Here is a 288,358-nt window from a genome sequence, read left to right as displayed (position 1 = left end):
TCTGTATTGAAGGTCAGCAGACTAGATATTAAGGCAGGGTTTTCATGTTGCAGTCTTGAGGAGAGTTCCTTCTGGGATAAACTTAAATCTTTGCTCTCAAGGCTTTCAACTAATTAGATGTGGCCCACCCATACTGTGGAAGGTCATCTGCTCTACTCAGTCTACAGAATTAGATGTTTATCTCCTCTAAAAAATGCCTCACAGCAACACATAGACTGGTCCTTGACCAAACAATTGGGCACCATAGCCTGGCTAAACTGACCCAAATAAATGATCATACCACTCTATCTCCTTCCTCTGTCTTAAGGGTCTCAGGGGCCAGTTTTCCTGGGTATCTCCCATGAATTCAGGAGGTATGCATGTTAGTAAACTTCTGTTTGTTTTTCTCCTGTTAATGTGTTGTTACACTGTGCCTCAGTCAAGAACCTGGAATAGTAGGGGCGCCTGAGTGGCTTAGTCGGTTAAGCGTCCGACTTTCGCTTAGGTCATGATCTCACGGTTCGTGGGTTCGAGCCCCTCGTCGGGCTCTGTGCTGACTGCCAGCTCAGAGCCTGGAGCCTGTTTCAGTCTGTGACTCCCTCTCTCTCTGACCCTCCCCTGCTCACGCTGTCTCTCTCTCTCTCTCCTAGAAATAAATAAAAAACATTAAAAAAAAAAAAAGAACCTGGAATAGTAGAGAGAAAATTATTTTCCTCCCCCACATGGCAGATCAGAATCAATGCAGCCTCTCCCTAGTGCTACTTTGAGAATTGGACCACTGGAACTAACACGGACTATTATGAAATATCCCCACAACAACAACAAAACAAAATTCAGGCATTTCATTACTTAACTTTTCATACCCAATAATCAAACAGTCGGACTGCATGGTCAATTCAGACATGGTTTGCCATTGGACTTCAAGAAGAATCCAGGGCCAATGGATATAGTTTTGAGTCCAAGTTCTTCCAGTAAGGAAATGATTTCACCTCCCCCAACCCCAATCTTATTTTCTTCATCTGTACCAAGTAGGTGTTCAATAAACCTATATAGAGCAGTGACTCATGTGATATATATGAAACCCATAGCGTAGAATAAGGTAATGAACTCTGGGTTGGAATTCTGTTTCTGCCATCTACTACCTGTGTGACCTTGGCCATGTACCTCAGCTTCTCCATGCTACAGTTTCTCTATCTGGAAAAAAGGCAATCATAACACAGGTACCTCCTAGAATTTTCATGATAATTAAATGAACCCTTTTTGTTAAAGTATTGAAAACAGGACATCCCAAAGAGAAACAATTAAATAGGTATTATATACAATCTTTGCCAAAGCTAGATACACGTATCCATAATATATAAATCACCATCACCAACGGCCAGTGATTAAATCAACCATCTCTATCCTATGTTAATGAAGCCTCCATAAAAAACCAGAAAGACAGGGTTCAGGGAGTTTCCTTCTATTCTGTGATCAGCGGTCATGTTGATTGTGGTGGGGCCATGTAATATGTGGCCTTTTATCCTTGACTCACATCTGATTTCAGCTCGACAATTTACTTATTTTTATTTAGTTTTCACATGTTTATTTATTTGTTTTCAGAGAGACAGAGAATGACTGAGCAGGGGAGGAAAAGAGAGAGTCCCAAGCAGGCTCTGCACTGTCTGCACAGAGCTTGATGCAGGGCTCCATCCCCAAAACTGCGAGATCATGACTGGAGCGGAAACCAAGCATAGAACGCTTCACTGACTGAGCCACCCAGGCACCCCTCAGCTGAATAATTTAATCATCCATTTAAATCATTCACTGATAATCACCAGTAGGGGGAAAATAGTAAAATAGAACTAGTTCATTTCAAAAAAGTTCAAGCCAGGTAAACAAGGGCGCCTACCTCTAACATTTAAATAGGAAATTAAGTCACAGTAACAATTAAGACAAACCATTCCAACACCAAATCTCAGTTACTCTGATTTGTTATTATCTAGAAAGTACCAACAAATACAAATCTATAGTCTGGGTCCACATTCTGCCCCAAAGAGAGTTTCACTCTGGAGATACAGAGCTTGGGTTCTAGAGTATTAGTGTGTTGGTTCAGATTTTTCCAAATCTCCCCTACTTCCTGGTTCTTTGATCTGGAGCCAGTTTATTCACTTCTCTGTTCTCTCTATAGGATAAGAGCTCCAACTGTCGAAGAGGGTTTGTCACCTAACGTGCACTCTATAGGTGTTATTATAAGATTGCTTGAATAGATTGTTAGAATACATTGCTTTGGAAATGTCACGTTTAGTATTTATGTCCAATCTACTAACTACACTTTACCGGACTTACATCAGAGAACATTTCTCCCAATTCTAAGGACCGTATCCATCTTCAGCAAAATGTACTACCCTATCTAGGACAGAGATTCAAAATCTATTAACAATATGTAAAGAAAAGACACTGACCAGTCATAAGGGACAGACACCACCCCCTAAAAGAGCATCTTAGGGGTGCCTGGGTGGCTCGCTTGGTTAAGTGTCTGCCTCTTGGTTTCAGCTCAGGTCATGATCTCCCAGTTCATGGGATCGAGTCCCTGTCTGGCTCTGTGCTGACACCGCGGAACCTGCTTGAGATTCTCTCTCTCTGACCCTCCTCTCTCTAAACAAACAAAGAAACATGTAAAAGTTAAAAAAAAATAAAGGAGCTTCCCAGCATTAACCTTTTAGATGCCAGATTTTGGGAAGTCTGGGGCAGGAGCCTAATGCTGGAATGGTGATAGGGGGCCCTCCATGCACTCCAGGGAACCTTAGTTGCTTACCTATCGGAAAGCATTTCCGTGTTGATGGCCCCAGAAAGCTGGACATCAGCTGGGGCACCTGGGTGGCTCAGTCAGTTAAGCATCCGACTTCAGCTCAGGTCATGATCTCGTGGTTCATGGGTTCGAGTCCCGCATTGGGCTCTGTGCTGACAGCTCAGAGTCTGGGGCCTGCCTTGGATTCTGGGTCTCCCTCTCTCTCTGACCCTCCCCTGCTCACCTTCATTTTCTCTCTCTCTCTCTCTCTCTCTCTCTCAGAAATAAATAAAATATTTTAAAAAATTAAAAAACAAAACAAGACAACACTGGACGTCGGCCTGGCTTCACAGCTCCCATCTGAATGATGTTCTTTCTTACTATCCCAAACCAAGATCAAGCGGGAAATAAATACAATTACAAAGCAGCGAGTGTCTTTTATACCCCACGCTATTTCAGAGCAGTGAAAGCCTCTTTCCCCTTAGTGAAAAAGAAAAAAAAAATGTTAATGCAGAACTTCGTTTAGATTTTGTGTATCTATTACATTCCCCGAAAAGGGTAAATGGACCAGAATGTGAGCAAATGGCCCTGCACTAACCAGTGGCCTCTGTTTGTGCATCTCTTTAGCCTGAGTTACGAGGATGGTTTTGCTCCCGTCCTATCTTGCAGCTTAGTTCCTTTTTCTTCATTAATTACACAGCCCCAGCTTGGGTGATAGCCGGAGGCTCCAAAGCTTTGCCCGAGTGCAAAAAGGTAGGAATGTTATGATAAATCTCCTGGGGAGAAAAATGCACCCAGCCCACGGAGTGATTCATTCGTCCCTGAAAAGGCTTTCGCGGCTACAAATTTTTGCCCAGAACGTTTGAGCCAGCAGTAGTTCAGTCTAGACGCAAAGTGCCCAACATGCTTTGAACAAATCTGCTTTTAATGTGCGGAGTGCTCTTGTTTCCCGTTATTATTCTGAGTGATTAAAGAATACTTCCCAGCCTGTGCTGTGCCAGTCATCATTTATTACGGAGAAGCTTATTGCGGATTTAATCGTAGTCCATCTGAGACGGTATCTTCGGCCTGACGAATTCAAAAGAAAAGAGATGTGTTTTTGGCACAAATTGATAGAGTTTCAAGATTTCTGTAATAGATACATACGCAATCATATTGCTGAGTTGAAAGAAATGTGTTTCCAATAAGCGGTATTTACTGGGGTTTAACAACGGTATAATAGTTACCTGTCTATTACATGGTAGTCAAAGCTAAAAAATGTGTTTTTAATAATCAATTGGCATTTCAAATAATGTAAGATAACTGCCATATGAAATCTGAACCTCGAGACAGCCCACATTATAGACTTGCTCTTGCGTCTCATTCATGAACTCAAGGTATCAGAGACTGGCCATTGTGAAAAGGATGCGACCATCAAAGGGCTGGGCTTTTTATTCTTTTCTCTACACCTTCTCGGCTTTTCTCTTTTGAGTCTTCGTTTTCCTCTACTGAGCATGGATTTCATTACACCTTGTATTATAACCAACAGAGATCGCACCCTGCCTATCATCAACACGGATCCTTCCTCCCAACTGAGAAGGGGGAAAAAACCCCAAAGTAACTGAAAAAAATACCTTTAGCTCATTTAATCCATACCTGGAGAAGTAGATGGGACACATCTCAAGGTCACAGTGATGTACGTGGGGTGACAGAGTCCCTTGGGAGTAACTCTCCCTGTAACTTTGCAATGAGAGTTTCACAAATCATGTTATCCTGCGGCTTACACATATATGGTGTTGTATTCCAATCGTATCTCAATAAGACGGGGGGAGAAAAAGAATTTCAGCCCCTCTCCTTCCCATGGCCTCCTGGAGAGCAGCCTGTTGTCCCACTCTACCGTAGATGTCACGTCTTCATTCGTGCAGATATTTAACAGGTGCCTATCTTACGTGAAATTGTTCTGTGAAATTGTTCTGCCGGGTGTGAATGCCTCGAAAACAAAAGGCAAAGTATCTGACTTCGGGGAACCCTCAGTCAGAAGGGGAAGATGGACAGGACAGTCCATAATGACAAACTCTGCAAAGTAAGGGAAGGGACCCACCCTTATGAACCCAGAGGGTACGGATACCCAGCACAGGTGTAAGACAAGGACCATTCAAACAATGATGCTGATAAAACATCGCTCTCCCGTGCCCTGTGGCTTACAAAGCATCTCCCCGTGCAATCCTTCGCTTCCAGAGGCTTCTCCCTCTCCCTGTGCACACGTCTCCCTGCCTGGCATGCCCGGCCATCCATGGTCATGCCCATTCATCCAGCCTGGGTCTTCTTCTGCTCTTCGGGGTGGTGGCGCTTCTAACACCAGGCCCATTTAGTCTCTCACATCATCTCTGTTTTCCTCTCCCTTTGTTATCTGTCTCTCTCTAGAAGAATCCGGGCTCTCCCCAGGCAGGGGTGGAGTCCAGGGCTGATGACTGCAGAAACCCCCACAGGTGGGCAGAAGATGACCTGACAGCAGTGAGATGTTTTGGGGCAAGGGAATGCTCTCTTCTTGAGCAAGTAAGATGACGTCTGGGGTTTGACACAGAAGGCTGGATGCCACACGTGACTTGCTGCCCATCATGGGTGTGTTTCATCTATTGCCAAGCCCGCCCCTCCTCTGCAGGCGATACAGATCGCTCAGTCCGCCAAGGATCTCTGGAGTCCCTACTGACGATCACCTGTTCCCCCCACATCTGAACCCCGACAACAAGGGCTGACGCTCAGGGTCTCCAGCCAGACGTGGCCTGATGTGGCATCTCTGCCGGTAGCTAACTACAGCCCCCCCCGGCACCCCAAGAGCGGAGCCAGATAACTGAAGGAAGCACAAGGCAGGAGGTATGCTCCTACAAAGCCAAAGCCTCTTAGGAATGAGAGCTCGTTAAGAGCATGAGCCCCTGGTTCCCACCTCTGCCAAGTGTCAGCCTTCATTAAAGGGCAGAGAGAAGATCAGTTGCAGAAGACGGAGAGTCTGGGCCAAGGCGGGAGTTCCCTCCCCAAGCTCCTGGGGGCTCGGTTAGCATTTCTGCCGAGATTGGCAACTGTGGTTGAACTTGTCAGCCCGTGAGCTTTCCTGAGGATTTATCCACCCCAACACGTGAGCGTTTTGAAAAGCAGGGATCTGTTGAGAGTTGATTCATGCCTCCGTGGGGGCTTCTCATTCTGCCTCCTACCTCTGTTAACCGGTCCCGCCCCTTCCTTTCCTTTTGGACTTCTCTGAGCCCCATATTAGGAAGTGTTCTCTGCTGCTTCAGGTTAGTGTTTTTGTGGAAGAAGCCTATTCCAACGATAATAGTATACTAACTTAGTCCGGTCCTCTGACAAAGGAGGATTCATTTCTAAAGGCACTTTGGAAGGCGTTGCTCTACAAATATTAGCCCACGTCGAGTTTTTAGCCTAATTGAAAATCGTGAGATAGTCACATTCCAGCTCTACACCAAAGGGAAATGGAGACTCAGAGAGGTTAAAGTTTTCCCAAGGTCACACAGCTGATGCGGGGTGGGGAGGTGGGTGGGGGAACAGAGGACTTCATTCTACCATTCCATCTCAGTACAGATCTCTCGGAAATTTTCTCCCAAGACATGACATAGAGAGAGGCGGAAACTGACAGATAGCCTCCTGGTTTGGGAAAGACTCCTTTTCTATCTAAAGGAAAACAATAGTATATTTGCAAATAAACCGTGAGATTAAATACATCAGTGGACATTCACGTATAAGCCTGTATACACACAGCTTGCCCAATGAGGTATATGTGGTTTTCAGATATTTTTAATATTTCAAAATATGTCCCAAAGGATGAATTCTTTGCAAATACACACTCAAGTTTCTCTCTCTTTCAAAAGGGCCACAACTCTGTAATTTGAGACTTAAAAGGAAGTGGTGTATAATTTTTATGCAGTTTATGCTGTTTTACATGGTATTAAAATTATTGCTTGATATTTTAAGCTTTTGTGAAGACTGAGCCCATCTCATTAGTTTTATTAATACATGTAGAAACAATTTAATCTGAACTGTAGTAATTTGAAATTCATGACCACTCAAACATACACGCTTACCTTTGTTTGGCTAATGGGGAAAACATGTAGGCGAATGGAAAATGCAAACCCTACATGTTTGGTATACTTAAGAAAATACCTATTTCAATCTCTTTAGAACCAGATGCTTCTATTATGTGCACATCTTACTTATTTATTCATTACGAGCAATCCTCAAGGGTTCCTATGTGGCAGCAATTATTGGCTTAAGTACAAAGTATGGTATAGTCTTGAAAGTAATTGTTATAATTCGTTTTTCTTAAAACTTCATTTGCAAAACTTACTATTCAAGCTACGAGTCCAGATTAGTGATATTTAATGGCAACAGAAAGAAAGCAGAGTTTGGAGTCTGGCAGATCTGGTTTGATTTCCAGTGGTGCCATTTTTTTTTTTAAACTTAAATGCGAAGCTTGATGAAATTTTTAAAAATGTTTATTTATTTTTGAGAGGGGGGAGACAGAGACAGAAGGCAAACTGGGGAGAGGCAGAGAAAGAGACACAGAATCCAAAGCAGGCTCCAGGCTCTGAGCTGTCAGCACAGAGCCCAACTTGGGGCTCGAACCCATGAACCACGAGATCATGACCTAAGCCAAAGTCAGATGCTCAACCGACTGAGCCACCCAGGAGCCCCGATGCCACATTTTAGCTGATTGTCCTTGGACAGGTGACTTGACCTTCATTAGTTTCATCATTGTTCAAGCTGGGCCACCTTCCTGGACTAAAAGAAGTGTTGTCAATAATTACTCTGGAAAAGCAAGCTTAATCAGGGACTGGGCTGGGCAAGCCAGACAGATGATTACTCTATCAAAATGCAGACTAGTCTCTCAAGTTTCTAGCCTTTGGCATATCTGAGTTGCTGGCAGATGGCATTTTGTTTCCATTTTTCTATCGTTGCCTCCAACTATAAGGAATGAAATCTATCCAAGCTTCGTGCCGCCATCTTGAATCTGTCCTATTCTGTTGTAAGAATATTCCCATTAGTGTTATTGAGTCTCTGTGTTCGTGTGGAGGAGAGTCCTAAAGACAAATTTAAAACTTGCTTAGTTCAACATCTTACTTCTCCCCAGTATCAGGCCTGATTTGAGGCCCTCAGGACCGGGAGAGTAAAAGGACAAAATCTGTTATGTCTCTCGTTCTTTGAGTCCTCCTTCTTCTCCTCAGTTCATTGCTTCTAGCTCCCCCCAGGGGCAAGGTTGGGGAAATGGGGATTGTAGGAAAGGAGCCTTATCCCAGCCACCCCAGGCTTCACGGGGCAGTGTACCCACTGTGCACCCCACACTTTATAAACAAAATCTGTACCAGTTGTGGCTTTAATTTGCAGTCCGTTGGCTAACAGTGATGTTGAATATATTTTCACTTGTACTTCTCTTCTGCAGATTACCTATTTATATCCTTGGTCAGTGTATCTTTCTTGACTTTTTAAAATAAGATTTTCTTTCACTTTCCTCAAATAAAAAGACTAATAAAAACCATAGCAATGCCTACAAATGATGATGATTAACATGTTATAACATTTTCACTATCTGTCTTTAATAGAAGAAACAAAGGACTGCGGATTGAATTGAAGTGTACATTATAACGACGATAACCATGAGCACTATGTAATATATTACTCATGTGTGTGTGCTTTAGATTTATATAAATAATAAAATTCTGCACCCATATTCTGTAATTCTTCTTTATTTGACAATACACTTTTTAGTTCTTCCCATTACATGTGTTAAAAAGAGAAATACATATTTTTTAAAGTTTATTTATTTTAAAAAATTTTAATATTTATTTTTGAGAGAGAGGGAGAGACAGAGTGCAAGTGGTGGGGAGCATAGGGCAGTGAGAGAGGGAGACACAGAATCCAAAGCAGACTCCAGGCTCCTAGCTGTCAGCACAGAGCCCGATGTGGGGCTTGACCTCACAAACTGCGAGATCATGACTTGAGCCGAAGTCAGACGCTTAACCGACTGAGCTACCCAGGTGCCCCTTAAAAGTTTCTTTTAATCGCCGTATAATGCTCCACCTTCAGACCAGATGAATGAAGACCTTGTAACTGCCATATAATATTCTACCGTGTTTGTAAAGTTTGATGGTTCCAGGCAATTATTATAAAAATCCCCGTAAATGTCTTTCCATGTTTGTGTACAAAGATTTCTTGAGGATAATTACTGTAAGTGGAATCGCTGAGTGCTAAGATATGTGCTTTTTAATTTTACAAGCTACTGACAAAATGTTCTTCACGTGAGTCATAAAACTTTCACTTCTGCCGACAAGGTATGACACCACCCCTTTCTCCACATTCTTGCCAGAAAGTGATATTGCCAAACATTTCAGTCTGTATTGATTTGATAGATGAGACATCAAAATGTATTTTTAACCTTTAATTGTTGGATTTCATTCCTGCTTTGCTGCCTGTTAATCAATTAATACTGACCGTGAATAGCATTTGGTGCTCTCAGTGGCCATTTCTGTGTCTCCATTTGTAAATTCCCCATGTGTATTCTTTGTGCCTTTTGCTTTTGGGGTAATGGTTCTTACTTGTGGGGTTTGGCAGCATGAACGGCGATTAATATGGCAACAGAGCTATTTTGCGGATGAAGAGAGGATCTTACAAAAGAACACACACGGTGTAACTTTAATGCTCTTCAGTGAAAGAGAAGCCAAAATTATATGAGAAATGGAACACATGAGGTGGGAAGAAATAAAAGTGCTACCGAATTTTTTTTTAATATAACATCTGTAATTTTGCTTTGCTGGGGTGAGCCTAGCTACTCAGCTAATTCCTTCTCTCCAGGGACCAGGATCGCCTCAGCTGAATGAACTCCAACACCGTGCACGCTGTGATGATTGTTTCTGGACTTCGTGTCAAACACAACAAAATATTTCTCGGGGAACTATTGGGTGACACTGTGGCTTCGAGTGGCGGGTCCCTTTCAGTGTATAGATGATCAGCGAAATCAGATGACTCCGGGAGTAACCTGTCCCGAACACAGCACAGAAAGAAGGGAAATTGTCAACTAGACAAACAGCAAACATCAGCACAATCAGCCTCCACTGTCAAGCGACACTGCAAGCTCTTGGGTTAGCGGACTGAGCCTTCCTGATATTACACAGAGACATTCTCTGACTGACATTTCCTGTGTATAAATTCTGCTCCGTCTGTGATTGTCGGAATTGATTATTTTAGAGCCAGCCGGATGCCGTGCTTCTCTGGCCCTGGCGTGTGTCTCAGCCACCGCCTCCTAGGACGCTAAGCTTCCTGCACTGTTTCTTGCTCTTCTGCGTCCTTCCAGGATCGAATACCTGGAACAAAATGAAAAAGGTTCAATGGAACAGCCTTGCACGGCGCGGGACCTTGTGTGGAGAAAACACTAATTGGGCTGCTGGGTCCTCCATAGATCAGAGTTATAAGTGTATTATCTACTCTCCAGTGATCGCCCTGAAAAAGGGAGCATATGAAAATTCTGACATGCAGTTACGAAATATTAAAATGGCTCCAAGTCCAAGTGGTTAAACTACCCACATTAGAGGCACTCTGGGATGCTTTAGTTCAAAATAAGCTTTAGACACAGACAGGGACTCTGTAGCTATGCCCCCATGCCTGCCGCTCATCATCCTTAAGTTTTCAAGTTAAAACATCTTCTACCGTCTTGGGGGCTGCAGTAGGGTCCCCTCCCTCAGGAAGGGAAAAAGAAAACCTCAAGGCAAGCTGACTATACGAATACGTGACAACATCCTTCACGACCTTGTAACATGAGACCATTTAATCAGACTACATGTCTGTGTGCTACCATATATGGGAGACAAGAAGGTAAAAAAATATATTAAAAATTATGCCACGTGGCGTTTGGGGGCTCAGTTCTTCGGGTACGAACCCTACTGAGCGGTGCCAGCAGGAATAAAGTAGCTTCCTGGAAGGAAAATCCTCGGTGTCACGACTCTGTGCAAGAATCCTGCTACAGGGCAGGATTATCTTATTTCCCATGACTCTTTGAAGGAAGAGTATTTTCTCAGCTTTCCTTGTGGCTGTTGGAATAACGTCATCACTCTGTTTCATATCCTTTGGTATCTGTTGGCAATAACCATTCTAATCTCAGATGTAGATGGAGCAGAGCACAGACAGGGTCACGTGGTCAGCCGGGAGCTGGGTGCTTTTATTTTTAATGTTTAATATTTATTTTTGAGAGAGAGAGAGACAGAGTGTGAGCAGGGGAGGGGCAAAGAGAGAGATGGAGACACAGAATCTAAAGCGGGTTCCAGGCTCTGAGCTGTCAGCAGAGAGCCCGAAGTGGGGCTTGAACCCACAGATCCCAAGATCATGATCTGAGCTGGAGTCCGATGCTTAACTGACTAAACCACCCAGACACCCCAGGAAGCTGAGAGCTTTTAATGCAATTTGCTGTTTAATCCTCAGGACAGCCCTCCAAGTTTAATGTTAGGGTCCAGAATTTTCACAGAGCAGGCTACTGAGATACAGAGAGGCCATAGTTACTCATTTTTTATGTGGGCAGTTGCGATTCAAACCTCTGTTTACTGGACAATAAATAATTTCTCTTTTTACTGTTTCTCTCTTATGGTACCTGTTGATGCCTTTGTAAAAAAAAAAAAAAAGAAAGAAAAAAGAATAACTGGGTCATCTTGGCCAAGCATATTATATTTCTTGGTTGGCTTCATAGTGCATAAAATGAGAGAGATGAACTAAATAGTCATAAGCATTTTCTTTAATCTTGTGAGTCTACCAATTTTATACAAGAGGAATAGAAATGTCAAAGTTTTCAGATCGTTAATTGATATAAAAAGATGAACTACTGTCGAAATGAGACAAAGCTTTCAAAAAACACATTTGAGTGTGATAGGTCTCCATTTGAAATAAAACATTCCTGGGGCGCCTGGGTGGCTTAGTCGGTTAAGCGTCCGAGTTTTGCTTAGGTCTTGATCTCGCGGTTTGTGGGTTCGGGCCCCGCGTCAGGCTCTGTGCTGACTGCCAGCTCAGAGCCTGGAGCCTGTTTCAGAGTCTGTATCTCCCTCTCTCTCTGACCCTCCCCTGTTCATGCTGTCTCTCTCTATCCTAGAAATAAATAAAAATAGTTAAAAATAAATAAATAAAACATTCCTGGGGTATCTGAGTGGCTCCATTGGTTAAATGTCCGACTTCGACTCAGGTCATGATCTTGTGGTTCTTGGGTTCAAATCCTGCTTCGTGCTCTGTGCTGACAGCTCAGATCCTGGAGCCTCCTTCAGATTCTGTGTCTCCCTCTTTTGCCCCTCTCTGACTTGTGCTCTGTCTCCCTCTGTCTCAAAAATAAAGAAACATTAAAAAATTTTTTAAATAAAATATTTCAATTTTTAAATTTTGTTGGGTGCAAAATTACCAGAACATTTGCAGTGCAATTTTCGCTTCTCGTAGTAGCAATAATTTTTTAAAAAGTTATAAGTTTATAATCCAGTTTTATTTTCTGTGTCAAATTTTTGTTTAGTTTTATGATGCGTTAAGATCTAAATACCAAATAATAAATCAGGAGTTCAATAGAAGCAAAGTTTATAAAAAATATCCAGGAATTAACTATATATTAATTAATGTACAACTAACTGCAGATAGAGAAGAAAAGTTGGTTAACTACTTGGAGATATTTCCTTGGGTGAAATGGTTTAGTGTAGAAAAGTGATAGATTCTTTCAGAATGAACATAAATTTAATGAATTGCCAAAAAAAATTCAACATGGTTTCTGGGGAAATGTAATAAAATGATTTTAATATTTACCTGGTAGAATAAAGTAGTAAGATTAAAATTAAAAAGACAATTAAATAAAATGAAGGAAGGAAGGAAGGAAGGAAGGAAGGAAGGAAGGAAGGAAGGAAGGAAGGAAGGAAGGAAGGAAGAAAATACCTAGGGTTTTGGAAGTACTTTTGCTAGATTTCCAGTTGCATTATTAATTGTGGTTCTTAAAACTATAAGCAAGTTAAGGCACTTGGGTGGCTCAGTCGGTTAAGCTTTGGAATTCAGCTCAGGTCATGATCTCGCAGTTTGTGAGTTCAAGCCTCATGTTGGGCTCCGTGCTGACAGCTCAGAGCCTGGAGCCTGTTTTGGATTCTGTGTCTCCCTCTCTTCCCACCCCTTCCTGCTCATGCTATGTATCTCCTTCAAAAATAAACAAACATTAAAAAATTATTTTAAAAACTATAAGCGAAGTTTTGATGAAAAAGGTAGAGAATAGATTTCTGGCTTACCCAGTGTATTAATTTAGCCTTCTAAAACTTTACTTGGGGCATTGAAGAGTCTGGTAGTGGGTGGTTTAGAACACTGAAGGATGAGATTAGAACTCTTAAGACAGAGAGTGAAGACAGAGTTGCAATTTATTGGTAATCTCATCCCAATGCAAACTTTCAATGTGCCTAGTTAGAGTATTAGGTAGGAAGGTGTATTACTCAGGATGGAATTCAGCTGTGAGCATACAGTCTAGAAAGGCAAGAAGCTGTCCTTGGATTTCTTATTCCAGATCACTTTAGTCATCCCTAGAATAGAGCTCTCCTCTTTGTGATCCAAGATGGTGGTGTCCATATGCCAGGCAGTAAGATGGAGGAGAAGGCTAAGCAGAGGAAGAAGACAAACAGCCCCAGAGGAAGATTCCTGAGAGCGGTCTTCTTCTATCACCTGGACCATCACTGAGCCACATGTGACATCTAGTTGTGAGGGAACCCCAGAAATTTTGCCCTATTCTGAGGAACCTGGTATCCAGCTAAATTTCTACTATCCCAGAAGGAATGGATATTAGTAGAAAACCAACAGTCTCCACCACTAAGGGAAGGGAGAGAGAAGGGGGGGAGTGGTGATCAGGGAAAGTTTTCTAGTTTGGGATTTGGGAACATTTTTGTGAAATCTCTGAAATATGCATAGATGGGGATGTTTCTCGGCTCCCTTGACATGAGTGTGACCGGGAAACACCCCCAGTTTTCCTAACATTCTGTCAACCAGAGTCACAGCCCTTCTAGAATGTTTATTTCTGTTATTCCAGCTTTAGGTAAAAGAAGCTTTGTTTGAGGAAATGAAAAAAAATAATAAAAAAATAATTTACGAAGCCGTGGAATCATGCTGTGTATCATACTTGAATCTGTTTTAGAGCTTGAATATTTGGTAATATTGTTTGATCCATCACTCATAGAAAGTGAGAAATTCCCCGAGTAAATAAGTATTTTTCTAAATCATACCTCTCATATCCACATGGCATTTCACTGTAATTCATACCTCGTTGTCGGATTACAAATAGGTGCAGTTTCATCACGGTAAGTAAAGTGAATCCTAGCTCAACCTGATTTAAGGACCACAAGAATGCCTCCTGTTATCAAAATCAGACAACTGTTTAACTGCTAGATAACCCGTTTGCTTTAAGCCTTTTGCTCTGTTTTCTCATTATCAACTGTCCTCGTAAACCGTTAATCCCATTGCTCACTTGGCTTTGAAGGATTTCTTTTTCCCTTCCCTTTAATCAGTGCAACCAAAGGAAACCACAAGTAACTTTGACTCTCAGGTATCAAAAGCTGTCTCCCAGGTCTGTGACAGGTTGAATTGAATGTGTACAACTGGGGATGCAGATTGATGAGTGGGTAGGTCTGGTGCCCAGATGGCCTACGCGGTCTTGTTTTGTTTTTCCACGGAGCCAACATACAACCATCAGGATATTTCACATAAACATCTAGTGTTCTGGCTTTTCTTTAAATGTCGGGAGATGTGACACTTCCTGACTACACCCCTCCCCCGCCCCGACATATGACAGCAGGGAGTTGGAAATGAGGAGTGACTGTTCCCTTTACGGTATACTCTCTAGCTGTGTTCCGACATCACCGCTCCATGTTGCCTCCTCCATCCTGGGACCAAGTGTCAACTGCATTGGTCCACACACATGGAGTATCAGTTTTTGAACTACAGGGAAGCTCTTCTCTCTGGTCACATCTCTGTCAAAATTGAGAACGTGAGAGATGAACTGGGAGGGTCTCGTGCTTCAGGAATCATATGAGAGAGCGCATCGCTTTGTGGAAGTCGAGGATTTTTAAATAATCGCAATCTTAAATACTTGTAAATGCTATTGCTTTCCTGGCCCTCATCAGTATTTGGGTTTGAGATCTCCGGAACACGGTTTACTCCTGAAATATGCACACAAGGGAAAATCTGACTCGAAGTTCCATCTACCAAGAGAAACCAGCTCTGTAATTCCATCCATCCCATTCTCCCTCTGAACATGGCTCCATGTCTTGGTGACTGTCATGTTTGTAGTTGTCCGTTCATTCTCAGCAGCTGGGAACTTTTATCCAATGCCACACCTGTCTGTTTTCCATGTCTCTGCTCTTCTTCTGCACAGATCCCATCAGCTATAAAGAAAACTGCTATTCTTCCTAGCTACTGCCATTTCTTTTTACCGCCCAGATCCTAATGCAGATAGCGTGTGTTCTCTGCACCAAGCTTTGGATCATATGCCATCTGATCAAGCTAGCCTTGACTCAGGCCGTGTGGGGTCCTTGCCAACAACTTCCCCCATAATTCTCTCCTCAGGATGAACAATGGTCTCCTTTTAGTCACTTCCAGTTACTTTACTTTCATGGAACTTTCTAGAACTTTTAGCAACATTGACTTTTCATGGTTTCTTAAGATTTTGCTGCCCTTGGAGTCTATGACCATATATGCCGCTGATTTCCACTGCCTAACTGCAAGTGACTTCCTTGGTTCTTTATGTTTTCTCTGTATTTATATTTATGCTCTAAAGTTTCTCCTATGGAGAGTTCACTGATTTTTTTTTAATTTTTAATTCTTGGTAGTGTTTTATTTTATTTTTGGGAGGCAGAAAGACAGAGTGCAAGCAGGGGAGGGGTAGAGAGAGAGGGAGGCACAAAATCTGAAACAAGCTCTAGGCTCTGAGCCATCAGCACAGAGCCTGACACAGGGCTCGAACTCACAGACTGCAAGATCATGACCTGAGCTGAAGTCGGTGCTTAACTGACTGAGCCATCCTGGTGCCCCAGTGATTATCATTCTTGACATGCTCCTATAGCTGTGACCCATCTTCACAGGAAGTTCCCTTGGACAGTGAAGTTAGATTTCACTGGTGACACTTCATTGTCACTTCAGAATTTCTACTCAGGAGGGCCCTAAGCTCAGCCTTTCCTTCTGGAGAAATGACTTTTCTAGAAGCCTTTCCTTAAAACTCCACATGGGTGGCAAGTATATTGCTTTTATGTATATTGCATGTTTGTGTGTGGGTAATTTCAAAGAAGACTTGTTCCCAAGCAACTGTGAAGCACCAGGAACATTCCTCTTTGTGGGGGAGTGGGGATCATTTCCCCCAAGACCTGGCTTGGTCTACCTTCTCCCCCTACATCTCTTTACTGCTGGTTACACAGTCCTTACTTACCCTGTGGACAAAAAGGTTTGGATTTTCTATTCACCTTTGAGGAACAATGTTGCTGGATTTAGAATTTTTAGGTTGGTGTATTGAGTTATGTTTCCTTGTAATAGCTGGAATACATCACTCCATTTCCTTGTTGATTGCATGGTTTCTGATGACAAATCTGCTGTAATTCTTATCCTTGTTCCTGTATTAGAACTGTCTCACTTACAACCTGCTTCAGATTTTTCAATTTGTCTTTCGTTTTCTATAGTTTGAATATGAAATGCATAGATGTCAATTTTTGGATATTTATTTTCCCTGGCATTCTCTGAACTTCCTGGATCTGTGATTTGGTGACTGTCAATCTTTCTGGAAAAAAAAATTGTGGTCTTTATTACTTTAAATGTTTTGCTGATCTATTCTTTTTCTCCTTCTGGTATTCTTTTTTAAAATAATTTTTCTAAAAAAAGTTTATTTTTGAGAGAAAGTGTGAGTGGAGGAGGGGCAGAGAGAGAGAGACAGAGAGAGACAGAGGATCCAAAGCAGGCTCTGCACTAACAGCAGTGAGCCTGATGTGGGGCTCAAACTCACAAACCATGAGATCATGACCTGAGTTGAAATAGGTCACTTAACCGAGTCACTCAGGCACCGCTGTTCTTCTGGTATTCTAATTAAATATAGCTTATATATATCCTTTGAAATTGTCCCACAGTTCTTGAATGTTCTGTTCTGGGTTTTTTTTTCCCCATTCTTTTTTTCCCCATTGCATTTCAGTTTAAGAAGTTTCAGTTGACGTATCTTCATACTTACTGATTCTTTCCTAGGCGGCGTCCAGTATACTGAAGAGCCCATGAAAGGCATTTTTCATTCTATTACAGGGCTTTTGATTTCTGGCGTTTCCTTTTGACTCTAAATGTTTCCATCTCTCTGTTTTCTTCCCTCTCCCTTTTCCTATGTGATCTATTTTTTGTTAGAGCCCCTAACATATTCATCTCGGTGATTTTAACTTCTGCTCCAAATCTGATAGTTCAAATCTGTTACTGTATCTCAGTCTGATTCTGATGCTTGTGTTGTGTCTTCACATTGTGTGTGTGTGTGTGTGTGTGTGTGTGTGTGTGTTTTCTCTTGAGTTTTGGCATGCCTAGTAATTTTCTGTTGAAAGCCAGACATGATAGAAAGAGATAATAGGAAACTGAGGTAAGTAAGCCATTCATCTGGCTAGATCTTGAGCTGTGTTTAGTGGTTGCTGTAGCTGTAGTTGCTAGATGTTTCTATTACCTCTAGCATCCTTGTTTTTGTCCCTCCATTGGCTTGGAGCTCTCTTAAGAACTCCTTAGACAGAATATGCGTCTTGTGACTCTTACAGCTGTGATCGACTTATTTTACTAGAGCCCTGTTGGTGTGATGCGACAGTGTGGGGAAGGAAGGTGTTCTATGATCTTGTGATTAAATCCCATTCTTTTAATGTGCCCATGTTCCTGGGATGTGTCCTTGTTCCACAGGCTGGTGCTTCCAAGCTTTCTTTCTCCTCCCTACTCTGTTAGGGGAGACAGAAGGCATATAGGAGGCCACAACAGCAGAAGTGCCCATCCCCCCAGGTAAGATATGGCTCTGGAGAGTCCTTTCTCTGAAGATTAGGACTTTGTCACAGAGACTGCTCAGGTTGATTCCACAGTACTCTCTCCTTCTTTCCCTGCCTTGGCCAGGAGGAGATCTTTTCTCAAGCTCTTCATTCTGACAACTGGAGGGCGTTCCTAGAGGTAAAACCTATCAAAGCATGTTCCACCCTCTGAAGACTGTGACTGCCATGAGTTTCTCACTCTCAGGCTAGCCTCTTCCCTGCCTCCAGAAAGTCCTTAAATTAAAACATTCCTCCTAACTTGATGGTTCTAAGAGCTTCTGTTCCAGGTACCAGAGCTGGGCTGTGACTCTCAAGATGTCTCTTGCCAGATGTGGAGGTTGGCTCTGTGATCTTGGCCCTCTGAGAAGTCCGTGAAGAGGCACTAATTTTCAGGTGGCCCAGCTCTGTCTTGTAAGGATGGGAATGACGGCACTCAAGCTCTCTTTATGTCAGAGCTTGAGGCGGAAGCTTCTACCTCTTTTGAACCATTTCTTGGTGTCCCATTTCAATTTAATACGTGCTTCTATCTTCACCCAGGGCTTCCTAGGAGCCACCTAAATGCACATTCTGCCACATGAATTTTATGCTTCCTAACTTGTGGAGCATCCCTTCTACTATGTCATTTCCCTGCTCAGCCATCATTGACCCCTGGTTGCTTATTTACACAAATCCAAAATGTTTATCTTGACATATCAGGCTGTTTTCAGTCTTTGCTCATAATTTGCCTTTTGGCTACGTTCCAAGAAGAAATGGATGATTCAGTTCAAGAATGTCATCTCATTGTCCTTCCAGTATCAGCTATGTTTCTTGATGGCTGGGGCACTTCATCAAATAAGTTCTTCATGTTCTTTTGGGCACCAATCGAGTCCCATATTCTCCACGAGGCATTTTCCAGTTGTCTTTTGTGACTTGCATTTTTACATGGATAGAAAGAAGAGTATGAAAGAGACCTCAGCAGTCTTGTGATACATTGGACAGATGAGGAAATGATAGGCTGAATTGAAGGGGCTTTCTCAAAGACAGACAGCTAGTTAATGTTAGCACTGGGCTTAAAACCCACTATTCTTTCTCCTCCCATCAATTGAAATTGAGAGTCTTTGAGAGTCTACTTGATCTTAGCCAAAAGGCCGAGAAGCAATCAGTTCTTTTAGAGGAGTGACTCTCAAAAATCAGTGTGCATAGAGTTTCCAGGGGAACCAGTGTTTCATTGTGTTTTGTTTTTTAAGGTTCTTGGAACACATAACACATCTCCTGAGATTCTGACTCCGTGTCAGGAATCTGCATTTTGATCAATGGATGCTGATGCTGGTGGTTCAATAATTCACTCTGAAAAACACCACCCTAAAGGACATTTATGGAACATAGAATCAGTGGGCACCATTCAGACAGTAGCTGGGTAATGAAACCAGTAAAAGCTAGTGCTAGAAGAAACAGTTTTGATGTGGCTCTGATAAGTTTGCTCAGAAAATAAAAATAAGTCTGCTCTTGCGCTTTTGAGCCTTCAACTACAACTAAAAACCTTGTTAGCTTTTCTTAAACATGTGTGCCTTTATTTATATCTCAATGTGATTCAATATTGCCATTTCAAATATATTTATCCACATTTAAGATAAACTAACATCTACCCTCCCTCTCCACTTAGGTAGAGATAAAATATATGATCGCTGAAAAATTTGGGGAAAGACTGAAAAATATAAGAATACAAGCTACTCTTTAATGAACTTGGTCTGTGACAGCGCACTGTGATTTCTTACATTTAATTAAGAGATTAGTTAAACTACTCTCACTTAATTCTTATGAGTACTCTAAGGCATAGACTTTAAAACCTTCCATTTCATAGCTTTAAAAAAGTGAATCTTATTAGAATCAGGTAAACAGCAGCATCAAGTCAAGATTTAAATACTGCAGATCAAATTCTGGAAATTGTGTAGGCCCCACTGGATTCTCTTGTATGAAAATCCCATCATTTTTAATCCTTTTGACCATTGGTAAACCCCATTAATATTCACACAGTTCCCTTCAGCCCTTTTCAAGGCATGGGAGTGTAGGGGTGCCTGGTGGCTCAGTCATTAAGCATCAGACTCTTGATCTCAGCTCCCACCAGGATTTCACAGTTCATGAGTTGGAGCCCCACATCGAGTTCTGTGCTGATAATGCTGAACCTGCTTAGGATTCTCTCCCTCTCTCTTGCTCTCTCTCTTGCTCTCGCTCTCACTCTCTGGCTCTCTCTGCCCCTCCATTGCTCTCTCTCTCTCTGAAAACAAACAAATAAACTTAAAAAAAAAATAAGACGAAAGCAAAGGAGTGTAACATTGAAAAGTCTGGCTTTCGGAGACAAAATGAGGTTGGCTTAATTTCTGGCTTTGACATTAAACTTGTGAATTTGAGTAATTCTTAAAAAAATTTCTTTGAGTCTCAGTTCTCCCAGCTGTAAAATCAGAAGAACAATATTCACCTTATGACTGAGAACAGTTTAATAACGTAATAATGGTTGTGAAGCACTTAGCACTGTGTCTAGCTAGTTATAAGGACTCAATAAATGTTATAAATACATATATATGTGTCATTTAAGACTGATCTATTTAAGATTTGGAGTCATATGGAAAATATAGTTTTATATATTTCACATTCTGCTTATATTTATGACCTATTCTGGCCAAGTAGCCAAATATTTGCACTGTACACGCTCCTGTCTCAGAAAATCTCCCCTGCGCACAGCCCCCGATACTTAGATAGCCATGGTTATTGCATGTTACTTTCCATTCTTCCACCCTTTGCCCCCAACTGATTAGAACTGGGGAAGCCAGCGGGTACAAAGAGAGGTGATCCAACAGCTGGCCAGTGACCTGTGTCCTGGTACAAGTGGGTAGGCTGAGATTCTAGAAGAGACAACTGAGGAACGCTAAGAAAGTAGACCGGTTGAAAGTAGGGTCTGCCATGAAGGAACAAAGCTGTAACGAGATCAGGACAGCCATAAGAGTGGTTTTGTACGGCAAGAAGGGATGTGACAGTGAAGAAATGTGAGAGGAAGGGGGAGAAAGAGAGAGGGAGAGGGGGAGAGGAAAAGAGGGAGACAGAGAGACAGAGAGAGGGGAGAGAGAGAAAGAGAGAGGGAGAGAATAGAGTCCCAAAGCTATATCTGCCTCCAGCTCTGATTCTCTCATTCCCAGAGAGAACTCAGGGGGATTTTACTTGAAATGTCCAACATGATGCTTAAGTTGGAAAAATAAACACTTAGAAGTAACTACAAAATGAGTAATGAAGAGGGTCTTTCCCTGTCGCTTAAAAGATATACATTAAAATACTGAGATAGAGGGGCGTCTGGGTGGCTTAGTCGGTTAAGTGTCCGACTTTCGCTTAGGTCATGATCTCGCAGTTCCTGGGTTCGAGCCCCGCTTCGGGCCCTGTGCTGACTGCCAGCTCAGAGCCTGGAGCCTGTTTCAGAGTCTGTGACTCCCTCTCTCTCTGACCCTCCCCTGCTCACGCTGTCTCTCTCTCTCTCCTAGAAATTAAAAAAATAATAAAATAAAATAAAATAAAATAAAATACTGAGAGTGTGGTACAGACGGACTGATGGATAGGGGACAGACAGCAGGTGAAGTCCAGAAATAGATTGCAAGCATATAACATTATTATATAATAATGGTGGCATTTTCATTCAGTGAGGACAAGATGGATTTGCCAAGGGGGAAAAAAAAACGTACATATGATATTGAAGTAATTGGCTCATCTTTTTGAAAAATACAAAGTAATATATTTTCTTTACTATATATAATGAAGAATATGTATATATATATTTACCAGCATAAATTCCACAGAGGTTAATGATTCACTTCAGAAGAGAAAACTATAAAAGTTTAATAGGGACAGGTGATTCTTTATTTTTTATTTTTTTATACTTTTTATATTATTTATTGAGAGAGAAAGAGAGAGAGAGATTGAGAAGAGAATCCTAAGCAGGCTCTGCACTATCAGCACAGAGCCCATGATTATGAGATCATGACCTGAGCCAAAATCAAGAGTTGGACACTTAACCAACTGAGCCACTCAAATGGCCCAGGGCAGGTAATTCTTTCCATTTCTTTGAGTAGATGAAGAGTTTTAAGGAAATTACAAGGCAGGCATTTAACAACGTAAAAATTACAAAGACTTGCATGCAAACAAGATTGGCCAATAAGAGGCTAAAATTTGGCAAACTGTTGCAACATATACAACTAACAAAGGATTGGACCTCCTAAAACACAAAGGACTTGCAAATAATGAAGAAAGCATAGTAGAAAAATGGGAAATGGATACCACATATGCAGTAGGGTCTACTTTGGGTCATAACTTTTTTGGTAACAACACATTCGTATGTATTCTTTTGTGTGTGTGTGCGTATACCTAAATATACCTTTTGTAAAAATGCACATTTCTGTAACGCAAAAGAAAATAAATATATTTTATAGTTAAGTAACAATAACTGAAGAGATTTACTCCGCATTCTAAGGAGTGTTATATGGTTATGGGTAATTTGTATTTGCTTCTTTTCTATCTCTCTGTATTTTCCAAGCATTCAGCAATAAACACATTTTACTTCTGGAATGACAAAAGAAGGCTGTAAAAATTAAAAGAAATATGAACAAAGGGACGAATCGCTACCTAAATTTTTGTGCTATTTGGTTTCCTCAACATGTTTTCATTGGGGTGGGGTCGGGCAACAGAAGCTTCAAGACTCTCACTGAAGGTCCTCAGCATAGGGGTTTTGGCCTCAAGATTTGGATGTCTTACACAGGGGAAGCCATTGTGAGGACTGGGTGGGCCCCCCCAGTCTGCCTTCAAATGGCATCTTCCTGGGACCAAACATAGCACAATAAAGAAAGAAGGGGAAATAGCCACAGGCTTATATCATGCTAATGAGAGAGCACGCATGGCTCCAAGGACTTTCCAGGGTGTTTCCTACTTGACATTTACTGCCTTGACCTTTCGTCTCCCCCACTGTCCTCCACATAACACTGGCCAAGAGCTAGATTTAACATTATCATATAAAAAGGCAATTTCCCCCCAAACTCAAACTGTAGATAGATCCCTGAACTCAAGAAGGCAGATTCAAAGACAGTGTGTGAGAGTCTGTTTAACAGAGTTATAGAACCTCCTCTGTGACTCAGGAGAGTAGGCAGGTAGCTTCCCAGACTTGAGCTAGACTTGGGTGTTGTGTGGTGTTTTGTATGACATCTTTGAATATGAATGCAGCCTCACAAATACGTCATTCTGCATTTTCTCTTCATTGATTTTCCTTGACCTGCCTCCAAATGTAAGATGTTGTTGCTGCTTTTTAAAAAAAAATTTTAAATTTTATTTATCTTTGAGAGAGACAGAGACAGAGCACGAGCAAGGGAGGGGCTGAGAGAGAGGGAGACACAGAATCCAAAGCAGGTTCTAGGCTCTGAGCCATCAGCACAGAGCCTGATGCGGGGCTTGAATTCACAAACCGTGAGATCATGACCTGAGCTGAAGTCGGAAGCTTAACCAACTGAGCCACCCAGGAGCCTCTGTTGTTGCCTTTAACACTGATGAGAGGCTCGATACTTTGGTGATATGGATGATGGTAGAAGTCTGCAAAGAGGGTTAGATCTTTATGTCTTTGAACCTGATGGTGGTCCATTATCTTCTGTCAACAAGCCCCAGCCACTTCCTGCCCCCATATTTCAGTCGTGCAAAACTGCATGGGTCCTTTGAGCTACTCACGGCCTTGGAGAGTGTCCGGTCTCCATCTTGGAACACCGGCTCTGCCTCACACTCTCTACCTGCTGAATTTCCCCAGCAAGCCATGGCTGACTCCTCAGACTTGTCCAGATGTTCTGTGAGCATCCTCTGATTTCCTGGAGCCAAGATTTTGTATTCTTATTGCTTGTTTCCTCCCCTGGATCCCCTACCCCTTGAGGATCACCCAAGAATCAGGAAACAACACAGCAGGCTAGCTAAGGGACTGCACTCTGGCATCAAAATGCCTGGATTCAAATCACTGTTCCTTGACCTATGTTGTTAGCTGTGCATGTTAGGCAGTAGACTCAACTTTCTACTCTTTTCTTATATGTAAAATATGGATGATGATGATGCCTATCTTATACCTTTGGAGTAAGATGAAACATGTGGATGGCTTAGCCTGGTGTACGGTTACATAGTAGACAGTTGATAGAAGAGTCAGTTAAGCGTCCGACTCCTGATTTCAGCTCAGGTCATGATTGCAGGGTTTGTAAATTGGAGCCCCGCGTTGGGCCCTGTGATGACAGTGCAGAAACTGCTTGGGAGTCTCTCTCCCTCTCTCTCTGCCCCTCCCTTGCTCATGCTCCCTCTTCCTCAAAAATAAATAAATAAACTTAAAAAAAAAAAAGAGCAAATATAGCTAGCCAATATTCATTTCTCCCTTGGCAGTCTTCCCCGCACTAACTCTATCTGTCCATGTTGGCCTATATGCTCTTAAAACATAAACTCTTTCCTGCCTCAGGAGGCCTTTGCACTCTCTGCTCCTCTCCCCATGCCTGCTGCACATTTCCTTGACTCTTTCCTCGTGTGGCTGGTTTCTGTTCTCCCTATTTCAGCTCAATTGCCGCCTCCTCCAGGAGGTTTTTGGACTAATTTTAGGTGATGTGGGAAAACTGATTCCCTGCCTAATATCCTATCATAGCACCAGATTTATTTCTCTTACCATGTATTTATTTATTTCTATATCACTTGTCCCCCACGCCAGCCTGTAAACACTCTCAGAGCAGAGGCTTTCCTTTTTTCCTTGGTATTCCCAGCCTTACGCCCTGTCTGGCATAGTCTTTACCAAGTATTTGTTGAAGGACAAACACAATAGGTTAATAAAGGAAAAGGCTTAAGGAATGCACTTCTTTTACATAATTTATCAAATGAAACAGTCTGAGAACTCTGACAAGCTTAGCAGGAAATCCAAGTTCTCCCTGAGTTCGCTGCTAACACTGAAGTCTGTCTCCATTTTTCCTTATCAAGGCCGACAAGACTATGCAAAGTCCTTTGAGCTTCTTAGAGAGGAATGGCGATGCATAAACACAAAAGATAATCTCGTTTCTTTTTATGAATTCGAAATAATTTTTGAAAAGGAACAGGCCCTCTCAGAGCATTGTGCCCACACAGTCTTTCCTTTAAGTAGCAAAAAACCCCAAATAGTTTTATGATCCATAATGTAATGCAGATGTAGAGGGTAAGAATTTGATGGTCAATTAATTTAGAAAATATCCAGGGCCTCACAGAGGTTCAACTTATGGACTTTGAAATTTGACTCACGATTACAATGCCCTTCCCCCCTATGCTTTCCCCCATTCCTAGATATAAAAAGAAAGGAAAGCTTGTAATATTGCTTATGGAATGTTCTAGAGGGGTTGTTAAGCTGCTCTTCATAAAAACTCTTGGACCAAGTTTTCCTGGCCTTTTCCAGTTGGGACTGTTCCTGAGCACTGAAGTGAAGCAATATTAAACCGGCAGGCTGCGGAGAGCCGATTATTGTGGCTAGTTGAAAGGAAAGGGCTGGCATCCATGTGCTTCATTAATCTTCGAAGGAAAGAAAGCTCTGGCCATTGGACCAAATGCCATATGTCAGAGTTTGATTTCCTGTTCTTCTGGGTTTGGTCTGAAGCAAAGCAAATGTTTCAGAGAGCTCCAGGCAGCTACGGGGTATGCTCCTCTCCCTTATGATCGGGCCTTGATTTCATGAATTCATATCCAACTCTGAGAAAGCCAAGAGCTATTGAGGCTGAAAGCAATATGGTGCCAAGCACCAAAGATGAGCGAGTCATCAGTCAGTCAAACAATTAACAAATGGTTGTTGAGCTTCCTTGAAACTCTTAGATAAAATAAACGCCCTCCTCTGCCTTGCACTGAGTTCTTTTCATAAACAAAGAACCGTCGTACTTTCCACTTTATTTGAAGACAATGTTTTCCTCCAGAGAGAACAAACTCAGTAATAGCAATTTTGAGATCTAATTGGCACACCATACAATTCGTCCATTAAAGTGTGCAATTCAGTGGTTTTTGTTATATGCAGACTTGCACAAGCCTCACAGTAATCAATTGTGGGACATTTTTATCACCCCTAAAAGGAGCTCCAACCCACCAAACCCCACGTCACCCCTCCCCAAGCCCTGGGCAATCACGTGTCTGCTTTCTGTCTCTACAGATTTGCCAAGTCTGGACATTTCACATAACTAGAATTATGCAATATGTGGTCTTTTGTAACTGGCTGTAATAGCTTTTTACTTATGACTTATTTATCTTATTGCCAAGTACAAAAAAGGTTCCCAGTAAACAAAGGTTGTTTGTATGAACGACTATACCTCTAGCAATTCACCACTGTGCAATAACTGTATGGAAGGAAGAGAAGATGGGAATCCTGACCACAAGTTCTTTTCTTTGCTTTTTAAAAAAAATTAAAAAACTTTTTAACATTTATTTATTGTTGAGAGACAGAGCATGAGTATGGGAGGGGCAGAGAGAGACACACACACACAGAATCTGGAGCAGGCTCTAGACTCTGAGCTGTCAGCACAGAGCCCGGTGCGGGACTTGAACCCACAAGCCATGGGATCATAACCTGAGCCAAAGCTGGACACTTAACCAACTGAGCCACCCAGGCACCCCTAAAAATGTTCAAATCTTTATTTATTTTTGAGAGAGAGACAGAGTGTGAGTGGGGGAGGAACAGAGAGGGAGACACAGAATCCAAAGCAGGGTCCAGGCTCTGAGCTGTCAGCACAAAGCCCAATGTGGGGCTTGGACACACAAGCCTTGAGCTCATGACTGAGCTGAAGTCAGATGCGTAACCGACTGAGCTGCCCAGGTGCCCAACACCAAAGGTTATTTTCAATTCAGATGATGAGAGAAGATTGATCTAAAATACTACAATTAGCTAAATTCTGTGACCAAAGATGCCCAATTAAGTGGTACATACACCCAGAAGAAAAAAATGATGCATCACGAGGTGATGTTTTTGAGGAAATTTTAGAGCAAAAATTGGTTAAGAATTACAGATGTAGTTTTGGCTTGATCAAAAAAGATTATACGTTGGTACTGTGACTTCACTTCTCGTCAAAACATTTCTCTTTTTTTTTTATTTTTTTTAATTTATTTTTATTTTTATTTTTATTTTTTTACAAATAGTTTATTGCCAAATTATTTTCCACATAACACTCAGTGCTCATCCCCAAAGTGCCCTCCTCCATGCCCATCCCCCCCTCCCCCCCACATCCATCAGTCCTCAGTTTTTGTCAGCATTCAAGAGTCTCTCATGGTTTGCCTCTCTCCTTTTCCCCCACCATTTCCGCCCTTCTTCTCCCCCTTGTTCCTCCGTCAAGTTCCTCCTAATCCTCCTTTATGTGCAAACATATGATATTTGTCCTTCTCTGCCTGACTTATTTCGCTCAGCATAACACCCTCAAGGTCCATCCATGTTGCTACACATGGTCAGATTTCATTGTTTCTCATTGCCATGGAGTATTCCATGGTATAGATAAACCACATCTTCTTGATCCATTCATCTGTTGATGGACACTTAGGCTCTTTCCATGTTTTAGCTATTGTGGAGAGTGCTGCTATGAACATTGGGGTACATGTGCTCCTATGCCTCAGCATTTCTGTATCCCTTGGGTAAATTCCTAGCAGTGCTATTGCTGGGTCCTAGGGGAGTTCTATTGTTAGTTTCCTGAGGAACCTCCACACTGTTTTCCAGAGGGGCTGTACCAGTTGACATTCCCACCAACATTGTAGGAGGGTGCCCGTGTCTCCACATCCTCGCCAGCATCTAGAGTTCTCTGATTTGCTCATTTTAGCCACTCTGACTGGTGTGAGGTGGTATCTCAGTGTGGTTTTGATTTGTATTTCCCTGATAAGGAGGGATGCTGAGCATCGTTTCATGTGTCTGTTGGCCATCTGGATGTCCTCTTTGGAGAAGTGTCTGTTCATGTCTTCTGCCCATTTCTTCACTGGGTTGTTTGTTTTTCGGGCGTGGAGTTTGGTGAGTTCCTTATAGATTCTTGATATTAACCCTTTATCTGATATGTCATTTGCAACTATCTTTTCCCATTCCGTTGGTTGCCTATTAATTTTCTGGGTTGTTTCCTTGGCTGTGCAGAAGCTTTTAATCTTGATGAGGTCCCAACAGTTTATTTTTGCTCTTGATTCCCTTGCTTTTGGGGATGTGTCAAGTAAGAAGTTGCTGCGGTGGAGGTCAAGGAGGTTGTTTCCTGCTTTCTCCTCTAGGGTGTTGATAGTTTCCTGTCTCACGTTCAGGTCCTTTATCCATTTTGAATTGATTTTTGTGCATGGTGTGAGAAAATGATCTAGTTTCATTCTTCTGCAAAAACATTTCTCTTGATCTACATCCATATCTAGACCATCTATTTGTACTTCTTTTTGTATTGCATCTCCACTTCTTCCAATATAATATTTATCACGTTTTTTGAGGAACATCACAAAGTTTCTATTCTTTCAGTCATTTCCATAAGTTTCTTCTCTTGAAACATGAATAAATTTGTAATTTGATTGGTGAATACCAGGGAGCCTCTAATGAAGCAACTCTTCTATGGCTCCCCACACTCTTTTCCTCCTCTTGTTTTTTGATGGTGTCTTGTCCTAATTTAGTCTTCAGTTGGCTTACTGAGGATGCACCACACTTTCCTCTGAATCCGGAGTTCCATTCTCTCACAGTCGTGCCCCACTTGTATATTCCATCCTTCTTCAAACTTCAAATGTTTAAAACAGACTAATCTCTTTCTCCCTCTGCCATCCCATCCCTCACACTGAATTTCAGTGAAAACATGCACACCGAGAATCATATTTCTCTCCTGCCAGTCTTCATAGTCTATGCCCAATTCATGATCAAAGTCTGGTAACACTTCACTGTGGATTATATTTGACCAGTTATTCACATTTTCTTGTGTATATCTCCCTAGTTACGAAATGCAGTTGACTATTTCCAACCAAAGGAAAGTTGATTTTCCCACAAAGGAAATATCCCCACAAAGGGATAAAATGCCACCGGCATTCGGTTCTTCCCTTTACAGGAGAGAATGCACATTTCTAAGCATCGCCTGGGACTCTGAAATCTGCCTGAGTGTGGCTCTGTGGCTTTAGAAGAGTAATGACACTTCTCTGTGTCTTTGTATTAACAGAAACATTTTATACAAATAATAGCATGGGGTGGTGGGAAGGATTAAATGAGGTAATCAATGGGAAGTGTTTAGAAGGTTGCCTAGAAGAGAGTAAGAAGTCAGAAAATGCTACCCCTTGGCAGATGTACACATTTTGTGGGAGCCTCACTTTGTCAGAAGTAGGGGAGTCCAAGGTGTCTGTCCTATGCACAGGTAGGCAGGCAGGTGGCCTCCACCCATATTCACATCATCGTGAATTTACCCAGGTGTGTGGCCGTGGCTCCATTTTCACTCTGTCCAGTAAAGGAAGGGAGAATTGCCTATGGAATTCTCTGAGATTATCATTAATGAAAAGACAAATATTTATAAGGACTTAATGGCATTCCTTGCTGTAGATTTTTTTTTAAATGAATAAAATTTGAAGCTTGCTATGGTACAGGGATCTTGACTGATGCTGAATGAATTTCACCTGGGCACTTTAAACCATCAACACTACTTTGCATTAGGCCAATTTCTAGCTTAAGAACCAACCTTGAACTTCCATAGGCCATGTGCTAAATCCTTCCATGGCATTGCCATTATGTTTTACACCAACTTGCTCTTTCTCTGTCTTCTCATTCTTCTGTCTGTAAGAGAAATATACCTTTTAATTGCCCACCCTATTCACCATTATAATTCTGAGTGATTCTTGACTCTTTCCAAAGGAATGTGTCACATGCTCAGGGGCCATGCCCGCAAGGGGTTCCAGAAAGGATGTGAGGAGAGGAAGCGTGGTTTTCATAAGTGCACAGCTTCCCGAGGGACGTGCATTCAAGATCCCTGAACTCATTTAGGCTCATAACGTCTGGTATGTTTGATAAAAGAAATCAGAGGCATTACCCCCATAACTTGGGGGAAAAATCTCATTATCTCTGAATAAAATCAACCTGTATTTATCCTGGTACGAAGCCATCTCCAAAATGCATTTTCTTTGGCTGTTGATTTTATGCATGTTCACAAGGAAAGTCTAAAAAGACCATTCAGCAGGAATGCAAATGTGGGTTGAGAAGGAGAGTTCTTATAAAACTTTCTGAAAAGGGCCAATTTGCTATTGGACTCTCAAATCCTTCCACTGTGAATATCACTTACAAATGCATCAAGAAGCCTCCTGGTTTTACCATCTTCTCTTAACACAAACAGTCGACATAATCACACAGATTTGCACTGGCACATTGCAATCTGCAAGCTTTGGCTCGACTGTGGCAAGAAGCCACTGTCCTCTGAAGCAATAGCACATTCTCTTCCTGGAGCCTTGGGCAGCAGTTAGCTCTCGCCAAGGCCACGAGGTTGTAGATATGAGACTTCCCCACTCTGTGTTCCAAATGGCAGGGAGGTGGCAATCATTAAAAAGAGATCACTGCTAATAGCATATTTAGAAAACTCAGCCAAAGGCCCGGTTTCCTTTTTTAGCCCTCATGAAAGAGTAATGTAAACCAGGCCAGCGGCATTGGAACTTTGTGCTTGGAAATAACGCCAGCTACTCTCCAGCCATGGCCCAAGAAAGAGGATCAATTTGACAGAATTATTCCTTTTGCACCATTTCCTCTTCCTTTGCATAGTTTGATGAGCGTTTAGTGATTATCTGCCATGTGCCAGAAACTTTTGAGCAGACGTCTATGGTACCTATCCCCAAAGAGTAAGGTCTAGTGCGGCAAACTGAAGGGAAGTGCTGTTAAAAGAGTTGAAGAAGCAATTGACCCAACTGTGAGGGCATCAAGGAGGCTTGCTAGGGCAAGTACAATCTCAGCAGGGACTTGAAATATGGACAAGAGAGAACCAGGAAAGAAAGAACATTCTAGGCTCAAAGAAATCTGGTGCATAAATTGGAACGTGAGAGACAGACTGGTACATTGGAAAAACTCGACTTAAGGAAAGAGAAAGAGGGAGAGCCATCTCACATGTTTTGAGGAATCTGGGATCTCTGTGAGCATGTGGGCAGGGAAGGTGTCATGGACGGATGAATTTACTAGGTCTGCATCTCAATATTTATTTATTTTTGAGAGAGAGAGAGAATACAAGCAGGAGAGGGACAGAAAGAGAAAGAGACGGAATCTGAAGCAGGGTCCAGGCTCTCAGCTGTCAGCACAGAGCCTGATAAGGGCTCAAACTCCCGAAGCACAAGATCATGACCTGAGCTGAAGTCGGATGCCTAAATGACGGAGCCACCCAGGCACCCCCTAGATCTGCACTTCAGACAAAGTACTGTAACTTCAGCATGCAGAATGGATGAAAGCAGAGATGTCAATGGGAGGCTGGCATCCAAATCCACTCAGGGAGATGGCTGTAGGATCCATGGTGGCCACAGCGGTAATGAATAGACATAGTATCCAAGGTGTCCAATAACACTGCCAGGTGTTCTCAGCGTCCTAGTCACAGGAAGATTCTTCTGTTGAGGTTGAATCCATACTGTTGATGAGGCTGCTGAGTTCTAGAACACACATATTACCAGTGACATATTTTTGTGGATGGTCATGCCCAGTGGTGAATTGGTCAGGTCTGCTTTGTGAGCCCCACGTGGAAGGAAGTGACCCTTTACTGTGGTTGAGAATTGGAAGATACCTGAGGCATTGAGCTATTTATCTTTATATCTATATCACACGTTGTTGAATTCTATAGCTTTAAAATAAGCATTCAAGTTGGGTAGAATTAGCTCTCCAAGTTTGTTTTTCTTTTTCAAAGTTGTTTTGGTTCATGTGAGTCTTTCTTGTTTCCCTATGGGTTTTAGAATGAGCTTGTCAATTAGAAAGAAAAAAAAATACTGCTAAGAGTTTCTTTGTGAATGCCTGGTGGCAAATAATAAGGTTTCCAAGTATGCAAAGATTAAGAAAATTCGCCTTTCATGTACCATTCTGAGGAAATTATTTGAGGATTTACACCAGCAAAAATAGAGAGAGATCAAAGGGAGGAAATGGTGGAATGCAGGAAACACTGATAGACCCCAGTGGTGTCCCTGAAGCCTAGAAAGCATCTGGTCTAGATTGTAGCAAGAGGTCAGGGGGCGGATGAGGGTCCCCAGGAAGAAAGGGGATTCCATGGAGTCATAGACCACATAATGGAAAGGCTGAGATATTTTGAAGATGTAGTGGGGCACACTACCTTTTTTCATCCAAGAAAAAAGAAAGGCATTTAGAGACTTCTGGCAAGGTGAGGGGAAAACTGTACAGGAAATCGGAGGTCAGAATATGAAGCAACAATTGACAATAATATTTTAAAAAGCTATTGTTAGAGCATAAGAAAAAGAAATTCACTTAACCTTGATTCAAGAAGTATTCTGCTTTCATGTTGATGCAGTAAATATGTCATGCTTACGCATAACGGGCTAAGCAGTAAAGAATAACTAACACATAGTGAGTCTTTGCTGCATGCCATGGGTTGGTGATATCGTCCTCACAGCAACCCAAGAGATATACATTATTTACCTCTTTTTAGAGATGAAGAACTAAGGTAAAAAGTAGTTAAGCTCTTGGGATGAGCACTGGGTGTTGTTGGAAACCAACTTGACAATAAACTATTAATAAAAAAAAAAAGTAGTTAAGCAACTTGACCAAGATTACAAGGTTAATAAGTGATGGAGCAAGACTCTTATTAACATGATTATATGCTATCATTGTTAAAAATGATATAATATTAATATAATATATTATATATCAATATATAATAATGTTATAATATACATGATATTCTAGACTGTAACCTTAATGTTGTCAGTCTTACAATATGCAAACATATATACAATTAACAGAAGTCGATAGGTAGGATGGGGGAAAGGTGAAAGAGAGGAAAAAGAGGGTAATATTCTCATCTCATGTAATGGGTAATAAATAAGGGAATAATGTCTAAATTTGGTGAACCAGTCATAGAAGTATCAGCATTGGTTTTAACTTCTAAATGGAACCAATGGAGAAACATTCATGATTATGTAACTACCCAAAGTGAGAAGTGTGGGGAAGGGGAAAGATGGGGGTTGTGTAAGCAAACTAAATCTTCAGTTTTCATGACAGAAAATTATGAATAGTTTCTAAAATGGATAGTTCAAGCAATTATTTTTTAAGCATATTCTATACCTCAGTAGTTCTTAACTCTCAATATGTAGCAAAATTACCAACTGGACATTAAAATTAATATCATTGCATGAGTCCTGCCCCCAGGAATCCAGGTAAAGGCTAGGAGGCAGACATTTAGAAAATTCCTGAGTATTTTTTAATGTGAAGTTAGAAACAAGAAACTGATTTAAAGACAAGAAGATCCGCCAGAAGTATCTAACACAGAAACTGTTAAAAGTGGTCACATCTAGGGAATAGGATTTGAGTTGAGAAAGATTGCATGGGAGACGTTATGCTTTTCAGTATAAGGTTATTTGCATCACTCGATTTTATAATGTGCATAACTATATTTTATAAATTTCAAAGAAATACATACAATGACAAAATAAATAGTAACATATTTAGATTTAGATAGTAGATTACAAAAGAACCAGCAAAAACAATAGCATCTTAGGCTTGTGAGAAATGTATTTCCCACAAAAACATATCAAAATGTTAACAGTGGTCATCTCAGATTTCAAATCCTTGTTTGCCTTCTCATTTATGTTTTCTGAAGCCCTCATTAAAGTGTTTATGCACAGCCTGTAGTAGAATATTAGGTTTTTTAAACTCTTAAAGGAGAAATGACACATTGACACACATCTTAGAGACTATGCCAGTGAACCTGTAGAGGTGCACGTTTCTCAACTTAAGAAATAATTACTCAATGACACCAAACTCTTAGGCTATGAAAATATCTTCTGTGAATCATGTGCATAAAATGTTTGTTCCCAGTAATTGAATGATAGAATATTGCCATGAGATTCCCAAGCTTGGCTCCCCAAAGCTAAGAAAGGCATACTAAATCCCAGGGACCTTCATTCCTAAATCAAGGTGCAGGGACCACTAACAGATTGCATATTTGGTTCTGCCGGCGTTAGCCCAGTATCACACAGACTAAAGGTATAAGAAAAGCTGACATGGAGAAAATTGCTTTGGAAAGAATGGTGGAAAAAGTTTTTCCTTTTTTCCTTTCCTCCTTCATCGATTTGGAGAGGAAGAGAGTGCCTTCCTGCTTCCCAAAGCAAGTAAAAAATCCTCGAAGAATCAGATCTACGTTCTCTGACATCGGAGATGCAGAGTCTGGTGTATGATACAGGCCTAAGAAAATGGATCTGACAGGAAGGAGGGATGAAGGCATGGTTGGAGAGGAGGGGTTACATTTCCATTTGTGGCAAAAAAAAAAGGGGGGGTTCCCTTGGGATTAGATGTGAATGCAATGGAAGGGGCCCACCCTAGTGTCATCTTTCAAAGGGTTCCCATCCAAGATGAAATCTGGAAGAGGAGAGAAACTCCAACACAGAGTTGAGTTACATGAAGCCCCGCCTGCCTAACCCTACATGAGTAATGGAAACCACAGCTGAAAGACCCCAGAGGAGGATCTGTGGAAGACTCACAAATGATGCCACATCAAAAGAATCAGTCTGTGGAATCTGCCACGATGGGAGGGGACCAAGACACATGGTAATGGTGCCACGCAAGTTCCTTCCTGCCTTCCCTTCCTCCCCTCCTGGTTCCAACGTTGCAGGAACTTCTTCCTGAGGAGAAGCAATGGAGTCAGGACTCAGCAAAGAAGCAACCCAGCCCCCTGTCGGCTGCTCTGGGTTTCCGGTCCGGAAGCAAGCGAACCACCCCAAGGGAGGGGGAGTGCCTTAACCTTGAATGAAATTCGGGGTTTTGTAATCGCTCTGAACTGCAGTTGCTTGATTACTAAGATAAGGTTGGATTCTTCGTTTTATGAGAGAGACAGAAAAAGCTGTGGAACCCATGTGAGATGAGAGCTAGGAGTGGATAGAGTTTTTCCACAGAACAAGGTTAACGGGAGACGGTGAAAAAGATTTCATCCTACAGTCCATGGAGTCCTGCTCATTCAGTTGAGAAAGTAATGTTCCTGAATTATTGTTATTAATGTAAGGATTTTGTTGTTGTTGTTTTGTTTTTAGAATTAACCTGAGGGGGAGCTTTTTGTGCACAGAAGGGACTCTTCAGAAGTTTATTTAATTTCCGTAATGTTTTTCTTTTGAGAGAGAGAGAGAGAGAGAACACGAGTGGAGGAGGAATGGGGTTGAGAGGAGTGGAGGACAGAGGATCCCAAGCAGGTTCCACACTGACACAAGTTCAATGTGGGGCTTAAACCCATGAACCAAACCGTGACCTGAGCTGTACTTAGACGCTTAACTGACTAAGTCACCCAGGTGCCCCTATTTAATTTCTAAAATTAATATTTGATATGTTTCAGTTACAAAGTTAAAAGCTTAGCTCTTCCTTGCACTTTTAATTTCTTTTTTTAATTTTTAAAAAATTCTTTTAAATTCTAATTATATGGGTGCCTGTATGGCTCAGTTGGTTAAGCATCCAGCTCTTCACTTCATCTCGGGTCATTGTCTCACAGTTCATGTGTTCAAGCCCCACATTGGACTCTGTGCTGATAGCACAGAGCCTACTTGGGATTCTCTGTCTCACTCTCACTCTCTCTCTCTCTCTGTCTCTCTCTCTCTCTCTCTCTCTCTCTGTGTCTCTCTCGGCCCCTCCTCTGGTCATGTGCTCTGTTTCTCTCTCTCTCAAAATTAAAAAAAAATAAACTTAAGTAAATAAATAAATACATTCTACTTATAAATTGTATTATTCTCTTTATTCTCTTAGCAATTTTACTATTCACTCTTAAAGCTCTTTTGATTCATGCATGGTCCCGGGTATAAATTTAAATAACTTAATTCCCTCCAGTATCTTAGATTGCATATTTAAATGTGATATGTTTGACTTCCTTAACTGCTTTGTAGCTTAAGCCATCCCTTAGATTTCTAATAAACAAGCATAAATATAATGAACTTTGAGTTCTCATAAATGTTCCCACAGAGCAGATACACTTAGAAAGGGTGAAAATTAAAATCACGAATCTAAGTTAAGTATTTAATTCACATCTTAATTTGCAGTTACCAGGATGCCACTTTATTGAGGTCACACTTCCCTAAATGTAACGAGTTCTCAACACCAAGTGTTAAAACCATTGTGTGTGTGTGTGGTTTTTTTTTTTTTAATTTCATTTTCAATGTTTATTTATTTATTTTTGAGAGAGAGAATGAGAGAGAGACAGCATGGACACACAAGTGGGGGAGGGGCAGAGAGAGGGGGTGACACGGAATCGGAAGCAGGCTCCAAGATCTGAGCTGTCAGCACAGAGCCTGACATGAGGCTCGAACCCATGAACCGCAAGATCATGACCTGAGCCGAAGTTGGACGCTTAACCGACTGAGCCACCCAGGCACTCCACCATTGTGTTCTTTTAACATGTGAATGCTGAGTTCTGACTCTTTGGGGGCAGGGGGAGTCATAAGGTGCACATCACTAAGGAAGACATTTACCCTCTCAATCTATGTGAAATTGGGCAAGATACTTCTGATATGTGGGCCGTCTAGAGTTGAATGCATTCAAGACAGTTATTACAGTTATTTCTGCCAAGGACACTCTTATATTAATCCCCAGATGATGTTGCTTTTTCAGCATGTGGCAAAAAGAAAAATTTCTGCCAGGACGCTGACTGGATTCTTGTCAACAACTTTGACGTGATTCCTTAAACCGTATTGATAATTGGTACACGTCAAGGACTCTGTAGATTTTCATGTGGTACAAGGCCTCTAGGTTCATGTCTTAGACATTTCTTAATTCCTTCTTCTACTCATGGACACCTGCAACTTGAACCTAGGTTGATTACCTCATCAGATATTCTCTTGCCTCGGATCTTACATTACATAGGTGTATTTTCTGTCTACTGCTGAACGCCTTTGAACTTGATGGAAGCCTGCATTCTCTCATCGTCCCAGACCACCCAATGGTTACAGATATTAAAATGATAATCAATAGGCTTTTGAATACTTCGCATAACTACAAAGCTATTCTACTAAAGATTCGTACAATGAAACTTCAAATAAACAAATGAGTGGAGACCTTCATTTGTAGGTCTCTGTTCTGGGGTTTTTCTATTTAACATTCATAGGAATGAAGCTGCTTAGATATCTCTATCTTATAAATGAGGTCATTTGAATGGAAAGAGACTGGGTAACTTATCCCAAAACATGTAGATAATAAGTAGCAGAATTAGGACCCAAACCCAATTCTAATTAGAAACATTCCTTGTATACTTCTATCATCTCTTCCTGCCTCTCCTTAAAAGTTCACTGAAGGTAGGCTAAAAGAATAAATGTCGACAGAAAATTTTGCAGGATTTTTTAGTTTCATGAAGAATAAAAAAGAAAACAGCTTTTCAAAAAGGGTATGGAGGGGCGCTTGGGTTGCTCAGTCAGTTAAGCATCTGACTTCGGCTCAGGTCATGATCTCATGGTTCGTGGGTTCGAGCCCCACATCGGGCTCTGTGCTGACAGCCAGCTCAGAGCCTGGAGCCTGTTTCGGATTCTGTGTCTCCCTCTCTCTCTGACCCTCCCCTGCTCACGCTGTCTTTCTCTTTCTCTCTCTCTCAGAAATAAGTAAAACATTAAAAAAAATTAAAAAACAAAAAGAGCATCTAACTTTGGCTCAGGTCTTCTCATGGTTCAGGGAGTTCAAGCCCAGAATTGGGCTCTCTGGTATCAGCGCAGAGATAAGGAGTGCTTTGGGTCCTCTGTCTCCCTCTCTCTCTGCCCCTCCCTCACTCTCGATTTCTCTCGCTCTCCCTCAGAAGTAAAATAAAACCATTAAAAAAGAGATGTGTGTTATTCTTGTTAAGTGTTTCTGACCAACTGTGGTTCTTCAGGAGCATGAAATGATACTAAATCCTGGAGGAAGAAAATGTCTCTGTTACAACACATTGATTGTCTGTGTAAAATGGACCCATCAAGGGTTGGTAATTTCCATAATCAGTGGTAATTTCCACTGGCATTTTTCTCTGCTAGGTTTCAAGTCTTGTAGGAATTTCTCCAAACAGAGTCACAGAGCTTTCTTGAAATCCATCACAGTGCCACAAGTTGGTGCTGACCACCACTACCCGCAATTTTATTAAAGTTTATTTATTTTTGACAAAGACAGAGAGAGAGAGAGAGAGAGTACCAGCAGGGGAAGGTCAGGAGAGGCAAAGAGAGAGGAGAGAGAATCCCAAGCAGGCTCCATGCAGTACAGAGCCTGATGCAGGGCTCGAACTCATGAACGGAGAGATCATGACCTGAGGAGAAACCAAGAGTCACAGGTTTAACCGACTGAGCTACCCAGGCACCCCGCTTCTCACCCTTTCTTAAAAGCAATGGAACTGTTCCTTCACCATAGTTTTTATGTAGGAAGCTGATATTTAAAGAAATAAAAACTGTGTGTTTCTAATTTATTTATTTATTTTTTAATAATTTTTTTGGTTAGTGTTTATTTTTGAGAAAGAGAGAGAGAGACAGAACAAGAGTGGGGGAGGGGAAGAAAGAGAGAGAGAGACACAGAATCCAAAGCAGTCTCCAAGCTGGGCTAACAGCAAAGAGCCTGACACGGGGCTCGAACCCACGGACCATGAGATCATGGCCTGAGCTGAAGTCATACTCTCAATTGACTGAGCCACCCAGGTGCCCCAGGGTGGTTCTAGTTTAAATGCAAGTTAGAGATCGTTTCTTTTCCTCCATGCTCCCATGGGGACCTTAAATACTTCCACAACTTTCATGGTTCATGAAAGACGATTTAACTACCACTCCCATGGACATGGCATGACATTCTAAGCCTAGCATTTCTCCAGAAAAAATCTAAAGAGGACTCATTTTTAGAAGATGTCTCTCTTCACCCCAAGGAAGGAACCTGAACACAGGGTCTATAAGGGGCAGAAGTCATTCTGACTCCATCTCTACCACCTGATATTGGAAACAATGACATTATTGTTCAAGCCGTACGGAAGCTTCATGAGATATTTGCCAGATGGAGCACATCTCTGCCATTTTGTCCAAGGCAAATATGTATTTGTCAGAGAATAATTGGTAAGCACGACGGTTAGAAGCAGTCTCTGGGGGAGAAACTTCCCCTCCCCTGTTTTATCTCACGGCTAATGTGTGTTTCGTACCTTAGGGGAATGTATCAGGACAATGTTCTTCTGCGTAAAAGGGGGCTAATCTAGTTACTCCCTAATCCTGCGTTTCTCACCAGATCTTAAGTGGCTTCTGGGCATCAGGAAGAAAAATAGTGGAAAAGGAGGAAACTGTGTTGGGGCCAACCTTGCCAGTTAACATTGGCCTTCTGAAGCCTCTGGCAGACTCTGTAATGCTTGAATGCTCAATCCACATGTAATTTATATTACAGTTATTGATTGCTTCTGCTACCTCGGAATTATGGAAACAGACTTGGAAGTCATCAGGCAAAAAGGTAGGGACTATTATTAGAGTACTTATACATCCAACGGTTTGTGGTTTTCCCTTCACATAAACTTGGGACCTGAAACCCAAGGCCAAGTGGGAATCGCAGCCATAAAAAACACGGGCAACCATTTTACTCCCTCAAACCATTTTTGAAGAGCTCTGACTATATTATCCACCCCCACCCCTCCAAAATTCAACCCCAAATCCCCTTAAAGATTAACAAGCTGACAAACCTTGCTAATGTCAAGGAGAGGAAAACAGCTCCCTGCTAGCTGCCGGAAATGGACTCCAGACTTCCTCTTTCTTCAGCTGAGGACACTATGTAACTGTTCAAAAATGTGAAGGTTGCTTAAAACATGATGATTATTACAGGACAGAGACACGGGCTTCTCGGGAGCCAGGTAGCAGCATTCAGCCAATGAATCAGGCCCCAGTCGGGCCTGATGTTCAGCAAGGAGGTGATTTATAATGGGATACAGGGGCAGCCGGCGGATACACCTCAGAGGTTGGATAATCCAGACCAGCTGGGCACAGACTGTGACAGTTCTCTCCCCCTCCCCATCTTCTGCTCCCTGTAGAACGCGGGCAGAGCGGGTCTATACGAGGGCAGCTCTGAGACTTCAACACGCAAACATGCAGGTTTATCAAGGGCCAGTCCCTCTGTCTGTCTTTCTGAAAGCAGTGTCAGCCCAGAGGAAATATCCCAGCAGGAATTAGACTCATTGGAATTCTGGAAACCATAACAAAGTCATCGTGTATGAAAGACAGTTTCTTCCCCTCACCCTGTCTCGGTTTTTTCCCCCTTTGGTGTGTATGGGGGTGGGGGGTGGGGTGGATACTTTGGCCGAGTGCACAAAAAAGCATTGTCTATCTCAAAAGATTATGAATTCTAGAGTGTATCATATATTTCAGGCCATAATAAGTATTATTTTGGGTTCTGCAGATATGTAATCATGTATTACATTTACCTCCCATAAATATACATGATATTTACTAGCATAGCAATGTACTCGGTATGTAATGTTATTACTCCAATAAACAGGACACTTAAATTCTACACAAATGTTATTCTAAAAACAGATAAAGTCCATAGACACAATTGTATTAGGAAGGACAGTTTTCACAAAGTGCCAAAACATTTTTCAGAAACATTTCTAGACCTCTTTCTATAGGAAGCAAATAGGAAACTGTGTTGTGATCTTATTTTCAGCACTTTAACCAAACCCACGACAACTGACTGAACGTAGGTCAAGGAGCTCTCGCAGCTCCACCACGTTGCCTTATTCTCTGTTCATGGCCACCCGCCTCCTTCCTCTGCACTCTTCTGTTTGTGACCAAGGTCTCGGGCAGGAAACTCGTTTCCCTAAACCAGACCATACATCATAATCTTACTCTGTCCTTCGGGAACATGTGCTCTGAACAGGTTTGTCTTGATTTTTATGATAAGTTACCAGGACCAAGTTAAAATGTCACTTAAACTTTTACAACTCGAATGATATTGTGAAGTCCACTGGTTCAGGATGGGAGCTCATTGTAAGAAGGAACTTGCCCAGTAAATTCTGCAGAACAAATAAGGACCAGGATGGGCTGAGATGGCTCTTTTGCAACATTAAATGCGGGAAGTCGCTGGAGAAATCCAGAAAGAGTTTTGAGAGGAAAATTGACTAACCCCCCAATTCCTAGACAAAATGCTATTCATGTGTGAAAATAATGGGAAAAGCTCCCAGATATGCAAATAGTCAAAGCATGCAACCCACATACCTATCTGGAAAAATGTTACCCCAACCTGAACTCAAATGTAATAAGAAACTGTAGCCATTTTTAAAAACCCAGACTCTGTAATGAGGAAGTAGTATAAAGGGCTAGAAATGAAACTTGGAATTGTTTACATATATAATGAAGTCTTAATACATTTAAAATAAAGTTACAAAGCGTTGTGGAATTGCCATAAGTGATTTTGAAAGATTAGAAGGCTTTAAAATGAGGAAAAAAATAATAATAAGCAGCCTCTAAAATCTCCCATTACACATAAAACAGGAAATGGAAAAAAGAAGGACTTTTATAATTTTCTGCACTGAAAGAGAAAGAGTAGATACTTAGGTACTATTTCCTACTTGAGATTTATAATTAAAGAGCTAATGGATGTACCTTTAAAAAAAAACTGGGGCGCCTGGGTGGCTCAGTCAGTTAAGTATCCGACTTCGGCTCAGGTCATGATCTCACAATTTGTGGGTTCGAGCCCCGCATCAGGCTCTGTGCTGACAGCCAGCTCAGAGCCTGGAGCCTGTTTCAGATTCTGTGTCTCCTTCTCTCTCTGACCCTCCCCTGCTCACGCTGTCGCTCTCTCTCTCTCAGAAATAAATAAAACATTAAAAAAAATAAAATAAATTAAAAAAAACTTAAAAGGAAGCTGTAATTGAATTAAAAACAGGATTTATATTTATATATGGCTCATATCACAAAAGATAGGAAAAGAAAACCAATGTATGAGCATAGAGAGGAAAGAATAAAGTGGGAGGTCCCTATGGAGACAATAAATGTAAATTGGAAATGGATTCAGCATAAGAAAACAAAGACCACAAGCTTAGAGCATAAAAGGAGAGGTTAACTATTATGAGTATAATGGAGACAAAGGAACCTGGAGAAGTTACAGTCGAAGGGTGTGAAAACATGTCAGTTAAATGCAAAGGGTAAAGAAATCAGGTGTCACAATAGTAATATCGAGAAGCATAGAGTTCACAACAACCTTAATAGTTAAAAGTTATGGAAAGAATTCCAGGCCATACACACACACACACACACACACACACACACACACATATATATGTATGTATATATATGTATATGTATCCATATATACACATATGTGTGTGTGTGTGTGTGTGTGTGTGTGTTTCAGTCACGACTCTCCACTGGGCTCAGTTCCCAATGCGATGACCAAATGAGTGTATTAGAGAAAGCTCTAGATGATGACCAGAACTCATAGAGAGATGTTATTATCCCTTAACATTCGGAGAAGTGTGGCAGTTCATAGGACAGACAGAGAGGTTGCCTGGATAGGACTTTCCACCATGTGAGACTGACCAGGGAAGAAGATACTGGCTTCCTGTTGAACCTGTGAGAACAATCTATAAAAAATTACACCCAGGGACAAATGGTACCAATGATAAGTAACTGCTCATCAAAAGGAAGTATTTAGGGGCACCTGGGTGGCTCAGTCAGGTAAGCGTCTGACTCTTGGTTTTGGCTCAGGTCATGATCTCACAATTTATGAGTTCGAGCCCCATATCAGGCTCTCTGCTATCAACACAGAGCCAAAATAGAATCCTCTCTCACTTTCTCTCTCTGCCCCTCTCCCTCTCTTTATCTCTCTCAAAAATAAACATTAAAATAAAAAAAAAGAAATTATTAAGGTAAGAAAACAAGGGAACATCATTAAAGTGCCTAAAGAAAATCTCATAATTCTACATGCATTAAAAGCAACCTTGAGGGGCTCATGGAAGGCTCAGTCAGTTGAGTGGTGAATTTTGGTTCATGTCATGATCTCACAGTCCGTGGGTTCCATCCCCACATCGGGGTCGGTGTTGACATCTCGGAGCCTGGAGCCTGCTTCGGATTCTGTGTCTCCCTCTCTCTCTGCCCCTCCTCTGCTCACACTCTGTCTCTATCTCTCTCTCTCAAAATAATAAAAATATCATTAAATTTTTTTTAAAAAAAGCATCCTTGAAAATGAGGGTGTAAGAAATATGTTTCAGATAAATAACAAACCAAGGGAATTTGTTACAAGAAGACCCGAATGACAAAATATATTAAATTATGCTCTTTTGGCTGAAGGGAAATGATACCAGATGCTAAATTACATCTACAGGGAGGTAAAAAGAGTACCATAAATACCAAGTATGTGGGAAAATGAAAGACAATGGACTATGGTTATGTAGAAGTAAAATAATTGCCAGGAGCACAAAGGAAAGGGGAGAGATGTAATTACAGTATGGTAAAGTGTTATCCTGTACATGAAGTGGTATATTAATTTTAAATAGGCTGTGATAAATTAAGGAAGAACTTTATATCCCTTAGAGCAACTACGAAATAATGCTGACAACTGCAAAATAAAGGTGGAGCTAAAAATAAGATAAAATATTAAAACTATGCAATCGCTCTCAAAGAAGACAGGGCAAAAGGAACATAGAAGGAAAATAAATGCCAGATGGAACAAACAGAAAAAAGATTCATAACATTAAAATTACACCCAATTATATGAATACCACATTAAATGTAAATGCCTAAGCAGTCCAATTAATAAGTAGAAATTAATAGTCTAGATAGGATGCGAGGTTCAATCAAGTCCTGTCTATAAGAGACACATTTTGTATTAAGGGACAGATAGGTTAAATCGAAGGATGGGAAAACTAATATGCAGAATGTATTCTAAATATGACCTATGAAAGGGTATAGGATGCAACTAAATCAGTGTTTCAAGGGAAATTCATAGCTTTAGGGTGCCTGGGTAACTCAAATCAGTTAAGCAAGTGGCTCTTGATTTCGGCTCACATCATGATCTCACAGTAGGTGAGTTCAAGCCCCACATCAGGCTCTGTGCTGACAGCATAGAGTCCTCTTGGGATTCTCTCTCTCCCTTCCTCCCTGCCCTTTCCCTGTGCTCTCTCTCCCTCTCTCTCCCCGCCGCCTCTCTAAATTAATTAATTAATTAATTAATTTTCTAAAAAATAAGAAAAGAAACAAGGTTTAAACCACAAATCAAGTCCCATCCTAAGAAATTGTGGAAAGGAGAATAAATCATACCATAGACAAACAGCAAGGATAAAATAATAAAGACAGAAATGAACCAAATAAGAAAAAAATAATAGAGAAAATCAACAAAGTTCATGCTTGGTTCTTTGAAAAGACTAAGTAAAATTGACAGTGTCTAGGAACATTGATCAAGGAAAAAAAAAAGGGAGACACAAATGAACACGAGGACTGACAAGGGTGATATCATTACAGATTCTATAGATTTTTTTTAAAGGATATTATGGGGGACTTCATGCCAATAAATATAGTGACTCAAACGAAATAAGCACATGCCTTTGGAAACAGATTTTACCAAAACTGACTCAGGAAGAAATATAAAATATGAATAGTTTCAACTCTTTTAAAGATATATTTTTTAATGTTTTTATTTTATTTTTAAGATAGAGCAAGCAGGGGAGGGGCAGAAAGAGAGGAACCGAAGTAGACTCTGTGCTCACAGCACAGAGCTCAACATGAGGCCCGAACTCAGGAACCCAACCGTGAGATCATGACCTGAGCTGAAGTCAGAGGCCCACCCAATTGAGCCACCCAGGTGCCCCTAAAGATATTTAATTCATAATCAAATACCTTCTCCCAGAAAAGAAGCTCCAATTATGTCAAACACTTAAGGAAAAACTACACCAATTTTAATGAACTCTTTTTTTTTCTTTTGGTGTTTATTTATTTATTTGGGGGGGAAGGGGTGGAGAGAGAGGGGGAGAGAGAGAGAGTCCCAAGCACGGGCTCTATCTCATGAATTGTGAGATCATGACCTGGAGCTGAAATCAAGAGTTGGACCTTTAACGGACTGAACCAACCAGGTACCCCTTGCACGAACTCTTTAGAAATTATACTTCAGGGGAGGCAATGCTTCCCAATTTGTTTTCAGAGTCTGGCATAATGCAGGTATATATTCTTGGCTTCTTAGTTGTAAATTAATTGACCGTATGTGCCTGGGCTTATTTCTAGGCTTTCTGTTCTATTACATTCATCTATGTCTGTTTCTAAGCCAACAGCTTTGAATACTTAAAATTTTCTCTCTATTTTTTCCTGTGGTTCCTTCCCTCTTTCTTACTTGCAACTTGATTTCCCATGTTTTCCTCCTTTTTCTTTTTGATTAGAATAATCAGAGAGTCATCGGTTTTATTTTTCTTAAAAAGCTAGCCCTTAAATGATTGATTCTATTATTTACTTTCTTCTAATTATTTTTCGGATTTTAGATGTGTTCATTTCCTCTTGCATCTTGTAATTTCCTTGCCTATTTTCCATATCGTTGAATTCATCATTTCACTTAGGTTTTCTTCTTCTATTTTGAAATAAAAGGATTTAATCTATCACTTGCATCTGACTGCAGTTTGGACTGCATTCTGAAGTTTTACTCGGTTTTGTCTCCATCCAAATATTCTGTTATTAAAACATCATCTCTGCACACACTATTTATAGGGTGTGAGATTCTTTTGTCCCCATGTCTAATTATTTAGGATGTTGTCACAATTTCTGTCAATTTCTAGTTTTATTGCATTGTGACCACATTAAACAGTCTGCACATTCTTTCCTTTTTAGAAATCATTGAAGGAATTTTGCTCTGTAGATTATGATCAATTTTCAAAATTCTCCCTGGGGCTTTGTAAAGAATATGTAATCTCTGTTGGTTAAAAAGTTTGACATATCTAGTAAATCAACTTCATTTCTTTTATTATCCAATTACGCATGTTATGTCTACTTGACCGAATGTGGTGTGTTAAAATCATCAACATTCATATTTCTGTTAATGTTGTCTACACTTACCAGAGTCTTTCCTTTATATATTGCGAAGATGTTTCATTTGATGGATCAAGTTTCGTGCAATTATACCTTTATGGAGGCTGATAATTATTATCAAACTGAAACGGATTATTTCCCCTTAATACACTCTCCCTGGCATTTTATGTTGTCTAATGGTAAATGTCCCTTTGTCTTCTTTTTCGCTCAAGCTTGCCCTAATGCATTCTCATCCATCACGCACATATATATTCTGTGATACTTGGCTTTGGTGATGTTTCTTCCAGCCATCACATAGCTGGAGTTCTTTAAATTAATTGAAGTGTGCTTGTGCTTTTAAAAAAAAAATTGTTTTGAAAGAATTTTAGATTACCAGATTTCCAAAAGGTTACAGAGAGTTCCTACACATTCTTCACTTGGGCTTCTCCTAATCTTAACATCTTAGATAGCCATGGTATAATCCTGTTAATTAATTAATCCTTCACTGGGACTTCACTAGTTTTTCAACCATTTCTGGTTCCAATCCAGGATACTGGGTTGCATTCAGTTATAATGTCTCCTTGGCTTCCTCCGATCCGACAGTCTCTTAATCTTTCCTTGTTTTCCAGGTCAACGTGTTGCAGAGTACCGTGCAGGCATTTTGGGAGAATATCCTTCCATTTACTTGGTCTTGTGTTTTCTGATGCTTGGACTAGAGTTACAGATGTGGGGAGAAAATGTTATAGAGGAAGTCGCTTCTCATCTCATGCTATCAGGAAGCACGCGATACCATGACTTATAACTGGTGATACTGACCTTCTTCACTCACTTGAGACGGTGTCTGCCAGATTTTCTCCACCATAAAATCATGATTGGCTTTTTCTGTATGTTATTGTCCTGTATGAACTTTCTGGTCATACAGTCTCTCTTCTTCTCCCTGGTCTCTCTTCCCCTGTCTCTGCCCCTCCCCTGCTCTCTGTCTCTCTCTTTGTCCCTCTGTGTGTGTGTGTGTGTGTGTGTGTGTGTCTTTCAAAAATAAATAAATAAAGGGGCGCCTGGGTGGCTCAGTCAGTTAAGCATCCGACTATAGCTCAGGTCATGATCTCACGGTTTGCGAGTTCGAGCCTTGTGTAGGGCTCTGTGCTGACAGTTCAGAGCCTGGAGCCTGCCTTGGATTCTGTGTCTCCCTCTCTCTCTGCCCGTCCCCTACTCACGCACTGTCTTTCTCCTTCAAAAATAAATAAACATTAAAATAAATAAATAATTAAATAAATAAATACTTTAAAACTTAGAAGTAGACTAGAATCTGATATCAGTCTATTTTTTGTTTCTTTGGGCTTAGATTTTTTTCCCCCTCCCCTGTTTGGATGTATTCGTAGTAATTTTCTTGAAACTCTAAAATATCATCAAGGCAGGCCGCTTGGGTGGCTCGTTCATTCAAGTGTCCGACTTCGGCTCAGGTCATGATCTCATGGTTCCTGGGTTTTGGCCCCCTCTCCGGCTCTGCGCTGACAGCTTGAAGCCTGGAGTCTGTTTCAAATTCTGTGTCTCTCTTTTTCTCTCTGCCCCTCCCTGCTCTCTCTCTTTCTCTCTCTCTCTCTCTCTCTCTCTCTCTCAGAAATAAATAAATATCACAATTTTTTAAAAAATATCATCAAGGTAAGTCTGGATCTTAGCCTTGTTTTGTAAAATGTACACGGTGCTTAATAAACCCATTCATTCTGTGACTCAGGTCTTTCTTTGATTGGGGAAAAATTCTTACTTTTTCTTTTGAGGCTAACATGAAAATGTCCTAAGTTTAAAAAGCCTGTGTGCCTGGATAGGCTCTGGGACAAGGCAGGTGATTTCCTCTTAGGAGACAAATAATAAAGACAGAGAAGGAAACATCCTTTGTCTTTAGCCCCAGCAGATTTTCCTCTCTTTTTGCTTTTTAAAATTTCATTGCGCTAAGAACACTTAACATGATATTTACCCTTTTAATGGAGTACTAAGCATACAATACCACACTGTTATCTACAGGCACAATGTTGTATAGCTAAAGTCTAGGACTTACTCATCTTGCATAAACGAAATTTTATACGAGTTGACTAAACGACCCCTCATTTTTCTTTCTCTCCAGCCCCCTCTAGCAACCACCATTCTATTTTTGCTTCCATTTAAAAAATATTTTCTCTACTTCAGTATCTCATATTAGCAGAATCATTCAGTATTTGTCCTTTTGTGTCTGGCTTATTTCACTTAGCACAACGCCCTCTATCTAGGCTCATTTGTGTTGTCACATTGTAGGATTTTTTTCTGTTTGAATTCTGAAATATCTAGCAGGGTGTGTGTGTGTGATTTTTTTTTTTTTTAATTCTTTTTTTTTTTTATTTTTTTGTTTGTTTGTTTCTTTTTTTTGGCTACTGTGGATAGTCCTGTGATGAGCACAGGACCGGAAGCGCTTCTTTGAGATCCTGATTTAAATTCTTCCAGAGAAACACCCACGGGAGGGATTGTTGGATCTCATCTCTATTTGTCATTTTTTGGAGGCTCCGCCATATTGCTTTCTATAATGGCTGTACCATTTTATATTCCCATCAACAGTGCACAAAGGCTTTAATTTCTCTACAACCTCTTCCATCATCAGCGAAATGCAAGCCAAATCATAATGTGCTGTGGCCCCGGCAGGTGTAGCTGTTCCTTCTAAAAAATCCCGATGAATGTCAAGAAGCTAAATCCTCTACCGCTGACATCATCTAGGCTACATACATACAGAACTGAGAACCACTGTGAAAAGTGGGGCTGCGGTGAAAGAGTTGGTCGGAGGCAGTGAGGACCTGGTGGAAAGCCAGCTGTGTAGTTTGGTCGCATTACAGCACCTGACTCAACAGCAGTACAAATCTCTGGTTGGAACTTGCTGGAAAGGCATGCATTTCCCCTCCCAGGCAGACACTATAGAGACAGGGCAATTCAGAGGGTCCGCCGGGTGGCCATGCGCGCAGGTGTGAGGCACTGCTGCACCCCACGAGTGTCAGAGACCCCCTTACACACTCCTGCACGCTGTGATCTCCCATCAGCTCAAGTGCTGTCTGCAAAGTTGACAGAAGATTACGGTGGAGACCATTGGTTAGGTGCCACGGGGATCATTCTGGAGCAGAAGTGAGTGCGCAAGTGAGCCTTGCACATGCAAATAATGCTATATTTGTTCCCAGACTAAGGACAGAGAGGTCACTCTCAACGCCCTCCCCCTCCCCCACTAGGGACTCAGAGTATCTGAGCCTTGGATGCTGAATGCACACTGGGTGACTTTTTGGTGTTGGTCTATGACTCTGGTGCATGCAGGAGGCTGCATTGTTCTCTGAAAGCCTGGATTTGGGTCCTGAGTCTTCCTCAGTGCACTCTGGGCAGATCCTTCGGTTCCTTCAACTATAGACTAGGGACAGTAATCCTGGTGCTACCCCATCGCAGGGATGTTTGGAGGCTCACCCAAGAGACAGAACACGAATATGTGTGAGAAGCTGGTGTTGGCAGTTTGACCGTCCATGACCACGCACCGGGAAGATGCAGCGTTAAGCAGACAGCCTCTGGAGTGTGCCAGCCAGATGACTCTCAGTGGGTGTGAACTCAGAAGGTTGATTAACCACTGTGCCTCAGTTTACCGGGAAAGTAATGTTACCACTTCTTGCCCTAGGGTTGTGTTGTTAGAAGTAATACATGTGAGTACTATTTCTCCGTGCCTGGCACAGAGCAAAGGTAATTGAACAGCCCCTATTGACTTGGAGCTGTTTTCCAGCACCATAGGGTTCTTGTACCTGTTAAACCGCCTGAACGTTCAGGAACGTCTTATTCTTCCATTTTCCCAAATTAATTGGAAGAAAGTCGCAGAACCGGCTCCCTGGGAAATGCATCCCTCCACGGACTCCACCTTATTTTCTGTTTCATACAAGCATCTCCTGGCTTATTTGTAATCATGGATAGTGGAGTCTTTAACAATAAAAAGAATCTTTTTGTAATCCAAACCCATCCTTCTGCGAAGGAAATTGAGTCAGAACATTAGACAACTTGACACAGGAGTAAGTTGGTGCTGAAGCCAGTCATTCTCACCCTGAAACCAGGGTTCTTTCCATTAAAGCTCGGCAGGTTCCAGCAAATTCCACAGGATTATTATGTCCTCGACTCCAGTAAAGACTGGCCTGAACCCCCTTTCTCACAATTCGTGGGAAGTCCCTAAGATTTCTGAGAATTCCCCCAAAGCTTCTTTCCTTATTTCCTCATGAGTGGGCGTTGTCTGAAAACGGGCTTCCCATCTTGTGCTCTGCTGACATGATTTCATGCTGTGCTGACCTTTTCTGTTTAGTTTTGTTTTCAAATTCAGTTTTCTTCAGGTCTCTAGCCAGTCACCAAGTGAGGTCCCAGTTCCTGCATTTTTGCTTGCTCGGATTTTTCGCATTGGCCCTTCTGTCTTACCTTCTTCCACTCCCATCCCCCTTCTGCTCTTCCATTCCCCCAAATTAGGTGTTGTTAGGTGGCAGCCTTTTAAAGAAAATTTGGTTTCACAGGCATTAATTCAGCAAAGCAAAAAAAGCAGAGTCTTCCTGTTTTCTCATGTAGAGCAATTCAACCCTCAGCCTCGGCTCTGGACCACTTCCTTCTGACACTAAAGCTTAGAATTTGCCACTTGTGAGTGCTTGGATTAAGCTTGTAGCTCTGGAGATTCTCCTACGTTGTACAAAATGGCTGCTGTGGCCCCTCAATCACAAATATCTCCTTAGCAATTCCAACTAGAAGAATTTGTTAAGAGTTTTTAAGAGTCTAGGAAAGACTCAGACTGTCCTGAACACTTAGGACAAATGTTCGCTGCTAGATGAAAATTTACAGTCAGAAGTGTGGATAACTCCACCCAGACATGCTTAGCCATGTCACTCCATGATGACTGGTCATCCATCCTAGCCATGTGAAGAGGATTCTGCTCCGGGGACAAGACTCCTGGTATTGGAAGGAGTGAGGAGCCTACTCAGGACCGTCAAGAACAATGTCCACCTCAAGCATCAACGTGAAGGCCAAGAATTTCCTGGTCTGAGCCATTGTCTACATTGCCAGGGGAGGAGAGAAACTTTGCCACTCCCAAAATACGCCCCTCAGGCATATTGATTCTTTTAAGCTCGTTATTTTTAAGAAACTGGAGACACAAAAGATGCTGTGGAAAAACCAGGACTTGTCCTTTAATAGGAGATATTTATATTTACCAGAAAAATCTCCATTTGTAAGGGTGTGTCCCTCACTGTGCCTGGAAGGGAGGATGACTCAATCTCCAGAAATTCTTATCAATCTAGAAATCTTCATAAAATCCTTATCCTTGTTTACTCTGCTTTTCATGGTAAACTTCCATACCTGACTTTCCAGCCCCAACATCTTCTTTTGTCTTTAGCTGAGCATGGTATTTAAGATGATGGCTTTGGCTGTTTTATTTTATTTTATTTTATTTAAAAATTTTTTAAATATATTTTTATTTATTTCTAGGAGAGAGAGAGAGAGAGACAGTGTGAGCAGGGGAGGGTCAGAGAGAGAGAGAGATACAGACTCTGAAATAGGCTCCAGGCTCTGAGCTGGCAGTCAGCACAGAGCCCGATGTGGGGCTCGAACCCACGAACCGCAAGATCATGACCTAAGCGAAAGTCGAACGCTTAACCGACTAAGCCACCCAGGCTCCCCGGCTTTGGCTGTTTTAGAAAAGAGGTACTCTGTTTTTCTGGGCCTTTCTCCCATATACGGGAGGTACACATGTTATTAAAGTTTTGTTTGTTTTTCTCCTGTATGTCTGTCTCTTGTCAATTTAATTAGGCCAGCAAAGAACCTAGAAGGGAGGAAGGGAAAACCTCTCTGCCCCTGCATCTCTATGTCAATCTTTCTGAAACACTGCTGTTTTGAATTTCTGCCATATTCGAAAACTTGTAATGACTTGCCATTGTTCATAAATAAATCTGGGTTGGAGATAGTTAAGGGAAAGCACTCAAGGTTGCCTATGACCTAGCGCCAATTTATCTTGAATTTTAATGTTCATTGATTTTTCACAGAGAGGGAGACACACAGAGTGCAAGCAGGGGAGGGGCAGAGAGAGAAGAAGACAGAATCCGAAGCAGGTTCCAGGCTCTGAGCTGTCAGCAGAAAGCCTGATGTGGGGCTAGAACTCATGAGCTATGAGATCATGACCTGGGCCGAAGTCAGATGCTTAACTGACTGAACCACCCAGGTGCCCTTAATTTGCCTTGAATTTTAGAATCCATATCTCTCCCTGCCTTCTGTGTAAAGACTTCCTTTGGGACAGAGAGTATATAGTTGCTGTCCTACAAATATACTTTGTCTAATTCTGCTCCTGGGTTACTCAAGCTGTTACATCATTGAAATGCCTGCCGTCTTTCATCTATAAAATCTTAGACACTTTCTAACTCTATTACTTTTGTGACAACTTTCATGACCTACTTTCTAGCATCCAGGATGGTAATAGATAGGAGATGGACAATGGGATACAGTGGCTGTGGACAGAGCTCCCTCCTCAAAGGAGGGAGGCATCATCAGAAGGGATGATGCCTGCTACGAATGCATTATTTTTACATTTAAAAATCATATCTTTCATGCTTCATGCAGCCCAGCTACTGTTCCACCAAAGAAGAGTATTGGACTCTATGATTTGTAAGGTCATATCTAACTCCATTATTCGAGAATCCATTCATTCCCCTTTCAGGAGCTGTTTGTCCTTTTTCAGGAAGACATAAATAAACACCTACCCCTCACAGTGTTCATTGCTCGCTCAAAAAATGAGTGGAAGAGGCATATTGAATGTCAGCCTCTCTGCCTATTTGGGGTAGAGCAGAAATAAAGTCCCTTTTGATAATGTCTCTTTCCTCCAGTGGAATCAATCAAGCTTTAGAACTATATTTGTGCATCCATTTGCTTTCCTAGGGGGTGGGCCGGTGCCAAATTCTACCAAGAAAACAAGAAACAGTGTAATGGATGATAGTACCCGTTTAGAAATTTGCATGCGAGGTGATTTTTAAATTATGGTTTATTAAGCATAGCATATGAATAAATTTCCAAGAAACAGGCTACTCATGAAGGTGTAATGAATATAATCATCTTCATTTCCAACATTTCATTCTGCAGCTCCATTTACTTGAGACGATCGGATGCAAAAAGATATCATACGACATATTTCCTTTTCGTGAGTATACTTGTACACTGAGAGAGGACATGGCATCATTGTGGTTTGGAACTGGGGAGAAGACTAAGGGAAGTGCAAGGTGGGTTTCTAGTGTTTTTTGTTCAGTAGTCACATGAATTTCACATTATCCTGTCCCAAGGTATTGCTCCAAACAATGTGTCAGGAGATGTCATTACACTGTCATCTGGTCTGACAATCATACTAGTAAACACGGGCAGTCCCATAGGTGATGCGTCTCTCTGGCAAATGCTGATGAATTTATTAACGTAGACAGCATCACTTTGTCAAGCTTGCTTGTTAATCTACACTTACAGATGCACAGTGGTTGATGGAGTTGAAATGCTTCCCCGGTTAGGACGCACAATGGCCCCAAATCAAAATATGTCGCAGAAACAGCAAGCCGATTGCAAGGTTGGGGGGGGGCAGGTGGAAAGTCCCTCCTTGATTTTATGAATTCAGATATCTGCGGGCTGCTGATAAGGTCTGTACACTCATGTTTTTCTAACAAATAGTTCTCGTGAAAAAGCTTAAGGACACCAAACAGATACCTTTTTTCCATCGCTACGGTACTGAAGGTAGGGTAATCTACAAATCAGCCCACTGAACGCACGCTATCTGTGTGGCCTTTGACTAGCCAGGTTACTCGAGTCCTCAATCTTGATTTTCTCATCGGTAAAATGGGATTCATCTACCTACCCATTTGTCCGGTAAAATGGGATTCATCTACCTACCCATTTGTCCATTCATGGGCTTCCTACTTCCCTCCACACAACGGAAGTTTCTAGAGAAAGAACTCTGTTATCTAGTTATTTTCTCCATTAACCAGATCTTTGTCCCTTGCAACCTGATCATCCTCCCTCCTCCTATAGATGCGTGGGGTATATTCTCCTGTGCTACAGGTTACCATATAGGTACCATCTCTGTTTTTCTTCATGGACGTCACTCTATTACCAGTCCGTTTGCGTCCCTGTCTCAAAGGATCACTGCCAGCAACATTATGCCATCTGTTCACTGAAGAACCTGTCTTCATCAGCCTTGTGATTTGTCCAGGATCACTCGCTAGGTTCCCCCACCCGCCTCTGCCCCATGCAGAATGTCTTCTGCCTTACTCAGGCCAGCTGTCCTTGAAACCCACACTCAAAAAACACACAAAACCTACAGAAGAAGCCAACTGCACTGGCCACTCTGGAAGAAAGGTGCGGCTTTGGAGTCCAGAAGCATCCCAGCTGGGGACTGGAAATGCTATGCAGGGACAAGATGGAGCCTGAGTGACAGGCAACGACTGGTCTGAGACATGCCAGGCCAGAGGAATTAGCAGAAAGAGAACACGAGGGCGTGGGAGCCAAGGGTAAAAGCCAAAGAGATGGGGCCAACTGGAAAATAAAATGTCAGTCCTCAGAGCAGAGGAAAATGATAATGACATCGTATTGATCGAAACTAACCAAGTATCAGGCACTGTGCTAAAATGCTTTTCATGCATCATCTCATTTAATCCTCCAAACATCTCCAAGGGTATTATTATCTCCATTTTAGAGATGAGGAAACTATGCTTCGTAGTTAAGTATTTTGCCCACAGACACACACATAACCAGGAAGCGGCAGAACCGGGATTCGGACCCAAGATGTCCAGTGCCAGACCTCAGCCTGAACCACTCCTGGCATAGCCCCCACTGCAGCCAAAATCAAGTGCAGTTCCTGGAACGGAACGGTGTTTCAGTCCTACACATGTCAGAAACTTACAGTCTGCACTTTCGCAGCTTTACTCCAGCCATCTTAAAGAAGTAATTTCTGTTTAGGGGCGCCTGGGTGGCTTAGTCGGTTGAGCGTCCGACTTTCGCTTAGGTCATGATCTCGCGGTTCGTGGGTTCGAGCCCCGCATCGGGCTCTGTGCTGACTGCCAGCTCAGAGCCTAGAGCCTGTTTCAGTCTGTGATTCCCTCTCTCTCTGACCCTCCCCTGCTCACGCTGTCTCTCTCTCTCTCTCTCCTAGAAATAAATAAAACATTTTAAAAAAATTTTGAAAAGAAGTAATTTCTGTTTATACCATTTTTCTCTCTAAGGAGCAAGTTAAGAGGTATCAGGATGCTCTGGACCATGAATAACCTAACACCGAACAAAAGTTATCATAAGGGCTTCATTCTCTCCTATAACGACGCATCTAGAGACAGGTCAGTCTGGAAGTTTTAATCCAGCGGCCCAACTATGTCCTTGTTTCCTCTCTGCCAGCTCAGCCGATCAGGGCAGCTGCTTCTCATAGTCACAAAATGGCTGCAGCATTGCCAGGCAGCAAACCCAAGTTAAGGATGTCCATTAAGGAAATGAAGTATTTCTCCCGTGCATGTCTATTTAGTAGAGAGGAAAACCTTTACCAGAAGCTTCTTTGAATGCTGCTTCTCGGGCTTTATGTCCATGGCCATGCTGAACCCAGTCCCTGACAAGAAGGGTGGCATTGCCAGGAGAAGCTTCCATCAGTGGTGATTCACTCTTGGATCCGATGAGGTTTTACCCACATTACCCACATGGGAAAGCGAAGTCCAAACCAAAAGTGGGGAGGAAGAAGGTATGTTTGTGGGGTAGGGAGGAAGGCACCTGAATAATCAAAGTGAGAACTGCCACAGTGGGCGAGATGAAAGGAGATTGTTGGACTATTTAATCCCTTCCCATTTTTGTCCAAAATGTTAATTATGCAAACTGGGGAAAGACATACACTAGACATGAAGACCCTCAAGGAATCTTGATGGGAATCCCATCCACAGCACAAATGATCTCCATTCCATCTGTTTGGTGGATCTACATGTTTGTGTAGACCCTTGGGACTCTTTAAAAACATGGTAATGGTCAACTCCCCACCCCCCACCATGATTGCAGTTTCACTCTACAAGAAACCTCCTTCTGAGGTATCTTCAGTAAACTTCTGCTGAAGAACACAAGCATAATAATAAAACAATAAAGCCACTACCCAATCACATGCCAATCACAGTCACCCCACCTCTGGGCACATTTTCATTTTGACCCGAACAGGTCAGCCATTATGTGTCATTATGATTCCTTCTCAAACAGCACATCTTAATATAAGAGACACTGGGAAAATTAGGACCTGGGTGACTTTTAAGCATCTCTGATGTATCCTGTTTACTCAATTGGTTCCAAGCAGAGCTTTTCAGTTTGCATGTGAACTGCATGAGAATATGTAATCAACAGGGTCCCTTATTTGGTGGCGAGCAAAAAACCAAAATTAAAAGACTCCACGGAAATTTATGTTAGCAGCAGAATAATCCTTCGAGTCAGCAGATTATTAGGCTGATGTTAATACAAACACAGTTGTGAATTCCCCTGCTGTCTTTCTCTGTACTTAATTCTAACCACACACTCCTCACTCAGGAAGACTGACCTAGTTACTAGCTCTATTCTGTGACTCACTCAATGCCACACCCACCCCTTGCTCTTGAATCCTGGCCATCAGCTTCCATTTCTTTAGGAATCGTGTAAGATTCCAGTGAGTCAGGAATGGCCTCCAGCTTAAGATACCCTGTTCTTAATATTTTGCATCTGTCCATGAGACATACAATGGGTATGGATATCCAATATGGGAGACATGGCATGGGGGGTACAGGGCAGTTGATAAGGTTGCCCATAGTATATAACCTGTCAACCGATGTGGACACAAATCCATTTGTATTTAAATTCTTAACTTTTCCTACTATGCTGGCCTCCTTCCCATATTTCAGGACAACGTGCTTTGGGGAGGAAAAGAGACTAAGAGCAAATGGATCCACTAATAAGTAAGAAGTGCAAAAAAGGCATCCCTTTTTCCCAGCGTCCTCCAACCCCCGTGGAAAGAAAATAATGATCATTGGAAACCAAGCTATTAACAACATGGCTTGTCATGCTGTTTATTAAAAGCCCTTGTTTATTACATTGGTTGCCATTTTGAGTCTTACCTTCCAGCGGTGCAGTGGTGTTATTGTTACTTATCTCACAGAATCTCGGATTCCTAATTGAAATCTGCTCTGTGAACATGAAGTCTTCTTTGGTGACCAACCCTCCTCTTAGTTCCCCAGCAGCAAATGGTTATGGTGAATTATATGCTGCTTCTCTTCCTTCAGACACTCAAATGGAAGGCATTTCCATTGGAAACATTTCCATGGAAGCAAGAATGATAAAATTGATCAAGTGCCCCATACAATTCTTCCCTTCTCACCAGCTGGGGAAAGACTACAATGATCGAATACGTGCTCCACCCTGAGTTATCTGTGACGTGTGGGGCACACTGTCGGGCAACTTTCCCTGCCATCCCCTTTAAATCTCATAGTGAACCTTGTTTGTCTAAGCAAGCGAGCCACAAGAATTAAGGAATTTGCTCAGATTTATTCAGGAAGTGACAAAGGTGTGTGATGTAGAGCCAGGCTTTTCCCCTCCTGGGTCACGCTTTTCACATGACATTGTTTTTTTTTTTTTTCCATCTATGATGACATCTAATAGGGGACAACCAATGAAATAAGACTGTATTTACGTAGAAATACTAAAGGCACGACTCCACTTGGTGGAACTTGAGCCGGGCCTTTTGATCTGGGCAGGATTCAGATAAGAACGGAAGCAGAAAAGCCACTGAGGTTGGAAGAGAAGTAATTGGGGCATTTACTTTTTATTTGCTGGGGCACATTTTGCATTTTTTTCTTTTAAAAAAGAAATACAAAATGAAATTCAAATCAGATCAGAACTTCTTTGAGCACCAAAACCTGGTGAGCCTGGCACCAAGCCTTAACCTTGACCTTAGGTTGGATTCGATCCTCAAGGCAGAATCCTTGTGAATGGATCTGTTTATGCTGTGATGCTCCCGCAGGAATGTGTTTGTTTTCAGGGAGAACTTAGGGGAAAAATTGGAAATAAAAACTAAAAACAAAAACCCCCCAAAAACCCAGTTGTCCAGATTTTACTGATCTTCCTCAATTTTTTTTCCCCCTATCAAATGCGTGTTTCCATTTTCCTTATAGACAAAGAACGGAACTCACTCAGGCTTTGGTCTATGGAGTTTCTGGAATTCCAATAGAACAAGCAGAACTTTGCTATTTATCTGTGCAGGTATATCGCCAGGTTGGGAAGCTGTCTTCCCACGTAGGAAGGTGCATTTATTTTCACAGGTCATGCAGTGGTCTGGTCAAGACAATAAAGAGAAAATTCCAGGGACAACCATTAGCCCTGACTTTCTTATGATGTACATTCAGGTCTTATCCCTTCTGTGGTTCGAATGTGTCCTCACAATCCTGAAGTGTGTTTTTCTACAAAAGAATAGATGGGCATCCCCTCCCTGCTTGACCCGCACTGGCACACGTCTCTGACCCTATGAAGTCCTGCTCTCTCCTCTTTCCTTATTCTCCCTTTGTACTTTAATTTTTTTAATGATTATTTTTGAGAGAGAGGGAGACAGAGAGTGAGCAAGAGAAGGGCAGAGAGAGAGAGAGAGAGAGAGTGGGAGACACAGAATCCAAAGAAGGCTCCAGGCCCTGAGCCGTCAGCACAGCGCCCGGTGTGGGGCTTGAACTCACGAACCGTAAGATCACGACCTGAGTCGAAGTCTGTTGCTCAACCGACTGAGTCACCCAGGCGCCCCACTTATTCTCCCTTTAAAATTCCCAGTCACCTCTGTACAGATTGGAGTTGAGCTCAGTCTGCCTCTCTTACTGCAGTAGCTTGAATAAAATCTGTCTTATAGTTTTTAACAAAAGTCTGATGAATAATTCTTTTTAAATTTTTGGGTTTTTTTTGAGAGAGAGAGAGCACAAATGGAAGAAAGGGGAGGGGAGAAAGAGAGAGAGAGAGAATCTTAAGCAGGCTCCAGGCTCAGTGCAGAGCCTGACATGGGGGTCAATCCCATAACTCTGAGATCTCAACTGAGCCAAAATTAAGAATTGAACACTCAACCAACTGAGCCACCCATGTGCCCCAATACTTTTGACAGTCCTGCTAGTGAAAGATAATGTTGAACTAGGTATTTACACTGAGGATGGAGAGAGATAAATAGACCCGAGATGTATTTAGATGCTAGACCCAAAGTTCTTGGAGATGAAGGATATGAGAAACAAATTCAAGAGTCCCAGAAGAGGTTTAAGATTCAGATTTCGGGCAACTTCGGGGTTGGTCGTGCCATTCATCGAACCTGGCACCATGAGGAAAGTAGTAGCTTGGGTTCAGTTCATACATGCTGATTTGGAAAGATCTTCCAGATGGAGATGCCCATTAGGCATTTGGGTACATGGCTTTGAAGAGGTATGCAGGAGGCATGTATCTTGAAACACTAAACATTTCAGTGGCCAATTAAAGTCATGAGAGTAGTAGAGAAAAACTAGAGGGGGGTCTTAGAAGGAAAAGAAGACAGGGCCCAGGCATTCGGAGATGAGCAAAGACAAGGAGCAGCCAGAGAGAACCCAGGGTGTGCGTAGAGAAGATCACCAGGTTAGCACCTAGCATGTGACAGCGGCGACAGAGGCTGGGCTTATATGCAGGCCATCTAAGCAAATGAAGGCTATTCTTTCTGACAGCTTCAATGTATCTGGGAAACGAGGAAACTTTGTTCAAAACAGCTAGGAAGATTAGGACAAGGTAGGAGGAAAGTGGGAAGGTTTAAAATACCTGTAATAAGAAGTGAGAGACAAAACTATATCAGGTTCAAGGTTATATATTACCAGGACTCCACTTCCGATGGTGTAAAGGTAGGAATTGTCTGCCTAGCACCCAGGCTAAACAAGACTAACTCCATGTTCTAGCACAAAAAGATGGAGTCTCGGGGGCACCTGGGGGGCTCAGTTGGTTGAGCGTCCAACTTCAGCTCAGGTCATGATCTCACAGTTTGTGGGTTCGAGCCCCGCTTCGGACTCTGTGCTGACAGCTCAGAGTCTGGAGCCTGTTTTGGATTCTGTGTCTCCCTCTCTCTCTGCCCCTACCCCACTCATGCTTTCTCTCTCTCTCTCTCTCTCTCTCTCTCTTTCTGTCTCTCAAAAATGAATAAATATTAGGGGCTCAGTCGGTTAAGCGTCTGACTTCGGCTCAGGTCATGATCTCACAGTTTGTGGGTTCGAGCCCCGTGTCGGACTCTGTGCTGACAGCTCAGAGCCTGGAGCCTGTTTTGGATTCTGTGTCTCCCTCTCTCTCTATCCCTCCCCCACTCATGCTGTGTTTCTCTCTGTCTCAATAATAAACATTAAAACAAACAAAAAAAAGATGGAGTCTCTCCAAACCTCTTCCCACACATACACCAATATATACACAGATATATTCCTTATTCTTGGAGATTATCTGTCTAGAAGTTGGAGAACATGTGGGAAATAAATCTTGTGTTTTTGTTAGTTTGCTTATTTTCTGTTACTGCATTGGAACTCTCCAAATCACAAGACTGACTCCAAATCTTCAAGACTGACTGAAACTGTCTGGTGGGGTTTCTTGACTTTTCATATTTAATAAATTATGCTAATAGGATCAGTCCTAAACAAGAGGCTGTTCTGTCTACCCCTCTGTCTCCAGCTGTGGATAGGATTCAGATATGTGCCCAATGCTCTTGAGTTCAATATCTATAACCTAGTCTTGCAGAGTGTGACGTGGACATCTTAAAGCAACTGCAAATACGATTGAATGCCCATTATATGCTGACGCTGTGTGTTCTGACCTTCATAGATGGATATTTAAGAGTTCTTAAACTTACAGGTATTAAAAGACAAACTTAAGAATAACTGCCTGGATGAGATTTACTATAGCTACTAATTAGTTTCAGGCACCAGGCTACGAAAATTCTAATTTGAAGGCCACATATGACCCTCAACCTGAGTTTATCCATTCTCCGAGGAAGGATCAAACACTAAAATGTTGAGATATTCCCAGAAATCAGAAAATACAATGTCACACTGAAATGTTGACTTAGCCCCAACATCTAAAGTGGGTGTAAGAGAGACAGGTTTTATGTGTCCCTCTCATCTAACTTTCTTACTTCCTGGCAATGAACATCGACTAAATGTACATTGTTTTAACGTTTGGTGACTAGGATTATATACTCCTTTTCAAAATTCAATAAAAAGGTGGTCTTTGTTGTAAACCCTTCCTTCATGTCTCTTACTAATTTTTTCCTACAGCTTATTGGCTCATGAGAAATGAAAGAAACGTTTCATGAAAGAGACGTACCAGCCAACAAAGTTCACATGATGATTGGTAACTAATTCAACTTTTAAAGGAAAAGGTGCCATGAGCCAGATGTTTCTAGAATATTTCTTTTCCTTTTCTCTTCTTTTTCTTTTTCTAATTAACCTCACGCAGCTTCTTTGAAAACACACAGGGGACAAACATGATTTCAGATGACATCAGCTGGCAAAGAAACATGGCTTTCTTTTATCCGCTCTGATATTTATTTTCATTTATCTAAATCTTAGGTAAATGTAATTTTGTTCATAGAATGGAAACCAACATGAGGGCCAAGATTGTGACTTTGAAGTCATTTTTTTTCTCAGTGAGGGTCCAGAATGATTCTAAGACCTTGAAGAGTTTCAGTGTATAAAATAGTGTTATGATCTGTTTTCTTGAAAGGAGAATAATTTTATCTGGACACTTACAGGTGGCCACTAGGACCATGGATAGGGTAACTTTCCAGCCAAAAAGTAAGTTTTATTTTCCTAGGAAAAAGCGTGAGACATATGTTTAATTTTAATCCTTTCTTTCTGCCTTAGTGTTATGTTGGGATTGCAGCTAGAAAAAGAATAGTACTAAGAGAAAATGCATATGTAGTGATGATTGTGTGTTAGACACAGTGATGAGCTCTCCGCATGCATTAACTAACTTAATCCCCCAACAACCCTTTGGGATAAGTAACATAACGGTGTCCTCATTTTTCAGATAAAGAAGCAGAAGCACAAAGAAGTTAACTTATCCGAGGTCATAGCTTTTGACTTGCAGAGCCAGTCTGTCCTGTTGACCACGCTGCCTCTACTGAGTTTAATACAGTCACCGTCTGCACAGAGGGCGGTCTGGTGGGCGACACAGAGCCCTGCATAGATATTTGTAACAGAGTGTGGAAATACCATCACCAAGATATGGCCTAATATCATGAGAACCCAGATCGGATATACCTGAGCTGCCAGGAGGAGGGGGCGGTCTGAGAAAGTCTCCTGCAAGGGGAGTTCCTGAGTTGGGCCTCAAAAGACAAGAAGGCATGAAATGGGCAAAGGTGGGGAAGAGCATTCAACAGCAGAGGGACATGTGAACAAAACAGCAAGCTGGGAACATTCAGGGCACCACTATCCTTCAGCAAATCTGAGAGGCGATTGATTGTAAAATCTCCATTTTCATATGTACCATGAAGCAGAGTGAATGTTGCATTGCAGCATTTTCCATTGGACCCTATGATTCACCATCAATTGAAATAAGCATGCTAACTTCAGAGATATTACAATGAGAAAAAAATGTGTACCATAGAATAATGAAATATGGTACAAATAGTGCAGTAGAGCTGTTGAATTAAGTGAGCGAGAAAAGGAAGGAGGCTGTTGCAAAAATCTCACTCTTTGGCAGTAGGGGAAGAGAAATAAGACCAAATGTAAATTGTTTATGAGCTCAAATCAACAGGATTTCAAATAGTTGCCAAGTAGTTATAATAAGTAATACTGGGTTTTCTACTTATGGGAAAGATCTAAAGCTTTATATATACACCCACATATACTATACACATTATAGGTAGATAGATATGTAGATAGATATAGATATATAAAGAGTAAATCAACTTAAAGAAAAATATTAAGTCCATTATAACACAAGTTATGGCCATGATCATTTTTGTGAAGACAGCTCTGATGAAAACTCATGAAGAATAGCATGGTTTTGGCCCAGATGTATGGATGTGAGAGTTCAGCATGGAGACTGTAGGTGGACATGTAAGGGAGGGTGGTCACACCCAGAAAAAGGACAGAGCTTAGCTACAAACTGAGATAGAAAAGAAGCATCCTCCAAATTAAAAAAAAAAAAAAGTGAAACATTTCGATGTTCCTCAAGGTGGGATAAGCTCCTTTGGCATCCAGTCTAAGCAAAAGATATCAGATGAAATTCATCGTTCACTTCCTGAAATGACATTATGAGCTCATAAAATCACTTTTGCCAAATGAAGTGTGTCTGGCAGAGGAACACTCGAGCCTTCATGAATGGTGGCTATTACAGAAGGTGGTGAAAAGAGGGACCCAGACTCATTAATCACCAAGGGAATAACAGAGCTATTTATAGAATGAATGGACAGTTCGGAAACTCAGCTGATTCCCAAGGTCAGTAGGTCCTACCCACAAATACTGACTGAGCACCTACGTGGGGCAAGGTTAACTCCTGATGGGATTCCTTCACCAAGCAGCCCAAACGCAGAGCCATTAAGTGTGGGTCTCATTTCATCTGATAACGGCAGCAGTGATGTCACTTTTGGCTTCTTGCAGACGTCTTTCAAAGCGCTCGAACACAGGAGCCCACAGAGGACAGTTGTAAACCTCATGGCTTGCCAAAAGCGTGGGGGGCAGGCCAGGCTCCCTTGCTCAAATCACACTCAGAAAACACAGAAATCCAAGCTGTCGCCTGATATTCAACTAAAGAGTGTTTAGATTGCACACTGGGCTTGTGTTCTTACTATGAAGTCTCTTTCCATTTACGAGCAGACCTCTGTTCAGGAGGCCAACGTGACACGAAGTCTTGCAGAAACCACAAGCCCCTCACATTCCTTTTGGAGAAGAAAAGCAGTGGCTTTCTGTTTTACAGACAGAATGCCCAAGGCCCTAAGAAGTAAATTGCACTGCCCGAGTTCTTCTAAGTTCATCTCTGAAGGGAAAAAGGCTTTACTGCTTTTTATGCTTCATAAAATTGTGAGTTTAAGGGGAAAAAAAATCTGTCTTAAGGAAATAAAGGTCAGTCAGACTTGGGTCAGATTTGCCTGACATATGAGCAGGCAGCTAATGCTATAAAAAATCATTCAATCATTGTATGATAAAAAAAATCCTATATATAAGATGGATGGGTGGATTATAGAAAGATAATAGGTCTATGAATGGATCAATTGATGGATAATAGAAAGATAATAGCCACACGGATGGATGGATGGATGATAGAAAGATATAGTACATGGATGGATGGATGGATGGATGGGTGGATGGATGGATGGTTAGTGGATGGACAAATGCTGGATACATGGTGGCTGGTGGGTAGATGATACAAATAGATAATAGATATATGGATGGAGAGAAAGAGAGAAAGAGAGGAAAGAAACAGACAGACAGATAGACAGACAGAGATAATGGCCGGCATTAACCTGACCCTGAATACTGAAATGTGAGTCAGTCACAGTACAGTGAAAAGACCATTGACCTCTTGAGATCACAGCTTCAGTGTGTGATGTGAAACCAGATGCTCAAGTTCCTGAGCCTTCCTTGCCTGCATAGGGCCCTTATAGGTATTAGTAATAGTACCCTGATTATTAGTAACTAAAATTCTACTTAATATCAGTCATCAGGTTAAGAATTTTAAATTATATTTATATCACTTGGTTCCCTAAGGCAATCCTATCTGATGAATACCCTTTCAGGCCATCAAGTTGAGAAGCTAGGTCTATCTCTACCAAAGCCTATGTACTTTTTACCACTGGGTTGGAGACACCAGGTATGGGACTGCTTGGGAGGTTGCCAGGTGAAACGCATAGCAAACACATATCAGTAAAATATATTAAAAGTCCATACACATATAAAATGGAGTTTCCTGAAGCAAATGGCACATCGTCAACTAATAAGACTGTCTTGGCTGTGACATGGCTTAATTCCAGGGGATGTCAAATCTAGCATATGTTTCTACGTAGCCATTGGTGCCCTGGGAGGTGCTAAGGGAATGGAGTGAGGTCTGGATAGTATCTTCTTCTGAGGAACCACAGATTCTTATTCTCTGCCCTGTTCCTCCTGACATCATGGCAAGGCTCCAAAAACCTTCTTTGCCTGGATGGAGAAGTAGGCAAAGGATTTAGCGTTCCTGCCTTTGAAACCCAGATGGGAGTAATGTGACCTCTAGTCATAGCCTAGGAAGTGACACCACAACATGAAAAACCAGTGGCAAAGCCAAAAAGAAATGATTGGAAAGAAGACCAAGGAACACTTCACTGGAAATTACAGAGTTGTGGGGAGTCAGGGGAGTCAGGGAGGAAGAAGAAAGTTTACTCCCCATTCCGTCAGCCATGGATGACCTCAACTCCCCATTGACTGCTGAGTTCTATGAAGATATTGAATGGATATACACCTTGAGAAACCTTCTAGCCACTCACCAGCCTTACAGCCCAGGCAAATCAAATGTGCGCAAATGTGTACTAGAAGGATAATTCCATTATTACTCTTTATATTATATGTATGTTACATTCCTCTTAGGTATTATTCTATTTTATGGCCCTTTGGCATCATATATGAATAACAAATACCAGACATGAAATCATCCCGATTCTATGGAACTTACGTGCCCTGTCTCCACCTCTGTCCCAAGTGGAGATGGTAAATATCTCTGTAATCCACTCTCTTCATTTTATTTTATCATCTGCTACTTTCTCTTCGCTGAGTCAACATCCACACTGTGTACTCAGGGTCTCCCCTTCCAGATAAGCAGACTCTCTCCACACTCAGCCTCTTCACAAACGTTTTCTCCTCTGTGGTTGACTGAAATGTGACCATCCCAGGACTTATCATATAGAGGCACAGCCCACTCCCATTCTGGATGTTTCAAGGTCAAAGCCCGGGCTTGCTTCTTTCTACTTAGAGTTGCTTCCAGAATTCAGTGAATTCTCCAGCTTCAAATAAAGCTCTGTTTCTTGAAGATTCACGTTAAACAGCGATGTCTACTTTTGCTCACCCTCATCCTTGTCATCTAATAATAGTAGGACAGGGCCTAATATAACCACACAACCACTCTTTCTTTGCTGGGACCACATCTGGTCCATGAGAAATGTCAACCGAGTTTTCACTCTTCTCAACTGCAAGAGCGCGAGCTGAATCTCTTTTGACTAGTCTATCAGCAGTTAGCCTTTTATGATTTCTCAGAAAGAAACATGACCCTAGTACATTCTCTCATTCCACAGGGATCACATATAGAATTCTCCAAGCAGTTCCATTGCCCACCCCACCCCTCCTTTCAGGGAAGGACTTCAAGCATCACTGTCTCCAGGGAAAGCCCTTTAACAAATATCTCTCCTTATAGCTAACAAAGGATGTTTTCATCTCATTCCCTCCATGTAGGTAAGGGGTCTAAGAACATAAATTGATTCTGGTTTTTGTGGTTTTGTGTCTGTTTTAGATATTTTCTCTGATAATATGCACTCCCTCAGGCTCCTCACTTTGGAATCTGATAGCTATTGTCTTAGGGTTTTGGCCTCTTCACTGAGCATTCATTAATTTACCATGTGCCGTTATTTTCCCACAACAGTGCAATGACCAATGACTGTAGCGTTATGATTATCCCCTGCTCACTGATGAGGACAAGGAGGCTTAGGGGGCAGTAAGATGGACTGTCCAGTCTCACACAGGGCCAAGGCTGGATGTTAAATCACATTTCTTGGACTTTGGAAACCAGGCTATTATTATACTTCTGTCCATTCTTTCTTGAGTGTATTGACTCAACCAGATCTCTTCCTCGCTTACTGAAATCTTTAGTGCATGGCTTACTGACTTCTTTCCCAATCCCCAATGCTGCCCAGATGGGTTCAGGTTCCCTGTTGACGGTCTACCCAATGGTCAGGTGGCGTCTCCTGTCTGGACATCCCCAGCTTCAACTCTTTGTGGCCACGCACACCCATGTGGCCACCACCTCCTCTCCAAACAACTCTCTACATACAACTCTCTCTAATAGTTGTTATCACACTATTCCTCGGGTAATAATATCCAGACCACCAGTCCTTTGATTAATCTATTTTGTCTCGATTGGTCAATTGCTATACTTTCCCTCTCTCATTCTATTTCTTTCCAACTTTACATGGTCAATTTTCTTGAAAGAGTTGGCTGATATGTTTTTCTATTTCATTATCACTCCATTTTCTATTTCATTATCAGCTCCATCGTCTCTTGGTTTCCTGATAGCCACTACTGTGGGATAACATTTGTAATAATTCCTTTTGTTTCTTTACCTCCGCTGATACATCATTCCCTTAAGGAAGCCTTCCCTAAACCAATATAACCAAGCATAGCACCTCCGCTAAATGCATCTGTAGTACCTGTACTCACCCTGTCATAACATCATTCCTTACCAGAATGTAAATTCTTTGAGGGCAGGAATGGTAATTTATGGAAAGGAGAGCTCCTTTCACTTAGCAGAGAAATCGACAAACGATATATAGGGCTACTCAAAGACCGATTTGGTTGGGTTTTTTGTAGTTCCGTTTGACACACATCTATGTAAGTTTAAGATGTACAACTTACTGATTTAGTACACTTACATTGCAAGATGAGTGTCACGCTCACACTAGCTGACACCCCTATCATTTTGTAATTATCATTTCTTCTGGTGTAGGGAACGTAAGATCTAGTCTTTTAAGTTTACTGTTTCTAATACAGCTGTGTTGTCTATAATCACTGTACTGTGTCTTAGGTCTCCAGGTTTTATTTTTCTCCTACAGACCTTCCTTAACTTACAATGGGGGGGACATCTTGAGAGGCCCAATTGTGAGATGAAAATATCATAAGGTCATACACCTAACTTACCAACATCAGAGCTTAGATGACTCAACACACTTAAAGTAGTCCGCAGTTGGGCACAGCCATCTAACGTAAAGCCTATTTGATACCAAGGTGTTACATATCTCATGTAATGTAGTGAACCCTGTACTGAAAATGAACCCAGAATGGCTGTACGGGTGCAGAATGGTTGTAAGCCTATTGTTGGTTTATCTTGTGACTGTGGGCTGTGGCTTGCTGCCTCCGATCATGAGAGAGGATCTGACCACACAATAAGCTCCCCAAAAGATCAACATTCAAAGTACAGTTTCTATGGAATATGTATTACTTTCTCACCATTGCAAAGGTAAAATATCCTAAGTGGAAATATCGTAAGTTGTAAGTTGGGGACCATTCTCAGTTGCAAGAATGTGTCCTTAAACTATGCCTCTCCCATTTCTTCCCCCCTCCCCCCACCAGCCCTTGGCAACCAATACTTTATGCTCTGCTTTTACAATTTAAGGGGTTTTTTTAGATGCCACATATAAGAGATATCATACTGTATTTATCTTGTTGGTCTGACTTACTTCGCTTAGCATAATGTCCCCAAAGTCCATCCATGTTGTTGCTAATGGGAATTTCCTTCTTTTCTCATGGCTGAATATATATATATATATATATATATTTCCCACATCTTTATTCATTTCTCCAATCATGGACACTTAGGTTGTTTCCACATTTTAGCTATTGTGACTATACTCTGGTGGAAAATAGTTTGGAGTTTCCATAAACCAATTAAAAATAGAACTACCATGCAATCCAGCAATCCCACTTCTGGGTCTATATCCAAAGGAAATGAGAGGCACCCCAGTGGCTCACTGGATTGAACGTCCAACTCTTGATTTCGGCTCAGGTCATGATCCCAGGGTCATGGAATCGAGCTCTGCATTGGGCTTTGAACTGAGCATGAAGCCTGTTTAAGATTCTCTGCTCCTCTCTCTCTCTCTGCCCATCCTCCTCTTGGGGAGAGCTCTCTCTCTCTCAAAAACAAATTAAATTAAAAAAAACAAGAATAAAAGGAAATGAAAAGAGGTTACGGAAGAGACATACACATTCTTATGTTTAGTGCAGTGTTTATTCACATGGTCAGGTACTTGTTGAGTGGATAAAGGATGGGACCATAGAGGGATGCAAGTAGATAGGCAGAAAGACTGATTCCGAGAAAGGTAGATGTAAAGTTAAGAAGGCGGCTCTGCAGAATAATCCAGATGGAAGGAAATACATGGAGCTTGGCTTCAAGACATGACTACGAGTCTCGCAGGAAGGAATTGAGGGCGAAACACTAGTGAGCACTTGTCAGGGCAATTTGCACTTTCCAGCGGCAGAGGGAACACTAAAGAAATACCTCCTGTTATTATTCATGAAAAGAGCTTAATGGCCGAGTGGGAACATTTGTTAGGGGAAAAACTGAAAGGAAGAGTTTAAAAGCTAAGACAGCCTGGTGACTATTTTAGAATAGCTTTTGCTAAAAGTCCAGGATAAATGCATGCCAAGGAACCAAAAGACCTGGCACTTTAAAGAAAGCAACAAAAGCACACATACAACTCTTCATGGTCAACTGGCAAAACAAAATAGGTTTCTTCTCCTGCCATTTTTCAAAAATGGAAAGACAGGCTAAGCGGGGAAAACAGGAAGGCATACACTAGAAATTAGACATGCCCAAAAAAAGAATTTAAGGGAGTATTGGTAAGGGACTCCAAGGCTAAAAATAATAGACTCTTTATATCCACAGAAAGGGCAAGGTCAGCTAGAGGCTCAGGGAGCTGGCTAAATGGACGTTGTACAAACGGAGAATTTCAACTATAGCAACAGAAACAACACAACATTTTTAGGGACTGCTAGCCATCCGCCAGATGCTACACCAAGTATTTTTATGTGCGTTGCCTCATTGAATCCCTGCAATTTCCTGCTATTAATCTCATTTTACAGATGAACAGACTGAGGCACAGAGAAAGGTGACGTAGTTGCCCAATGTCACAGAGCCGGTAAGTAACAGAGCTGAGTTGGGAACGCAGGTCTGAGTCTGCGTATTCTGTGCCTTAGGCTTTGCGAGCAAATTACCAAATACATCAGAGTTATTGGATCAATTACTGGGAAACACACAGGGTGAAGCTGTCAAGCCAGATATAAATATAGCACGTAAAGACCAGATGGCATCTACATGAGGGGTCATTGGAAAATTGTGGGGTTATTGACATAGCCTCTGAGCTGGAGAGATGAGTAATGTGATCTACGCTCCACCCCCAACCTGCTCCCCGCCCCCAAAATAAGCCCGGAGGGAACTACAGACCCGTGAGTTTAGATTTCATAGCAGATAAATTAGAGCCACCTATCTCTAAAGTTAGTTACTGGGTATTTAACAAAATATCATCTAGCTTAGGGAAAAAAACACACCACGGTTTGTGGGAAAGAAAAAAAAAAGAGAGAATGCATGCTTGCCTCATTTACGAAAAGGAGCTCCATGCCTTAATTTCCCCCTTCAAAGGGTTAAAAAAAAAACAAACACTAATGGCTTTGATAGATTTTGACATTATTTATTTTGACATTATTTGAGACCCTGCCTTGTTCCAAGGGGGCTTAGGTGAGGTGAATAAAACACAAATGAAATTAAAAGAAAAACCAAGAAAAGAAAGAGAAAGAGAGGGTCAAAACTAGGGCTAGAAATTGGGCTGAACCCTTGTTACACTGGTCAGCAAATTTAGGGTCTAAGTTTTCTAGCACTTAACATACACACACGTACAAAAAGGAACATTGTCAGTTATATAATTTACTGGTTCGAAGCGATGAAAGCAAATCAATGGCTCAGAAGAATCCATTTGTTGTTGATACCAGCACCAGGCAGGAACTTTCCCTGGGGTTCTCAAAAGAGGACTCCAATGTAACTAACAACTCATCAATTATGGTGAACACAGCGCTGAGTTTCAAAAAGCCAAAAAGCCATTTCTACGTTTACTCTCAATATAGATGGAAAGCATCAAATCAAAGCATTGTATTTAAAAAAAAAAAATCCCACAGGGGGCAGACTTTGGTGCTTTGAAACAATTTTGTGCCAACGACTGATTTATTTATTTGGGTTACGGAAGGATTGTAAACTGGTTTAATTACTCGTTACTTGGCAGGGGAAATTAGGGATAAATCGTCAGTTCTCTGAACCAAAACTGACGAATATCTTCCCCAGGAATGAATGCTCTTATAAATGATCTAGAGGGATTTAATGTTCAGAGTGAAACTTTGGGACGGTTGTTGGTGCTAAGTTTTCGGAGGTTGCGTACTTATTCATTTTCTTATTCAGCAAATATTTATTAGACACGATTATTTTCCAGGCAAACCTGGTATTAAGTTCTGAGGCTACATTAGTCTTCATCCTCATGGAAATTCCATTTTGCTGATAAACCACAGGACTCTTTCATAAAACTGGACAAGAAAGCGAAATGTTGTCAGATGCTTTTGATGAAAAGTGCAGGGCGGTTGAACTTTGTGCAAAAGATGCATTCCTGAAAACCCACCATTATTCAAGACTAATTTTCCCTTAGGAACAAATGTAAAAGGGGAGTGGAGAGCAAATTAAATTCGGGGACCATATACTCTTTCAACCGTTATTACATATTTTTGCTTTAAGACTGCTTTTTATTTCCTTAGCAATGTCTCTAATGTTTGTTTAGTTCACTCTCCAAAATTAACAGCACAGCACATTTGGGTAGTTTGACCTACTTTACAGTGTTTTTATCACATCCAACAAGTTTCTAGAACTTAGTGATTTCCAGGTGCAATTTTCAGCTGCAGCTGTAGCGCCAAAATGTAGTAAACATTTGGAAGGTGTCGTTAAAGGGGTTATTTTGTCAGGTTCGCATTAGTAATAACAATGCGTATTAAATAATAAACTGCGATGATAATACGTATCAAGATCATCATAAGATGATGATAAACCATCATAACTGCTCAGGCCTCGGGAGTAGTATCCATGTTAATTGCAACATGCTTCATGAAATACTGACAAAAAATGGTGGCGTGTGTGTGTGTGTGTGTGTTTAACCAGCCAAATTACAATACTATGTAGCAATGGGATAAAAACTTCTTACTACTGAATCCTGTCTGTCAGTTTCAAAATTCTGCAGTTTTTAATTTAAAACCAGGAGATCCGTATACTTTATTTTAGCATAAAACATGTTAGAGGCACCTGGGTGACTCAGTCAGTTAAGCATCTGAATTCGGCTCAAGTCATGGTCTCATGGCTCATGAGTTTGAGCCCCACATGGGGCTCTGTGCTGACAGCTGGGAACCTGGAGCCTGCTTCGGATTCTGTGTCTCCCTCTGTCTCTGCCCCTCCCCCNCTCCCCCGCTCATGCTCTCTCTCTCTCTCAAAAATAATAAATAGGGGCGCCTGGGTGGCTCAGTCGGTTAATCATCCGACTTGGGCTCAGGTCACGATCTCACAGTTTATGGGTTCGAGCCCCGCATCGGGCTCTATGCTGACAGCTCAGAGCTTGAAGCCTGCTTGATATTCTGTGTTTCCCTCTCTGCTCTTCCCCTGCTCACACTCTGTCTCTTTAAAAAATGAATAAACATTTTTTAAAAATTAAAAAACAACAAATAAACATTAAATAACATTTTAAAAAAATTTAAACATGTTAAATAATATTTTGTATACACGATTTCAGATTTGCCCAATTCAGGTTCACATAAAATGTGACTACTTTCTTGGAGCCAGGCTGCTTTGATTCCTAGCCTCACCATGTAAACCTGTGGTCAAGATTCATCATCATTTTTTTAAATCTTAGTTATTTTGAGAGAGAGAGAGAGCAGGGGAGGGGCAGAGAGAGAGGGAGAGAGAGAATCCCAAGCAGGCCCTGTGCTGTCAGCATAGAGCCCGACGTGGGGTTTGATCTCATGAATTGTGAGATCATGATGACCCGAGCCAAAATCAAGAGTCAGATGCTTAACGGACTGAGCCACTGAGATTCATACATCTTTAAGCCTGAGACTCAGGAGTCATAAATTAAGAAATTAGAAGGTAAATAAAGCAAAGGAGACAGGCCTCAGGAGTAACCTGCTAAACAGTTGTCTTTCATTCCAGTAAAGTCTGTCTTTTTGTTTAATTAGCCTCAATTTTACAAGGTTCGTGGTTTCCCCTTATCTGAAGGGGATATGTTCCAACACCCTCAATGCATGCTTGCAACCACAGACAGAACCAAATTTATGATGAATTTTAATGTGTAAATTCGGCACAGAAAGAGATTAACAATAACCAAATAAAATAGAACAATTATAACAATATACTGTAATAAAAGTTATGTGAACATGGTCTTTCTTTCTCAAAATGTCTGGTACTCACCCTTCCTCTTGCGATGATAAGTGATGTTCAAATTCCTATGTGGGAAGATGAAATGAGGTGAGGGATGTAGGTGGTGTGACGTTAGGCTACTTTTGACCTTTTGGTGATCCGTCAGAAGGAGGATCATACGCTTCTGGACCACGGTTTACCCTGGGTAATAAAAATGGAGGAAAGTGAAACTGAGGATAACTACTATATTGCTGTGAAATAAATATCTTTATTGGAATCTCCCTGAATCTTGCCTAAATCATCAGGACTTTCAACTTAGGAGGGTTTGAATGAGATTTTCATGTCCCAACAAAGCAAGCACTTCATTTCTTTCTACATAGAGTGTTACCCACTATCCACATTCCTATCTAGTCAGCAATGGCAGAAAGAAAATCCTTCAAACTAAGTAGTAAGTGTGTGTGTCACGAGGTCAGAGAGAACTCATCACTCTATTAGAGCTAGGAGCCTTAGAATCCTTTTGACTTCTGTGGCGTCAATGGCAATGTCTCCTCTTTCATTTCTGACTTTACTGCATCTTTCTCTCATTTTTTAATAGTTAGTCCAGCTAACATTGATCAGCTTTGTTGATACTTTCAAATCATCAACTCTTAGTTTCATTGATTTTTTTTCTATTACTTTTCATTTCTCCATTTTATGTTTGTTCTTCTCTTTATCATTTCCTACCTTCTGCAATCATATGCCGATGAATCAGACAACCTAGAAGAAATGGATAAATTCCTAGAAACGTAATCTACCAACACTAACCCATGAAGAACTAGAAAATCTGAACAGGCCTATAGCTAGTGCAACTATTGAATTAGTAATCAAAAACTTCCCAACAAGAAAACACCAGGACCAGATGGCTTCACTGGTGAATTCTACCAAACATTAAAGAAGAATTAACACCCATACTTTTCAAAGTCTTTGAAAAAATTGAAGAAGAGGGAAGACCTCCAAACTCATTTTATGAGGCCAGCATTATCCCACTATCAAATTCAAAAGAGGACACTACCAGAACCAAACAAACAAAAACAAAACCAACCAAACAAACAAAACTACAGGAATATACATGCAAAAATCCTTAACAAAATAGTAGCAAACCAAGTTTAACAGCACATTAAAAGAATCATACACCATGACCAGGTGAAATTCATCCTTGGGATTCAAGAATAGTTCAATATATGAAAACCAATAAATGTGATATACCATATTACCGGAACAAAGGATCAAAATCACATGATTGTCTTGATAGATGCAGAAAAAGATTTGGCAAAAATTCAACATCATTTCATGATAAAACGCTCAACAAACTAGAAATAGGAGGAAAGCACTTCAATGTAATAAAGGCCATGTATGAAAGTCTATAGCTAACATCATTCTCAATGGTGAAAAATTGAAAGTTTTTCTTTTAAGATCAGGAACGAAGCAAGGATGTCTATCTCACCACTTCTATTCAACACAGTACTAGAAGTTCTAGTCATAGCAATTCGGTAAGAAAAAGAAAAAATAGGCATCAAACTGGAAACGGAGAAGCAAAAATCTCTCTATTTGTAAATGACACAATTGTATAAGTAGAAAACCATAGAAGATTCCACAAAAAAAACCTTTTAGAACGAATAAACAAAGTCACTAAAGGTTCAGGGTACAAAATCAACACATAAAAATCAGTTGCATTCCTATATGCCAGCAGCAAACATTCCAAAAAAGGAGATTTAAACAGTTATAAAAGTATTAAAAAATACCTAGGAATAAACATAACCAGGAAGGCCAAAGACTTAAACACTGGAAACTGCAAAACACTGTGGGAAGAAAATTAAAGGAGACCCAAATCAGCAGAAAGATAGCCTATGTTTATGGATTGGAAAAGTTAATATTGTTTATATGTCCATATTACCCAATGTGATATATATAGATTCAGTGAAATCTTTATAAAAATCCCAATGGCATTTTTCACAGAAATAGAAAAAACAATCCTAAAATTCACATGGAACCACACATAACACAGAAAAAGGCCAAAACTATCTTGGGGAGAAAAAGAAGTAAAAAAAAAAGCTAGAGACCTCACACTTCCTGACTTCAAAACACATCGCAAACCTACAGTAACCCAAACACTATGGTACAGTGTACAAACATATAAGCATATAGATTAGTGGAACAGAATAGAAAGCCCAGAAATAAGCCCGGGGTCAACTGATCTTTGAATTACCAAGAATATACACCAGGAAAAGGATAGTTCCTTCCTTCCTTCCTTTCTTCCTTCCTCCCTCCCTCCCTCCCTTCCTCCCTCCCTTATTTTTTTAATGTTTTACTTATTTCTGAGAGAGAGAGAGAGACAGTGTGAGCAGGGGAGGGTCAGAGAGAGAGGGAGACACAGAATCCGAAGCAGGCTCCAGGCTCTGAGCTGTCAGCACAGAACCTGATGCGGGGCTTGAACCCACGAGCCATGAGATCATGACCTGAGCTGAAATCAGACGCTTAACTGACTGAGCCACACAGGCACCCTGGAAAGGATAGTTTCTTCAATAAATAGGATTGAGAAAACTGGATACCCACATGTAAAAGAATAAAGTTGGACTCTTAACTTATATCACACACAAAAATCAACTCAAAATGGATTGAAGACTTACATGTAAGACCTGGAATCATAAAATTTCTAGAAGAAAACATAAGGGGAAGTCTTAATGACATTGGCCTTGGCAATGATTTCCCAGGGAAGACACCAAAAGCACAGTTAAAAAAAACAAAACCAAGAGGGCCTACATCTAACTTAAAAGCTTCTACACAACAATGGACAATTAACAGAGCAATTTGAAAACCACATATCTGATAAGGGATTAATATCCAAAGTACATAAGAGATTCCTACAACCCAATAACAATGGGAAAAAAAACCCTTAAATTACCTGATTAAAAAAATAGACAAAGGATTTGAATGGGTATATTTCCCAAGAAGACAGACAAATGGCTGACAGACATATGAAAAGAGGCTCAACATCACTTATCATCAGGAAAATGCAAATCAAAATATCAACCAGATACAAGATATCATTTCACATCTATTAGGATAGTTACTATCAAAAACTCTGAAAATATAAAAGTGTTAGCAAGGATGTTAAGAAATTAGAAGCCTTATGCACTGTTGGTGGGGATAAAAAATGGCGCAGTGTCTAGAAAACAATATGAGGAGTCAAAAAAATGAAAACCAGAACTAGTATATGACCCAAACAATCCCACTTCTGTGTATTTATCCAGAAGAATTGGAATCATGATCTCAAAGCAATAGCTACACTCTCGTGTTACTGCAACATTATTCCCAATAGCTAAGAGGTGGAAACAACCTAAAATGTGTGTCAACAGATGGACTGAGAAAGTGTGGTATATACACACAATGGATTATTACTCAGCCACAAAGAATGAAATCTTGACGTTTGCAGCAACATGGATGGACATAGAGAGTATTCTGCTAAGTAAAGTAAGTCAGAGAGAGAGGGAGATGAACATTGTATGATTTCACTTATATGTGGGACAGACAGACAAATAAAAAAAAAAACAGGAACAGATTCATAAATACAGAGAACAAACTGGTAGTTGCTGGGGGAGATGGGCAAAATAGGTGAAGGGGATTAAGAGGCACAAACTTCCGATTATAAAATAAATAAGTCACGGAGACGAAAAGTACAACAAAGGGAATATGGTCAATAAAATTGTAATAACGTTGTGTCTTGACGGATGGTGACCACACTTCTGATGGTGGGCACTGACTAATGTACAGAATTGTCTAATCACTATGTTGTACACCTAAAACTAATATAACATTGCATGTCAACTATACCCCAACAATACAAATTGTGAAAAAGAAATTATTTTTGAAACATCAATCTATTTTTTTTAAACCCATGAACAAAACAATAAATAAGAAGTGAGAGCCTTAGGTTCTCAGACAAAGTTTTCCTCCAGGAAGAGGGATTCGGTACCTCTGGCCACAGATTTCACAGATCCGCCCCAATTTTAGGACAAGTTGGTGCATATTCTGCATTCCTCTTATAGCCATGGACGTGCAGGGCTGTTTCCCAGGCAGCTTCTGGACACCATGCTCGCCCATCGTGGGAGGGGACTCAAGCCTCTTCTGTGGGCACTCAGCCCACCCTGTCCCTGTGTTTCTGGCTGCCAGAGAGCTGGTTGGTCGCTTCCCAGGAAGACACAGTAGATTATAACCTCAACTCTTTTTCTTGGTCAGCTCTTAGTAACATAACCACTCAGTTTTTCATATTTAAATTGGAAAGACTTGAATCCATTCATCCTTCCCTTGTGAAGAAACTGAAATCCACAAGAACCTTCTTTTTTAACGTCTTTTTTAAAGGAATGAGATCTAACGGAAGTATAACATTGGATTGAGGTGGACCTAATGATTTGATATATGGCGATATTGTGAAATGATCACCTCAATGAGGTTACATAACGTCCATCACCTTGCATAGTTAGCTCTTCTTGTGATGAGAACTTTTAAGATCTACTCTCTTAGCAACTTTCAAATACATAGAAGACTTTTGTTAACTACAGTCACCACGCTGTACATGACATCCACAGGGCTTACTTATATTTTAACTGGAAGTTGATACCCTTTGACCACCTTCACCCACAAGGAACCCTCTTGAACTCTGATTAATTTTGGATTAAACTAAAGCATAAATATGTAAATGTGTAACTTCCTGAGATAATATATTGAACTGTGCCTATACAATTGGTCTTAGGGAGAACTTTACAAATCACTTTGATCCCAATTTTGTTTCTGCTGAGGAAAACAACCACAGGGGCGCCTGGGTGGCTCAGTCAGTTAAGCGTCCGACTTCGGCTCAGGTCATGATCTCGTGGTTCACGAGTTCAAGCCCCACATCGGGCTCTGTGCTGAAAGCTCAGAGCTTGGAGCTGCTTCAGATTCTGTCTCGCTTTCTGCCCCTCCCCTGCTCATGCTCTATCTCTTTCTGTCTCTCAAAAATAAATAAAGAAAAAAAAAGAAAAAGGGAAAACAGCCACATAACCGTGAAGACCAGAGACTCTGATTGTGTGTTGCCAGTTCAAGAATCAGACAGGATATGAGGATGACCAAAGATGATTGTTCTAAGGACTTTGCCTCAACTCAGTCAACAGTTGATTTTTCGACAAAAGTTATTTTGACTTTCCTAAACTTGTAAGATTAATGGGAAAGCCACATTCGATTTTCAATATGCGTTCAACTTGACTAAATTGAAATATGACTAGAAATTGTTTTAAGGTAATAAAAAAAAATCTAATGTTTGATGCAGTCTGAGTCTCTTTAATCTTATTTTCTAATAAAAATAGAGATTGTCGGGCACCTGGGATGGCTCAGTTAAGTGTCCGACTTCGGCTCAGGTCATGATCTCAAGGTTCGTGGGTTTGAGCCCCACGTTGGGCTCTGTGCTGACAGCTCAGAGCCTGGAGCCTGCTTTGGATTCTGAGTCTCCCCCAGTTCTCTGCTCCTCCCCTACTTGTACTCTCTCTCTCTCTCTCTCAAAAACAAATAAACGTTAAAACCGTGTTTTAAAAATAGAGATTGTCAATAGGGTCCCATTAGTATTATGTAATTGGGACCAATATAGAAGTCATATGCAGAATTTATGTCGCAGCTAACTGCCCACAGAATTCACATCTGCCATTTTGACATAGACATTTTTTTCCTATAGAAAACAGACAGGGTCTTTTGCTACATAGAGAGAGAGGTATTTAAAAGTGACCTACAAATGCAGAGCCCTATTGGTCGAATGGCCAGATTTAGCAACAATAGCAACAACAAAATATACAGAAGACACCTGATTCAATTTGAATTTCAGATCAAATGAATTACTGTTTATGGCAGGAGTGTGTCCCATGCTATATTGGAGAAATCCTACCAAAAAAATAATCACTTCTTGTTTTCCTGAAATCCGAGCTTAATTGGCCCTCTTGTAATTTATCTGGCAAACCTACCTGTCTGCCCAAGATTTAAAGTAGAAAAAAAAAATTCCCTACTGGTCCCGGACACAGTGAATTTAAATTAAGAGCAGGATCTGGCTCGATGAAGCTATCTTCCATGCGGAGTCACACGAAGTAGGCCATGACCGTAAGCTTCGTCTGTGCTTCCTCAGATATTATCATTCAGCTCACCTTGTGTGAGGAATGAACGGAAAAGCAGGAGGCCATGGCCAGCAATGCGTGAAGGAGCTCAACACAGGAATTATTTTAACAGACTTCTGCTGCGTGATAAAGCAGATGGGAAAATGTCGTTTGCTGACTATTCACTCCGAACCAGAATATTCTGAGCCTGTGGATGCAGTTTAGTTTCTTCGTGGCCTCTGCCATCCTGGCTACAAGCACACAGACACCCGACTCCCGTCGAATGGGCACAGCGTGTTGTTTTCATCTCCCACTATTAAGATTACGAAAACGTTCTCCCACCTGCCACCTCCTGACGTCCTTGTTGCTTTCAAAAGATGCGTTGCCTCGTGTTTGTGCCTTGATACCCCCACACCGAGACGTTCAAAAGAAATCAGTGTGATATCCTTACCAGAGTATTCCAGATCTCCATTCGCCACCAAAAGCCCAAGACTTAGAGACAAATGAATTAGGATCCAAGGAATGAGGCAAAACGGCTGTTTTGGTTTTTATACTTGCTCAAGTTTCATATCATGGCATCCTTCATACCACTTCTGGAAACAAAAGCAGTCATTATCTTCTCTTCCGCTGGCCACATCGACTAGGGTCTATACTAACCAGGGACCTGGGGGCGGGGGGGAGACGAGGAAGCCCTTCTCTATCGCTTTCGTGCTACGCTATGAAAAAGGCAAAGCCCTGCTTTTTAATCTCAGGGTCCCACGGACATCTTTCTCCTTCTCGAAACTTGAATCCCAGAAAGCATCTGGGCAAGTGAATTCTAGAACTTGCTCTTGAATGGGCTGTGTCTAGGACACGACATGTTAGGAATGGGTTTAATCAGAACGTAGAAAGATTCCCAAGCAAACGAAGAAAACGCACAATGTAGAAAAATCCGTTGACGCAGTCAACATCTGAATTGATCGCATGGAGTCCAAACACTTTTAAATCCTCTGAGGACAGCTCTTCTCAAACTCTGTCCTGATCTTGGCTATTTCCTATTCGTGTTTTCTTCTGTAACCCTTTCTAGAGCTCTCTGTGGATCCAAAGGTGGCTCTTGCAACCTTGGAGTTGTTTCTCTCTGTTCATTTGGCCCCTAAGGCAAAGGATTTCAATGGGACGCGTGATTTTCTCCTTTCAGTGAGATCCCACATGTCCGGGCGGCATCAAACTTTTGACCCCAGAATCAGAACACAGAGGGCAGATGGTAACCGGCTCGGTCCCCAGTAGCTTATGAAAGCCAGCTTCTTCTGAAGATTATTTTTGGGAGGTAGAGCATCAAAAAGGAAGTTAACTGGACTCTTGAGCAAATGAGTATAATGTGAAGGGGACCTCAGAGGCATTTGGTGTCCATTAGCAGGCATTCGGTAGCCGCTTTGCCATTTTTCTTGTTTGTCATAAAAAATAAATAGCATTTAATAGATGATCTAACCTAGCAGGTTTTGGCAATGAAGAGGACTGTGTCCCATTATGATCTTGATGTGTATAATTTAAAGGAACACGGAACATAAAACCATTTCCAGCACACACAGAGGAGTGAGTGACATAGATTTAGTCCCTGATTGGGCAGAAATGAAAACCAGCGCTGACTTGGATGGGGTATTAAATCATGTATTCTGTTTTATGGAGTTTGCGCTGTAAACAGCGTATTTCAGAATAATTAACCCTGTCATTTTGGACTTAGAAGTTTGTTTTGAAAAACAGGAGTGTTTTATGTAGAAGGCAGGAGCTTAAGTGCCTTAATAGATTGCATGGAGGCCAGAAGAAATTCGAAGGGCAGTTCCTGTTCACTCCCAGGTCAAAATTGCCATCAGTTAGCGGGAATTAAGACATGCCCAGCTAACCCAGGGGGATTTCTGTGCTCGTTGGGAAAGATCTGGGGTTCCAACTGGGGCCCCTCGCTTGGCCGGGGCGCTGAGGTGACCTGAAGTCATGCCTTTGGCATGACACATTGGATAATCATCTCCTTCTCCACAAAACAGCATCAGGAACGGATTAACCTCTGAAGCAACCGGGGGGGACTCTTATCAGACAACCGAGGAGATTTTCTGCCTGGTGGGTGATGCGACCCGATCGTAGTCACCCCCAGGGGATTTTCCTTGAGCTCTATTTCTTGATTCATTCTCAGATTTGTAGCCTACATTTGGTTTTCTTTGTTCTCAAAATACAGAAAAAAATTTTTTTTACAACCAAATTAAAGAAGCCAGGGCTTAGTTGTGTTTCTCAAGTGCTTACGTTCTGGCAGAAATCCTCACCAGGATTCTATTCTGTTTCCCTTCCCCTTTTCCTCCCATCACACTTGAAGACCATCTTCCTTAATAAAAAAAAAAAAAAAAAAAAAAATCCAGGCGATACATGCTTCCTGGTGGCATAGAAATATCCTGATGATGTTTATAAATCCATGGTATTATTGTTTATGCAAATATCCTTGATACCTCGAAAGAATAGCCAGTTCCATCTTGTGTGTTAGACCAAAAGACTGGGTGACATGCCGAATGCTCACCAACTAAATGGCCAACTTAAAAATGGGTCACCAATGTCCCTCTCTTGGGGACTGTGTTGGCAAACTTCTAATGGCACTTTCCTTTCATAGCCCATGATCCTCTACCGATAACTTTTCCACATCATAACACCAGTGATTCCATCACTCAGGCCCAAGCATGCATAAAACTTATTTCATCTGCTATTTATGAATATGACCAGTATTTACCATCTTACAAACGGCCTCTTATGAAATGGAGAGTTTTTCTTGGGAGTTCAGTGATCCGGCAAGAAAAATCAATATTTACCCAAAAAGAAAGCGCATACGCACAAACACTGACCAAACAGCTACATCTACTCCTCCAAAAGACAGCCCGGAGAACAAAAAAATAGTAAGGTCCGTCCACGGCCATCCTCCCACGTTACCTAGGCAACCAGGTGTATCTGTCATCTGACCTGTTGATTGAGTACATTTGGGTGACGGAGTCCCGATACTGCACCTCTGGGCCAAGAGCAAGAATGCTATCAATGACGGAAGGCTTCACATTACACATCCAGTGTCTGCAAAATGTGGGAATAAGATATCTTTGGCCTATAGGAAGCACTAGCTCTATAACTGCATAAAACTATGTTTTATCTTTTCTCTAGAGTCAGTATACTCGCATGACAAGGATTTTACCATTTCACAGGTGAGACGACCGTGGTTTGAGAGGAAGTAATTTGCCCAAGGTCCTATAGCCTGTATGGAAGAGGGTTGAGACTTCTGCTCAGACTGGAAGACATGCGTCATCTTTATGCCACACCAGGGATGTAGCCAAACAGCCATAGTCCCCAGCCAAACAGGTGAGTATCTTTCACCTCAAAATAATGATGCTTATGTCAATCAAGTTCAGAAAACATTCTGCATCTTCTCCAGATATTTTATTTTCATAATCTCAAATGTCAAGCCTGCCGGTTTTTTAGTTCAACTACCTGAAATTCGGTGTGAATTGGCCTCATGTTTCAAGTGTTCTGTTTTATTAATTTCACAGCAGTAGTAATAGAACCTAGTTGTTTTTTTTCTTTAAGTTTTAATTAAATTCCAGTTAGAAAGGGGAACTCTCTTGCCCTGTTGGTGGGAAGGCAAACCTGGTACAGCCACTGTGGAAGACAGTGTGAAGTTCCTCCAAAAGTTACTACAATAGCACTACCCTGAGATCCAGCAAACTACCAGCTATTTACCCAAAAGAATACAAAAGTACTAATTCAAAGGGATATATGCACTCCAAGTGCCCTGTTTCTTTTTTATATAAGGTTTACGTACCAGCTAAGTTTTCTGTGTTTGTTGAGGGGACTGAGAATCTGCTGGGGGAAGATAGAAAACCAGCAAACAGCACAGCCCTGGGTAGCCAAGACTTCTCTCCTAAAAATGGAACCAGAGAGGCAGGCTCCATTCTTACCCCCGATGCCTCTTTCACTGGAGTGACCTTCAAGAGCCACTTAAGGGACAAAAATACAAGGTCTTTGGACAATATCTTTTGATGTCCAGGTGGGAGAGTGACAAGAACAAAATCCTAACTTTGAATCCTGGTTCTTATACACATGAGCTGTGTGACCTTGGGTAGGTTACCTAACCTCTCTGAGCCGGTTTTCTCCCCCCCCCACCTTAACGTTTGTTTATTTTTGAGAGAGAGAGAGAGAGAGAGTGAAAGCACATGAGTAGTGGAGGGGCAGAGAGAGGGGAAACCCAGAATGTGAAGCAGGATCCAGGCTCCAAGCTGTCACCACAGAGCCCGATGTGGGGCTCGAACCCAGGAACCAGCAGATCATGACCTGAGCTGAAGTCAGACGCTTCAGTGACTGAACCACCCAGGCGCCCCTCTGAGCCTGTTTTCAATATGTAAGGTGAATATAATGATACTGCCAACTTTGCATGGTTATTCTAAGGATAAGATAAATCCTCCACACTTAATAGAACCTTTAAAAAATATTGCTTCATCCTTTTAAACACACATGCACCCCCACACACATGGAGTTTGTCCTTGGCCTTTGTTTTTGCCTGTTTGCTTTGGACAGGGGAGGGAATGATCTGAGTGCTCCTTTACCCGTTGTTTTCGAACAGTTGTTCACTCTCTCACCTCACAGCAGATCAGCACTGGTCCTCATACTGCGTCCTGAGGCGTCTGGTGGCCCAGTAGTTAAGCATCTCATTTAGGCTCAGGCCATGATCTCACAGCTCGTGGATTTGAGCCCCGTGTCGGGCTCTGTGCTAACAGCTCAGAGCCTGGAGCCTGCTTCGGATTCTGTGTCTCCCTCTCTCTGCCCCTTCTCCACTCGTGCTCTGTCTCTCAAATATAAATAAACATTAAAAAAAAAAAAAGCCTGCCTCCTGAGCTCCTTGGCCGGAAGTGAAGACCCACAAATATCACAATCTTATGATAAAGACATTTACTACCAGTCCAGGAGTAGAACACAGACGGTCCCTGACTTGGATGGTTCTAGCTACCATGTTTCCACTTTGGAGGGGGCGAAAAGCGATACCTGTTCCGTAGAAACTGTGCTAAGTTTTGATTTGGGGTCTTTCCCCAGGCACCCCATGTCACAGTAGGGCAGCAAACTGCTGGTACAGTTATAACCACGCGGAGCCCCCGTAACCATCCGATGTTTCTTTCAGTAGAGTATTCAATGAGCTACGGGGGATATTCAGCACTTTATTATAAATAGGCGTTATTCACAAATAGGCTTATAAGCAGGCTTTCGTAGGTGGTTTTGCCCTACTGGAGGCAGATGGAAATGCTCTGAGCACGTTGAAGGAGGCGAGGCTGAGCTCTGGGGTTCAGTGCGTCAGGTGTATTACATGGATTTTCAACTTAGAATATATTTTTTCGTTTCTTTAAATATGTATTTTCTAAAGTTTATTTATTTTCAAGAAAGAGCACGAGTGAAGGAGGAGCAGAGAGAGAGGCAGACAAAGGACAAAAGACAAAGCAGGCTTTGTGCCATCAGCAAGAGTCCGACGTGGGGCTGGGACTCACAGCCCGTGAGATCATGACCTGAGTCAAAGTCAGACGCTCAACCGACTGAGCCACCCAGGCGCCCCTCTGCTTAGAATATTTTTAATTCATGATGGATTTATCAGGATCTAACCAATCCCACTTCAAGTTGAGGGAGCTCTGTAATATGATTACAAACAACATGGAGAAAAAATCAGATCTCTGTAAATCTCACCAATAACAGAACTATCTTTTGTGCAGATTGGAATATAAGAGTAGAACATTTTTTTTTAAGTTTCATTTTAACACTATTAATTTCATTCATCTGAGCCTGCCCTCAACATTTTAGGTATGTTTTAACTCTGGAATTTCTTGGGCTCTCCGGGGTTACTTCTCTCTCTGCCTATGTATGGACACATGTAGGTGTGTACATATTATATTAGTCGATTTTTTTCTAAACTTATTTGAAAATAAGTTATAAACAACTTAAAACTTTACTCCTAAATGCCTCAGTATGTATCTCCTAAAAACATAATCACAATGGAAACCATTCTTAACAAATTTCACATTGGGTGACTCAGTCAGGTAAGCATCCGACTCCAGCTCAGGTCATGAGCTCACAGTTCATGGGTTCAAGCCCCACGTCAGGGTCCCTGCTATCAGAGCGGAGCCCGCTTCTGATCATCTGTCTCCCTTTCCCTCTGCCCCATCCTTGCTTAAGCTTTCTTTCAAAATTAGACACTTAAAAAAATAAAAGTAAATACATGATTATTAAAAAAAGAAATTTAACATTGTTTCAATGCATGCAGCTATATTCACATTTCTCTAATACTCCTGCAAATGTCCTGGGTTTTTTTTTTTTTCTTCCTTTTTTTTTCAATCTGTGAAGGGATGATGCAAATAAACATAAAAAAGATGTGACCTTAGGTCTTTATAGAGAAGCTGACTTTATTTGATAGACTGTCAGTCTGTCTCTGGCTCTCACTGATTTCCCTTTTCTAGGTATCAGTGAGATGTCGTATTTTTTTAAACTTAGAATTTATAATTTCCCAAGAAATCAGGAGTGCTCTTAGCTCATATTTTATTAACAAGCCATCAGATTACTTTGGTTAAAAAAATAATACTAATCAAGGTTTGCTTTTGAAAGACGGACGCTGGGAGCAGAGGATCAGCTTCCTCGTTAACACGAAGCTTCGATTCATTACTTTCAAACTACGAGAGCACGCTCTTCCTAGACATATCGACAAACATTTTTCAGTTCTGTTTCGCGATCGCCGAGATTTGGGGCATGCAAACAGAGGTCATCACTTAAACTTGCGAGGCTCAGGAAGGCAATTGAGGCGAACCGGGGTCTGATTTCCCCAGGGATCGCTTGTGGGGCGCAGAGGTCACTGGCAGCGGTAATAGCTACAGACTCCAGCAGACCCCCAGCCAGTGGCTATTTTCAATCCCATCCGGGTAATTTGTCAGCGCAAACTTTTCTAGATGAATGGGGCTCTCCCCACTCACTTTTCCTCTGGCCTGAGTATGGCATGACCGCAGTACAGATAACGGAGGTCCAGTCCCCCCAAAGTAAGAAGTCCAGGTGACCCTGGGACAACAGCGGTTTTCAAGTGCACGGGTCTGTATGTATGCTGAGTTTTCATACTGTGGTGCTGGAAATGTATTTGTCTCTTAGGGTTTTCTTTTTTAATTTTGTAAGTTCATTATGAGAGAGCAATCAGGAGGAGGGGCATAGAGAGAGGGAGAGAGAGAATTCCAAGCAGGCTCTGTGTTGTCAGCGCAGAGCCCGACACAGGGCTCGAACTCATGAACCCTGAGATCATGACCTGAGCTGAAACCAGGAGTCAGACGCTTAATCGACTGAGCCACCCCAGTGCCCCACTTCCTTATGATTTTCTTAATAACAGTTTCTTTTCTCTAACTTAGTTTATTGTGAGAATACAGGATAAGATACAGGTATCAAACAAAATATGTGTTAACCGACTTTTTATGTTATTGGCAAGGTTCCTGGTTGACGGTAGCTTCTTAGCAGTGATGTTTTGGGGGAAGTCAAAGTTACATGTGGACTTTTGACTGTGTGGGTGAGCGGGGAGCGGGTTGGTGCCTCTAATCCTTTGTTATTCAAAAGTCAACTGTATTGGCAAGTCTGATTGTAGAACTTACCCTGTTTTGGGGCTCCTGGATGGCTCAGTTGGTTAAGCATCCGACTTCAGTTCAGGTCATGATCTCACAGTTTGTGGGTTCGATCCCTGCGTGGAGTTCTATGTTGACAGCTCGTGACAGCTCGGAGCCTGGAGCCTGTTTCAGATTCTCTCTCTCTCTCTCTCTGTCTCTGTCCCTCACCCAGTTGTGCTTTCTCTCTCAAAAATAAACATTAAAAATTTTTAAAGATAATTACCCTGTTTTGTCAAATCTCACAGGTATGGCCCTGAGGTAGAACTGTATTCTCACTTCTGTCCCAACTTTGGTACTACACTTCACACGGCTAACACAGTTCCAATGAAGCATATATGATTTCTTAATTTTACTACGGTTTAGAGATGTGCAGAGGATGTTAAAGAAAGGGGTCTCCAGTTTTGCTAGCTTCTGTCTTCTCTCCCTCATCTCTGAGTTTCTCACTGTCTCTCCCCAAAAGAGATAATGGTACAGTGTTAATATCCAAAACAACTCAGCTCACGATGGCTTCTGTGTTTAAATTTGTAGACGTCTGCCCATCTCAGTGCTTAATAAACAAAATCCTTAACTTCTACAAAGAATGTGATATAGAAGGAAAACAAAGATAACCAGGAACTTATCCTCTAGAAAGAGAGAGTGATTCCCATTGATTAAGGACAAGAGGAAGCAGAAAGCAATACGTACTACAGCTTTGTGCGTTTGTGTTTTACATTAACATTTCTTTTAGTGACAAACCAAGAAAGAAGACAACCCAGCTTTCCTCCCACCCCCCAATGGAATTAGGGCTTAAGATTCCAAGGGATGGAGACCCCAATCCCAACCCTAAGCAGTTTAAGTTGGAAAATCCAGGAGGTTGAGCTAGCTTTAGACATGGCTTCTTTAGACATGGAGAGCATGAGGCCAGAGTCACAGTATCTTTCTGGTTGTGTCCAGAGTTAAGGTCTAAGTAGTAATCCTCATAGTTTTGAGCTCAGATGAAGCAAATAGGAGTTGATTTCCCCATAGATCAAATGAACAGAATTGTGGAACAGAATTGTGAGCTCTGTGTAACCTGACGTGGTTCATCCTGGAACACTCAGTTGTGGGAAAGAGGGATTTGGGTATCGGGGCAATGAGGTACTGACTGTCCTAGCCTGGCTCATGCTCTACTCCTGAAGGTAGAGCCAACTCTACACGAGATCAGAGTAGGATGAAGTGGTTCTTCCAAAAGGCAACGGACATCAAATGGTGAACGGATGCTGGGTGGTAAGGTAATAGATATCTACACTGGTAAGTGCTATAAAATAAATTATGGGCAAAGGAAATACATCCCACCTGTGAAAAACTGAGTTACCCTTAACCCCTCAAGATAATTAAATCCTGACCTGTCTTCCTAAGCTGCTGGCCCATCTTCCTGACTCTCAGATGCCGCCAACTGGTCATAATGATCCCGAGGTGTGTGCCCATGTTCACGGCAGGTCACCTCCAGTGGATGGAGTGTTCACCTCCCCCCATAGCCTAGTCCTCCCAGCCAAGCAGCAGCACGCAAAGACTTTTCTCCCTTGACATGAGACAGAGGCCATTTCATCCTTTGGGGTTTGGAAGACGTTCCCCCCTTCTCTACCTCGGAACCTCATTCCCCTGAGCTGACGTGTTGGGCCAGGTTCACTGATGGACAATACAGCTTTCCCCCCTCACTCACTGTCTTGGGTTCCTTGGGTTTTACTTTTATTTTAATAAGAGAAGCCATGTCTTGTATGGTTCAAAACCCACTATAGTTGCTGTCATCTGCTATCACTAGTCTCATTCTGTTTCTGTTAATGGGTCCGCTGCCGTGGTTGTTAAAAGTGACAATGAAAATAGAGAATGCAAGTAGGATAATGATCTTCAATGTTAAGTAAGGCAAAGAAACAGCACCCCCAGCAAATCAAGTCATGAAACAGTTCCGCATTGTGATGGATCTCTGAAAGTGAGGGGCTTGCTGCATAAGCATTCGCTGCTCAACTAAAGGCTTTGGCCCAATAAATTGGTAAGACAGCCCACTCTTCCAGCTCCATCTGGAGTAAATCACTCCCCCCGATTCTGACGCTACTCAGAAACCTGATGAATTAGACTCAAACAGAAACAGCCTCCTGGGTCGCTGCCATTTGGTTTTGTTTCTGAAAACTGATTATTTTAAACCTTGCCTCTCCTGCCCACCTTGGTGTTGCAGCTTCCAAGAAGCTCTTTAGTGTTTGATTATGAGTTCCTTGATGTTGTTTAGCAAAACCGACCGCTTGAATGTTTTGTTAACAGAACACTGTCTGGGTTTTGAGTCTGGAGGGGGATGGAGGGGGGGTTGTGCCAGGCTATTATCTCCCAAAACAATCTAATGAAAAAGCTTTCCCTCCAAATCAAATTTGCCAGATGATTGACTCTATTATTTGAATTTTGTGTGGCTTTTGATACGTTATGAAGGGAAAACCTTTCTACCCTGAGAAACATAGAGATATGATTATTGTATCAAATTTGAAAATCCTAGTGCTGAGCAGATGCCGGCTGTTTCCATCTATTTCCATAACTGCATTTAAAAGGCATTAAGTGTTGTGATTGCGGGGTTATTTTTGTTTGGTTCTTGTCATCAATTGGATATATAATCTAATAAATTTCGGAGATACAGTTTGATGGTATTGCACTGGGGAATGAGAAAGTTATTGTTTTCCATGGGACTCCTTGAAAAGATGACGTCGCGTTAATGATAACGGCCTTTAGAAATGTCCCACGTTCAAGAACATTCCCATCCAAAGCTCTGCCCTTTTAATCATTCTCTCAGCTTGCGCCATCATTTTAGGAAAATAGCACATTAACCTCTGTGACTGCTATCATCACTAGCCTCATTTTATCGGAATACTTACTCAGAGTCACCACAGCCCAGAGTGTGGAATGACGTGGAACGTTCTGCCTCATTTTCTTAGCTAGCTTACAGGGGCTTCCATTACCTGCTAGGTTAAAACTCCTGTGCGCCACCAAGCTCTCAGTGGAAATTCCTGGGTCAGGCCGTAGGACCTGGTGTCGTTACACAGAATCACCGCAGCTTGAAGACTGCAAGCCTTGCCATTATTGCACACACTGATTTTGCGGAGGCAAGAAGGGATCAGACCGGTTGCTTTTTTACTAAGAAAACACACACACAAGTGCAAATCGCCCCACCTCAAATCTCGAAAGACTCATGAAAATGGGAAGGTGAAATAAAATCCCAGAGGTGCATGGGTTAAGACAGCCTATATGTCACTTAGACCGGGAAGAAAAAGAAAACCTCCCATTAGGCACCCCAAATTCAATAACAACAGGGATGTGGTAGGTGATGTGAATGACACAGGTGAGCCAAGTACAAGAAGTGGGTGCCGTTAAGAACTGGAGAGGCATCCCCAGTAAAAGATTGGCCATTTCTGTGTGCAGCCCCAATCGTGGGAAGATATTTGGAGGAGTTTTTAAGTTTATTTATTTATTTTTAGAGAGAGAGAGAGACACAGAACGTGAGCAGGGGAGGGGCAGAGAGAGAGCAAGAGAGTGAATCCCAAGCAGGCCTCTCAGTATGGGGCCTGATGCAAGGCTTGAACCATAACTGTGGGATGATGACCTGAACTGAAATCAAGAGTCAGTTGCCGACCCAACTGAACCACCCAGATATTTGGAGCTTTGAAGAGAAACTCAGGATGCCTGAGTCGGTTGAGTGTCTGATTTCAGCTCTGTTCATGATCTCTCAGTTCATGAGTTCGAGTCCTGAATCAGGTTCTGCTGTCAGTACCGAGCCCACTTCAGATTCTCTGTCTCCCTCTCTCTCTGCCCCTCCCCCACTGGCGCACGGTCTCTCTCTCTCTCTCTGACTCTGAATAAATAAACTTAAAAAAAAAATAAAGAGAAATTCAAGTTTCAATTTTCATAAGATATCTAATTTTTTATTAATGTTTTTTATGTATTTCTGAGAGACAGAGAGAGAGAGACAGCATGAGCAGGGGAGGGTCAGAGAGAGAGGGAGACACAGAATTCGAAGCAGGCTCCGGGCTCTGAGCTGTCAGCACAGAGCTCAATGTGGGGCTTAAACCCACGAACCGTGAGATCATAACCTGAGCTGAGGTCGGACGCTCCACCCACTGAGCCACCCTGGGCGCCCCAAATTTTAAAATGTCTTAAAGATTGTGTCTTCTCCCTCCCTCTCTCTGTACCTCCCCCACTAGCGCTCTCTCACTCTCTGTCTCACAAATAAATGAATAAACTTAAAAAAACCCAAAAGATTGTGTCTGTTTGCATGTGTGTGTGCCTGCACATTCATGCATAAATACTAATAAATACAAATGGGGGGCTCTCATTTTGTGATCTTCACTTTAAGTGGACGTGGGCACAAGGTTTACGAAATTAGCTCTTCGACACAAGTATTATGAAAAATAAAGGTAAGACACTAGCAGTAAATAAGAGAAAAATAAGGGGGCAAGGAGAAATGTAATCAACATAGTCTTTGTAACCTCAGAGTCTCCTGGGACCACAGAGCTTTTTTAGGGGTGAGCGCAGTGGTACGTGGCAGCCGCCACCACCATATTGGTACGACTCCAGACAGGCCTCCTCTCTTCCAGTTCTTTCTGGGAGCTGCTAGAGAAAGTTCCCAGGTGTCAGATGACATCAGCTCATGTGTCTCTCACTCTAGCTTGACTCACATCCATGCAGAAAAACCATTTCAGAGAGATGTTCTGCCTCTTCTCCTGCTTTGGAAGCTTTACCACAGATGTTTCACCCCACACCCCACCGGTTAGTGCTCCAGGAATAGCAAAAAAAATGAAAAATGCCCTCTTTTCTACCCTGTGTCTTACACTATCATGAACCTTCCCTTTCAAAATGACTTCTTTGGATTTTGCCATCACCTTGCTCTCCCCCCAGGGTCAGGAGGAGCTATGCTATTTCGCTGATGTTACAGAGAGTCCCCGCCAAGCCCAACAGAAACTGTATGAAATGCAAGGGGGTTTTGTTTTGGACAAAAGGGTAAGGGAGCTAGTTGTTGGGCCCTGTGGGAGGGACAGAGAGAGGAGGAGGCCCCATCTGACACTCCCAGAAGAGAAGGTGTTGGCAATGACATGTGTCAGCGCGTACTCAGCATCGCACTTGGCATTTTGCATCTATTTTCTTGTTTCGTCTCCCTGTCAACCCGAGTTTGGTATCCTAATCTTTATTACTTAGGTGAGGAACTCAGCTAATTCATGTGCTGGAAGGGGAGCTGAGGTCCCCATCAGACAACTCTTTCCACAAATTTACTCCACACCTCCAGAAGAGGTCGAAGAAGTGTTACCTTGAGCCGGGGAGATCTCAAACTCAAGAGTCATGAATTTTGGGCAACTGTATTGGAAGAAGAATATTAACACATTGTAGGGTCTACTGAGAAGAAAAACCAAGTGACTCAAAACTAAGGCTCTGAGGACTGGCAGACGTAAATGGGGACTTTTAACCTGAGAATCAGGAGATTTAAGAGAAAAGAGAATGTGCTAGTTTTCTCCAAATACTTCCAGCGGGATGCATTGCCCTTGTGACTGGAGAGTATGCATGAATGGAAGTTAGAAGGAAACCTTGCAGTCTGGTTTTTTCTTTAATGAAGGGAGTTTCTTGCATGAGCAGCTGAGTTTCACATCCTAAACTACATGTTTAGGCAAAGTTTTAGGCCCCCCACCCAACCTACTACTACATATATACCCATGGCATCCAGATCTCTGGAATAGGATCTGGGAATATGTATTTTCATTACTTAGATAATTATACATAGGCCGCTCATTTCTTTTTAAAAATTCATATACTTCTGCAGTAGGTAATAAATGCATCCATATGCCAAGACATTCAAAAGATACAAATGGGAATTCAAAGAAGAGTAAATCCTTCTAATACCCTAGACCCACCCACTGGGTCTTCTTCGATAACACAATCATAGGCAAGTGGGGTTTGTTTTGTTTGCTTGCTTTTCCTTTTTTTGTTTTTATTTTATGTTTGAGACAGAGAGGGACAGAGTGTGAGCAGAAGAAGGGCACAGAGAGAGGGAGACACAGAATAGGAAGCAGGCTCCAGGCTCTGAGCTGTCATCACAGAGCCTGATGCGGGGCTTAAACCCACGGACTGCGAGATCATGACTTGAGCTGAAGTCGGACACTTAACTGAGCGAGCCCCGAAGGTGCCCCTGTTTGTTTGCTTTTCATGAATCCTTTCAGAAATTTCATACTTATATAAGCATTCACACACACATGCACACACTCAAAAAAATCCTACTGCATTGTCTCTTCGGCCCCTTGCTTTCTTCTCTCCGCTACGTATCTAGAATATTTCCACAAATTCACCAAGTGATTCTTCTTACTCTTGGTGGGAAGGTAAGTTGCAGCCATTATGGAAAAGTGTATGGAATTTCCTCCATACCTTAAACACAGAACTACCACATGATCTGGTAATTCAACCTCTGGGTATGCATTTAAAGGAAATAAAGGAATTTAAATAAATTCAAAAAGATATCTGGGGCCCCATGCTCAGCATTAGTTATAATAGCTAAGACTCGAAGCAACCCAAGTGCAAACAAATGTTTCAGAATTACATTTTGGAGTTTTGGACAGAATTTGAAAGCTGTGTCTATACGTAAGCTATATATTCTTCAGACATTTCTAATTTAAGTTTTAGTTCATCCCATATCTAGGATCTCACAAGTCGTAAATCAGATCCCAATAGGATCTAAATGAATGAGGTGATATTTAATTTATGCTTCTTCTGACATTCTTATTCTGAATATCTGCCACGTGTCTCCCTGGAGTGAAATAAAGCCATTTCTTTTTTAAAAATATTTATTTATTTATTTTTTATTTAGAGGAAGAAAGCAGCAGTGGGGGAGGGGCAGAGAGCAAGGGGGACAGAGAATCCCAAGCAGGCTCTGCGCTGACAGATGTGGGGCTCGAACTCATGAACCATGAGATCATGAAGTGAGGAGAAACCAAGAGTTGGATACTTAACCAACTGAGCCACCCAGGTGCCTCAAGCAAAGCCACTTCTAAGAAGAGACTGGGTTTTTTCTTTCTGTTCCTGCATGCCTGACACTCAGGACAGGGGTACCTGTGACATGGTAAATAATGAGCAAGTGTGCTGTGTATGTAGCTGAGTATATGCAGGGCTCACTGAGTTGCATGGACCTTCTGGCTTAGCCCAGTTCCAAGTACTGAAGTTCCGGGGGCTGGTGCAGGAGACAGAAATGTTAAGCCTCTGTGTCTTGCTTCACAACTTTTCTCTTTCTGGATGTGAAGAGCCTGACGCTTTGCAATGGACACTTGACGGCAGTTGAGGCCAGTAAGTCAGCAAATGGGTGCCGAAGTGCTCTTTTAGTGAAAGGCAGGCTTCCTGCAATAAAGGAGTGAAGGGGGCGGGAGGGGGGGAGGGTGGAGGGACAGCCAAACAGAGCAAAGAAGCAAACAAAATCCATAAACCCAGCAAACAAAATGGCCCTCCCGCCAGCCAGTCCCTCGGGGCAAACACCAACCCCAACTTTTGCAGGGCTCTTTGGCTTCACAGCTTGGATTCATAGCCCCTCGATCTCTCAAATGGAGGATTACAATAAGACAAACATCTACTATTTCCAAATGTATGCAAGTCATCTTTACTATTAGTCTAAAAAAAAAAAAGAGGAAATCAACGGAACTTATGAAAAACATGTTTTCCTGTCATCGATCCTCCCTAAAAGGCAGAGATTGAACTTAAAAGAGCCTCTGTGAAGCTGGAGACTACCAAGTAGGTCCTCCCGGGGCTTTTTAAAGACAAGACAAAAAGCTGGGGTTATTAAAGAGAGAGCCTCGAGCTGTAGTGTGAGACGAGGGTGTGTTAGGAATCCAAGTAAATGACCCTAGAACTGTTGGGAGTCTAGAAGGCAAGGAGGTATAAATAGCTGAAGCAAAGGATGCCTATTCTAAGCTGTCTTTGTGGCCGGGTATTCTGTGGCAGAGCTGGATGTGGGGGAGGCAACCAGATCGGACCCAGCAGGCACTACATTCACCCTGCTGTCTGATTTTCTGGTGTGCAGGCATCCCTTCCCCCTGCAGGAATGGACTAGAGCTAAAATGCAGACAGCGCCTTCCCCCAGGGGTAGGAGGACCCAGAGGCTTAACAACAGCATGGACACAAAATGACTCCAATGGATAAAACCAACTAAAACTCAGCGAAAGTCAAATATGCTTGCAGTAAGAGTTGAAATCATATTATGCTAAAATGTCTTCTTAAAAAAAATCTCCAGAAACATTCCATGGATGACATTTGTGCCTCTACAATGTCTCCGTTTATACAGTGGGGAAAGTATCCGCTTTCATCTGATGGATGCCCAGAATTCTGCCTCTGTGCCTCAAATTAACTCTCTGACTTTCAATTCAGTTCAGTTTAATTCAATTCAGTTCAATTCAATTCGATCCAATCCTATGCAACAGATACTCAGTCATCACCTAGGACAGCCAAGATATACATTAAACACCTTGAAGATGCAAAAATGAACAAGACAGGAAACATAAGTATTAGTGATGAAAGGCTCTTAGAAGTCGTTCATTAATTCATTCACATAAATCCTGAATCACTTCTAGGTGCCTAGCCTCGAATACTCAGGAGATAGCAATAAGCCACAACAGGTAAGTCTCTGGTTCCCACGATCCAGGGGTATATTCTAGCATCATCTGAAGAGCTTGTAAGATGCCCATGCCAACCTTTCACACCATCCTGAAGATTCTGATGTGGTCAGTTTTCACAGAATCATGGCAATGCAGGTAATTCCGATGTGTATTCAGGCTTGGAATCAGAAATGTAACACCCCTTTGCCATCATCAAGTTGAGGGAACTGGGGATTAGAAAGAAGTTGTGAAGTTCCCAACAATTTATACCACTTATACTGTGACATGCTGGGACCTTGAGTTTCATACTACAATATGCACAGCCTGGTAAGTGAAAAGATATATACAAAATGACCACTAAAATAGGTAAAATGTGACAAGGACTTTAGGAAAGGCGCAGAGTACTTGAGGATATAGAGGGAAAGACCACCTCTGGGATGAGGTTCAAAGATGCCAAATTAAAGGACCTTAAGATGCCAAGGATTATGTGTTTAAATACCTAAGTGTGAGAGCTCCAATTTTGTTCTTTCTCAAGACTGTCTTGGTTAGTTAGGATCCCTTTCGACTCTATAGGAGTTTTACGATTGGCTCTTACATTTCTGCAAAAAAAAGAAAGGCCACTCGGGTCTTTATACAGATTCCATTGAATCTGCAAGTTGTTTTGGAGCGATGCCATCTTAACAGTATGAAGGGTTGCAATCCATAAACAGGGATGTTTTCCAATTATTTAGGTCTTACTTAATTTCAGCAATGTTTTTTTTCACTTTCAGCGTGTATGTCTTACCCCCTTGGTTAAGTTCATTTCTAACTATTTTGGTCTTTTTGATGCTATTGTAAATGAAATTGTTTTCTTAGTTTCCTTTTTGGATAGTCAGTTGCTAGTGTATAGAGATCCAACTGAGTTTTGTATGTTAATCTTATATCCTGCAACGTTGCTCTATTTGTTTACTAACGCTAATGGATTTTTTTCTTTAATAGACTCTAGGATCTTCTGTGTATAAGATCATGTCATCTGTGAAGAGGTTACTTTCCCTTCCAATTCAGATGCTTTTATTTCTTTTTCTTCCCGAAGTGCTCTGATTAGCACATCCAGTATTATGTTCAATGAAGTGGCAGGAGTGGATATCTTTGTCTTATTTCTGATCTTAGAGGAAAAGCTGTCAGCGGTTCACTGTTAAGTATGATGCCAGATGTGAGTTCTGTGGTTTGTTTTCATAAGTGTCCTTTACCAGGTGGAGGAAATTTTCTTCCATTCCTGTTTCTGAGTGCTTTTATCATGAAAAGATGTTGGGTTTTGCCGATGGTTTTTCTTCATCAACTGAGGAAGCCTTTTGGTTTTTACCTCTTTTCTATTAATGTGCACATTGTCTTAACTGATTTTCATGTGTTGAAACACCATTGAGTTCCTGGAATAAATCCCACTTGGTCATGGTTTATAATCCTTTTAATAGGCTGCTGGATTTGGAGGGATTCTTTCTTCAGTAATTAAATTAATCTAGGACATAAAGGGGGGTGCTTGGGGGTGGGGAGTGCACACCATCTAAGGAGAAAGGGTGCAGTTGCTGAGAATAGCAAGCAGAGAAATGAGAAAGGAAAACGCACACCCTTCTCCTTATTGGCTCAAAGAAGTCTCAGAAAAGACTCTGTGAAGGCCTAAAGTTGTCCAAAAAGAAGGGCTGCTGATAATTAAAGCCCTGACACATGGTGACACTTCAAAGTCCCAGGTGAGTAACATGGTTCACATACCGTGGCATAGGCGTCCTGAACAAGGTCTGAGCAGTAGATTACAATGAAGTGAAAGTAAGTGGAGTAATTTCCATGGCTGTAATGATAATTTATCGTATTCCTGATATTTTTTGATGCTTAAACCAGCCACTCTGAAACATAGCATCTTAATGTAAAGGTAGTCCTTTTATTCTTTCTGGAAGTTTCTGAATGGTAGGAATCTGGAGAGGGTTCAGACAGGGAGTCCGGGGTTTGCGATCTCTCATTTCAGGCAAATGGGCAGCTGGATGGCTCTCTCTTTCTCTCTTCATTTAGTCTCAGGGCTTCTCTTGTGCTTCTTCCAAACTGGTCGCCATGCATTCCTCAGAGTGGTTACAGTGGTAAGAGTCTCTGGCTTGCGTACTCCAGGACCCCAGGCGAAAGCCTTGTGCCACTTAACGACCAGCCTCCAAAGCCATACAGCATTGCTTTTGCCACAGCCTGTGGGGTGACCCATCACTAAGGCTGACCGGATTCATGCTCCCACCTCTCCAGCCCAGGTGAGTCAAAAATTGGCAGATGGGTTTTCAAGCAGCCAGGATTTCCTCGACTGATTCCTTTAATGGAATGTTATTTAACTGATAGGAAAATGTAATCCCCTGATACTGCAGCACAGGCTCTGTCATGTGGCTCCCAGGGCTCCCAGCAAAGCAACACTGCTCAGTCAGTGGCAGGCAGAATGTTCGAGATCCCAAGCAATAAGCTTCTCAAGTCCTGCATTTGCAACACACATATAAATTGAGAGTTTTACAAAATACCACGCCTCCCACTACAGATGTATAAAAACTCATCTCCCAGAAAACTGTGTTCCATTTTTCCTGATGTGAAGTTTAAGAAAATATCACCAACTATCATAAAACCAAGGGCCTCACAGTACCTGTGGGTGACACTTATTGGCTCTTTTCATTTGTATGAACCATTTTGCCTTCTCCACAGAGCACAGATCAAACAGCTGGTCGCCCTTAAATGAACACGACGCTACAAGAATGATGTTCTGTGTGTGCACAGAGGTCTCACTGTATAAATAAAAGGTTGCTCATTTATTTATGATGTGAAAAATCCATTGTGCATTCGGCAGAAAGGATCATCAATTATTTATCCAGAACTCCCTGTCTCCAAGTACAGCTTTTTGTATACATGAAACAGGTCTGCCTTTATTACTTTAAAACATGTAATTTTCCTTTTCATCATGGTGGATGTTCTCTCTCAAAGTCTGTGGCATTGTAGTAACCTGTGCCTTCGATAAAAGATTTCAAGTTCATTATACCTTTTTTTTTTTTTTACCTGAACCCTTCGTTGCCCTGTAGTCAAACACCCAGGAGTGATGACAGATGGATATCGGGAGTTCATTCATTCAAGGATACACTCATTCTCTTTCCCCCACCACCGTAGAATTACTGCATCACTAAATCATTAACTATGTTCTGGGAGTAAACATCTTCTCAAGCATCACTGGCTTATCCTAACTCTAGTGAGGGCACGATTTGGGTGATATTATCCCTCGAGTGTTTATTTTGTAGCCCTTGATTCATCCACATGAGGCATGGATCCATCAGGATCAGACGATCTGGTTCCTAGAGTCCGTGTGGAAGCTGCAAATAGTGGAAAATGAGATGCCCATGGCCTTCTGTGCAAGGTTCTCCAGCGGGGTCGTTGTTCCACGGTTCCGTATACACCAGCCTATCTGCTACAGCACGCAGCCGGATTGTAACTAAGGAAGGATCCATGGTGTGGGCCAGGGATTCCTTCTCTTCTGGCCAGTTATCAAGGGCTTCCATGACCCAGATGGTATGAAGTCCTCTCATTTAAGGCTTGGGTGACTGGCTGGCAAATATTCTGATCCAACACAGTTCTGAGGCACCTGAGCAGTGCCAACAGCAAATGGCAGCACCAGGTTCCTTACCCAGCACCCACCTGGGGCAGTCTACTCTTGGACCCCTTGTTCTGGCTTGAGGCCCTCCAGGTGCAGGCCGATAAAGGTGCATGGCTCAGATTTGACTTGGGGTGAGCCTACTGAGTGGAGAGAGGTTGACTAACAGCCTGGAGATGCCGCCTCTTTGGATCCACTGTAGCATGCGTGTTGACGCCATGTTCTCTCCAGGCTGCTTCTGGTGGATGACTGAGTAGGGTGGAGGAAGGGGAGGGTGGCTACAGGCAGGCCCATTTCTTCCCTGATGCAGAGCCCCTCCGAGGGGCAGTCTGAGCTCTAGCGCTTCCCATTGGAGAGGCTTCCTCAGGGCTGCAATGCAGGGTGAGGCTCTCCCTACCCAGGGTCCTTTGACAGAGGTATCCCCTTCACTGAAATATAAACAGACATCCTCCCCTGGAAATTCTCTCCTTAGGTGCCATTTCAGCATCTGCTTTCTGGAGAACCTAAACTGATAAGCCTTGGTTTCCAAATTTCCTCTTCCATCTTACCCTCGTTCTTCATTCTCCTCCAAGCTCCTAGGCACGACCCTATATCCGCCCACACAACAGCCTTTTTTCCCCTTTCCTTTTCTCCTGGCAGATCAGAAAGAACTACGTATCCCAGCCTAGCTAAGCCTAAGTCATGACCGCACACAAAACAACTGGTAGATTGGGGTACTAACTCCTCCCCCTCCTTCATAGGACAGAGGACCCGTCTAACGAAGCAAAGATAACAGCAAAAATCAAATTGAACTTTGCAAACCAATAGGCAAAACACTCACATGCTGCTGTATCTGAATGTCACCTGATCATGTTTTATTCATCTTTATATTATCATTACTGGTACCTGGAGTAGTTCTAACATAGTTGTAGTCATTGGTGAATAAAGACCCCACAGAATTTATGTCTGCTGTTCCCTGCTCAACACACACACACACACACACACACACACACACACACACACCACCCTTCCCACCCACCCACCCACCCACCCATCTCTTGAGACTCCCATTCTCACCTGCTCTGGAATGGGCAATGGTCTTGCTGACACACGTAGGCAAGTTTGCTAACTCTTGGATTAGGGGTTAGTCCTCAGTTGTCCATCAAGGCACACAACGGATATCCTGACAATGAAAGATGGCAAGTCTAATAAATGACCTATAGGAGGATTGAAATATAGGGTTAAGCCTTGGTTATTGATGCATAACCACTCCAAAGTTCTAAGAGAAAGGAGAGCTGCATAAACCTCCATATTTCTTTTCTCCACCAGTGGGAAGAGACCCTGAAATCCACATACCTTGGAAAAAAATCGATCTCGCCCCCTCCTCATCAGCTTTAAGTACTGTAATACGCTAGGATGACAGATAGCTGAAGACACTTACAATGTTCCTCAGTAAAATGTGCGGTGGTAAGTCTGTCATCTACCACCACCCCCGAGTCTGAGAGACTGCTAGAGAAATGAAGAGTCTGTTTCTCTGCTGTCCAAACGTTCTGGCAGAATCTTTATTTTTCAGGTTCTTGTTAATCTCAGAATATAGGCAATATATGCCAGACTGTTGCCCTCAATATTCCTGAGAGCCGCCTGGAGTCACAGGAGTGGCAGCCTCAGGACAGCCAATCAAATGTGGGGAAATTATTGCATTCCACTGATCAAAAGTAGCATAAGATGTGGGATAATATTTTGAAGTACTGGCCAAAGGTTTTCCTTCACTTTTCTTTACTCTGTGATACCTCCTGTAAGCCGGACAGAGAGAACATTCCACTTTCATGCCTTGGGATGGGAATATTTCAGCAGCTATGCCAACAGGAAGAAAAACTAGTCAGCTTCAGACCAAGGTGGGCTTTTGAAACTCCTGGAAATTATAGTGGTCTTCAGAAAAAAAAGATGTTTAAGTCAGACGGACCTCAAAACAAGGAGTTTCAGGGGTATATATGGAAAAGCAATGTTTCATAAACATCTCTGCAATGAAAATAGGTAAAGAGTGGGCTATCCTGCACATATGCTGGGAAGGTTTCACAGGCGAGGTGGAGAGAGGAAACTAGAAGCGAGGGAGAAGTTATAGACTGATTAGAAGTTAACCTGCCTCACTCCCTACCCACCCAGTCCTCAGGTGAGGTCAGTGTGATAACACCTCCAGGCGGGTTGGGAGAAGTAAGGCAGAGCCATTTTGACTCCCTTCCCTGTGGATGTTGGAGAGATGACAGCCCTGTTCTCTGGCACCCAGTACAGCAATGGTTGCTGTCCATAGTGTGTGTCTCAAGTGCTTAAGAGTCCTTGGGGCTTAAGAATGGCACTGGAGAATGGCTGAAAGTTTGCCTTGCACCTTGCAGTGAACCACAGCAAATTCTGAAGGGGAACCCGATGGGTATGTGAGAAGAAGCCTCTTGGCAGAGACAAGAAAGATGAAGTACCAGGCCAAAGAGTTAAATAACTGCAGCAGTGTTGAGCACAAGGTCAGCTCACTGAATGCTGCCACTGATGGACAACAATGTAGGACCAGACACTTTGCCCCCAGATTCTCCCCATTCATGCACGCACTGCCCACACACACTCACAAGTGTGCCCACACACCGGCCTTGCCACTTGGCAGGAAACTGAGTCACAACCACACAAGAGCTAGGAGAACCCTGCAATTCACATGCCAGAGAACTTGCTTCTTGCATTCTACACATCATTTTAGGATTCTGGGGACACGGGGGTGTATAAAAAAATTTAGTTTCCACACCCAGTGACACAGGATCCTAAGAGAGAAAACAGGATTAGCTACAGAAAATAGTCACGTGTCTTGCAAATGGGAGTTTGTGGCCTGAGATTAGTATTTGTTCCCGGGGAACCTCACGGGTGTGGCAGGAACCAGGAGGCATGATGGGAGGGACGTTGACCTTTTGCTCTGGTTTCTGTACCTTGAGAACTTTCCTGTGCCAGCCTGATCTACAGTGTCCTTCAGCTCTCTTCGTGGGACACCCACAGGAACCTTCTGGTAGTTTAACTTCAGAGCAAGAGAGAAGAACCATCTTGATAGGTGGCTCAGAATAGGAGCAGAAGCTATGGGACTCTAGATTTCTCAGTCCCACACTTTTGATATCGCCACTTTGCCCAACGCTCAGCCTCGCGTAACTTGTGGATCGGCTTTTCCAGAAGGACTTGTCTGCTGGCCCAGATGCTGTTATTCCAAGTGCCCAGCCTCTAGCAACTCAGCTACCAGCTACCCCAGTTAATAAGTCCCTCGCTCCCTGAGGCTGATGGAATACCGCCAACTCTGTTTTGATGGAAACCATATGTTTGTAACTTCATGTCAGTGTCAGATAGCAAGACATGGAGTAGGAGCTATGGTTTCTGGTTCCAAGGAGTGTTTGCTTGCCTTAGGCTCAGAAAGATCAGTCCTACAGGCTGCTGGGATAGCTCAGCGTTCCCAACTCCACACAAAAACCCTTTTGCTAGACTCGCATTTGCTCTTGGTAGTATTTCCAGACAAGGAGTCAGAAGAGTCAGCTCAAAACCGAAGGGGCTCATGCATCGTGTCACCCGCCCCAACATTGCTCCCTGCGGGGAGATGGTTCACCTGGAAGCCAGTGAGGATAAGTCTGGGTTTTGTTCATTAGGGTGGTGGAAAATACTAGTCACAAAACTCCAAAGTCACCCCAAGGACCTGTGGTTGATTATAAACAAAGAGGAGGGCCCGAGATGGGCAGAGTCTAGGATGCGGACCACCATCTTGGCTGTGAGCATAGGAGGCCATAAAGATGCCTATTGTTTACACTGGGCCTCTCTGATGCCCAGTCAGGAAGCCCCCTTCACAAACAGTCGCCTCTGCCAGCCCTGGGGGACCTGGGGAATACATTTGCCCAGCCTTTGGTCTGTGTTTAGACTCATGCCACACCAAATTTCATCTGGGAGGAAAAGCTGTTTCAGATGACCGTGAATAGCAGCTTTCATCAGCTGTCACTTCCCATTACGGCCAGCATGACATGGAAATGTACTAGAGGCTGCTGGAGGCCTGGAGTGGGAGCAGCGCTTTCTATTCCAAACATTGATTGACTTCATTTATCCTTTTAAAAAAAGTTAATTAGTCCATTTGGCTTTTTCTCTCCCCGTTCCTTAGGTTCTTCTGTCTCTTCAGGACAGAAAAAAAATGGGCACCTTAGGCTGACTCTGGGTAGAAGTAAGATGCCAGGCCAGCCAGTCCAGATGATTTCCACTGTGTGTTCTTTCCCCAGGAGCAGTCAGCTGTGCCCCACCTTCCTCAGATGGGCTTGACCTCAAGAAACAAGATCTTTTTATGTAAACCAACTTGACAATAAACTATATATATATATATATAAAAGAAATAAGGTCCTTTTGTGTATTTGGAGAAATGAGATAATGCTTTTGTGACATGTATTCTCTTATATTTGTTGTTGGGAGTAGTTGGGCTTTGTTCAGTGGCATTTGGTAAAACAACTGTTTAAAAAAAGGAGAGAGAGAGAAAAGGAAGGAAGGAAGGAAAGAAGGAAAGGAGTAAGGAAGGGAAGGAAGGGAAGGAAGGGAAGTAGAGATGTAGGGTGGAAGGAAGAAGGAAGGGAAGGGCGGGCGGGAGGGAGGGAGGGTAGAAGGAAGGAAGGAAGGAAGATTGGCCAAATTTGTAGTGTTTGCCAGTTTCCACAGTGTAAATACGCCCACCATGGTCAATTTCAAGCTACTAGCATGACATCACTGAATTCAGAGCCCATGAAGGTGGGAAAGGATGTAAAGAATTGCCTCTAATGAGCCAATGGGAGTCAGCTCCAGCACAGCTCATGAGCATGTCAGTCGGTTATACAAAGCTGTGTGATGCGTGTACACACAAGAACTTCTTATTGACTTGTATTCTTCAAGCCAGCACAGATAATAAAAGCTCTTAATCCAAGTGACGGAGGGCGCCGGAATGGGGAGAAGTGGGGCATGACTGGCTGTTACACAAGCTAGCTGATGTAATGGGTTTTACTCCAGCCTGAGACCAGACCGGCAAGAAGAACCATTCATTGGTGATTGAAGACGTTGAAACAGGCAATGGCAGACAGATCAAACTCTCCTGTCTTGGTACCCAAACTCCTACTTCCTATTTGGGCATCCTGTGAAGAAACACAGAACTTGGACCCAACCTTTATTCATCCAGCCTTGAAAAAAAATTACCAGATTTGTAGTGCTATATTGTGCTGGGCAGGCAGGAAAATGAATCTAACTGCTTTTGAAGAAAAATGACCCTCACTGGTAACTTTCTTTTTTTTTTTAATTTTTTAAATGTTTATTTATTTTTTGAGAGACAGAGTGTGAGTGGGGGAGGGGCAGAGAGAGAGAGAGAGAACAGAATCCAAGCAGAATCAAGCAGGCTCCAGGCTCCGAGCTATCAGCACAGAGCCCATTGTGGGGCTCGAACCCACAAGCTGTGAGATCATGACCTGAGCCGAAGTCGGGAGGCTTAACTGACTGAGTCACCGAGGTGCCCCATCACTGGTAACTTTCTATATAAGCCGCTACGGCTAAAGTGAAGTTGCATGATGTACATGGCCTTCCCTGCGCACCACTGAGTAGTTCAAGGGTTAGTGCGTGAATCCCAGCAACCGTAAGTAGGGTGGGGACAGTGGAAGCCGATGGCCTCCGGGGTGATCTGGGACAAACACCTCCTGGTGGGGGGCATTTATACAGCCTGGAGGCAAAATGACCCCATTGGTCCTCTTTGGGAAAGCATATGAATGTAAAGTAAACACAGAAGATTTGAGTCGTCTGCCATCAGCCATTTCTTTGTGAAGCCTGAGGGTTTTGTAAAATGGGAGGCACACCCAGTGCAGTAACGACCCTACCAGGCTCTGGTTCCCTTCATCACAACAACCTGTGCCTGCCTCTACCCCAGAGTGAAGCCAGTCTTGTGCTTAAGGACACTGTAATCTAGAAAGATAAGTGTTGTATATAATTAGTATACATATAACAGCATTGAATTGATCACCAAAGAGTCCACTGAAGGCTGTGGAAAGAGTGGAGAGAGTTTAAATTATGGACTGATCGGGGAGATTACGGAAGAAACAGCATCACCACCTGACCTGGAAAGATCCACAGCACGAAGACCTGCAGAGAAATTAGGAGGCTGGGAGAACAGAAGAACATTCCAGAAAGCATGAGCCAGTGCCTGAGAGTCAGGCAGGCATGGTCAGTAAGATGGGCTGCATTAAAGGAAGAAGGGAAACCACAGAAAGTAACATCAAAACTAAATAATCCAGACTGGAGCATGAGAAGACAAATAATGAGCTAATGAGAACTTCTGAGCAGGAGGGAGTCTGTCTAAGAACGTCTGGAAGATGACTGTGGTGATAGTGTGAAGCCAGGAACATAAAAGAAACAAGATCCTATTTCACCCAGAAACAATCTGACACTGAAACTTTTTTTTTTTTTTCTGGCCAGGATGCCATTTGAATTAAAAGATGACCACAGATATGGTATCTGGCATCGATGAAAAGCAAAGGAGAGATGTGGAATGCTAGCTCTGGAGGTAAGTTAACCCAGCTTGGACATCTTTCCAAGGCTCATTCCTACCACAGTAATGAGGTATGGATAATCAAAGGAAGGGGAGAAAATAGGATTCACTCGCTTAAATTGTTCTTTTGGGTTTTCTTTGTAAAAGTGCCGTCTCCAGAGGAAACGATATCACTTCTATTATAAACCTACTCTCCGGAGAACATGATTTGGAAGAAACTCAATAGATTCATCACAGGGTTGTGGCAAAAAGTAACATAAAACCATCAAACACCATCACTACGGGAACTGCATAGAAATGCTTTCCAGATATGATTCATCTAACTCTGAAACGCTCAAGTACAAAGTCCTCTGCGATGAGGTACCTGTCATGTGCCAGAGGTGGTGGAGCAGTGGGCTGAGTGAAGGCTCTGGAGCTGGACAGTCTCACTTGTGTTCTAGCTCTATCGCTGGCATCCTTTGGAAACATAAACACGCACTGAGCTACTCCACAACTCCATTTCCTCTTCCATAAACCAATGTCGAGGTGTTGCGAATACTCATTGAACTTAGACTAGAACATGTGAACTTGGAATGGAACCTAACACATAATAAGCACTCAATGCATATTCACCAGTGATCCCTATCAACTCTTCCTTACGGAATCTTTATCTTTGTTTGGAGCAGGTGCCCGTTTGTTAATGTTCTGTAACATCCAGAATGGAGGTGGGACATGTGCACACCTGAATTCCCTGATGCTTATGAGAGAACTTGTCCTCATGAAGCCCATCTTAGTCTGTGGACAATAAGAGCTATTAACTCCTCTCCGTCAAGCCATCCTTGGATGTCTTTCTGGAGCCTTTAGACTCCTATAAGGTCTTCTAGAATTGCTTTCTTCCCCTACGTCATGCAAGGCCAAATTCCTCCCCCGTGGGAATGGGAAGATGGGATGAGAATGCATTTGGAAGTGTGTTATTTAATCGGTGCATAGAGAATTCCCTAGTCTTTACCTCTTTCCTCCAAGAAGACCTCTTAATGCATCCAGGTTTCTTTTCTTTTCTTTTCTCTTCTTTTTTTTCCTTTTCTCTTTTCTTTTTCTTTTCTTTTCTTTTCCTTTTCTCTTCTCTTCTTTTCTTCCTTCTTTTTCTTTCTTTCTTCCTTCCTTTCCTTCCTTCCTTCCTCCTTCCTTCCTTCCTTCCTCCTTCCTTCCTTCCTTCCTTCCTTCCTTCCTTCCTTCCTTCCTTCCTTCCTTTCTTTCTTTCTTTCTTTCTTTCTTTCTTTCTTTCCCTCCCTCCCTCCCTCCCTCCCTCTCTCTCTCTTTCTTTCTCTCTCTCTCTCTTTCTTTCTTTCTCCTCCCCATCCTCCTCCTTCTTTTACATTTTTAGGTCACCTCCAACATCTATAACAGAGTTTTATTTTATTTTATTTTATTTTACTTATTTATTTTGAGAAAGACAGAGACCGCACAAGAAAGAGAGAGATGGAGGGAGAGAGAATCCCAAGCAGGCTCTGACAGTGCAGAGCTCAATGCGGAGCTCGAACTCACAAACTCTGAGACTATGACCTGAGCCTAAACCAAGAGTCAGATGCTTAACTGACTGAGCCATCCAGGCTCCCGTATAGTAGGGTTTTAAATAAAACTTTAAAGTGCTTCATTATGTGCTGGTGTACCTTACGGAGCATGAGAACATGAGGAGATCTACAGAGATCTCCTTGACTCCTTTGCGACCTGCTGGCCAAACAACACGACCGTGGAAAATTGGGCTTCTTTTCCCAACCCCAATTCATAGTACTTTCTATTCTGGAGCCGATTTAACTTCAGGGTAATATATTTGCCCTCCCCTCTTATTTAATTTAATTTAATTTTATTATTTTATTTTAATATTTAATGTTTATTTTTGAGAGAGTGTGAGCAGGGGAGGTGCAGAGAGAAAGGGATAGACTGTCCCAAGCAGGCTCCATGCTGACAGCAGAGCCCAATGCTGGACTCGAACTCACAGTCCACGAGATCATGACCTGAACTGAAGCTGAACCCTCAACCGACTGAGGCACCCAGGCCTCAGTCTTTTTTTTTTTTTAAAACCAATGTGCATATGTGATTCATGAGAAGACTTCATTTTATCCACTTGTTCCTCACTCAAAATTTCCTATTTCTCACTTATCCCCCAAACTTCCCATCTCAGCCCAGCTCTCTTCATAAATGCCTGCATGTCTCCTGATTTGAAGATAAATAAGCCATAGGGCTGTGATGCACAGGATAGTGACTGTAGTTAATTATGTATAGATCTTGAAAGATGTTATCATAAGAGACCAAATTGTAACTATGTGGGGTGATGGGTGTTGAATAGACTTTCTATAGTGATTACCTCACAATATACACAGATATCTACACCTTAAACTCATACCAAAGTTAAGTGTTAATTATATCTCCCTAAAACTGGAAAAACAATTAAATGCCTTCCTCCAGTTATAGGGAGAATTTCTTCCAGAAATTCCTCAGAGTCCAAAGTGAGTATCTAGAAGAAAACAATAACTAATCCCTTTTTTATACAGTTTCTTTTTTAAACATTTTTTTAACGTTTTATTTATATTTGAGAGAGAGTGTGAGCAGGGAAGGGGCAGAGAGAGCCGGGGATGGAGAATCTGAAATGGGCTCAGTGCTAAGAGCAGCAAGCCCAATGCAGGGCTCAACCTCTCCAACTGGGAGACAATGACCTGACCTAAGCCAACGTCGGACGCTCAAGTGACTGAGCCACCCCTTTCAGACAGTTTCTTTTTCTTTTCTTTTTTTTTTAATGTTTTATTTATTTTTAGGAGAGAGAGAGAGACAGCGTGAGCAGGGGAGGGTCAGAGAGAGAGGGAGTCACAGGCTGAAACAGGCTCTAGGCTCTGAGCTGGCAGTCAGCACATAGCCCGACGCGGGGCCCGAACCCACGAACTGCGAGATCATGACCTAAGCGAAAGTCGGACGCTCAACCGACTAAGCCACCCAGTCGCCCCGAAATCAGACAGTTTCTTAAATACGCTTTCAAGAAGACCAAATCAATAGGTGAGCCAGGGTTCATTCACAGGGTGGGAGGCGGGCTTGCGTGTGTGGAATGCAAAATGGGAGGGGAGCAAACTCAAGGAGTTCTAGGGTTCTCTACTCCCTCCCACACCTGCCCCATGAGGACAGGATTTCTGAAGAATATAGACTTTGCAGACACTCCTAATATTTTCTCTGACCTCATTTGGCAATCTTCCCCGGCAGGGCACGGTGACGAAGGCTACCGTACGTGTCCGGGTCTCACCAGTTGTCAGGACACCGCTGGAAAATTACTCTGGTCATTGCCTCCCCCACTGTCCTTCCCCAGAGGTTAGAAGGCCTTTCTGAGTTCTATCGCATTCTGAAATACTAGCAGGTAGAGGATGATATTCAGATGAATAGTATCCATGGGTATAATCCAAACAACTAGATGAGGGGGCAGGAGAGAGAACGGAGAGGGAGACAGAAATGAGAGAGAGAGAGAGAGAGGGAGAGAGAGAGAGAGAGAGGAGTTTTGAATTCTCTTCTAAGGTGTTGCTCTCACCGAGCACTGAATTCAAGTTCACTTGTTTCTCACTGTAAAAGGTCAGAGCAGTCCATGAGTTTGGCATTATCTTGCTTCTGGAAGATAATTCATTTTTGTACCAATAGAGCTCATAAGCCAAGATGGAAACAAAAACAACAATGCAAAAGGAGTTTCTAGACAAGCATCCCAAGACCCCAGAGGGTATCCAAAGAGATGCGTAAGGATGGAGAGGCCCCCTGCCCGGGGAGCCCTGAGGAGTAGACTGAGTAGATGCCCACCAGGGGCAATCTCCCCCAAGAGTGTTGAGAGCTGAGTCATTGCCCTGGGGTCCCCCTCATCATCATTGTTGAGCATCGTCCCTTGTCACCAACTGCAGGCCAGCTGTGCTTTTGTGCAAATTGAAATAATGCTATAAAGACATTGCTGGTATAGTTTCACATTCTATGAAAAAACAAAAAGATTTGAAAGGCTGAATTTCCAAAAATTGTGGGAAAAATCAAGTGACGAACCAATCACTCCGAACGACCAAATGTATCATCACCTTACTGACCAGCAGCCCTATTTCAGCTGTAGACAGACATTCTTGGCACTTTTTGTCTACGTCCTTTGTGCTGTGGGGAAACATTTCTGTACTTGGAAACTTCTAAAGTGATACTGTAACGAGCGTGCCTCCATGTCAGCAGGCTTTGTAAGTATAATCTAAAATCCTTTTTAATCTCCTCATGGTGTCATCTGAATAGTCACCAGGTGGTAGCAGTAATGCTATGCCCAAAATCACACATGAAAATCATCAGGTTTCCGTGTGGAATTTAAATGGTATACCTTTTGGGGCACCTGGGTGGCTCAGTTGGTTGAACGTACAACTTCAGCTCAGGTCATGACATCACAGTCCATGGGTTCGAGCCCTGCATCAGGCTCTGTGCTGACAGCTCAGAGCCTGGAGCCTGCTTTGAATTCTGTGTCTGCCCCTCCATCCTCTCTCTCTCTCTCTCTCTCAAAAATAAACATTAAAACATTTTTTAGGGGTGCCTGGGTGGCTCAGTCGGTTAAGCATCCGACTTTGGCTCAGGTCATGCTCTCACGATTCGAAGGTTGGAACCCCGTGTTGGGCTCTGTGCTGACAGCTAGCAAAGAGCCTGGAGCCTGTTTCAGATTCTGTATCTCCCTCTCTCTCTGATCCTCCCCTGCTCATGCTGTCTCTATCTCTCTCAGAAATAAATAAAACACTTAAAAATTTAAAAAAAATTTGTAAAAAATAAATGATATTCATTGCTATGATAAAAGCCAAATATCATGCTGTCAGATACTAAGAACATTCTAGAGAATATTGGGTAGTATTGGGGGACTACAGAAAGCAAAGGAACAGAACTGTTTTCAGTGATTGAAGATGTGTGGAGTCCAGGAATGTATTCATCCTGCCTTAGGCACACTAAGGCACACTAAACCTAAAATATGCAGGTTTTCCAAGAAAGCGGCCTTTGCACCAAACATGGCGTCCAAGGTCACTGATAAGATTCCTGTTTTTCTCATCTTGGGACTGCTCACCACGAGGGACATTTATCTAGGCTCTGAGATCTTCGCCCAGTCCCTGTCTCCTTTTTGCTGGTGCAAGGTCCCAGAACAAACATCAGCCCAGGTGAAAAGGAAATCTGGACGCTGGAGGGGACCGAGGGTAACAGGAGTTGGGGACACCCCACACCTCCTCTCAGTGTGACAAATGACACTGACATGAACCATTCCAGAACCCCATGAGCCGGGATGAATACCACTTTCATGCACGGATGCTATAAAAGAATCAGTTCAGTTTCTCCCTTCAGAGACACTATGATTGGATGAATTGAAGGGAGAATTTATAGTTCAATATCAAGAAAATCTTCAAGCTGAAAAGACAGTCAGAACGTAGATCAAGCTACCACACTGGAGAAATGTAGGCCTTCATATGGGGGATAGCAAATGCAGAAATCGGATATTGTGTCATCTCCCAAAATACTCGCTGGTGGTTGGCATTTTCCGCGGCATGAGAGCTTGGAATTAAAAATTTACAGAAGGCACTGTGGGTGGGCACACTTCTGGAATTGGGGCACAACCTCTGGGGACTTTGCCTGTGATGATAGCAGCCACCACCAAAAGTGATATCCTTTAGAATCGGCATCTGCGAGGGCGTCACGAACAGAGTGTAGACTGAAGCCAGAAATAAGCCACAGAGAACTCGCAGACTAAACCAGCACACATCGCCTAGGGTCAGAGCTTAAGAGTATTAATGATGATTATAAAGATCAGTAAAGTGTTAAAAATAAGGGCAGCAGCCCATCTACCAGGGGTTGCTACTACACATACTTGAAATGCTTGTGTAGACAGAATGGGGAAAAACAAGGTAATTCCCTGATTTACTCCGTTGGGCAGGATGTCCTCAATTCTTCCATGGATGACTATTGGCAGAGAGACCTTAGTCATTCCGTCTGTCAGGAGCTCCTGGGATTAATGGAGTGACATCCTTTGGCTGGAGAGGATTTCCTTCTGGAATAAACCAGGAGTTAAGGAGTAGAGCCTTACTGATGAAATCAACGCCTGTCTCACAACCCTGACCCTTCACATCTTTCCCCGAGTCCCTGTAGCCAATGCTCTTTTCACATTGTCTTATCTTGAGTTTTTCTTTGCTTTCTCTCCCCAACTCATGCCATCCTTGCATCAGCGTGAGTTTGGCATGCACTAACTTCCTTCGATCTTTAAGCTTTCTGATGGCTGTAACGAGAGCTTTATTTGTACTAGACTCTGGCTATATGGATTGGATCAAACGTCTCTCTGTCCCCACGCCACATGGAGTCTGCATTACTAACAGGAAGAATGAGTCATGCCAATCCTTGAGCTGACCCCGGGATGCTATACAATGCAATGGCGTCCATTTTTTCCCTCCCGCTACAAAGCTCTAGTCGTTGCAGGTAAATGCCCTGATGCTCTCTGTATTGAGTCCGAAGGTAAGTCAGAAGTTTGAATAATCTGTAGTGGCAGACATTGTGGCTAGGAGCCAGGAAAAGGGGCAGTGAGCTAAAGGTGTGATTTGTGAGACAGTCAGACCAAATGACATTGCTCGGGCAAATTGTAGAGTCTGCAAAGGCTGGTCTGGATGGACATCCGAAAGGCCAAAGCAAGGGTGACTGAAGTACGGAATTGCCAGTGGTAGCCAGCAACTTCTAGAGGAAGTCCTGGGTTCTCTCCTCCTAATCTAAAAAAAATTGCTTTCAAGGTGCTACTGGATGCAATTTGAAGTTCCAAAAAAACACTTAAAAGCTCCTGTTTTGTCATGGAGGGCCCATCTAGAATGTTACTTTACTTCCAAATAGTTAATAGAGTAAGAGGAGCTGAAAAGGTCTTCTCCTCTGTTCTTTTAGAAGGTTGAAGGGCACCTCGTGGCTCAGTCGGTTAAGCGCCCAATTTCAGGTCAGGTCATGATCTCACAGTCGTGGGTTTGAGCCCCTCGTTGGGCTCTGTGCTGACGGCTCAGAGCCTGGAGCCTGCTTCGGATTCTGTGTCTCCCTCTCTCTCTGCCCCTCCCCCACTCTCTCTGTCTCTCAAAATAGAATAAAGACATAAAAAAAAATTAGAAGGTGGAAAAAATCAGGATGTGATCCCTGGAAAGAACTAAGATAGACCCTTGGGGGGCTTGGGGTAGGCCTTAACAAAGCTCGAATGGTTAACCCCAAAGATATCTTTGAATTCCAAGATTAAATTGAATTGAAAATTAACTGAGATTTTCTGTACCACGACTGACATTCTATTGATAGTTCTGTGTGTTTGTTTACGCCCCCAGCCAATCATATTGGATTCTTGGATTTGGGTCCAGGGGTTGGGACAAAGGTCAGATTACTTTGCTGTCTTTCAAATTCTAAGTTGTTAGAAAACTTTAAAAATTAATGCAGCTTTTGTTATTCATGAAAAAGGTGGTGTAGGTTGAGGATATAATTAGGATTGAAGCAGACCCATGTTTTAGGGGCAATAACTAGAATCCCCGAGTTCACGGAGTTTATTATTTCTTTCATTGCTTTCAAATACTTTTTTTTTTTCCTACTTAGAGCACAGGCAAAAGAGAAAAAGACACTGTGATTTGCCAAAATCTTGAATATCAACCCGCTTCGGGGCTGTTACAGTGAGTGGCCCAAAGGAACAAGGAAGAGGAAATTATGTATCTGCCAGGTCCAGAATGGAAGTTGAAATCTCAGAACACTTCATAAATCCGGAGGCTTGGGGGAGGGCTCCCTTATGCCTGTTGGCAACACTGAGCTGGGTTGACTAGCACCTTTCCTTCCAGCCTCTCAGACTTGGAGCATGACCCCGAGGTGCCGCAACAAAGTCCCTGAGGGCCAGCTGGCTCCAACTTCCATTGCTGTTGAAAGGGGGCCAGGGTGGCCATCCATTCTTTTTTATTTTTAGGAAGCAAAACAGAGACAAAGATAGGCACTGAGGTTGAGACCATGACCGCCATTAGCTTCAACCCCCAAATGTAGCCGAAACCCGTGACCCTTTCGGGTTTCAAGGCTCCAGCGAAGCTTACTGATGGTTGCCATGTATCGCCAAGAGTACAATGACAAAATTACTTTTCATAATTGCTCTTAAATGTAATGAAGCAGAAAAGGGAAGGCAGGGCTTTCAGTTCTTAGCCTCATCAGTGGCTAATGAATCAAGCATTCCGTCCCTGGACACCATGGGCTTGAACTAGCATTAGGTGCAGGATTTATTGGGGCAGATGGCTATGACATGAGATGCTGCTCTGAAAAATTCCCTCGGAGTTGGAGAGCTGGGCACCCACTGGGGCAACCCAGTGCTGCGGAACAGATGTTATTTCCTTCCCTGGTTACTTCGCTTGGGCTCTGTAACTAAAGAGGTCCCTCGTGACGAATTCCTCCAACAATCTTAAAACCACACTTCCCACGAAGGTCTTTCTGAGGTGAAGTAAAAGTTAACGGGAAGCACGGTGAGGGGCCAGGGTCAGATTGCACTTGGGAAGTTTATGATGACTCACACAACGCTGTGGACCCGGCAGACATAGCCACTCTGCTGTGACGTGGTAAATGGAGAGGGAAGTAAGTTTGCCAGTTCCCTCCCATGGCTGGTCCCTAGGGTAGAGACAGAATCGCTCCCAGCCCACACAAGGAAGGCTGTGTTGGTGGGAAAAGATACTTCCCAAGCCTCACTGGAAATCCTAACCAATGGTAGTATCAGTGATGGCTAATATTTATCTGGTACCTATGATAGACCAAGCACTACTCTAAGCACCTGATGTACACAACTTTATCGAACATTTACAACAATTCTACAAATTTGAAGCCATTGTTGCTTCTGTTTTATAAATGCAACTGAAGCAAATGAAAACCACTATCATCCGGTTCTGGGATCGTAGTGAACCCAGATATCTTCCGGGTGCCCGTATTTGAGTTACAGGGTGGGAGGTCTAAGTGTGGTGAAGTGAATCATGCTATAACAAGAGTAAGCTATCATTAGAGATCCCAGTAATCCTGTCCATTTTCCTTTATAAGCCTCTTTCCTCATGTTATCCCTTTATATTCCCTGAGCTCTAGAGCAGGGATAGCAAAGAAGTTTTCATCACACGCATCAGCTTCAGTCGATTGGTAGTGGTTCCCAAAGCATATGGTTGGCGAAGATTCTTGGAGCAAATCAGGGTTCCGTATGTCAAAGTACTATGATCAACTAGTGATGTCTTCCATGGGTATGGAGGGAGCCTACGAGGTAGGGGACCCAGGTAATCTGGATACCCACAGTGGTGCCATTGTACTCCCTCTGATACTTCACTAATGGCCCAAAACAAAAAACTCATTTATTAACTTAGGTATTCTGAGGAGCTTCTCCGTGGTTGCACTATGCCGTCTCCTACCCTCACAGCACCAAAAACAATCCCATCCATCCAATGGCACAGTCAAATACAACTACCCCGGGGAATGCATTCCCTGTTATAAGGCTGGAGATTCAAAGAAGAGTTTCAACAGATATTGGCCGGCAACCAGAATTATTTCACTGGGATCTCAATGTAAGACAGATCTTGCTCTGTATTGTATCTCAGGTTTGAGAATGTTTTTCTCTTGTCAATGAGGCAAGAGATGGAGTGGGGGGGCGTGATTATGGGGTGTAGAACAGGCTAAGGAGAAGAGAAGATGTTGAGGAAATTTACAGGGAAAGGAACTATGGTGGCTTCTAGGAGCTGGATAGCTTCCAATTGACAGCCAGCAAGAACTGGGTCCTTGATTCTATAACTTCAAAAACAAAAAAAAAAAATTCTGCCAACAAGCTGTATGAGCTTGGAAGCGAATTCTTCCTCGGACTAGCCTCCAAGTAAGATGGCAGCCTGATGGATTGCACCTTTGTGGGACCCCAACCAGAAGATGCGTGGTGTCTAGACTTCTGAACTACAGAGACTGTGAGATAATAAACTTGGGGCAATTTGTTCTGTAGCCATAGATAACACACATACACACACACACACTCCCCAAGGGAAATAGATAATTAGTCTATGGTGAATTCAGTGTAACCCAATAAATATTTATTTTAAGTCCTCTGAATGTATGGTATTGCTCAGGATTGAACTGTGTCTCCACACTCCCCCCAAAGAGATATGTTAAAATCCTAATCCCAGTGACCTGTGAATATGGCTCTGTTTGGTCTTTGAGAATCCAATTAAATTAAGATGAGGTCATATTATTTAAAAACAGTACAAGTTGACATAGAACTACTGTATGATCCAGCAATTCCTTTTCTTGGTAGTTATCTGAAAAAAATGAAAACACTAACTCAAAATAATACATGTACCTCCATGTTCATTGCAATATTACTTACAATAGCCAAGATAAGGAAACAACCTAAATGCCCATGAATAGATGAATGGATAAAGAAAATGTGGAGTCCCATACACCATGGAATGAGATTCATCCGTAAAAAAGGACGAAATCTTGCCTTTTCTGATTATACAGATGGACCTAGGGGGCATTAAGAAATAAGTCAGATAGAGAAACACAAACACTGTATAACTTCACTTATATGTGGAATCTAAACAAACAAACAAAAAATGACTTCATAGTTACAGAGACCAAATTGGTGGTTGTCGAAGACAAGGGGTGTGGAGTCAGTGAAATGGGTGAAGGTGGTCAAAAGGTATAAACTTATAGTTATAAAATAGATAAGTTATGGGGATGTAGCATACAGCATGACGACTATAGCTAATAATACTGTATTATATATTTAAAAGTTTGCTAAGAGAGTAGATCCTAAGAGTTCTTACCTTAAGAAAATATTAATAACTGTATGGTGATGGATGTTAACTAGACTGATTCTAGTGATCATTTCACAAAGTATACAATTCTCAAATAATGATGTTGTATACCTGAAACTAACACAATGCTATATGTTAACTGTACTTCAATAAAGAGAAGAAAAGCTGAGAGCATATTGCATTAGATGGTGGGCACTGAATCTGTTGACTGGTGTTTTTATAAGGACAGTGCAATTTGGACAGAAAGGGACACAGATACACAGAGAGGGAAGATGGCTATATGAAGACAGAAGCATACATTCCAGGGATACACCAAGGGACAACAAGGATTCTGGAAATCACCAGACACTTCTAGAGGCATGGAACAGATTCTCCTTCAGAGTCTACAGAAGGAACCAATCTTGCCAACACCTTGAAGTCCAACTTCTGGACTCTTTAACTATAAGAGAATACATTTCTGTTGTTTTAAGCTACTCAGTTTGTGGGGATTTGTTAGGGCAGCCCAAAGAAACCAATACACATGCCTTGGAAATAAGCTTAGTGATACAAATTCTCGATGTTCCTATATCTGAGTGTTTTAAAGTGATGAGATCCCAGGACAGAGTTAGAGATGTGAAAGACCAAAGGGGAGCAGTGGAGAAATAAGCTGTGTGTCTGTATATGTATACGTGCTTATTTAAACCACATGTGATCAACCATGAGCAGATGGTAGGTAGGATTTAATGCTAGATTTTAAGTAGAAGAAACATAGTTCTTTTGGTTTTGTCAAGAAACTATAAACTAGGCAATGAGACAATCCCACTTTTCTTGGGCATCTCACATAAGAACAAAACTCATTATGTTAAATAATCCACTTCCAAGAGGCAAAAAAGATAAGACAGAATCATGAAAATAGTCAGTTAATCTGAAGGAAGGCATCAATACATAAAGAAACAAAAAACAGGGGCGCCTGAGTGGCTTAGTCGGTTAAGCGTCCGACTTTCGCTTTGGTCATGATCTCGCTGTTTGTGGTTTCTAGCCCCTTTTCGGGTTCTGTGCTGACTGCCAGCTCAGAGCCTGGAGCCTGTTTCAGTCTGTGACTCCCTCTCTCTCTGACCCTCCCCTGCTCATGCTGTCTCTCTCTCTCTCTTAGAAATAAATAAAACATTTTAAAAAAATTAAAAAAAAAGAAAGAAACAAAAAACAGATGAATCAGCTAGAAAACAAATATCAAGAGATTGATTTAAACCTAATTATATCAAGAATCACATTAAATGTGAATGGTCTAAGTACCTCAATTAAATTGCAGAGATGGTCATAATGGATAAAAAAAGGAAGACCCAACTATATGCTGCCTACAAGACAAATATTTCAAATATAATGACACAAACTGATTAAAAGAAAAAGAATGGAAAAATAAGACTTACCATGCTAACTCTAATCAAAATAAAGACTGAGTGACTATTAATTCTAGACAAAGTAGATTTCCAAGAAAAGAATATTGCCGGGGATAAAGAAGACTACTTCATACTGGTAAAGAGGTCAATTTATCAAGGGTACATTATAATCCTAAATGTATATGTACCTAATAAGAGAACTTCAAAATGTATAAAATAAAATCTAATAAAACTGTAAGAAGAAAACAGAAAACTTTTTGGCATGTTGGATGTATTTGTTATTTTGAATATGGTGATGGTTTAGTAGTTTTTAATGTATCTCAAAATTTCTCAAACCATAAGCTTTAAATATGTATAGTTTATTTGTTCAACTCTATTTCAATAGAGCTATTAAAAAGTATTTTTGAGGGGCGCCTGGGTGGCTCAGTTGGTTAAGCGTCCGACCTTGGCTCAAGTCATGATCTCACGGGTCTTGGGTTCGAGCCCCGCATCAGGCTCTGTGCTAACAATTCGGAGACTGGAGTCTGTTTCGGATTCTGTATCTCCCTCTCTCTCTGACCCTTCCCTGCTCATGCTGTCTCTCTCTTGGAAATAAATTTTAAAAATTAAAAAAAATACTTTTAAAGTATTTTTAAAATCCAAAAGAGTAAAATGAACAAATAATAAATAAATTAACATTAATTTTTGCTTTATCGAAATACCCAAATCCACCATGTCTTGCTTTTGGACCAAAAGGAAGTTAGACACGGTTGATTTTAAGAAAGTAAAAGAGCGTATACAAGTCTAAAGTTTTGGTAATTGTCATTTTCAAGTACATAAGACTAACTTTAATGTTGAAATAATGTTTACCTCATTAGTAATATTGGGATCTGTAAGCATTATGTTCTATAAATAAGCATCAACAAATGAGAGGAACTAACCTATTGTATGAAGTGAGTGCCTTTTATTAAATAAAATAAAAACAGAGGCTAAATTATTTTTTAAAGCAGAAATAACACTGAAGAGAAAATGTCCAATAAAACATGGGAAGACGGATGTTTAAAACTCTTTAAACCTTTATCACAGAAGACATGTATTTCTGGTTACATAAAAGGAGACAGAAAACGTGGTGTCATGATGCAATTTAATAAATACACATAAAATGAGATTTCCCAACTTTAAGTTTACATTTGTAAGTTGTTGCTATTGTCTATAATTTTCCTGGTAATTTTGCCACAGTGAATTTACATTTAGTGCGTGAAGCAGTTCCCAGTTTAAATTACTAGAGTAGAAAAGTTACAGAATTAAGAAAATTCTCAGAGAAGCATTTTGAATAAAAGACCTTTGCAACTTTTGTAAGAAATTATCAATAAGGATGGACATAAAATAGGAAAAGAAACTGCATTTCCTCAGAGAAAGAACCTGATGAATTCTCTAAGAGGCACTAAAATTTGCAATACAAAAAAATTCAAAAACTTGAAGCATATAAAAGCTACTTTTTGATGACTTAGTCATAGAAAAATATTTTAAAAGACCTTTGAGAGGAGCTTTTTCTTAAATGTTAATGATCATCAAATATGGTGAAAAAACTTGGAATTTCAAATAGAGTGCCTCCTTAATATAGCATATGCATAAATATAATTACTGCTTCAATGAATATGAGCAAACAAATTGCATCAAATCACCATCCGCCACCACAAAAGATCTTTCAGTCCCCTTTCTACTACAGGGGAAGAAAATAAACAGAAATGTACAATTGGCTTAACAGGACGAAACCATAAAAGGAAACTATTAATTTTCTTGTTTTTTTTATGAACCTTAATATATTTGCAAAAATCCCTGGGAAGGCCACATTTACCCTTGAAAAGCTACAAGTTTTTTTTTTTTTTAAATGTTTTATTATTTATTTCTAGGAGAGAGAGAGACAGCATGAGCAGGGGAGGGTCAGAGAGAGAGGGAGCCACAGACTGAAACAGGCTCCAGGCTCTGAGCTGGCAGTCAGCACAGAGCCCGACGCGGGGCTCGAACCCACGAACCGCAAGATCATGACCTAAGCGAAAGTCGGACGCTTAACCGACTAAGCCACCCAGGCGCCCCTAAAAGCTACAAGTTTTAATTGAAGAAAAGGCAGGGAAGCTAAAACTGGTTACCCGACTTGATAGATATATAAAATGCTAATTGTCCTAGTCTGTAAAGCTGGGAGCCTTGTAAAGTTTTATTTCATAGCAGAGAAGACCTATTTCATGGGAAATATCTTCATCTTGAGAAACCACTGCTAAAGATCACTTCATCATGTGGAAGTTTTGCAACTGTAAGCATGAATTAATTACATGACCTCAAAACATTCTGATAAACAGAACATCCCCGTTTGATTAACCTAGTTTTTATGGTTGTATGAATCATCTACCATCAAGCTTTTTTCTCTAAAGCTTATTACTTGAAAAAAATCAATCCATTTTTAACTTCTGCACCACCATCATCTTCTTCTAATGAAAATATGTTTCTATACTAGATGATTCTATACTAGTTGATTGGGAAGGGGGTGTGTGTGCGCCATAGACTACTTAATCTACCTGATCGCTGTGCCAGGAAATGATTCTTTCTAAAAAATGTTTATTTATTGGGGCACCTGGGTCCCATGGTTAGTGGATCTCACGGTTCGTGAGTTCGGTTTGGGCTCTGTGCTAACAGCTCAGATCCTGGAGCCTGCTTCGCTTTGTCTCCCTCTCTTTTCGCCCCTCCCTTGCTCGTGTGCGCTCTCTCCCTCTCCCAAAAATAAATTCAAAAAGTTTTTTAATTAAAAGAATAAAAATATTTATTTGCTTTGAGAGAGAGAAAGCATACAGGGGGGAGGGGCAGAGAGAGAAGGAGAAAGAGAAACATAAAGCAGGATCTGCATCACCAGCAGAGAGAGCCCGACGAGGGACTCGATCTCACAAACTGTGAGATCAGGACCTGAAGGACCTGGGATGCCATCAAAAGTTTGGCACTGAACCGACTGAGCCACCCGGCTGCCCCCGAAATGATTCTTTTTTCATTCGTTCATTCATTCATTCATTCATTCATTCATTCATTCATCTATCTATCTATCTATCTATCGGGTTATTGGGGAGGGGGTGGAGGCACGCGCGCGCGCGCGCGCACACACACACACACACACACACACACACCACACACACAGAATTTGAAGCAGGCTCCAGGCTGTCAGCACAGAGCTTGCCGTGGGGCTCGAACTCACCAGCGGTGAGCTCATGACCTGAGTCAAAGTCGGACGCTCAACCGACTGAGCCACCAGGTGCCCCCGAAACAATTCTTTAAATAAAGAAAATACTCTGCCGCGTTGCTGCCAATGCGTTACTGAGGAAGTGCCATTGAACTTCGGGGTTTTAGGAGTGGACGGTGACGAAAATGGACATAACCCACCTTTAGGGACACTGACTGCTAACGAAAACAAATTGTAGTCTGTGCGGTCAAGACTTGTGCAAACCATGAAGGTTCTACAAGGGAAACGGGACATCACTAGGATTCCCCCGGCACACATTTTGATGAGACCTGCATTTATATTTGCTCACAGCTGGTAGGGACTTTCAAACCCATTCAATCTACTCCCTGAGGTGAAGACGGAGCCTCTAAGAGCCCCTAAGGATTTATGTAAAATCACAGGATAATGTCTTTAAGAGCAAAACTCTAGGACCTGTTTGGGGTTGTTTCTTATAGATCCTCACAGTTTTGCAGTGGGAAGATCTACTCTACCAAGGAACCCCCAGTGTTTACCTTCTTTGTATTTAAAAAAAAATTTTTAAATTAAGTCTTACCCCTACCGTGGGGCTCAAACTCACGACTCTGTGATCAAGAGTCACATGCGTCCCCAACTGAGCCAGCTGGGCATGTCAGGGGTTCGCCTTCTGTTGGGTGACTAGCGGTAGGGAAGCCTAGCTGCTGTCCCTTCTGCCCACGACTTGTTTCTAGAAAACATGGGGATGTAACTACGGAATGATAAACATGAACTCCGTCAGTGAGTTGAAATGACATCTCGCTCCTTTTGATTTCTACTTAGTTTATTACACAGATTTAAGATTTGGAAACTTCCGGTGCATTTCTGAGCAGCCTTTGAGTTTCAAGGGACAATATTAGTGATTCCAAATTGCATGATCTCTGTGCAAAGAGGCCCGGGAGGGCATAGAAAGATAGGATGGGGATGTATGTAGACATTCGTGCAAACTACAGTCATTTTCCAGAATCCGGAATCGCCCGCAAATCTTCTAAACGAAAGCTGAAACTTAACGTCCTCTTTGCTATGTCCCAGGCATTGAGATAAGTATTTTTTCACATAATATTTCAATCCTCTTAACAACCATATGTGTTGAATGCTACTATTATCATTCCTTCTTTACAGGATAGAACAATGGGGATCAGAGAGATTCGGTATTCTTCCCAGAGTCACACAGCTCGAGTTCGGCAACTTTAGATTTCAAAGCAAATGCCCACCCTCTTAACAATCTACACTAACTCTCAGGAATAAAGAGTTATGGTGGAAAAATACTCTCAGAAGGGCCTAAGAAGGGTGCAAGGTGGATTTTTGTTGTTATATTAATATATCTAGTGTCCCTGGTATCACCGTGGGTTCAGGCCTGTGCTGGTCACTTGTACCTGGAACTGTAAGTTCACATTAAAATACATCATTGGGTGCCTGGGTGGCTCAGTCGGTTAAATGCTTGGGATTCTTTCTCTTCCTTTCTCTGCTTCTCCACTTTTGCACTGTCTCTGTCTCTCTCAAAATAAATAAATAAACCTAAAAATAAATAAATAAATTGGGGCCCCAGGATGGCTTAGTCAATTAGGCGTCCAACTTCAACTCAGGTCATGAGCTCACAGTTTGTGGGTTTGAGCCCCGCATTGGGCTCTGCGCTGACAGCTTGGAGCCCGGATCCTGCTTCAAAATCTCTCTCTCTCTCTCTCTCTCTCTTTGCCCCTCCCCGACTCACGCTCTCTGTCTCTGTCTCTCTCTCTCTCAAAGATGAATAAACATTAAAAGCAGATTTTTTTTTAATTAAATTAAACTATAATGCATCCTTGCCGTTTCTTTCAAATGTTGCTGACAGAATGCTTTCATTGCACCTGCTTGTCATTGTTCTCTTACATGGGTCCATCGGGCTCTCCGGGAGTCAGGCCTGCGGCTGGGAGCCAAGGATGAGAATGAAGAAAGTGAACTGAACAGTATGACGGAGGCACTGAGGGAGGGCGGAGCTTGGGATGCGCCATCTGAAGAATGGGATGAAGCAGAGAAATCAAATCCTGCTGATGTAGCAAATTTATACTCCGAAAAGTCACACAAGACAGAAGTGGAGACAGGCATCACGGGGCCTGAAACTCAATTTTAGGTGTTCTTTCTAGAAAAGAATAACAGTTCCAGACATGTCCGTTGTAATGAGCACAGTTTCCCCTCTGTGTTTTTTTTTTTTTTTTAGTAAATCAAAAACAAATTAAAAACAAAACAACAACAAAACCACCCTGAGGCTCAGCGGTACTGAATGATTCATGCAAGACTTCCTTATTTGTGGTCAGATCAAGACTATTCACCAAATTATGCACAAGACAGAGGGTTTGATCATTAAGGCGCAGGAAGAGCTGACGAATTAAAGAATATCCTTTTTTTTTTTTTTAAGTGAGTAAGATCAAGAAAATGGATGATTTGGATAAGCTAGGGCTTCCTTTCAAGGTATAAAGAGATGTGAAGAGCCAGGTAAATCTAATGAATACATAATCACATTATTTATCACGTGGCTGTTTCCCAGGACTCAAACAGTGAGTGGACTAATATCTTAAATAATGTAGGAAATGAAGGAGGGGTTTCTGAAGACGAGGCAGCATCAGGGGGAGGCTGATTTGGTGCAATGTTAGAGGCCTAGAAAGCATCATGGTGGTAACAGTGGAAATAAGGGAGATGACAGTAAAAATGATGACGATCGGGCTGGAGAAATTTGAGTTAGAGGGATTTCAGTGGAAATGTGGCAGGAATCAATGGGCACGGGACATCAGAGAATAGGCTGCTGAGAAAACGAGGGACGCGCACTGAAAGACTGATGTGAAATACAGACTCTGGGCATCGTTACCACGGGGGAAGATTTGCAACGCAAGTTAGAAGACAGGATGAAGCTGGTAAAAACAGATCTGCTTCCAATTTTTCCATGTTATCTATTATATATGGTTGGGGCTAGTAGAGTTTCTCATTCCGTTGATACAGAACTTTTTATTGATGGCCTCATCAAGTAGCAGAGGCCAAAGAGTCTGAAAAAGAACTCATTATTCATGGCTAGAGAGAACAGGAGCATGAGAGGGTGTTCAGCGCAGAAATCACTTGACAGTTGGAAGCCAGTGCTGTTGGGACACTTCTGGACTTTTAGTGGATACAAACGGATAACACAGCTACAAACCCAGAAAGTCTCAAATGCTATATAGTGGAAGGCTGGCAGAAAGGAGATGTTTCTCTAAATTTTTTAAAATGTTTTTATTTATTTCTGAGAGAGAGAGATACAGCGTGAGCAGGGGAGGGTCAGAGAGAGAGGGAGACACAGAATCTGAAACAGGCTCCAGGCTCTGAGCTGGCTGTCAGCACAGAGCCCGATGCGGGGCTTGAACCCACGAACCGTGAGATCATGACCTGAGCCGAAGTGAGACGCTTAACCAACTGAGCCACCCATGAGCCCTAGGAGATGTTTCTCTAAAGAGAACTTTTCTCAAAATGGCAAGGCACCATCTGAGAAAAGGTAAAGGAGATCAAAGAAGGTAGAATAAAGGCCAACTTTTGAAATGAGAACTAAGGTATAATTCTGGGGCCAGGTGGTTGCCAAAAAAAAAAAAAAGGGGAGGGCAGAATTACGAGTCTCTTTGGAAACCAAGGAGGAATAAAACAGAATTAAAGACGCAAGAGAACTTTTCACTTAAGGATCTGGATACAGGGAAGCAGGAAATATTAAAATGTAAGAGTTCATGCAGAAGAGAAATGATATGGTCGGAAGGCAGGTGGAAAGAGAAAGGATGAAAAGACGTTTGCAAGTAATTCTGTGGAGGGGAGATGTGGAGTTTGTTGGAAATAAGAAAATGTGGTAATATATAAACTTTTTCTTAATCTAGAAAGAAAGGAAAAACGAGAAAGTTATTCCAACCTAAAGTTGGATGGAAGAATGCTTGGAATCATTTTACATAAAGTAAGTCGCTGTTCTTACAGAATATTTAGTTGGATGTTTCCTAACAAAGAACTGATCTGAGATTTAAAGACTACCATCAAGTTGTCCAAGAGAATTAGGTTGGAACTCTAGGGGCGCCCGGATGGCTTAGCAGGTTGAACGTCCAACTCTTGATCTCAGCTCAGGTCTTGATCTCAGGGTCGTGAGTTCAAGCCCTGCGTTAAGCTGTGTTGGGTGTGAATCTCTTTTAAAAAAAATGTTTGAACTCTAAAGGTCTCAGTGGATGGAAGTCCATCAAGAACTCTCGTTCATGTTGAAAAATGGCAGTGAAAATTTTCTTGGTTCCTACTGTTCTGTGGTTCACCAGCTGTTGCAGGCTCGAAATAAAGAAATATGAGCTTAGATAAGACTTTCTGGGAAAACGCTACTGCCTAGACCAGAGACAGACAACCCTTCAGAAGTGGGATGCCAAGCTGTTGACCTTGTTCTTCAGGCCTGTGGTGAGGGGTGGGTGGGGTACTGGAAACCTGGTTAAGAGTCTTTTCCACACCACATCCGTCTCCTGTCAAAAAATGTGCCCACGTGCTTGCATTTTCTGTTTCATCACTCCTGGTGTCTACATCATTCATTCTATTTTCCCTAAAGCCGAAGCTGAAAGTAGTTTTCCCCAGAAGTCTGAAGGAGGAAGTGGACACCATTGAGCATGGTGCATTTGAAGAGAGCATAGGCTAGTAGAGGTGGGGATGCCAGGAATCATCGGACACATAGGGAGAGAAGGCACTAGAAAGTGAAGGCAGCGTGGAGTGGGGATAGGTCGGAAGAGAAAACAGCACATCAGTCCTATTTGCGATGAAGACAAACCCCTAGGGATGGTAGACACTCGGAGCTTACTAGAAAGTGATTTCAGGAGGGAAGCGGGGGCGCCTGGGTGGCTCAGTCAGTTAAGCATCCGACTTCAGCTCAAGTCTTGATCTCATGGTTTGTGGGCTCGAGACCCACGCCGGGCTCTGTGTTGACAGCTCGGAGCCTGGAGCCTGCTTCGGATTCTGTGTCTCCCTCTCTCTCTGACCCTCCCTCATTCGTGTTCTGCCTCTCTCTCTCTCTCAAAATGAATAAACTTTTTTAAAAAATAAAAAAACGGAAAGTGAAGCACAGAGACTATAGTGTGTCAATGTGTGGACCAGACAGTGACCGAAAAGCCCTCTTTGGAGTTAACAGCTAGCACCATGCTAAAAATCCAGTCTGGTCACATATCAAACAGGCAGAGCTAATAAAGGGCACCATTCCTCAGATATGATCTTTCCAATGCACATATCAGACCCAGGAAGGGTGGGATGTAAAGAGCTAAGAGCATAAGGTATGTTCCCTATTAATTGCCACCTTTTATTTTGACAGCAATCTAGCGGAGACTAAGTTGTTCAACATACAGCTCTTAAAGGAACACAACGGACAGTTGCAACTGGAAAGGAAAACTGAGACTGACAGCCTGAAATGTACTAACATTTCCTAATATCTCACAATGGGTCCATATATTAGAAACAATTTCTATCTTCAGTTTTACTTCCTCCTGACATAACTAAAATCCCTTAACTTATTACTCTGTGCTAAAGTTGCTCTGCCCCATAATTTCTACAAATGTTCAAGCTTTAAAGGGTGGGTCCATCATCCCAACCTTCCATGATGTGACAAAGAGGTTTACGAATTTCCCTGTCTGTGTTTTTCTTCCATACAGTTGCAAGTCTGAATGCAAATCCGTTTGCACGTTGATATTTCAAGGACCAGATATGCTACAATAATTAGGATGTTTCCCCAACAGGGCTTGATGTTTGGGTTCAAAATGGTCCATTCTTCTTCAGTGATTGTAGGATACAATAGGAAAATAGGGGTAGGGTCTTTTATTTCTACGAGAAGAATTTCATTGGACTGAATCTCAGCCACACTTAACCATGTCTGGCAATCCTAAGCTCTTTTCTTCCCTGATTCTATGGAAACCAGTTACAGAAAGGATTTAAGCGCCAAATGGTGGATGGATCCATTGGGGTTATCCCGACTTTGAAGATCTTTGAAAATAAAATCACAGCAGGATTATTACTCTGCAAGTAAGAACTATCCATTTTGTAGAGGCTTATTAACTTCCAGTGATTAGAATCACTGAATTTGCATTCGAAGTTACTAAGTTACCTAGAGAATTATACACCATAGCTGGGGCCTCAAAGGCAAACAGCTCAGAATGAAGTTCTAGAACTCGGGTTGCTCTTCTGGGGAGAGAATTCTCCATCTCTAAGAAGAGTGTAGGAGGTCAGCACGGCTATGGAGCAGACAACGTAGAGAAAGCTTGGCAAAGAGGTTCACAGCAAGAGCAAAACCTGGGATGCTTGGGGGACCCAGTAGGTTGAGTGTTTGAGTCTTGACTTTGGTTCGGGTCATGATCTCAAGGTCAAGGGGTCTAGCCCTGTGTCAGGCTCTGCACAGAGCATATAGCCTGTTTGGGATTCTTTCCCTCCCTCTGCCTTTGCCCCTCCCCCACTTGCACTCTCTCTAAAACAATTTAAAAAAACCTATTATTTGGTATAGCTAAATGGACAAAAGAAATCTGAAGCCAAGTCCACGCACTGCAAGAGTAAGTGCAATTTCTGCTCTGGAGGAAACTTTTAGGTCTGTTTGGCTCTAGGTCTGTTTGGCTGGGATCTGTAACTTTGGACCCTCTTGTGAAACTTTAGAAGTTAGAAAGCTCTCCTGGAGGGCTCTAGAGTCATTCATTTTTGAAAAATAATATGAATTTCAAAGAAATCTACATGCAAGAAGAGGTATTTTGAACTCAATTCCGTTCTTTTATTATCTCTTAACACAAAGAGAGAAATGGCGGAATACAACTGTCAAACGCACTAGCTTCCTTGTGCAATAATCCCAGGCAAACGCTTACCAATGAATCAGAAGTACGAAGAAAATGAGTTGAGAGAAAAGACACCAAAGAGTTTAAGAGGAGTCTCTCGTTTCCGAAAGTGAGGATTTACGTATACCAAAAACGGGTGCTGCGTTGGAAAATTAAGGGCAGTGAAGGCAAGGAAATCAACGGGGCAAAGGAGACGTGGAATTGGTGTTTTCTTAACTCTCATAAATGGGATATTTGTACAGGAAGTCAAGGGTTTGGAGCAATGTCAGAATATCTCAAAACTTAAGTAATTTTTTCCCCTTCATCTGAATCCCGTGTTACGTCTCTCAGCAAAGATTTATTTCCCCTGATAATGGCGTCTACGGCGGAGTCATACGTGGTGCATATTTGCAGACGACTCTAGTTTCTTTTGTGTGACAATGCCGGAGAAGAAAAATAACTCTTATTTTTGAATACTGTAGGGTCTGGGCCTTTAAATTTTTGGCAGATATGGAAAACTTCCATGAGATGGGAGACATTTTCCTCTTGGGCTTAGCACTGTAATAAAATGTTGCTGACAGACTAATTATAAATGTTTTATATATTTCGTGCATATGTGCTTCTCTCTAAACCAATTTAATTCCCATTAATGCTAATCTTGTTAATGCCCACTCAGAGAGGAAAGGAATACTCTTAATAAACTATTGATTTATTTGAGCTATTTAAAGGGAGGGGGAGGAGAGAAATAGATGGGAAAAGAAAAAAAAACTGGCATTTTATCCACATCTATATTTCTTAGAATATTTTCCAAATACTAATGAATATTTGGTTATCCTTGGTACGAATCGGAAGTGGGGGGTGGAGGAAGAAAGTGACGGTGACAATCTTCCACCTGTGAAAAATAATGACATTTATTGATTTTTTTTTACTATTAGCTCCAAGATTAGCAATGACATATTACAAAGAGAAACCAGCTTTCTTTGTTAAAAAAAAAAAAAGAGGTAACATAAAAGATTCATACTCATAAGCTCTTGTTGAAGTGGGTTTTTCCTTAAAAAAAAAAAATACGGTGAAAACCACAAATAGGTAAGTTACGCTCCTACCATTTTTTCCCCCATTCCTAGTGCGATTATCCATCTAGTTTTCCAGAAACGAATCCAATAATTTCTCTCAACCTCAACCAAACCAAGATTGCTATATCTCAGGGTATTTCAACAAGCCAAGACTGGCTCTTAAAAGATGTGTCCTGGGGCACGTGGGTGGCCCAGTCTGTTGAGCGTCCGACTTCGGCTCAGGTCAGATCTCACGGTTCGTGGGTTCGAGCCCTGCATTAGGCTTGTGCTGACAGCTCAGAGCCTGGAGCCTGTTTCAGATTCTGTGTCTCCCTCTCTCTCTGCCCCTCCCCCACTCATGCCCTGTCTCTGTCTGAAAAATAAATAAACTATAAAAAATTAAAAAAAAAAAAAGATGCTGTGTCCTTACCTGAGTGCTGTCTTTGGACACAGGTGACTCTCTGTGACTGAGTGTCACAAAACCAGCCCGGAACTTTAGAAGGCAATAGGACACCCTCTCTGTCCTATCTCCAATCATCCTCAAACTAACTGTTTCTAAAAGCAGAGGTGACTCGTTTCCTGTTTTCTCTGGAAAAAGTGGCAGGATACAAGGAACGTAGAAGATGGGGTTTTACCCAAGGTCCACCGTCCGGCCTTATGAGAAGTCATTAAACGTCCCTGAGACTCAGTTGCCTTATCATCCGTAAAATGGGAATCATAATCTCTATGCTTACCCCACATTCATGTAAGGATGGAAAAAGGTGCTTGATTCACAAGTTCTATGGTAACTGGGAAGTGGTGTGCAAACACAGGGAGATTATTACTTGGGAACTGCTGTTTAAAAAGTGGCGCAAGGGAGGAAACACAAGGAGAGATCATTTTATCTGGGACTTGTGAAAGGACAGACAATAGACAGAGAGGTGGGGACAGAGAGAGAGAGATCGATTTACCCTCAGGACTTTCCTCAAAGTTTTAATGGCAACCAATGCTCATGGTTTATAACCGTGTCTAGAACCCATCAAATAAAAGTAGAAAATGGAAAGTATTTAGACAGTGAGGCTTTCCTCTTTCGTTGACCCAAATGTTGGCTTTTGGAAGGCGAGAGGGGGGCCAGGCGAAAACGCGCTCTTAACATTCACTCCGAAAAACAAAATACCGAAACAAATACGTTCAGCACAAATATTAAACTGCCTTCTTCTCTACCGATCGGTACAAAAATATATTATATTTTGATTTTTTTTTTTTCTTTTTAAATTATATCGTCATCCATCCCAGCCGAAGTCCTGGCCGGTCATCTGGTAGAACTTCAAGTTGAACGGCCGGTAGAAGTCGCGCAGCCGGCGCACCACCTCGCGGTCGATCTCGGGGTGGGGTCTGCCCTTGGTCTTGCCCAGGCAGTGGGGCTTGCCGCTGCCCTCGGCCTTCTTGAGGCAGGGGAAGCCCTTGGTCTTGTTGAAGTAGAAGTGCTTGTCGGTGATGATCCTCTTGAGGCCCAGGAAGTCCTGCACGCGGCCCAGCTCGCCGGCCGGGTCGCTGATGAGCCGCTCGCCGCTCACGAAGAGCATCTGGCCGATGGGGAAGTGCCGCAGCCAGTGCTCCAGGTGCTTGGCGTAGATGCCGATCTGGATGGCGCTCCACGACGTGTCGATGAGGCCCGCCGTGCGGTTCTTGAACGTCAGGCTCTCGAAGGTGGGGATGTCCGGCCGCTTGGACAGCGTCTGCGTGTAGTCCGAGATGGCCCGGGTCACCGGGTCGCGCACCACCACGATCAGCTTGGTGTCCTTGGACATGGCCGAGATGCGCGCGGGCGCCTCGCGCGTCACTAAGTAGCTGGGCGTCTTCTCCATGGTGATCTGCCCGTCCAGGGTCCGCGGCATCAGGTCCCTGGGGAAAGCAAAAGGTCACGTGAGAGCCTAAAACAGGAGCGACCTGCCCAGCTGTACAGAGAGAGAGAGAGAGCTCATTCCGAGGAGGGATGCGTTCCTATGCCATTTATCATTATTATTTTATTATAATTAAATAATAAGCATCATTATATATTATAATATAAGTATATTAATACATTTATACACAATAATTATATATACAATTATATAATTGGAATTCTTAATTATAGTATTCATTTTATTATATATGTATTATTATTATTTTGGTAACATTTTTAATGTTTATTTTTGAGAGAGGGAGAGAGAGAGAGAGCAGGAGCAGGGGAGGGGCAGAGAGAGGAGAAGACACAGAATCCAAAGCAGGCAGCACACAGCCCGACTTGGGGCTCAAACCCACAAACCATGAGATCATGACCACAGCCTAAGTCACGGCTTAACCTACTGAGCCACCTAGGCGCCTATTATTATTATTATTGTTAACCCACAATGCTGGAAGAAAATAACCGTGATGAAATTCTTCAGGCAAATCAGACTATCATAATAAACACAATCATCCTACTATGAGATGTATCAAAGTGCCCTGAACACTTTCCGTAGTTTTCTTATAAACACAGCAATTATATTTACCATAATGCCACACTGCACAGTACCCAGCATACTTCCCTTTAGAATTTCTGAATGTTCGGGGCGCCTGGGTGGCTCAGTCTATTAAGCGTCTGATTTCGGCTCAGGTCATGATCTCACGGTTTGTGAGTTTGAGCCCCATGTCAGGCTCTGTGCTGACAGCTCAGAGCCTGGAGCCTGCTTCAGTTTCTGTGTCTCTCTCTGCCCCTCCCCTGCGGCCATAATTTGGTTTGATAAATATCAGTAAATATTCAGTGAGTTTCTTGTTTTGCATCCTGTGTCTGCCTCTCCGCCACTCATACCAGTTTCTCTCTCTCTCAAAAATAAATAAACATAAAAAAATTAAAAAAAAAAAAAGAATTTCTGAATGTTCCTGCAGCAAACAAGACTTATTAAACTCAGCTAATAATTTGAAAAGGTGCCACTCCAACAGTCTACGTATCTTGGTTCCGATCTCCATCGGCTGGATTAATTATCGTGTTATTATCACGTTATATTTTCACCAGGACAAAGAGGATTCTGGCTCTCTGTTCAGAATGGTTTTGATTCTTATCTGCTCATTTTTCCTGATGAACGTCACCATGACTTTGCCATGCTGAAAGGAAAATATGCCACCAGAGTTTTGATGGAACAGACGTTGCTACCCAGTTCAAGCATGTGGTCTTACTGAGAACTGATGGGTTTCAGGGCCAAAAAGTCTGAGTAGGAGAGGGGCGCCAGGGTGGCTCAGTCGATTAAGCATCCGAATCTTGATTTCAACTCAAGTCATAATCTCATGGTTTGTGGGATCGAGTCCCACATCGAGCTGACAGTGCAGAGCCAGCTTGGGCTTCTCTCACTCTCTCTTTCTCTTTCCCTCACTCTGCACCCTCCCCACTCATTCTCTCTCTCTCTCAAAATAAATAAACAGGGGTGCCTGGGTGGCCCAGTCAGTTAAGCCTCTGACTTCAGCTAAAGTCATGATCTCACAGCTCATGAGTTCGAGCCCCGCGTTGGGCTCTGTGCTGACAACTCAGAGCCTGGAGCCTGCTTCAGATTCCATGTCTTTCTCTCTACCCCTCCCTTACTTGCTCTCTCTCAAAAAATTAAAAATACATAATAAACAGTTTTTAAAAGTGTGAGCAAGAGAGATAAAACCCATTTATTTTTCCAATGTAAATGTACTCCTTTACCATTAAATCCCCCAGCTGATATAAAAGCACTATCTTTCTATTACAAGAAATAGGTGTTGCACAAATCATTACTAGAACAAATGTATTTGAGGGATTTATTTCAATGACTGGACTAAATCTGTCCTTTCATCCACTGTAGGATGAATCGAACTTCTAAATGCTCTTACACTGGATTCACTTTTATTCCTGGAATACAAAGCATTTCTGATGTAGTTTTCTTTTAATATAGTCCTGGGTTTGGTTCATCATTATTTTCTTTTGGATTTTCATTCATATTCATTACGAGCTGTTCCGGCCCTTTTTCTTTTGACTAAAAGCTGAATCAATTGTTAGAATACGAATTATTCCACAAATAAAATGAGTTGAGCAATGTTTCGTATTTTTCTATATCCTAGAGAAGTTTAAGTAGAAACTAATTTTCCGTTCCTTAAATTTGGTGGTTATTACCTATGGAAGCCATCTAATACTGGTGCTGCTTTTTAGGAAATAAATTAGAATTTTCAAATACATTTTCAGTGTCTTCTATGGGTTTTTGTATGTTTTGTTTTTGTTTCTGTAAATATTTTCTCTTGTGTCAATTTTGGCAATAAGATGCTTCTAAAAGTCACCCAGCCTTACATGCCAGGCTTGACTGTAATTTTACAGTCTCCCGTAATTTTGTATTTTCTGCCTTTCTTTCGCTTTCTAGATTCGTTTATCTTTTTGAATTCATTTGTTTGCATTTTAGCTTTTTTTTAAAAAATATTTTTAAAAATTTATTTCTAGGAGAGAGAGAGAGTGTGAGCAGGGGAGAGTCAGAGAGAGAGGGAGACACAGACTCTGAAATAGGCTCCAGGCCCTGAGCTGGCAGTCAGCACAGAGCCCGACGCGGGGCTCGAACCCACGAACCGCGAGATCATGACCTAAGCGGAAGTTGGACGCTTAACCGACTAAGCCACCCAGGCGCCCCTGCATTTTAGCTTTTTAATGCTCCCTTTATTCTTTTTCCTTTTATGCTCTGTTGTTCTTCTGATTTATTTCGCAGGATGCTTCATTTATTTTCAATCTCTCCTCTCAAGTAATAAAAGCATTTTGAGACTATTATTTCCCCTTTACGTAGAGATCTGGTCAAGTCTCACGTTTTCACACGCACTGTTGTAATTTTAATAAGTATTTAGTCAATTGTGTTTTATACTTTTCATTTCCTTTTTTATCCAGGTATTACCTGGGATTGCTTTTTATTTTAAATTCTGAAGGTTGGACTGTATTTTTTCACCTAATTTGGTTATGCATTTCTATTTTGCCTCTGTAGTTAAGATAATGTTCTTTGCGTTACGTGACTTTGCCTTTGTTAAGTTCCTAGAATTTTGTCCCACCTACGCTGTTTGCTAACGTTATATTAAGAAAATTTTCAAACACGCCCCAACATAGAGAGGAAGGTAATGCAAATCTCATGTCCCTTACATCCAACTTCAAAAATATAAAAACTAGTGGCCGATTTCACGTCATTTATAATCTCCTCCATTTCTACAAATGAATTACCTCAAAGTCTGTCTCAGACATCACGTTAACTGGTTCACAGACATTTTGGTTCCCCAACAGGTGCTGGCAAGGATGTGGAGAAAGGGGGACCCTCATGCATTTTTCTTTGGTGGGCATGCAAATTGGTGTAACCACTGCCAAAAACAGTATGGAAGCTCCTCAAAAAGTTAAAAATAGAACTACCCTATGACCCAGCAATTGCACTACTGGGTATTTACCCAAAGAATATAAGAATACTCAAAGAATATAAGAATACTAATTCAAAGGGATACGTGCACCCCAATGTTTACAGCAACATTATCTACAACAGACAAAGTATGGAAACAGCCCAAGCATCCAACGATTGATGGAAAGATAAAGACGATGCGGTATTTATATACAATGGAATATTACACAGCCATGAAAAAAGAGCGAAATCTTTCCATTTGCAGTAACATGGATGGAACTGGAGGGTATTACGCCGAGTGAAATAAGTCAGTCTGAGAAAGACAAATACCATACGATTTTGTTTATGTGGAATCAAAGAACTAAAACAAATGAGAAAAAAATGAAAAGAGAGAGAGAGAAGCAAACCAAGACAGACTCTTAAATATGGAGAACAAACCGATGGTTACGAGAGGGGAGGTGGGGGGAATGGTTAAATGGGCGATGGGGATTTAGGAGGGCACGTACAATAAGCACTACATGATCTATGGAATTGGTGAATCCCTATATTGTACAACTGAAACTAATACTATTACACTGCATATTAACTAACTGGAATTTAAATAAAAAGTGAAGAAAAACCAATTCTGCTTCCCACTGGCATTATATTTGGCACATATTCCTTAATTTTTGTAGCAATACGCCATTGATCTTGGGTTAGTTTAGAGATGCCGGGATTCTCAGATTCTTGCTGCTTAGTCAGGCTGTCTTTACTTTTGTCCTCGGAGAAGGACTCGATAATTAGCTGTCTGATTTCGGTTGCTTTTTGTTGTTTTAAGAAACCTGCCATTCTTTTTGCCAAAGAACCTTTCATGCTACCCAGCCCCCACTCCTTACATATGCCTATTGGTCTGGGTTAAGATAAAACAAAGACCAGAGTTCAGTGTCGCCCGGAGGAAGACCCAGATTCCTGGTGTCTGTGTGTGACATCAATTCATAGACTTGTTGCTGTGACTACCCCCACAGAGACCTGAGAAGCTGCTGAGGTCAATCCACTCTGGAAGCTTAGGTTACCCTTTTCCAAGACAAGCCTAGAGATCCATCCAGACATCGTTGGCATAAATCAGTAAAGGAAATCTGATCAACTGTGTGAAAAGGCCTGGGCAGCGAAAGCAAACACTAAAATCAGTGACGGGATGAGAAAGAGGATTGGTTGATTAAAAAAAAAAAAGTCTGCATTCTTGCCTCCTTTCCTAAGATCTCGGACTTTACACTACTCGACCTCCTCTGTTGGCCAGTAAAATAGAGAAAACATAGTTTGCTCAGCAACTACTGGTTGGTGATCTCAATCTCCCTCTCGTCTCTGAAGAACACACAATTTCCCAGCAGCCTATCAGCAGAGATTACGGCTAATCTCTGCACCAGAGGAAATCCTACTAATGTCTCTGAAAAAAGAAACCATATTTCAAATCTCAACAGAGAAGGGGAAAGAGCTCTCCAAGATAGGCATTTAAAAGAGGAAACAGCTAAAAATGGGATTTCAGAAGAAAAACACATTCATTACTGTCATCTCCAGGAAGAGGAGAACGGACCGGGTTAGCATGGGAGTCAGAGTTACCTGAAGCTGCCTGCAAGCTACTTTCTCCAAAAACGAGTAGTCATCATCTAAATCAATCCTTCACGAAGCTTACGCTGTAAAAGGACTCAAAACAGGATTTGTTAAAGAGGAATCTCCTTTTTAATTTCTTTATTCCTTTTCAGACTGCAATTTGAATTTTCACGTTCAAAATCGAGCTCGTCTGTCACTGAAAACGAGATGCATGTGTAATTTGGAGTATCGTATTTCAAAGTGTGTAAGAGAAACTTGCAAATCCTTCCTTAATGAGTGAGGCATATACTTGGACCCTATGCTGGGCCAGGACTTGGGTCCCGAGTGGGCAGGGAAAAAGCCATCCCGGTATCATGAAGGTTTTGTAGAAATATCAGACAGGCTAAAGGAGAAGAAAGGTGAGTGCAATAAGACACGTGAAGTTTCCCTAAAAACAGAACAAGTTGGGGTGGGGAGTGAGAAATTCGATTGGTAGATAGGAAGGATAGGTCCTACGAAGCCTCAATTCCCAGCTAACTGTACACTCTCCTAACTTCGCCTCTAAACTGTGACAAGAATTTAGAGACATTAGTAGCAGGTATGGAGAGAGAGAAATGGGTAAACTGAGAATTTCTAGGGGCGCCTGGGTGGCTCAGTTGGTTGAGCATCTGACTTCGGCTCAGGTCATGATCTCGCAGTTTGTGGGTTTGAGCCCTGCATTTGGCTCTGTGCTGACAGCTCAGAGCCTGGAGCCTGTTTTGGATTCTGTGTCTCCCTCTCTCTGCCCCTCCCTCTCTCAAAAATAAACATTAAAAAAATTTTAAAAGACAAAAATTTCTAGGGGCGCCTGGGTGGCTCCGCTGGTTAAACTCAGGTCGTGATCTCATGGTTTGTGGGTTCAAGCCCCGCGCTGGGCTCTGTGCTAAGAGCTCAGAGCCTGGAGCCTGCTTCGGATTTTGTATCTCCCTCTCTCTCTGCCCCTCTCCCGCTCATGCTCTGTCTCTGTCTCAAAAATAAATCAAAAACATTTAAAAATTTTTTTAGAATTTCGAGGAAAAATTAGATAAGCCTTTTTTCCCCCCCTCCTGAGGAAGCCAAGGGTAAGAGGGGAATCTCATAAGCAAATGAAGGATTATTACAAAGCAGATAGCACCCACAGGGACACAGCAAGAGTCACAAATGGGCAAAAAGTGAAAGCAACCCAAGTGTCCATCAGCAGACGAATGGATAAACAAAGCAGACTCCATATATACAATGGAATATGCTTCAGCCTTAAAAAGGAAAGGGATTCTGACATGTGCTCCAACACGGATGGACCCTGAGGACGTTGTGCTGAGAAACTAGCCAGTCACAGACGGATAAACACTGTGAAGTTTCTAGAGCTGTCGCGTGGTAGGAACAGAAAGTCAAAAATGGTTGTTCCCAGAGGTTATGGGGGGGGGGAGGACAGGGGGAGAGTTGTTTAACCTACACAGTTTTAGTTTTGTGAGATGAAAAGAGTTCTGGAGAATGACTGGTCCACACTGTAAATGCACTCAGCACTACTGAATGAGGCAGTACAGACATGACCATTATGGCAAGGGACATACCAAGAATTGTTCTCGAGAAGGCAATGCCTGATATGGAATTTCCAGCCACTAGGGAAACCCCATCCAGTCCCGATCACAAGGTTCCAGATCAGAGACCCTCTGACACGCTCCTGGGACTTCCACACACCTTCCATTCGAGGTACTATATGTTTGATATTCCAACAATGACGGTATCTGGTTTGAAAGCCACAGACTGGCAAAGCCAAGCGATTTGGAAGGACCGGCCTGTTAGGGCGGAAGAGAGGTGAGCTTGGTTTTTAAGGGGCGTCAATTCCTTCCTGTGCCATGTGGTGCAACTACTCCCACAAGGAACCTCTTTCATGTCACTCGGAATGTTGTGCACCCAGAAGTCCTGGGGTTTCATTTTGGATCTGATCACTCTCACCAGGATCAATCTCTATGGGCCTCCAGTTATATCTATTTTTTTTTTTATTTTTATTTTTATTTTTTATTTTTTTTAATGTTTTATTTATTTCTAGGAGAGAGAGAGAGAGACATCATGAGCAGGGGAGGGTCAGAGAGAGAGGGAGTCACAGACTGAAACAGGCTCCAGGCTCTGAGCTGGCAGTCAGCACAGAGCCCGACGCGGGGCTCGAACCCACGAACCGCGAGATCATGACCCAAACGAAAGTCGGACGCTTAACCGACTAAGCCACCCAGGCGCCCCAGGCCTCCAGTTATATCTGAGCAGCTTTCTTAGCTCTCTGTGGTGCAGGAAATGGCCAAGCAGGAACCATAATACACCTGCTACATAGTCTGTTCTCTTTCACCTAAGCCTGAAGTCGACTGAGTAAAAGTACTCAGGTGACCCAGAAGGCTCTCCTCCTGCTACGCTGCTAAACACACAGATCTGCCTCCACGACAGGGCCCCAGTGACGGTCCTAGAGACAAGGCCACCCCACCGCTCTAGCTCTGTGTGCACCACCATCCCCTGCATGGTCAAGGGCACCACCAAGAGGTAGCCCTTGACGGCACTCAACAACACATATTCATTGCACGTGTTACACATTCAAGAAAGTATAAAAGAGGGCCCACCTCATCATGTGCTTCATCTTTTGTATTTATTCGGGTCATTTCCCCTGAATTCACACTGTCTTCCTGCTCCTCCCCACCCTCCCCCTGGAACTGCTACTGGCCCTCTCTGGAGGTACTTCTTCCTTAAGAAATTACCCTCCCTCATTGTATTTTTAGTTTGGTCAACCGGCTATTCACATGGAAAAATAAATCTTGTTCTTTCCCCATAGAGAAAAATCAATTCCAGATGGCTGGTACACATAAATAAGAATGACAAAATAATAAAAACTTTTGGAAGGGAACCTAGGACAGCATCTTAGTGATTGAGGGGGACAAGTATTTCTTAAGTATCTTAAAAGAATAACCACAGAGAAATGAATGATGGATTGGACTATATTAAAAATAGGAACTTCTGTTCATCACATGGGACCATGAAAAGAATAAAAAGACAAATGTTAGAAGGACAGAAGATATTTAAAATACATATGCTTGACAAAAGATTCGTATCCCCAATACTAAAGAGTTCCTACATATCAATGAGTTAAAAAAAAAAAAAAACAACAACTAGACATCAGAAAAGAAAAATGGGCAAATGTCTTGAACAGGCACTGCATACAAATAACAGTACCTAAATAGTCAATCAACATAGGAAAAGGTACTGCACTTCATTAGTCATAAGGAAATGCAAATTAAAACACAGTAACACACACTCAACGTGAATGGCTAGAAGAAAAACCACAGAGAATTCCAAATATGGACAAAGATGTGGAACAATTGACTCCCTCTTAGTCTGAGTATAAATTGGCATAATGACTTTAGAAAACTATTTGGGACTATCTACCAAAGCCAAACGTATGCATACACTATGGCCCAGCATTTGTGTTCCCAGGATTATATGCAAAAGAAGTACACGGGGCGCCTTGGTGGCTCAGTCAGTTAAGTGCCTGACTTCAGCTCGGGTCATGATCCCACAGTTCTGGAGTTCAAGCCCTGCATCAGGTTCTGTGCTGACAGCTCAGAGCCTGGAGCCTGCTTCGGAGTCTGTGTCTCCCTCTTTCTCTGCCTCTCCCCAACTCATGCTCAGTCTCTTTCTCTCTCAAAGGTGAATAACCATTAAAAAAATTTAGAAGTCATTCATATGTTCATCAAAAGACATGGTCATGATCATTCACAGTTAATCATAAGAGCTCAAAAGGCAAGCTTCCCAAAGGACCATCAAAAAAACAGAAGGATTTAGGAACGCCTGGGTGGCTCAGTTTGACTTCTGCTCAGGTCATGATCTTGCGGTCTGTGAGTTCGAGCTCCATGTCGGGCTTTGTGCTGACAGCTCAGAGCCCTGGAGCCTGTTTCAGATTCTGTGTCTCCCTCTCTTTCTGCCCCTCCCCTGCTCATGCTGCGTCTCTCTCTCTCAAAAATAAACATTAAAAAATTAAAAAAAAAAAAGAGGAGGATATATATGTATACATGTATATATACATATATGTAAATGCATGTATACATATACGTATGTGTAAATGTTTATATGTGTATATATATCTTTTTTAATGATGTAAACTGTATACACGTACATATGTATGTATATACCTATATGCATATATGTATGTGTGTATATACATATATATATATAACACTATACAGAATTGGTATGAATGACTCCAAATTGTGAATGAATCCCACAAGGTAACACAATGTTACTAACAAACCCAAGTCAGACACAAAATCATATGTATTGAGTGATTTACCTCCCAAGAAGTTCAAAAACAGGCAAACTCCACATACAAGGTTAGATGTCAGGACAGGGGTTACCCTTGGGGGAATGGGTGACTAGAAGGGGCATAGTTGCCTCTGGAGAGGTGGAAGCGTCCCACTCTGTAAGGCAGGATTTGTGTCCTTTTCTGAATTTGGTGACACTGCGGTAAAAAGTTTACAACACTTAGAGAAACCAAATGGACCAATTCTCCCCAAGAAACATGCCTTTCAAAACAGTGCATTTGCTAAAGCAACGAGATCTCCAACATGTGGAAATTCCAAACATACAGGAAAAGGAGCTGAGCTCCCATGCACGGCAATCAGTGGTCCTCTCCCCCTCACCCAGATAAGTGATCACAACAGGAGCCACCAAACCTCTGTCCCACACCGGGGCCACTGATTGTCATGGTGCTGTATGCCCAGTGGTGTTTACGGCACCAGGCATCATAGTGGATGTATCTTTAGAGTGTCAACAGGGGTACAGAGAGAGTCAAGAATGGATTGTTTGCAAAGCATCTTAGCAGTTGCTTCCTCATTTAATCTTTACACAGCCCCAGGAGAGATAAGATGGGTACCGTGCTCCCCAATTTTTCTGACGAGCAGGCGGAGATTCAGAGAGTTTAAGCAGCATGCACAAGTTCCCACAGTCAGTATATGAAAGGGGATACATGGGCGCCCCAATGCCTAGTGCAAGGTCATTTCCATTGCACGGGATAAGACAAAGTCAGCACAGGATGAGAATGCATCGATGACGGCTTGGATGGGTGAATTCGACACTTGGACGGGCGAATTCTACGGATGGCGAACGTGAGAACGTGAGAAAGCCGTCTAGGGGTAGCTGTGAAGAGCCTGGGAGACCCAAACTCTGAACTGAATACAGATGGAAAAATGTGTCCGTCTGCACGTCAGAACGGACGAAGAAAAGAAGTAGGTGGTTAGTCAGGGTGGGATGCTCTTCCCACATGACCTGAACTTAAGGGGCTAAAGACCTCGATTGGGGGTGGGGAGGCTGATGCGGGAAAGGAAGAGGTGCTTCGAGGAGGCTGGAAATTCTGCCTAAGAATTCTAGTGAGGACAAAACATTATTGATTTCATTATAAAATATGGCATGGATAGATCACCTATCTCCATGAAGGCAACGGCGTTTTACAGGAAACTCAACACTGGGAACGGGAAAGAGGATCCGTCTTGACTTTGCTGTTCCTGCAATGCGCGATCTTGAGCGACTCACTTCAGTCCTCTGGGCCTTTGCTTCTTCATCAGCAAAGTCATAAGCCTATTGTCCTCCACATTTCTAGGACCTTCCCACCTCCAGGACTCCGTGTATGGCACGGGACTTAAACTCACTGTCAACAGGTCAGATTTACAACTCTGCACAGCCTCAAACCTGCTCCGTTCGGAAGTGTGACCCCACCAATGGCATCAGAAGATCTGTATAAATCATTAGGCAGGGCCACGTGGCATCAACAGTGTTCATCCCAAAATCAATGAGGTCTGAAAGAACGCAGCACGAACAAATGACGCCAAGGGAAGATGCTGAGGTTAGCCCAGCATCTAGCCCAGCACTAGGCGTTTTCCTAGTGCTTGGAGGCAGAATAAAGACCAGTGAAGTCCAGGAAATGGGTGCTCTTGCTGCATCCCATAAGGCAGTAACGAAGGAGACCTTTCTCTGTGCCCCAAACAACACAGTAAGATGTCATTGCTAGACCTGTTAGGAGATGAAGTTTCAGATAGGACTATGTTAAAAATAACAGGCACAGGGCAGCCACGATTTCAAAAGGAGGTGTCTGAAGAGAGAAGCCAATGACCACTTACTTAAGCATTTACCACAGACAGACCCCGATCTGACGTGTATTTCTCGCATCTCACGCCAGCAGCGAAAAGCTAGAATTATTAACATAATTTCACAGCCGAAGAGATGGGTCCAGAGAGGGAAAGGGACGTGTCCAAAGACACCCAGGGATGAGTAAAAAGAGACAGAAGGGAAATCTCTGAACCTCCCCAGATACGCAGCGGCTCTAGGAGGGCTCTGCGACTGACGTTACTGGCCAGCTTCGATATTCTGTCAAAACCTGAGCATTCTGTCAAAACCTCCACTTCCCTATTCATCACACGGTGCAAATTGATCTGCTTGGAATCTAGCAAACAGGCAAGAGATAGAACATGGTTTGCGAAGACTTCTTTCCGTAAGGGGAGGACGGGCAGGCTGCTAGGAAAACACATGTAACACACATGTAATTTACCTTGACGCGTCAATAAATCTGCCCTTGCGCTCGCGCTCCCCACGCATTTTCTTATTCTGTACAGTATTTTCTGCTTTCGGAAGCCTCCGGCCACAGAAAATTCTAGGAAAAGCATGCTCTCTGCACGGCCTTGGCGTGAAGGTGGTTCCCAGGGGTCCCCGATGGCGTGAGCCTGGAGCAGGAAAGCTCCTGTGGACTCCTGGCGCTGTCAGCCCCCTGTCCCTCGGGCCACAGTCCAAACACATCTGTATTTCTTCTCCCACCGCTGTGATGTCGGACCCCACGCCAAACGTGACTTATAAGGCTGGAAAGAAAACTCCCTTCAGTTGTTGTTTGAGTTGGCTTCTGGGGGAGAGGAAGACTTATGTTTTTGAACCGGCTCCCACACTGACCGAATCGAGATGTGCGATTCTTTTTCTTTTTTTTTAAATGTTTATTTTTTGAGAGAGACAGAGCATGAGCGGGGGAGGGGCAGAGAGAGAGACCCAGAATCTGAAAGCAGGAGCTGTCACCATAGAGCCCGACACGGGGTTCAAACTCATGAGCTGGAAGATCATGATCTGAGCTGAAGTCGGTCACTCAACTGACTGAGCCACCTGGGCGCCTCTGGATGTGTGATTCTAACAACCAAACCGTCATCAAGGTACGTCAACATCAAACTTTGTAAAAACCTGGTATATTTCCCAGGGCCCTTGATAGCAGATTCCTTGTAAAACTGTGAATGACCCAAGTAAGGAAAGAGAAACGTTTCTTAACTCTCCCCAGGCTTGGGGACAAAGGGAGAAAACTCATTTAAAAAACAACCAACCGGGGCGCCTGGGTGGCTCAGTCGGCTAAACCTAGGCCATGATCTCGCCATTTCTGAGTTCAAGCCCGGCATTGAGCTCTGTGCTGACGGCTCAGAGCCTGGAGCCTGTTTCAGATTGTGTCTTCCTCTCTCTCTGCCCCTTTCCCACTCACGCTCTGTCTGTATCTCTAAAAAATAAATATAAAAAAATTTGGGGCACCTGGGTGGCTCAGTTGGTTAAGCATTTGACTTTGGCTCAGGTCACGATCTCAAGGTTTGTGAGTTTGAGCCCTGCATCAGGTTCTGTGCTCTTAGCAGGAAATCTGCTTAAGATCCTCTGTCCCCCTCTCTCTTCCCCTGCCCTGCTCATGCTTGCTCTCTCTCTCTCTAAAAACATAAACATTAAGAAAATAAAAAACAACCAACCAAACAAAACCCACATTATGTTCGTTGGCACTTCAGGGGAAGAGAAAAAAGTCAATGCTTCTTGGTTCATAATTTTGGACGGGGCTTCGTGAAAGGACAGAAAATACAATTGGATCCAGGTCAGAGGGGAGAATAATCCTGAAGGGGAAGGAGCAGGAGTCATCTTACATCATAAATTCAAGCACTAATCCATCATGTCTGTGTAGGACCATAGTTTTCCCAAGCAAGGCCACAAATTATCTTGTTCATCAACTCTTAGGAAATACAGAAATAGACCTGTATTTTACAAGGCTCATTGCCTCACTCCAATGTTCTCCTTCTAAGTTTACTTCACTGGGGAATTTAGGCATTTGTAAGATTTAAAATAGAATTTTTAACTCTGTACCCATGGTCCCCAAATTCTGTTCTTAACAGGTATCTGGCTATTGGGAACTGATGCACTTCTCTCCATGTTGTATGAAGATATCGAAGAATATCCAGGGGCCCTTGGGAGGCTTCATCAGCTGAACGTCCAACTTTTGATTTTGGCTCAGGTCATGATCACAGGGTCACGAGATTGAGCCCTTTGAAAAATACTTGCAAAATTAAGGGCATCTGAGAATACAATATACCTGAGAACACAATACATCTGAGAAGAGAAAAGAAGATGATAAGATAGGGGCGCCTGGGTGGCTCGGTTGGGCGGCCGACTTCAGCTCAGGTCATGATCTCACAGTTCGTGGGTTCGAGCCCTGCGTCGGGCTCTGTGGTGACAGCTCAGAGCCTGGAGCCTGTTTCAGATTCTGTGTCTCCCTCTCTCTGGCCCTCCCCTGCTCATGCTGTCTCTCTCTCTCAGAAATAAATAAAATGTTTTTAAAAAGATAAGTTAAGATAAAATCATTTAGAATAGAAGTAAGTTTTAAAGAATGATTCTACACTTAGTTACAATAAAGGACTATAAACAGCAGAGGTAAAGTATAGTTAAATTAGTGAGGATCTCAAGCTTACTGTTTACAGACCCTGAGAAGCGTGCATGTATATGTGTGTGTGTGTGTGTGTGTGTGTGTGTGTGTGTGTATGTGTGTGTGTGAGTAGGGGGGGGAGAGGACAGAGGGACAGAGAGGGAAAGGAGGGGAGAAAGAGGGAGGTGGGAAGAGAAGGAGACAAAGAAGAGATGAAGAAAGTAGGAACAAAAAAGGCAAGAATGTTCTAGAAAAGGCTACTGGGACAACCACTCTGCTAGGCAGCAGCACCACTGCATGTTAAAATAGGAAGAATTTCAGAAACCCCGTTACCTACTCCCATCATGTCAGGCACAAAAAGGTCTGAGAAGTCAGGCAGCCAATGGGACACAGAGCTTAGCCTAGACTCTGGTCCACTGAGCCTCTCTGGTTCCCTCTCTTTCTGTAACAGGGCATTCTTCTCTAATTCTAGGAATCCCCTATGCACAGGGCTTGACCACCTTTATGTTCCAAGTTTCTGGAAAATAAAATCCCCCTGTGGAGGGTAAATTCCCTTACAGTACTTCTGAGGCGGGAAAGTGACACTGAACGTGAGCCCTGATTACTAGAATTGGTTTTTCTGGGTCCTCTCTGGTACTTTAACCGCTGTTAGAAGATCTACAGTCTAGAAGGGGAGGACGGGGTTGCTAATCGAAGTGGGCAGGCGGGGGCCAAGGGCGGCCGCCCCCACAAAGCCCCATCAAGGCTCATCTTGGCCTTGACAGGAGTTTTATAAATGATCCGCGTGCGAGCTGTGCTATCAGCTGTGTGCCACTGTGCACAGCTACTTCAGAGCAGAGCTCTCTCATAGCCTGGAATTATCAGCTCTTTGCATATGTGCTGCTGGAGATAAGGGAAGAAACGTGCTTTCCTTCCCTGGAAATGGACAATCTAAGGGCAGTGGGGAAGGTAAGAGAGACGTGCAAAGGGCAAGATGCAGAGAAACCACAAGGAAGGTCCTTTGTTACATTTTTGCAATGTTTGCTTCTTTCAGTGGTTTTGACTTTTTTCTTTTTTTTTTTTCCTCGTTAGGATCTGGACACAAAGGAGGTGCTAAGGTTTTAAAGGGGGAAAAGCGGGCTGCAGTTTTTCATGGTCTGGGGTGGTTGGACTGCCTGGACGTTCTTGCTAAAATTGCCAGCAGGTGACCCGGCCACCAGCTTCCCTAGTTTTAAAGTTTAAGGATCCACAGTCTGTCCCGCGCACAGAACTTCCAAAAGAATGTCACCCGTCTGCTATAAAGAAAGCCTCCAAAATCATGACATCATCGTGAAATGAGGCATGCTGACAAAATAAACTTCAGGAAAGCAATCAGAGAGTGTCCATTAGACACTGGGTCGGTGTGCCTGTCCCACACGCCACTCTGAAGGGGAAAGCCATCGCTCCGCCAGGGACCCCGGAGAACAGTGTCAGTGGTGCCCTTCAACAAGAAACAGCCCTGCTCAAAGACACCAGCCCCCATTATAAAGTCCTGATTGCACATAATCAAATTTATAGGCCTATTTATGCAACCTATTACCTTAAACTTCCATGCTCAGGAGTAACGCACTCAGGTTTCAAGGGAAGCTTCTCTAAAATTCTTCCCCTGTGTCTTCAAAGCACATGCCTTGAATGCAGACAAATGACATGGGTTTGGGCTGCTGCTGACGTGGACATGAGGTGACAGGGATCTGGTTCAGGGAAGGTTTTCGAGAGGGAAGGAGTGGCAGAAAAGACAAGTCACTTATCAAATACCGCTGATCAGAGAGCACAGAACACCTTCTAGATATGAAAGTAGCCTTTGCTAGTGTGGCTGAACATTCGTTCGTTTCTTTGCTTCACCTCTTCTAATTCATGGCCCCAGAGCTACTCATAGGACAGCCTTGTGCTCACAACAGGTGCCCTGGGAGGTAGAGGACATTTTGTAACGGAAAGCAAATGGTGCTACTCAAAACCTTGGAAATATGTAGGTCCGGTTGAAATAGGTGTGAAGCAGAAGACTGAAGTCTTTGCCTGGGCAGCCAGGTGGATATTGAAAAGCTAGACTTCAAAAAGAGTTCTAATTTTCTGAAAATGTCCCGTACTATTTAATCATCATTTTAAAACATTAAACATTAAGGAAGACACTTGCTGGGATGAGCACTGGGTGTTATACACAAGGGGTGAACCATTGGATTCCACTCCTGAAATTAATACTGCACTAGATGGTAACTAACTTGGATGTAAGTTAAAAAAAAAAATCGGGGCGCCTGGGTAGCTCAGTTGTTTAAATGTCTGACTTTCAGGTTTCAGCGCAGGTCATGATCTCCCGGTTTCATGAGTTCAAGTCCCACATCCGGCTCTAGCATGGGAACTGCTAGAGATTCTCTGTCCCCCTCTCTCTCTGCCCCTCCCTCCCCTGCTCATGCTGTCTCTTTATCAAAAATAAATAAATTTAAAAAATTAAAAATTAAAAAAATAAAATACTATCTTGGTCTTTAAAAAAATGTTTGCCCATCACTGCTTTGGATCGTTTCTGTCATTCGGACAAAACTAATACAAAAATCCTGACTGTGACAGAATTAGCATTTGCCTGAAATTAAGCATAAAACAGAAGGTACTGCGTAAGCACAGAACAGCTCATGACCTGTGTATGTCCTAATTTTACGACTCACCTAAACGTTGCTGACCCGTCAACAGAAATCCCAGCTGAGCAATATGACATCTAGTCCTCTCTGGCATCTGGCCCAAACTTTCAGAAGTGTAGAATAAAAAAAAAAAAATAGAATAAAAAAAAAAGAAAATGTAATAGATTTCAATATACTTCTCTGTTCCGTTGTTAGGAAGGAATATCCCTAAATACAGGAGAATAGAAAACATTTCATTTAACAATTTATTAGCTTGATTTAGGACTCTCTAACTGTTCAGACCAATGGGATACAGGGCCTCGTCTGTGCTCGTGTTCAGGGACCTGACAGTGTGGAGGTCGAGGCTGAGGGAAGTTGTGGGGCTTAGGAACGTCATCCTAAAAAAGAAGCGGGAACACAGAGAAGGTTCTGGTTCCAATCAAGCCCGAGGGCCCTCAGGGGTTGGACTTTGCAAAGGAAGCAGATCACGTGTGTTTCTACCACTAAAAAAATGTCACAAACCTGCTCTCGCTACATCTGAGTGACAGCACAGGAGAAAAAAATAATAAATCACAGGATCTAAGGGGAAGGCCATCCAGAAAATAGCTGTATTCCAAATGGAGTTCGTTTTAATCTTTGTAAGTTTTACTTATTTATTCATTCTGAGAGAGGCAGAGAGAGAGAGAGAGAGAGAGAGAGCACGCACAAGCAGGGGAGGGGAAGAGAGAGAGGGAGAGAGAATGAATCCCAAACAGATCCCTCGCTGTCGGCACACAGCCCACTGCGGGGCTTGAACTCACGGACTGTGAGATCAAGGCTTGGATGCTTAACCGACTGAGCCACCCAGGCACCCCCTCCATGTATGTTTTAATTAAATTCATAGATACCATATATTTTATATTTACACATATTTTAAATTATGAAAACATCATCTGCTCATTTTCTGTTGTCTTGTTATAGATTCTTAGGCTTAAGACAATCATGGGTTTTAACAAAATTATTGGTCTGTTCAGGCAGGACTGAGGGGATCATGTGATCCATTTTTTAAATTTTTAAAAAAATTTTTATGGTTTTTTTTTTTTTTCTGAGAGAGAGAGAGAGACAGCGTGAGCAGGGGAGGGTCAGAGAGAGAGACACAGAATCGGAAGCAGGCTCCAGGCTCTGAGCTGTCAGCACAGAGGCCGACGTGGGGCTGGAACCCACGAACCATGAGATCATGACCTGAGTCAAAGTCGGACGCTTAACCGCCTGCACCACCCTGGCACCCCTGCTCTGAAATCTTTACTAATTAAAATAGCAAGTCAATAGTGGAAAGGAAGAGCCGTACAATAGTAACGACTGAAGTCTGAAGTTTAACAAATAAGAAACAAAGACGATGCAAGGGGTAAGTTGTCTTTTTTCTCATGTTGCTGGAGTCATAGATTTCAGTGAGCAGACACGAAGTGTCACCAGAACATGTGCAGATTAGACTCTTACAGATTTTAAAAAATTATCATGATTTCCAACTACGAACATTCTAAGGAATGTCCTATAGAGTTCTGGGGCCAAAACACCTTTCCGTGAGTGATAGGATTCTTTCATGGAATTCTGGAATACGTCAAGGGTTTTGTTTTCTTTTGTCTCTTACAGGAGATCACTCCCAGGCAAGAGATCTGCCTGCTTCCAACCAACAGAGCTGTCAGACCTTAGGGCATAGAATTCTGGTAACAGTGAGAAAAATCTAGAACCTTATTCATAGACAGAACCCTGGGAAAGGGGACCCCAGGGGGAGCGAGAAGGATCGCAATAGGCAGGACCTCGAGGAAAAAGGCTTTATTTACATTTAAACCCAGCGGTATATTTTTAATATAAAAAAATGAAATAAAAGTTGTCCATGTCAAAAAGGTTCACCATAGAAATATTAGAAAAATCAGAAGAGCCTAAAATCCTAAAAATGTGAAGCACTTACCACCCATCACTCAGATGCTGCATTTTATTTTATTTTTTAACGTTTTTTATTTATTTCTGAGAGAGAGACAGCATGAGCAGGGGAGGGTCAGAGAGAGAGGGAGACACAGAATCTGAAACATGCTTCAGGTTCTGAGCTGGCTGTCAGCACAGAGCCCAACGCAGGGCTCGAACCCACCAACCATGAGATCATGACCTGAGCCAAAGTCGGACGCTTAACCGACTGAGCCACCCAGGCGCCCCTCAGATGCTGCATTTTAAAATATATTCGTCCACACTGTGCAGTTCTTACCAACGGATTTATAAAATGAAATCATTTTGTGCATATGCCATTCTACACTGCTTTTTAAAAGCACTAGGGATAAACAGAAAACATCATTCCTGATACTAAATATGCATCAACTTCATTTTAAATGACTCTGCAGTATCCCGTTATATGAATCCCCATGAAGGGTTTATTTAATCCCCTACTGTTGGACACTTAGGTTGTTTCCAAAGTTAAATATTCTAATATTTAATTATTTTCTTGACCCGGAAAGGAAGGCATGTGTATTCTATTTACTTTTATTTTTATTTTTGATAGAGAGAGAGAGCGAGCAGGAGAGAGGGGCAGAAGGAGAGAGAGTCCTCAAGCAGACTCCGTACTCAGCTTGGAGCCCAAGGCAGGGCTCGATACTACGACCATGGGATCATGACCTGAGCCAAAATCAAGAGTTGATGCTTAACCCACTGAGCCACCCAGGTGCCCTGACATATACAAAAAGTTTTAATTTTTTTAAATATTTATTTTTAAGAGGGAGAGACAGAGCACGAACAAGGTAGGGAATGAGAGGGAGGAAGACACAGATCCGAAGCAGGTTCCAGGCTCTGAGCCATCAGCAGAGCCCGACGCTGGGCTCGAACTCATGAACCCTAAGATCATGACCTGAGCCGAAGTCAGATGCTCTCTGGACTGAGCTACCCAGGTGCCCCACAAAAAATTTTAAATGTTTTTATATCTTTTTTTAATGACCTTTGGTTTTCTTTTATGATGCTTTCTAAGTAGGGTCGCTCTTCTGCTAACATGAAATAGACACGTATCTCTGATTTTAATTTTATTCTGAAATTCATTTCCAGGGACTGCTGAGATTAAATTCTAATTTTTTTTTAAGACAGACAACTGACTTTTCACCCAATACTGATATGTCACCTACTCCATATCCTAAATCCTATGTAACTGTCATGTTGTACATTAAGTTCTGATATTCTATGTTTATGCTGGCACTAGTAGGCCACTTTGAAAATTGTCATAATTGTAGGATATGTCTTAAGTCTAAAATGAAAATTGCCTATGTCTTGTATTCTTGAAAATGTTTTCTTTTTCTTTTACTTATTAAATGGGTGTTCTTCCGGGGCGCCTGGGTGGCTCAGTTGGTTAAGTGTCTGACTTTGGCTCAGGTCATGATCTCACGGTTCGTGGGTTTGAGCCCCACGTCAGGCTCTGTGCTGACAGCTCAGAGCCTGGAGCCTGCTTCAGCTTCTGTATCTCCCTCTCTCTCTGACCCTTCCCTGCTTATGCTGTCTCTCTCTCTCAGAAATAAATATAACATTAAATAAATAAATAAATAAATAAATAAATAAATAAATAAATAAATAAATAAATGGGTGTTCTTCCAAAAGAAGGAATTATAAACTACGTGTATCAACTCCTCTTACCCTCTTCACTTCTGTTGGCACTAAGAACATCAATAAATGCAAGGACTAATTTAGGAAGAAATGATAGCTTGCTCTATGGAGTCTGTCAATCTAGAAAGATGAGATGGCTTTCATTTACACAGATATTCTTGTACGTTCCTAGTGAAACTTTTCTTTTATATTTAAATTAACATATAGCAAAACTGGCTTTTTGGGGAGCACCATTCTACGAAATTCAACAGGTACCTAGATTTGTGTAACCACGACCTCAAATCAGAGTATAAAACAGATCTATCGGGCACCTGGGTGGCTCAGTCGGTTGAGTGTCCAATTTGGCTCAGGTCATGATTTCATGGTTCGTGAATCTGAACCCCACATCAAGCTCTGTGCTGACAGCTCAGAGCCTGGAGCCTGCTTCAGATTCTGTGTCTCCCCCTCTCTCTGCCCCTCCCACGATCATGCTCTGTCTCTCTCTGTCTCAGTGATAAACAAAATTTAAAAAATTAAAATAAAATAAAATAAATAAAACAGATCTGTCACTCTGATATTGTGCTCTTGCTAGGTAATCTTTCCCTCCCTTCATTCCTAACCGATGGCAAATGTTGATCTGCTTTCCCTCACTGTAGTTTTGACTTTCTGAGGATATCCTATAAATGGATTGTGTCATATAACCTTTTGAGACTGGCTTCTTTCACTCAGCATCATGCCTCTGAGATCCGTTCAAGCTGCTGCGAGCATCAAGAAAAAGAGTTCCTTTTCACTGCCGAGTAGTATTCCATTGTATGGACATACCACAGCTTTTTTTCTTATTCACTCACATGCTGAGAACAGTCGTGATGGTTCCAGTTTTCAGCAATCACAAACAGAACTGCTCTATACATTTGGGTAGGTTTTTATGTGAACGGAATTATTTTCTCTCAGATAACTAGCAAGGAGTTGCGTTTCTGGGTCATTTGATAAGTTAGATATTTAACTTCACAAGAACCTTCCAAATTATTATTTTTTATTTTAGAGAAAGTGTGAGTGTGAGCAAAGGAGAGGAGCAGAGAGACAGAGATGGAGAGAGAGAACCCTAAGCAGCCTACATACTCAGTGTGGAGCCTGACACGGGGCTTGATCTCACAACCCTGGGATCATGACCTGAGCCAGAATTAGAAGTCATGCTTAACCTACTGAGCCACCCAGGTGCCCTTGCCAAATTATCTTAAAGCGTGGCAATACTATCTGCATTTCCAAAGCAATGTATGAGAATTCCAATTGTTTCAACTCTGTCAGCACTTACTACTATGTTAAGGTTGTGTTTTTTGTTTTTTACAAGTTTTTTCAATTTGTTTCTTTGCTGTGTGTGTGTGTGTGTGTGTGTGTGTGTGTGTGTGGTCTAACAGTTTTGCTGTGGTGGCTTACCATTTCATTTACATTTTCCTAATGGATAATGATACTGAACATCTTTTCATTTGCTCAATTGCGTCTTTGTTGAAATGTCTGTTGAAGTGTTTTGCCCATTTTTTACACTGGGTTGTTTTGTTTTTGTTTTTTTTACTTCTGAGTTTTGTAAGTTCTCTATATATTCTTTTTAAAAAATTTTTAAGCTGTACATTTATTTATTTTTTAAGTAAACTCTACTGGCAATGTGGGGCTCCAATTCAGGACCCCAAGATGAAGGACCACACGCTCTACTGACTATGCCAGCCAGGTGCCCCAAAAAATTCTTTATGTATTCTAACTAGAAGTCCTTGTTTAGATATGGGATTTTGAAATGTTTTCCCAGTCTGTGGTTGGTCTTCTCAATATTTTTTTTCATGACTGCTTGACTACTCGGTGATGATTAAATTTTGAACTTTTTTTTTTTTTTCAGTTCTTTTTTTAGTTTTGGTTAGAGCATCTCAGTTCTACTCTCTTAGCAAATTTCAATTAGACAGGTGTGTTACCAGCTATAGTCGCCATGTTTCACATTAGTTCCTCAGAGTTTTACTCATCTTGTGAATGAGAGTTTGTGCCCTTTAACCAGCCTCTCCCTATTTTGCCAACCCCAAACCTTTGGCTACCACTTTTCTTTATGTTTTAAATTTGTTTTTAATGTTTTCCTTATTTTTGAGAGAAGGGGAGAGAAAGAGAGAGTGAGAGAGAGAGAGACAGAGCATGAATAGAGGAAGGGCAGACAGAGAGGAAGACACAAAATCTGAAGCAGGTTCCAGGCTCTGAGCTGTCAGAACAGAGCCCGACGCAGGGCTCGAACTCATGAACCACAAGATCGTGACCTGAGCCAAAGATGGACGCTTAACTGACTGAGCCACCCAGTTGCTCCTGGTAACCACTTTTCTGCTCTGATTCAAAATTCTGACTTTTCTTTTTAGAGTCCCCATAAAAGTGATACCACATAGTATGTTTTTCTTTTAGCAGTGTCTTTGGCTGACTGAAAGCTTTAATATTGATGAAGTTCAATTTACCCCTGTATTTCATGGGTTATGCTTTTGGCCCCATGTCTATGAACTCTCTGATCACAAATTCTCAGTGAAGTTTTTTTTTTACAGGCCAGTTGTGTACATTTCTTGCCCTTATTCCTGAATAGCTTTTAGTTTTGCTACTATTTTGAATGGGTTATTGACTTTTCATTCTGTCTAAATATACCTTAAAACGTGTATGAAGATGCGGAAATCCTATTTCTTATGGGGCAATTTTCTCTGAAAGTCTGTCTTCCAATGAATTGAACATGTGTTTATGTGTTTACACAGCATGATGGTTATGTAATGTCAAATAAGTCACGTGGCCTATTTTCCATTTGTATCTCTCTCATTATCAATGGCCTGAAATAATGTATGAGGGTCAAAAAATAATTTAGGAGTAGACTAGATAGCTAAAATATAGATTAAGGGATGGATATGACAGAATCCATATGCTGGCCACCTGCACACTTGTTGCGAGGTAAGAATAGAGAACTATGATGGGTGGGCAGGTCGATCATAATGATGGTCTAAACCCTCAAGTCCCCAGATCTGTCTTTTGTGTAACCAAGTCTGACATGGGGCCACGTTCCTACCAAATGACGGCAGTTTTTCTTTTTTCTTTTTTTTTTAAAGATCTTTGGGGTGCTCTTTACATTTATTTATTTATTTATTTATTTATTTGAGAGAGACAGAGTGTGACAGAGCGTGAGCAGGGGAGGGGCAGAGAGAAAAGGAGACACAGAATCTGAAGCAGGCTCCAGGCTCTGAGCTGTCAGCACAGAGCCCAGTGTGGGACTCGAACGCACAAACTGTGAGATCGTGACTGGAGTCGAAGTCAGACACTTAATCGACCGAGCTACCCAGGCGTCCCTGAAGGCAGAAGTTTTTAACCCAAGTTCCAAGAATAAGAATCGAGAGGTAGCGAGCCCACGTGAGTGTAAAAAAAAAACGTGATTATGAGCGTATGTGCATTTTTCTGGGCAAAAAGACTGAAGTTTCATCAGACTCTCTAAAAAACACCACTCCATTTCAAGAAAGCACACGCCTGTTCTCCCCATTCTCTCGTTTCAAACATACCCAACCCACTGTACAAATTCAGCAAGTATGTTAGAACAAATGAACAAATAAATATTTACTGGATTATTGTTATATGGTGAAAAGATTAGGTCTGACATCAAGAGTTAAGTTTTTTTTGTTGTTGTTGTTTATTCATTTATTTTGAGAGAGAGAGAGAGAGAAAAGAGAGAGAGTGAGAGAGAGAATCCAAAGCAGGCTCTGCACCATCAGCACAGAGCCCGACGCGGGGCTTGAACTCCCAAACCTGTGAAATCATGACCTGAGCCAAAACCAAGAGTCAGAGGCTCAATTGACTGAGCCACCCAGGAACCCCAGAGTTTTTGCTTAGCAAACATTTATTGAGTGCCTCCTTTGGCCAAGCATCCTATTAGAACATGGAACTCCATGGACAAAAGGGAAATATTCTCACTCCCAAAGAGAAAGGCATAATAGCAAATGTATTTCAGTGGGAAAAGTACCAGAATGGGAGCGTCCATTATGTTTGGAGAAGGAGCACATGATCTGCTTGTGGAGAAGGCTTCACAAATACAGTGGTGCTTGGTTACCGACCAGAGCGCTGATGACAGCTGAGCTCTAAGTAGCTTCCAGAACACGTCAGTGGGACATAGTGGGAACCTGAGGTTGTTGCAGAGTGAGTGATGTGGAGACTGGGAGCCCATCTCCAATTGTGTACATTCTCTCTACCATGGGTTTCATTAGCGTTGATCATAAAGTCAAGTCGGAGAAGCAGGAAAATTCTAGAATGCATAGCGTTTGGAAACACAGAGGTGTTAAGAGATCGTGGCTCGGTCTGCTGGAGGATAAAGTATGAGGGATCCCTAAGTCCTGCATCTACAGTTTCCATTGCCAGAAATACCAGTAGAAATACACAAGCATTGATGCCAACAGGTGCCCACTATAGCGCTGTAAAAAAGGTCTCCAAAACAGGAAATGACTTAAATGCCCATCATAAACAGACTGGATAAAAACTTCTTGGACATTCACATAATGGAACATTTTGCAATGGTACAAAGATCAGATTACATGTTTTCAAAATAAGATCTTTTCAAATCTGTCTCAAGCTAAGTAAGATCTTCAAAACAGTATAAGCCATAAAGTGACAGGATATTAGCTCATCTTTTTAAAACTCTACAATATAAAACAAAAACAATGCTTGTGTGTTAAAATACGTTTCAGTGATCGTTAGGTTGACAGCATTGATGGCCCTGATTTTTTGTACCTCACTTCATCCTTGCCTTTTGTCGTGGAGTTTGCACCTTTTTTTTTAATTTTTATTTATTTATTTCTGAGAGAGAGAGAGAGAGACAGCATGAGCAGGAGAGGGTCAGAGAGAGAGGGAGATACAGAATCTGAATCAGGCTCCAGGCTCTGAGCTGTCAGCACAGAGCCTGACATGGGGCCCGATCCTATAAACCGTGAGATCATGACCTGAGCCGAAGTCGGACGCTTAACCAACTGAGCCACCCAGGCGCCCAAGTTTGCACCTTTTGTTAAAATCATGAGTGGCATCTCTTTTCCCATTCCTTGATACTGAGTTCAGCTGTGTGACTTGCTCCCGCCCATGGACTTTAGCAAGTGGATAGTTATTTCAAGAAGAGGCTTGAAAAGCCTCTTGTGTATCCCACTCACGCTCTCATGCATGGCCATTACTGTGAGGACATGTTTGGACCGGGCTTCTGGAAGATGAAAGACAAAGAGGGCAGAGTTGAGTCACCCGAGTTATCCAAGCAAGGACCACCCGAGATCAGCCATAGGCCAGCTGACTCCCAGACACGGGAGCAGACCCAGACAAGATCAGAAGAGCCATCTGGCTGACTCCCAGCTGACCACAGATGCAGCAACAAGGCTGACTCAGGTCTCAAACCGAGCGTGGAACCCAGCAGCCTGGTCAAATAAAGAACTGTATGTCTCTGAGGTTTTGTGGTAATGCCATGGAATACTATTTTAGCCATAGACAACTCATGTGCTGTATTTGTATATAATAAAGGCTTACCAAGTATCTGGACAGATGCACAACCAACTATTAATAGCGGTTACCTCCAGGGAATGGAATGGGCGGTCAACTTGGGCTTCCAAACACTGAAAGCAGTACTGTACTCTCTAAGAACAAGACTGCTACCCCTGATTTGATCCGTTGCCCTTCTTTACCCTGTTCTTTAAATGTCAAAAATAAAGTAGATAAGAAAAGAAGTCCTGATTCCGGTAGCTGCCTAGGGCCTTAAGGGTAAGTCTACGTGGTTACAGCACTTACTCTCCTTTCGAAAGTGTTAGCAAAGTCAGCTTTTGTTCTTGTCTGGATGCTGATAGTCAGAATACCGGCGAATGAGCCACTTAACCTCTCTTTTTTAACCCATTTTTTTTCTGTAAAGATCCAAGTGGCTCTTGCTGGGGTGGGTGGGGTCACTGAGGTAACCATTGTGTCTACTCTGAATGGGAGATGTCAGGATAGGAAATTTGCAAGCTACCTGAAATGCTGTACCAATGAGCAAATAATCTGAAAATACCTAGCACGGCGATGATGATAATGACGACAACGATCGTGGTGGTGTGTGTACCTTAGCCCCGGTGACGGCTACTTGATCTCTTAAACTCCTTGAGGTTGAGCTAGTTTGCGGACTAGGTGATTAAATTAAATGAGATCATTCGCTGGATACGGATGCATACAGTTATTTCATTCATTCACACCAACCATCCGGGAGAAGATGTGGTTAATGCTTAACCTTTACCAAGTCTAGAAAAAAGCAAGTAATTACAAACTACGATTGATTTGATAGGGTTGCCCTCCCCACATTAAGCTTCAACAAGTACTGTTAACTGCCTTCAAGGCATTTAAAATAACTGTAGACATCCAAACTATCACGGAATCGTCCCTTGGTGAGAAGCATAAAACTGAGAGGTAGTAAGATAGGAAAATACCTTGGAAGAAATGGATCAGATTTGGTGACTAAAAGTATTTGGTCCCATTTCCTAGTAAGTAGGTGACCCATAAATATCTTAATTTAGCTGTGTCTATGTGTTCTCATCCATTTAATGGAAATAGCCAAAGTACTTCTGTTACGAAAATCAAATTCAGTCATTTGCCATCATCTCCCTACTTTCACCTTCAAAATAGTAAGAAGTCTGGCAAAGGATCATTAATGAGCTGATGCACTATTGCTATTGACGCTCTCCATATCTCTTATAGTCAAAATATTTTCACTTAATTATTATTATTAGGACGTATGAGTGGGGGGAAGGGGGAAGGGGGGGGAGAGAGAGAGATTGAGATAATCCCACGTAGACTCCACACTCAGCATGGAGCCCGACACGGGGCTCAGTCCCAGGATCCTGAGATCATGACCTGAGCCAAAATCAAGAGTTGACGCTCAACTGACTGAGCCACCCAGGCGCCCCTTGACTCATTACTCATGTCCCTTTCCTGGAATGCTTTTATTTTCCAATGTCCACTTGAGGAGATATAACAGATCGGTTGTAGTCAGGGTAATTCCATTCATACCCAGTCCTCTTAAATCCATAGTACGGTCAAGGGAAAACACACCTTTATTGATCATACCAGCCCAACCATACACTTACATTTAGATGTAAATGTAAATGTGTGTTTACAAGTGGCTGCCTAGGAGACATAAAATAATTTTTTGCCCAACATTATATGAATCAAATAGGGATAAAAATCTAGGACCCTGCCCTCCATGTCAGAACAGCCTATTCCCCAACCAGTGCACATCTGTTGAAGCCATCCACAGTGATCTGTAGAGCTAAAAATGCCAAAGCTTATGCAAAACATCTCTGTTTAGATAAAAGAAATTGCTTATTCCCAGAAAAACTAGAACGACATCCCTACGTGTTGAGTTTGATGAGAGCTTGCAGAGACTGCCTCAAACCGTTTATTTTCTAATTTAAATTTTTTTTGCAATGTTTATTTACTTTTGAGTGAGAGAGACAGAGCGTCAGTGGTGGAAGGGGAGAGAGAGAGAGGAAAACACAGAATCTGAAAAAGGCACCATGCTCTGAGCTGTCAGCACAGAGCCCGACACAGGTCTCGAACGTTGGTACGGCGAGATCGTGACCTGAGCCGGAGTTGGATGCTCAACTGACTGAGCCACCCAGGCACTGCTCAAACCCTTTAAATAAAAGCAACTTCATATGCCTCCTCCCAGATTTCTCCATTGCTCACAGCTCTGTTGAGCTTCCCCAGGGCCACTGCTGTCCCTTCCCTCCCCCCAGCAGCAGCTGTCTGTGGGGGCACAGCCCTCAAACCCACAATACTGAGTTTTAGCCACAACCTGCTTCCTGGCCACGTTGTTCTCCAGATCCCATTAAAAGTCCCTCCACCTCGCGTTTTGCCTTCCGATTCTTTGCTAAACGCCCATTTCTTCCGAAGGGCACAAAGCCGCCTCAGTGTCCCCGCCCGGGTAGGCAGGATGTTCTCTACTTACAGATGTCCCAAGCCCTTCCAAACTCCAGTCTTGATCTTGGGAAAAGACGTAATTAGCCTGATGGGGAGTAAACTGCCATGTCAGCAATTTTCTCACTGCTGGGTTTTGAAGAAACAGAGGCCCAAGCAGGTCAGAAGCAGTGGACTGCTGTTGGGTCTTCATGCCCCACTAAGTTCAAATACCAACTACTCCACCCAGAGCTCATTAGTTCTGACCCAACACTGCTAATTGCCCCCGGGCGCTGAATCAGCTTTCATGGACACTTGGAGACACATTCATTAACGTTTTAACCTCAAAGTGCCCCGTCCTTTGAAGACCCGAGTCTCACAAGTTCACGTAAACTCAAAGAAGACAGTACACCGAGTGCTAGAATAAGGAAAAATGGGTCTACTTTGTGGGCTGCCCTTAAGACTAAAATTGTTATTATCCCTCTGGAAAGACCCCTCGCATATTATTATAGGCAGCGTTCCACCTTTCTTGGTAATGCTAGCGTAGAGATGTTTCTAGATTGGTGAGTTTTAGGTCAGCGTTTCTCAATCTCGACGCTACTGACGTTTTAGGTTGGATGAATTCTTTGTTGTAGAGCTGTCCCCTGTAATGTAGGGTTGGAGCAGCGTCCCTGATCTCTAACCACCAGAGGCCAGTGACATGTTCTCCCACCCCCAGAGCATGACAACCAAAAATGTCTCCAGACATTGCCAAATATCCCCTGGGAAGCAAAATCACCCCCTATTCAGAATCTGTGCCTTACAAGATTGTCACCTGCATTAAAAAGAATCGAATAAAATAGGGGCGCTTGTGTGGCTCAGTCGGTGGAACACAGACTTCCGCTCAGATTATGATCTCGCAGTTCATGAGTTCGAGCCCCACATCGGGCTCTGTGCTGATGACACAGAACCTGCTTGGGATTCTCTCCCTCCCTCTCTCTCTGCCTCCCTTGCTCGCTCTGCCTCTCCCACTCTCTCTCTCAAAAATAAATAGGGGCGCCTGGGTGGCTTAGTCGGTTAAGCGTCCGACTTTCGCTTAGGTCATGATCTCGCGGTTCGTGGTTCGAGCCCCGCGTCGGGCTCTGTGCTGACTGCCAGCTCAGAGCCTGGAGCCTGTTTCTGAGTCTGTATCTCCCTCTCTCTCTGACCCTCCCCTGCTCATGCTGTCTCTCTCTCTCCTAGAAATAAATAAAAATATTAAAAAAAAATAAAGCTAACATTTAAAATAAATAAATAAATATATAAATAAATAAATAAACATTAAAAAAGTTTTAATAGAATAAAATAAAATAGGATAGGATAAAAATCACCAGGTAGAATCAACTAAGAGAAAGTATTCTCTCATGAACATCTATTTCATACTTGTTTACTTGTACGATTGTGCATATAAATAGTGTGAATTTTAAAAGTATGAATAATACTGGGGTTCCTGGGTGGCTCAGTCGGTTAAGCATCCGACTTCACCTCAGGTCATGATCTCACGGTTTGTGGGTTCAAGCCCCACATTGGGTGATGGCTCAGAGCCTGCTTCAGATTCTGTGTCTCCCTCTCTCTCTGCCCCTTCCCCTCTCATGCTCTGTCTCTCAAAACTTAATAAATGTTAAAAAATTTAAAAAAAGAGTATGAATAATACTGATAAGAGTATCTTGACTTTCAAAAAAAGTATTTGTCGGTGTTACCGCTAAATCTCCCACTTAGAGATCTCTAATTTTTTTCTCAATGATTTATTGCATGCTTTTTTTGGTTGTTTTTAATTTAATATAGTTTTCTATAAAAATTAATAGAATTGTCTTCTAGCAAGTTAAGGCAACTGTAATATATCTGTACCATAGATACACAAAATTACCAAAACAGAGCATCACAGATCAGCTATCAAATTAGTGAGTCTTTACTATGTGCTGAAGGAAAATGTGTGAAGCCAGATCTTGCCGTGTGAGGATTTATCTTCTATTTCAGGATAAAATCTATTAAATAAGGTCTATGTACATTTTGCTTTGTGGAAAGATCACACAGAGTTAGTTGGCGAATATTGGAATCATACAAGAAATGGTATTTGCTCAGTGAGGGCCATATGACATAAAGCCCTAAAAACTGGAACAAATATATAATGGTCAGCTCACATTTAACAACACCAAGGCTATTTCAAGTTTCACAGGTCACACGACACACAAAGTGAGTTCAGAAGAGTACGTTCCTGGTTTTACCGTATTACCATAAAACATGGGAGTGGGATTTTGTAGCTATGGTAGAGCGAGCTTTTAAGCTGAAATGGACATCCAGAGTGTGCTAGAAATGCTGAATGTTTGGCAATGAAATAAATGGGGAAGGTAGGGATCAGAGACAGAAGGTATATCAAAAGTGAGAAATTATACAAGCCAGGAAGTTCATAAAGGAGACAGGAAGAGCTGGATCTCAAGGGTCCAAAGCCTAAGACGCTGTGAGCACACGAGCAGAAAGATCAAGCAAAGTTTCATCCATTCTCTTCTTATGTGGGTTCCTTTCTGGGGGGGAGGGGGAGTGATTTCAAGATCTGGCCACATAATTGTATGGAAACTGGGTGAAATAATAAGAAAACGGTCAAGAATGAGGCCAGTCCCTTGGGGCGCCTGGGTGGCTTAGTCGGTTAAGCGTCCGACTTTCGCTCAGGTCATGATCTCGTGGTTCCTGGGTTCGGGCCCCGCGTCGGGCTCTGTGCTGACTGCCAGCTCAGAGCCTGGAGCCTGTTTCAGTCTGTGACTCCCTCTCTCTCTGACCCTCCCCTGCTCACGCTGTCTCTCTCTCTCTCTCCTATAAATAAATAAATAAATAAATAAATAAATTAAAAAAAATGGGGCTTACATTAAAAAAAAAAAAAAAAAGAATGAGGCCAGTCCCATTATTTTCTTGAGAAGGAAAAGGATGGATTCCTTGAGACAAGGGACTTAACAATTGGAAAAGACGAAGCCTGGACCTGGGGTAAAATCAGAAAGAAAGGCAGCAAAGGAGGAGGTTGGTGTTGGGGGGAAAGCTGGGTGGCTCAGTCGCTTAAGCGTCTGACTCCTGGTATCAGCTTAGGTCATGATCTCACGGTTGGTGGGTTCAAGCCCCAAACCAGGCTCTGTGCTGACAGGGCGGAGCCTCCTTAGGATTCTCTCTCTCTCTCTGCTCCTCTCCTGCTTGCTCTCTTTCTGTCTCAAAGTAAATACTTAAAAAATAAAAATAAAAACAGTGAATAGTGGTCCTGATCAAATGTCAAAGGCTGCAAAGACACAATAAAGACGGTGAAGGATGGCTTACTGCCTAGGAAACTGTGCCCCCTGTGGTGAGGCAGGGTCTTTCAGTGCTTCAGGTAAGAGATGTGGGTTAGTTGTATAGGGAGAAAACTCCTAACAGTTTTCTCTCCCTTAGTTTTGCCTGCTCTTCTTTGGTCCTGTTAAATTTAATCTGGATTGTCTTTCGACAGCTGATGCCCTCTCCGTTTTCTGCAGACAGTTTCGGTGATGGGTATCTTTTTGATAGACCACTTATTTCTAGTCTATTTCAAAGTCATTGTCTTAAAGTTACAGAGTGTGTGTATTCTAACATCTTTGGTATTTCTGGCCCTCGCTCTATTCTCCTCATTTTACTCTGTTTTGCTCCTTTCGCAGTTTTTGGATTTGAATGTTGCCTCTGCTCATTTTCATTCTTTTCTCGCGAGATATTAAAATCTATAAACATGAATTCATCCCACTTACGCCACCGACTATACAAGAATGACAGCTATTTAGTTGATCATCTGGCTTTTATCTAACTGACCTGTAACCGAAGATCTGATTTCCTCTTGGATTCAAGGATTTAAAGAAGACAGTTTTTAACTTTGCCATAACTTTTATTCTTCCTTGTTGTTATTTTTTTTTTCACTTGTGGTCCAAGTGTGAGTTTAATACTATTTAAAGTTTCAGGGAACTTTTTATGGCCAAGTATATAAACATTTCTATAAACTGTGCTTCACAGACTTTTGAAAAGACTGCCTATTTTCTGTTCATAGAACAGTTAGTCTTCTGATACCTATTTTTTCAGCATATTTTGGAGAATCCCATGTGTTTTATTCATACTTTCCCAAATGCTCTGGCAAAGATTCAAATGGGTGTGTTGGAATATTTTACTCGTATTGTGATATCTTAAGCAATTTCTGCTTGTCCCGTGAATTCTATCAGTGCTCATTTCCTGCTTATGATATTCCATTATCATTACATAAGATGTTTCTATTGAGGGAATCAGGGTGAAGGGTATACAGGAACTCTGTCCAGTTATTTGCAATCCTGCAAATCTATAATTATTTCACAATAAAAAGAAAAAAATAACCCACAGTACATAAAATCTATTTGCGTTTTTTTGTTTTAATATTTTTATTTATTTCTAGGAGAGAGAGACAGTGTGAGCAGGGGAGGGTCAGAGAGAGAGGGAGTCACAGACTGAAACAGGCTCCAGGCTCTGAGCTGGCAGTCAGCACAGAGCCCGACGCGGGGCCCGAACCCACAAACCACGAGATCATGACCCAAGTGAAAGTCGGACGCTTAACCGACTAGGCCACCCAGGCGCCCCTCTATTTGCGTTTCTAACACCTTTCCCTTCATATATCTGGATGCTACATGGTGACGCCATCTAGTACATAAAGGTTCATGAGAATTAAGCTATACTCTTAATCGATTATTGACCCTTTGATTATTAACAACAGATATATACTCTTTTGTTATATACTTTTGATTATTAACAATAGATCTTTTTGTTTCATTTTAAGTATTTGATCGTGAATTTTATATTATACCAATTTTGTCATACCAGCTAGCTTAATTTTTCTGAGTGTGTGTGTATGTGTGCATGTGTGTATGTGTGCGTGTGTGTCTGCACACGCACATGTGTGTGCATGCAAGATTGTGTGTCCACATGTGTGTGTGCGTGCGTGCACACGCCCAGGCACCTAAGTCAGCTTTGGCCCTTCTTCCATTTGGAAACATTACTTCATATTGTTTTTGTACATCTCTTGCAAACAAGAGTAATCAGATTACTAATCCCCCCCCTTTTTTAAAATCTTTATTCATTTTTGAGAAACAGAACGAGACTGAGCATGGAAGGGAAAGAGAGAGGGGGACACAGAATCTGAAGCAGGCTCCAGGTCCGGAGCCGTCAGCACAGAGCCCGACGTGGGGCTCGAACCCGCGAACGTCGAGATCATGACCTGAGCCGAAGTTGGACACTTAACCAACTGAGCTACCCAGGAGCCCCTACTAATTCCCTTTTATACTATAGAACTCCATCCAGTTCGCTCGTTTTTATCGTAAACTTTCTTTACATTAGGCATCTGAGGTCATTCGAATGGTCAAGAATTCTTAAGTTACCAACTTTTCCTCCCTCCAAAGGCTGTAGTGTTAGGCTACTGCTTTCTGGAAGATGATATTTTGGAGAAGACATCTCATGTCAATATCATTTTTCTTCTTTTAAGGGAACCTATGCTTGTCATCTGAATGATTCTGATGTTTTGTTTTTCCCCCTTCATTCTCTGAGAAACTTTTCTCTGTGGAATCAGGATACACGTAAGGCTGTGTTCATTACTTTTGCATGGTATCAGGTTAGCTTTTTGAGCCGAAAACAAAAATCATGTTGGGAAATGAATGAGAGATTTTTTTCCCAAGTTTTCTCTTATTTCACCCTGAAATTCTAGATCGGGGGGATTCTTCCAATCAGTTGTATTCTCTTCAATGACTGAGCCCTATGTTTGATCGTGTGTCTGCCTGCTGCCGTTTCGGGGTCCAGAGTTGAAGCTGTATTTGTTCAGTTAGGGCGGGGATGGCTTTTGTTTCTCTGAGTTCCTGTTGAAATCTGTCAGGGCCAGAGGAAGGGAGGAGAGAAATGTTACCTTATCATCTGGGCTTTACTTTGTCTAATTAAAAGTCAAATATGTGGAGATAGAAGGGTGTGAGCATGGGGTGCTGTGTTGAGGGAGGGGGTCACTAGGCATGAGCTGCGTGGAGCCCCCACCTGCTGCCAGGGGGCGGGGTCAGGGCCGCAGGACAGACCTAGTTGTCTGCGGCTGTGAATGCTGCCTGATCAGACTCGCCCTTTGTGTCGCGCCAGGGTAGACCTGGGTCTGCCCTTGGTCACTGCACGGGAGCCTACTCTCCCTGAGGTCCCAGTATCTGAGCGTTACAGGTTTCGCGGTCCCTTCTGTTCCCTTCACGGACTCCTGGGCCCACCTGCCCTTTCCCGAATCCAAATTCCCCTGCGTCCTACCTTAAGGAAGTTTATGAATTTTTGGTACATTGATGGTGCCTTGCTCTTGTTTCAGCAGTGAGATTGCTCCTTCCTTATCACTATTATTTCTTCGGCCGTTTCGCTGGGGAGTTTGGGAGAAGGGAAAACTAACATCCATACTAACATATTACCATCCAATTACTAGATTATCTGGTTTGGCCTGTCATTTTTCCGCTTTTTTAATTTTTTAATGTTTATTTACCTTTGAGAGAGAGGGAGTGCATGCGAACAAGTAGGAAAGGCACAGAAAAAGAGGGAGACATGGAATCTGAAGCAGGCTTCAGGCTCTGAGCTGTCAGCACCCATGAACTGCGAGATCGTGACCTGAGCCGAAGTCGGACGCTTAACTGACTGAGCGGCGCAGACACCCCATGGCCTGTGATTTTCATGTCCTCAGGGTAGGGGATCACAGTGTAGCCAAGTGACAGGTCATGAGCAGAGGGAACTTCTGCAGTGAATGTGGCCCCATTGAGGCCACACTCTGCTTCTGGCCATAGACGTCACTGTTCTAGGGATAAGCGGCCCCCTTTCCAGAGATTTCCTGCACATCTGGAGGTGCCAGCCTGAAACACCCTACCCCCTCTCCACTCCCTTCCAGCCCCAAGAGCTGGGGCTGGCCAGGAGAAAATATCAAGTCCCAAGATCTAGACCCCAGCAGTCTGGGTCTGCACTTAACCTTCCGCTTCTCACATTCAAACCTTTCCATCGATTTTCCCCCCTTTTCTGCCTGGGCTTTTAAAAACACAGACAGAACAGAGGCATCCTACGTCCACAAAATTACACTTTAAGGGAAGGGGAGGGAGGAAATGGTGCATAAAAAAGACAAAGACATAGAATGCTCAAGGGACCCAGAGTTGATTCTGTCTAATTATACTTTTTAAATTCCCCTAATTGCTCTGTTTAATTATTGATGTGGAAAGTGTTCCCTTTTAGGGAGTTGAGCCATCAAGAGCCCTCAGGACCAAGAAGACAGACATCACCTGCTTTGGCTTTGGTAATTAAGGCATTACTGGTCACCAGCGGAGGGGGTCAGAGCCCTGTGGGAGAGCGGAGCCCCCCCTTCCCCACCACCACGCCCTCAAAGAGAACCAGGAGCCAGTGAAAGGAAGCAAGAGTTTTGAAAAGTACATCTAAGACAGCGTCGGAGCCACTAAAGCTTCTAGAGAGAGCAACAGACAAACAGATAGGAAACCAGACACTCTGTTGCGATTCACTCCCATTCTGCTCATTGATTTTCCTCCTTCTGCACACAAAAATTTGTTCCAATTCCCAACTATGCCTGCAGTGGATTTACTATTGAGTTTCAGGTCCCTTCATTATCTGTACTTGTTTGGGAAACTTAAGCCTAATATTTAAAGTGTCAGTGCTGTTTTTTTTTTTTTTTTAATGTGTCATTGAACTACTATAGCCTACTGCAGATATCACTAATAATTTCCTCATTTTCTACCTCAAATCCATCAACAGTCATTCCTTTTGACCCCCAGGAAAAGAGAGCACTTGCAAGGTACAGATAGATGGACACATGGATGTTACTGGAATGAAAACAGCTAGGCTGACCTACTAGACTGTGATTTGGGATTCAATTCAGGATGGATTATACAACGAAGGAAATCATAATCCAGGGTGGGCAAAAAATGGTTCCTTTTCCTTGTCTGTAAAACATAGAGGCTCACCTGCACGATCACTAGAGCCCCTTTGGGTTCTCACATTGGGTATGTGGGTCATGGAATAAGAAGTCCGAGAGGCAGCAAAAAGATGGAGGACCTCAGATGAACTACCCTGGTCCTCCTTCATGAAAGGATTTGTATCATAGCCCAGCTGTGGGCTACCGGCTGCTGGGCGTCCTTCATGGGGTGAATCTTATCCATCAAGCACATATGTTGCCCGAGGTGGTTCTTGGTCAGCCACTGAACAAGATGGCGGCACAGGAACTGAGCCCCATCTGCGGGAGTTGGGACCTTCTCTAATGAGCAATTTTACTCTATGTTGGGTCTGCCCAGTCCAGCTTTCTTCCGTGTTCCTGTGGAGGTGGCCACCTCTAAGACATCAACATTGTATACTCCTAGCTCTTTTTAAGGATCTGCTTTCTGGATGGCTCAAATGGTGACAAAGCATGAATTATAAACAAAGAGGTGTACCGCTCTGCAAAGGGAGTCCAGTCACTGGAACCACACTGGGGTAAACTAAGTCATGAAGTAAACGGCATCTGAATTTATCTTTGAAAAATGAGTGAGGGGGGTAGCACCCAGGTGGCTCAGTCGGTTAAACATTGGACTCAAGTCATGATTTCATGGTCTGTTAGTTTGAACCCTGCACTGGGCTCTGTGCTGACAGCTCAGAGCCTGGAGCCTGTTTCAGATTCTGTGCCTTCCTCTCTCTCTGTCCGTCTCCTGTCACGCTCCATCTCTCTCTCTTTCTTTCTCTCAAAAATAAAATAGAACATTAAAAAGTTTTGGAAAAGAAAAAAGAATGAGTAGGGGCTGGATGGATAAAAAGAAGAAAACCACCATCTCAGTCAGAGGGATGGACACATGGTCAAAGGCACAATGACGTAATGACGTTGATGTGGGGCCTTAGGCAGTGCCTGGGGATGAAGTATGTGTCTATGCAGTGTTGGGGGCAGGTGGAGAGATAAAGCTGGAAAATATGGGGTCCAAGATACACAGCTGTCACAAATGCCTTATATACACAGTCCTGTTGGCTTGTAGACTCTGATATAGGGAAATGGTAACCCTGGGAGATTAATGAGGCGCCCAAAGCAATAAAATATGGAAGATTCCATAGCAAAGTACTTTTGACAGCCCTAAAGAAAGATATTTTTACCTCTATGTAGGTGGTTTCCTTGAACAAACAGCACCTGCTATTTGTTAGGGAGAAAATAAATTGCTTGTCCCATGGTACAAAAACATCAGTCATATCATAACACCGATCTATCATGTAAAATTCAGACTCTAGTCCCCTGTTTTCAGGAGAGAAACAGACAGTTAACATTCCTATCTCTGTCTACTTATTCAGAAGAAAAGGACCCGCATCTATGGGTCCTCAATTAACCTCTCGAAGACGACGACCAAAGCCTAACAACGAAGTTCATCCATCCTAATGAAGTTTTCATTTTATCAATCACAATTGGCTTTAATTAAAAAAAAAAAAGTAGCATTTCCCAAACTGTGTTCCAAGGAACGCACCTTCTGACAGATATTCACAACAAATGCTTTGCATGGTCATTGTCCTGGGGAAACACTGCCGAGGACAAATCTCATTTGGTTGGTCACAGTGAACCTTAGACACACAACTATTAACAGTCCATTATCAAAAAAATCTACCCGACAAAGAAATCATTTCTCATTCACATGTGACCAGAAAATTCTCCTTCCTTCATACCTAGAAACACTATAGAAGGTATCATTTTAGGGAACACAGTTTTCAGGCTGACTTCACAGATTTCAAAGGCATTTCCTATTAAAATGGGTTAGCAGTAAATAAAAGAACTTATTCTTTTTCTTTAAAGCTTATTTATTTTGAGAGAGAGAGAGTACAGGTTGGGGAGGGGCAGAGAGAGAGGGAGAGAGAGAGAATCCCAAGCAGGCTCCACACTGTCAGCACAGAGCCTGAGGTGGGGCTCGAACTCCTGCACCCGTGGGATCATGACCTGAGCTGAAGTCGAGAGTCAGATGCTTAACTGACTGAACCACCCAGGCGCTCCAGAATTGAACTTATTCTTGAAGTTAATTTTCTTGAATTTGCTGCCTCTGGACTCAAGGATGAAGTTAAAGGGATTTGTCTCCAGCTGGATATGCAACGATCCTTCCAACTGGTCGCGCTGTGGAGGGTCCAGTGAATGGCGGGACGGGGGACTGTTGAACGTACTGTTTCTCTGGTCGAAAGAGAAATGCTGGCAGCCGGGGAGCACACTGGAAGGTACGAATGAGAAGTTCCAGGCCTATGGTTTGCTGAGTTGCCGAACAATCAACTACGGAGAGAATTTCCTATCATGCGAGATGAAGGAACGTTTAGGACCGCAGTGTGATACTCTTGCGTTCATTTTCAGTCTCAACGATGTGATAAAAATTGCACCTTACTAAAACCATGATGACAAACATGCTCAACACAAACGAGAGAAAATGTGAGCCAGTGAGTTACGCATTCAAACCAGGCTGAACAGCCCTAGAGGTCCCTTGGAAAGGTTTTTAGGGAAACCTGACCAAGCAAGAGGGTGGGTAAGCAGGTGGGTTTCCAACACACCCCTCCCTCAATCAACCAGCACAGATTCTATTGTATAGGAAGAGTGGGCAACAGGGTGGTGTTTTTTTGTTTTTGTTTTAATTTTAGGAATGAGTCCTAGTGGTACAAACATTTAAAACCACAACTGTAATCTAGCTATCTGCACGTACACACACACACACACACACGGAAAAGTATGTCAGTTATTAGGAAGAGAGACATGACCAGAGGCTTGACCGCCATGAAAGAAATGTTCTTCTTTTCATCTCTGAATAGACACAAAAGAAAGTTCCCAAGGATTCTTCCTAGTTTCTATGTATGCAATTCCACCTACAGTATTAGTCTTATTTTAACTCTGAAAATAAGTCGAGAACGCAGGGCGCAATGTCTCTAGTCACTTAAAGAGTAAATGAGGTTCACAAAGGATGGGTCCAAAACTAATGGCTTTGTGGGATCAGCGGAGAAATGATAAAACCACAATAATTACAAAAAGGTAATTCACACACACCATCTCTACTCCTGACAAGCCAAACAAGGTAGACATTATGATTTCCACTTTTCCAGAGGCTAAGTGACTCGTCCAAAGTTACCCAAGGGATCGCAACGGCTGTTGGGACTTAAACCCAAGATGGGCAGATTCCAAAGGCAGTGGGTCACATTAACTAACTTAAAAAACGCTGTGTGCCATGATCTGTTCAGATATAGGACAAAACAGATCCTCAGTTCACTCAGTGGAACGTTTACCCCCACCCAAATTAAACGATGATTCAAAAAAGCCTAGATCCCTGAATCAAGGCATTCTCCTAACCCTCCCATTGGCCCCAATCAGTACAATCCTCAGTCACTGTTAAGCGGAAACACTTTTTAATCTCTTAGGTTTTTTTTATTTAATGTTTTTTTTTATCTTGGGGGAGGGGCAGAGAAAGAAAAGACAGAGAATCCAAAGCAGGCTCCAGGCGCTGAGCTGTCAGCACAGAGCCCAATGCGGGGCCTGAACCCACGAACTGTGAGATCATGACCTGAGCCGAAGTCGGACACTCAACCGAGTCACCCAGGCGCCCCTTCTTTGGTTGTAAATGTGACTTTCCATGTAACAGAAGAGTAGGAGGGAGGCATTTCCTCTCTTCCTTCCACCCAGTGGCTTTACAGCATTGACTCAAACCCTCCTCTCTCTTTCCTGGAGACTTCTGTAAGGGTCTCACTCACCCCAGTCCACCCAGGAATGAACCCACTGGCTTTCCCGTTCTGAGAAAGGGCATCAAACACTAGCATTTATTTCCATTCGACCCTGTTAAGCAACTTCTCCTGAGGTCACTTTAGTGCCAGGCAGAATTCAAGAGACTCTGTCTACTGCACGAGCCTGAATGTCTTAATTAATCCAATCAAACACTTAGGGAGCAAAGTATACCTGTGTAATTTCATCACGACTTCTTTCCTAAGTGAATTCAAAGCAAAGCTCGTGTTCAGTTTGTTCAAGGAATGGCCAACCCATTGGTCAATAGCTCAGGACTCAAAACTCAAGAGTCCAGCATTGGGTTTTCCATTTTCCATCCATTTTTGCTATAGGTGTCATTCCTGAGTGACCAACTACCCTTCACAAGTGTCATTTCCTGCCCTAGAGGAAGGAATTTGCATATGGCAGCTGTATGCATGGGGGGCAGAAGGGGCTGGGGTGGGGGGAGAATGCTGATCGTGACCACATCTCAATATCTGAGAGAACAAAACTAAATAGGTTTTGTCCCTTTGAAAAGTGTTTCAGACAGGAAAGACCTCCTTGAATGTTATGAACTTGAATAGGAAAAATGTCCATTCTCCTTCCCCGCCCCCTACCCCGTTCCCAGAATCTTTGTTTTCACGAGCCTCAGAAAACATGTAAATCTTGGCCCAGACTAAGCAAATCACCTTAAAAAGGAAGGTTATAGAACTTGTTTATTATTTGAAATGTCTCTCCCTAGACCTTATTTTTGATAAATTGGCTTCAGCTTCATTACTTCATGATATATCTCCCTTGACATTTAATTATACTTACTCCAAACACATTAAGCGAATCGGTCTGAACAGCTTCTTATTAATATGCAAATTTCTCCTTTGAAAACCCATGAATCTGTGAAAAATCTCTTTAGACTTCCATTAAACCCACTCAGGAAGTTGTATACCTCACACAGAAACTTGCTCCATTCATTGACTCAATGATTCAGCATTTACTAATTGTCTGAGTTAACTATTCTGGCCACATGAAGGGGAGGTGGGGAGGAACGAGATGGGGAGACAGGGAACCAAATGTGATTCAGAAGCTGAACGCTTAAAAGATGAATGATCAGAAGGCCAGGCCTGAATCAGCGGCTGTAATTAGAGTTCCGAATCAAGCCTCTTTGCAGGCAGTGGGAGCGAGACCAGCTGAAAACAGCCCACGCTGAAGTGGAGAGGCCAAGGACGCGGCTCACCAGTGAGTGACTTCTCTGGCCATCGCTGTGAAGCCGGAGGGGCGGAGGGGCAGCTGAACTCAGACTGAACGTGGTCTTGTTCGTAGAACAGGAAAGATCACTGGTAGGCTCTCCTGGTCAGCAGAAGGACTAGGGGAGACCAGGTACGGATCCCTGGGAAGTTCAGATTTCAACCAGGCAAAAACATGGTCCTCAGGCTGTCAGGGGCCAGAGGTTAAGTTCCAGAAGAGGGAAGCTGAAGACCTGGGACCAAAGAGATATAGAGATATGAGATGGGCAGGAGAATCCAAAGCCTGGGGCGTCAGAAAGTGTAAGAGTATGGGGCACCTGGGTGGCCCAGTCAGTTGAGCGTCTGACTTCAGCTCAGGTCATGATCGCATGGTCCGTGGGTTCGAGTTCTGCATAGGACTCTGTGCTGACAGCTCGGAGCCTGGAGCCTGCTGTGCATTTTGTCTCTCTCTGCCCCTCCCTACCTCGTGCTCTGTCTCTCTCTGTCTCTCTCAAAAACTAAATAAACATTTTTAAAAAAAATTAGAAGGGAAGTGGAAAAGTAGAGATCCGCAAAGAAAAGGCATCTGGATGTTCAGAGTTTAGCAGAGGGTTAAGAAATTCGCCGGGATCTGGAGAAAGGATACCCATAGTGGAAAAAGACAGCCATCTTCTCTGGCATCCTCCAATAAAAGCGTGAAATGGGAGACATCTGGGCAGTACAAGATAAGAACATCAAGCAGCATTCCGCAGTCCGGTTCTGGTGGTTTTATAATCTCGGCGATTTTGAGTATTTCCAAGAAGCATGTGCAGCTAGTAAGCAATCTGGTGACATATATACTTGGACTCATAATGAAAATGGAAGAATCACATCAAGTTATTTTCAGTGACCTCTTCGATCTTATCCCGAAGAGCCTCATCTTCTGTAGACCCCGGCCTCAACATCTTGCCTAAAAAAAGACAATGGGATCTGTTCCGTCCTTTTCTCAGGGACGCTGTAAGGAGTAAACTGAATCAAGTATGTCTGAGAGGGAGAAGGGGGCTCCGTAAACTATAGAGAAATCGACACGTATAAAGTTATTATACGTGGTGAGAGCTGTACAAGTTAGGCTTGCTCATTTATACACTAGCCTTGAAAATGACCTCCTAAGTGCTAAACAGAAATAAACTGCTGAAAAAGCAGAATATGGGCGCCTAGATGGCTCAGTCAGTTAAGTGCCGGACTCTTGATTTCGGCTCAGGTCACGATCTCGCTGACAGAGTGGAACCTACTTGAGACTCTCTCTCTGCCTTTCCCCTCTGCTCACATGCTCATGCTCTCTCTCAAAATAAATAAATAAACATTTTATTTTAAAAAAAAAAAGAGGATTAGACAGGAACAAATATTTAAGGAGTCCAGCTCTAACACGGGTCCCGCTTAACATGATTTTTATAAATTATTCCACTCTCTCCTTACAGCAAATTTTGAGGAACATGGAAAAGCAGTCATTGTCCTAAGTCCTGTTTGGGGAGAGTTCTGAAACACAGACCCTACTTTAAATTTTTAAAAAAATTTTTAATTTTTTAAATGTATTTTATTTATTTCTGAGAGAGAGAGAGAGTGAGCAGGGGAAGGTTAGAGAGAGAGGGAGACACAGAACAGGCTCCAGGCTCTGAGCTGGCTGTCAGCACAGAGCCCAATGTGGGGCTCGAACCCACGAACCGTGAGATCATGACCTGAGCCGAAGTCGGTCGCTTTACCAACTGAGCCACCCAGGCGTCCCCACAGACCCTACTTTAAAGAGAGTTCCCAGACTTTTCAAGGAAAGACCACAACAATAAGAATGAGGAAAAAAATAAGTCATAATCTGAAAAATTCTTAAACTTTTTAAGTCAACGGGAAACACCCCCGCATCTGTCCTTTGAGATTGGTTATATCCACTGCAAATTGGCTAATTCAAAATAATAAATAGGAGGAAGCTGTATCTCGATAAAAAGATGTTACTTTCATGGAAACAACTTCCTAATGCTTTAGATGTGGTCTATAAATTGATCAAACAAGACAACAATAACCAAACCGAAACAAGCCAACAAAAAAACCCATTAAATGGTATTTACGATGATCAAGAGTCACAGACTAGAGTATAAAATTCCTTTCTTGTTTAAAATTCTTGTCTCATATTTATTGCAACCCATCAGAGGAAAAAGGACTGAAATGAAGGACTGTAAACTCTAGAAAAGCTTCTCCCTGAACAGTTTGGTCGCTATCTCAAAGGAACCCTGTAAGAGAAATTAGGACGGATGTGGGTGTTTTTGCGAAAACCAACCAGGAATATTCATTTCGGTACCTTCTTTTTCTGGGTCCGAGAGTGGGAGCATGTGAGTGGTCTTCTCATTGGCTAGCTAGATAGAAGAGCATGAGAGACTGACTATGAATCGAATCGGGTCCAAATCTTAGCTGTTCTACTTAGTGGCTGTGCCAACTTGAGTCTTCGTTCCTGCAAATCATTTAATGCCCAACTGAACGTTATCACTGAGATAAGTGAAGGCATATATATTCAGGTGCTTGGAAAAAGCAATGGTCGAAATGGTTACTCCTGCCCTTAAACACACTCCTTGAGGACAGGATACATTCTATTTCACTTCTGGGCTCTTGAACAGGGTGGGCCCTCCACACATATAGTCTATTCTCATTATCCAAGGTCGTTCCGGTCTATAAAGTCCCTGGAATGCTGAATTAGTGAATAACGAACCGATGATCTCAGAGGAAATGTAGGGTTAGCTTCCCATGAGCCTCTGGTCACACTTTTGCCAAGAACTTAATACAAAATCTTGTTTTTGTATGTGTTTCTTTTTAAAGCCGTCTTATTTAATATATACTATTGATGCATCAACCTGGAACTCACAGCCAACCACACTGTAACTCAAGCTTTGTTCAAAGCTTATCTAACATGTATTTTCTCCATGGGGCACATCACAGACTTCCTTCCTTTACTTACAACCATAAGGCAAAGTTTCGGCAGTATTTTGGGGTCCACTTGAAACAGTGAAATTACAGATTAAAAAACCCCACAAAATACAAAAAACATGGTATTCCACAGACCGCAGAAAGGATACTTCTTGACAATATGAGGGGTGGACACGGGGAGGCAAAGCATCACTTTGTTGGACTTCAACTCGGAACGCACACGCAGGGTGACTCAAATTTCTTATTGCTCTGAGCACGTCCAAAAATGACCGCCAAAGCACCGCAGGTGTTAATTTGGGGGCTGCAAGCAAATTTTAACAAGTGGGTGAATTCACAAATACAAACCGATGAGTAACAGCAGTCAACTGTAGTTCTCAGACGGTTGAAACGAAACAACAAATTAAACACCCATGAAAGTGGGCCCAAGGTATTGAAGGACTTCTGTTCTTTCCAATTGGGCTTTCCTCTTACAAAAGAAGTAAAACATCTGCAGGTCAGAAACACATCTGTTCTTATAAAATGGCCAGTTGATGTCAAACTGCTATCTTTATACTAATGAGTGGATTTACCGACCCACTCTTCTCTGGGGCAAGGTGCGGGGGCGGGGAGAGCAGATCTGCAGAACTATATTAGATTCTCTCTTCAAGACCAGAAACTGGAAGATCAACATGTTTTTTCTAGTGACTCCAGAACCTTCCCTAAGTGACCCAGAGAACCACAGAAGGGACTCACGTTGCAGCTGCTGGACACAGAGTGATGTTTCGCAGAACTCACGGGCCAAATCTGTATGTTCGTGTTCAGTAACCCTTTCATGGCAAGGGCAAGAAAAAACTGATGCTTCATCCGAATCTCATCTGTCATCTGCCCGCAGGTCAGCTTCAAGACCTAAGCTTTAAAAAAAGGCACTAGAGTTTCAAGGTCGCTTTTCAGATAGATAAACCTGCCAACATTGGCGACAAAGTCAGTTCTAAGATCAATGAGCTTATGCTATTTTTTTTGTTTTGTTTTGTTTGGGTGTGAAAAGAGGTTTAAGTTGCCTAAGAAGAAAGGCAAAGAGTAGTTTTTAAGGCAGCTGTATGGACTTGATTTTATTTTATGGATAGGAGAAAATATGCTCTTTAAAAAAATTTTTTTAATGTTTACTTATTTTTGAAAGAGAGATGGAGAGCGAGTGGGAGAGGGGGAGGGACAGAGGGAGAGAGAGAAAGAGAATCCCAAGGAGGCTCCGTGCTGTCAGCGCAGAGCTCGATGCGGGGCTTGATCTCACGAACAGTGAGATCATGACTTGAGCCGAAACCAAAAGTCGGGCACTTGGCCAACTGAGCCACCCAGACACTCCTGCTCTTTTGTTTTTAAGCCTAAGTTCTCCTTTGCTTCACCAGACAATGGCCACACACTCTCTGGTCCCCACCTCCTGGGGACCCAAGAGGTCCACAGATAGATCTTTCTGCAGATACATCAGATTTATGGTCTGAAGAACAGGATGGGGGGGGAGGTTCTTTGGAATGAAGACCTGAATTCTATAATAAAGAGAAGATCTAACTTAATGTATCACTAACGGACTTCACCAATGGTTCAATACCACCCCCAACCCCACCTCCCACCCCGCCCCGATCAGTTTATTTTAATACAATGGAAACTGACAACTCCAGATGAGAAGCTTCTGGTCACAAAGCCGTGGAGCCGGAACGGGCTTCCGGAGCCCGAAACCCATGCGATCTCACAGGATCCACGCTTACAAGAGCTTCAGCCTTTGTTCTGTGCTCCGCCGTCACAGCCACAATATCCTGTTTTGTAACCAGGCGCCCTACACTTTCACTGTGCCCTCTGCCTCCCAGATCAGAAGCCCAGTCGCTGACTGATGGGCGATTCCACTGATTCCCAGAGTCGCGCTCCTCCACCTATGCCAAGCGATCGACGCCAGGTCTGTGAGACGGTCACAGACACAGACTTCTGCGCGGCGTCAACGTGGTGCCTCGGTGGCCCATCCGTCTGCCCAGGGCTGGCTGTGAGCTGATCCCTCTTGCACGACCCGATTCAAACCCACAGGAGTGGTAGCCTCAGCTCGGCTCTGCATAGACCCACTTTATCTTTATTAAAGGAATGAGCCAGCAGACAGCCAGGTTAAGAATACAGTCGTTTCCTGGATAAACAGTGTGGCCCCCGCTCACTCCTTCTGCGTCTTGTGGCGTATTTTATGCATACGTATTTTCATAAAGCAGCTAGAGAAATAAAGCAATCTTATATCATCTAAGAACAACAGTTGGACTTTCTGTTTGGCAGGCTGCCCCAGCGTCCTTCCTTCTCGGGGCCCTAGAACAGCATCCCTCACGTCCCCGTTAACTTTGCACAAAGATGAATGAATCAACGTGAAACTCTGATTATCGTATTTTCTCCCTGCGCCCTCCCGTTCTGTCCTTCCAGTCCTGATCGGGCTGAGAAAAATTAATGCCCGTGTCTCTGGCAAATGTATTACGCCTATAATTCAGTTTTAAAACAAGCACATGAGCGATGGCCAAACCTTGGGTAGGACGTTCATTTTTCACAGGAGTAATTGAATCCTCCTCTTCCATTTTCTTTCTAGTATTAAAGACAAACCCGTGCCTCGCTAACAAAAAAATCTAAAATTTCCACCAGACACTTGTCAGCCGAAGGGAGAGTTACCTCCTGCACAGGATAGGGGTGAAGGGGAGGAGCCTTGGGGGGCGGGTGGGGGGAGGCATTTTCCCATACTGCACACACAGGTAGAAGGGTATTCCAAGGCACTGAAAGTAATGACAACTATTTATTTCATCAGCCTCCACTTCATGCCATCAATATTTCAGGAAGGTTAAAATCCGGGCTTTGGGGTTTCCTTAGGTGACAACGTGGCTCAATTTAACTGAGTGTTTCAACTAACACAATAAACATTTTTGAGCAGACTGTTTGACCCTGCCAAGGTCTCAAAAGGTGTTTATTTATTTATTTTATTTTTTTTATTTCTTAGAGAGAAACAGCGTGAGCAGGGGAGGGTCAGAGAGAGAGGGAAACACAGAATCTGAAGCAGGCTCCAGGCTCTGAGCTAGCTGTCAGCACAGAGCCCGACCCAGGACTCGAACCCACGAATCGTGAGATCACGACCTGAGCTGAAGTCGGCACTTAACCGACTGAGCCACCCAGGCACCCCACAAAAAAAGGTGTTTTCTATCAAGAGTTATCTATTTGGCCTATAAAGTGCTTCATTTGTGTATTTTCAATGACACATCAGTTTTATAGTGTTTTTCTATCCCGCAGAAGTGACATGTTGCACTACTGAATCTTCAGACAGCTAGCAACTGTGTTTCGTGGAATCCAGCTCACTGTGGGTCTGGCATAAGTAGTCCCTTTGTGTTTACAGATGGCGATTCCACTTATTTTTCCCGGAAAAAAATTCTTTTCTAGTTGACTGCAGTTGCTGTATGAGGGACTTATATTCCCAGTCATTCAGACTGCCCAGAGTGACCCAAGAGAGCTGGATTTACCATTCTGCAAGCCACTGAGGTTGTTTCTCGATACGTTCTTGGTGGCGTTTTGTTTTCCTAGAAATTCATTGACCCTTCCCCACTCTGCCAAGTGTCTAATTTCCCATTTCTGATCCTTCCTACTGCCTCCTTCTCCCGGAGGATTTTAATCCTTTGGAAAGTAACTGTGTGCCTCCCGTCGCTGTGTCCCTTTGCAATAGGAATTGAGAACCAGGCACCAGTAAAATAATGTGGGATGTGAAATTTAGGAAGTCATGTCCAGCGTGGATGACCACCCTCACGAAGCTGGGATCCACAGCAAGACACTGAAGCTGGCTCCATCACGGCTCCATCATTTTTGAGTGGAGGGGAAGACTGTCCAGGGCCTACCACTGAGGAAGTCCCTGATGTTTTATTTTGTTTCCTTTATGGTTCTTCACCAAAAGTCTGGGCAGCATCAGAGAATACAAAAGTCTTTTTGGAAGAAAGAGAAAGAGCAGCGAAGTGTCTATGAAACAAAACCCATGAGCAATCTCCTGGCCAACTGTCTCGATCATCTACCACTATTTCACAAAGCGCTTAAAACTTAATGCTTAAAACTGTACAGAGCATTCATGTGTCCATGCTTCCATATTTTACGAAGGGATCGACTAAGACATTCTTCTGTTCTGTGTGAGGCCAGTGGTACTCATTCACCTTTTCTCATCCCGGAGCTCAGCTGGGGCTAGAATGACCAAGATGGCTGCCCTCATGACCAAGATGGCTACCCTCATACATCTGGAATGCTCAGTTGGAAAGTTAAGAGCTGGGGGCTCGCTGACCTTTCTCCCCAGTGGGTTGGTTGGCCTCTGCACATGGCAGCTCAGCGCTCCAAGTAAGCAAAAGCAGAGGTGTCATACTTCCACGTGGCTAAAGCCTAGAACTGACACAGCATTGCTTGTGCCTCATTCTACCAGCCTCTGCCAACTCACATACCAGCTCAGATCCAAAGGGGAGGAAGTAATCGGATTCTACATCTTGATGGGAGAAGTGGGATGCACAAATGTGGATGGCCATTGTTGGAGTAATCCCACAACTATCGTCAGTGTTCTTCTAAATCCAGGTCCTAGTTCAGAGGAGGGTGCTAATGGCCAGTTTTGGGATGGAGGGGATGGTGATTCTCCATAATTTCACTCCACAGGTTAGAAACCCTGCCAAAGAACACCTTTTTCCTTATATTTGTTATTATAATAATTTATAATTTCAAAAATTTATTTAAGTCACAAGGTAGTTCTATCACCATGAGCCAGTCTATGGCTAAAGCAGGAAATCTGTACAGTGCAATCAGATCACATGCAAAAACCATCCACATATTCAACCAATCAAGGTCACAGAGAACAAAACATGTAACATATCTATGCCACCTTGTTCCACCCGAAAGAGACCCTGGCTTCCAACATTACAGGTAAAGAAATATCTCAGCCAAATTTCCAGAGACACAAATAATAGATACCATGTCTTTGAGCTTCTGAGAGTCCAAAGAACATTTAAAAAGGGGGTGGGGATGCCTGGGTGGCTCAGTCAGTTAAGCATCCGACTTCAGCTCAAGTCATGATCTCACGATTCAGGAGTCCAAGCCTCACCACGGGCTCTGTGCTGACAGCTCAGAGCCTGGACCGTGCTTCAGATTCTGTGTCTCCCTCTCTGTCTGCTCCTCCCCTGCTCATGCTCTGTCTCTCTCTGTCTCTCAAAGATGAATAAACATTAAAAAAAAAAACAAGAACCCAAAGGTTTCTCACAGATAATTTTGATTTTGTAGGATCTCGGCCTTTTATGCTGATTTTTTTACTTTTTTTCTCCACCAACCATGTAAGAGGAGAGTCCACGCTCCATTTTCCAAAATGTCTCACTGAAGAGCTGTAAGCAGAAGGAGGGTGCCCCTGGGGTGCCCAGTTTGGGTTTAGGTAAATCAGCCTCACACCCTCCATGAACAGGTTTTAGACTTAGAGGTCCAGACTGATGGCCTTATCTTTCGTGTATCAACAGATAGTTCCTTGGATTCTATGTCAGGTAGAGATGAAATGCACTTTTTGTGCAAGAGGAAGTCTTTTCTGACTGACCTCCAGTCAGTAGGCTTGTATGACTTGATCAAACATCCTCAAGCGACAATCTATGTTCTGTTATCTGTGTCACTGACCAGCTGCCTGACGTGGGGCAAGATATTTTTCCCTTTTCTGAGCTCCAGTTAAAGGCATTAGGGGCTAAACATCAAAGGAATATTAAAGTTCCAGTTAAGGGAAAGGAGGGAAACATTATCACCATTAACACTTATTCCTGCAAAATGTTTTAAGGTTACAAAACACTCTTAGGTAATGATCTCATTTGATGTCAATACAAAGGGCCTCCTGGATCTCCAATGGTGTATGATTTGATGGATCTAAAACACATGCGCGCTCAATTGGTGAAATATATCTCCCTCCCCCTCCCCTTTTTCTTAGCAGTTTGTTTTACACACTTCGAGTTTTAAATGTTCCCGCTGTGAGCAAAACTCACCCCCTTTCGTTTCTGCATTTATGTTGGAAGACCACGTCGCTCTCAAAATATTTTCCAAAACTTACAGAGAGGTGTGACTTACTATTTAATGATCGGCTGTCGTGCGCACATGTTCTGTGGTTCACCGAGAGACATCCACTGTAGAATAAGAGTCTTCAAAAGAACAAGTACTCAAATATCTTCTTGGAAGATCTGGCATTTGTTAGAAAGGGTTACCCAAAAGGGGGAAACTGACACACCGAGGCCTCTGAGACCCCTTCTCCTGATCCAAACAAATCAACTTTGCTTGTATCAGTTTTGTTTTATTTCACTGCAGTGTACAATCTCATTTGAACCAAGAATTCCAAGGGCATCAAATATCTGAAAACTACTGCTTAAGGGAACACACATGGATTTGAAAATCCTGCTCAGTCTACTTATACATTGCGACAGAATTCTCCCTACTGCTGTTGTAAAAGAATTTTTCTTTTTTTTTCTTTTTTTACTGAAAGCTAGGATATAAACTATTCAGACTGACCCTACTATCCCAAAGGCCACCTTTATAGTTCTACCCTGTGGTTTGAATGAGCTTTGAACGGATGCCAAACATTTTCTATCTCCCTGGCTAAAAAGCCTTAAGACTACAAAAGAAGTCAAGCCAAGAAGAAGAAGAAGAAAAAAATCTCAGCCATAAAGTTTTAAAGAATTTTCAGATGTTAATTCTGACCCGGGTGCCAGAGTGATTCACTGGTGGGTGATTCTGAGTAATCTCACTTTGGGCTTCCTAATCCATTTTCTATTAATGGATTTTAGCCACAGCTCAAAAGGTTAGGAATTAAAGACCCCATTTCCACCTTTTTTTATTAAATTATTCTAACCTCATCGCGGGTAATTCATCACTGTCTCACTCACTCTTGGTATACATGCTGGGAATGGAAGGGCCAGTTTCTATAATCACCCTTACCACCTTCCCAAAACCAGACTGGAAGAAAAGTCCAGTTTCTTTGAGATTTCAGGGGATGAGTCTCCCCACTTCACATGCTGTGCTGCTCTAAGAGACTTGGGTGCCTGGAGATCGCTCTTTCCCTACCTGGACTCCTACCCCTTGCCTTGGGTGTGACCTTGTGTTGGGTGTGATCAACTTCAATGCTGATTTAGCTTGAGGTTTTGAGTGCCATGGCCGAATGGCCATCTGTTGGCTGTGGACACAGAACTCACGCAATGGTGAACACGGGCCCTGAAGGCTGCTCAAATCTACTCAAAAAACAGAGATGCAACTCGAGTCCTTCTCCACCTGTGAATGGTGCTGGCTTTCCGTTTCCTGTACAGGTAACAACGAATGCTGAAGAAACAGCGACCTTCACTTAACTGTATCTGTTACAAACTGAGTCGTGCCCCGCCCCCCCAATTCATATGTTGAACCCTTAACCCCCCACGTAACTGTATTCAGAGAAAGGGCCTTTAAGGACGTGTTTAGAGTTAAATGAGGTCCTAGGGATGAGCTTTCGTCTAATAAGACTTAGATACTCTTCTAATAGGAAGAGAGAGAAGGGGCCACCTCAGTGGCTCAGTTGGTTAAGCGTCTGACTTCGGCTCAGGTCATGATCTCATGGTTTGTGGGTTCGAGCCCTGCATCAGGCTCTGTGCTGATGTCTGGAGTCTGCTTCAGATTCCACATCTGGGTTTCTTTCTCTGCCCCTCCCATGCTCACACTCTGTCTTTCTTTGTCTCTCAAAAATAAACATTTTAAAAAATTATTAAAAAAAAAGAAAGAAAGAAGAGAGGCACCAGGGTGCATGTGCACAGAAGCAAGGCCGTGTACGGACACAGTGAGAAGGCAAGGAGAGAGGCCTCAGGAGAAACCAGCCCGGCTAACATCTCGACCTGAGAAGTCCAGCCTCCAGACTGTGAGACAATAAATCACTATGGTTTAAGTCACCCAGTGTGTGGTACTTTCTTATGGTAGCCATAGAAGACTGGGACACTACTACATACCTCCATATGTGGAATTAGCCTGAAAGAGAGAAAATTCCAGACTCAGATGTCTGTCTTTAAATGTCTGACGGTGGGGCGCCTGGGTGGCTCAGTCAGTTAAGCGTCCGACTTCCGCTCAGGTCATGATCTCACAGTTCGTGGGTTTGAGCCCCACGTCGGGTTCTGTGCTGACAGCTCAGAGCCTGGAGCCTGCTTCAGATTCTGTGTCTCCCTCTCTCTCTGACTCTCCCCTGCTCACGCTATCTCTCTCTCTCAGAAATAAATAAAACATTTAAAAAAGATTTTTTTTAAATGTCTGATGGGCTATCGCAAAGAGAATCAGATTTTTTCCACGTGTACCTAGGAGAAAATCTAGAATGCGCAGGAAACAATAAAGATTTTTGGCTCAGGGCGCCTGGGTGGCTCAGACAATTAAGCGTCCAACTTCGGCTCACTTTCATGATCTCATGGTTTCTAAGTTCAAGCCTTGTATCAGGTTCTCTGCTGTCACCACAGAACCCACTTCTGATCTTGTGTCCCCTCCTCTCTCTGCCCCTCCTCAGCTTGTTCTCTCAAAAAATTACATAAACTTAACAAAAGATTTTGGCTCAACTCTTAAAAAGAGAAGATTTAGGGGCGCCCAGTGGCTGCCAGTTAAGCATCCAACTCTTGATTTGGACTCAGGCCATGATCTCATGGTTCATGACTTTGAGCCCCACATGAGGATTCTGTCTCTCCTCTCTCTCTGCCCCTCCCCTGCCCACACTCTCTCTCTTTCAAAATAAATAAAAATGAACTTGAAAAAAATGATCCAAAATAAAGAAATAAAAAGGCAATCGCCTAGACTCCTCAAAAAAACCAAACTCTGAAAATCTGTGTTCCTTCCGAAGAACAACGACAAAAAGCCCAAGTGAAATTGGACACAGGGCTCTTCCCCGGAAATGGGTAACAGGTCTCCCAAACCAGCCATGGATGAAGACACAAACGTCCTTCATCAGAAGGGTCTAGAGCTAGACTAGGGCTGGGATGGCCCCTCTAGCATGGGCAACACTGTCTGTTCTGCCTTCTCCTCCCAGGGCAGGGGCCCTCTGCCCGGGAGCACTTCTGCTGTCTCCCCCTACTCCCCCTCACCATCTGCAGTGACTGGCGCGGCCCCCGCCTCTTTATTTGCTCTGTTGGGCTCACGCTGCTGCAGTGATGGAGGGAGGCTCTGACTCAGGTGAGCCATAAGGAGCATATGGCGTCTCCATAGCCCGGAAGCCCCGCCCCGTGGCCCCCTCCTTGGAATAAGAGTCATTATCACCCACAGGGCAGTGAAGGGAGGAGCAGCACTCCAGGTTTTCCACGGGGATCTCTGCAAAGCAGCACCCTCCCAAACAGCCATGCAGCCGCTGCCCAGGGCAACACAAAGGCACCCTGATTGGTCATTGTTGACAAACATGGTGCCCGCTCCATGGGTCATTGTCTCAATCTGATTAACGACCCGGTGATGCTAACAGGGTGTCTGGCTTGCCGCCTCCCACGGCTGACCCACATTGGGCGATGCCCCCCGGAACATCAATTCTCAGTGCCCTTGTCAGGGGGCTGCTTATGGAAAGATGAATGCGTGTGGCAATCTCGGGTGAAGGAGGCTGATATATGTGTTGTTAATGATCAAAATAATCAGTCGGGTAATAACTGGCATGTGGGTTTGTCAAGTGGCGAGCTGAAGAGCATTAGCATTCTCGAGGCACCTCGTCTTTATCTCCAGGCTGGTGTCAGACAACTCCCCAAGATCCCCATGAATAAATACCGAGCCTTCCCCAGACGTAATTAAACTGCCAATGCAGATATACCTAAATAACACTGATATCTTAATGACACCAGATAGTGTTCAAATAATGAAAGCAGCATGAGAGGGACCGTGCGCAATGAATGGAGACATCAGTTGCTCTGCTCACTCCAGAGAGAGCACTTCCACAAATAACTTGTCCCCAGGCTTTGCTTGTCATCATGGCGGAGCTTTCACTTCTTGAATCTTCTCTTCCATTGGTTTTGTCTTCACTTTCTGAGAAATCTTTTCTCCCTTCTCCCTATCTCTACTTGGGAGCTAAGCATTTCTGTGCAGGGAGGAGGTTTTAGAGTTTCCAGAAGAGTCCACTGGCCCTAGAGGTTGTAGTCCTGTGATCTCTGAAATCACCCAAGGGGGACTGGGACATGGAAGATGGTTGATCCTGGATCTGAGGCTGACTTGCATCTTCCATGAGATCATGGAGAAGACTTCTCTTCCACGGAAGGGATACTCTCTCTTCATGTCTATACCACCTAGAGGATCCAACACAGTAACTCAGAAAGCATCAGATGAATCCTTATCTCCAACCTCTTGCCATTTTGGAGGTTGCCCGAGTGTGGGATTATGTACGTGTATCTCTCTGCTTAATTTCTAGCAATCTTTTGACACTGAAGTCACGGCACAGTCTACCACGTAGGCCCTCTCCTCTCCATGAAGACAAGTGTGTTTTCACCGTGTCCTATCCCTTTAGAGTCATATTAAGACATGTCTTAAGGACACCCAGGGGAAAATGCAGCCGATTCCCAAATTCTGTTCTTACCAGGTTCCCTATCGTATTTCTCAACGTCCATTCTTACAGTTGATCTTCCCCACTGACCTTGTTATGGGACTTGTACCTCTCTTTTTATGGACCGACCACAGGCTTACTTTCCTCATCTGAGAAATGTAGAGCTGGACAGGATCAACGTCTCTCATACTGCATTCCCTACAAGACCAACTTCTCATAGGACAGCGCCAACCAGTAGATACTCGGTAAATATGTGTTAAGTGGATGAAAATACATGTACCATGAAAAAAAAAAGTGGATTTTGAAGACAAATAAGTTTGGGGAGAGTTGAGATAAATGTGTCTAATCCTTTGTCTAGGGCTTTTAGACCCTGTAACGGGCTAATAAGCAGCGTGGAACTCCAAGATCATATGATACGCAACACTTAGCAAACATATTGGACTGGGGAATTCATGTTTTGCAGGTTTCCTAGAAAGAGCTCACAGAATACACATTGCGCTCAATGATAACCAAATTTCTTATTCTATTACATATGCTACAATCTACTAAATTCCATGACCATGTCTCTTCCTCAGCGACCCACCCTCCATTCTCATCCGACGGGGAAGGAAAGGAGACTTCAGGCAGATCTCTCCCCTCAGCATCTAACACTTTATGTCTCGCCTTTTAAAGTCTCCATTATTTAATTATACTAACAAGTCCAGGTCTCATTTGCATACTCTGATGCTTTCCAACAGCCATTTCCACGGTCTTTAAATGACTCTGTAGCGGCACTGCTTTTATATATGGTCTTAATCAGTTCGGGTTGCTGTTAACAAAATACTATAGACTCGGTGGCTTAGGCAACAGATGTATTTCTCACAGTTCTGGAGGCTGAAAGGTCCAGACTCAAGGTGCTGGCAGGCCTGGTGTTGAGTGAGAGTTCTCTTCCCGGTTTGCAGATGTCCACCTTGCCCAAGATCCATCGGATCCTCACAGGACACAAGGAGAGGGAGCTCCGTGTCTGTCTCTTCTCCTAAGGACACTAATGCCAACCTGGGTGTTTTCCTGTCATGGCCTCACCTAAACCTCATCACATTCCAAAGGCCCTCCACCTCCAAATACCAGCTTGAGGGGGATGTAGCTATTTAGTCCGTAGCCAAGAACAACCATGTTTCTTAAAATCCTAGATAATACTCAGGCTAATGGTCCATGACCTTGGCCTTGGTTCTACCATCTCCTAAGACTTCACGGATAGCCTCCATTCCACACCGGCCACCCATCAACAGAGGTTCAAGCTTAGTGAATGCACAGCACCAATCAGTCTCTGAGCTCTCAGATACCTGGCCCTTGTATTTTCCCTTACTCTACTCTTTTCGCTCACCACCATTCAGCAATGCTCTGACCTCCGGGAAATTGACAGTGATCCCTCCCCATGAACCAACTCCACTGTTCCTCACTCGGTTGGAGCTCTGTAGTTGGGACTCATCAACACTACCATACACAAATCCCCTCAACCACCACAAAGACTTAACTATTTACAGTTGTCATCGCTGGAACTCTCTAGCCAGATCTTTTTCCATTCTCGCCTCTAGGAAGTTTACTGCAAAAAGACGCTAAACGTGCCTACCTTAAGTCACAATACATTCTTTAAAAAAAAGATTTTTACTATTTTTCTTTTCTTACGTAATCTCCATCCCAACGTGGGGCTCAAACACGTGACCTCAGGATCAAGAATCACACGCTCTATTGACTGAACCAGCCACGTATCCGAACATAAATTCTTGCCAATAAATATAAATGGTGAATGGTTCTCAGAGGACCTTTTATTCATTTCCTATTGATCATCTAAAAGCTTCCCTTTCCTCTAGACGGATCATTCCCCAAAATGCCCACAAGATACTGATACATACTCTACGAAAAGACGACTCTGTGGTCCTATCTATTTGGGGAAAATAAGGTTAAATTAAAATAAACTTCTTTCATTTATTCTCAGAGCTTTAAAATCTTAACATGCATTATGAATCTGCTAAAGGGTACAACAGAAACATTTAGAAGTTTATTTGATAATTGAACCTATTTATTAGTAATCTACCACGCATACTACATTTTTAAACTTGTTTAACTTTTATTTATTTATGAGAGAGAGAAAGAGTGTGTGTGAGCAGAGGAGGGGCAGAGAAAAAGGGAGACACAGAATCTGAAGTAGGCTCCAGCCTCTGAGCTGTCAGCACAGAGCCCAATGAGCGGCTTGAACTTGTGAACTCGTGAACCGTGAGATCATGACTTGAGCCAAAGTTAGATGCTTAACCGACTGAGCCATCCAAGTGCCCCAGCAGCAGGAGTATTTTTTTTTTTTTTTTAGATATAAAACACATAGACCAAACTTTGAATAACATTACTTTACATTTTCTTTTCTTTTCGGCTCTTGAAATTTAATATTTTTTTTCCAGCTAATATTTTTCAGAACTGTGACAGACGAATCCGCTAGCTATTCACGCAGCTTGTCCCCTTTCTTCCTGAGAATACAGTTACTCTTCCTTTGCCACCTAGTACATACGGTGTGGCATGTCACAGATCTCCCACCAATAGGAAGGCAGACAGGACACACATCACTTCCAAGCCTGGTCTATGCAAACCACCCCTCCACGACCCTCCGTGTTCTCTTCCATTTCTGCCTGCTGGAACGGACATGAGCCCCAGACCAAGCTTTGGAAGCACAGGTCAGGTTAGAAACCTGGGCCCCTGAATCGCCACTTGGAGCAATCTGATCCAAGACACTGCGTGGTCAGTTATCGGAGTGAAAAATAAACTTCTGTTTACGCAGATGCTCAAATTTGGGGAGTTATTCAAGGCTGGAACCAGGATGAACCAAAGGCAAAATGTTCCGCAGGTGTGTGGTTTAAGGGGGCACCCAGAAATTTAGATTAGAATGCATTATAGATATAGACTTCACACTCAACGTGAGGCTTGAATCCACAACCCTGCTCTACCAACTGGGCCAGCCGGGCACCCCAATGCAATATTTTTTGTGAAAAAAAACCATCAAAATTGGTGCAAAAAACATCCACCATCAACAGGCTCTCAACATTTTAAAGAAAGACAGGATCGCCATGTATTTGCTCCAGTCGCCACGTTTCCTGAACTGATAGAAGCTTCCACCGGGCACACAGCATCAGGTTAAATGGTCCTGTTCAAAGAGCACCAGATAACTCTAAACTACTGAGCAAGAGTCCTTCCCTCTCAGGCTCCAAACTATTTTTCCTGCTTAAATAGATCTCTCATTCTCTGGAAGCGAGGTGGGGGGGGGAGGGAAGAAAGGTTTAGAACATTCTTTTGAATAAATTGCATTTACTTCCATCTTTACGTGGTCTTGATTTGCTTTCCATCCTTGGCTCTTTATTTTTATCTTCTTCATCCTACCAAACTGCTTGGTGAAGGTCAACTATCTCCTCCACAAGACTTCATCATAACGATCTACTTGTCTTCTGTCATTTCCTTGTTCTCTTTTATGTTTTCCGTATCTTAGTTAACGCGAGAATTTAATGCGAGAATTACTACTGAACATTCCAGGTCTGAGTCTACTCTGTCCAACTCAGTCACAGCCTTCGTGAAAGCCAAAAATCCTGTCCCCATCCTCTTTCTAACCCCCACGCACAAAGATACCAACTGATGGGCACTTACTGATTTGATTTAGACCTCAGTTGAAGGCTGTCTGACTGCCAATTGCTGTATTTGCTTCTCTAACACTTTCATTTTCCTTTGGCTGATCACAGCGCTTATAATCTAAGTGCCAGGTATGACAGGGCAAAATACGATGGCAGCACTGATCGATATAGCTTCCCCACGAAAGTATTCTCAAGGGCAATGTCAAACTTGGGTATGTGTGTGCACTGGGGGAGGGGGCCCTTTCTGCCTCTTTGGTGTCTGGCTTTGGCTCTGTCACCTCGTTCATAAATGTATGTATATACATCTGCACTGAAATGTATTTTTCTCCAGAACCCCGCCTACCCGCCGACTGGCTCTAGGGACAGTGTTAAAATCTACCTTCATGAGTTTTCAGGGCTGCATCAGTTAGGAACATTTGAGGTGGGTCTGCATTTTTCAAACGCAAATGAAGACAGAGAAAGGTACAGAGAAAACCTTCCCTCGCCCAGCCATTGTACATGAGAAGAGGTTATTCAAACAGACAGATGGGGGGTGAAAGGCTTCCCACGGTTTACCTTTTCCACAGCACGCAAATCATTTGAGCCTTGAGTAAACCCAGTCAACAGCTTCTCTCCGTGGTGGCTCCTGACTCCTACTGAATCCTTTCCCTTGATCAGGAAGAATTGCAACTGATTGTCCAGGAAAGTGGTCTTTTGGTGTCATCTGGACTTGTGGTTACCAAGATCTAAGGTTACCAAGATCTAAGGCTTCCTGGTCGTTCCACATCATGTTAACTTAAATTCGTTGTTGTTGTTTTTTTTTTTAATTCCCACGGAAAAGAGTCTCCGTGAGAAGCCAGGATTTCTAGTGGCCCAAAGGCGCACACCGAATCCAGAACCCTGTTAACAGGTGATTAGCCTGTTTCAAACAGGCTGAGTCATACTGGCTTCTTGCTGGCACGGGGAGTACAGGTGGGACAGGAGAGTGAGGAGGGGACCCTGCGAGTCCCAGGACAGGACACACGAGGCTCTGCCTACAACAGAGCTGAGGAGCGCCCCTGCGCAGGTGCAATGTGCGCGAGGCCGCTGCACCTCCTAACGCGGAAGCCTCGAAACGCCATCCCTGCACCGGCGGCTTCACGACAGCATCGGTAATGACACCCCCCCACCCCCATGAGAATGATACCCGTGCTTTCTCTCTAAGCTGACGACACAGATAACCTCTCCACTGTGCTTGGTGAGGGGTCCTATCCAGATCACATCACCTTCTCGAGAATCCACCCATGGGCCAAAATGCTAAGCAGTAGTTCACGTCTCCTTAAAAACCGCTGACATGATGATGCCGCACCGGTCACAATCAAGCTCCAATCCACAGCAACCTCTGATTTAAAGACTTTTCTTCTGGGGTGCCTGGGGGGCTCAGTCGGGTGAGCATCCATCTTCAGCTCAGGTCATGATCTCACGGCCTGTGGGTTGGAGCCCACACCCGGCTCTGTGTTGACAGCTCAGAGCCTGGTGCCTGCTTCAGATCCTCTGTGTCCCACTCCGCCCCCCCCCCCCCCCGCCCCTCCCCGATTTGCAGTCTCTCTCAAAATAAATAAATAAAAGAAAAACAAAGAGTTTTCTTCTGAGGTGCCTTGGCCAGTTAAATTACTCCATTCTCTTTCTTTTTAAAAAAATGTTTTTTAATGTTTTTATTTATTTTTGAGAAAGAGAGAGAGAGAGTGTGTGTGTGAGCAGGGTAGAGTCAGAAAGAGGGAGACACAGAATCTGAACCAGACTCCAGGCTCTGAGCTGGCTCTCAGCACAGAACCCGATGCGGGGCTTGAACCCACGAACTGTGACATCATGACCTGAGCTGAAGCCAGACGCTCAACCAACTGAGCCACCCAGGCACCCCAAATTACTCCATTCTCAATGCTCCTAGAGTTCTAAGCACACACAATAGGATGGATTTCTCAAAAAAAAAGAATAAAAATAAGCTCTTTATCCCTAATTCTCTACCTTTATTCTTTCAAGTACCTCCTTTTAAAACTGTTAGTACCCTTGTGGCCTACCTATTCACATCTTTATAAAACTTCCCTTAAAATGATATCTAAAGGGCATTTTATTCCTCCGAAGCTGATGCCCTTTGGTTTTTTCTTATTAATGTTTATGTATTTATTTTGAGGGAGACAGAGAAAGGGAGAGAGCAGGGAGGTGCAGAGAGAAGACAGAAGAGGGAGAGAATCCCAAGCAGGCTCCAGGCTGTCAATGCGAAGCCCCACACAGAGCTCAACCCCATGACCTGAGCTGTGAAATCATGACCTGAGCTGAAACCAAGAGTCAGACACTCAACTGAATGAGCCACCCAGGCACCCCTACAGATAGGTACTTGAGAGCAATAGATGATCTGATCATTTTCTTTTGAAAAGTTTAGGCAAGAATCTCAAGGAAAAGTAGGTACCAAGATACAGGAATGAGGCCACTGACATGATCACACCCAAGGCTGGGACACTGTAAGAAAAAATCAGAGGGGCACCTGGGTGGCTCAGTCAGTTCAGCGTCCGACTTCAGCTCAGGTCATAGTCTCGCAGTTTGTGAGTTCGAGCCCCGTGTTGGGCTCTGTGCTGACAGCTCAGAGCCTGGAGCTGCTTCGGATTCTCTGTCTCCCTCTCTCTGTCCCTCCCCTACTCTCTCTCTCTCTCTCAAAAATAGTAAACATTTTTTAAAAGGGTTAAAGAAGAAAAAATCAGAGGTTCAAAAGGAAAAAACCACATTCTTGGGAGAATTAACCAGAGTTGGGGATCTTACCCATTCAACTGTAGGTTTATTGGGGGGAGGGTGTTTGTTCATTTGTTTTGCTTTATTTTGCCTGGTTTCTGAGCATTTCTACTGAGTGGCCAGCCCGTGCTCCAGGCAGGATGGGACTCCGCAACTGTCCAGCCATTTGGAGAGCTCAGAGCCTTCCGCTGAAGGCAGAAGCAGGGACGCTCACAACCCTCAGAGAGGTAATCGCCAGTCCTTGCTCTATCGGTTCCAATTTTAGTAGCAAACAAGCAATGTAAAATGTCACAAGCTTATTATAATTAAAAATGAGAGAGCTGAAAGTGCTCAGCAGGGGAAATGGCAAAGTCACACAGTTTTCCCAGACACCGCCGCTATCAGACCTGCCATCCCACAGCGCGAGGTCCTGTGCGGTGCTGATGTCACCGAGATGTGGTCCCTGACGGACCCTTGGCGGTCAGTGAGCAGCCTTGACCTGCGCTCCTTGCTAAGCGCTGGTGGCTTAGGAACTGTCAAGTTTCAAACCTATGATGCTGACCTAGTCAGAAGCACATTCAGGCTTCCTTCGCAAGAGGGGCCAGAGTTGTGTGTTTTAAGTTCACCCAGATTTTACAAACCTGCGAGCGTGGGATAAAACGCCACCCCTGAGGTTATAACCGATACCACCTGCCCGGTCATCCATCCAACTTCTCTACTGCCTTTTTATCTCGAAACGAAGCAATGGCAGTATCGTCCTAAGATATTTCCCTGCAGGCAGATGGCCCCCACCCCCTTTCTGTCCCAAACAGCATCTGGGTGCTATCAAATCTGTCTTCGCTAATCCCCCCGAGGATGGTGTTACTTAAAATCGTTCAGTGGGCACCAGGCTGCTTAGCAAAATGGTTATAGAAACTTTCAGTCTGCAATTCACAGCTACCCTCCAGTGGAGCGCCAGACAGCCTGCCTCTCGTGGTCTCGCACCCCTCCCCAGCCTGCAACCCACACCTCTGCTGGTCCGGAACACTCAGGGCTCCCCGAGCACAGCCTGAAATGTCACACCTCTTTGCGGAGCCCTCTGTCTGCCAGAGCTCACCCTCCGGCCACTCCACTCTGGGAAGCCTTCCCCGCATCCCTGTTCTAAACCCGACCACGGGCTACCTGCAGTGTGGGAACGAGAAACAGCAGGTGGAGAAGCATCACCTTGTTGAAAGGGGTGGTGCGTAGGGCCGCTGGGTGGCTCAACCGGTTAAGCATCTGACTTCGGCTCAGGTCATGATCTTGCAGTTGTGAGTTCGAGCCTAGCAGCAGGATCCAGCTTGGAGCCTGGAGCCTGCTTCTGATTCTGTGTCTCCCTCACTCTCTCTGCTCCTCCCCTGCTTGCACTTGGTCTGTCTCTCTCAAAAATAAACATTTAAAAAAAAAAGAGGTGTCATACTAAACCCATTTCCCTTAGATGGATTTCAACTTGGCGGCAGGGAGAACACAAGTGAAATAGAGCAAGGGATTCAAACGGATGGTCAGCTGGGAGCTCAGGACCTAGGAAGTCAGGAAGGGGCTGACACTGCATGATCTCATGGTTCATGGGTTCAGGCCCCACACAGGGCTCTGGGCTGGTGGTGCAGAGCCTGCTTGGGATTCTCTCTCTCTTCACCCTCTCTCTCTGCCCCTCCCTCACTCACACTGACACTCTCAAAATAAATAAATAAACTTAAAAAAAAAAAAAGTCTAACACCGACACAAGAGATGAACTACCACCCCCCCATGGATAACCATGTAACTATTTGAAATAAGAAATAAAGTTTCCTCTGCACCTCCAGCCACGCACGAAAGAAAGTTTCAGTTACATAAAGAGCGAAACGTGTGTATGACTCTATTATATTAGCAGAAGACCTTGAACCCAAAGATGAATGGGCAGGCATCCCTGGAGAAGTTTCTGTCTAAATGACAGGAATAAATCATGCAGGTCAAAGACACCTCTGGCTTCGTTAACACCCCTCCTTCTCACATCTTTCATCCATTTGAGGCAAAATGACTAAAGGAAGTCAAAATGTGGGAAACCTCCCTCGAGCACTGAAAGTCTCATTCAGTGCCCAGGTCCTTCTGCAGAGCGGACATAGATGGAATCAAGCCAAGGGATGGCCATGGGGCCACGGTACCCGGGATCTTTCCTAAAACAGCAGTGTGTTGTGACTCGCGGTAAGCAGGGGCTACCCTGGAAGAACATCTGGAAACATCTGGAAGCCCCCTCGATTTCAGGAGAGTCAGAAAGCAGGGAGACGTCTTAGATTCTGCAAAGAACCACTCAGAAACTCACTGGTGCTTGCGCATCGCAGAGAATCCTCACAATAGCAGAAATGTTCCCTGGGAAAAAAGGCAGCCACATAAGAAGATCAGACACAGTCCTATCATCTACCCAAAGGCGGGGCTCAGCCCATGAATCCAACAAACCCACAGACTCATAAGGGAAGCCCATGGAGAAGGCAGCCATCTTGTCCAGCAAATCCACAAGAGTGAAGGGGTCCCAGGGGCAGCCCAGAAAACCTCCCGCTGGGGGCTCTGCCCTGCGGCCTCTGTTCCCCCCTCGCTGCTGCTGAAGCACTTAATTACAATGGTTTTCATTAACTGGGCATCCTGTTTATCCGAGGTGAATGGCGCACCCTGTCTTTTGAGCAAATTAAAGGGATGAATAAAACCTTGAGCATTCAAGTATGAGTCAACAGATAACAACCGACATCAGTTCTAGAAGGGGAAGCCACAGAATCAAAGGAAAGGAACAAAGCCCTAAATAGAACGAGACAACAAAGGTACATTTTGGAGAGGAAAAAAAAGCATAGCAGAACAACAAAACCTGAATTAAATCCAATATGCTCACAAAAGTGAAATAAGGACTCCATGAGAGATGAGAGTTTTTACTCTTTTTTTCTCTATATTTTATTTATTTCTGATAGAGAGAGAGAGCGTGCGCACATGAGCAAGCAGGGGAGGGTCAGAGAGAGAGGGAGAGACAGAATCTGAAACAGCCTCCAGGCTCTGAGCTGGCTGTCAGCACAGAGCCTGACGCGGGGCTCGAACCCACAAACTGTGAGATCATGACCTGAGCCGAAGTCGAATGCTTATCCGACTGAGCCACCCAGGTGCCCCTGAGAGTTTTTACTCTTAACCATTCCTATAGGACCCTATTGAACCGTGATGCAAAGTTGAAAAACCCCAAGTCAAGATGCCTGCAAGGCAGTGAGCATCGCCGGGTACCCAGACCCTCAGCCGAGCACGGTTGACCGAGGGAAGCTCAGGAAGGTCATTTCCGATCAATGGGCAACGCCTTCCCCAAAAGTCTAGGAATTCAAACATCTGTATGTTCCAGATGGTACTTACGATGAAAAGTGACACTAAATATATATTATATTAATATTGATAAACTGTATTATGACTATATTAATGTTATACACACACACACACAGGTTGAAGTAATTTATCTTTCCAGTACTCGTCCCCTTATAAAATCACAGAAATCGACAAACCACTACCAGACAGCCTCGGTGAAGAGCATGATCTTCCTCACATCCTGGGCCCAGAATGTAGGCATGTACGACCCTTAAAGTAACAGAAAACTCCCAAACAACAGGAAAATATACTGACTGATTGACTGATAGATTTTTTGGGGGGGGCTGGGACTGTGCAATTGACAATATTCATTTTCCAAAGGGCTGCTTTAGAATTGGAACGCCAACGTTTATAATCGACCCCAATATTTTATTTTGAAAACTTGCAAAGTTGTAGGAGAGTAGTCAGAGTGAGCATGCGTATACTCCTCGCCTAGGATTACCAATTGTTGTCTATTTTTTTTGGTTCTGCCGCACTGGCCTCGGCGTGCATGGGAGTGTATCTATTCTTTCGTGGAACCATAACAGAGATGTTTGCATGCATGGTGACATCTCTCCCCCTAAGTACTTCTGAGTACATCTTTTAAGAATAAAAACATTCTCTGGGGTGCCTGGATGGCTCAGTCAGTTGAATCATGATCTCACAGTTCATGAGTTCAAGCCCCATGTTGGGCTCTGTGCTAGCAGCATAAGGCCTGCTTGAGATTCTCTGTCTCTCTGACTCTCTCGCTCTCTCAAAGATAAATAAACTTTTTAAAACAGAACAAAAACATTCTCCTCCATGCCCATCCCCCCCTCCCCCCCACATCCATCAGTCCTCAGTTTTTGTCAGCATTCAAGAGTCTCTCATGGTTTGCCTCTCTCCCTTTCCCCCACCATTTCCCCCCTTCTTCTCCCGATTCATCCTCTGTTAAGTTCCTCCTAGTCCTCCTATACGTGCACACATATGATATTTGTCCTTCTCTGCCTGACTTATTTCGCTCAGCATAACACCCTCAAGGTCCATCCATGTAGCTACACATGGCCAGATTTCATTGTTTCTCATTGCCATGTAGTATTCCATGGTATAGATAAACCACATCTTCTTGATCCATTCATCTGTTGATGGACACTTAGGCTCTTTCCATGTTTTAGCTATTGTGGAGATGAGCACTGGGTGTTATGTGGAAACTAATTTGACAATAAACTATTTGTAAAAAAAAAAAAAAAAAAAAAAAAGAATGAAGGGAAAAAGAACAAAAACATTCTCCTAGGTAACCAAACCATGATCATACTCTGAACATTTAACATTGAGATAATTTTGCTTTTTTGCCCTAACATGTGTCCGGATTTTTGGTTTAGAATACAGGGTTTTCATTAGTCTGGATAGCCTTGTGTATTCTGCCCACGCTAAAGTGAGCTGACATCTTTCAGGGCCAAACGAGAGAGCTCCAGAATTCAATACCATAGATAAGTATCTCTAAGTAATTAAACGTTCTAATTCTGTTTTGCTCCAAGTACACCTGCAATACAAGTCCCAGTGAAGAACTTGACTTTGAACTACAGTGCTTAGTACTCTGGAAACTTTAAGTTCTTTTTCTAAGACAAAGACACAAAAGCTTGAGAAATTAAAGTAGCATACCTGAAGTTTACTGGCTGAAGAAACGTCAGTAAAATTCAGACTTAAATTCCAGCAGTACCAACCAGCAAAGCCCAAAACCTTAAAACGCTCAGCCTTTGGGGATGGGGGTGTCAGAGTCACCACGAGCCCAGGAACAAACTGCTTCCGTGTCCCATATTTCTGTTTATAACCCGTCTACACAGAGATGTCCAACCATCGTGCACTATAGAACCACCTAGAGGCATGCCTGGGTGGCTCGGTCGGTTAAGTGTCCCGACTTCGGCTCAGGTCATGAGCTCGCAGTTCGTGAGTTCGAGCCCCACGTCAGGTTCTGTACTGACAGCTCGGAGCCTGGAGTCTGCTTTGAATTCTGTGTCTCCCTCTCTCTGCCTTTCCCCTGCTCATGCTCTGTCTCTCTCTCCCTCTCAAAAATAAACATTTAAAAATTTTAATTTTTTATTAAAATTAAAGGGGACCTTTGAAAGGACACTTAGATGCCGTGAAATCCACCGTAGGCCAGTTAAATAGAAGTCTCAGGGAGAGAGTCGTGGCAGCGGTATTTACGGCTCCCCAGGGGACTCTGAGCAGCCAGCTCGGGGACCCATGCCCTGGGGAAATGGAAGCCCCCAGACAATGGCTGCAGCTGTTCAACTCTGTCCGCCTCCTCCAACACGCGGGGAGTGCCTGGGCTCGGGATGCACTGGTCTACACCGCATTTTCCTCTCCACTGCTGCTGATCTCTTGGAAGCATTCACCCTGAGAGGCTGCCGCCAGGCCAGAACCGTTTCTGAACGCGCTGGAGGCACTGGGGGATTGATTCTCTAGCAGAGTGATGAGGGCGCCAAATAGAGCTATGCCTTCCGTGGACGAGCAAGTCCCGCCATCGCAGGGGTGTGATGGGAGGAATCAGAAGCAAAGGGAGGGCTCGGTGTGCTGGTCCGGGCGGAGCTTTCTCAGATCCGTCCTTGGCCGTGGAAGGGTGGTCCCTGGGCCAGGGAGCTCAGCGACAGGAGCAATCTGTAGGCACCCACCGGCCCCTTCAGGATAGGTCAACGCTCAAGCAAAGCCCGGCATTTTGTGCTAAAATACCTAACCGTGAGAACACAGCGCAGATCTGACTCTGCCTTCTTTCCCTTCTGCCCATCACCACCACCACACTGCCTCTTCTAGAACTTGGGCTCTGGCTCCGGGGAAGGAGGGCCCTGCAACGGGTCAAGAGTTTCCGGGGCTCCTGAAACGTCCGCCAGGAGAGCAGCCCGGGGCAGCAAGAGGTGGCGGACACCTCACATCCTGTCACCAGTGAGGGAGCGGGGGCACGCACGGACAGACAGCGGGCCGGGCCGGTAACCCTATCCGATTCCTGACACTGCGGCCCCCTCCCGCCCCCTCTGATCTCCCTTACATCCTGGGATTGAATGGCCCTATAAAAATGTCCAGCATGAAAGACAGATTCAAAAACCCAAGGAACATTATCCTGACGGCAGCCTTTTAACATCCTCTGTCTTCAGGCCCTTCTCCCAGCCCCCCGACCCCCACCCCCAGCCAGGCAAGAGAATTTATGGGCTGTAAGTCCTGTTTTTCTACATTGATGGAAATGGCTGGCAAACATTACCACTGGGGCAAGCTCCATCCAAAGAGTCAAATATCAAGGCACCCAGCTGAGCTCCAGGAGTCGGGGTTTACGAAGCCGATCAATGTCCCCCGCGACCATAAACCATCATGTATTTACTATGACAGGAAGGCATTTGAGTTCATAAAACGATGAGTTCTGTCTAACCCCGGGTGCCTGCAAGGCCTTCGCTTTTTTTTTTTTTTTTTTTTTTACAAGGAGATTGTGTATCAGGAGCGGATACAGAGCCTGAAAAAGCCCAGTCAGGCAGCTGTTGTTTGCTCATTCTGTCGGAGTAAAGGGGTCGGTGTCAGACCTAAAGGGGCCTTAAGTGAGATTCCCGGTGATTCTCGGGGGTGCGCTCAAGAGTGGGAACATAGTTACCTGGTCTAAGCACGCTCCAGATGCAAGGGGGCAGGGAGGCAACTCATTCCCCTTCGACCTTCCAGACCCTACTTCCTCCAGGGATAGATGGACCCCATTTGGAAGGAAGAAAGTCAGTTTTGAACCTCTCCAACAGGCCTCCAGATGCAAGGGGGCAGGGAGGCAACCATTCCCCTTCGACCTTCCAGACCCTACTTCCTCCAGGGATAGATGGACCCCATTTGGAAGGAAGAAAGTCAGTTTTGAACCTCTCCAACAGGCCTCCAGATGCAAGGGGGCAGGGAGGCAACCATTCCCCTTCGACCTTCCAGACCCTACTTCCTCCAGGGATAGATGGACCCCATTTGGAAGGAAGAAAGTCAGTTATGAACCTCTCCAACAGGCCACCGGAATCCCGGGGCGGGTTAGAGTCACATGTCATTTTAGGGGGCCAGTGGTACGGAAAGGGAGTAAAATCAAAATACAAGGGGTGTTTTGAGCAGGGGGATGACATGGGCACCGCCTGCTACAGAAAAGGGCAGCGAATTCTCGGCTCTTTCAGGAAACTGAAGGGCTGGGACCAATGTCATGATTCACCAACTCACTGAGTATCACTACAGGACCTCACATCGGCTGGAGCCAGGGAAACTCAAGTAGGATTTTTAAATGTTTCTTTGTTTTTGAGACAGAGAGAGAGAGAGAGAGAGAGAGAGCGTGAATAGGAGAGGGGCAAAGAGAGAGGGAGACACAGAATCAGAAGCAGGCTCCAGGCTCTGAGCTGTCAGAACAGAGCCGGATGCGGGGCTCGAACCCATGAACCGTGAGATCATGACCTGAGCCAAAGCTGGGCGCTTAACCAACCCAGGAGACCCTTGTACGTCATTTTGTAATAGGAATCCGGGAAAACTAAAAATGTCAGAGATGTCCAGCCATTCCGCTGACCCCATGTGGGGGCTGGGGGGACATAACGATTTTCTTCATCTCGATAGCAGCTTCACGGGTTGGAAACTCAGAAGGATCTTTCCGGCTCTGACACCCTCTGTCTCTAGGTATCAGTAAGTGGATGGAGTCCAGAGGGTTATCAGCCCAGCAGGGCATGAGGAAATGTCCTTCCCTGGACACATGTTCGTGATGCTGAACTGAAGGCTGTTGTTCTCTCTCCTTTTGGCTTGGACATTTCTCACTAGAGAAGAACATGGCCGGTGCTCCTTCCTTTCCTGAGTCGACGTTTCTGAACTTGAATTTTCTCATGAACTGTGAGAGAGCAACATAAAAAAAAAATCACAAAATTCCAACTGTTAGCACTGGGGCCAGGGTTATGGTTTTTTCTTAATTAATTTTGTTGTCGAATGAATGGCCCAATCTTCTTTTACACAAAGAGACATTTGGACCCGTCCCGTTGACCAAAGAGCTGAACTGCCATTGCTCTGTAGGAAGTTTAAGAGTTTAGAATTGGGTTTAGAAAGTTTTTAATGTTAATCCAAGAAAAGCAGTCAGTTCACCCATCGACAACACCTCAGAACATGTGTTCATGGTTTTTGTTATTTTTCCTATGCGCTGATTTTATTCTGCCTGTGCACAGCAACGGTATTTTTGTCCCTTGCTGCAGAAAACACCAGAAGTGGAATGCAGTGACGAAGTCTGAAGGGATTAAGGATCTTCTCCAAAGATTCAGGTGCTTTTTGACAGAGACTTTTTTTCCTCAGGAAATTAAGCACTCCGAGAATCTTTCCATGTTTGAGTTTAATCCATTTACATTTATTTTGATAAATTACAAATCTCAACTTGTTTTCTACCTTTGTGTTTGGTGCTTTCTATTGGCTACATCTGTTTCTCTGCTCCTTCCTTAACTTCTATTGGATGGATCAAGTTTATTTGTATTTTGTTCTATTGTCTCTCCAGTCTGTAGTTACTCGCATTCTTTTATTCTTCTATGGCTGCATTGAAACGTTGTATATGACGATGGACTTAAGAAAATTGAAAGTTAATGTGGCTATCGTTCTTGCCATCCACACAAAGCCTTTAAAATGCCTTGATACCATCCCCTATTGACCGCCCCACTTCACCTCTTTATTCCCTTTGTTAATTTTATATTCATCATTTAGATGTCCTAGTTTAACTATTTCTTGCCTCAACACTGCTTTTATTACATCATGTTTTCTTTATGGAGTCAGTCTTTCTTGCTAAAGTATGTCATCGAGTGGTGCTTTCTTTCAGTCAATGCCTGTGTATAGTCAAGCTCTCTGCCCATGTCCTCCGTGCTCCATCCTTTGGAAGTCTTATTAAACAGATCTTAGACTCATGTAGTCTATTCTCTGTGCCTCTAAACTGCCTGTTCTTAGTTTCTATCTCATTACCTCTTCAATAATTTTATCAAATCTTTCTGTTATTCCTATTTTTCAGCTCTCGTGCTCTGCTGTTTGGAAAACTTACCAGATCGATCTCTTATTTATAACTCTGTTTTCCTGTTTCACTCCGAAGGTTATCTTATCCAGAGTTGCTGATTTCAAGTCTACTTTTTAAAAAATGTTTTTAATGTTTATTTATTTTTGAGAAACAGAGCATGAGCATGAGTAGGGGAGAAAAAGAGAGAGAGAGAGACAGAATCTGAAGCAGGCTCCAGGCTCTGAGCTGTCAGCACAGAGCCCGATGTGGGGCTCAAACCCACAAACTGTGAGATCACGACCTGAGCCAGAGCTGGACACTCAACTGACTGAGCCACCCAGGTGCCCCTCAACTCTATTTTTTATTTCACACTCTGGTTCTTTTTCAAATCTTCTTTGTGCAGTCATGAGTTTTCATTATGGATTTTATATTTTATTTGCTTTTTTAATAATTTAATAATAAATGTATAATTTAATAATAATAAATGAGACAAGCATTTCTGTATCTTTCAGATGTATTATATTTCGAAGTCCATCTTGAGGTTTGTAAGGTTGACAGCCTCTCTCTTGTGGTTGATTTCTGTTCTCAAGTGACTGAAATTGGTAACAGTGCACTTGCCCTCAAACATGGTTGCTCACTCTGGAGAGGTTGTGGAAGCAAAGGAACCAAGCTATGAAAATCACCCAGTGGTAGGGGCGCCTGGGTGGCTTAGTCGGTTAAGCGTCCGACTTTCACTTAGGTCATGATCTCGCGGTTCGTGGGTTCGAGCCCCGCGTCGGGCTCTGTGCTGACTGCCAGCTCAGAGCCTGGAGCCTGTTTCAGAGTCTGTGACTCCCTCTCTCTCTGACCCTCCCCTGCTCACGCTGTCTCTCTCTCTCTCCTAGAAATAAATAAAACATTAAAAAAAAATAAAAAAAAAAAAGGAAAAGAAAATCACACAGTGGCACCTGGGTGACTCAGTCAGTTGAGCATCTGACTCTTGATTTCGGCTCAGGTCATGACCTCATGGTTTGTGGGTTTGAGCCCCACATCAGGTTCTCTGCTGACAGTGCAGAAACTGGGGGGGATTCTCTCTCTCCCTTTCTCTCTGCCCCTCCCCTACTCTCGCTCTAACTCTCTCCCTCTCTTTCAAAATAAATAAATAAAATGTTTTTTAAAGAAAAAAGAAAATCAGTAGTTTCAGGTTTTCTTCTGCCAAAGATAAGGGGCGGTAAGGCAGGTTCTTATGTTTGTTTCTCAGCGTGGGCTTCCCACACTTCACAGGAAGGTATACTCACACCGCATGCAAATATACAACTCCTATAGCTGTGATCTGAATTCCCTGGGGGCAAATTTTTTCCTGTGTCCAGAATCCTAGAGAGACGGAAAGCTTCCTCAGCACTTTTTTGTCTGAGCTGGGAGGCGAGCCATGAGATCAAAGAGCATGGAGTTTGTCAAAGCATTTGGTTTTCCATAGGGCGCAAAATTTGGATGTGCCAGCAGACCCAGGCCAAATCCCAGAACCCCAGCCTTTCCGCATCCCCTCTGTGGCTCACTGCAGCCTCAAGCTCTACCTACTGTTCTGGCACGATGTCATTTCTTTAAACTCTGACTGGGTGCACGTGTTGTTATTGTGGTGGTTGTCAGATTTTACGCAACATTCTTCTGTGTTTATCGTTAATCATCAGAGGGAGGCAGGAAGGAGCCCTCATCTTTCCCCAGCTCCATCCATCTCCTCGCTGGAAGTGTTTCTGAGATCATGAACGGTTTTAATTACGACATTATATTTGTGGAGCATCTCAGGGGCGGAGAGGCGAATGAGCACCCAGCACGTGCATGCATTGCTGTAAAACAGCAGATGCAGGCAACCACATGGGGCCCTCCGATGGAGGGCGGTACAGAATGGCTTCAGGGGCACGAAGCCTGATGCCCTGAGATGCTACAAGAATGAATCAGATGATTCACAGCCCATGTTCCCAAACTGTGCCGTGCCAAGCTCCTGTGATCTCTACCTCTTTACAGAACCATCAACGATTTTTAAGGTGTTCCATTTTTCACGACTATCGGCTTCTGAAACTTTAAAGAGGAAGACCAGACTGGAAGTCCAATTCCGATGTAAACTGAATCCCTTGGAAAGGAGAGCAGGGGGAAACGGGTAAAAATGGAACTTCTGAATTGCACACCCAAAGAATCTCAATGATGCCTTCCCTGTGACCCCCCTGGGGTTCACATTCTGTGCTCTACAAATCTCAAATGGATCTGTAGCCATTCCACACTCCTCCCACCTTCCTGCTCACATCAACTGTGTCCTAGATGGGTAGACTGGAAATTCTATTCTGGGAGCCACCGCTAATCCAGTTTGGAAAGTAGCACAGTGCCGAAGACGGCAATTAGCAAATTAACCAATGGCTAACCCCACCTCAGAAAGTCTTCCTGTAGCTCAAAAGGGGTAAAACCTGCTAGAAGATTTGACTTTCAGATAGTCTCAACACATCTGAGAGATTCCAGGCCTTTCCCATTTGCAGGGATGCAAGTAAAGGAAGGTTCCTAGGATATGGAAGGCATAAATCAGCAGTCGGTGCTCATATTAGGCAAAGAAGGGTCATCTCTATAATATTTCAATTTCTCTCCCAAATGACTGGTTGTTTTCTTCCTCAGTATCTAGTACATAGATCATGTCTTCCATTTTGTCCCCAAATGATAGGAACCCATGCTTAGTCCCGAGACACTTTTTTAAAAAAATAAAAAGATAATGTCACCTGATCAATAACTTTGGAAAACAAGAAGAGGGAATAATTCCTCCTCCAAAATGCTAGCATGCTAGCCTCTTACTGTATTTCCTTCTAGTCTTTTTTTTTTTTTTTTGCCTTATGATTTTTATTTCAATACAGTTGAAATTTGTCATGCATTTATAGGAGTTTTAGGTTCCTAAACTTCCTCTTCCTTCCTTCCTTCCTGTCTTTCTCTCCGTCCTTTGTTTCTTTTCTCTCTTCTTTCTCTTCCTTCCTTCCTTTCCCTTCCTTCTGTCCTTCCGATCGTCCTTCCTTCCTCCCTTTCCATTTCTATCTCTCTTTCTTCAATCACAACAATCCTCAAGCTACAGCAAGGTAAAAATTCCTGGCCATAGTTTACAGAGAAGGAAACTGAGACACAGCCATTTGACAGTCACTTGCACAGCATCAGAGAGAGAGAGAGGAGGCATCTGTGGTTATTAAAGTTCTTCTTAGCTCACTGCAGACCCACGGAGCTCACATTTGCTACTTCAGCCCACACAAACTCATGGGTAGTGAAAGGTGAGCCACTGTCGGGAACTACAGGGAGAGAGGGGGACAGCTGGTGACGAGTCTCATCAGCGTGTGTCTGTCCAGAAGCAATTAAGCCAGTTTTTGTGAACTGGACAGCTGTGAGAAGGAAAAAATCTTCCCCCTCATATTCCGTGTAACAGCAAACTGGAATAGGTGTATATCTCGGCTGGAGGCTGCTTGATGAACTTCAGTCATCACTGAAAACAACAAATCCTGTGTTTCATAAAAAGAAAAGCTCAGTGTCCTTATGTCCGTATTGTGTGTTATACAGTTGATGCATTACTTTAGCAAACTCTGGTCTCTGAAGATTGAAGGATGAAAATCTCCCTCACCAGACATCCAAGATGGCGCTGGTGACCAATTGGCCAACTCTAATTTGTCTCAGAGGTTAAATGGCAATGTTCTCTAATTTTCCCATGACCCTGTAGTATCTCAGGGGATTCCTAATGCCCCGAGGGCTCATGAAAGTGGAAGAAAATTCACACTGGACAGCGGATAAAGAAATGGAAAGATAGGAGATAAAACAAGTACAGTCAAACGTTAAGTAGAATATAGGCAGTGAGTAGATGCATGCGCACTGTAATATTCTTTCAGCCTTACTACATTAAAAATTTTTTGGTTAGAAAGGTTATTTAAGAAAAGAAAACTGGGGGCACCTTGGTGGCTCAGTTGGTTAAGCATCTGACTTCGCTCAGGTCATGATTTCACGGTTTGTGAGTTCGAGCCTCGCGTCGGGCTCTGTGATGATGGCTCAGAGCCTGGAGCCTGCTTCAGATTCTGTGTGTATGTGTCTCTCTCTCTCTGCCTCTACCCCACTTGAACTCTGTCTCTCTATCTCTCTCAAAAATAAATAAACATTAAAATAAATTTTAAAAAATGAAAAAGAAAACTAAAGGGAGAGCACTTCCCCGGAAAATGCTTTCCTAAGTAACAAAATGCTGCTGGGTACATTTTCTTCCCATGTCTCTTCATCTTTATTCTCCTCACCTCCTCACTGTGTCCTTCTTCCCTCCATGAATTGCTTGGGAACATGTCTCTAAAGATGACAAAATATAATCAAAAAGCTTGGAGCCAAACCCATTTGTGGGAGGACAAAACTGAGTCCTAAAGAGGGGAACTGACTTGTCCCAAATCAGGCCATCACATGGCAAGTTCAGGAGCAGAAGACAGATCTTCCATGACCTAGAACACAGCATTGCTGTACGCTTTCTTTCCTAGGGAATGAACAGGTGGACCTTAATCTGGAGGGACTGGAAAACTGTGTTTGGAAACTTTAAGTGGAGATTTTAAAGAAGCTGGGATGCTGAGAACAACCCACGAGCTAGCCAAGGGGACGAGAGTCATTTGATTTGATTCTGTGGTTGATACCGGGCACACAACAGAAGTGGTTGCTCTTGAACTTCTGTTCATAAAGGCTAGGCTCCCTAGACGGGATGTTTCGCTGCCCAGAGGCGATTAAGGTGATCTTCATCTGCTAAGGTCATTTCACTTGACTGATATTCAGACCCACCCTCTTATTTTCTGAGAATAAGGAGATGGGGAATCCAACAGCCAAGTTTCCGAGTTTCTACCAGGTGTGGGGCACTGGGCCAGAAACCACAGGAAATTTTTTTTAAAAATTCAGCAAAACATACTTTCAAGGAACTAACCATCCTGTTAAGGAGACAGGAGACCAGAAAAGAAGTTATAAGGTTATGTCTTGAATTAATGACCCCTTTTCCCAACCCTAAGACCGTGCTTATTTAACAGCCCAATCCCAATGGGCAGCGCGCAATTCTGATGTGCGGTCCTGGAGTTCAGGAGCTGCTCCAGAAGCAGTCCAACCACTCCAATGAAGTTTTTCCGCTTATATCTGGACTTCAGTCAAAATACTGAATGCCCATCAGATCGCTTACGCAGACCTCTGAATCGCCAAACCGATTCGATCTTGATGGTTCTGGGTTCTCCAAGCCTCCTGCCTGTCCGCACAGAAGGTGAAGATTGTCCTGGCCCCTGCGCCATTACCGTGACCCTTCATCTCATCTGACCTCTCTTGGATGCATTTTAAAATATCCTTCTGTGGCCCAATGGCCCCAATTAAGGCTTCTTACAAGGCCTTCTGCTCCCCACCTCTTAGAAGTACAATCCATGCCTGGTTTGTCCCCAGTGATATGGTCCAACACATCACTGCAAGTTGGCCTTGCACTGTTACCCCTCTGGCTCGTGAATGTTCCACCCGGAACTCACCCCCTGACCTCTCTGTGAATCCAGAACCACAACCTTGTATGCATGCCTACTCACCTACACCTACTGCCGTGCAATTATGAGGAACATTTGGGGAGAATCCCTTTGTTTTAAGTTTATCTGCTTATTTTGAGAGAGAAAGCACAAGCAGGAAGGGCCAGAGAGAGAGGGAGAGACAGAATCCCAAGCAGGCTCCACGCCATCAGCGCAGGGCCCGACGCGGGGGCTCGACCCCACAAACCATGAGATCATGACCTGAGCCAAGATCAAGAATCAGATGCTTAACCGACTGTGCCACCCAGGAGCCCCGGGAAGGGTGACTTTTACTTCCTTGTTATTCTCCCAACCCAATCAGGCACCAAAATGTGACGATTCAGTCCCCACAAGGGTCTTCCTACTTCGCATCTGGCTCTTCACTACCTCTAACTCAAATGACAGAAGTGGTTCCCTGGTGGGAGTTCTCACCTCCAGTGTGCTCCACCCCACACCCAACACCCGCTCCGTTAATTCACTCTATCCTTGGTGCCTTATCCATCTTCCGAAAACACTGAAGGGCACACATCATTACCCTCCTCTGAAATCTTCCCTACTTCCATAGAAGAGAATTTCAGAGCTTTTCAGGGGACTTTCAAGATCCCCCACCATGAGGTTCTAACTTTTCTTTCTCATCGTTATCTCATAATCCTCTAAAACATCGCCAAGTTAACGTTATCCTTGCTTTCACGCTGCAAGAGGCCCCATAATTACCTCCCTTCCCACTTTGCCATTGGCCCTACCTAGGATTCTTCCCAATGTCTCCCTGTGTATCTCATCTCTATTCGTTTTTACAATTTATCTATTTTTGAGAGAGAGAATGTATGAGTGGGGGAGGGGCAGCGAAAGAGGAAGACATAAGATCCTAAGCAGGCTCTGCACCAACATGAGAGCGCCTGACGCAGGGCTTGAAGTCACCAACCGTGAGATCATGACCTGAGCCAAAGTGAGATGCTCAACCAATTGAGCCACCCAGGCGACCCCCCCTCCCATCCACTTTTAATGACCCCTCTCCTCCAGGAGGCTTTACTTCAGTGCCCAGCCACAAAAAGACTTCTCTTGTTCTCTTAGCTCTGAAGTTCTCTGATATTTGCCGTCTACTCCCCCTCGCTGGGCGTTGCACACTCCACCCTACACTGCGACTGATTTCTCCACCGAATTTCAAGCTCCTGCACGAAGGGGGAGAAAGTATCATTTAGAGGCTCAAAAAAGTTGGGTCATGAAACTCGAGGTCACAATGGAATGCAATTCCCATCCTTCGTTCTGATTTCATCCTCTGCCAAATTCATGAAACGACATAAACGGAACTGCATTGCTCAGATAAACGCAAGGGCGTGCTTTGAAGACGGAACCACAGAGGCGCACAAAGGAGTCTGTATCCAGTGGGTTCCTAGCTCCAGTTGGGAAGCTCTTGCTCTCTTCTCTCTTTCTCCCTCCCCTAATTATGGTGACTTGTGTCAGAGAAAAAAAGTGGGAAAACATTCCTATCCTTCAATTCCCTCCACGGTAGCTTATAGCTTATTCTATGGGTGTTCTAGATTTTAGTTCTTTTTGCGTTTGCCTAAGCGATTCCCAGACAGCACAAGACCATGCCGAGGGTTAGCAAGGAGTCTGCCAAGATAAGAGAGAAACTACTGGTAAAGAGTGAGCTGGAAAACTGACTAATTGTCGGACTGGCTACCAACACACCAGCAGATTCAGAAGGTGCAGAAGGCTTCTAAGGATTAACCTTCGTTCCCAGGTTCAACGATAAATAGCCAACAGAGGCCTCAGGTAGATTAGGAGGGGCTAGAAATCTTCCCCAGTGCGATGCCACGGAAAAGCTCTGCTCTGAATGAGATGATCACAGCAAGGTTTTCCAGGAAGCAGATAAAGGGCTTTGCACCTAAAGAACTTGCTAGAAATGCAAAGTCTGAGGCCTCACACGAAGTCTACTCAATCAGATTCTCAGGAGTTGGTGCCCAGGAGTCCCTATGTGTGTGTTGGGGCGGGGAGGGGGGTGTGGTTATTGAGATATATTTGACGTACAACGTTGTATTAGTTTCAGGCTGCTTTAGGTACCAGAGACATTTTAACAATACCGATTCTTCCAACTTGAGCATCGACCATCTTTCTCCTCAGTTGTGTCTCTTTCAATTTCTTTCATCAAAAGAATCTGTGCTTTCATGGCTCCCTCTAGAAAATTCTGATGCCCACAGAGATGTGGGAAGGAATAGCTTCCCAAATGGTGCTGGTGTCTTATTAAAATAGGCCACAGAGCAGAGAACTCTGGAACTTAGTGACTTCAAATAACAGACGTTGATTGTCTTCTGAAGGTCAAGAGCCCAACAGTTTATCGGGGTCAGGGTTATTTAAGATGGCAGTCGAGTTACCGGCTGGGGTTGCCATCACATGGAGGCTTGACCATGGCGAACGATCTGCTTTCAAGTTACTAACGTGGCAGGATGCTGCAGTTCCTCACCCCCGGGCCTCTCTACAGGGCTGCTCACAAAACATGGCAGCTAACTTCCTCATGTCAAGTCATCCCAGGCAAAGACACACCCAACCTGGAAAGCACAATCTCTTAATAAATGAACCATGAGAAGCAGCATTCTATCACTTCAGCCACTGAGGTTACAACTGAGTCACTGGGCTCAGCCCACACTCAAAGGAGAAAGATTAAGCTCCACCTCTTGAGGGAAGGAACATCAAAGAACCTGTGGATGTATCTTCAAAACCACCACAGTTGGGTTGGGGGCGTCCAAAAATCATGAACGGCACACGGCGCCCATTTTAATTAAGATCTTTCCAGCTTGTGAGATCAAGGGACATTGTAACAAGCAGTTATTCTGAGAACAAGCAACTACTCCTTATTTTTTTCTTTGCCAAGAAACTGATGAGCGTCAGTCACCATGATTTCCATATCCGGTACTGCATGGGGCAACAGGGATGGGTTTGGTAGGATGGCCAACCAGTCAATGAGCGGAACCGAGGCATCTTCATCCTGATCCTGCCCCGTCTGGACCTTAAGAGATCCTCTACGCTATTATGGGCTCTGTTTCCAATACGGGTCCATGGGGTTGCTTCCCAGCGGCCTCACCATAGAGAGCCTCTCTTCCCCACAGCCCTTCACTCCTGAAGAGCCTTCAGGTCTGGCTGAAAACAGAAACAACAAAACCCAGCTGTTCCCTCCTAAAAGAAAGGAAGAATGGGACCTTGAGAACACTGGTCATGATGGAAAAGCCCAGAAGCTTTCCTCAGTCTATATTCATATGGCACAGGACAGAATACACACTGCATGGTACACTTTTAGGCCAAAGGAACAGAAATCACTTCGTTTGACGTTATGTTGCAAAAGAAAAAAACTCGGTCAGAGGGAGGGCAAGTTTAAGTTCACTCATCAACGACAAAGCCAGGATTAGATCCCGGGTTTCTCAACTACAAAGTGGTGTGGGTTTTTTTGTTTTTTGTTTTTTGTTTTAGTATTTATTTTTGAGAGAGAGAAAGCAGGGGAGGGGCAGGGGGCAGAGGGCACAGAGGATCTGAAGTGGGCTCCATGCTGACAGCAGAGAGGCCCACCCAGGGCTCGACTCACAAACCCACGAGATTGTGACCTGAGCTGAAGTCGGACCCTTAACCGACTGCGCCACCCAGGCGGCCCTAAAGTGTTTTTCTACCACAGTTAGTATGACTGCCACTTGCATCAAGTTCAGGCACAAACTAATTCAACTTTTACATCTGTTGACTCCTAAGGATCCCAGAAATACTGGTAACAGCTTTTGCAAATATGTTTTCTTGTATATATACACACACACACACACACACAAACACACACACACACACTTCTCAGAATGGCTGTTAACCTAGAATCCAATCAAATGTATTCTCTCTTACTACCAGCAAGGGTATTTGGTACAACTCTTCCCAAAGGTAATATCGCAGTCTCCACCGAAACCCTTAAAAAAACGTATATATGCTGGGCTTCCTGGGTAGCTCAGCTGGTGAAGCGCCCAACTCTTGATTTCAGCTCAGCTCACGATCTCACGGTTTATCAGCTCAAGCCCCAAGTCGGGCTCCAAGCAGCCAGTGTAGAGCCTGCTTGGGACCGCCTCTCTCCCTCTCTCTCTGCCCCTCCCCTGCTCATGCTCGTTCTCTCTCTCTCTTTCTTTCAAAAATAAATAAACGTTTAAAAAAAAAAAAGAAGGAACAAAATTTATATGCCGTTTTACCCCACACTTTTCTTCTGAGAAATTATCTTATGGAGATAACCACAGGTAAGCATTCAAAATTTAGTTATGAGGAATCTACCACAATTCAGTCTGTTATATTGTCCAAGTTGGACATTGAACAGGTAGGTGTGCTTATGTGATTTCTGGTGCATCCAGACACCGGAATTCATGCAACAGTAAAAAAAAAAAAAAATTTTTTTAAGTCTTTTTAAAAGTCAGGGGTTTCCACAGTGATACTTAAGAGAGCTGTGCCTTCCTCACCCAGCACCTTAATTCAGTCTGGGCCCCCTGGTCTCTCCTCTTACTTAGATCTAACACACTACAGTGTTTAGCACAGGTAAGGATTTGATAATAGCTAATGAATAAATGAATGAACGGCAATTAGATTTGCAGGGTGACATCGAGGTACCCTAATAACAAAGTCTTACTCCAAAGAGAGGAATTATAAACACCACATCAACACACATAATTATATATTTACAAGTATGGTTTACAATCATGTGACTTTGAATTACTTCATGTCTCAAAAAGAGAAAAATTGATTTTCCATGAATATGGCAGCCAAATGTGCCATTTACATCAAGTAACAAAGTATAGGAGCTGACTGAGGTCTAAATACCTAGAAAAGTATTTCAATATTAGGAAAACTGGAGGCTCTCTGACCATACCACACGGACTATATGCTTCAGAACATCCAGATGCCAACAATGTGTGTGTATATATTTTTTAATGTTTTTATTTATTTCTAGGAGAGAGAGAGAGACAGCATGAGCAGGGAAGGGTCAGAGAGAGAAGGAGACACAGACTCTGAAACAGGCTCCAGGCTCCGAGCTGGCAGTCAGCACAGAGCCCGACGCGGGGCTCGAACCCACAAACTGTGAGATCATGACCTAAGGGAAAGTCGGACGCTTAACCGACTAAGCCACCCAGGTGCCCCCCCCTTTTTTTATGTTTTTATTTATTTCTAGGAGACAGAGAGAGACAGCGAACAATGTGTGTTTTTTATAAATACAAATGAAAACATTTGTTTAACTGAACACCTTTTTCCCTTCAAATGAAATTCTCTGTTGTTTTAGATTTATTGACACATAGGAACCTTACCACACTTTCACCTGTATAATACTATGTAGAGTATACATTTGTATAATTATTTTGGAGATCAGTTTAATTTTCTTAATGCTTATTTTTGAGAGAGAGAAAGAGAGAGAGCACAGGGGAGGGGCAGAGAGAGGGAAACATACACACAATCTGAAGTAGGCTCCAGGCTCTGAGCTGTCAGCACAGAGCCCAACACAAGGCTCAAACCCACCAACTGTTAGATCACGACCTGAGCCAAAGTTGGAAGCTTAACTGACTGAGCCACCCAGGTGCCCTTATTTTGGGATTCGGTTTAGCAAAATGTATCAAACATTCTCAGGGTTTGCCCTTTGGATTCTATTTCTGGGTGTACCTGCTAAACAAGTTGGACTCAATAGAAGAAAGAGCATTAGAAACAAAAGTATCCAGGGGCGCCTGGGTGGCTCAGTCGGCTACGCTTCGGACTTTGGCTCAGGTCATGATCCCGACTTCACTTTGGCTCAGGTCATGATCTCACGGTTCGTGGGTTCGAGCCCCACATCCAGCTCTGTGCTAACAGCTCAGAGCCTGGAGCCTGTTTCAGATTCTGTATTTCCCTCTCTCTCTGACCCTCCCCTGATCACGCTGTCTCTCTCTCTCTCTCTCTGAAATAAATAAAACATTAAAAAAACAAAAAAGAAACAAAGGTATCCATCAAAGGGCTATTTATAGTAGCTCCACATTATGTTACGTTCCAAAAGGGAGATTTAGAAGTCATGGCAGAATTTTTAAAAGGCCTAACAGTATAGCTAGAAAATGTTCACACTATCATCTAAAATGATGAAATCCTAAGAAATTATACATATGCCCTAAACCTAATTAGGTAAACAATTCTTTAAAAAAATACATGATAAGGAGTAAGATGTCTGGGAGTAAATACATCAGATTGGTTACAAGAGTAACTTTTCCTGCATTTGCTACATTTTCTGCAATGGGTGAGCACCCCCAAGTCCGTGGGGCTGTTAATTCCAACATCTGCATTCCTGAAATCACTGCACTTTATAAAATCACACAATAAAAACCGCAGGGTTTATGGGGATAATGGAGTGAAGGCATTATACTCCCAACTTTATCAGTGCAACATAGGGACCCAATAACAGCGGTAGCACTGTTTTATACACTTGAATGGTTAAGAAATTCCTCCATATTACAATAAATATGACACTTGACCTTGAAAAAGCCCTAAAGTTTGCCTGTGGAAGTGGCCATTGGAGGATTGCAGCTATCGAGGTCCTGTGAAGTGGGAGCAGGAGAGCAATCTGAAATGGGACATAAAGCCGCACACCACTCCTGGGGGGGGGGGGTGTGACTCACAGCTTGCAGTGACCTCAGGTAGCTGGCGGATATAAACAAATACAATTACATTACACTAACAACTGTCTTTTAATACATTAATTCCGCTGGGATGCATTCAGGCTTTCAAAACCAGCATGACAGCAGAAACTTGAGGTATTCTCTTTCTAGCAAGTACATAAACTTTAATAGGGGCCAATGAAATATTTGTAAAATATTTGTCTACACACTCCACATGGTCTCAAAACACTGAGTCCCATGAATGAAGAATAAATAGATATGAATCCGCATAGCATCCAATAGGCAGAAGAAGCAATGGATAGACTTTTTGCTTTTCAAAGAAGGCAGGTTATATCAGTGTTTTGAAGACCTCTCTCAGAAGCACTACTGATGATTAGAATAGCTATGAATAGCTGTTTTAATAAACTTTGGTCTATCAGATAAGATTTGGACTAAATGACCCAGAGGTCATTTCCAATGCTAACGAGATCTTATGATACGCTGCTGTTTTTCTTTCCTTTTTTTACAAATTTTTTTAAAATGCTTATTTATTTTTGAGAAAGGGAGAGATAGAGTGAGAGCAGGGAAGGGGCAGAGAGAGAGGGAGACACAGAATCTGAAGCAGGCTCCAGGCTCTGAGCTGTCAGCACAGAGCCCAGTACGGGGCTCGAACCCACAAACTGTGAGATCATGATCTGAGCCAAGGCCGGATGCTTAACCGACTGAGCCACCCAGGTGTCCCTGTTTTTTCTTTCTTAATAACAAAGTCTTTATTTTTGGATGAGAATAAAGGACTTCATGTCCCAAGGGGTTCAGATTTTGTCCCACTTCCATAAATGCCAGACAGGAATGGAATACAGTAACAGTACAGCCAATCACGCCATTCTGAGCCTAAATATTTCACATTTTGCAAAAAAAAAAAAAATGTTTAGAATACATTCTATGTTTTGTTGGGGAAGCATCTTAAACAACCGCAAATATGTGAAACAGAGAACGTCTCTTCTCTCTGTCATTTTTATATGAACATGTGCTGTGCCAAGAGTCCAAATTACTTTCTTCTGAGTACGGAAGACACTTTCTTTTCGGTCTTACCATCTCTGAGCCTATAGAATAGAACCTGCAGACTCAATCCTTTTTACTTCCTAAATGTCGCCAGAGAACAATACCAAGTTTTCCTCTGATTTTAAAACTACCTTGACTTAAGCAAACACACAAAAAGTTCTTTCCTGACAGCTTCCCCGACTAGACACTTCTTTTTGTTCTGATGGATGTTATAAAAGGGGAAGCGACTCATTTGGCAAAGTACAGTACATCATTACTCAAATCTGAGTTCAATAGTTCAGATTTTTAGAGGCCTTGGGGAGGAAGAAAAAGAACTTTCTGTTTTCAAGGAAAACGATTTTGCCCAAGCCTTCACCACTGAGATGACACATTCTACGAAACTCTGATAATAGGCATACAGAAGTCAGATGTCCAGATCAATAGACTGAACTTGCTGACACATCTAAAGACTTTTCAATTTTTAAGAACTTCCTGTTTTGAAGGGCAAGGATTTCACCCAAACTTTCCAAACGATGTTGGCATATTATAATTATGGGTATACATAATTCACATGTTCAAGCCAATATACTAATAGAGTTGTCTAAATGAACTATTATTGACTGGCTTTTCTTTTTAGAAAAACATTTTAATGTTTATTTATTTTGAGAGAGAGAGAAAGAGCTTAGGCAGGGGAGAGGCTGAGAGAGAGAGAGGGAGAGGAAGGATCCCAAGCAGGCTCCATGCTGTCAGCACAGAGCCCGATGCGGGGCTCGAACTCACAAACCGTGAGATCCTGACCTGAGCTGAACTCAAAGTCAGATGGCTTAACCGACTGAGGTAGCCAGGCGTTCCTATTTGATTTTCTTATAAATGAAAGTGAACATGCTTGTAAAAACAGAGCCAAACTAATGTGTAAAAAAAAATAAATTAAAAAAAAAGGAAACCAACTTGACAATGAACTATCTGTAAAATAATAAATAAATAAATTAATTAATTAATTAAAAAAGAGCCAAACTGTACTTTATCCATTTGAGGCAGTCTGTTATACAATCCAGGGATCACACATGGAATGAGACATTCACATCTCGTGGATTTCTCAGCATTTTCTAACAACCATCTTTTATACTTACAGAGCACCGCTCCCACAATAATCATCTCATTAACAATTTTCACCTTTCCTCCCCCTGAGAAATCAATCACCTCTTACCAGAAATAGTATTGGAGATACCAACCATCCTTCTGAATGCTTTATTTTTAAAACTAGCGTCTCCGCATAGATTGGCCTCAGGCACGCGCTCGGACAACGTGCATGGAGACGCACAGTCTGTGAGATTCTGTCATTTGCTCATTTTGTCGAAGCGGATGATTTAAATTCCTACGAAGACAGCGGACCCATCCTGCAGCCGGAACCAGGGGGCGGGGGGGCAGGTTTCTTTGCAAAAAAGAGCAAGTGGATAAAATGATGGTGGAAACTGAAAAGGCAATAAATTTAGGGTCTCAGGAAATTAACTAGAAACCCACGGCTGTAGAGAAAAGCATGTAACCGGGGAGACAGATGTCGATTTCTACAGCGGAGAACTGCAGGGCTCAAAGTGTCTCCAGAGGCATCTGGTGAGAACACTGAGGTTGACCATGAACGTCTCTTTGTCTGTATTTACATCCCGCCCCCCCCCCCCTTCATGGCGGTCCCTTTGCGCAGTGGCTGGAGGCCCTCTGAGGCATCTGTCCAGGGCTGCTCTCTTTCATTTTCCCTTCTGGGTCTCTACGTTCTCCTTGGCCGTGATTACGTAGAGCGTCCAGCCATCCAAAGAAACATCACATTATGTCACATACATGCACAGGGCGCCAGGGTGGCTGGCTTTATCTCAGTCAGGATATTAGATGTGTAATGATTTCATGCAGCTTTTTGTTTTACACTTCAAACCACTAGCTTTTATTTTTCTGTTCTCTGGGCGCCATACCCTCTCCCTTCTGGGCAGAAAGGAAAGTAGCAATAGCAGAATAAGTAATGTCTGATTCCTGGTGTTCACAGTGAAGAAATGAGATGTCACTGATGGAAAAATATTTTATGGTTGAAACTTAAAAAAAAATTCAGTGCTGATGACAGAAGAAAACATAATGTAATTAAATTTCTTCCTTCTCTCATGGAACTTTCAACCAAGTGTTCAAAAGACAAATGCTCCGGGGTGCCTGGGTGGCTCAGTCGGTTAAGTGTCCAACTTCGGCTCAGGTCATGATCTCACGGTTCGTGGGTTCAAGCCCCGCATCGGGCTCTGTGCTGACAGCTCAGAGCCTGGAGCCTGTTTCAGATTCTGTGTCTCCCTCTCTCTCTGACCCTCCCCTGCTTACGCTGTCTCTCTCAGAAATAAATAAAAAACATTAAAAATTTTTTAAAAAAAGATAAACACTCTTTTTTTCCTTCTTTTTAATGTTTATTTATTATTAGAGAGTGCAAGCAGGGGAGGGGCATAGAGAGAGGGGGGCAGAGGATATGAGGCGGGCTCTGGCGGGCTCTTAGCTGACAGCAGGGAGCCCAATCTGGGGCTTGAATTTACGCACCAGGAGATTACGACCCGAGGTGATGTTGGATGCTCAACCAACTTAGCCACCCAGGCGCCCCAAAACGCACTCAAAGCAGGTTAATTTTCCTTTCCACGCCAGCAGTGGAGTTTAGGATCGGCTGGTGCAGGGCTGCCTTGAAAATTCACTAAAGTTTTCAAGAAAACATATCAGACACTACTTGTGTTCAATCATTAATGCTGAAAGCCTTAAGGATCCATTAAAAAAAAGTCCTAGCTAAGGCACTCTGATTAAAAAAAAAAAAAAAAAAAAAACCTCTTGATCTAGTCATCGCACATAAGGAATGACATGGGTGCAGAAGGCGGGTGGTACAAATCCAATAACCCAGATAAAAGCCCAGTAAACACAGCTTAAACCCTCTTTTCACATAGGGCGGTTTTATCTACATGGATGACCCCCTGTAAGGGTCATAAAGCCCGTTTGAAGACCTCCCTGTGACCCCAGTCCTGGCAAGAAGAGGGAGACACACACACGGTGAAGTTCATTTACATCCCGTGTATTTCAATCCAATTCCATGTACTCATCAACCGACTGCAGGCTGGCACTTGTCACAGACAATCGCCCACGGGGTCTCAGGCCACCAATACCTTCCTAACTGATGAGACACACACTTCCCTCTCAAATGTCTAGTCCCTGCCTTTATAATTAAAAAAAAATTTTTTTTTAATGTCTGTTCTTTTGAGAGCAAGAGACAGAGCACAAACAGGGGAGGGGCAGAAAGAGAGAGAGACAGAATTCGAAGCAGGCTCCAGGCTCTGAGCTGTCAGCACAGAGCACGACGCAGGGCTTGAACTCATGGACCATGAGATCATGACCTGAGCCGAAGTCAGATGATCAACCAACTGAGCCACCCAGGCCCTCCTTAAAAAAATTTTAAAGCATATATATTTTTCAGAGAGACAGAGAGAGAGAAAGAGAAAGAGAGACAGCATGAGCAGGGGAGGGGCAGAGAGAGAGGGAAACACAGAATCTGAAGCAGGCCCCAGGCTCTAAATTGTCACCACAGTGCCGGACAAGAGGCTTGAACTCCCAAACTGAGACCATGACCTGAGCCAAAGTCAGACACTTACCGGATTGAGCCACCCAAGTGCCCCCCCACTTTTTTTTATACAGCATTTGATACCACTGACCTTAACACTCTTCCCCTCTGTCACCCAAATTGTATTACAAAAGTTTTCAATGCGGCAAAAACTGGAAGCAATTGTACCAAAAAGCCACCCTTTGGCCACCAGCTGAATTATAAATCTGTATTTTCCTTAAAAACCATAAGAGACTTTTAAATATGGAGAACAGACAGAGGTCTGCTGAAGGGTTAGTGGGGTGGGGAGATGGGCTAAGTGGAGGAAGGGCATCAAGGAGGGAACCTTTTGGGATGAGCATTGGGTGTTATATGTAAGTGATGAATCATAAAATTCTACTCCTGAAACCAATATTACATTGTATGTTAACTAACTTGAATTTCAATGCAAAAAAAGAATCTCTATTTGTGTATTACTATGTGATCTATCCATCTCTCTATCCAGTCAATCCATCCTATCTTTTTTACTGTGTTTCAAAGTAAAAAATAGATATTAGCACTGTTCCCTCTAAACACTGCCACACGGGGCTCCTGGGTGGCTCAGTCGGTTGAGCGGCCAACTTCGGCTCAGGTCATGATCTCGCGGTTCGTGGGTTTGAGCCCCACGTCGGGCTCTGTGCTGACAGCTCAGAGACTGGAGCCTGCTTCAGATTCTGTGTCTCCTTTCTCAGCCCTCCCCCTGTTCACCCTCAGTCCCTGTCTCTCTCTCTCTCTCAAAAATAAACATTAATAAAAATAAATAAATAAAAACACTTCCACACGCTTGGCAGAAGCTACAGAAACTATATTCCTTTGGGACAAAAATCTAAATGTGTTTTCCTGGCCCCGCTCTCTTACTTCCTTGCTTGCATCTGTTACCCACTGTCACATCTTAGCTTTGTGACAGCTGGGAAACCACGATCATGCCTCCCGTGGCTCCCAGCTTACCCTGAAGCCCTTTCCATTTCACGTCTAAGACAAAGTTGGTTGTTCTCGACAGTACCGTAATTTCTCTCTGTGTTCCTTATCATGGTCACAGTTTTTCATAAACAAACCTGAGTTAGCAATCTTCAAATATTCTCCAATTTCTCCTCCTTCCCTCATGCTTTGCATTGCACACGAAATATTATACTTCCTCCTACCAAAACTTCTGGAAAATCTTTCCCCCACTTACCCACGCCCACTGCTGGGCTCCATTTCAAGTCTCCGTCATCTATCTTTTAGACTCTGAGACGGCCACTCAGCCCATGCTACCTGGGGTCAGGTGTCCACGGAAGAACCAAAGGAAGTCTGTGGGCTCAGTCCTCCGCTGAAAGCCTTCACTGTCCACTCCCCCGGCCCCACTTCCTGAGCTGTGCTGTCCAATATGGTGGCCACTGGCCTCATGGGGCCATTCAACTTGTAGGACACTCAGCCAGTCAGAATGGAGACATACTGCAGGCATAAATAAATCAAATGTAGTAGATTTGGAAGATTCTGTACAAAAAATGCAAAATGTCCATCGAGAATGTACTTTTGATTCTCTGTTGAAATTACCTTATTTCAGACATAGCGGCTTTCAATCAAAAGAGTATGGAACTTAATTGAACCCCTTCAGTCTTACTTTTTATAAGACGGCTACTAGAATGTTTAAGATGACCTATGTGGTTCCCATTATATTTCTACAGGACGGTGCTGATCTAGAAGAAAACCCTCAAACATGCTACTTATGAACCTTCAAAACTCTGTCTCCATGCTTGCTTCCAGATGTGATATCTCACCCTCTTCTGCAAAGAAATTGTTGAATTAACCACAGAGCAGGATTGTTTCTCATAATGGTGACCAATCAGGGGGTAAGTAGCTTCCTTGTGTTCCCCATGATTCCTTTCAAATGCTTCACAGGATTCCCAGGCAGAAGACAAAAGTGAAAATGGAAGTGCAAGGGAAAATCTAGAGACCAATCATGCACTGAAAAGTCAAGGAAACCTCAAAATGGATTCTTAAGCTTTAAAATAAACAAACAAACAAACAAACAAAAAACAATGGCCAAAGGTTGCTTTGATTTGTGCTCATAGGGTATCCCTTCCAAAACAGAATGCATGTGGGATGCCTGGGTGGCTCAGTCGGTTAAGTATCTTACTTCGACTCAGGTCATGATCTCACTGTTCGTGGGTTCAAGCCCCTTGTCAGGCTTTGTGCTGACAGCTAGCTCAGAGCCTGGAGCCTGGTTCGGATTCTGTGTCTCCCTCTCTCTCTGCTCTTCCCCTGCTCACACTGTTTCTCTCTCTCCCAGAAATAAATAAAGCATTTTTTAAAAAAAAATTCAAAATAGAATGCAAGTAGTTGAGCGTATATCCCTTGACATGAAATGCCATCATGATGAACAAATCTGCATATTCCACAAAGTTCCTACAGGTCAGTGCCATGCAGTTGTGGGGTGAACTATTCCTCTAAGTGAGTTGTATCTCAAGTAGGTTACTTCCGCGTCATATATTCATGACGCCCGCAATGAATGATGGGTGGGGGTACTCCCCTTAAAGATAAGTAAAGAAAGAGAGATCAACATGTTTGAAGTCTTCAGCCTCTCCCAGAAGTCCACAATGTACAGCTGGCATGCCAAAGGCCTGTTCTGCTAAATAAAGTTTTATTGGCACACAGCCCTGTCCATTCATTTACATGTTGTCTAAGGCTGCTTTTCTGTTACAGAAACAGAGCTGAATAGTTGAGACCGGAAAGCCCACAAAGCCTAAAGTATATACTACCTGGCCTTCTCAAAAAAAAAAAAAAAAAAAGGCTGACCTATGGCCTGAGGGTCAATTTTTCTTTAAACCAGTAGAGAATCTCTCAGGCAGCAGGAAGAGCTTGGGGCCCTCGAGACACAAGTTGAAAACCAAGGAAATGGTGAATCCACAGCCTAGAACATTCCATTTAGTTTCTCGAGGGCCCCTGAGAATACTAGTCAGAATTTTTCTATTTTTTTCTTTTTTTTACATCGAGGGCCATTGTAACAAATACATTTTATATCCAATGCTCTCTATGCCCACTCGCCTCTGCCTATGTAAATATCTGAACCAAGTTTCTCAAGATAACCCTGGTTTTGCATCCTACACAGAATCAGCGCTCTTATTTCATCCTCTTATGGCGCCTTTCATTGAAAAAAAAAGAATTTTATTATACATTAATGTCTTGTGATTCACCATCTGGAAAATTCTTGGTATACACCAGCTTTTGACGGTCTACCTCTGGTCTTTAACCATAAACCAGAGGCTAGCACATTTCACCTTCATGGGAGACTGATTTGCTGTACCCAGGCAGAATTTTGTTTTTAGTGTTGCTTTGGGTTTTTCATTATTATTAAATTATTTCCCAATAGGTTTTGCTTTAAATCAATAGTCCAAGATTCTTTTGAAAAATCAGAGGGCATGGCAATCATGAGACTACCTTCTTACTTGGTAATGACGAGCTGGAGCTGAGAAGTAATTTCTTCAGTGCTTATTTCAACGCCATTTCACCACCCTTTGCCACAGGGTAAATGCACCTGAAAATTCCAAGAATTTCCATCACAGGCATTAGCTCCCCATGACTTCCCCCCCAAGATAAATATAAAACAGACCCAATTTGTTTTGTTTCCATCATTAAACCCTCGCAGGGAATTTTAGTAGACCTGCTGGTTTGGGGGAGGGCTTTTTTTTCTTTTAACAGATACTCTGGTAATCCCAAATCCTCCCACACCAAGAAGAAAGAGTAAGACCTCATTAGAAAGAAAAACAAGTAGCTTTTATTTCTTAAAAAAAAAAAAAAAAGGCAACCACAGTATTTGATGAAAGAAACAAGAATAATTAGAGTCCACCAGGAAATTAACAAAAAATAATAAAAAAAAAAACAGATGCCAGATTTTGTTTACTGAAAAGCTTTGTCTGGGAAATGAACTCATAACTTCGTCTCTGCAGCACTGTCCTACAGCCAGAACTTTTCAAACCATCGAGTTACAGCAAAAGTGGCCTCGGTTTGAAAAGGGGATGAAGCTTAAGGTTAGTTCCAAGGATGTGGCTTTAGTTACCGCTTAATCCAGTTTTCTCTTTAGAAACACCTGAACTTCAGAAGAATCTACAAAGAGGTATGACCGCACCAAACACCTCACTTTTGACTTTGTCCTTCTACCCAGCTTGGTACCTTTTGAGATTTCCTATTGAAAGGAGAGATCTAATCCAAGAACGCTGAAAAAGGGAAAAAGGGATTTTCTTCCCATAATTTGATCAATTTCTTCCTACTCTGAGCACTCAGGAGAGAAAAAGCAAACTTAAAAAAAAGAAAAAGAAGAAGAAAAAGAAAACTTTTACCTGTCTGTACTCGATGCCCCCCACTAATCTTTTACAACAGGAAAAGACCATAAAACACAAATTACTTACAAGAATCCACAGGCCAATCATACCAGCTGGGTCTCCAAATCTATAGGCATCAAAATATTGGGGAAGATGTCGGAGATGAAAACCACAGATTTAAAGATGAACTGACCGCTCACTCAACTGAATTCGATGCTCAACTGAATTCACCCATTCTGGGAGGAGGAAAAAAAATGCTCTAACTTGTTCTATTCTCTGGGGTATTTTTAATATTTTTGGTCATTATTGCAAAACTTCCCAAGTTGGATTTTTTATCCTTTGGAGCACGTACTTGTTTCTTAATTGTATTCTCCAGAATCCTACCCTGGGAGTTAGAACCCATGGGTTCCTGTCTTTTAGCTGAACCTTGAGCGAGGCACCCCAGTTTTTGCATAAGCGAAAGACCATCTTCATTTCTCGGATACCATCTAACGCCAGCATCCTTTAGAATTAATGATTCTATCTGGCTCAACCCCAAGGAAACGTGAATCGCCAGCCACGTGTCTTCTGTGGCAATGAATGACCTGACTGCTACAGTAAAGGCACTGATAAGGACCTGCTGCCAAGAAAGCAATTAGATGACGGTTATTGATAACAACGATCATGAAGATGGACAGGATGGTGCTGTGAGTAACAACTGGGCTGTGCCCGGATTGGGAACACTCGCATACCTCAAAGAATTAAACGAGGAAATGCCAATCAAAAAGTGCACGCACAGAAAAGAGTGACAGAGCTGGGTGTTGGCAAACTGGATCACGTGCAAGAGGGGAACAGCCCATTGTCATATCCCTCCAGGGAAACGGAAGCAAGGGACTGCTTGAGGACGCCAGCACCTGGCCACAACTGCCCGCTCACCTGGCCCCAAGTTCCGGGAGCAGGGAGTAGGCTTCTGATTATATTTCCAACAAGACTTTGGCTTTCCCACATACAGCAGTGTTGGAGGAAACGTGATCATTTGGACCACCTAATAGTTAAGTATTGTTTTCATGGTTTTTGTTAGTTTTTAACGGGTGGGAAGAAAATCAATTGAATGGCCCAGGATTTTTTTTTTATGTTTATTTTTGAGAGAGAGAGAGAGAGGGAGGGAAAGAAAGGGAGAGGAGGGGACGGGCAGATAGAGAGAAAGAGAGACACAGAACGCAAAGCAGGCTCCAGGCTCTGAGCTCTCAGCACAGAGCCCTAGGCGGGGCTCAAACTCATGAACCGTGAGATCATGACCTGAGCCAAAATCAAGAGTTGGACGCTTACCCAACTGCACCACCCTGGCGCCCCTAGGATTTCACATATGCTCAATAAGATGAATTCTGTGATCAAATTACTTTCAAAAAAGAGAGGAGGGGAGAGAAGCAGAGAAAAAACACAAGCGGTTTTAAGTTATTCCCTATAGGCTAACACACTCACAATGACATAGAACTACCCTTAAAATTTTATTTTTTCAACTATGTTGCTACGTTATCCAGTTTTCTGTTTTTTTTTTTAAGTTTACTTATTTATTTATTTTGAAAGAGGAAGAGAGAGAGAAAGGTAAGGGCAGAGAGAGAAAGGGAGAGAGAGAGAATCCCAAGCAGGCTCCGAGCTGTCAGCACCGAGCCTGATGGGAGGCTCAAGCTCACGAACCGTGAGATCATGACCTGAGCTGAAATCGAGTCAGACGCTTCACCAACCAAGCCACCCAGGTGTTTCTACATTGCCCAGTTTTCTAAAGACAAGTCCAAGACCAGAATCAAACATGTCTAGTCACATGGAACAGTCTTGACTCACAAGCTCCGAGCCACCGATGACTTGCTGTTTGGGCAGGAACCACGCAGAGCAATTCTGAGAACATGACTGATTACCACGAAGCACTGGCATGTGGGAGGCAGGCAGGCCGGGATCCAGCGCTAGTCTACCATTTACTTGGCCTTGGGCAAGTTACCTTGCCTTCCTGGGTCTCTGTTTTCTGATCTCTAAAAGGCAAAGGGTGACAGGATCTCCCCAATGCAAGTGACTAAGTTAATAAAATATTCAGACTACACACGGTAGATCATTCTGCAACACCCAGCACAGGGTGAGGCCGCACCAAAAGTTGCTATGGTTACCTTACATCTAAAATGATAGATTATCCGGGGCGCCTGGGTGGCTGAGTCGGTTAAGCGTCCGACTTTCGCTTAGGTCACGATCTCGCGGTTTGTGGGTTCGAGCCCCGCGTTGGGCTCTGTACTGACTGCCAGCTCAGAGCCTGGAGCCTGTTTCGGTCTGTGACTCCCTCTCTCTCTGACCCTCCCCTGCTCACGCTGTTTCTCTCTCTCTCTCCTAGAAATAAATAAAAATATTTTTAAAAAATGATAGATCATCCACAGGGTGCCTGCGTGGCTCAGTCGGTTAAGCATCTGACTTCAGGTCAGGTCATGATCTCACGATTCGTGGGTTCAAGCCCCGCGTCAGGCTCTGTGCTGACAGCTCAGAGCCTGGAGCCTGCTTCCGATTCTGTGTCTCCCTATCTCTCTGCCCCTCCCCTGCTCATGCTCTGTCTCTCAAAAATAAGTAAATGTTAAAAAATTTTTTAAAAGAATCTAGCAAGTAATAACAAGAGGCAAACTGGAAACCTCACAAATATGTGGAGATTGAGCAAAGTGCTCCTGAAGCAGTTTTCAGAGGGAAGTTTATAGCCACAAACACCTGTACTGAAAAAAGAGAAAGATCTCAAGTGAGCAACCTAATTTACATCTCAAGGAACTAGAAAAAACCTGTCTAAGCCCAACGTTAGTAGAAGAGAATAACCAAGATCAGAGCAGAAAACGAAATAGACTAAAATGATATATTTCATCAGATGTCCATTTCAGGGTTCAAACATATTGCTCATTAAAAAAAAGGTTTAAGATGCGGGGCCTGGGTGACTCCATCAGTTAAGTGTCCGGCTTCAGCTCAGGTCATGATCTCACCGTTGGTGAGTTTGAGCCCTACATCAGGCTCTGTGCTGACAGCTAAGAGCCTGGAACCTGCTTCAGATTTTGTGTCTCCCTCTCTCTCTGCCCCTCTCCTGCTCACGCTCTGTCTCGGTGTCTCAAAAAAAAAAAAAAAAAAAAAGAATAAACAACCAGGAGGGAATGGAATTAAATCACAGAAATTATTTTATCTACATATGCATGAGTAGCCTGTCGTTTGCACAAAACAGGCTCATAAAACTGATCCAATAAAGATAAGTGAGGAATGATCAAAAGGAAACACTAAGTTCTTGAGAAGCAGTCAGTGCAGTTTTGTGTTGCTTAAGTCAAAATGTAACGTGGATAAAACTATCATTAACTGTCGTTGAAAATATCAAAGCAAACGTTTCGAGGGAGATTTTCATTACTCTATCAAACGAGAATCTCAGATGCACAACTGTGTGTTTAAAAACAGAAGCAGAGGGGCGCCTGGGTGGCTCAGTTGGTTGAGCATCCACTTCGGCTCAGGCCGTGATCTCACAGCTCGTGGGTTCGAGACCCGCGCCGGGCTCTGTGCTGACAGCCAGCTCGGAGTCTGGAGCCTACTTCAGATTCTGTGTCTCCCTCTCTCCTTGCCCCTCCCCTGCTCATGCTCTGTCTTCTCTGTCTCAAAAATAAACAAACTATTTTAAAAAATGAAAAAAAACAACAACAACCAGAAGTGGAAAATGCCAGCATGCCCCCAAGGCTGGACTTTGGAGTCCGAGGACACTGGCTCAGGGCTCAGCAGCCCCAGCGGGAAAAACCACCCAGGACACCCACGTCCTGGTTCTCCAGGGCTCTAGAGGTTGGATTTTCTCTGATCCTTCCTCATCCTTGAACTCTGGGATCGTTCTACGTCTGTTTTGCTCCAGTGGCTGGTCTCCTAAGCCACAGCGTCTAAACCAAAGGCGAGTGCACCAGGTCAAGTAAGCAGACAGAACCGAGAGGCTGGTGGAGAAAATGTGGACCGTGCTGTCACCTCGAGCCATGGTGCTGTGGGTCCCACCCCCCAGCCAGCCTTCTAATCCCCTACAACCGCTCCTCCTACGTTGTAGCAAAAAACCAGATGCTCGAGTCTGACCCCTAGTTCCGTTCTTTGTGTTCTCAAAAACCTTGTCATTTACATCAAAGTTTCTGGTCAGGGTGGGTGACTTTTTAAACCTTCTTTACGTGCGCCAGCCATTAAAAAAAAGAGAGAGAGAGAGAAACAAAACCATCTCTGTCTATTTCAGGGACAAGAGAGTAGAAGGGAAGCCGGGAGCCAATTTCACCATGGAATAGGCTGAGGGAAAGATGGGCCCGTCTGCAGGCAGCAGGTGCTGGCCGGGTAGGGGAGAAGCTGGCGAGGCTGTGCGAGGGCCTTCGGGAGGGAAGAGGAGTTAAGGCACAAAAGAGAGCTGGCGTGCAAAGCAGTAGAAGCCTTGACTCCTGGATACCGTTAGGCCTCCTACGGTTTAGGAGTAATTTAGGCTATTAAAATTGCTCCCAAATAATAGCACACCAAGCTCGCAGATACCCTTCCGCCCAGATTCCCCCAAGGTGACCATCTCGCATGACTCTAGTTCAGTGATCAAACCTAGAAATTGATCTTGGTCTAATTCCACGAACTAAGCGGCACACGCGAAACCCACTTCGTCAGCTTTTCCGCGAATGCCCTTCCTCCATCAGGATCTAATCAAGGTACCGCACTGTTTTTACTCACTAGTGATTAGTCTCTGATCTGTGACAGCTTATCAGTCTTTGTTTTTCACCATCTTGACGGGTTTTTGTTCATTTATTTTGAGAGAGAGAGAGAGAGAGAGAGCTCGCGCATCAGCAGGGGAGAGGTAGAGAGAGGGAGAGGATCCCAAGCGGGCTCTGTACTATCAGCGCAGAGCCCAACACAGGGCTCGAACCCACAAACCGTTAGATCGTGACCTGAGCTGAAATCAAGAGTCGTGACACCTAACCGACTGAGCTGTCCAGGCACCCCCATGGTTTCGACATATTTTTTTTAAGCATACCAGTGGTCAGGGATTAATTTCGTAGGTACCCTGCTGTTTGGGCTAGTCCGATATTTTCCCATGATTAGGCTGGGATTAGGGATTTGGGGGAAGAAGACCCCCCAGAGGAGGGGTCCCCCTTGCTGCCATGGATCAGGGGGTGCGTGATGTCCACGTGGAAGAAGGCACCTGGCTTACACTGGGGTCTGCCAACCTCTCCACTGTAATGTTCCTAGTTTGCCCCTCCCCCCCTTACTTTCACTGACCATCGCCCCTCTCCCCCCTTCCCTCTCCCCCATTCCATCTTCTCCAGGCACCAGGCCACAGTCCCAGGAAGGGCTCCTGTTGGGACTCCTGAAAGCATCTTCTCGTGAAACCGTCCCTCGTGGGCAGGATCCTCACAGCGTGTCTGTGCGTTCAGGGTTAAACAGGCTGCCTGTTCCTGGACTTCAGAGGGGAAGAACTAAGGCTGCATCACCCGCTGTCGAACTAAAATCCATCTGGAAGTATTTTCATCTGCAAGCTGGCTTCCAGAAACAGAGGCAGAGCACGCTAGCAAAACTAATCCGGGGCACCAGGCATCCCGTTTCCCTCCTGCACGTTTCCAATGTAAATCTCCTCCTCATTTACATCTTGTTTCTCAGGTTTATTGTGAAGGCAAGTCTCTCTGATTTCTCTCTGAAGGATAAAGCCCCTGCCTAGAAGGAGTGAGCTCAGGCAGGGAGGCAACCCCCCACCCCACCCCCCACTGCGCCAAACAGACCATCCTTGATGTAAGATGCTCCCAAGGTGACCCACCCCACTTCCCCTTAAAGACCGCACTTGACTGTGATAAGGGAGGTTTTCAAGATTCAGCGGCCTGGGTCCCTTGCAGACTCTCCCTCCCACTAGGTGGCGCTACGTGTCACCTTCAACGTGGGCTGCTCTCGACAGCCTGCGAATGAAGGTTTGTTTTTTCCAAGACTGTCACAGGCCTCATGGCGAGCACTGAAGTTCACTGGCAATCAACGCTTCCTCTTTTCCGACTCGCGCGGTCATCGGACAGATTCTGGAACAGGTCAAATCTGAACTTTTGGAATACAGTCCTCGAGTGAGTGGGACCGTCAAGAGACCACAGGGGTGGGGAGGCGAGCGACCCAGAAGAGGTCTCAGAGGTCACTGAACTCAGCGTTCCCTCACTTTCTAAGCTCTGGTTTCACATAAGGTTATCTGTTAACTGTATCGCTACCCGCCCCCCAGTCCCCCAGAGATTTTGAAACTATCCAATGAGCGAACGTGCTATCCAACGTTTTAAGATGTTCTTCGAAATGCAAGTAGTTACAATATGACTCCCATTACATATTAAGGGCATATATTAAATGATAAACCTCGTTTTCACGATTATAACTCATCACCTCGGCAGAAAGCAATTTTCCAAAAGAGTGGAGGCTAATATCACCGGGAAACACACCAAGAGAAAACACTCCTTATCAGCCAAGTTACTATTACTTGGGGGAGGAGGAGGTACCCCTCCCCTAAGGAAATGTACTAAGTGTGTAAAGTTCCCAGGGGCCCCGGAATTTGACTGATGCTCATTGCAATTTACAGTTGTTCAAAAGCATCCCTTAGAGGGGCGCCTGGGTGGCTTAGTCGGTTAAGCGTCCGACTTTCGCTTAGGTCATGATCTCGCGGTTCGTGGGTTCGAGCCCCGCGTCGGGCTCTGTGCTGACTGCCAGCTCGGAGCCTGGAGCCTGTTTCGGTCTGTGACTCCCTCTCTCTCTGACCCTCCCCTGCTCGCGCTGTCTCTCTCTCTCTCTCTCCTAGAAATAAATAAAACATTAAAAAAAATTAAAAAAAAAAAGCATCCCTTAGAGATGCGAGGCCTTTCGTTGTTGATATTGTAAGGAGGAGGCCTGTTTGCTCTGTGACAGCCTCCGACGTGAGCATCTGGTCTGCGGAAGGTTAGCCCCTGGTGTGGTTAATTGCACAGGCTAACTGTTTTATTCCCATGACCCCTCCAAAATACAGATCTAGCATCTATTCTTTTTCTGGCCCATCAACGGACTTATGTACAGGAGACAAATATTTTGGCCCAAGGGCTTTTCTTTTTAAGGGGAGAGCAGATCACAGATACCAAGGAGGGTTTTTCAGTCCGAGAGAGTGATGCAGGTCACATAAAACGTATCCATGAAATGTATCAGTACGTGATAAACCTCATTTATAAAGGAATTATAAAGGAACATTTGCACCCGCAAAGGATTCAAGTTCCAGGCTATCCCAAATGTGCTTTTTGTGGTTTGCTGTTGGTTTTTAATGCCTGGACTCAAGAATCACAAAGCCTTTTCTGTACGCTGGGCGGCTGATATTGCTCAAAAGCTCCCCAATTAATAACCTGACTGTTACCAATGTCATCACTTCCCCTACCTACTAGGTGTCTGCTCTTGCGTGTATGCATGGACATGGACACACACACACACACACACACACACGAACCAGACTGTCTGACGGTACTGCCAGAGCAGTCCACTGGGATGCTGAGCCCAGAAGACAGACATTCAGTTAACAACAGGACAGCACTGTGGCTTCTCAGCCCCTGGGAACTTTACACTCCACAGAATTTCCACTCTCCCCCCTGCAGACATGCACCCTCAACTCGCGGTCCAAAGTAACGTCTTCCCACTATCCTCCTACCCCGCACCCCTTCTCAGGGTTCTTCGCTCCGATCTAAGGACAGAGGAGCCTCTCTGGACTTCAGTCCACATGACCTTGCATGGATGGCCAGACTCAAATTCGGCTCGCTTGGCTCGAATTTCATTTCCACCCCTTCATGCACAAGGGGTTTGTGGCTCAGGAGGTTGGGGAATGGCACTTGGAGGTACTTGGGCAGCTGCTCCCAGCTGCTAAGAAATGCCGGTTCCTCCCGGTAGGAATCGAAAGTTCCTCTGTTCCCTCTGCCTCTTCGGCAGACTTAAAAAACAAGGCAATGATCATTAGAGGCCAGAAAACTTGAGATTTTGATGATGTGGCAGGGGAAGAACTCACTTCTAAACTCCAAGCTGAGTGATCTTTGATCTTCCTGGATGCTATTAAGGGTACAGTATTTAGTGATATTTTAATGATATTTTAGTGATTTTTCTCTCAAATGTATTACCTGAATAACACATCGTAGCATAGAAAAGAAATACGCCGTAAGAGATTAGGTATTAGACACTTAGGATCTTGTCCAAAACTATGAGACAGAAGTGTTAACAGAAACTGAAATGTTACGCACACCTACGTACACACTCCTTTAAATACTACGTAGTTTAAATACTTTATAAATAGGTATCTTTTATCTAACCAAAAAACCCACATCTTGTTGGTGCAGAAATGCACAGGGAGGGGGCCTCTTTATTTGATTCTAAGCTCACCTGCTCTTAAACTCCCAAAGTTTTAAAGCTAATGAAACAATGCCCTACGCTCATTTAGGAACCCGCCACCCCTATAACGGAAATGCAGACTGTTCGTTGCAAAGGACTGCCTTCCCAGGACACGTTAAGCCACAGCCATTTGTTGTCCTGATATTACGTCCGCTAAATTAAGTAATGCCGAATGTTTTTTTTAAACCCCATCAGGGTGGAGTTTCACGCCCAGAAGACTCCATTGACGAGTCCTACGTTATCACTAACAGGTTTCCTGGCATACAGATATCTGCCTTTTCTTACTTATTTTAGAGTAATGTTAGGACATTTAACATCAGCAAGAAGAATTTGTTTTATTAGAGATTTGGAGGACACTTTCATGGTCTTGCCTTCATTACAAATCTGTTCCCACGCAGAAGCGGATTATACTATTCCCGGGACGCAATGTACAAAGCACTTTATGTTTTCTCTCAATGAGAAATTTACTGAAATATCCTGGCTGTGGTAGTTTTAATTCTCAAACTCCCTGTCCATGGCGTTTTTTTCCAACTTCCTAACAGCAACACACGCCTCCCTCCATCAGGACGGTAGGGGGCGCTGCCGCAACGAACTATTATGGCCGACAGCAAGATTTCACCAGGCCAAAAAGAAAAAAAGAAAAAAAAAACCCCACAAGGCTGGACGTACAGGACTGTCCTACGTCAACGAACATCTAAAAACTATTTTAAAGATTTTTTTTTTGCCTTCCATCATTCACTTCAGGGCGCAAACACTGGAGTTTTGTGTTCCTGTGTGGGGAGGAACTGGGGTGCGGGGGTGGGGCACAAGTATGTGCTAGAAATCGCTTATTGCAAATTTGGGGCTGACCAATTTGGGGCTGACCCCAGAAGGTCTCACCGAATCCCTAACTGCAAACGCGGGCTAAACACAAGCCGGAACATGCACTTAATAGAAGTAAGTAGCATTCTGCATTAAGAGATTTTTTTTAATATATATATTTGTCTTCAGTCTTTCTCGAGAACATCAGACTCCCAAGTTCAGAGCCAAGATGAAAGAGAACTGTGGCAAAATTTCATTAGATAATCACACAATCTCGCCTCCATAGGTAGAGAGGGTTTTTAAAATAACATTTTTATACGTAATTGAGTTAAATTTATGCACCCAATAAAACACCACCGCGAATGGTTAAAACAAAGGCATTACTCCAACACTTAGAAAATTAAATTCACCTAACCATGAAGTCTACTGTATGGTTCTTTTTGTAACCACCATAAATTGCTTTACAGCACTCTTCTTCTGGAATAAACAATCCAAGGAGAGATTTACTTTACAGGCGCGGATCTAGTTTCCAAAAGAGAGAGTGACCTGGAAGTTTACGAATCTTTCCTTTCTTTTTTTTTTCCCTTTGTTAATAACTTGTGTTTCCAGTTACCTTGAAACCTTCCTTCTCTTACATGAGCTTAGAAGGATTCACGGAAAATAAGACGCAGGTCTATAGATACACTGAGCCTTCAAGTACTCACTTCTAGAAGAAGAAACAATCCTACTTTGTGGAAATAAAGGCTATCTGGCAATACAGGGTTTTAGGACTATGTATTTCATCATATTTAATGCCACCTCAGAGTCAAACGTGGTCTTAGACATTCCGCGAAGTTGGCTGTAAATGCGTCCACTTACGGCGTTGTGCGAGGCCCAATTCAATGCAAACGGCTACAGATAAGAAAGAGTTCTAGGGGTCTTTAATCACTTCTTTCTTGTGTCCTTGATGGAAAAAACAGAGACGTCTTTGTGCTAGAAAGAAGGACCGGTTGTTTCCAGATTCAACAGGTCATTTTTATAAGAACTTCCCAGAGGATACAACATAAATGTCAGAAACACAAGGGGATTTTTTAAGTGGCTGATGATTGTCAATGATATATATTCTGTATTAAGGGGACGTTGTTTGTTTTTCTTTCTGACAAATGGAAAGTTACTGCTTAAAAGCGTCTAATGTTTGAACTTGACTTTAAGACCGAATGTTTTCTCATGAGTGGGGTTACTGTAAATTCGGCTCCCGAAATCAATCTGAGGGTATGCATGACCCCTCAAGTAAATAAACTTGTCCGATCATGTTCATTTGTGTTTTGGAGATGAATTATTTACTTAGCAGACTTTTGAAATATATCTGAATTGGGTTATAACTTGCAGTGTTGTTCCTATTAAAATAACGAAAAGGATGCATACTTAATGAACTAGGTTACACTTTAAAAAATGAAAATTCTGGCCACATGATTTCTTGTTGTTCTCAAAGGAAAGAGAAGAGGCCAATATTTTATGGCAAACAAAATCCAGGTGACCCTTGGATTTACTGGACTTTGGCCGTTTCCACTATTGGAGGTAGTCTAAATTTGGGAAGACTGGCAAATTTCAGATTAAGATCTGAATCAGACTTGTTTCCTAAACTTTACTGGGGGGGGGTCACAATGTAACCAATGTCCCTATTTACCCCCTTTCATCTTTAAAAAAAAATGGCCACCTCATTTGTAAAAAGAAGTGCTTGAAGATCTGTAGAAAAGTTTCAATCAGGTCCAAGACTCGGCACTTTTCCCTTTAAATAGGGAAAACACTTTCCAAAATTCATTCCTCACACCAAACAGAAGTTATTATCCAGGAAGCCCTTCCTTAAAAGCTGCTGGCACTTGGCCGGACGTAGTATTTCCCAACTACCTAAACTCTGGTTCTCGACACTTTTACTCAAAGCCTCCAGATTACTTACCACCCAGGACAATGATCTGGCAAAGGGTCAAGGGCAATGATTATCTGATGGCAGAGACCAAGCGTGAGCGACAGGGGACTGCTCAGCGGATAAAAAAGAAATAAAATCAGGCTTTTTTGGGAAAGGCATGGACTAGGCTACACGCCTAATAACCGATGAACAGGTTTCTAACTTAAGAAGTACCTTCCCCCACTCCCCCCACCTTTAGCCAACAACAGGGATACTTTCGCAGAGCCGGAGAAAAAGCGGAGATTGGCTGTTGGAGGGAAAGGAAATCCCAAGGACTAAATTAAAAGTCATTAAGGCCAAAAGGTCCCTCCCACCGCCCCCCTCAACACCTACGTCCCTGCAAGCAGAAGGCACGGTGGGGAACCAGACCCCTCGACTCAAGTACAACTACTGTTGACTCTCTGCCTTCTGCAGAAAATGGGGAGGGAGGTGCGGGGGGGGTCCCCCCACCCCGCCCACCCGAAGCGCCGGCTGCCTCGGGGCCGCGCGCCGCGCCAGCTCACCGGTACCAGGCGAGGCCCTTGTCGTAGCTGCGGTCGAAGAAGTGGGGCTCGGCGCCCACGGCGCGCACGTCGGGGTGCACGCGCAGGAACTCCAGCAGCGCCCGCGTGCCGCCCTTCTTCACCCCGATGATGATGGCCTGCGGCAGCTGCTTGCTGCCCTCGTGCAGCAGCAGGGCCAGGGTCCCCGGCGGGGCCTCGGGCGCGCTGCTCCCGGCCCCGGAGCCGCCGGGACCCCCGGCCAGGCCCGGGGGCTCCTCTTCCCAGGCCGCCTCCTGGCCGTCGTCGCGTGGCGCGGGCGGCCGGCGCCTCCGCCGCTGCTGTCGCTGCAGGAGCCGTTTCCTCTGCGCCGCCGCGGGCCACACCGCCAGCTCCCGCGGGCCTCCCGCCAGGGCGCCGCGCCCCGGGGCCCCCGCCTCCTCGCCGCCGCCCGACGGCCCCACCACGGGGCCCGCCAGGGTCTGGCAGCGCTCGGCCAGGCAGTAGAAGACGTAAAGGGACGTGAGCAGGGAGCAGAGCATCAGCAAGAACTTCCGGAAGATGCTCCGGGACAGCGGCTCGGCCGAGGTGGGGGGGGCGCCGGCCGGGCCCGGAGGGGCCATCCTAGCCGGAGGCGACGTCGGGCGGCGCGCGGGCCATGCTAGGCCGGGACTCCGCCGGGGGCGCCCGCACCGCCCGCGCGCCCCTGCGGCCGTGCGCGCTGCCCCGGCGGGGACGGAGCCCCGGGCGCCCCGCGCGCGATCCCGGCGTCCGGTCGAGGGGGCGGGAGGGGGACGTGGTGCCGTGCTTAAGAAACCATCGTCTCAGACTCGCCCGAGTCCGGAGCTTTGGGGACGCGCTCTGCGCTCCGCTTGCCCAAAAGTCGCCGGAACGGGGAGTCCTGGCGGCGGCGAAGGCGTGCGTCTCAGCCCCGGCCCCGAGCGGCCTCTCGGCGCGGATCCCTGCTCAGCGATCGTGCGTCCCTCGCTCGGTCTCGGGAAAGAGACTCGAGGCCCCGGGGCCGCGGAGCTCCTTGCGCTGCAGACAGCGGCGCGCGACGGTGCTTTCCTTCGTGCCCGTGGCCGCCGGGGCGCGGCGTCAGCGCCCCGCTGCGAGGCCCCGCCGCGTCCCTCTGCCCTGGCGGGAGCCAGAAGCCCGCGCCGAGTCGTGCGCCCCTCTCCGTGCGCTCCCGGCTGCTCCAAACTGCTCTCGGTCCCCACCTGGGAGCGGCGTGCCGGAGCCGGGCCGCGCGGGACCTGTCAGCGGCCGCGGCCACTGCGCTCGCAGACGCTCCCCCGCCGCCTCCGGGCAGTCGCCGCCGCCGCACGTGGGGCGCGGAGGGCAGCAAACTTGGCAGTGACGTCAGCGGCCCGGGCCGCGCCAGCCGCCGGACGGACGCAGCCGGGCGGACCGGGTGGGATGGAGGAAAGGTGGCGCGGACCCCGCAGCGTCGGCCCAATGACATCGGAGAGGGCGGGGGCGACCGGGGCGACGCCCCTTCCCCACTCCGCCCTCCCCGCCTCCCCGCACCGCTGCAGCCTCGCCCCCTTTCCGGCGAGCGAGGGGGGGGCTCTGGGAGAGTCTGACTGACAGCTAGGACCGGCCGGATCCCCGGCGGCCTGACTTCCACCCGGCGAGCTACCTCTCAGACTCCGCTCAGCCCATCGCACCCCCGACCTCCTCGCTCCGGCCTAGGTCCCTACGCCCTTCCCCCCCCCGCCCCGCCCCCTTCGACCTCCCCGGCCCCTTGGAAGTTTGTGGGCTTCAGTTGCGCGCAGCGCGCGGCACGCCACGCCCCCGTTGTCTCGGGCGATCCGAATTCCTCCCAGCAGCTCCGACCTGCACCCGCTCCAGTGTCCGCTGCGGGCCGAGAGCGAGCCCTTTTCTCCCGTCGGCAGTGTTCCGTCTTTGCTTTTGATTGTTTTGTCTTGTATTCCTGTAGGATGATCGAGACTTCCCCGGACCTAGAAAGGAGCCACCTCTTAGGAAGTGAGCCAATAAACGAATCAAGGAGGGTTTTTTTCTGGGGGGGGGGGGTGGGGGGGGGAATCAGCTCCGATTCCAAATCCATATGTCCAGCTTTTGATGCAGGAAACGTTTTTATGTTGTTTGTACTACTGTGTGTGTTTGCGCGCGCGCGCGTGCGCGCGCGGCCGGGTAAAGGGGTTAAATTGCGTTCCATAAACAGCGGTTTCCTCTTTCTCTTGCCCCCCCTGACCCTATATCCTCTTCACGCGCCCCTCTGAGACTAGATCAGGAAGGGGTACAAATCACCTTGCTGTGTAAATGGAGGGAGGTGGCCCGTGGAACGTGCATGAGGTGGTGGTTTTTGTTTTTGTTTTTTTAATTCCATTCCGATTTGTTGCGGATTTCTTAGCTTCCTGGTCTCGGCTGGACGCCCGGCAGAGTGGGAGGCAGCCTGGCGGCTCGGCCCCAGCCCGTGTGAGTTACCGAGGCAGCTCTCTGGGCCCCTGGGTGCTAACCCGGCCGCGTAGCAGCCACAGCGTCCCGAGCCTTCCAGGGAATTCTGCGGCCCATTGCTGGGACTTTCCACCCTTCCTCTGCCTGCCTTCCTGCGCCGCGTGCTCTATTTGACCCCCAAGGTGGAAGTCGGCGAAGACCTCCAGAACCTTCTAGTGATTCTGACTCTTCTGGGTGGAGCTGGGGTATCTGTGGCTGGCTAGACAGGGTTTCATGTTTACCAAGTACCAATCCCAACCTGTTCCACGAACGAGCCAAGAGCTTATTAGCTTCTGATGCCTTAAAGCAATGAACTTTTACAAGGATGAACGCCAAGGTCCGATGTCTCTTTGTGTCCTAAAATTGGATATCGACATACCACTTCGGTTTTAATGCTGTCCTGAGCTTTACTATATTTTGAACTTTTTCTCTAGATATTTCAGTCTGATTTGCAGGGGGGAAAAAAAAAGGCAAAATTAAAGACCATTTTAAAGTTAGTCTGAAAGCATATACAGTCTCGCAAATCCTGACAGATAATACTTGGTTAGCTCCTTGGGAAAATGATGGTCTCCAAATTCCCTTCTGGCTCCAACAGGAAACAATATCGTGTGTTTCTCCTTTCACATTTCAAACATAGGTATTTTCTTTAGGCTGCTATTAAAGACCTGCCCTACGTAGGAGACACAGTTTCGGGATCAGCTCTGTACTTAGAAATCTAAGTTCCAGGGCGCCCAGGTGCCTCAGTGGGTTAACCGTCTGACTCATGGTTTCAGTACAGGTCCTGAGCTCACAGTTTGTATGTTCGAGTCCCATAGGGCTCAGGGCAAACAGCACAGAGCCTGATTGGGATTCTCTGTCTCCCTCTCTCTGCCCTTCTCTCACTCGTGCACACTCTCTCGCTCTCTCTCTCAAAGAAAAAACATTCAAAATAATAAATTATGAGCCACAAATACAAGTCTTAAAGGTAATTTTAAAATTTCTAATAGCCATCATACAAAGGTAAAAAAACAGGTGAAATCAGTCTTAGTAATATCTCTGATATATCTAAATGTGTGATTTTCACATGTAGTCAATATAACACTGATTGAGGTTATTTATATGCATTCCCTAGGTATCAAGGCTTCAGAATCCTGTGTATATCTTACATTCCCAGCGTCTCTTTATAGAACTAGCCACATTTAAGATGCTCAATATCCACAGGTGGGTAGTGGCTGCTGTGCTGGGTAGCAACAATAGAGATGTTATTTTTGGGGAGAGGGGTGTATCTTTCAGAGTGTAAACAGGAAACAGCACATTCAAATTAGTATAACTCCTGGAGGCTTTAATTACAAAAGATGTGTTTACAAAGGAGTGGGTAAGGCAAAGGCCAAAATATGGGGATGTTGCGACCCTTAAGTATAAAGGACTGAGGGGAAAGAAGAGATCATCAAAACCCAGAATGGGGGGTGCCTGGGTGGCTCAGTTGGTTAAGCGTCTGACTCAGTTTCAGCTCAAGTCATGATCTCAAGGTTCCTGAGATCCAGCGCCCATCAGGCTCTGCACTGAGGACGGAGTCTGCTTAAGATTCTATCATTCTCTCTCTCTCTCCCCCCTCCCCGCCCTGCCCCTCCTCCACGCATGCTCTCTTGCTCTCTCTCGCTTTCTCTTCTAAATAGACATTAAAGAAAAAGCCTAGAAGGAAAAAGTCCTTGGAGGAAGCTCTTCGCAGAGGAAAGGAAGCAAGCTTTATTTCTGAGACCCAGATCCATAAGGCAATGACTATCTCAGGGAAACAGTCGGGAAAAGAAAGATCTTTGACCAAACAGCAGGGGTACGTATGTGGCATTACGTCTCATCAGGAAAAAACATGGAGAAGACTGATTAAAGTTTCTGGTTAACATTTGTGAGAGTCCCACTCCACAAGTCTAGGAAATGCTTTTTCTTTGATCCACTCAGATGCATTTGTTAGAACGGAAAATAATTCTGGCTAATCATTAGCAGGGGGCGTGGGGGGGTACTCTGAAAGAGAAAAAAATGGCCATGGAAACAAACACAATGAATTTAGTTGCAATTTCTTATTTGCCTCTTTCTCCTATCCTTCCTCGGCAGAGTGTATAGCCACTCCTTGAAAGAGGTCACCTTCTGATAGGAAAATCATTTGCTGCCACAGAAGCTGGGCTTGTACTGGGAGGGCGGTGTGTGTGTGTGCGTGTGTGTGTGTGCATGTGTGTGCGTGTGTGTGTGTGTGTGTGTGTGAAATAGACGGGATTCATGTTTGGGGACTTCCAGCTTCCTTCCTTTTCTCTGTGGGCACTCACCCCTGCTCCAGCTTCCTTGCCTGGCATCTTATCTCAGACCTGTCCCAGCCCTGGATCTCAAAAACCCATTTGCTCTGCTCTACAGGGGATTTACCTACCTTCTCTCACGTGACACCTCTGCGCAGAAGATTTACATTTTAAGGTGAGGATTCTTTTTTAAAATGACTTTCTCCTGCCTGCCCCAGGAGCAATCATTGAAGCTGTTTAAAAAATGCATACACAGGGGCTCCTGGTGGCTTAGTCCCTTGAGCGTCTGATTCTTTGATTTTGGCCCCGGGCATGACCTCACCGTTTATGAGTTTGAGACCCGCAGGGGGCTCTGCACTAAGAATACTGAGCCTGCTTGAGATTCTCTCTCTCTGCCCCTTCCCTGCTTCTGCTCCCTCCTTGTCTGTCTCTCTCAAAATAAATAAAAAGAAACTTTAAAAATGCAATACACAATAAAGTATAAAGAATGAATCATATCATACCCAAAATTTCTAAATTTTTTGGCCCAGAAATGACCATGATTAATATACTGGCTAGTTATTTATGTATAATATACATTATTTATATATATTTCTATGTTATGTTATATAAATAAGTTCTCTACAGAGATAAATACATATAGAGAGAGTATGTAGATATATATATGAGATAGATAGAAAAATAAATAGATGAGATAGGGGCGCCTGGGTGGCTCAGTCGATTAAGCGTCTGACTTCGGCTCAGGTCATGATCTCACGGTTCATGGGATCGAGCCCCGCATTGGGCTCTGTGCTGACAGATCAGAGCCTGGAGCCTGTTTCAGATTCTATGTCTCCCTCTCTCTCTGACCCTCCCCTGCTCACGATGTCTCTCTCTCTCTCAAAAATAAACAAAACATTAAAAAAATTTTTTTGAAAAGAAGAATAGATGAGATAGATGACAGATAAAGATATATATATATATACACACACACATATATATATATAGAGAGAGAGATAGATAATAGCTAGATGGTAGATAGATGTAGATGATAGAGATAGACAATTCTTCAAAAATACTAAGACTTTCTAGCTTTGTGTAGAATACAGAGAGCATCTTTCGGCCAGCTAGAATAATGAGCCTAACTGATGTGTATAAACACACAAATGGTCCTGCTCAAAGAATCTGGGTACTTCACCGGACCTCTGTTACCTCCCCTTACCCCAGAAGACATCCATATGGCCCTCCATTGCCCCATTCCTGTCCTGTCTGTACTACACTCCCGGCCTTCCTCACACATCTTTCCAACCCCACTGGCCACACCAACATGGAAGCCAGAGAGCTTGGGATCCCATAGATGTAATAGATGGTCACCCTCCTCCTGGGGCCACAACGGGCAGTAAAATGGATCTGGGAGAGCAGAGTATGTCCTGCAAATGGGAACACATGAGCCCTAAGAGTGTATAATCTTAACGAGACACGACACCCACACACTCCTTAGAAGGCAAATTTGCACTGTGTTCTACTGAAGGACCCGACATTTGGCTACATGTTCACCAGATTCATTTTTAGTTCTTGGCTATGTGCTCCCCTTTCCGTCTCAGGATCCCTGATGCCTCTACCTATAATACGCATCCCCTTCACCTGTCAGCTATCAGCTGGAGCACATCTTTAACGACGCCTTCTGTGTCCATCCCTCACCCCAACATTGATCAAGTCTCCTGGCACGGATGCTCTCAGTCCCGGGCTGTCTTCCCAACAGACTCTAAGAGGGTTTGTAACGTTACAGATCTGTGTTTATGCTATGCCTCCCCCTTAGACCATAAGCATTCTGAGGAGCCCAAGGCCATTACTCAGTAGTGCACGCGGACATCTAGCCTATCAACTGGTGCAAGGAGATGGCCAGTAAAGATTTGGTGACCAGCAAATGGGCCCAGGGAAGAATGGAGCTGGGCATTCCAGGCCGAGAGCACCTCGCAGAAAGGCCAAGTCAAGAGAGAGCACTGAGTATTGTAAACTCTCTCATTTCAGCATCAATGATACGTGGGCTTGGCCTGGAGAAGTCACTGGAGGAAAGCTAGAAAGAACACAGGAAATGACGACAGAGAAGAAAACAGGAACCAGATCCAAGGGCCTCGTGTGATTTTTCTTGAGAGTTTATACTTTTATTGGGTATCTGTGGAAATCGACAGGCTAACTCTTGGTCTTTTTAGGAAGATTTCTCCCAGAGAAAGCTTTCTCAGCAGCGACGAGACTGGAGGGCAGCATTCCAGCTCAGTGACCGATTCCTGTTAGAACAGACCCATTGTGGCAATAAATAATCAGCTAGAAATTAGGAGGGGGTAGATTTCAAAATGGGTCCTGAGGAATTGGCTGGGGGTGGGGGCCTGATAGGTTGGATCAGAGGGAGAAAGTACCAATGTGGCGGTCAGAACGGCCAGCCAATAAATGTTGAATAAGTAACTGCGACCAAATCTTGATTTATACTTATTTTAGCCCCAACAAAGTGTTTCTATTAATCAATTAACTTTTTTTGAATGTTTATTTTTTGAGAGAGACGGAGCATGCACGGTGGAGGGGCAGAGAGAGAGGGAGACACAGAATCCGAAGCAGGCTCCAGGCTCTGAGCTGTCAGCACAGAGCCCAATATAGGGCTCGGACTCACAAATTGAGATCGTGACCTGAGCCCAAGTCGGACACTTCGACTGCTTAACCAACTGAGCCACTCAGGCACCCCTAATCGATTAACTTAAGTTTCCTAGAAGCAGGAGAGTGATTTTAGGAGCCTCAGAACCTGTCTTTGGCTTCTGCATTTAATTTAGTCCCTATTTAACAACGCGTTCCTGTCTTTTCTTTAGGAGACTCACTATTCCTGAGAACGAAGTTACCAGATAAGACGCCATTTTCCTTCTTTGCTTCATGTTCTCACCTGAGGCTTCTGTTATCTTCAGCTCTCTCCCTCTCAAGACTTGCATCAGACATTTTGCATCTAAGAATTATCCTGGAGACCCAAAAGGATCAACTTCGGTCAAAAACAGCCTCGAAAAAAGCCCTGGTTCATCACAAGGGGGAAGGCAAAGATAAAGGAGTATCAACTGTGGGTCAGGCTTTCGATGTGCAGGCTGTCCCCACCTTAATGAATTCCAGGAGACGTCATCCACATGGTAACCATTGCAGGGACATAATTCCATGTGACAGCTTCACGTCCGATGGCAGCACGGTGTTTTTGGGAGAAAGCATGTTGATCAGTGTCAACAGCACTCACTCATATGGGTGCTGAATGTCTTCAGGATGACGTTTCCCTTTGACCCGTGAGAGGTCCTGGGAAGAGGTACTTTCTGCCCTAAGTGTTAACAATTCAGACCAGATATGGGCGGCTGTCAATGTGGACGTCTAGAATGCCCATCTTCCCCTTTTCTAAAAACAGCACCTATGTCTTCCTCTAGGCAAAAACTCCTTCTTACACTCATGCCGTAAAATCCCAACACGATTAAGCTCACCCCTTGGCTTTCAATGTCAGAGTGATACATCTTTCAGTGTGTAGCATCTGGTTTTCCAAAATTTGGGGAAATAAGCCGCACGCAGAGTCCTTCAATGACAAGGCTTTGCCGGAATGACTGGACAATTTGTGCCCTTGCCCTAGCTTTCCTCCGTGAGGGGGGACATTTGAGGTCAACACGGGAATACAAAGGTGAACCAGGGAGGGAGATCGATTCCAGGAAACTTGCTCTGAGACCCTGATTCATCTCTACAGTGGAGTGAATTCTGCTCTTTCCAACGTTCTTTGATATTTTAGGGTGGCCTTCCAGCCTCAATATCATCAGATCTGGTTTCCTATTCCACCATAGAGACTTTCTTGCCAGCTGATCAGACCATCCCACCAGCGATCTTATTAATGACCCCAGCCTATCCCATGCGCGCTCACCATTGAGATCTACCAGGAGTTACCGCAGGTACCTGACTGATGGATTGTACCTGCTCTTTGGCCCGCACACACCAGCCGGGCCTGAACTGTTCACCATCTAGCCTGACTCCAGAAAGTGTAGCTCTAACGCAGTAAACTAATTCTGACATTTTATTTTATTTTTAAAGTTTACTTACTTTGAGAGAGACAAAGATGGCATGAACAAGGGAGAGGCAGAGAGAAAGGGAGAGAGAGAATCCCAAGCAGGCGCCATGATGCCAGCACAGAGCCCAATGTGGGGCTCGAACTCATGAAACCGTGAGATCATGACACGAGCAGAAACCAAGAGTCGGATGCTTAACTGACCAAGCCACTCAGGCGCCCCTAATTCTGATATTTTAAAATGTCTCTGTATTAAGGCGCCTGGGTGGCTCAGTCGTTTGAGCATCCGACTTCGGCTCAGGTCATGATCTGGTGATTTGTGGGTTCAAGCCCTGTGTCAGGCTCTGTGCTGACACCTCGCAGCCTGGAGCCTGCTTCGGATTCTGTGTCTCCCTCTCTCCCTGCCCCTCCCCTGCTTGTGCTCCATCTCTCTCTCAAAAATAAACAAACATTAAAAAAATGTTTAAATAATAAAATGAATTGTCTTTGTATTTGCCCAATGAGAGGTTTAACACATTGCTAATTTTTTTTTTTACTATAAGCATGTTAGCCTTTGAAATCTAGTTGATGCCTCTTATGCAACAGATATACCTGTTGCTTTGAATTCTACATGTGCAACATTCCCATACAGTTTCTAAAAGCTTTATCATTAAAAAATGGACACCTTTTGCTTCTCAGAACTTCTTTCAATCACAACAATATGAAGACAATAGAGGGTTGGTACGTTCCTGCTTGGGGCATAGAACTTCCTGTTCTTGGACACTTGGACTTTTTAAAAATCCAAACAGACAGAAATAAAGAGAGAAAAAGGAGATCCAGGATCTTCAGACCTCAAATGCAAATTCCCAAATTCTTGTTCTCAGCCCCAGGAATAATAAAGGTAGCATTTTAGAAGACTCTGAGAACCAGATTCTGGATACATTAGTAAAGCTTACGGTGGATACATTAGCAAAGCTTATAGCAGACAACCTAGTAAAGAAGCTATAGTTGGATATTAGCTATAGAATCATAGAATCCCAAACCGCAATGCTGGTAGAAGGTACAGATACAAAGAGAACTTCTAAAATATCTTACAGAGCAAGAAACATGATGGAGCCGATTCAGCAGCCAAAGGAATAGCAGACGTCGGGATCCACTCTCAAGTATTGCTATTGAATTGGCTCTTCCATAGCTGGTCTGATGTGTTCTTGCCAGTTGGCTTTGGCCTCTACAGTCAGGATGCCGGTTTCTCTCTCTAAGTCTACTTGGAGATGTACTAGTAGGACGAAGCAATGGGGTTGGGTGGGTAGCAGTCAAGTGGCCAAGCAGGGATGGAGGGGTCAAGTCCCGTTCCGAACTGAAGATACCGTCTGGGTCTCAACTCAGGTCCCACGAGAAGTTGAAGCAGCCTTGAAACGACTCTTCTGCCCGTTACGCAAATCAAGGATGGTTCTCACTAATGTCACACCAGGGGAAAAATTGCTTTCTCAACCACAAGTGAGTTGATGAGTAACAATTTATTATTATCAAGCTGTGAGTTATTGAGAATTCAGATCCAATAGAGAGATGACCAGGAATTTCCAAAGTAAGTGGAATTTAGAAGGACCTCATTGAAGAAAGACTATGATTTTTGCAGATGGTGATGAGCAAGGTGGTTGTTCCAGATCGAGAAACAAATAAAAATTATGACAGGACCATAATAAGAATATGACCTAGGAAGAGCCTTCCTGTTCCATATTAGCAGAGTCTAGTCTCTGAGATGACTTTTCAGTAAAGAAGACAGTAAAATTGTGCCTAATTCCACGTTTTAAGCCTTTTATACCAGACTCCCTTTGCCCATGTCCTATCTAGTAACGTTCATTGTTCCGAGGAACACGCATCAAGAAATACAATCCTAAACTGTATAGCACTTGCTATTGTCAGGAGCCTCAGAGGACACATGTTTTGTGAACGTGCCGGGGCCTCAGCTGCATGAAGTGAGGGCTTGGCTTACTTTGAGACCGGGTGGTGGACATGTCACCAAGTGTCTGGGGTTTTCTTTGTTCTATTATTTCTCCAGGGGCCCACCGCCCCACCAAGGGACAGGGCTTTAACTAAGGACTTGACAAATGGCAATTTTCATGAATTATTGATTTGGCCAAAAATAATTGGAAAGATTGATAATTACATAAAGATTTCCTCGTGCTTCTTGCTTCTGTCCTGAGTCAATCATTTCACATATGAAAGAAACGGGGGCAGGTTTTCAAAGATACCCTATCAACAACTGAATTAGCATGCAAATGGGGGGAGACATTTTTTTCAGTAGACTAACCATCCCGGTTTTCAATATCTCTTGGGTATAATAATAATAAATAATAATAATAAAGCATCAGAAGGAACAACTGTTCACTGAAAAACTGGGTCCTGTTTATTTATTTATTTTTTAATTTTTTTAACTGTTTATTCAAGAGGTAGAGAGAACAGAGCGTGAGCCAGGGAGAGGCAGAGAGAGAGGGAGACACAGAATCGGAAGCAGGCTCCAGGCTCTGAGCTGTCAGCCCAGACCCCGACGGGGGGCTCGAACTCACTGACCGTGAGATCATGACCTGAGTCAAAGTCAGACACCCAACCAGCTGAGTCACCCAGGCGCCCCAGCTGGGTCCTGTTTAAATAAGTAAGGTAGAGCTAAAAGTCGATTCATTGAGGGTCATGCAATTACTTATTCCATGTCTTTTCTGAACATAGAAGACACTGAGTCCATGTTTTTGTGTGTGTGTGTGTGTGTGGATTTTTTGTTTTATTGTAATTTAGGTCATTTATTTTATTTTAAAGATATCATACACTGTTCATAGCAGATAAAAATTACGTTAATCTTTGAAATGAACTTTAGAAGGATGTAGGGTGTAAATATCAAATCCGAAATGTAAGGGGAGTCTGGGTGAGTTTCCTTGGGTCCCCACCTCTGTAGGCGATTTAAAATTCTTCTTTGAGTTGTGAGAGAGGGAGATACATGAGAGGGAAAGGCCAAGAGTGACATGCTGGTGTTTTCTGAGCAGAAGCCAGTGTCCTGTCTCTTCTACTCCAAGGTATATGTTCCCTACGAGTGGAAGGAGAGACATAGACTAAGTATGGTCATCTGAGAGCAAAGGAGACTTGGATCTTAGTCCCCAAGGAGGCTTCAGGGAAGGGGCAAGTGTCTGAGAGCAGAAAAGAAGGGCTGTGGTGCTCCTTAGCCCTAAGCACCCATAACAACTCTTTAGGGGCCCCTCGGAGCTCTGGAGGCCTGGAGAAAGGTCTGAAAATAACGGAGAGGGAGCAGGGTGTGGACGAGGGAGTGAAGTCTGGAGAAGCGTGGCAGTCTGAAACAAGGCATGAAACACAACTGTTTACAAAAAAAAAAAAAAAAAAAAGAAAAACAGTGCTACCTGGGTGGCTCGGTGGATTAAGGGTCTGACTCTTCTTTTCTTTTTAATTTTTTTAATGTCTATTTATTCTAGAGAGAGAGACAAAACACGAGCAGGAGAGAGGCATAAAGAGGGAGACACAGAGTCCGAAGCAGGCTCCAGGCTCTGAGCTGCCAGCACAGAGCCCGATGTGGGCCTCCCTCTCACCAACCGTGAGATCAAGCCCGATGTGGGCCTCCCTCTCACCAACCGTGAGATCATGACCTGAGCTGAACTGATGGAGCTGTCCAGGCGCCCATAAGTGAGTGACTCTTGATCTCAGCTCAGGTCACGGTCTCATGGTTTTGTAAGTTCGAGCCCCGCATCAGGCTCTGTGCTGATGGCTCAGAGCCTGCTTGGGGTTCTCTCTCCGCCCCCCCCCCACCCCAGCTCAAGCTGTCTCTGCCTCTCTCAAAAATAAATAAATAAACTTAAAACACACACACACATCACTGTGACAGGCACGGACTAGTGACAGAAGACGGGTAGGGCTGGGTAACAATAGCCAAACCCAGATTCAATATGAAGTCTTGGCACTCTCTAAGACCAAGCAGGAGATACTGGGTGGGAGGAGACAGATTAGATAAGGGTGCAGGGGGGAGAGGAGCAGGGAGGGACCCTGAGATGACCCAGAATGGACCGAGATTACATTTCTACCACTTAGGAAGCTGGGCATTTGAATGGAGACTCAGTTCAGTTTTCAAAAGCACAAGAGAGTTCTTCTTTGCACCTGATTTCCCAGCCAGAGATTTTTGTGTCTGTGGTGCTCACTGACATAGGCATACATCCTTATGCTTGGTTTTCCCATGAGAACCTGGAAGGAGTACCTTAAAACACCCACAGGTAGCACATCTTTCTGGAGATGGTTTTTATTTTTCATTTTAGTTCCATCTATTATTTTCTGCACAATAATATAGCTTTCTCAGTCATATCATTAAGCACAAAAAGCGCAGGATTAAGTAGTACGCGCTGTATTATTTTTCTAAGGCCGCCATAATGAACTACCACCAACTGGGTGGTTTTGGACAATAGAACACTACTTTCTCAGTTCTGGAGACTGAAAGTCCAAAAGAAGGTGTCCGCAGAGCCATGTTCCCTCCATAAGCCCTAGGGAAGGGTCCTTCCTTGCCTCTTTCCAGCTTCTGGTGGTTGCACTAATTCTTGGCGTTCTTGGCATGTAGATGCTTGGCTCCAATTTCTGCCTCAATTATATCACAAGGCCACTTCCCCTCAGCACATTTCTTCTTATCGGGAGGCCAGTGATTAGTCTGAAGGCCCGCCTTAACCCAGTATGACTTTGTTTTAATGTAAATATTAATTACAGCTGCGAAGACCCTATTTTTAAGTAAGATCACATTCATAGGTATTAAGGACCAGGACTTGAACGTCTCTTTTGGGAGGATACAATTCAAAGCACAATAAACATGTGTCAATGCAATTAGTTTCATAACAACAGCTAACACTGACGAGCTCCTAGCCTGCGTTAAGTGCCTTGCAGCTAGGCTTTCGCTCTACCCTCACGCGGCCCCTGGAGAGGTTTTATTACCTGTATTTGACAGATGGAGAAGTGGAGGCCCAAAGACTAGGAAGCCTGCCCTAAGCTGCATAGCTCAGAAGCGCGTTGCTGTATCTTCTTCATACCTGTAGGTGTCCCAGAAATGTCCTCTGGTATAGAACTCCCACGAGCTTTCTGCTCTGGAAGCTTCCGCTCATTCTTATCATTCTCATTTCCTGGGAAAGATGGGAAGTTGATTTTCTTGCATCCCTGAGTGCCTCCCTAATTCTTGCAGTCTTTCTAGGAAAGAAAGGGGAGAGATAGAGACAGAGAGAGAGAGAGAGAGAATCAGAGACCAATTTTGCCAATGTCACTTCTCTGCGGGTAAGGGACCGTTTTATCCATCTGGTCGCCGATTCTCTTTAGCATTCTGCCCTTTAACTGCTGGAATAATATTAGCTGAGGCCGCAAAGAAAATGCTTATTTTTACTAATTAAACACTAGACGCCCAAGGTCACCTCTATGCTTTTTATGGCTTGACCTCTGACACAGGTGGCAGCCTTGTAAAGGATCTAGAATAACTCACATGGCAGCCTATATAAGAATGTGACTTTTTAAGGCCCATTACACAGGACAAAATAATGTTTTTCAACATGGTTATCTAGTGATTTTAAAAACAGCCCCTTCTTTGCTTGGATATGATTAGGTCTCTTTGTTTTTGTTTATAAACGGGGAGCTAGAGTGAGACTAGAGAGAGACCAAGAAAGAGATCCTCTGAGTAACCTCCTACCTAATCGATTTCTCTGTTTGTAATAAAGGAACCATCTAACTTGTTTCTTTCCAAATGATGAACTAGTTTTTCTAATACCTATTCTTTTCTCGCTGATGTGAATCAACACATTTATCTTGTATTTAAATTGATACATACTTGAATCTCTCTTGGGACGTCTTATTTCAGTCCATCGATCTGTCAGTGTCATCAGAACCACACATTATTGTCATAGTATTTATTATAGGCTTTCACTCAAAGACTCCAAATGCTATCATTTCCAAATGTCTGGATTATTCTCACATGGTTATTCGCCCCCAAATTTTAGGCTTATGGGATCAGTCACCCTCAAAACATGCTGCTTACATTTTCATTGGACTTTCATTACATTTATTGATTGTGGGGGGGGAGGGAATTCACATATTTATAATATATTATAACGCCTTTAAAGAACATGGAATGCCTTATTATACAGTACGACACGGGAAAATTTTTCATTGTTTTCATAAAAGTCCTGCTTTGTTTGCTGTGGTTGATCCTAAGCGATTTAGATAAATGACTATTGTGTGAATGAATCTTTCCCCCTTGATATCCTCATGATTTTCCCCCCTGACTCTAAGCAGGCTATGAGCTTTTCTATATATATTTAGTAACTGGCACCTTTCCTGGACACACCTATTACCTTCAATGTTTTCAGTAGACAATTCCTACTTTCTAGTTGATACAAAATCTTTAAATTATTTTTACTTTTAATTTACTTTTGAGAGGGAAGGAGAGAGAGAGAGAGAGAGAGAGAGCACAAGCAGGGGAGGGGCAGAGAGAGACGGGGACAGAGGATCCGAAGCAGGTTCTGCACTGACAGCAGAGAGCCTGATGTGGGGTTCAAACTTACAAACCTTGAGATCATGACCAGAGCCACTTAATCTACTGAGCCACCCAGGTGCCCCTCTAGTTGATAAAAAATTTTAAATCCTCTTTCCCCAAAATCTAACTCTTTCATTTTTCTTTCCATAATGCGTTGGTTAAAACTAAAAATAGGAGCTCCTGGGTGGCTCAGTCGGTTGAGCATTCGACTTCGGCTCAGGTCATGATCTCACAGTCTGCAAGTTCGAGCCCTGCATCAGGCTTTGTGCTGACAGTTCAGAGCCTGGAGCCTGCTTCAGATTCTGCGTCTCCCTCTCTCTCTGTACCTCCCTCCCCCCCGCCCCTCACACTCTTTCTCTATCTCTCAAAAATAATTAAAGGCTAAAATTTTTTTTTAAACTGTAAAAATAATATGAAATACCAGTAAACATATCAGATATCTTTCTTCTGCTTGTGTTATTAGTGAAATGCTTCTATTGTTTGATCTTTAAGTATGACATTTGTTCTTTTTTCCACTTGGATTCTTCATCTTATTAAAGAATTAGCTTTATTTCTAATATTAAAAATACACATCGAGGGGGCACCTGCGTGGCTCAGTTGGTTAAGTGTCTGACTCTAATCTCAGCTCTGGTCTTGATCTCCGGGTCATGAGTTCAAGTCCTACATTGGGCTCTGTGCTAATGTGAAACCTACTTTAAAAATATTTCAAAATTAAAAAAACACATTAATTATAAATGGTTTGGATTTTTTGTTTGGGACTTTTACAGATACTAAGATACTTGGGTTTTGTTTTGTTTTGTTTATTTGGGTTTTTTTTTGTGAACTAGTAACATTTCATGGTACAACACTTTAATGCTGAAATGTACTCACATTCACTCCCTTGGGAATGTGGTATTGCTATTATTTTATTTTGCTATCGTCTGTTTTCTGCTACGGTTTTATTTGCTTTCATCTATAGTCATTTGAAAGGCCTCCTTTCTCTGTGTTCAATTTTGTCAGGTGTTTTAGTATGATTAAGCTGGCTTTCTAAAATGACATGAAAACTTTGGAGACCTTTAAGTGCTCTGCGAGAGTAGAAATAATCTATGGGTTAACTATTTCTTGAGAATAATATCGAAATTATCCATACGGCATTTCAGATCTGGAGACCATTAAAATTTTTTCTGCCGTTGTTATATTAAGAACCCCTCGGATTTTTTGGAATCAGTAATGAATCCTTAAAGTCATTCACAAGAAATGAGATCAAGGAGGAAAATAGTACATCCATCCATGTTTTCACCCACTCAAAGTGAATCAATTATCTGAAGGGGTGGGTGTGGGGGGGGAGGGGGAGAAATAATGTAACAAGGAGACCAGAAATGTTGCAGGACAGAAAAATAGTTATGTGAAGCCAAATGCTGTCCAAAATGGTGTAGGAGAAACAGATTCAGGGGTGAGAGTGGTCTCATGTGGTCCTAATGCCACAGTGAACAAGTGGGTTCAAAAAGTGAAGGGCAACTCACCAGGATGATGAAATGGGAAATGACGCTGAACCCTCTTCCTCCTTTGCTTGCACCCGCAGCTACTTGCAGTGGAAACCCTGGAGGCTCTGGTTCACGAAGGGGTCAGCCCACCCCCACCTGGCAGCAGCTCCTGACCCCCATTGGTGGCCAAACGATAGAGAAAAGCGTTGGTGGAAAAACAGAGATTCCTAACGACTTACCAGATATGAAACTGCAGTTTTTGTAAGTTACACGACAGCAAATACCAGTAATGACCTTCAGTTTAACATGATTTGAACCATCAAGACAGACTGATACTTAGTTGCATTAGAAGGAGAAACAGGGGTGTCTGGATGGCTCAGTCAGTTAAGGGTCGTTAAGCATCCAATTCGATTTCCGCTCAGGTCATGATCTTATGGTTTGGTTTGTGTGACCCCCAAGCCGGGTTCTGTGCTGACAGTGCAGAGCCTGCTTGGGATTCTCTCTCCCTCGTTCTTGCTCTGCTCCTCTCCCACTCCTGCTCGCTCGCTCGCTCTCTCTCTCAAAACACATAAATAAGCTTTAAAAAAAGAAGAAACAGTATTGGAGATAAAATGGTTAACACAGGAAACAGCTGTAAAAACCCTTTTCAAAAAGTAAATTTAACATCACCAGTGAGGATCAAGAGAATATTGCATTCGTAGAAAAAAAATCAACTAGATTTTCTGCCTTAGAATCGAAAGGCCTTCACAGAAAATCTCTTTCCCAATCCCTGAAGAAATGAGTAAAACTGAAGAAACAACTTACCTCTTTCCCATTCTCAAATTCATCAATTAAAAAAAAAAAAAAAGAAAGATAAAGAGAGGAAACCTGACTCAATCAGATCAGGGCAGGGGAATAAGGCTCGATTCTGCCCCTAGAGCTGCCTCAGAGACTGTTCTGGTGAACACACCTGATCCCGAGAATTTTTATGAAGATTCCCAAGTCAGGAGAGAATAAAACTGCGGGGGCAGATTTATCTTTTTGACTCTTCTGATCAATGAGGAGTAGAAATTGCTACTGGAGAGCAGTGAAATGCATGGAATGAATTACGGGGTGGCCTCATCCAATTAGCAGAGTAAAAACATCGGTGATAGCAAATGTTGTCGAGATGAGCAGAAAAGAGAAAATCTAAAACAGCTAGATGGAAAGTATATTGGTGTTGACTTTTACGAAGGCAAGTTGCCACCGTTGATCAAAATAGAAGCGATAAATCCTTCCAGGAATGTATGCTAAGTAAATACTTGCACTTGTATCCAAAGATGCATACACAGGGATGCTCAATTTCCATGCTATTTGTAATAACAGAATTGTTAACATCCTAAATGTCCGTCAACGGAGAAGTGGTTAAGTTAATTTAAAAGGCAAGCCTTCCTGAGGGGCACTCTGAGGTTGTAAAATTGGATGAGATAGACCCACATGTCAACACCAGATTTATCATCGACTCATTTGCTTAAGCGAAAAAGTACGTTTCAGAGCAGTATGGATAATATTAACTCACATGTGAATTTTTCCATATAACACAGAAGGCACAAATACATACATATGTAAAGGCACAAATGCGGGGGAGGAGAATGGATACCAAGTCTTGAGTGGTTATTTTTAAAAACAATGCAAGCAAAGGCATTCTTTTTCTTGCTGTCCTTAATTGTTGGATTTCTTTTCATGATAATATATTCATGCTTCATTTGTATACTATTTGTGTAATAAACATCATAAGCATACCAAAAATGATTCTATTTATCAAGTTATTCAAATTATATATGCATTCTATTATAATTTTTACAAATATTACTTCTCTTTATAATTCTAATTATTTTATTGTGTATGTGTGTGAGAAAGAGAGAGAAAGAAATTGCAAGCAGAGGAGGGACAGAGAGGGAGACACAGAATCTGAAGCAGGATCCAGGCTCTGAGCTGTCAGCACAGAGCCCAACACGGGGCTCGAACCCACAATCTGTGAGATCATGACCTGCGCCGAAGTTGGACGCTCAACCGACTGAGCCACTCAGGTGCTCCATAATTCTAATTCTTATTTAATGTCCTTGTATCACACACATGAAACTTGTCAGAGTTATGTGCATTTATTTTGTCCGAAAAGGCAATTGAAAAGTACTACAACCATTTTCTATTTCATGACTCATTGATTTTTGCTTGAAACTTTATTATTTCCTTTCATCTTTCCCTAGATGCATTTTTGTTGTGGTGTTCTGGAATCTTCAGCAACACAGATCTTATTTTATTCATTTTCATTCTTTCTCGCTCAGTGGTAGAAGCTTTTAGGGTTATAACTTTTTATCTAAGTAGATCTCTGTCCACATCCCAAAGTGTTTCCATATGCTATTCATATCTAATGCATTACTTGCTACATGCTGGGCATTGTGTTATGAGCCTTACCTACAAGGTAGGGACTCTGCCTTATTTTATATGTGAAGGACCCAAAACATCTCTCTGGGGAGTGGGGAGTGGTACTCCTCTAGTCTTAGTCCAAGTGGCTTAGGAAGCATGGGTGCAGCCTGACTTTGAGGGATGGACACATGCTCCAGTACTAGTCATTCCTTAGCCAAAGTCTTTGATTCAGGACTAAGCAAATGACCCAGACCCCATTAGAGTTTTTCATGAGACCTTTGGTAAAACTCTCAGAAAATAATAAATGTTCTTTCCTGTAGTATCTTTAGCTACATAAGCAAATGAAAACGGAGATATCTTGGCCCCATTATGGATAGTTTGCCTGAGTTTGAAGGCCATCAAAAGGTGCCTGTGGTGGCTTATGGAGACTAAGAGACAAATTCCTAATGATAGTGTCTGAGCATCTATAGCCAAATACACCGAAAGGCAAAAGAATTCCTTGAATTCCCTGATTTAATAAGCTAATAAGTTCTCTTTTTTGATTTCAGCTAGTTGAGGTGATTTTCTTTTTTTAACGTTTATTTATTTTTGAGAGAGAGAGACAGAGAGAGACAAAGACAGAGAAAGATCTAGACAGAGAATCCCAAGCAGGCTCCACACTTCCAGCACAAAGCCCAGCCTGGGGCTCAAACTCACGAACCGTGAGACCATGACCTGAGCTTAAATCAAGAGTCAGGCCCTTAACCAACTGAACCACCCAGGTGCCCCAAGGTGATTTTCTATCACTTAAAATCAAAACAGTTCTGAGAGAGTTAACTCTGCTAGATCCCACAAGTATTAGTTGGTGGATCCAAAATATGACCACTGGTAATCTAGTACCAGAGACCACACTCATAACCATAAATTCTGCTGCTTTTATTTATTCATTTATTTATGTAACAATTTACTCATTGAACACTTATGACATTGAAGAGGTATGGGTTAGATCACTTAGCATCTCTTCAGACAGGGAACAGAGTATGGAGGTCATTCTAGTTGTGGTAGGAAAACCATTGAGGGACTTTCAGTAAAAGTAATACAATACTATTTTCATATTTAAAAGGTTGCTCTAGGGGCGCCTGGGTGGCTTAGTCGGTTAAGCGTCCGACTTTCGCTTAGGTCATGATCTCGCGGTTCGTGGGTTCGAGCCCTGCATCGGGCTCTGTGCTGACTGCCAGCTCAGAGCCTGGAGCCTGTTTCAGCCTGTGACTCCCTCTCTCTCTGACCCTCTCCTGCTCACGCTGTCTCTCTCTCTCTCCTAGAAATAAATAAAATATAAAAGGTTGCTCTAATGATGCATGGTGAACAAGGCTGAAGGGAACAAGAGACGACATAAGAATATGAATGAGGAGACTATCACAGTTTTCCAGGACAGATATCATGTTCTGTGGAGTTGGGCGTTACTGGTGAAGGTACTAATAAGATACTGAAATGCATTTTGGAGGTAGAGCCAATGGGATCCGCTGATGGATTGGATGTGGAGCATGAGGGGAAGGAAGAGAGGAATCAAGGCTGGCTTCTAAGTCTTTGACCTAAGCAACTCCAAGAATGACTATTGCACTTACTTACATGAGGAAACACAGAATAAATAATGGCTCGGAAGCAGGAATCAAGAGTAGATTTTGGACTTGCGAAGTTTGAGATGCTCATTCGACATCCACATGGAGATGTCAAACAGATACAAATCTGGAGCTCAAGGGCGATTTTAGGACCAACCACATAAATATGGAAGCTGCCAGCTTATGGAATATACTTAAAACCATGGAAGTATGTTTAATCATGGCCCAAGGAAAGAGCATAAATGAAAAAATGAAGAAACCCAAGCCCTGAGATGTTAGGTGTTTCCATATAGTGCTTCCCAGTATAGACTGGGAAAGGGGCGGGGGAGGAATCAGAAAAGATGTGTTAGAAGAAACAAAGAGTAGGATTGGAGGAAAAAGAGCTTAGCATGATAAGGTGGAGGAAGAACTTGTTTTAAGAAGGATGTGTTGGGGAGGTGCCTAGATATCACAGTCCATTAAGCAGCCAACTCTTGATTTCCACTCAGGTCATGATCTCATGGTTTGTGAGTTAGAGCCTCAAGTCAGGCTCTGAGCTACAGAGCTACAGTACAGAGCCTACTTGGGATTCTCTCTCTCCCTCTCTCTCTACCCCTCCATTGCTCTCTCTCTCTCTCAAAATAAATAAACTTTAAAACATTCAAAACATAAAAAGAGGATCAGTTGGGTCAACTGGTTCAAATTGGGCTGTTAATCAAACTTAATGTGATAGTATAGAAATTTTGGACATAATAAGACCAAAAAAATGTCAATGAAACAAACTGTCACTGAATTGACACTATCCAATGTCAAATAGTATCTCCCCCCCCTCCCCAGGGAATAAATTTAAAACTGAAATGTCTTCCATTTCTTTACTTTGTATATTTCCTTCTACCTATGGTCCTCTGCCTCATAGTAAGCGCTGAAGTCAGAAGGCAGGAGACTTTTAAAGAAGAGCTCCACTTAAATTTCTTGGTACGTATAATGGTTGGTCCAATAATCTCTTGAAGCAAAGCTACATCTTTCTCTTTGATCCAAAAATCTACCTATGACCATTATTAGGTCCTTCTACATGAATCCCTTTGTCATCAACATTCAGTTATTAAAAGCAAATCATAATTATTAAAGTACAGAGGATAAGAATAGATGTTTAAGACACATTTTATGTGTCTAAGGTAACTTGTTCAGAAGAACGCATACGTTGTAAATTGTTGAATTTTAGGCAAAAAGGCATGTCAGCATTGTGCTAGAGTGTAAGATGCTCTGGACGATAATCTGAGGGAGCCCTTTAGTCCTGTGTATCCGTATCAATAACAATAGTTACTATTATTATTATTTATTTTTGTTTCGTTGATTTAGCGAACATTTATCATGTGCCTTACTTGTGTGAGGTCCCAAAGGTGGAGTAATGGTGAATAAGGAGGGCAATTCTGACCCTCGCCCAAGAGGTTGGTATGAAGAAAGATAGAAACAAAGAAAAGAAATAAGTAAGTTCAAATACTGAATGGTTGCTATGAATACAAATAATATACATGTGTGATAGGCAGAGGTTGGAGGGGAAGAGTTAATATAAGATAAAAGAGTCAAGGAAGGCCATCTCCCTCCACTGAGCATTTATTATGTCATATATTCAGCTAATCATGTTACGTATACTATTCCCAATTTTTTTTTCACCATAACCCCTTCAGTATTATACCCAGTTTTCAGATGAGAATACCGAAGGTTAGCTTTCTAAGGTAACTTGTCCAAAGTCACTGACCTAGAAAATGGCGAATCTGGATACATACTTCGGGTTGTATAACTCTAAACCTCAAGTCTACAAGATTACTGTCTTGTGTTGTTAGTAATATCTATTCATGATTACACTTAACTTTAACACACACTGGTACTACTTACTGGACATGCAGTGGGTATTAGATTATGCTAGATTCCCTATCGGTATCAACTCTCAACCTTACAGCCCTCCTATAGGATCTTAGAAACGCTAGACCAGGCTCAGAAAGTTGAACCAAGGTAAGTTGGGATGTCTTCCAGATCTTTCTGCCTGTTCTCTTTCCCCTCTACTGCACTTGGCCTGAGGGCCAAAAGTGCGCCCCAGAAGTCTTCTTAGCAAATGTGTTTTATCCGTTTGGCTACTGCACGTGACTTCATGGGACATCAAGCGTGTGCCACCAGCCCACAGCTCCTGCTGCATAAGTATCCCTGCCAGGTGTACCTCGAGCATACTTGGATCAAGCAGCAATTATAACTGAAGTGCAATGTCATTCCTCAAACAACTGTAAGCTGCTGAAGTAGAACTCCATTCAATTTCTATCATGTAACTGACACAATGAAGGATTGCCGACAGAAGGAACATAGGTACAAAGTATACCTTCCTGTGCACTTGATCATGGTTGAGCCACGTCTAATACTCGATCACCAAGTGTAGACACTCTTAATTCAGTAAAGTTATCATTTGTAAAAGTCCTTGGAACTGGAGCACGTGGGTGGCTCTGTGAGCTAAGTTTCCACCTCTCGATTTTCGCCCCATGTCATGACCTCATGGTTCGTGAGATCAAGTCCTGCGTCAGGCTCTACGCTGACAGCTTGGAGCCTGCTTGGGGCTCTCCCTCTCCCTGTCTTCCTTCCCCTCCCCAACTCTCTCTCTGCTTTTCTCTCTCTTTCAAAATGAATAAAGATTTTTTTAAAAAATCCTTGGAACTCATGTACAGGTGAATTTCTGATAGGATGCCCATCATAGAAATAAACTTGGACATATCAGATTGAATCAAATATCCCCATTTTACAGGTGAGAAACTGAGGGATTATATAAAAGAGTAACATTTTTATAGGGCTGTCCTCGAGTCTTTACACATAGCAACTATTTTGATCTTCATTAACAACGTGGTGAAATAATGACCGGTCCCATTCTGAGATGGGATAACTGAGGTACAAGGTGGTTAGGCGATGTGGAGGTGGTCAGGACTTGACCCCCACAGTCTGGCCCCGGGGTCTTTGTCCCTAAACACTGCAGGACTTGGCGCCGCTCTCTACACGCCTGCAAAGTGGAAGTAACCATTCATGTTGGAGGGAACGCAATTCGGTGAGCTTTTCACTCCATCTTTCCTCTTCTCTCTCTTTCCTGCCATTGACCTTACACTGACCTGTGTGTGCCCCTCTTTTAAATGAGGAAAGAAAAAAATGGGAGAAATTACAATACAGCTAAACTGGAAAATCTCTTTTTTTTTTCAAAAAATATTTTTGGAATGTAGACACCTTTTTGTTCTTTGAGATGACACTTTCTGTATTTGCTTGGAGAGGAACGATATTTTATTTTTATTTATTTGTTTATTTAGAGGGACACGTGAGGAAGGGCAGAGAGAGATACAGAGACAGAGAGACAGAGAGACAGAGAAGCAGAGGGAGAGAAGTAGATCTCACCCAAAGCGGGGCTCGAGCTCACCCAGTTTGGGAACCGAACTCACAAACAGTTAAATCACAACGTAAACCAAAGTCAGATGCTTAAGGACCCAGGTGTGCGAAAGATATTTCTTTTATAATTATTTTTAATGTTTTTTTTATTTCTGAGAGAGATAGAGAGACAGCGTGAACAGGGGAGGTCAGAGAGAGAGGGAGACACAGAATCCGAAACAGGCTCCAGGCTCTGAGCCGGCTGTCAGCACAGGGCCCGACGTGGGGCTCGAACCCACAAACCGTGAGATCATGACCTGAGCTGAAGTCGGAGGCTTAATCAACTGAGCCACCCAGGCACCCCAAGATATTTCTTTTAAATCAATGCCCTGGACCCCTAAAAAAAGAGTGAGAGCAGATTCTTATGCTGAGGAACATAATCAAGAGGTTTTATTTGGGAACCCTATCAAAACTCTGAAGTTCTAAACTATTGGTCTACAGAGAAGGAAAGAATGAGAACTCTTGATGTGTCCCTGGGTTAACAGCTCAGTGAGTCACTATGAGCAATAAATGAGCTCATATGTATAAAGAGCTTCATAAAGCAACTGACTTCTAGAAAGTGCTCAATAAATGGTAAATACTGTAATTACTATCATCTCACTGCACTTATTCTTTAGGCACGGCAATGGCAAAGCTGTAGCCAAACTTATGGCATTTGTGTTTTATATCTTGTTTCGAAGCTCTCTCAGCAACAGGAATAAAAGGCTTTAAAGCACGCAATTCCTGTTGGGAAATAATGGTTTTTAGTTGGAGGAAACCGGAAGACTGTGAGTTCGATGGCCTTGGAAATGAATCCTTCTTGCTAACCACACTTCCCCAGCACTTGGCAGGTGTTTGGTAAGTCTTTGCTGCCTGATGTACTAATTGACAATCTAGTTAGGGACCAAAGACAGACACTTGAAAAGCTCGTTAACATTAAAAGGAAGAGAGTGCCTGTTTGGGTCAGTGGGTGGAGCATGTGACTCTCCATCTCGGGGCTATGAGTTCGATCCCCACGCTGGATGTAGACGTTAGTTTAAAAAGATACAGAACAATTAAAGGAAGAAAATAAATGCCCCCTGAAGAAATAGAATTTGGACCAAGAGGTGCCAAAATGGAATTTACAGTGTTCATGAATCTAGTGAAAATGTATACTGGAACTGATATTTTTTTAAAATTTTAAAGTTTTATTTATTTCTGAGAGAAAGAGAGAGAGAGACTGAGCAGGGGAGGGTCAGAGAGAGAGGGGGAGGAGACACAGAATCTGAAACAGGCTCCAGGCTCTGAGCTAGCTGTCAGCACAGAACCCGACACGGGGCTTGAACCCACGAACCATGAGATCATGACCTGAGTCGCAGTCAGTCACTCAACCGACTGAGCCACCCAGGCGCCCCTGGGACTGATATATTTTATGATACAAATGATATATAGTTAAATGCAGGTTATGTGATAGATATTATGCAGGATTAGAAATTTAGAGAAGAGGAGCGTCTGGGTGGCTCAGATGGTTAAGCGTTGGACTGCAGCTCAGGTCATGATCTCACCACTCATGGGTTCCAGCCTCATGTCGAGCTCGAGCTCTGTGCTGATAGCTCGGGGCCTAGAGCCTGCTTCCGATTCTGCTTCTCCTTCTCTCTTTGCCGCTTCCCTGCTCATGCTCTGTCTCCTTCTCTCAAAAATAAATAAGTGTTAAAAAAAGAAAAGAAAAAAAAAATTAATTTTTTTTATTATGTATTTTTTTTTTGTTTTAATTATTTTTATGTTTTATTTTTTTTTTTTTTAATGCTTAAGGTTAGGATAGGTGGAAGGAAACAGAAAGACCTTCCGAGAAGGGAAATGGCATGAGTAATGGCATCCAGGTAGGAATAAATATGGGTAGCGATAATTGATGAATAGGGTCCAGGAAGAAAGGACAACTTTTTTAGTGGGCATGGCACAGGGTATCTTGGCTGAGTTGTGTGTATTAGTGGGTAAAGTTTGTGGACACCTTTTTTTTAAGTCTTTATTTATTTGTTTGTTTTGAGAGAGAGAGAGAAAGCAGGGAGGGGCAGAGAGAAAGGGAGAGAGAGAATCCCAAACAGGCTCCATGTTGTCAGCATGGAGGGGGCTCGATCCCACAAATGGTGAGATCATGCCCTGAGGGCTGGACCAAGAGCTCAGTCTGCTTAACCGACTGAGCCCCCGAGATGTACCTGTAGACACCCTTTTTGAGATCTTTGAGTTCAGGATGGAGAGGGAGCCCCTTTATCGATGTATGGATGCTTGGAGCCCCCCAGAACAGGTGCCTCATTACATTCTCTGATTTGGATGAGCCCAACAGCCCTCTGAGAGGTAATGAACACCTAGCCCAGAGGCAGGGCTGGATATTTACAAATATGTAGGACCAGATACAAATAGGGAGGGATGAATATTCCTAAATACGTTCAAGAATTTTGGAAATTTGGAAGGTGTGTGTGTGTGTGTGTGTGTGTGTGTGTGTGTCTAGTTTACAGATATGGACACTAGGGAGGGTAGTGAGAGACCATACCCATGAAGGAAGAAAGACCCTGAGGTGTAAGCACAACTTGGGGACAGAGCAGTCATGAGGTGGTAACCCCAAGACCAGTGTCACATTGTAATCCAATTGCTCACTCTACAGGGTGTCCCCGGGTGGTGAAACAAAATAGCCCTTTCACCAGGATCCCAAGTTTCTCTCCTAAGGAAATTTCTTCCCAGACCTGATTGTTAAAAAAATCTAAAAGTCATTAGAAGCTGTTAAAACAAAATTTACTCTCATGAAGATTGAATTACAAAATTGAGAGAAAAAAAAAATATTTCATGGGGTGGCTGCATGGCTCAGTCGGTTAAATGTCTGACCATTGATATCCACTCAGGTCATGATATCACGATTCGTGGGTTCAAGCCCCACATCAGGCTCAAGACTGACAGTCTGGAGCCTACTTAGGATTCTCTCTCTCCCTCTCTCTCTGCCCCTCCCCTGCTAGTGCTCTCTCTCTCAAAATAAATAAATAAACTTAAAAACAAAGAAGCTATTCCAGGGTGGCAAGAAGAAAAAAGAAGACAATTTAAAATATGAGAAAGAAGTTGGGAATGCCAACTGGTAGAGCCACTCTGGAAAATAGAAATACCCTACGACCCAGCAATAGCACTGCTAGGGATTTATCCAGAGGATACAGGAGTGCTGATGCCTAGGGGCACCTGTACCCCAATGTTCATAGCAATGCTTTCAAAAATAGCCAAATTATGGGGGCGCCTGGGTGGCTTAGTCGGTTAAGCGTCCGACTTTCGCTTAGGTCATGATCTCGCAGTTCGTGGGTTCGAGCCCCGCGTCGGGCTCTGTGCTGACTGCCAGCTCAGAGCCTGGAGCCTGTTTCGGCCTGTGACTCCCTCTCTCTCTGACCCTCCCCTGCTCATGCTGTCTCTCTCTCTCTCTCCTAGAAATAAATAAAACATAAAAAAAAAATTAAAAAAAAATAGCCAAATTATGGAAAGAGCCCAACTGTCCATCAACGGACGAATGGATAAAGAAGATGTGGTTTCTCTATACGATGGAATACAACTTGGCAATGAGAAAAGAATGAAATCCTGCTATTTGCAGCAACATGGATGGAATTGGAGGGTATTATGTCGAGCGAAATAAGTCAGTCAGAGAAAGACAGATACCATGTTTTCACTCATATGTGGAACTTGAGAATCTCAAAGGTGGACCATTGGGGAGGAGAAGGGGAAAATAGAGTTTCGAATAGAGAGGGAGCCCGACCCTAAGAGACTCTGGAATGTGGAGAACAAACAGGGTTGATGGGGGGGGCGGGGCATGGGAAATAGGTGATGGGCACTGAGAAGGGCGCTTGTTGGGATGAGCACTGGGTGTTGTATGGAAGCAATGAATCACGGGAACCCACCTCCCAAACCAAGAGCGCACTGTGTACTCTGTATGTTAGCTAACTTGACAATAAATTTTGAAAACTAAAACTAAACTAAACTAAAATAATAAAATAAAATAAAATTAAATTAAATTAAAATATTAGAAAGAAGACGATAGAAACAGAAAAAAGAATCAAAAGATATATTACAAAAATCTTTAGTGTGCCAGAGGTCTTCTCTAGAACAGAATGCAAACAGAACACAACCAACTTCAAACGCCCAGAGGTCTTTCTTGAGCTGAACGAAGCAAAACAAACAAAAGCAAATCTTCAGATTCCGGGACCAGACGTGATCACCAAAGGTCTCCGTGTCTCTCTTCTTCAACATGGAGACAAGTAGCCAAGAATTTCAGGGCATGGCCATACAGTGGCCGCAGGCAGCCCAAAGTATCAAAGGTCAAAGGCGACCCCTCAAAGCATCCGAACTGCAGAGGTAAACAGAAGACATCACAAGAGAGGGGGCAGAGGTGGGCACCTTGGGTTGTAGGTTAAGCCCCTGCTCATGCCAGAGGCTTTCACAAATGTACAACAAGACTGTGGGCAATAGGACCCAGAATTTTCTGTTGATCAGACTACCCCTGGGACACGGGTGAGCCCCGCTAGAACCCCAGCCCGCCCACATCTACAGAGTCAGAACCTCAATCAGAGGACCTTGAAAGTCCTTTAACAGGCACCCTGGGTTCCTTTTCTCTCCAGGGGAAGTTTGGGCCACATTGATTTAAGGGACTTCTAGAAAGGTGTAAGGGCGAAGGTGGAGGTCCGGCCACTTAGCATGCAAGCGGGTATTGACACGGCGGATCTTTTCGAGTGAGTAATGCAAGCTGGTGGCTCAGAAGACATTTGGGGGAGCGCTGTAAACAATTTGAGTTGGCATATGCTCTACGGACGTCAACCTGTGTCTGTGGCATGCATTAAATAGGCCACAAATCCTGGGCAGGAGGGACAGTCAGCCATCAGCAAATGTATCATAAGTCTTTCTCCCTGAGAATTTTTCTGATGACAGTGTAGGAAACAAATCTAGATATTCCACTGAATCAATGTTGTCATTAACAGATTTACAATGTAATCAATAATATAGGCACTCTAGTCAAACGCAGCCCATGGGAATAACAGTATTAAATTCCTGCCAGTTGAAGAAGTTATTTATCTGTGCCTCTTTCCCTGAATCTCTATATATTTTTTTCTATCAATAGACGAAAGGAAATACGCATCGAAATATAGATATAGTCCTTGGAACAACTACCGGTTTCCACTTAAACTTACCTCCGTCCTCAAATGGCACTCTAAGTATAAAATAATTGACGGGTGCCAATAATTTGTCTAGCAAATCTTTGGGGACTCTAATGAAATCTCTATGTCCCTAGAAGATAAAGCTTTTGGGCAAGTTTCGTGGGAGCTCATTGGGGGATAACCTTCGAGGTCTTTCTGCCTTTGCGTGCCATAAACTCGTCTGCTTTGCAAGTCGGAGGTACCTACTATTTTAATATTAATTTGCATTTCCTTCTGATATTGATCTGGCCAGGGCTCCTATAAACTTGCAGAGGTCTGGCCCCCAGGAGAGAACGTCATTAAAGTAAACTTTTCCGTCTTTCTGGAATTCGCCCCATTCCCCTCCTTTCGCTCTCCCCTTTCACCTTCACCCCTCTCTCAGCCCAGCTCGGCCCTTCCCTTTAAAAAAAGTGGCATTAGTTCTTTACAAGTGAGCAGAAACAGAACGAAATGTTTCACATCTGCTCTCCAAGTTCACGGATTAGCATGAGAATGAGTAGCCAGTGTTTCAATGATGCACAGTCCAGTGGATGAGAATGGGGCTCAAGCCCGGTATCAGAGAGCTCTCCGGCTCCTGCCAGATGTCCTAGGCCCAGGACACAAAAGCAGTGAACCCAGGGCTTTAACAAATCACCTTTCTCTGGGGCTAATCACTCAAGAAAAGGTTTTGTTGAGGGTTTGGAGAGGGTCAGGTTGGTATTTCTCCAGTGAGCTGTGGCCTTGTCCAGCCCCTCCAGCCTTCACCCTCAAGCCTTTCTAAAGAGACCTCTTATTTCTTCCCCCTCCCCCCTCCCAACGCAGGGCTTCTTCGGGGGCAAAAGCTGCATTGCCCGAGTCTCCCTAAGCCACCAGGGCGGCAGGGGGCTCGTTAATCAATGGTGGCTGTGTTGCTGGTCTAGCTCTCGCTCTCTGTCTCGGAACAATAAAGACTTTAGCAAGAATAAAATGGCCCAGTGGGCATGTACAAGGTCAGGCTTAGTGGCAAGATGGTTCCGGTGTAATCACAGTTGGAGGAATCCTATATTTTCTGCAGGGAAGTTGTGTAGACCGGAGAGTCGCCGTTCTCGGAGGAGGATGCCTGGATCAGCAGCAGCAGCATCAGCAGCAACATGATAACTTTCCACCCTGATCTCCTGAACCAGGACTCTGGAGTGGGCTCAGTCATCTGCATGTTTAAAATACTTCCCAAGGCTTTCTGATGTTCTCCTCATTCTAAAGAAAAGAAAATCTAGGCCAATGCCTTTTGGGCCATACGTTAATTTTACATCCTGATCCTTGTTTATTCTCATCTCAGGCAAGAGAGGGCAGCCAATCATCCTGATGTGTCCTGGGTCGTGACGTTCTTCCGGGATCAGGTCTTGTAGTCTGAAAATTGAGAAATTTCCGGGGTGACCTGGGACAGAGTAGTCACCCGAACTGAAGAACAGGGCCAGTCTGATGGATATTCCTGGACGGATCCACATTCCTTCCTACCTGGGTTTGCCTCTGTTCTTGTTCTATCACCTATTGGGTTTGAGAAGAAAAAATAGTTGAAGAGATAGCCATCAGCCAAAGGAGATAATGCTACTAAAACAGAGAGCTCAAAAAAAAAAAAAAAAAAAAAAAAGGATAGAGATTAAAAAGATAAAAAAAGGAAAACAGCTATGAAAGATCCCATGGATTTTATATGAAAAAAGTCTCCTTTGACAAATAAATGTTTTCCACCTTTAGAGAAAAGCCTCAGAAGCTTCTTCCCAGACTCAGGAGGAGAAGGCATATTCTTTGTCGCCTTTCTCCAACCTCGGCAGAAAATCGCTAAACCCGTTAAGTCTTTACGTCTCCTCTAACATCCTCCATAGCTCAGCTAGGGCTCTGTAGTTTTCTGTCCAGATTTATCTCCTGTGCTGCTCTAGTAGGAAGTTATATATATGGATCTCAAGGTCAAAGGAGAGATGGGAGACGGAGATAGAGTTTAGGGGAATTCCTGAATCTGAGATAGTATGTGGGAAGAGATGAGTTGCCTTGGAAAGTGAGAGATCTGTTAGTTAATGGGATGTAGGACACAGGTGGAGGGGATGTTAGTCTCACCGGAGGCTGGAGGGGGTGCGTAAGGGAAAGATATGCAAAGGTCACAGCATCGCGATCACTGAGCTACTTGACCTAGACATCTTCTATCCCAGGAAGTGATGTGATCGGGCACCTGTGCAGGGGTGGAGAGGGAGTATTTGGTCCCCAAGGAGGAAAAGTCTGGTGAGGACTTGGAAGAGTATGTTAATTTGCATAGATAGCAGTGCATCATTCAGCCCCTGATCAAATTTGGACATGTTCTGTTAAAAAATGATAGGGATAGGGGCGCCTGGGTGGCTTAGTCGGTTAAGCGTCCGACTTTTGCTTAGGTCATGATCTCGCAGTTCGTGGGTTCCAGCCCCACGTCGGGCTCTGTGCTGACTGTCAGCTCAGAGCCTGAATCCTGTTTCAGAGTCTGTGACTCCCTCTCTCTCTGACCCTCCCCTGCTCACGCTGTCTCTCTCTCTCTCTCTCCTAGAAATAAATAAAACATTTAAAAAAAATGATAGGGATAGAAGGGAAAAAACAGGGCGCAATAAAAGAGCTTGGCACAGTCTGGTTCAAATCTTTTTTTTTTTTTTAAATTTTTTTTTTTAATGTTTTATTTATTTCTAGGAGAGAGAGAGAGAGACAGCGTGAGCAGGGGAGGGTCAGAGAGAGAGGGAGTCACAGACTGAAACAGGCTCCAGGCTCTGAGCTGGCAGTCAGCACAGAGCCTGACGCGGGGCTCGAACCCACGAACCGCGAGATCGTGACCTAAGCGAAAGTCGGACGCTTAACCGACTAAGCCACCCAGGTGCCCCAGTCTGGTTCAAATCTTGCCCTTTTATGCACCCTATGAACTTGGGCAGGTTACCGAAGCCTCTTCTCGTGAGAAATCAGGACTAATAACATTTATTGTAAAAAGGTTCTCTGGGGAGTAAACAAGGTAATACGTGCAACGTGCATCACGTGCCTGGGACAAGTTAGGGCTTTGTAAATGCTTAGCATCAATGTGAATACAGTTGCAAGCGTGTAGATTTTTGCTTCCATAGAGATGCCCGTTCCATTTCTAGCCCTGGCCCTTTTGAGTGTATGACTTTAATCATTTAAGCTCCATCTGTGAGATTAATTGGACAGTATTTATCCCTTCGAGGAAGGTTTAAGAATTACATGAGATCTCATACCTGAAGTGCTCAACACTTAGCTGGAGGTCATTCCCCCTTCCCCTAACCGTGTTAACCACACCATTCTCTGAATTCCCATGTCACTGGGCTTGAACTTCCCCACCCCCGCCACGTGTGATCACCCTATGCTTGCCAGCCTCCCCATTTCTCTCCAGATTCCCTTTGTGCATCTGCCTATCTCCAGCAGGGCCTCTTACAATGAACTCTGAGATGGACTGAACCTTAGAGAATGGAAATCTGGTAATTAAGGGACCAATTTAACCTGAGCCCTGGATCTGGGAAAGGCAGGTCAGTGGATGCGCAGAGGTTCACTGATTTCTCTGACCGCCGATCACAACCCCATGGCTCGGAATTTTGGGGAGCCGTTTGGATGGAGTCAAGATTGGGCTTCTCCAGGCCTCTGGTTTCATTTTTGTTTGTGTGCTTCTGTGGGTCTTCAGGCTGCAGACAGCAGTGCGGGGAATCCAGGGGCTGGAGGCAGCCAGGTCCCCAACAGCCACCCCACCACGCCGTTCAGAGAGGGCTCACCGTCCCTGAGCCTGTCATCCCAGGCTGTCCCACCCACAGCCTGGTGAAGCAGGCACGTGGTAAGATACCAGGGTGCGGGATCGCGCCAAGATGCGCGACACAGTGACACAGCTTGTGACTCCCCCAGTCTCTCTGACTCCGGGCTGCCCTATTGCACCGCCTTGTCTGAGGATCTAAACTCGGCCTTCACTTATCTCCTTTGCCAAATGAAGGAGGTGGAAGCTCCAGGTCAAATCAGACCATTGATGGTCCCAGGACCATACAGTTCTGAGAACGTGGCTAAAGATGTAGTCAAGAGCAGGCACCGGAAGCCCACCTGTCAGCCTTCAAATCCTGGCTCTTAGCCATGCGGCACTGGGGAGGTTACTCAGCGTTTGCCTTAGTTTACTCATTAGTGAAATGGAGATAAGGATACAAATAGTAGCAAGCCACCCAAAGCTGTGTGGCATGTGGAAGACTTACTACAGGTAAGCCTAGTACCAAGCCCAGCACTTAGGCTACCCGTCAGCCATCATCCGTGCAAGGTGAAGACGTTCCATCTCATACTGATCTCAGTTCGAGGCTGGAAAGCAGGCATCTCTGGATGCAAGCCCCACCTCAGGGCTGTGCCCTCTGTTTTTGCTTGATTCCCTGCTTCTCGTTTGGCTCACTAGTCGTGGTGGGAGTTGAAACACCACAACGGTAATGGTCGTTAACATTTACTGAGCATTTTTGATGCACCGGGTCCTGTTTCAAGCCTCTCCATCAGGGGGCACCTGGGTGGCTCAGTCAGTTAAGCAACTGGCTCTTGATTGTGGCTCAGGTCATGATCTCACAGGTTCGTGGGTTCGAGCCCTTCATCGGGTCTGGTTCTGTGCTGATAGCATGGAATCTCCTTGGAATTCTCTGTCTCCTCTCTCTGTCTCTGTCTCTGTCTCTGTCTCTGTCTCTGTCTCTGTCTCTCCACAATTACTAAATAAACTTAAGGTCTTTCGGTCAAAATGTTCACAACCTGCAGAGCATGAGAATGGGAAGGCAGAGGCTCGGAGATGCTGACTCAGTGGCCCCCAGTGGCTTGGAAATGGCCAGGCCTGATGTGAGGCCAGAAAGGCAGAGGAAGCAGAGATTTGTTGAGCCAAGTGTTTTAGAAGGCGCTGATGGAAAGTGGGGCCAGTGGACCCGGGGTGGCTTTCTTGTCAGCAAACTCCGCTGCTCCCCGAGGGCCACCTGCAGCCACTTTTCTCCTGGTAGAGGAAAAAGGGAGAGGGTGGCCTTCAGGGCTGATCTCTTAGCAGTATTCACTTAACAACTGCTCCCCACTGTGTTTATAAATCATAAACGGAACATGAAGTTTTTGCAAACCGGGCAGCAGATCTGTGGACCAGCCACTGGCCAGGCCTCCCACTGAGGACGATTCCAGATTCGTCCGAAGCCATCTCTGGCTCCCGTGTTCCATTTTCAGCGCCGAGGAGGCCAGGCAGCATCGCTGAGGGGGACAACATCAGGCTCCCGCCTCATGAGGTTTTGTCACAGCGTCGCAAGCAGATGTCCTACAGTGGCTGGGACAAAAATCGGGCGAAGCAGGACACACCAGCTGAGAGAGGCTCGCCCTCGGGCTGTAAGTCAGGGCATAAAGCAGCCTGAGGTCCCAGCCAACTGAACGAGGAGCAGCCTCATCACTGATCTAATTGCCCCCAAGCACAGGGCCGAGAGAAACGAAACAAAAGGCAGTCCCCTTGCAGAAAGGAGCCAGGAAGCGGCAGAGCCCCAGCGACTTCCACTGGCCGCTGGGCTCTAAATCTTGAATCGGGATTCAAGTGCTATTTAGCATTGGGTGAATTGGGACTTGAAGCAGAATTAATTGCCTCCAAATTGTATCTTTCCTCCCAGCCATCCATTAGTTTGCTCTGGCAGAGGGATAATGACACTTCATGAAATATGGCTGCAAAATCGAGCCTTTTTCCTTGCATCCCTGAAAGGAGCTCAAAAAAAGGGAAAAACTCTCCGATCACGGGTGTCTCCCCTCCAGGGTGAGAGTGCATGTACAACCGTTAGCTCTCTCTTGTCCTGTCTGAAAAGAAATATATATTTGTTTGTTTCCTAAGAATAATGACATTTCAGAACCTTCCAGATAAAGGGCTGTAAAGGAATGCGGTTTGTTTCACAGGGTGGTGAGCGAGGCAGACCTTGACTTTGGTTGTAGTTGTTTTACCCAAGGTGGGCCACCTCCCTGGCGCAGGTCAGGCGCAGAGAGGAGGCAGTGGGGACAAGCGAGGTTGACATGGCCCTATGACATAGCCCCCCTTGAAGAGTCTTTTCAATCCCTTTGGGCAATCGGTGGTAAAAGTCAAAGCTAAAGCCTGATTCAAATAGAGGCTGAGTGTGACAGTCATGAAGCCACTGGCTCCTTTTGGGTAAAGGTTACGCCAACATCCTCTTGAATCTCCCTGAAGGTATTTAGGGCTCAGAAAAAGTAGCAGGAAGATGCCCATGAGGTATTGAACACCTGTCTTCCAACTAGCAACTGACCAGACGCTGAAACGCCCCAGGATCAGTGATGTCCAAACGCAGTTGAAAAGGAGCTAAAAGGAGCTAACAACCAGTGGTATGGGAGCATTGTGGCTCCCATGCTCCGATGCTCGGTCTCAGGCTGTGGTGTTTGGCAGAAATCAGTGATTTTTCAGAACCTTGGAAGGTGCCCACAACTGGCTCTACTACTGTATTTTTTGTCACTTCAAAGCACCTATGGACAGTCCTTTGCTTTTTCCAGACAGGAGTGAGCCTAGGAATGCTTTGCTCCAGTCTAGGTCAGGCTGCCTGCAGATAGAGACCCTTTCCTCTGCTGCCTTCTTGCCAGTTCTATGAACTACAGTCTATGACAAGCATTATTAATACTGTACTGTGGTCACCATCCGTTAGTGAAAATTGTCCTACACAATCACCCTCCTCTCTCCTGTCTCCCTCATGCCAGCCACAAAGGTTTTCAAAGGTAAGTGCAGGTGAATTTATTTATTTTTCTTTATATTACTTATTTTTTTTATTATTTCATATTATATGACAGTAGTGTAATCAATTTTTATATGAATGCTTTTGGACTATAGAACGAATCATCTGAGTTTCCATCACTTCTTACGGAAAATTCGCTTTGATATACAAGTGCTTTGGATTACAAGCATGTTTCCAGAACGAATTATGCTCGCAAACAAAGGTTGGACTGTATGTATATATGGATGTATACACACACACATATATAATTTTAAAGTTTGTTTTAAGTTTCAGAGCATATTGTCTTTGTAAGCAGAAACTAATACTACCTAAGTCATGTCACTGTTTAAGTCCTGGCTGCCCAATCAATTGCCCAAAGAAGACAGGCAGTGACGTAAATGAATGAAGCCCTGGAAGAGAGAGAAGGAAACGATAAGATGTTGCCAAACTGAAATGCAAACCCAAGATTGTTGTTTATCCTGATTCCTCAAGAGAGCCAGAGGCTCTGTGTTTTTTTTTTCTTCAATGTGAAACTTTAAAAGAAATATACATATGACCCCATCTAGGGGTCTCATCCAGCCCGCAGGCTTCCAATTTGAAAACCTCAGGTCTAAATAAATGCTTTTGGCTGAAGGAAGATAAAGCAAGTGTGTAATCAGTGGTATTCATGGATCTCGGTTACCTGTGCCTAAAGGAAGGGGGAGCAGAGGAAACAAGGGTGAGCTAACACGGATCACCGGCAAGGAACCAGAGACCCTTTTCAAAATCTGTGCTGATCGTGCTCAAGCCCTGGGGTGAAAGCAGTGTCATCCCAGGTTAATGTATTTTTTTTATTCCTCTCAGTTCCTCAATACCTGCCCCCACCCTGGCTCACCCCCAACTTTACGATGTTTTAGTTTCTTACTGATTGGCTTTTGGTAACACGACAGAGAGAAAAAATAACTGTGTACGTTTTTTGCTTACATGTTGAGTCAACACTGAAGAAATCTAAGAGTGGAGACTCGTGTAGATTCTTCCAAAGTAGCCCTGGGGGTTTTCCGGGAGGCTTTGGGCTGTGAGAAGGGTTTAGGAACAGGAAGGGTGAGTCCTGGGATCAAATCATGGCCCGGCCACTAACTATGCATATCACCAGATGAGTGGCATCTGCTTCCTCTGCGGTGATGTAGAAACTTTGGTTGGGCTTCGAGGTCGGAGGCTTCTCAAAGTTCTGACCATCTGCAATATTTACTCTGATTGTCTTTTCTTTCTTTGGGTGGAGGGCAGAGGCTGAACTTGAGCAGTAGATGTGATTTGTGTCCTTCGCCTGGGCCAGTCACTTTGGATTTTGTGTTCAAAAAACAAGCAGTGGTTTCTAACCTGCATGTTAGGACCCTTGAGGCACACTGAAAAAATTACTATTGACTGGATCTGGATCCTTTCCCAACCAATTAAATCAGAATCTGTAGGAATAGGGAGAGCCTGAGTGGCTCAGTCAGTTAAGCAACCGACTCTCGATTTCTGCTCAGGTCATGATCTCAGAATTGGTCAGATCGAGCCCCACGTTGAGCTCTGTGCTGATAGCGCATAGACTGCTTGGGATTCTCTCTCTCTTTCCCTTTCTGTGCCTCTCCCCCACTCATTCTTGCTCTCTCTCTCTCCCTCTCTCTGTCTTTCTCTCAAAATAAAAACATATTTAAAAAAAAGAGCCTATAGGAATGGGATAGTGGTGAAGCATTAATTTCTGATGGGGTAGAATTGATGTTAGAATATTACGTGTGTGTATCTTATATCTACAGTAAAACCTCAGATTGCGAATAACTTGTTCTGCGAGTGTTTTGCAAGACGAGCAAATATTTCTCCTAAGTTTTAACTTGATAAACAAGCGACATCTTGCAATACGAGTAGCGCGTGACGCCGAATGTCATATGATTACAACTGAGCCAGTGGTTCTTGAAATTCCCTCTGATATATGAGTGCTTTGGATTAGAAGCATGTTGCTGGAACAAATTACACTCGCAAACCAAGGTTTTACCATATATCATAAATAATGTTAATTCTATAATAAATTATAGAATATAAAATACGTATAAATTATAAAACATATATATCAAACACACAAGCATATACTCCTCAGGTAAATCTAAACAAGAACCCACAGTGAAAACCAATGCCTCCCAGGAATCTCGAGTACTTATGAGTCAGTATTCGGGTGCAATAGGCAGTTGGGTCAGTTTGAAAGAGCAGGAAACGTGAGACTTCCCTACGTGCCCTGCTGTAGGCTCAGAGACTCCCCTGGGCAGAAAGAGGAGAGAAATAGGAAGGCAGCTCCAGCCAGACCCCAGTAGGAAGTAGCATAAGGTTATACCGTGAGGGTGAGCTGGGCTCAACATGGGCCCTAATGATCTACACTTCCTGCTACTTATACTCTAGTATGAATCAGAGGTGCTCCATGGTCCCATCAGATAGGTGGCAGCGACAGTATGTGACTTCCAAGACTAATCATAACAGACACTGACACTTCTGCCTTGGGTCTCTTGAACTCTCTCTGTGGGGAACTAGTGTCCAGGCCTTAAAGATGTGAGGCAGTACTTTGGAGGGGCTCACATGGATAGGAGCCAAGGCTCATTCATCCATAGCCCTCATCCACCGTGGCCTTTGCCTTATGGCTCTCTCTGCCTTCTGGTGAGTATGATGTGCCCTTTTGCACACCTAGAGGTGTAGGCAGAAAACACTGCTGGGTAGACCAGAACTCCGACGTACAGCTATCACAGTATGGATTCCATAGTGAGGTGTCAAAAAGAAGAATGACACACATCAGCCTAATACCTTCTATCATTTTTTTTGGCTACCCATTTGGTGTGATTTATGCTCTGGAGAGCTCTAAATGGGACACTGCAGAGATCTGGTCCAGATGAGTGACGCAGAAACCACTCAGTGAAAGGATTTCCACCCCTACCCCCAAAAGTACCTACAATTCTAAGATCAACATGGAATCTGATCATTTAGTTCTACAAATTATCCTCATTTTTAAAAAAAGGCTTTTATATTTTCCGCACATGAAAAAACTCTTTCCTTATGCTTTGTTCAGAACTAAAAAAGATGTAGGTAGGCATAGATCTATGTTAACAATACTGCATGTTATACTTGGACTTAACAGCCCTATGAAGCAGGCGGTTTTCTGAATCATTGTATCAATTACAGACTAGCTTTAAACTGGAAATTCTTATTTATTGAACTGCCATCTGTCTTAATCAGCTTGCATAAAAAATACCATAGACAGAGGACTTAAACAACACACATTCATTTCTCCCAGTTCTGAAGCCTGGACATCCAAGATCATGGCGCCAGCACGATTTAGTTTCTGTTCAGAGCTCTTTTCTCGCTTTGCAGAATGCTGTGTTCATGCGTGTCCTCATACAGCCTTCCCTGAGAGCGTGAGAAGGTGGGAGAGAGTTCTGGTCTCTTCTTCTTACAAAGACACTAACCATACCAGATCAGGGCCCTGCCTCTCAACCTTATTTAATCTGAATTAGTTTCCCCTATCTCTAAAAACAGTCACATCGGCCATTGTAGCTTTGACACATGAATTTGGGCAGGAGTAAACCATTCGGTCCATAGCACCTTCTAGTAACAAATGACCTGGGTATGAGAAGCTTTTAAAGTACCAGTATGCAGGCATTCCATGAAAACGTCCCTGTGATTGATGTTAGCATGATTCCATTGTCAAAAATATGAACAATGAGATTTTTTTTCTGAAGCCTATATTGCATGAATGAAGTAATTCCCACACATCAAATTAATAATGTCATTTTTAAACCAAATGGAACACGACCTAAAAAACTTCACTGAGATACGTAGGAAGGAATGCATTGGGAGTCATTTAAAATGTGTTTTCACATGTAGCTATCACATAGTAGGGAGCTGGCCATTCAGAGTATTGTTCTAAACTGACTGTGAATAAACTTACACATCTGCAAGTTATATTGTATTCAAAACGCAGCACCGGATAGAAATGTGTGGAACCTACACTTCGGCTGGTCCTTGGTGAAATACACTAAAACTCTGAATGTTTTTAGGCAAAGGCATTTTTTTTTCCTTTTTTCCCCCCTTTTTGAATAGTTTATTGTCAAGTTGGTTTCCATATAACACCCAGTGCTTATCCCCACAAGTGCCCTCCTCCATGCCCATCACCCCCCTTCCCTTCCCCCCACCAAATCTCCATCAGCCCTCAGTTTGTTCTCAGCATTCAAGAGTCTCTCATGGTTTGCCTCCCCCCCCACACTTTCCCCATTCTTCTCCCCCACAGTCCTCCGTTAAGTTCCTCCTAATCCTCCTATATGTGCAAACATATGGTAACTGTCCTTCTCTGCCTGACTTATTTCGCTCATCATAACACCCTCGAGTTCCATCCATGTTGCTACACATGGCCAGATTTCATTCTTTCTCATTGCCATGTCATATTCCATCGTATAGATGAACCACATCTTCTTGATCCATTCGTCAGTTGATGGACACTTAGGCTCTTTCCATGATTTGGCTATTGTGGAGAGTGCGGCTATGAACACTGGGGTACATGTGCTCCTATGCATCAGCATTTCTGTATCTTTTGGGTAAATTCCTAGCAGTGCTATTGCTGGGTCATAGGGGAGTTCTATTGTTAATTTTTTGTGGACCCTCCACACTGTTTTCCAGAGGGGCTTAGGGAAAGACAATTTTAAGCAGCTAGCCACAGAGAAGAAAAGACCATGTTTCCTTCAGTAATATGGAAGGGAAAACAGCAAAGATAATTGAGAAGAGATGATCATAGGGACTGTACTGTAGGCTTTATTCTCACATCACTCTGTCTCTTTGGTTCATTAAGATTTTACCTTTTAACCAGAAGGAAGCAAAGAGATGCAATGTCTGGGAACCAGGTATGGAATTTAATCCATTAACAATTTTTTTTTGGTAAAAATATGCATAACATAAGATTTACCCTTTGAACAATATTTTAAGTTTATTTATATAGTTTCGTGCCTCAAACCCACACACCACAAGATCATGACCCGACACAAAATCAAGAGTTGGACACTTAACCGATGAGCTACCAGGGTGCCCCTACCATTTGAACAATTTTTAACAATTCGGTGGCAGGAAGTACATGCTCATTGTTGTTCAACCATCACCACCATCCATCTCTAGAACTTTCTCTTCATCCCAACAGCAACGGCCCAAACAGAACAGTGTGAAATACCAACTCCCCCTTCCCACTTCCCCCAGACCCTGGTCATTTCTATTCTGCTCTCTATGAAATTGATTATTGTTGGTATCTCCCATAAATGAAATCATGAAGTGTTTCTCTTTCCTGTGACTGGCTTCTTTCACCTAGCATAATGTTTTCAAGGTTCACCCATGTTGTAGCACACTTCAGACTTTTATTCTTTTTTAAGGCAGAATATCATTTTATTGTGTGTATATACTCCGTTTCGTTTAGCCATTCATCTGTCAATGGACGTTTGGGTTATTTCCATCTTTTGACTATTTTGAATAATAATGCCGTGAACACGAATGTACAGACATTTAAATTCATCGTTTAAATTCTTGTGAATCCTCTATATTAAATGGAAAAATCGCAGAATTGGGGACCCTGGGTGGTTCAGTCAGCTGAGCATCTGACTCTTGGTTTTGGCTCAGGACATGATCTCACGGTTTTCTGAGTTCGAGCCCCACATTGGCCTCTGTTCTGGCAGCATGGAGCTTGCTTGGGAGTCTCCCTCCCTCTCTGCCCTTCACCTGCTTGCACTCTCTTTCTCAAAACTAAAAAAAAAATAAATAAATAACAGTAACAACAACAAATAAAACCATAGGATAACATTTGGGATCAAGCTTTCCTAGAGATATTAGGACATAAAGATTTATAATTCACTTCAGTGTTAGCAGATGTTGCTGAGATTCAGAATATTTGCCAATTCCAAGATGTCACACTTTTAGGAGACACTACGTCGGGAGAAAGAAATGCTGTCCAGATTTCAATATGATGCACAAGGTGATGTCTTTTAAGAATGAAACATCTATGGAATTGTCACATTGTATACCTGAAGGTAATACAACACTATCTGTTAATCATACTGGAATTTAAAAAAAAACAGGGAAAGAAACAACTGAATTGTAAATGTGTCCATCTGTAATCAAAACAGAGGGACAGGTATTAAGAGAAATAGGTGCAAAATGTATCATAAGGGCACGTGGAAGGGTGCCTGACCCAGACGTGGGCTGGGGGATGAGGAGGAGACGGGGAGGTGGGCGAGGGAAGAAGGAGATGGTCGGGGAAGGACGTCAGAATGAAGACCACACCTGCGTTGGGCGTGAGGGAGACCCCTGCAAAAGTGGGAACAGAGACAAGTCACTCTAGGCAGAGAGGGGACAGGAATAAAGAAGAAGAGGTGATAAAACTGTGGCATCCGGGGCCGGACAACCTGAAATGTAACCTGAAACTATCTTCAGAAACGGTCCCTATTTGTGTCACAGGAAACTGAGGAGAAAAGAATGCAATGCTGGTTTTCCTTCTTCCCCCAACGCCGTATCTGGAACCAGCTTTTCCCAAATGGGTTCCAGAGATAAAGGGTCTTGTAGTTCAAATAACCTTGAAGGCTCCATGCAGAAGTCAGTGTACACTAAGGGTTCTAAAAGCATTCCACCTCACACTATATGTGTGTGTGTATTTTATTTTGTATATATCCTAAATATGTGTATATATTGTTATACACTTATAGTATATACATCTATTATGCATATAGTATACACATATAATAATTACATCTATTATGCATATATTATTTTATACTTATATACATCTATTATGCATATAGTATATATAATAATTAACTCTATTATTCATATATTATATAGTATATACATCTATAGTGCATATAGTACACATATATAATAATTAACTCTATTATGCATGTATTATTTTACACATATAGTATATACATCTATTATGCTTATAGTATACATATATAATAATTACATCTATTATGCATGTATTATTTTACACATATAATATATATATCTATTGTGCATATAGTATACATATATAATGATTACATCTATTATGCATATATTATTATACATATATGTATATATAAATGTACATAAAAGCTTTGAGGGGCTCCTGGGTGGCTCAGTCGATTGGGTGTCCAACTTTGGCTCAGGTCATGATCTCATGCTCGGTGAGTTCAAGCCCCACATGGGGCTCTGTGCTGACAGCTCAGATTCTGTCTCCCTCTCTCTCTGCCCCTCCCCCACTCTCTTAAATAAATAGGCCTTTAAATAAAAAAAAAATAAAGTAGAGATTTATATCTATAACCATCTATTTATCTATATATCTGTCTTTCTATATAACCATGTATATACGGTTAAACCTACAAACTTCTTTGCACTGATGAAGCTTTCTTTTTTCTCTACTCCCTCTTAATATTGTGTTTCCCACCCCACAACATTTCCACCTTAAAACTAGTTTAAAAGAGACTGGGAGTGAGGTTGCATCAGTGAACAAAACAAACAACTCCCTGACCTCAGGGAATATACATTCTAGTGGAGGATAGACCAAAAAATGTGAGATATATATTAGACATCGATGAATGTGAAAGAGAAAAAACGAAGTAGGAAAGGAGATTAGAAGGGTCAAACACAGTTCATTTTAGAAGGATTGGTGAGGAAGGTGATTTTTGAGTGAAGGCCTTCAAGAAGGATCCACGAAGGCATCTGGGGAAGAACTTTGCACAGTAAGTGCAAAGGCCCTGAGGCAGAAGCACACCTGGTTTATTCTAGAGTCTCCAACAGGTCCATGGTTGGGGAGGAAGCTGCAGAGTAGAGGGAGGTGTGTTCAGAGCAGGAACGGGAAGTTTGCGTAAGGCCATCCTACTTCTTTTCATTTCCCTTAAGCATATGTTTATTTATCCTGCAACCATAAGTATTAATTCCCTCAAAGGCACATTTCTTTACCCACATGTGTTTGTGTTTTAGTGGCTTTCCTTTCGTCACCAACAGGTGTTCTGTGTTTTCTTAGATTCTGCCCTTATCTATTTGACATCCATTAACCACAGACCCAGACGACCAAAATTATTTACACACATGCTGCCATCCAGCTTTCATAGGTGCGCAAAACTCATGGGACAAATTCTCTAACCACAAACCCCAACACTTGTGTTTTGCTTCCTGCCCAATAGGGGGCGACCCACCTGACAACTTCTCAACATTATAGGAATAAAGACTCTGGCCTGGGCTCTTTCTTTACACCCTCTTTCTGTCTTCTGGATGAAACTGGGCTTCCCCGTGTGGCCCTACGGTCCCCATAGCACGCCCCCTCCTCTCAGGAAATACAAGTAATAAATTCTTCTTTCAATGGCATTAGCCTCTCCATGTTGTCATGTTGTCACTCAGTCACCTCCCCAAATTAAAGTCTCATGGGTACAACAGAGACAAGTGCCTGATAAGATACCACCCATTGGTGCTGGGTAGAGTTGACATGCTTTTGCTCTCGAGTGCAGTTTTGCTTGTATTTATGGAAGTTCGTAAAGTCAAGTCATCTTTAGTTGATGATGTTACGTACCATTTTATTATTAATTGGGAGCCAGGAACCTTGTATGAAACCCTCAAAACGCTGGTTTAGAGCTTATGGTTCAGATTCAATGCCTCAAGGACATCTCTTAGCCTCTTAAGTTTTATATTTACAGATATTAACATCTTACCACCCTCTGGCAATCCATATGGTACAGGAATTCAAAGCAAACACAAATAAAATTAGAAATGCATGTGAAGCAGAGAGAAAAGCTAAGGAAAATGGTGAGTTGGGAATCTCTAGGATACAGAAAACTTCCAGGATGCAGAAAGCTTCCCAAGAGAGGACTGCACATTATCTTTTTTTTTAAAATTTTTTTAATGTTTTATTTATTTCTTGGAGAGAGAGAGAGACAGCGTGAGCAGGGGAGGGTCAGAGAGAGAGGGAGTCACAGACTGAAACAGGCTCCAGGCTTTGAGCTGGCAGTCAGCACAGAGCCCGACGCGGGGCTCAAATCCATGAACCCTGAGATCATGACCTAATCGAAAGTCGGACGCCTAACCGACTAAGCCACCCAGGCGCCCCAGGGCTGCACATTATCTTGAACATTTTAACCCTTGGGGACCTAGATTGTAGTTGATGCAATTCCCCAAAATGTTCCACAGGTTGATAGTTCATATGAGTATTTCCTTCTCTCCAGGAGGATGAACACAAGAGTTTACATATTATGCAGTGACTAGTTAGCTAGTGAACTTAAGTCTGAGTAATTCCGCTTTCAGAAGTGTGGACTAAAGTAATAGTCAGAGATATTGACAAACTTTTCATGTGCAGTAAATTGACTGCATTGTCATTTCTGACCATTTAAAAAAAACCCCAGGAAAATTATGGAAATCTCTACCTTGAATAGTAGTGATTACTGGGGTGCCTGGGTGGCTCAGTCACTTAAGTGTCCGACTTCGACTCAGGTCATGATGTCGTGGTTCATGGATTTGAGCCTCGCGTCCGGCTCTGTGCTGACAGCTTGGAGGCTGGACCCTGCTTTGGATTCTGTGTCTTCCTCTCTCTCTGCCCCTCCCCCACTCATGCTCTGTCCCTCAAAAATGAATAAATGTTTTAAAAAAACATTTAAAAAAGGAAAACTCTTTCGAGCAATATGACAAAATTTGGAGTCCCTATGACATCAGTCACAATGTCCAGGACACAATCCAAAATTACTGAACACATGATTAAACAGGAAAACACAACCCATTCTCAAACGAAAAGACAGCCAGCAGAGACTGACAATGAGATGGGATACAACAGCAGACCTCTGGTTAACAGACAATAATTGCAAAGCCACCATTTTATTTTATTTTATTTTAAATGTTTATTTTTGAGAGAGAGAGACAGACAGAGCTTGAGCAAGGGACGGGACAGAGAGAGAGACACAGAATCTGAGGCAGGCTCCAGGTTCTGAACTGTCAGCACAGAGCCTGACACAGGGCTCGAACTCTTGACTACGAGATCGTGACCTGAGCTGAATTCAGACGCATAACCGGCTGACCCGCCCAGGTGTCCCGCAAAGCTACCATTTTAACTACGCTTGAGGACATCGAGATGTGCAGTTTACTCATCTGCAAACTGAGAGGATTTCAGCTAGAGCCAGATACCCTACTGCAGATACAGGGCTCTCTCTCCACAGCCCTGCTGGCTCAGGGGTGGAGAGTAGGTTCTCTACATCTCCCGAGGAGAGAACGCTCTATTATACACCACTTGGGCTTTGCTCTGAGAAGATTGTTGTTAATTCTGACAATTCCTCTGGCATCTCAGGTACCGTGAGAAGCAGCAGTCACTCCTTTCTGAGGGATGGGGACCACGTATCCCAGAATCCCCCTGCCTCAGGACCATCTGGCTGCCAGTAACACGATACTGATTTCTGCACTCAATGAAACGAGGCTTCCCTTGGGAAAACAAAAATTCCCAAAGAGAGAATGTCAAAAGACTTGATATAATTCAGATTCTGACACTACAGAGAGCAGCTGTCTGGGAGAAGCTAAGGGAGAAGACATACAGCCCTATACTCATGATGTGACTGTCCCTCTGATACTGTAACAAGGAATTCTTTGAACTGACCTAGGAACGTAAGGGGTAACAGACAAATTTCGGGGATTTTTTCAAAGTTTATTTAGAGAGAGAGTGAGAAAGGCAGAGAGAGAGAGAGAGAATCCCAAGCAGGTTCCACACCATCAGCTAAGAGCCCCGTGTAGGGCTCAGACTCATGATAAAGCCCCTTGGCACTGTTTGGAGTAGATGCCAGACAGCTCTTTTTTTTTTTTTTTTTTTTATGTTTTCTTTATTTCTGAGAGGGAGAGACAGCATGAACAGGGGACGGTCAGAGAGAGAGGGAGACACAGAATCTGAAACAGGCTCCAGGCTCTGAGCTGGCAGCACAGGGCCCAACATGGGGCTTGAACCCATGAACCGCGAGATCATGACCTGAGCCGAAGTCGGACACTTAACCGACTGAGCCACCCAGGTGCCCCGATGCCGGTCAGCTTCTAAAGCAAGGCTCCCTGTAAAGGAGGTCCCTCTCGGGAAGATGGGGGGTAGAGAGAGAGAAAGCCTAGGAGACTGGATGGGGGAGGGGCACGCATCTTGCATCTGGAGAATCTCCGGGAGGCGCCCCAGGGAGAAAGGATTGGATAAGCTTACAACACGGGCCATTTCTAAGAGAACCGTGTAGATTGGGATCATAAGCTTTAGGATACAGGTTAGTTTGGGTCAGTCCTTCATTACAGGGTTGACCAGGATTTGAATTAATGACAGAATGTGTTAAACCAGCTCTTCTTCTAGAGAAAGACTTGATTTAGTGAACCTGACCTGAAGGGCAGAGTCATGTGAAACGGACCCAACAACGACTTCAGTCATCATACACCTTCATTCTGACTTGGCATTGACAATGACTGTATAACATCTTGATCTTCCAGAAAGGTCTAGGAACAAACAATTCAATCACCTCCCCAAAGTGGCAGCATTTCTCTATTTATGAAGCACAGTGATTTCCCAGGGTTAAATTTTACTGACAAACGGTAGTCCTAGTTGAAAGATGCCAAATGGAGATACAGGGTGCATTTAATATTGCAAGAGCAGCTCTGTATGGAGGTGTTCTCAGGATGTGATTTCCTGGAGCTCCCTCCTCATCCTGTGGTCATAAATCTGTTGATTATGCATGCTGGCTTCTGTCCCTTACCTTACTCCCGCTTCCGAAGGGCTCCAGTGTCATAGAGTGGAGAAATTTAAAGATCGTTGTTACCATTGCAGTAAGATTTTCTGAGTGCACCAACATGGAAAAAACAGAAAACTGGATTTTCAGATCACCCAGAATTTTGAACATCATTATGGAATTTTCTAGGGGAAAATTTTTATTTCCTTAAGAACTGATGTCTATTGGGGCGCCTGGGTGGCTCAGTCGGTTAAGTCTCCAACTCTTGATTTCTGCTCAGGTCATGATCTCAATGTTTTGTGAGTTCGAGCCCTGCACCGGGCTCCGTGCTGACAGTACAGAGTCTCCTTGGGTTTTCTGTCTCACTCTCAAGATAAATAAATAAACTGGGGCGCTTGGGTGGCTTAGTCGGTTAAGCGTCCGACTTTCGCTTAGGTCATGATCTCGCGGTTCGTGGGTTCAAGCCCCGTGTCGGGCTCTGTGCTGACAGCCAGCTCAGAGCCTGGAGCCTGTTTCAGATTCTGTATCTCCCTCTCTCTCTGACCCTCCCCTGCTCACACTGTGTCTGTCTCTCTCTCTCTCTTTCTCCTAGAAATAAATTTAAAAAAATATTTAAAAAAAAGATAAATAAATAAACTTACAAAAAAGAAAACGTAATTGATGTCTATCACCAAAGCCCTAACATGTATTATATTTGTTTGTTTTTCTCTCACTGAGTGGTTCTACTTCTCTGGCAAGATTTCTTCCAGTAATTTCTCCACTAAGATAAATTTATGATAGGCATTACTTAGAATTTTCTTGAGGTGCCTGGGTGGCCCAGGCAGTTAAGCCACCAACTATTGGTTTTGGCGCAGGTCATAATCTCGCAGTTTGTGAGTTCAAACCTCACATGGGGCTCTGTGCTGACAGTGCGGAGCCTGCGTGGGATTCTTTCCCTCCCTCTTTCTCTCTGCCTCTCCCATGTGCTTTTTCTCTCTCAGAATAAATAGCTAAACCTTAAAGAATAAAGAATTTTCTTGAATTTGTTTATGGGTGTTCGATATGAAGGATTTCTTGGCAAATGGCAAAGAAAAACAACAACAGTCTTTTGGAAGAAGTCGGTATTTCCAAGTTTCACTGCTACCCAGGAGAGGTGATTTTAAGCCAGTCACTTTACTTCTTGGGGACTCAGTTTATACATTTGTAAAACGAGAATGTGGCATTAAAGTAAGTCTTGAGATCTCCCAGCTCCAGCATTCAATGCTTCTATGTTTTCAGTATTTGTTGATGTTTTAAATAACATTACTTCATTCCCAGGGGCCTCCTGATATGCTCTACCTCTCTCCAGATTCCTCCACAGATAAATAGTTCCAGGTGGAATTAGTTTAGATTTATTATTATTATTTTAATAACTACCATATATCCCGTGCTTACTATGTGCAGAATATATATTATCTGACATAATCCACATGTAACCTAAGTACTAGGCTTACCTTCCTCTGTATTTTGGGAAAGCTGGGGGGGGGTGGGGGGTGGTTGTTTTAAAACTGTTTCTGGTTCCTCCTGGCAGCTCTTTCTCTGGGACGCATTCTGGTCTGGGCTGTTCCCAGATTCCTCTTGGATCACACTCACCGCACTGCCAGCCAGTATCCCAAACTAAGATTTTTGTTCTCTTTGAGGGGATGTTGTGTCTGCTGGGCTGGAATCAAGAGATCAGGGATGCTGGGTGACAAGTGCTGTCCACCTTGCATTTGATTCCTCCAATCACACCTGCCAGTCTTTATGTTTACGCCAGATATGATGACAGACTCGGGGATAATTGTTCCCACACAGTCGAGGAAGCAGTAACTTAAAACTGGATGTTTTCAAATATGACAGTGCTCGGAGCCCCAGATGAAAAGGCAATAAATAAACAGAAAGAAGGATGGATAGAGGATGGATGATGGAGGGCTTACCCTTCGGGAAGCAGCCCAGCGCGCACGCTTGCTCTCTGTCTCCCTCTGAGAGGGGCACGGTCTTTAATTCTTATTTCAAATCTTGACTTGTCTTTCAGAAAACCGCACCTGCAATCCACAAGCGTTGATCCCGGCTTAGATTTCATTGCCTCCTCCTCCAGGGCAAACCACAAGCCACCTTAACCTACAGCGATATTTTCCCCAAACTCCAAGTTACTAAGTTGAGAAGAACATCACAGTTTCTTTCAACAGAGCAATTGGATTATGGGTCTCCAGAATAGAGGAGACAAGTTCAGGGTGAGTCGTGAGCCTTAAAATACAATCCTACTCAAAGTCTCTCCTCTTGTGTGAGGTCTAGGTATGGCTTCCTCAATCTTCTAATGATTTTCTTCACTATAAGATCAAAGATTTACACACATCTCCCAACACAGGCAAACACTATTTTTTATAGGACTATGGTCTAAATGGAAAATGCAACACTTTTTTCCCAAGTGCAGCATAATTAACAGATTCCTTGATCCGTGATAGAAGCAGTGTTTTTACATTGTTATAGGTCGGTTCTTCTCGATCTTAATCGTACCCAGAAGAGATGGGTGTATATGAAGTGGTGCTTATTTTTCACTTTGTCAAACCACCAAGCCACCTATCTCAAGTAGCTGTGTGTCATCATACCTTTTCTTTACTTTGAGTCAAGTCAGATTGATAGATGAAATATCTTCTCTGGTTTTCTCTATAAGCACAAAGGTGGCAGTAAGGGGGTATCATTTCCCTGTGTCCAGAGCAGATCCCAAAGAACTAGAGGGAAGGCTTGGCCCAGGTTGCTCCTTAAGTTACATTTACAATAAGCATTTGGCATAGCCATCACTATCTAGCGTTAGGGAACGAAGGTTCAAACAGTCAGAACAGCCCACCCACATCATACGTATAGTGAATAAAATTGCTGAGGTCAGCGAGATGTTGAAGTCCATTTGGTGAAAAATAAAGACTTCGTCTTGTTTCAGGATGTCTTAACTTCAGGAATGGAAAGAACTTTTTTTTACCCCCTCTTTTCCTTTCTCTGGTGTCTTATTTTCTGGAAGATGCTCATTCCCTTCCCTGATAATCTTATTTCCCGCGGTTTCCTCCTCTTTCATCCACTCCTCGGTTAATCTGTGTTTGTCTCTTTCCAAATAAATCTTAAAAAGACCCCAAAACCTCACATTCTGTCAAAAGAATACTAATACTGAGCCATCGCAAAGAAGATTCTTTTGAGAAAAAGACATTCTATGCCCCCCAGATGAAATCTGTCCTTTCTGCCTTTATTGAGTTTATTTCAGTATTTCAAATAAGAGAGGTATTTGGACAAAAGCAGGGAAATTCTTATTTATTTTTTAGCATTTTTTTTTACATAGAGTAAAATGCTTTGATTTTGAGAGTACAGTTTAGTGAACTTTGACAAATGTTCATATACATCCAGTATCTTTTAAATCAAGAGAGGGAACATTTCCACTACCTCTGAAAGATCTCTCATGCTGCTTCCCAGTCAATATCGTTGTTTGAGAGGAAAATATTGTTCTAGTTTCTATAGCTAGCCATTACTTTTCCTATTCTTGAATTTCGTGTAAATGTTTCTGGCTTCTCTCACTCACATAGTATTTTTGTGATTCATCCATGGTTTTGCTTTGGGCTTTCTGCAATGATATAAAAACATTCTAATATTTTTTAAAAGCTTTGTGCTATTAGCTCTAACATTTAGGAATATGACACATCTTGAATTGATTTTGTATATGGTATAAGGAGTAAAGATTCATTATTCATTTTTTCTCATGAAGATATCTAGTTGTTCCATCACTGCTTATTGAAAAGACTTTTTCTCCCATTGAAGTTTAAAAAATTTTAATAATAAACCAATTAGCTCCATAGTATACATCTATTTCTCAGATTTCTTTTCAGTACAGGTAACCCATTTGTCTATCCTTATGCCAATAACTAATTGACTTATAGACCGTAGTTTTATAGTATGTATTGAAGTCAGGCAGTGTAAATCCCCTAAATTTATTCTCCCTTCAGAATGCTTTGGCTATTCCAAGCACTTTACATTTCTATCTAAATTTTAGAATTAGCTTGTGAATTTCAACACAAATATCTTCTGAGAGTTTACTTGAGAGTATTTGAATCTATGGCTCAAGCTGGGGAGAAATACAATCAGTACAATATTGAATCTTTGAGTCCATGAATATGGTACCCCTTTAAATTTATTGAAACCTTCTTTCTCTATTTTTAGATGTCTTGCACCCCTCCATTAAATTTATTCTTATGCACTTGTATTTTTTTTTTACTCTTCTAAATGGTATTGTTAATTTAATTTTCTTTTTCTATTATTTGTTGCCTGCAGATAGAAACACTTTCACTTTTTCTTCTAGGGTTTTTTTTTTTAATTTCCTTGGATTTCTTCATATTCACAGTTGTGTCATGTGTAAACAAATATGGTTTACTTTTTTTTTATATAACTTATTTGTTTTTGTTTATTGTGCCTTCTTCTATTTTTTTCTGGCCTTATTCCCATACAATGTTAGACAGGATTGGTGAGAACAGAGATAGCTGCCTTGTTCTTGATCTTAGGAGAAAAGTGTCCAATATTTCATCCTAAGTTCAATGTACTTTATCAAGTCTTTATCAAGTTGAGGAAGAGCCTTTCTATTTCTAGTTTTCTGAGAGGTTTGTTTTTTAACTTAGATGGGTGTTGGGTGTTGACCTTTATCAAATACTTTTTCTACATCGTATTGAAATTATCACATAATTTATCTCTTTAAAAAAACTTTTTTTGGGGGGCGCTTGGGTGGCTTAGTCGGTTAAGCGTCCGACTTTCGCTTAGGTCATGATCTCGCGGTTCGTGGGTTCGAGCCCCGCGTCGGGCTCTGTGCTGACTGCCAGCTCAGAGCCTGGAGCCTGCTTCAGTCTGTGACTCCCTCTCTCTCTGACCCTCCGCTGCTCACGCTGTCTCTCTCTCTCCTAGAAATAAATAAAAATATAAAAAAAAATAAAAAAATAAAAAAACTTTTTTTTATGTCTTTATTTTATTTTGAGACAGAGACAGAACGTGAAGGGGGGAGGGACAGAGAAAGAGGGAGACACAGAATCCGAGGCAGGCTCCAGGCTCTGAGCTGTGAGCACAGAGCCTGACCTGGGGTTTGAACCCACGAACAGTGAGGACATGACCTGAGCCGAAGTCGGATGCTCAACCAACTGAGCCAGCCAGGCGCCCTGTTTTTTTAAGTAGGTTTCATGCCCAGCGTGGAGGCCAACGTGGGGCTTTAACTCACAACCCTGAGATCGTGACTGGAGCTGAGACCAAGAGTCAGGTGCTTAACCAACTGAGTCACCCAGGCACCCCTGTTGATTGATTTCTGAATGGTGAGTCAACTTTGCATTCCAGAGATAAATACTTCTTTGTCATGATATGTTATCCTATTTTAGTATTCTATTTTATGCCTTTTAATAGCTTTTTTGTTATGTGATTTCTTTCTTAAGTAGTTGCTTTATGGAATGCAATATATTTCCTTAAATTATCAGAATCTATTTTAAACATATTTGATTGCTTCAAAATTTCAGATATTTATGATAATATATTTTTATTTGCTACCTTCTTTGTGATCTTGTCGTAATATACTTTACTTTTATATATTCTATACAATCCATGTTCTTTTGTATTATGTTCAGTTTAAATAGACAATTGTCTTTAAGAAGATTTAATAGTATATGTGTAGAAAAGAAATAACTTTAATAAACTTTTCAATTTACTCTTTCCACTTTTATTTCTTCTTGTATAACTGGATTTCTCTATGATGTCACTACCTTTATAGAAATTCTTTTAGCTTTTCTTATAGAACAGTTTTGCTGGAGATTAATTATTTCAGTTTTTGTGTATTTGAAAGTATCTTTATGCTTCCATTTGTTTTTGAAGCCATTTTTCATAGACAGCACTTAAAGTTGTTATTCTATTATATTCTGGCTTTCATTGTTTCTAATAAAATTCTTATCATTGTTTCCCTGTACATGGGATTTTTTTTCACTCTGATTACCTTTAAGGTACTCATTTTATCTTTGTTTATATACAGTGTGACTATAATGTGCATAGGAATAAACTTCATCTTGCCTTGGAATCTCTAAGCTTTTTGGATCTGTAGTCTTATGGTCCTATTTATATATTGCTAGATTCTACTTGCTAAATCCCATCTGGAACTAGTGTTCTTTGTAGAAAAGATTTTAATTTGATTAAATTTATTTAAAAGACACAAAATGTTCAGATTTTCTTTTTTTTAAAAAATAGTTTATTATCAAGTTGGTTTCCATATAACATCCAGTGCTCATCCCCACAAGTGCCCTCCTCCATGCCCATCACCCCCTTCCCCCATCAGTCCTCAAGACAGTATGGTATTGGCACAAAAACAGACACATAGATCAATGGAATAGAATAGAGAACTCAGAATTAGACCCACAAATGTACAGCCAACTAATCTTTGACAAAGCAGGAAAGAGTATCCAACAGATTTTCTACTTGTTCGTGAACACAAGAATACAAGGGATTTGCTCATTTCCTCCAAGTTATCAATATTTTGGGCATAATGTTCATAATAATCTCTTACAATCTTTAGTATGTTAAGTATCTTTGAAATTTCTCATTTTTCATTCTTGATATTAGCAAGTTGTGATTTTCTTCTTTTTTAATTCATCAATCTTTCTAAGGTCCTGTATATTTAATCTTTTTAATGAACACATTTTTATCTTTGTCAATTCTTCATTGTTTATCTTTCTTTTTCATTTGTCTTGGCTCTTCATTTTAAAATGTCTATCTACTTTCTTTATTTTGTTCTTATTCTTTTACTTAATTGAGTTAGGAACGTAGATCATTGATTCTTTTCTTTCATTCATTATTTGTGCTTTTAAACTTGTAAGTTTACGTCTAGGTACAGCTTTACCTACATC

The 288,358-nt window shown here is 43.3% G+C and overlaps 1 protein-coding gene across 1 annotated transcript; it reads right to left on the bottom strand.

Annotated features, from left to right (window-relative positions):
* Positions 1–129,402: 129,402 nt before the first annotated feature.
* On the bottom strand, positions 129,403–234,311 carry HS3ST3A1 (heparan sulfate-glucosamine 3-sulfotransferase 3A1). The gene is made up of 2 exons (XM_039227356.1): positions 233,713–234,311; positions 129,403–130,853 (listed from the first exon to the last, which is right to left on the bottom strand). The coding sequence occupies exons 1-2, from the start codon at positions 234,309–234,311 to the stop codon at positions 130,232–130,234; spliced, it is 1,221 nt and encodes a 406-aa protein (XP_039083287.1). The 3' UTR covers positions 129,403–130,231.
* Between the last annotated feature and the right edge of the window lie 54,047 nt (positions 234,312–288,358).

Source organism: Hyaena hyaena, unplaced genomic scaffold (genome assembly GCF_003009895.1).
Source record: "Hyaena hyaena isolate Hyena2069 unplaced genomic scaffold, ASM300989v1 scaffold_27, whole genome shotgun sequence".
Classification (NCBI taxonomy): Eukaryota; Metazoa; Chordata; class Mammalia; order Carnivora; family Hyaenidae; genus Hyaena; species Hyaena hyaena.
The sequence above is the reverse complement of the archived record's forward strand: the minus strand, read 5'-3'. Positions and strand labels throughout refer to the sequence as shown.

Bases quoted from the DNA above. Each gene is read 5' to 3' on its own strand.
- HS3ST3A1 (XM_039227356.1), bottom strand. From the start codon at position 234,311: ATGGCCCCTCCGGGCCCGGCCGGCGCCCCCCCCACCTCGGCCGAGCCG. The intron at 130,854-233,712 runs GTGAGCTGGCGC...TGCTTTCCCCAG, and splicing joins AAGGGCCTCGCCTGGTACCG to GGACCTGATGCCGCGGACCC.